At 42.2% G+C, this 278866-nt stretch overlaps 1 protein-coding gene and 1 pseudogene across 3 annotated transcripts; one reads left to right on the forward strand and one right to left on the reverse strand.

Moving 5' to 3' along the window:
* Positions 1–5164: 5164 nt before the first annotated feature.
* Positions 5165–9695, reverse strand: LOC123723991 (inhibitor of nuclear factor kappa-B kinase subunit alpha). 2 transcript variants are annotated; one of them, XM_045702621.2, is made up of 11 exons: positions 9360–9695; positions 7637–7760; positions 7327–7478; positions 7171–7232; positions 6928–7037; positions 6786–6835; positions 6567–6675; positions 6293–6440; positions 5637–5728; positions 5416–5515; positions 5165–5309 (listed from the first exon to the last, which is right to left on the reverse strand). In XM_045702621.2, coding segments are annotated over exons 2-11 (903 nt in total). In that variant the 5' UTR covers positions 7639–7760; positions 9360–9695; the 3' UTR covers positions 5165–5231. The 2 variants fall into 2 exon arrangements, with proteins under 2 accessions (XP_045558577.1, XP_045558578.1); XM_045702622.2 differs by lacking the exon at positions 9360–9695 and having other exon boundaries at positions 7637–9329.
* A 31509-nt stretch (positions 9696–41204) lies between these two features.
* Positions 41205–223083, forward strand: LOC106579438 (arginyl-tRNA--protein transferase 1-like; annotated as a pseudogene). The gene is made up of 9 exons (XR_014381576.1): positions 41205–41211; positions 42524–42743; positions 72230–72362; positions 77761–77779; positions 82366–82375; positions 121149–121330; positions 126247–126346; positions 173573–173693; positions 222022–223083. The product of XR_014381576.1 is annotated as an arginyl-tRNA--protein transferase 1-like (transcript).
* Positions 223084–278866: the final 55783 nt, after the last annotated feature.

Below are 278866 nucleotides of genomic sequence, written 5' to 3' on the forward strand. Positions count from 1 at the left end.
CACCAAGCTGCTTGGCGATGGTCTTGTAGCCCATTCCAGCCTTGTGTAGGTCTACAATCTTGTCCCTGACATCCTTGGAGTGCTCTATGGTCTTGGCCATGGTGGAGAGTTTGGAATCTGATTGATTGATTGCTTCTGTGGACAGGTGTCTTTTATACAGGTAACAAACTGAGATTAGGAGCACTCCCTTTAAGAGTGTGCTCCTAATCTCAGCTCGTTACCTGTATAAAATACACCTGGGAGCCAGAAATCTTTTTGATTGAGAGGGGGTCAAATACTTATTTCCCTCATTAAAATGCAAATCAAGTTATAACATTTTTGACATGCGTTTTTCTGGATTTTTTTGTTGTTATTCTGTCTCTCACTGTTCAAATAAACCTACCATTAAAATTCTAGACTGATCATTACTTTGTCAGTGGGCAAACGTACAAATTCAGCAGGGGATCAAATACTTTTTTCCCCTCACTGTAACAACAGAGTTACACATGGAGTAAAACAAACATACAATCAATAATACAGTAGATAAATAAGTCTATATACAATGTGAGCAAATGAGGTGAAATAATGGAGGTAAAGGCAATAAATAGGCCATGGTGGCGAAGTAAATACAATATAGCAATTAAAAACACTGGAATGGTAGATTTGACAGTAAATGAGTGTACAAAGTAGAAATACTGTGGTGCAAAGGAGCAAAATAAATAAATAAATACTGTAGGGGAAGAGGTAGATGTTTGGCTATTTATAGATGGGCTATGTACAGGTGCACTGATCTGTGAGCTGCTCTGACAGCTGGTGCTTAAAACTAGTGAGGGAGATAAGTGTTTCCAGTTTCAGAGATTTTTGTAGTTCGTTCCAGTCATTGGCAGTAGAGAACTGAAAGGAGAGGCGGCCAAAGGAGGAATTGGCTTTGGGGGTGACAAGTGAGATATACCTGCTGGAACGCGTGCTACGGGTGGGTGCAGCTATGGTGACCAGCGAGCAGAGATAAGGCGGGACTTTACCTAGCAGGGTCTTGTAGATGACCTTGAGCCAGTGGGTTTGGCGACGAGTATGAAGCGAGGGCCAGCCAACGAGAGCGTACAGGTCGCAGTGGTGGGTAGTATATGGGGCTTTGGTGACAAAACGGATGGCACTGTGATAGACTGCATCCAATTTGTTGAGTAGGGTGTTGGAGGCTATTTTGTAAATGACATCGCCAAAGTCGAGGATCGGTAAGATGGTCAGTTTTACGAGGGTATGTTTGGCAGCATGAGTGAAGGATGCTTTGTTGCGAAATAGGAAGCCAATTCTAGATTTAACTTTGGATTGGAGATGTTTTATGTGAGTCTGGAAGGAGAGTTTACAGTCTAACCAGACACCTAGGTATTTGTAGTTGTCCACATATTCTAAGTCAGAACCGTCCAGAGTAGTGATGCTGGACGGGCGGGCAGGTGCAGGCAGCGATCGGTTGAAGAGCATGCATTTTAGTTTTACTTGTATTTAGGAGCAGTTGTAGGCCACGGAAGGAGAGTTGTATGGCATTGAAGCTTGTCTGGATTATTATTGACAGTCATCAGATCAGTACCAATGCTCATTTTGCGAGCAGGCTTTCCCAGTTTACCCCTTCTGGATTTGCACATTTGGGAAACTTTCTCCAAGGCCTTTTCTGATTAAAGCTCCTCCACTAGCGCCATGTCGCCCCAAAACACAACGCTATCTGCAGTGGTATAATTATCTTCAGCCATATTCCCTCAATAGACTATCATAATATATATTTCGATATGCAACCATGAACATAGATCAATAAGCGATCCGGTGCTCCTTTAACAGTGTCACTATATAATTAATATCACACTTCAATGAATTAGGAAGTGGATATGGGAAATCGGATTCTATGCATTCAATCCTTTGTCCAAATAAATCACCCCAATAGCAAACTTTCCATTACTTTGAATACATGATAAATGTAGCCATACACTTAAATGTACCCATTAATCAATCCAAAAGTTTGTGCGCTTGTTAGACTACTTTGCATACCTAAGTGAGTCTTTTCTACGCCATAGTCTTGAGGTCGCGTGAGTCCCTTGTTCATTGCTTATCTGTCTTTCCAAACAATCCAGTTTTTCAATTCTAACTTAGTCTTTTCCAGCGTAATATTTTGACTAAATGTAGTGCCAAAATGTTACAATATAATTGTCCCAATACAATTTCCATTCTAATCATTTAGCCACAATGGAGAGTGGTGAAATGTTAGTCTCGACGCATACAAATCCAATGTCCAGAGTTTGATTTAAGTTGAAAAATAAATGTATTTGTCGTTCTTCTTCATATACAAATACATAGAATTCTACCAAAACGAATCCCGATCATTAAACCAAAGAAACAAACAACATGGTATGGTCAAAAGACTGTTGCAGTTCCAGTCACTCCCACAGGTCTCCTTCTTCTGTGGGTTTTATGGTGGACTACAACCCAAAAAAAGTGTATTGCCACCACGAACTGGATGGGTTGAAAAACCAAAACATGTTAAAAAGAAAATCCATGTGATATGGAAACTAACTTAATCCGCTGGTGAAAGGCAACCCCTGCAGCCTGCAGTGAAGGCCTATCCACCACCATGGACTCTTCAGGAGCACCATTCAAACCCTGATGCCTTTAAACAGCTGCTGCATATGAAATGCTTTGGACAGCCCTGACTTTGGCCACCTCATTCTCTTTCACCCTTGTCGGGCAATCGAAAGATGTAGCTTCATGGTTCCCACTGCAATTGCAACATGTCACATTTTCCCCACTTTTACAACACATATGATCTTTTCCACAATTTGGACATCTCGGCTTCTCCCTTCTGCAAACACTTGAAACATGACAAAAAACTTTACAATGACCACACTGCATTGTCTTGGGATAAATGTGCTGACTCTGTAGTATATACAGTTGAAGTCGAAAGATTACATTCACTTAGGTTGGAGTCATTAAAATTCGTTTTACACTCCACAAATTTCTTGTTAACAAATTATAGTTTTGGCAAATCGGTTAGCACATCTACTTTGTGCATGACACAAGTCATTTTTCCAACAATTGTTTACAGACAGATTATTTCACGTATAATTCACTGTATCCACTAAGTTGACTGTGCCTTTAAACAGGAAAATTCCAGAAAATGATGTAATGGCTTTAGAAGCTTCTGATAGGCTAAATTACATAATTTGAGTCAATTGGAGGTGTACCTGTGGATGTATTTCAATGCTTACCTTCAAACCCAGTACCTCTTTGCTTGACATCATGGGAAAATCTAAAGAAATCTGCCAAGACCTAAGAAGAATAATTGTAGACCTCCACAAGTCTGGTTCATCCTTGGGAGCAATTTTCAAACGCCTGAAGGTACCACATTCATCTGTACAAACAATAGTATGCAAGTATAAACACCATGGGACCACGCAGCCGTCATACCGCTCAGGAAGGAGACGCGTTCTGTCTCCTAGAGATGAACGTACTTTGGTGCGAAAAGTGCAAATCAATCCCAGAACAACAGCAAAGGACCTTGTGAAGATGCTGGAGGAAACAGGTAGAAAGTATCTATATCCACAGTAAAACGAGTCCTATATCGACATAACCTGAAAGGCCGCTCAGCAAGGAAGAAGCCACTGCTCCAAAACCGGCATAAAAAAGCCAGACTACAGTTTGCAACTACACATGGGGACAAAGATCGTACTTTTTGGAGAAATGTCCTCTGGTCTGATGAAACAAAAATAGAACTGTTTGGATATAATGACCATCATTATGTTTGGAGGAAAAAGGGGGAGGCTTGCAAGCCGAAAAACACTAATCCCAACCGTGAAGCACGGGGGTGGCAGCATCATGTTGTGGGGGTGCTTTGCTGCAGGAGGGGCTGGTTCACTTCACAAAATAGGTGGCATCATGAGGAAAGGAAAATTATGTTGAAGCAACATCTCAAGACATCAGTCAGGAAGTTAAAGCTTGGTCGCAAATGGGTCTTCCAAATGGACAATGACCCCAAGGACACTTCCAAAGTTGAGGCAAAATGGCTTAAGGACAACAAAGTCAAAGTATTGGAGTGGCCATCACAAAGCCCTGACCTCAGTCCTATAGAAAATGTGTGGGCAGAACTGAAAAAGTGTGTGCGAGCAAGGAGGCCTACAAACCTGACTCAGTTACACCAGCTGTCAGGAGGAATGGGCCAAAATTCACCCAACTTATTGTGGGAAGCTTGTGGAAGGCTACCCGAAATGTTTGACCCAAGTTAAACAATTTAAAGGCAATGCTACCAAATACTAATTTGAGTGTATGTAAACTTCTGACCCACTCAGAATGTGATGAAAGAAATAAAAGCTGAAAGAAATAATTCTCTACTATTATTCTGACATTTCACATTCTCAAAATAAAGTGGTGATCCTAACTGACCTAAGACAGGGAATTTTTACTAGGATTAAATGTCAGGAATTGTGAAAAACTGAGTTTAAATGTATTTGGCTAAGGTGCATGTAAACCTCTGACTTCAACTGTATTTATATATTCTTATTCTATTCCTTAGTTAGACTTGCGTGTATTAAGCAGTTGTGGAGGAATTGATAGATATTACTTTATAGATATTGCTGCACTGTTGGAACTAGAAGCACAAGCATTTCGCTACACTCACAATAACATCTGCTAACCATGTGTATTTGACCAATAAAACTTGAGTTGATACATGCAGCTTCTCTTCGGTCACAAAATATATTATTGTTCAGAATGTCACAAATCGATAGAATTAAATCTAGTTGACACCGGTAAAGTTCTTTCGCGGAGAAGAGAGGGACCGGGGAGAAAATGCAATAATAAAAAAAAAAAAAACTACTTTCCCTTTTTTTGTGCAAAATGTCCAAATTACATCAGTTTGACCGTTTGTAAGGAAGTAGAAAGCTGTGAAAACGCCAGTTTTTCTGCCTATTCCCAAAAGCATTTGGCAATAGGCGGGTAGGGTATTTGGCACACATACAGTTAGGCCCTAAAGCTTAGGCTTATGCACTAATGCCAGAAAGCCTCAAAATAATGAAAGAAAAACCTCAATGTAGCCTATAGAGATATAACTTGCACAAGAATGATACATTTATAGATTTTTAAAAATGTATTTTCTCTTTATTCAACCCGCCCGCCCCCCACCCTTCATCCACACAATATTTCATGACCCTATATCCGCCCACCCTGTGGATATAACCACAGGGACTGCGGATTATGAGTCAACCCACACATTATTAGTGCGTGTGTGTGTCTAGAGTCTCTAGGGTTGGGTCAACCACAGATCCATACTGAGTCCAACTCCAGTCCTGGTCCTGCATCGGAGATAGGCAAGGGGTCAGTCAGGATACACACAGAACCGCCCCCCCCCCCCCCCCCCCCCCCCTCACACACACTCACACCCAAGTCTCGTGGACGCACCATGATACTGCATGTTTTGTCCTGTGAGGTCTCCTGCAGTAGAGAGGTCAGCTGACTCAGGTAACGCTGGTTCTCATCCAGTAGGTGGCGTACTGACTCACTGAGAACATGAATGGTGCAAAGGGGGTTATTTTGTCATTTGTTACTCTTTGGTAGAACTGTAAAGGGTGGTCTTAGAGATCATATTACATTACTACGTTAGTTACTTAGTATGGTCTTACCTGTGTGTGTGTCCTAGTGGGTTCATGGTGAGAGGAGGGGGACTAGAGGCGTTTGAGCTGGGGGTTAGAGAGTTGTGACTGCCATTCTGGGCCTACACACAAAATAAAATAGTAAAGACCCGGGTTGTAGTCGGATTACAAAAAAAACAAACTAATCAGTTACATTATCAGCAAAAAAAAAAACTTGTAAACAGATTCCAGTTACTTTTGACAAGCGATTTGATTACTTCACGGATTACTTTTAAAAAGTTTGTGAAAAAAAAAGAAACATACATTATGACACTTTTGGTTCTCAATTACATTAAATTCAGCATTGAAAAAAAAGCGCTAGTTTAAGTTTGTTCCATTGAGCGAGTCTGACCACAAGTCAGAGACCACTATGATGACACACCAAATGCGTTTGATGGATCCTTATGTCTCGAGGGGAAAGTAATCCAAAAGTAACTGAAAGTAATCAGATTACGTTACAAAGTTTGGATAGTCCTAAAGATTACGATTTGACAGGTAACTAGTTACTAATGGATTACATTTAGAAAGTAACCTTCCCAACCATGTAAAGAAAACTGATGACAACAGTAATAACACTGTACTGCTGGTGTTTGTTGGGCTGTGTGCCTATAAACAGGAGTTGTGTGTTTGTGCACACATTTACTTACACAGGCAATCTTGAGCAGGTGCCAGAACTCTCTCTGTCTCTTCATCTGCATAGTCATGACCGCAGCCTCTGCTGCCTTGATGCTTTCCACTGCCCCCTCCAGCTTAGGAAACAATGCTACAATACGACGCTTACATTCCAAGATCTTACTAGAGGGAAGGAGATGGAGGGAGAGAAAGAGAAAAGGGTGTTGGCTTACTAGAGGGAGGGAGAAAGAGAAAAGGGTAGGTGTACAGGTGTGTGCATGTGTACTTGAGGAGTGTGTGTGTGTGTACCTGAGGTGTGTGTACAGGTCTCTGAGGATTCGGTCCTGGTTCTGGACTGTCTGGACAATGGTCTTCACCATCTCTGAACTGTCACTGTAGCCATGAGGGGGGTCTGGACCTGCGCACACACACAAAACCAGTACAGCCAATGAGAATCCACATTCTCACACAGACACACCTCTACCAGCCTATACTAGATCAGTATTGTGCTGAAGTGGTTCTACTCACTCTTGCATTTGGCCTTCAGCTGCTTGTAAAGTTCAATGGCCTTTTCCTCCCTGAAACCACACAAACATATTTATTTACAAAACGATACTTTGTCCATTTCATAGAAAGTTTTCAAAGCTGTAGAATTATGTGAGACACCTACAGTTGTTCCATAATGTCAGCTTGTCTCCTGGCAAACGGACTCCTCTGCAGCTCCACGATCTCAGAGTGGAGACACACTATCTCCTCATCCAGATAGCCCACCTCTGATACCTAACACACACATACCGATGCATGCACACAGACACTGAAGCTATGCCATCAAATGCTTCTCTCACAGTCCATACATGCTAGCAGAAGCTGTTGGTAGAGTAGACAGCTGTCATACAAAACTATAGTATAGTACCTGTGTAAAGGCAGCAGCTTTCTGTTCATTGTCCTGCCAGGCTTTCAGCAACTTCTCAGAGGCTACAGGTTTGGTCAGAGTTCAGAAAACAGTCAGTACACACACACACACACACACACACACACACACACACACACACACACACACACAGCTTACAGATGCCAGTGTCTCTCTGCTGGTCGTAGTGCTGTAGGTCTTGTTGTATGCTGGTGGTGAAGAAGGCCAGTTTGGCTCTGAGCTGCTGAGACTGGCTAAACAACACGATCTTATACCGCGTCAGGTTGGTGTTGTAGCGCAGCAGACTCAACCTACATGTGCCCACACACACACACACACACACACACACACAAGGTTGAGAATGAGGGCAGAAAGGCAAGCGTGTGTGTGTTTGTGCCATGCCTATGTGTGAGTGTGTACAAGTGTGTCTGTGCCGCATTTGTGTGTGTGTGTGTGTGTGTGCACCTACATGGCAGCTCTCTGTCCCTGGTACAGTCTGCTGTAGTCCCCTCTCAGACCACAGACATAGCTAACCGCCTCTCCCCACACCTTCCTTAGAGCAGCAAGAGGCAGCTGGGTCTTCGTCTCCCTCACTAACACATACACGCACAGCGAGGAACAGTCACATTTAGACACAGCAGCAATATGACATCATCATACATAGCAGGGCGACTTCCTGCTTACAGACATCAACTTCAATAGAATTGTAATATCATTCCCAGACATTTACTGTATCTGCACTTTGTCAATAGCCTGGGGATGAGGTTAACAGAATTACATTTTGTCCAGACTTGCTATTAGCTTTTCCCAATTTTTACCCTGCATCAAAGAATACTCACATTGGGAAGAGCATATAGTGATAGTCTTGGCAGATTTTTAAGCCTACAGTACCTATGGAGTTGTTAAATTGTGATGCCTACCTATGGGATTGTGTAGTTGTGAAGCCTACCTATGGGGTTGTGTAGTTGTGAAGCCTACCTAGGAGGTAGGGCTGGGTGGTATACCGTATTTTACAATATACAGGTATTGATGCACAGACCGGTTTGGGTTTTTACTTTATCTTCTATAATGGTATTTTAATGTTTGGTTTGTTAAATGTGATACGCCATGTGTAAGGTACATTTTTATAATATACGCTTTCTACACAGATCAAGCCCCGCCCCCTGTTACTCAAGGAGCGCATGTTGTTGTTGCTCGACCAGGACACACTTGCGTTCAGTCTGCATGGTCAATGCATATCATGCAACAATGTTGATGACAACCATGCTGTTTCCACTTTGTGTCTTACTAAAAATCCACTAGACCTCTATAATTACAATATCTGCAAACAGCTAGTTTGTCTTTTCAAAGCATGTTGTGCCTAAATCCTGTTAGCCGCTAATGCTAATAGCTAGTTAGCTGGCTAGCTAATAAATGTACCAAGTCGGAGCAAACATAGCTAGCTAATACAGCCTGATACCAGTTATGGTGTAGGCCTAAATCAGCATGTTGTTTGTGTAACAGTATCTTCTAAACCGAAGAGGATTAGGCGAAGCAGGAATAAGTTACCTACATGAAGTAGCTAAGAGAAAACATTTAATGTAGCCAAAGACTATAGGGTACCGTAGGAAACATTGACCAACACTTTGGTTCCTACCGTGTCACAATAACTCCTCCCTGGCACTTTAATTCATTGTCATGTCATACAGAGTATTCAAAGTGCCTACTATTATATTCTAACTATAGAATTAAAATAATCATTATATTTCCATGACTTCAATAGCTCACCCAAGTGTTTTAATCTAAATCGAAAGTCAAAATCTCAACTGCAACATTTGGTAAAACCTATTTTTTATTTAAATCAGAGATTTTTTGGCCAATATCGTGTAGCCCTACATGGCAGTGTGGAGATGATCTCAAATGAGCAGGAAAACAAATATGAAAATGCAGAACATTTGTTTAATTGAACAATATAAAACAAATCCGAATGGAGGAAGACCCATTGAAATCACTTAGAATGTATATGTTGTCACCCTAGGGTCACGCAGTACTCAAAACTAAATTTTGAATTTGTATTATTCAAAAACATAAAATACCAAAACAAATGTGAAAAATACAGTGAAATTATATTTTGGCCATAATCGCCCAGCCCTACCTAGAGGGTTGTGTAGTTCTGATGCCTACCTATGGGATAGTGTAGTTGTGATGCCTACCTATGAAGTTGACGCTGTCAGGCAGGGGTCGGGCATTGAAAGGTCCAGAGTATTTAGTCAGACTCTTATCAAACAGGTAGACTATGGCGCTGTCCCAGCCTCGCTGGAGAGAAATGAAAACATGTCAGTGTGTGTGTGTGTAAGCAAGTGTGTGTGTGATTTGACATGGGTGTGTGTACACTACCGGTCAAACGTTTAAGGACACCTACTCATTCAAGGGTTTTTCTTTATTTTTTACTATTTTCTACATTGTAGAATAAGTGAAGACATCAAAACTACGAAATAACACATATGGAATCACATAGTAACCAAAAAGGTGTTAAACAAATCAAAATATATTTTATATTTGAGATTCTTCAAATAGCCACCCTTTGCCTTGACAGTTTCCCACACTCTTGCCATTCTCTCAACCAGCTTCATAGTCACCTGGAATGCATTTCAATTAACAGGTGTGCCTTCTTAAAAGTTCATTTGTGGAATTTATTTCATTATTTATGCATTTGAGCCAGTCAGTTGTGTTGTTACAAGGTGGAGGGGAGGGTAAACCGAAAATACCGTAACCCGATTTGGTAAAAGAACAAGTCCATGTTATGGTAAAAACAGCTCAAATAAGCAAAGAGAAACAACAGTTCATCATTACTTTAACCTGTTGGGGCTAGGGGGCAGTATTTGCACGGCCGGATAAAAAAAGTACCCGATTTAAACTGGTTACTACTCTTGCCCAGAAACGAGAATATGCATATAATTAGTGGATAGATAACACTCTAAAGTTTCTAAAACTGTTTGAATGGTGTCTGTGAGTATAACAGAACTCATATGGCAGGCCAAAACCTGAGAAGATTCCACACAGGAAGTGCCCTGTCTGACAATTTGTTCTCCTTCTGTGGCATCTCTATCGAAAATACAGTATCTCTGCTGTAACGTGACATTTTCTAAGGCTTCCATTGGCTCTCAGAAGGTGCCAGAAAGTGGAATGACGTCTCTCCTGTCTCTGGGCGAAAAACAGCAGGAGATTTTGTGAGTGGTCAGGCTGAGAACAGTGACACTGGAGATGCGCATTCAAGAGAATTCTCCATTTTTTTCTTTCAGCCTTTGAATGAATACAACGTCGCCCGGTTGGAATATTATCGCTATTTTAGAAGTCCTGGGAGTGCATTCTGACGAAGAACAGCAAAGGTAATCCAATTTTTCTTATAGGAAATCTGAGTTTGGTGAGGGCCAAACTTGGTGGGTGTCAAATTAGCTAGCTGTGATGGCCGGGCTATATACTCAGAATATTGCAAAATGTGCTTTCGCCGAAAAGCTATTTTAAAATCTGACACCGCGATTGCATAAAGGAGTTCTGTATCTATAATTCTTTAAATAATTGTTATGTATTTTGTGAACGTTAATCGTGAGTAATTTAGTAAATTCACCGGAAGTTTGCGGTGGGTATGCTAGTTCTGAATATCACATGCTAATGTAAAAAGCAGTTTTTTGATATAAACATGAACTTGATTGAACAGAACATGCATGTATTGTATGACATAATGTCCTAGGAGTGTCATCTGATGAAGATCATCAAAGGTTAGTGCTGCATTTAGCTGTGGTTTTGGTTTTTGTGACATATATGCTTGCTTTGAAAATGGCTGTGTGATTATTTTTGGCAGGGTACTCTCCTGACATAATCTAATGTTTTGCTTTCGCTGTAAAGCCTTTTTGAAATCGGACAATGTGGTTAGATTAACGAGAGTCTTGTCTTTAAAATGGTGTAAAATAGTCATATGTTTGAGAAATTGAAGTTATAGCATTTGAGGTATTTGTATTTCGCGCCACGCGATTCCACTGGCTGTGGACGCAAACGTCCCACCTTGCCCAGGGAGGTTAATGCATAGTTTGGTCCCACTGATGGATTGGAAAAACAACCAATTGCGGTCACAAGTAACCATGCCATCTCCAATGACCACTCTGTCTTCTCCTAATGCTGGCTGCAACAGTCATCCACATCTTGTCGACAGGACCCCTTGGGAAAAAGACTTTGAGACACCTCTTGGTGCAGAATCTGACTCAAGCAGACATTACAATATCTCGGCATATACAATTAGCAAACCTGAAAGACTATTCATGATTTCGAGCCAGCAGTGTCTGTGAGTGAGCAACTTTCTCCTCCTTGGAGTCATGCGATACTGTAGCTAACTGTCCTTCAGACACTTCCGCATGCACCGCGGCCATCTCAGGAAACAAAGCATGAACATTCAGAGGGGATTCTCCTTTTGAGGATACATTTTCCACTTTGAGGGGGACAGAAACCCTTTACAATTAACCTGTTAGGGCTAGGGGGCAGTATTGACACGGCTGGATAAAAAACGTACCCGATTTAATCTGGTTACTACTCCTGCCCAGTAACTAGAATATGCATATAATTATTGGCTTTGGATAGAAAACACCCTAAAGTTTCTAAAACTGTTTGAATGGTGTCTGTGAGTATAACAGAACTCCTATGGCAGGCCAAAACCTGAGAAGATTTCAAGCAGGAAGTGGCCTGTCTGAGAAGTAGTGTTTCATCTTGGCTCTTTTTATTGAAGACTCAGGATCTGTGCAATAACGTGACACTTCCTACGTCTTCCATAGGGTCTCAGAGCCCGGGAAAAAGTTGAACGATATCGAGGCAGGCTCTGGCTGAAACACTTTATCGCTTTTGGCAAGTGGCCACTCAGAGTACTATGGGCTTAGGCGCGTGCCCGCTTCGACCGAATGCTTTCTTTTCCTTTGTCTGTTTATCTAAACGCCTCATTGAATGAATGAGACGCTGTGGAACGTGATCACATGGAGAGGGCCATCACCATTATGACGCCGGCGCCCCTGGTTACCCTCCCCTTTCGAAACGTTTTGAAACACAATGCAATCGTCCCCCTCGAATCTTATTGGCTCTCTTGTTGAAACAGGCCCTGAAGATTTATGTTATACAACGTTTGACATGTTTGAACGAACCTAAATGGGAAAAAAATGCTTTTTGTCGAAATGGCTGTCCCGTGGCCGACGGAGGATTTGGATCAGCCTTCAGACGCGCTAACAAGAACAAGCTAATGGAACATAATGGATGAACTTTTTTGAACGAAAATACATTTGTTGTGGACCTGGGATTCTATGTGGCTACTTTTACGATATACTCCTCTAACATAATCTAATGTTTTGCTTTTGCTGTAAAGCCTTTTTGAAATCGGACAACGTGGTTCGATTCAGGAGAGGTGTATCTATAAAACGATATAATTTGAAAAACAATTATTTTAAGAATATAGATACAGAACTCTTTTATGCAATCGCGGTGTCAGATTTTAAAATAGCTTTTCGGCGAAAGCACATTTTGCAATATTCTGAGTACATAGCCCGGCCATCACGGCTAGCTAATTTGACACCCACCAAGTTTGTCCCTCACCAAACTCAGATTTACTATAAGAAAAATTGGATTACCTTTGCTGTTCTTCGTCAGAATGCACTCCCAGGACTTCTACTTCAACAACAAATGTTGTTTTGGTTCCAAATAATCCATAGTTATATCCAAATACCGCCGTTTTGTTCATGCGTTCAGGTAACTATCCGAAGAGTGACGCGCGAGCGCATTTCGTGACAAAAAATGTCAAAATATTCCATCACCGTACTTCGAAGCATGTCAAACGCTGTTTAAAATCAATTTTTATGCTATTTTTCTGGTAAAATAGCAATAATATTCCAACCGGGCGACGTTGTATTCATTCAAAGGCTGAAAGATTTTTTTTTTGAATTCTCATGAACGCGCATCTCCAGTGTCACTGTTCCCAGCCTGACCACTCACATTTACTAAAATGTAAATGTAAAAATGTTGTATGCATGCATACTATTTTCCTACATTTGCAGTCTGTAGCAACTACAGTTAAATGACAGGGGACATAAACAAAGAGACACACTACACTGTTGACGCACGCACACACAGACACACATATATTACACAATGCAGCTCCAGTAACTCCATCCTTCCCCTCCCCTCCTGCCAGCCCCTCCAGTGCTCTGGGCATCCCATGTCAACAGTTTACACGCCAACGTCCTGTTTGGAGCAATAAGGAAACAAGGGCCATTTCCTGCCTGTCCCGTTGCCAGCCGCCACCGAAAACACTCTTGCTTTTTCTCTCTCGCTCTGTGAACGTCATAGTGGTGACCACGGAGACCTATCAGGACAAGGCAACACTGAGCCAAGAAGTGCCAGGAACATATTACCTAGACACCAAAATGAACAAACTGAAAAAAATTGACTGAAACAAGGGGGGACTACATGAACTAGTCCAATCAGAATGCTTGTTTTCATTTTCAGTTGCAAAACGTTTTGCTACGGTGTGACACTGGGGGAAACGATCCTCAGCCTTTAGTGTAGACCTATACTAACTAATGTATCCACATACAGTACACTCATGTCAGTGTCTATATGGGTGTGATTTTGACTTGAGATCTGCATGCTTACCTCCAATTTTTACACAAGAGACGTGTGTCAGAGAGGGAACGTATGAATGATTGAGCATATCGACATCAATGAATGATTAAGCGAAAGGTCTGAGTAGCTCACCCTTAACTTTGAATCAGGCCCTAAAATAGTATATAGATAAATCCCTCAATCACGGTTAACCTGTTAGGGCTAGGGGGCAGTATTTGCACGGCTGGATAAAAAAAATGTACCCGATTTAATCTGGTTACTAATCCTACCCAGTAACTAGAATATGCATATACTTATTATATATGGATAGGAAACACTCTAAAGTTTCTAAAACTGTTTGAATGGTGTCTGTGAGTATAACAGAACTCATTTGGCAGGCAAAACCCTGAGACATTTTCTGACAGGAAGTGGATACCTGATGTGTTGTATTAGCTTTAAACCTATGCCATTGAAAAACACAGGGGCTGAGGAATATTTTGGCACTTCCTATTGCTTCCACTAGATGTCACCAGCCTTTACAAAGTGTTTTGAGTCTTCTGGAGGGAGATCTGACCGAACAAGAGCCATGGAATGATGATGGCCCATTAGACACCTGGCGCGCGAGTTCATGTTGGGTACCCTCGTTCCAATACGTTATAAAAGAGAATGCATTCGTCCACCTTGAATATTATTCATGTTCTGGTTAAAAAAGGCCCTAATGATTTATGCTATACAACGTTTGACATGTTTGAACGAACGTAAATATATTTTTTCCCCTCGTTCATGAAGTGAAGTCCGGCGGGCTTAGATCATGTGCTAACAAGACGGAGATTTTTGGACATAAATGATGAGCTTTTTTGAACAAAACTACATTCGTTATGGACCTGTGATACCTGGAAGTGACATCTGATGAAGAGAATCAAAGGTAATGGATTATTTACATAGTATTTTCGATTTTAGATCTCCCCAACATGACGGCAAGTCTGTATCGCAACGCGTATTTTTCTGGGCGCAGTGCTCAGATTATTGCAAAGTGTGATTTCCCAGTAAGGTTATTTTTAAATCTGGCAAGTTGATTGCGTTCAAGAGATGTAAATCTATAATTCTTTAAATGACAATATAATATTTTACCAATGTTTTCTAATTTTAATTATTTAATTTGTGATGCTGACTTGACTGACTTGACACAACTCTTGTAAATGTACTGTCCTAACATACTCTAAATTTATGCTTTCGCCGTAAAACCTTTTTGAAATCGTAAAACGTGGTTAGATTAAGGAGATGTTTATCTTTCAAAGGGTGTAAAATAGTTGTATGTTTGAAAAATTTGAATTTTGACATTTATTTGGATTCAAATTTGCCGCTCTTGAAATGCACCTGCTGTTGATGGAGTGCACCATGGGTGGGACGCTTGCGTCCCACCTAGCCCATAGAGGTTAATTTGCAGTTTTCTGGGTGCTAATGCTATTGGGTGGGATGAGTGATAGTGTCTACTCTAGACAGTAGACACCAAGGTACTGTGTTGATTATGGATGAGCCAATTCGGATTCAATTATGCATCATTAACCTGTTATGGCTAGGGGGCAGTATTTTCACGGACGGATAAAAAACGTACCCGATTTAATCTGATTATTACTCCTGCCCAGAAACTAGAATATGCATATAATTATTAGCTTTGGATAGAAAACACTCCAAAGTTTCTAAAACTGTTTGAATGGTGTCTGTGAGTATAACAGAACTCATTTGGCAGGCCAAAACCTGAGAAGATTCCATGCAGGAAGTGCCCTGTCTAACAATTTCTTGCCCTTCTTGATTATCTCTATCCATTACAGGGGATCTCTGCTGTTACGTGACACTTCCTACGGCTCCCATGGGCTCTCAGAAGGCGGCAAAAAGCTGAATCGTGGCTTTGCAGGCTCTAGCTGAAAAAAAGTAGCGCGTTTGGATAGTGGCTGGTCACAGTACTGTGAGACTCAGGCTCGTGCCCGAGTCGACCCCATGCTTTATTTTTTTTCGTCTGTTTACCTAAACGCAGATTCCCGGTCGGAATATTATCGCTTTTTTACGAGAAAAATGGCATAAAAATGTATTTTAAACAGCGGTTGACATGCTTCGAAGTACGGTAATGGAATATTTAAAAATCTTTTGTCACGAAATGCACCATGCTCGTGACCCTTATTTACACTTCGGATAGTGTCTTGAACGCACGAACAAAACGCCGCTATTTGGATATAACAATGGATTATTTTGAACCAAGCCAACATTTGTTATTGAAGTAGCAGTCCTGGGAGTGCATTCTGACGAAGAACACCAAAGGTAATCAAACTTTTCTAATAGTAAATCGGAGTTTGGTCAGGGCTAAACTTGGTGGGTGTCTAAATAGCTAGCCGTGATGGCTGGGCTATCTACTCAGAATATTGCAAAATGTGCTTTCACCGAAAAGCTATTTTAAAATCGGACACCTCGATTGCACAAAGGAGTTCTGTATCTATAATTCTTAAAATAATTGTTATGTTTTTTGTGAACGTTTATTGTGAGTAATTTAGTAAATTCACCGGAGGTTTGCGGGGGGTATGCTAGTTCTGAACGTCACATGCTAATGTAAAAAGCTGGTTTTTGATATAAATATGAACGATTGAACAAAACATGCATGTATTGTATAACATAATGTCCTAGGTGTGTCATCTGATGAAGATCATCAAAGGTTAGTGCTGCATTTAGCTGTGGTTTTGTTTTTTGTGACATTATATGCTAGCTTGAAAAATGGGTGTGTGATTATTTCTGGCTGGGTACTCTGCTGACATAATCTAATGTTTTGCTTTCGTTGTAAAGCCTTTTTGAAATCGGACAGTGTGGTTAGATAAAGGAGAGTCTTGTCTTTAAAATGCTGTGAAATAGTCATATGTTTGAAAAATTGAAGTTTTTGTATTTTTGAGGAATTTGTAATTCGCTCCATGCATATCATTGGATATTGGAGCAGGTGTTCCGCTAGCGGAATGTCTAGATGTACGAGGTTAAAGAGAGATTGACAGGAGATTACTAACAATGAATGCACCAAAGAAGCATTAATATTCCCAATTCAAATGCATTGATATTCTCAATTCGAACGAGTCTGCTCCTAGATTACACACACACAGGGAGAGACAGAGACAGAGAGACAGACAGAGGATATGAAGTGTCTTGTTGATGACGAGAGAGTATTACCTCCTTCCCCTGTATATCCTCACATTTTCTTAGTTTCCTGTTAGTCTTTCAAGGTGACTTTGAAGAGAGTGAACGTTTCCGAGGAGGAGATATAAACAGAGAACAGATCAAATGGTTCCCCTCCAAATGAGTATAAAATAAACATGGTCAGGGCAAGATAAAGCGGTCACAGAGCAGTCCAGGCCCACGGTCTGTTCTATGTTCAAATTGAACACTGTTTGACTGATCCACAAACACATGTACTCGTCCATGATCAGCCTGTCCTGTCCACACCATTATGGAAACATTCAACCACGCACTCCATCATTTACGTGTTCTCTTTCATGGACACACTGACACACACACACACACACACACAGCTCTGTAAATCATGCACCTCCTAACAGTCACACACACACACACACACACACACACACACACACACACACACACACACACACACACCACACACACACACACACACACACAAAGCCTCTACTCTATCATTCATACTTTCCCTCTCTCACATACAGATACACGTCTCTAGACCATTCACCCCCTCTCTCTAGCAGTCATACACACATACATGCAGATAGGTATTCTACCTTACACACACAAAGAGTTACGAGGACAGAGCAGGCAGCCGTGGTAAAGAAAAAACTGACACAGCTGTTCCTGTGGAAGACAGATAGATACTCCCACTCCAGCAGTTAACACTTCATAAAATCAATAGCACTCTCCCTGTCCTGACTCCCCAGCCACACACACTTTTCTTTAAGTAGCATAAAGTCATATAAATACAGAAACACACTGACATAATACAGACAGTGATTCTCTCTCTCCCTCAAACCACACCCACCCACCATGTATCTGACATTAACCTGTTCGTATGTTGCGGGTCACTACTTCACAGGAGAGCCATTTGAACGTAAACGTTATTTTTTTTATCCAAATGTGTTTTTTGGTAGAAATGCCTTCTCGAACATGTGAACTTTCATGTGTCTTAATAACAAACTTGTATGCCATCTGTAAATATGAATACAATTGTTAAATCAGAGCCTAGTTGGTTAAGCCACAGAAAAAGTCAGCAACCTTCCCACTAGCCATAATTGGCTGAGATAATGAATGGGCTGGACAGGCCGAGAGATGAGTTCGGATTGGTCTTCCATGTAGAAGGCTCCTGTCTAACATTGAACCTGGTTGGTTAGCTACCACTACCAGCAGATTCATGCAAGGCGTAATAACGTCATGAGTTGGCACTATGTTCATTGTTGTTTAACTAGCTAACATTATTTAACATGTATGATCTTACACGTTGTTTAACTAGCTAGGTCAATTTTTTTACCTAGCTAGCTAGCTACATTTCTTAAGCTAAAGAGTACTGTTAGCTAGCTAGCTGACATTGGCTGGCTGGCTCCCTAGCTAACGTTACGTGTATGGTATTATTCGTATCCCAGAGCTGTTAGCTAGCTAACATTGAACCTGATTGAGCTCCCAGCAGATTCATGCAGGGTAGTAACGACATGATTTGGCACTATGTTCATTGTTGTTTAACCTGTTGGGGTGTAGGGGGCAGTATTTTCACGGCCGGATGAAAAACGTACCCAATTTAAACAGGTTACTACTCTGGCCCAGAAACTAGAATATCCATATTATTAGATTTGGATAGAAAACACTCTGAAGTTTCTAAAACTGTTTGAATGGTGTCTGTGAGTATAACAGAACTCATATGGCAGGCAAAAACCTAAGAAAAATCCAAGCAGGAAGTGGAAAGTCTGAGAATTGTAGTTCTTCTTTTGATTCTCTATCGAAACTACAGTGTCTGTGGGGTGACGTTGCACTTCCTAAGGCTTCCATTGGCTGTCAACAGCCTTCAGAAAGTGGTTTGAGCATTCTCCTGTTACTGGGCAGATAATAGGAGCTGAATTACTGAGTGGACTGCCTGGCAACAAAGGGATTGTATATGCGCAGTCACACGAGCGCACCGTTCCTTCTTTTTTGTTTTGAAGGAATATGCTATTGTCCGGTTGGAATATTATCGCAATTTTATGTTAAAAATACCATAAAGACTGATTTTAAACAGCGTTTGACATGCTTCTAAGTACGGTAATGGAACATTTTGACTTTTCGTCTCTGGTACCGCGCTCGCGCGTTATGCCTTTGGATAGTGACCTGAACGCACGAACAAAACGGAGGTATTTGGACATACATTTGGAGTATTTCGAACAAAAACAAAATTTCTTGTGGAAGTAGCAGTCCTGGGAGTACATTCTGACGAAGATCAGCAAAGGTAAGACAATGTTCCTAATACTAATTCTGAGTTTAGGTTGCCCCGAACTTGGCGGGTGTCTGTATAGCTCGCTGTGATGGCTGAGCTATGTACTCAGAATATTGAAAAATGTGCTTTCTCCGTAAAGCTATTTTAAAATCTGACACAGCGGTTGCATCCAGGAGTAGTCTATCTATAATTCTTTAAATAATTGTTATATATTTTGTCAATGTTTATGATGAGTATTTTTGTAAATTGATGTGCACATTCACCGGAAGTTTTGTTTGGAATACATTTTCTGAACATCACGCGCCAATGTAAAATGCTGTTTTTAGATATAAATATGAACTTTATCGAACAAAACATAGATACATGTATTGTGTAACATAATGTCCTAGGAGTGTCATCTGATGAAGATCGTCAAAGGTTAGTGCTTCATTTAGCTGTGTTTTGGGTTTTATTGACACATGTCCTTGCTTGGAAAATGGCTGTGTGATTATTTTTGTCTATGAACTCTCCTAACATAATCTAATGTTTTGCTTTCGCTGTAAAGCCTTTTTGAAATCGGACAATGTGGTTACATCAAGGAGAAGTGTATCTTTAAAATGGTGTAAAATAGTTGTATGTTTGAGGAAGTTGAATTATGAGATTTTGTTGTTTTTGAATTTGCCGCCCTGATATTTCACTGGCTAGCGTCCCACGTAGCCCATAGAAGTTAACTAACTAACATTAGCTGGCTCGCTAGCGGAAGTTACGTGATGTGTATGATCTTACAAGTTGTTTACCTAGCTAGGTTCATTATTTACCTAGCTAGCTAGCTACATGTCTTAACCTTTTCATGCGTGAGTTCCAAATATCTCTAACGGTCGCCCCAGTGTGAGTTTTTTGAACGTTCTCTCCATTCCAGAATGTGATTGTTACACAACAGTACATTTAATCCGCGCTGCCCTCAAACCAAGCCATTTAGCCTGTTTTTATTTATAGGCTGTTTCAACTTCAAATTTCTAATGATTTTCTAACAAGTTTGTATTGTCCAAGAACAGTTTGATTTGAGTGTTCCGCCTCCTCATTCATCCATATAAAAATAGTCATTTTTACTTTTGCAGACAATTCATTTTTGGGACATTTCTAACCTGGACAAAATTCCCCAAACTCTTCCCAATTGTTTGTGCAGTTTAAGTCTGCAGACATTTGCGCATCTCCCGTCAGAACAGGATGTGACAAGGATGTCACATTTTCCATCTGTTGCCCGCATCGCAGTCATTGTTGTTTTAGTTACTAATAATAACTTTGGAAATGTGTGTGTTTCTATCAGTGTGCTATTGTAGCTTACTGTATGCATGGAGCATAATATATGTGTATATTCCTTATAACCGTGGACACGTGAGGTAACGTTACTCATTTCATAACCTTTATGGTGTTATATTCAATCGTGCTTATGTTGCTAGCTACATTCTATTAGCTCTGTAAAACAATGCTAATTACATGAGAGAGCTATTAGCTTGTGTTGTATTTTGAAGCAACCCTGGCCTTATGACTCCCAAGTGGCGCAGCGACCAAAGACACAGCATCGCAGTGCTAGAGTTGTCACTACAGACTCCCAGGTTCAAATCCAGCCTGCGTTTCTATCAAAGTAAGTGCCTTATTACGTTATAATAATTTCTGTATGTTGTGTTATGCCGTTTCTACTGTAGCTCACTATATGTACTGAACATCATATATTTGTGTATATTCCTTAAAACCGCGGACACGCGAGGTAACGTTACTCATTTCATAACCTTTATGGTGTTATATTCAATCGTTTTACAATTACAAAAATACATTGTTCAGTAATCATCTCACCTGTTAGTTGGCGGTGAACTATATGGCCGTTGAGGGCAGCAGTGTCGATCAGATGGAAAAATATCTTCTTATACCACTTGGTCATTTTCCTAGTGCATTCCACAAAGCTGTTTATCATGTCCGCCTTATCCACTGCCCCCATTTTGAGGTTATAGTCAAGCACACAGTCTGGTTTGATTTTTCTCTCTCCTGTCAGGTGGTCCACCTTCCCTGTGGTTGACATAGTTGCTGTATGGTCGGTGGAGAGGACATGGACGTCTCGTTTGTCATGCCACTTTACTGCCAGCTGTTGACCGTTCTCCTTGAACTCCACCTCCCCTCTCTGCATCTTCCTGCATCCGAATGCCGGCATCCCCTTCCTGTTTGACCTGACTGTGCCACGCCACAGGCCCTAATATTGGATGTCAGTGGTGGACCCTGTGTAAACTATAATGTCCTGGACAAATCCTGTCTTTACGTCGCACATGACAAAGAACTTGACCCCAAACCTGTGCCTTTTGGAAGGAATATATTGACGGAACGCCAGCCTACCTTTCCATAACATCAGGGACTCATCAATGCATAGGTCCTTGTATGGCACAAAGACCAGACCAAATGCTGATGTCAGGCTGATAAGAACATTTCTTATTTTATATAATGGGTCATTTAGGATGGCAGTAGCATTGTTGATGAAATGCAGGCATCGCAGCAGAACTAGGAAGCAGTCTTGGGAAAAGAGGGTGGCAAAGAAGGGAGTTGCAAACATAGGATCTGTGCTCCAGTATTCTCTTAAGGAGTTCTTCTTTACTATCTCCATGAGAAGGACTGTCAGCAGGAAGGTATACATTTCACTAATTGTGGTTGTCACCCAATTAGAGAGTTTCACACCCACTCCTGGCTCTCTCTTCTCCTGTAGCTTCAAGGCATCTCCTCTACTATGTCTCCCACCAGCTTCTCTGTCAAAAACAACTTGAAGCCCTCTGCCTCAGTTGGAAATGGAAAGGGGTGTTGCACTCCAGACTGGGACTCATCAAAGCAAACAGCAGGGCCAGGAGGGGTGAAATGGCTGGCGGCCTTCCAGCTAACACAGAACTCCTGTACTTCATCCACTGTCGGTCTGCCTCCATCACCACCAGCATCTTCAAAGGGACCTAGGACTTCGTCAGTGGACAAGGGATCCTCAGATTCAGGGTTCTCAAATGGCTACAAGGTTGAAGGGCAGCTCCTCACTGTCACTGTCAGAATCTGATTCCTGACTTTCATACTCAGACTCATTGTCAGAATTTGAAAAATATCTCCAGAATTTCCACATTTGTGAGTTGTCTCCTTTTGAAAGACATTGCTAATGCAACAGCTTATCTCAATAGCTACATACATAAACAACAACACTGAATGGCTCAGAGTGGGAGTGAGAGGTTACGTGATTGACTGCCAGAACGCGCTACTACTTGTGTGACAAATCATGCATTACAATTCTTGCATAGATTGTAATGGGCACATATTATGTGTGTAAAATACTTTTTTGAAGGTTGTACTGATTATGATGAGCTATGCAAATTCCAACTGTGTGTGGAGGCATGTTTGTTGTCATACAATGCATTCTGGGTTTCACGTAATCGTCTGTTGGACCAAAGATGTTATAACAAAATGAGGTGAGTAAGGGTTCACTCATCTTTTGAGGACTTCCGGAAATGAAGGATGGGATGTGAACAACGGTAGACGACACCCCCCCTTGAACATGCATACTATGAACAGACCAAACTCATCTTGTCTTCTCTTATTATCTTTGGTTTCTGTGAGGGAAAAAAAGCATGGCAGCGCCAGAAACTACCCATCTTTACTTTCGATTTCTAGAGTGTTTTACTTCATTATTTCGATCAATGGTGAGCTCACCCGTCATGTGATTAATTATAAATAGTCATTTCTATTAGCTAATTCATATTGTAGTTTGTCAGCGAGAGTTATACAAATATGACCACTTGTGTTACATCAATCTTTCCTCAGTTAGCGCTAGGAAAAATGTAGCCTACATTTTTCAGATTTGGATGATTGTGTTATGCTGTAGATATTTCTGTGAATGTCTGAACATTGCATCCAAAAATAAACTGCTAACATTCTGGACATAACTTTGTAAGGACTGTGTTTGTGCAAAATGTTTCTGAAAAAAGTGTGGCCAGCTCAAATGCTGATTGTTGCGTCATTCGAAACTGGCCGTTCTAAATAACACCGGTGTGATTGTACGCTACAGGGACCACTGTAGAATGATCACACCCATGTGATGGTACGTGTGAAATGTTTAACAAAACACTCCACTATACTAGTAACCATTTTGGGTGAGTTTGTAAATTCAGTCTGAGTATGCCAGAGTGTCAAATAACTGATGAATTTACAAACGCAAAACAGCCGTTGAATATAACTGGTGTCAGCAAACATCAGCAAAAAAGCGTAATGACATTGTTGCCAGTAGAGCTGGTTAGGCTGTTTTCATGTTATCCAGAGGTAAACCAATCATCAGCCAAAGTGTCAAGTGTGCACTCTGAACGCGCTGAGAGCGAAACGAGATGGGTGGGGCTAAAGCTTAAGAGGGTGTGAATGATGCTGAATGGGTGTAGACCACGAAGAGCTCTTCAGTAGGTACCAAAACATTCAAAGGCCATTTTCTCAAAAGTGAGTTTACAAGTTTATCAACTTTCAAAGCAGAATTACTTTCCCATTGTTCCTCAAAAATGCAGTGTATGATATACAATTTTGTAGCCCTGAGTCTCTACTTTTATCCAATGTAAAAAACACAATTTCAAATATTGCTACATAAGAACGATTTGAGCCGGTTGGTCACAAATTATAAAGTACCTTCATGAGATACATTTCGATTTCAAAATGTTAAGTCCTACAAACACATGCTGTTAGAAAGTTTAAAAAACGTGAGTTTCGGATACAGGTGTACAATAACAATGTGAATATTTTTTATTTTGGGGGGGATTTTGTATAGTCCTCTAAAAGAACCGATCTCAGTCCTCTTTCAAGTGAACTGAGGTAAAAAAAAAGGCTAAATAACTCAGTTCTCTTTGTCTTCACAGTACCCTTGACTTTGAATGAGGACTCAGTTCACTTCACCTTTAAGGTTGGAGTCCTCTTTGCAGTCACATTGCTATGTTTAGAAAGGAACAAACATCTTTCTCCAACATTCACTCAATTCCCTCTGGGACTTTACAAAGTGCAGGACAAGCCATTGCATCAGAACATGTTATTGGACAGCTATATATACAATTCGGAAATTTACATACACTTAGGTTGGAGTCATTAAAACTCGTTTTTCAACCACTCCACAAATTTCTTGTTAACAAACTATAGTTTTGGCAAGTCGGTTAGGTCATCTACTTTGTGCATGACAGAAGTAATTTTTCCAACAATTCTTTACAGACAGATTATTTCACTTATAATTCACTGTATCAAAATTCCAGTGGGTCAGAAGTTCACTAAGTTCACTAAGTTGACTGTGCCTTTAAACAGCTTGGAAAATTCCAGAAAATGGAAAATCAAAAGAAATCAGCCAAGACCTCAGAAAAGAAATTGTAGACCTCCACAAGTCTGGTTCATCCTTGGGAGCAATTTCCAAATGCCTGAAGGTACCACGTCCATCTGTACAAACAATAGTACGCAAGTATAAACACCATGGGACCACACAGCCGTCATACCGCTCAGGAAGGAGATGCTTTCTGTCTCCTAGAGATGAACGTACTTTGGTGTAAAAAATGCAAATCAATCCCAGAACAACAGCAAAGGACCTTGTGAAGATGCTGGAGGAAACAGGTAGAAAAGTATCTATATCCACAGTAAAACTAGTCCTATATCGACATAACCTGCAAGGCCGCTCAGCAAGGAAGAAGCCACTGCTCCAAAACCGCCATAAAAAAAGACAGACTACGGTTTGCAACTGCACATAGGGACAAAAATTCGTACTTTTTGGAGAAATGTCCTCTGGTCTGATGAAACAAAAATATAACTATTTGGCCATAATGACCATTGTTATTTTTGGAGGAAAAAGGGGGAGGCTTGCAACCCGAAGAACACTATCCCAACCGGGAAGCACGGGCGTGGCAGCATCATGTTGTGGGGTGCTTTTCTGCAGGAGGGACTGGTGCGCTTCACAAAATAGATGGCATCATGAGGGAGCAAAATTATGTGTGGATATATTAAAGCAACATCTCAAGACATCAGTCAGGAAGTTAAAGCTTGGTCGCAATTGGTCTTCCAAATGGACAATGACCTCAAGCATACTTCCAAAGTTGTGGCAAAATGTCTTAAGGACAACAAAGTTAAGGTATTGGAGTGGCCATCACAAAGCCCTGACCTCAATCCCATAGAACATTTGTGGGCAGAACTGAAAAAAAGTGTGTGCGAGCAAGGAGGCCTACAAACCTGACTCAGTTACACCAGCTCTGTTAGGAGTAATGGGCCAAAATTCACCCAACTTATTGTGGGAAGCTTGTGGAAGGCTACCCGAAACGTTTGACCCAAGATAAACCATTTAAAGGCAACGCTACCAAATACTAATTGAGTGTATGTAAACCTCTGACCCACTGGGAATGTGATGAAAGAAATCAAAGCTGAAATAAATCATTCTCTCTACTATTATTCTGAAATTTCACATTCTTAAAATAAAGTGGTGATCCTTACTGACCTAAGACAGGGAATTTTTACTAGGATTAAATGTCATGAATTGTGAAAAACTGAGTATAAATTTATTTGGCTAAGCTGTATGTGAACTTCCGACTGTATGCGCTCACTACCGTAAGTCCCTCTGGATAAGCGTGTCTGCTAAATAACTCAACTGTAAATGTACTTACATTTTGGAAGCTAATAGACTGCATTTTGTTGAGATGAGACAATAAATGTAATCAGAATAGACCATTAACATGTAAATATTATTGGTAACAGAACAAATACCAGAAGAATAACTGAAGATTAAATAATGCTGTAATTTAAAATTGTACACCCAATGTAGGCCCCTTTAACCCATAAGAGTCTAAGCCCTGTCTTACCCGGGGTGTGTGTGGGGGGTGGGGTTCTACTAAGCAATATTGAATTGTTTTAAAGAGGTTATACCAAGGATCATTTACCTATTCGATTTTGAATTTTAAGACACCTTGAAGTATCAAAAAAAATGTATATATATAATTTGAAGGGGGAAAAAAATTATTGGCCTTTCTGCTATTAGCCCATACAAACACATTGAATAACAGATTCAGTACATGGAACAGTCCCAAAAACAGAAGTTTTTTCTGAAGTGTCCTTTATCTGAGTGATATAAGAAAGAGCAGGAAACATTTTATACGTATTTTTTATATGTATTTAACCCCTTACTTTTGGCACTAAACCGTCTCCATATACAGTACACTTCTATAAAGTTTTTTAAACTGGTACCGGAGGACCTTCAGACGAGTCTTGAGGGCTGTGGGAGTCAAAACATGCATGTGTTCGTGAGTCTCACCTTTCCAGTGATGGGTCATATTAGTGTGCAGCCCAAACTGTTCGACACTACAGACAGAAGTTGGCAGATCGGCTGGACTGACTTCAGACGAGTCCCCAGATGCTTGTGGGGGTCGTAAGGAAAAACGGAGAACACCATCGTGTTCGTGAGAGACTCCCATCTTTCCATAGAGGGGTCATACAATAGTTTGTAGGCAAACCGTTCGGATGGTACAGACAATTTTGTGAGAAGACTGATTTTCAGGATGTCTTATGGTCTGACAAACCCCGCACAGATGGGGAAATGTGCGACATAGGTGGATACGGTGGATTGCAACACATCCAATGCAAAAAAACATCTCTAGCTTAAACTGACAGATATTTATAGGGATTTGTTTATTATCAAATGTATTTATATAGCCCTTCTTACATCAGCTGATATCTCAAAGTGCTGTACAGAAACCCAGCCAAAAACCCCAAACAGCAAGCAATGCAGGTGTAGAAGCATGTAGAAGTTCCTCAAATTATGCTAATTCATTTTCCGCAGGGGCGCAGACATCGACCTTAGGGGGTTTAAGAGTTAGAATTGATTTTGTACCCTATGTTGTGATTCTCACCAGATATGTTGGTGTCTTCTCACACTATTCAAACCCTACAGTTGAATAAGCAGCATATGAAGTCCTCGGCATATAGACAACATATTGCAAACGAATAATCTGAACAAAAAACTAATTTTGAACAATCGCTAATCGATATCCAAAAACAGCACATGTTTTTTTCCATGAACCTGCACATCATCTTCTCTTTTGTGGCACCAATGTGAGGGATTATGGCAGGGGAAACAGTGTTGTACTCGTCTAGTGTGTCATGCGAGAATAATGACAAACGAACCTGGGGAGCATTGTGTTTACATTGCCCTAAAAACAGGAACCGGACTAAGGAATTCAAGCGAACTGAACTCAGACCACCTCTCGAGAACGTCTCAGTTAGGGGATAATTTTTTAAATATTTTATAAAAAAAATGTTACCCCTTTTTCGTGATATCCAATTGGTAGTTACAGTCGAGTCCCATCGCTGCAACTCCCATACGGACTCGGGAGAGGCGGAGGTCGAGAGCCGTGCATCCTCCGAAATACGAGCCTGCCAAGCCGCACTGCTTCTTTAAACACTGCTCGCTTAACCCAGAAGCAGCCGCACCAATGTGTTAGAGGAAACAGTGCTTAACTAGCGACCGACGTCAGTGTGCATGCGCCCGGCCTGCCACAAGTAGTCCCTAGAGCACGTTTGGACAAGGACATCCCGGCTGGCCAAACCCTCCCCTAACCCGAACGATGCTGGTCCAATTGTGCACCGCTTCATGGGTCTCCCGGTCGCGTCCGGCTGCGACACAGCCTGTGATCCTACCCGAGTCTGTAGTTACGCCTCTAGTACTGCGATGCAGTGCCTTAGACTGCTGTGCCACTCCTGACACCTAATCTATTCATCTGTCAGTAAATTTAGGCCAATGTTCCTCAAACTTTACAGTGCTAGGCGACCTCGGCTCCGCTCCGCAGGGGCATCAACCATACTACACAGCCTACTCCGATTGTAAATTGGTACCATTAACTCAATATTAAGAGGCAATAAATACATTATATACTCACAGAAACCTGTGACTGTCTGTAACTACAACATTAGAACAACATGCTTTGAAAACTGTATTTTTCCTACAATAGAATTTTGAGCAATGGTCATATGCTTGTGTTTCTTAGAATGCATCTCTCCATCCTCCGTGCACACAGTGGGTAGAGGGTGTGAGAGTCAGCAGCCTACATCGAAACCAGGACAGGCAGATACCTTCATAGCAGGAATCAACATAGTGCATAGGTTACTGTTGACCAAATAATGGTTTTACAACAATCTACTGGAACGTTGTGTAGCAAAAATCACAGAAAATTACAGACATAAGCTAAATGATTACAGTCTAAAAGAAGAATGCTTTATTGATCAATTTCCTTACATTTCCTTACCTTACTCCTGTCTGTAAGAGCTCTACAGACGCATCAGCCTGGTCTGTATGTTTTTCTCTGTAAGAGCTGCTCCTGTGGTTATAATGTGCTCTCTCTGCTGTCAGCAACACACGCACACCCCAGTACTCTGATGTGGAGCAGCTATTTACATGCTGGGGAGCTGAGCGCTGCTTTTTCCCATCTGAACCTGCAGCCCCGTCCAAACCATCCAACACCCACACCGTACACAAACAAACAAACAATGGTCAAGATCACCCACCCGCTACAGCCAAAATCTCCTTAATTCGATTGGAAACTCTCCAAGGCTGAGGAGCTTCCATCTCCTAAATTAAAGGACAATGCAGCTGTTTTTATATCAAATCATTTCTGGGTGATATAGAAGTACCTTGCTGTAATAGATTTCCATTTAAAATGGCTTTTTAGCAAAACTATTTCTCAAGTAAAAATGTTGCTACGACTGTCTGGGAGTGGGGAAGCTGAAAACTAGCTGTTATTGGCAGAGTGGTTTGGGACTCTCTTTTGTTACTGGTCTGTTAAAACCTCTTGAGGATACAATCCCGATAACGGGATTGGTTGGACAACAACCAGTGAGATAGCATGGCGCGATATTCAAAACAAAATAATCTCAAAATTAAAATTCAAGTATTATATGGCATTTTAAAGATACTCTACTCGTTAATCCAATCACATTGTCCGATTTCAAAAAGGCTTTACGGTGAAAGCAAAACATTAGATTATTTTAGCATAGCACCTCAGCAAAAAAAATAAAAAATCCAAGCACGATAGCCATTTTCCAAGCACGCTAGCCATCACAAAACCAGATATACAGCTAAAATTAAGCACTAACCTTTGACAATCTTCATCAGATGACACTCCTAGGACATCATGTTAGACAATACATGCATTTTATGTTCAATGAAGTTTATATTTATATCCAAAAACCCAATTTTTACATTGGCGCGTGACATTCAGAAAATGTTTTCTCCCCATAACTCCCGGTGAATAGGCACATTTAATTTACAGAAGAACTCATAAACATTGAAAAATGTATAACAATTATTTAACCTCTTACATCTAGACGTTCCGCTAGCGGAACACCTGCTCCAATATCCAATGATAGGCGTGGCGCGAATTACAAATTCCTCAAAAATACAAAAACTTCAATTTTTCAAACATATGACTATTTCACAGCATTTTAAAGACAAGACTCTCCTTTATCTGACCACACTGTCCGATTTCAAAAAGGCTTTACAGCGAAAGCAAAACATTAGATTATGTCAGCAGAGTACCAAGCCAGAAATAATCAGACTCCCATTTTTCAAGCTAGCATATAATGTCACAAAAACCCAGAAGACAGCTAAATGCAGCACTAACCTTTGATGATCTTCATCAGATGACACACCTAGGACATTATGTTATACAATACATGCATGTTTTGTTCAATCAAGTTCATATTTATATCAAAAAACAGCTTTTTACATTAGCATGTGACGTTCAGAACTAGCAAACTTCCGGGGAATTTGCTAACAATTTACTAAATTACTCACGATAAACGTTCACAAAAAGCATAACAATTATTTTAAGAATTATAGATACAGAACTCCTCTATGCACTCGATATGTCCGATTTTAAAATAGCTTTTTGGTGAAAGCACATTTTGCAATATTCTAAGTACATAGCCCAGCCATCACGGGCTATCTATTTAGACACCCAGCAAGTTTAGCCTTCACCAATATCAGATTTACTATTATAAAAGTTTGATTACCTTTTGTTGTCTTCGTCAGAATGCACTCCCAGGACTGCTACTTCAATAACAAATGTTGGTTTGGTCCAAAATAATCCATCGTTATATCCGAATAGCGGCGTTTTGTTTGTGCGTCCCAGACACTATCCGAAATGTTAAATCAGGGTTCTTGCGCATGGCGCAATTCGTGACAAAAAATGTCTAAATATTCCATTATCGTACTTCGAAGCATGTCAACCGCTGTTTAAAATCAATTTTATGCAATTTATCTCGTAAAAAAGCAATAATATTCCGACCGGGAATCTCCTTTTCGGCAAACAGAGGAAAAATCACAAAGACGGGGGCGGCCAGGGCACGCGCCTAAGCCCACAGTCCCTTGATCGGCCACTTGAGAAAGGCGATAATGTGTTTCAGCCTGGGGCTGGGATGACAACATTCTGTTTTTTCCCGGGCTCTGAGCGCCCATGGAAGACGTAGGAAGTGTCACGTTAGAGCAGAGATCCTTTGTAAAAGATAGAGATGGCAAAGAATTTCAAGAAATGGTCAGACAGGCCACTTCCTGTAACGGAATCTCTCAGGTTTTGACCTGCCATTTGAGTTCTGTTATACTCACAGACACCATTCAAACAGTTTTAGAAACTTTGGAGTGTTTTCTATCCAAAGCCAATAATCATATGCATATTCTAGTTACTGAGCAGGAGTAGTAACCAGATTAAATCGGGTACGTTTTTTATCCAGCCGTGAAAATACTGCCCCCTAGCCATAACAGGTTAACCTCTATGGGCTAGGTGGGACGCAAGCGTCCCACCCGTGGTGCACTCCATCAACAGCAGGTGCATTTCAAGAGCGGCAAATTTGAATCCAAATAAATGTCAAAATTCAAATTTTTCAAACATACATTTTTCAAACATTTTACACCCTTTGAAAGATAAACATCTCCTTAATCTAACCACGTTTTACGATTTCAAAAAGGTTTTACGGCGAAAGCATACATTTAGAGTATGTTAGGACAGTACATTTACAAGAGTTGTGTGTAATGTTGTGCCAATTCAAAGACAGGCGTCACCAAACCATAAAATCAGCTAAAATTATGCACTAACCTTTTACAATCTCCAACAGATGACACTCTTAGGACATTGTGTTAGACAATGCATGCATTTTTAGTTCTATCAAGTTCATATTTATATCCAAAAACAGGGTTTTACTGTGGCGTTGATGTTCAGGAAATCGTTTCCCTCCAATAACCGGCATTCAAGTCAGCACCACAAATTAAATAATTAAAATTAGAAAACATTGGTAAAATATTATATTGTCATTTAAAGAATTATAGATTTACATCTCTTGAACGCAATCAACTTGCCAGATGTAAAAATAACCTTACTGGGAAATCACACTTTGCAATAATCTGAGCACTGCGCCCCGAAAAATACGCGTTGCGATACAGACTAGCTGCCATGTTGGGGAGATCTAAAATCGAAAATACTATGTAAATAATCCATTACCTTTGATTCTCTTCATCAGATGTCACTTCCAGGTATCACAGGTCCATAACGAATGTAGTTTTGTTCAAAAAAGCTCATCATTTATGTCCAAAAATCTCCGTCTTGTTAGCACATGATCTAAGCCCGCCGGACTTCACTTCATGAACGAGGGGAAAAAATATATTTACGTTCGTTCAAACATGTCAAACGTTGTATAGCATAAATCATTAGGGCCTTTTTTAACCAGAACATGAATAATATTCAAGGTGGACGAATGCATTCTCTTTTATAACGTATTGGAACGAGGGTACCCAACATGAACTCGCGCGCCAGGTGTCTAATGGGCCATCATCGTTCCATGGCTCTTGTTCGGTCAGATCTCCCTCCAGAAGACTCAAAACACTTTGTAAAGGCTGGTGACATCTAGTGGAAGCAATAGGAAGTGCCAAAATATTCCTCAGCCCCTGTGTTTTTCAATGGCATAGGTTTAAAGGTAATACAACACATCAGGTATCCACTTCCTGTCAGAAAATGTCTCAGGGTTTTGCCTGCCAAATGAGTTCTGTTATACTCACAGACACCATTCAAACAGAATTAGAAACTTTAGGGTGTTTTCTATCCATATATAATAAGTATATGCATATTCTAGTTACTGGGTAGGATTAGTAACCAGATTAAATCGGGTACATTTTTTTATCCAGCCGTGCAAATACTGCCCCCTAGCCCTAACAGGTTAAAGAATTAGAGATAATCTACTCCTTTATGCAACCACTTAGTCAAATTTCTAAATAATGTTACGGAAAAAGCACATTGTTCAATATTCTGAGTACAGAACTTAGCCTTCAATGCTAAGCTATACAGTTAGCCTACAACCACAAATCTCGACAAATCTCTAACAATATGTTTGAAATATTTACTTACCTTTGCTGATCTTCGGCGGAATGCACTCGGATGGGCACCCACTTCCACAAGAAATGTTCATTTGTTCTGCAAAGTCCATCATTTATGTCCAAATACGTCCGTTTTGTTGACCCATCCATAACACTTTACAATGCCATGTGCCGTGGATGCAAATCCATAGACGAAATGTTCAAAGTTCCATTACCGTTTGTAGAAACACGTCAAACGATGTTTACAATCAATCTTTTAGGGTATTTGTTAACGTAAAATTGCGATAATTTTATAACCGGGCAATAGCTATTCATCCCAGAAGAAAAATATAAAAACTATGAAGTCACGTGCATGCACATCATAAGACACCTCTCCTCAGACTGGCCAATGATTGACTGAGCCAAAATGATCTGCCCGGTAACAGCTGACGGTTGAAACCAGTTCCTAAAGATTGTTGACAGCCAATGGAAGAGTTAGGAGGTGCAACGTAAATCCTATGTCACTGTAGTTTTTCAAGGGATTCAAAACAAAAACTACATTTCTAATTTCTCCCACTTCCTGATTCAATTTTCTCAGTTTTTTGCCTGCCATATGAGTTCTGTTATACTCACAGACACCATTCAAACAGTTTTCGAAACTTCAGAGTGTTTTCTATTAAAATCCACTAATAATATGCATATTCTATTTTCTGGGCCAGAGTAGTAACCTGTTTAAATTGGGTAGGTTTTTCATCCGGCCGTGAAAATACTGCCTAGCCCCAATTTACCGCATGGTGATGTCACCATAGAAAGCCGAAACTCCCGCCCATGCAAACCTTTCTGAATGGAAGGTCCTGTGTAGATAATATTTCCAACCAGCAACTATCAGGAAATGGCACTGATCAAAATTCACACTTTTACACTGTTGTACAATTAAGTGATAATGCCCGAGAAGCTGGTTTTTGTTTGCTATATCGAGGGCCGGCAAACCGTGCAAGTATATCCAACAAACACTGGCTTCTCAGGCATTATCAATTTTATACAATGGGTTACCAACATATTCAAATAATGATCAACATATTTTCATTACATTTTATTTTGATTAATTTATTGGTACTATTTCATCATTCCACAATATATAGTCCCAACACAAATCTAGGGTTGCTAGGGAGGCGACCCATTCGTTCGTTCTTTTTCTAAATGTTCCATTCCCATACTGATTGGCAACATTGTTATCCCTTGCTTGCTAGCTAGCTAACTACGGCTAATTTACAGTCACATCAAAAAGTGCAGCCAGAATAACAGCTAAGTATCTACATTTACATTTGTTAAAGCTGTTTTCTAGTTACGATTTATTTGGATACATCCATAACAATGAGCTTATGATGCGTGACTTTGCCTGACAGAAAAAATGTGCTCTCTTGTCAGGACACTGTTCAGACAAAAGAAAGACAACCCATGACATTCATTTGAGCTAATTTTAATAAATGAAACCATACATTTTGTTATCAACCACAGCTGACATAGTTATAGATACATATTGTATGTCACATTTATCTGTACATTCCCCTGGTTTAAATATATATCTGTGCTACTACTTCTGCTGCCTTGCTTCAGCCTTTTGGGTGTTGATGGTGCTGCAGTGTTCGCTTTGTTTTCTGCCAGGATGTTGCTTCAGCGTTAACTGTCTGTCAGTGACAAACGCCAGAAGCTATGGAGCGCACCTTCGCACTGATGCCCACTCACTGACATAATCTCCCTCGCTTCTAAACCAGCATTGGCCAGTTTCTGGACTGTCGTGGTCCTGATGCTGTGATTTGTGTATGTAGTTGTTCCCGCTGCCCTGATCTTCTACCCAGATCTTGGGTAGAAGTGCTGCCAGATAGGTCATGCCCTTCGGCTTTGACGTGTACCAGATTGAGTCCCCGATTCTCTCCATGGGTGGAGATAAAATGCAAGGGCGTTCTCCAGGCTTTTCGAAAGATATTTCTCCAGTGACGTCACCGGGCATAGTGGGTTCCCTGGCTACTCGAACATGAATCCCTTCTTTGACTCTCTGCCACTCTCCCTTGGGTCCAGATGATTCTTTGTGGCCTCGTTATATGTGAGAATGGTGTATCTGAGAGAATGCGTTGTTATAATATTGTTTTCCAGTAGCCTAATTACGCGTGCAACTTAGAAATAACACAAACAGGCTATGAACAACATACCTTCGACCTCCAGTTACATCTAAGTTGAGGAGAAAAAGAGGGGTACAGACAACTAAAGCCCAACTCATTCCTCGTAAAAACAGACAAGGACGGTCTAACCACAATTTCTGGACCAGACCCCTAGGTGTACTGAGATTCAGAACCTGGGAGTTTTGGAGCTGGGCCATGTCCTTATCGGTGATGGGAGGGTGGCTGTTATTGATATTTTTTCCTTGCCACCTTAGCTGTTTGATGTTGCCTTGAAATACATGATTTGAGGTGGGAAATTCAGTGTCCTTCATAAGGCACCATTTGTGACCGATAGGTGGGTCATTTAGAAACCGGTTGAGCCCACTACGGAGTGCCAGGTAGCTATTTATGCTGTACTGCTCCCCCTTCGCATTTTGTACATTTCCATAAAACTGTCAGAGAAGGATGTTAAACTCTTCCTTAGTGACAGTTTTGAAGTCAACAACTTTTTTCTTCTCTGCTAGCCAGCCCTTGAAGCAACGCACAGCCCAGTTTGTATTCTTAACTGTGTTTTTTTCGTTGCCTTCTTTTCTCTGTCATTCAATGCGGTATCCTCTAAATCTGCATGCCTGGGTATTATTGCCATCTCTTTTTCCAATTCATCCATAGTCATGCCGCCGAAAAGATCAAAATAAATGTTCCACTCATCCATTTTAGTTTTCGCAAGAAAGTATCTATTTAGCCAGTCAACTGAAAAGTTTTTGTATGTTGCTATGACAACCAGCTCAATTTGGTGTCAGTGTCGTTCAGACACATTCACTTTATATGGGACGGTGGAGATCGCACTTCAATATTGAAAATGTCAGAGAGACAGACAGCAAGGTTTATACAAATCTCTGCTGTTGAAAACCAAATGCTAGTCTAAATGAAATGGGAGATAATGTCTAAATGCTTTTTATAGTGGAGGTCAAGTTTATACATTTCCTGGCAGGGTTGATGAGACAGTGGATTGCGCAGTGAGATGGAACTGAGTAAATAGGCATTTCAATGTTATAGATTTAGCCGGTGGTAACTTGTGAAATAGTGTTAGGTTGCGTCAATTCGAATCTGGTGTCAGGACAAAGAGAAACTCTGGTCTCTAGTACTGTTTCACAGCTGTTTATTAAGCTAAGTAAATAGTGATAAATGCAATGTTCGTATAAACGGGTTCACTTTAACACCTCGCAGGGCAGACAGAGAACTGAAATGACATCATAAGTTCTTCCTTAAATACTTCTTGACAGACGTAGTTCCCTCTCCCTGAGGGCCTGTCATAGTAGAGGCGTGGGTGTGATTTAGACTTACTCCAGCCTATCGTTGGCGTGCAGGCTGGTCCAAGCCTCTAGACGCATCTTTGTTGCCAAGCATAGTTGTCTTCTAGCTTATCTTCGTGTGTGTACCCGAGAGTCAGACACCCAAGGACAGTGCCTGTTCTTGTGCCACAGCCATTCTCCCCTCTATCAGTTCCTCACATACACCTGTCCTTGAGTGGCCCCACAACCAGGCATTGTGTGTGTGTGTGTGTGTGTGTGTGTGTGTGTGTGTGTGTGTGTGTGTGTGTGTGTGTGTGTGTGTGTGTGTGACGAGTCTACTCAGCCTACACTACTAGCCAGCAACCCTCCAGTTAGTCATGTCTATTATATGTCGCTCAATCTATGTTAATACAATATAAACCTTTTATGTTTAGCATTAGTATTCATAAGTTATGCACCACAACTAATTTTATTATATAGGTTTAAATAGTTGTATTATATTGGTTATGCAAACAAATAGTTGGTTAAACCCTAACAATAGACACCGCCTGGAATGTGTTTTTAACCAATCAGCATTCAGGATTAGACCCACCATATAATATGATTAATAAAACAGGAAAAACAGAATTCTGACTGCACTGGCCCTTTTAATACTCTATAATTTCAAAGCAAGTGTCCACAAAAAGCCCTGAATCACTGGAGGTCAAAAAATATAATGCATGTGGTTTTATAGGTTTTGGAGCTGTGATGTCATGTAAACAGTATTGAATATTTTTATTTATTTTTATTTCACCTTTATTTAACCAGGGAGGCTAGTTGAGAACAAGTTCTCATTTGCAACTGCAACCTGGCCAAGATAAAGCATAGCAATTCGACACATACAACAACACAGAGTTACACATGGAATAAACAAAGCATACAGTCAATAATACAGTAGAACAAAGTTAAACAAAAAGTCTATATACAGTGAGTGCAAATGAGGTAAGTTAAGGCAATAAATAGGCCATGGTATCGAAGTAATTACAATATAGCAATTAAACACTGGAATGGTAAATGTGCAGAAGATGAATGTACAAGTAGTGATCGATTGAATATCATGCATTTAGTTTTACTTGCGTTTAAGAGCAGTTGGAGGCCACGGAAGGAGAGTTGTATGGCATTGAAGCTCGTCTGGAGGTTAGTTAACCCCTGTGCGGCCTGACATCCAGCGAAAAATCATATCGCCATTAGCAAAACAAAATGTAATTTTTTTTTTTTTTTATTTTTTTCAAATTATATCGTTTTATAGATACACCTCTCCTGAATCGAACCACGTTGTCCGATTTCAAAAAGGCTTTACAGCAAAAGCAAAACATTAGATTATGTTAGAGGAGTATATCGTAAAAGTAGCCACATAGCCATTTTCCGACCAACCACATGCATCACAAATAACCAAAAAACAGCTAAATGCAGCACTAACCTTTGACAATCTTCATCAGATGACACACCTAGGACATCATGTTACACAATACATGCATTCTTTTGTTCGATAAAGTTCATATTTATATATAAAAACAGCATTTTACATCGGTGCGTAACGTTGACTAACTATTTTCCCTCAAATGCATCCGATGAAACAGAGCTACAATTTACTAAATTACTATTCGAAAACATTTTAAAAATGTAATATTGTGATTCTAAGATTTATAGATGAATATCTCTTGAAAGCACCTGTAATGCCAGATTTAAAATTAACTTTACTGGGTAATCATACTTTGCGATGAAAGGGGATGCGATACTCTGAAAAATAGGCTAACGTTACAGGTCAGCGCCATCTTGGAACAATCGCATATCACATCTAGTCTTGTATACTATTTTCAATAATCCCTTACCTTTGGTTGTCTTCATCAGAAAGCACTTCCAGGTATCCCAGGTCCACAACAGATGTATTTTCGTTCGAAAAAATTACTCCTTTATGTTCCAAGAGCTTGTTCTTGTTAGCGCGTCTGAAGGCTGATCCAAATTCTCCGTCGGCCGCGGGACAGCCATTTCGAGAAAATGCATTTTTTTCCCATTTAGGTTCGTTCAAACATGTCAAACGTTGTATAACATAAATCTTCAGTGCGTTTTTCAACAAGAGAGCCAATAAGATTCGAGGGGGACGATTGCATTGTGTTTCAAAACGTTTCGAAAGGGGAGGGTAACCAGGGGCGCCGGTGTCATAATGGTGATGGCCCTCTCCGTGTGACCACGTTCCACAGCGTCTCATTCATTCAGTTTTAACAGTAGGAGACTCAAACCACTTTGTAAAGACTGGGGACATCTAGTGGAAGCAATAGGAAGTGCTCAATGAACCATAGCTCACGGTGTGATTAATAGGCAACGTGATGAAGTTGAGTTCGCAATTCAGAATTCCACTTCCTGTTTCCATCTGTCTCGGGGTTTTGACTGCCATATGAGTTCTGTTATACTCACAGACACCATTCAAACTGTTTTAGAAACTTTAGGGTGTTTTCTATCCACAAGTATTAATTATATGCATATCCTAGCTTCTGAGTTTGAGTAGTAGGCCGTTTAAAATGGGCACAAATTCTTTTCAAAATGCGCTGTGGCGCCCCCTAGCCTAGGCGACCGTCAAGAGGTTTTAACACAGTGTCCAAAGAGGAGCCAGAAGTATACAGAATGGTGACGTCTGCATAGAGGTGGATCAGAGAATCACCAGCAGCAAGAGCAACATCATTGATGTATACAGAGAAGAGAGTCGGCCCGGGAATTGAACCCTGTGGCACCCCCATCGAGACTGCCAGAGGTCCGGACAACAGGCACTCCTATTTGACACACTGAACTCTATCAGAGAAGTAGTTGGTAAACCAGGCGAGGCAATCATTTGAGAAACCAAGGCTGTCGAGTCTGCCAATAAGAATGTGGTGATTGACAGAGTTGAAAGCCTTGGCCAGGTCGATGAATACGGCTGCACAGTAATGTCTCTTATCGATGGCAGTTATGATGTCATTTAGGACCTTGAGCGTGGCTGAGGTGCACCCATGACCAGCTCTGAAACCAGATTGCATAGCGGAGAAGGTACGGTGGGATTTGAAATGGTCGGTAATCTGTTTGTTAACTCCTCTTCAAAGGGAGTGGCACTAGACCCAAACTGCTACAGACCTATATCTATCCTACCCTGTCTTTCTAAGGTCTTCGAAAGCCAAGTTAACAAACAGATTACCGACCATTTCAAATCCCACCGTACCTTCTCCGCTATGCAATCTGGTTTCCAATCTTTGGGAATCTCAGACGATACGATGGAGGGGTTGAACAGGCTAGTGATAGGGGTTGCAACAATTTCGGCAGATAATTTTAGAAATAGAGGGTCTAGATTGTCTATCCTGGCTGATTTGTAGGGGTCCAGATTTTGCAGCTCTTTCAGAACATCAGCTATCTGGATTTGGTTGAAGGAGAAATGGTGGGGGCTTTGACGGGTTGCTGTGGAGGGTGCCGGGCAGTTGACCGGGGTAGGGCTAGCCAGGTGGAAAGCATGGCCAGCCGTAGAGAAATGCTTATTGAAATTCTCAATTATAGTGGATTTATCGGTGGTAACAGTGTTTCCTAGCCTCAGAGCAGTGGGCAGCTGGGAGGAGGTGCTCTTATTCTCCATGGACTTTACAGTGTCCCGGAACTTTTTTGAGTTTTTACTACAGGATGCAAATTTCTGAATATGGAGGGGAAAAGAAAAGGATTTCCATGTAGCTCTGTTTTCGGTGTGTATTTATTTATGTTATTTAACTAGGCAAGTCAGTTAAGAACGAACTCTTATTTACAATAATGGCCTACCAAAAGGCCCCCTGTGGGGACAGTGGCTGGGATTAAAAAATAAATAAAAATACACACTACCATTCAAATTTTTGTGGTCACTTAAAAATGTCCTTGTTTTTGAATGAAAAGCAAATTTTTTTTGTCCATTAAAATAACATCAAATTGATCAGAATTACAGTGTAGACATTGTTAATGTTGTACATGACTATTGTAGCTGGAAAGCCAGATTTTTTTTAATGCAATATCTACGTAGGTGTACAGAGGCCCATTATCAGCAACCATCACTCCTGTGTTCCAATGGCACGTTGTGTTAGCTAATCCAAGTTTATCATTTCAAAAGACTAATTGGTCATTAGAAAACCCTTTTGCAATGATGTTAGCACAGCTGAAAACTGATGTTCTGATTAAAGAAGCAATAAAACTGGCCTTCTTTAGACTAGTTGAGCATCAACATTTGTGGGTTCGATTACAGGCTCAAAATGGCCAGAAACAAAGCCCTTCTGAAACTCATCAATCTATTATTGTTCTGAGAAATGAAGGCTATTCCATGTGAGAAATTGCCAAGTAACTGAAGATCTCGTACAACGCTGTGTACTACTCCCTTCACAGAACAGCGCAAACTGGCTCTAACCAGAATAGAAAGAACGGGAGACACCGGTGCACAACTGAGCAAGAGGAAAGGTACATTAGAGTGTCTAGAAACAGTCACCTCACAAGTCCTCAACTGGCAGCTTCATTAAATAGTACCCGCAAAATACCAGTCTCAACATCAACAGTGAAGAGGCGACTCCGGGATGCTGGCCTTCTAGGCAGAGCTGCAAAGAAAAAGCCATGTCTCAGACTGGCCAATAAAAAGAAAAGATTAAGATGTGCAAAATAACACAGACACTGGACAGAAGGAAGATTGTAAAAAAAAAAAGTGTTACGGGCAGACGAATCTAAGTTTGAGGTGTTCGGATCACAAAGAAGAACATTCGTGAGATGCAGAAAAAATGAAAAGATGCTGGAGGACTGCTTGATGCCATCTGTCAAGAGTGGTGGAAGCAATATGATGGTCTGGGGGTGCTTTGGTGGTGGCAAAGTGGGATATTTGGTCAGGGTAAAAGGAATCTTGAAGAAGGAAGGCTATCACTCCATTTTGCAACGCCATGCCATACCCTGTGGACGGCGTTTAATTGGAGCCAATTTCCTCCTACAACAGGACAATGACCCAAAGCACAGCTCCAAACTATGCAATAGCTATTTAGGGAAGAAGCAGTATTCTGTCTATAATGGAGTGGCCAGCACAGTCACCGGATCTCAACCCTATTGAGCTGTTGTGGGAGCAGTTTGACCATATGGCACGTAAGAAGTGCCCATCAAGCCAATCCAACTTGTTGGAGGTACTTCAGGAAATCTCTTCAGATTACCTCAACAAATTGACACCTAGAATGCCAAATGCCTGCAAGGCTGTAATTGTTGCAAATGGAGGATTATTTGGTGAATGCAAAGTTTGAAGGACACAATTATTATTTCAATTAAAAATCATTATTTATAACCTTGTCAACGTCTTGACTATATTTTCTATTCATTTTGCAAATCATTTCATGTATGTTTTCATGGAAAACAAGGACATTTCTAAGTGACCCCAAACTTTTGAACGGTAGTGTATATAGGACAAAACACACATCACGACAAGAGAGACAACACAACACTACATGAAGAGAGACCTAAGACGCCAACATAGCATGGTAGCAACACAACAACACAGGATGGTAGCAACACAACATGACAACAACATAGTAGCAACACAACATGGTAGCAGCACAAAACATGGTACAAGCATTATTGGGCACAAACAGCACCAAGGGCAAGAAGGTAGAGACAACAATATATCACGCAAAGCAGCCACAACTGTTAGTAAGAGTTTACCTGATTTGAGTCTTTGAATGAAGAGATTGAGATAAAACTGTCCAGATTGAGTGTTTTTTTCAGCACGTTCCAGTCACTAGCTGCAGCAAACTGAAAAGAGGAGCGACCCAGGGATGTGTGTGCTTTGGGGACCTTTAACAGAATGTGACTGGCAGAACGGGTGTTGTATGTGGAGGATGAGGGCTGCAGTAGATACCTCAGATCGGGGGAGTGAGGCCTAAGAGGGTTTTATAGAGATCACCAGTTTACAGAGGGGGGGTGGAAGCTACGCTAAAGCAAACAAGGCAACCCGACTTTCCATGAGGGGTCAAATGTGGGACTCATAATCAATGGCAACAACGGTTAAAAGTTACACCTCTCTTTCACTCCCACACTACCTTGTCAATAAACCTCATGCATTAGTCTTGCATGAAAGGGAAACTTATTCTCCTGTTCCATAAATGCTCTCATTTCATCTTTCGAGACTATTTTCACAATTCTTTCACCTGGAACCGTTTTGGAAATGTCATACCCCAAGGTTGTCTTTGGAGTGAAAATGGATTAAGATGTGTTCTAACTTCAAGTTCTTGCACCCTTAGACAGGAAACTTGTACTCCCATCCATACCATTACAATTTCTAACAAATTATTTCTTCCTCTCTCCCTCTCATCATTCCCCTCTTCTCACCTCTCCCTGCCTTTTCCTATTTTTCTCCCCATCTCCATCCCCCTCTTCTCCCTCCCCTCTCCATCTCTCTCTCCTCCAGGGGTAGGAGCGGACCATGGCAGGCCACTGTGTCGGAAGGCCAAGGACCTGAGGAAGGAGCACCGGCTGAAGAAGAAGCAGAAGAGACAGCAGGTGGGGGGGGTGGTGTCCCGGCCTCTGCAACCTCTAACCCCGCCACACCCGACCAGCTAAGCCAACCCAAAGCCCTGGAGAAGTTCATCAACGAATCCTTGCCCGATAGTCCTCTGCTCCATTTCGAGGTAAGAGTGCGAGAGTCTACAGATTTGAGGGAACTATATAAGTGTAAGTAATACAGTGATGGCTCCACTTAGCCTTCCAATGGATTTAGATGAGTTTCCTCCATACTGCTTTACGGCTATCCACTTCCAAAGGATCTACCTTCAGACCAGGCCAGAGAGGCTTCTTCCTGCTTCCCTGAACCAGTGACTTTACCATGTGTGCCTGTGGGGAGGATGGTGCAGCTGGAGTGGAAAATGCTGTGCTTCACAACACAAACTCAACCAAATGACAGCGTGACAGCACATATTGGGTCAGGTTACCCCAACTAATCACATTAAAACCATTGCGCAGAGCTCAGCATTGTTTATAAGAGATGGAAATGAACATTTGACTCAGGGTTCTACTGCAGGCAGGTTACGTCCCAAATGGCACTCTATTCTATTTATGGTGCACTACTTTTGACCAAGGCCTTGGGAAAGAAAAATAAATGTCCCTTTCCAGTATAAAATATTGAACCATCTTCACTTTTGCTGAGGTTGGTAGAGTCTAGAGTGATGTCAGTTTTGTCAGTACTTCCTCAGAGTCCGATGAACTCGTGGATACAATTTTTATGTCTAGTATGAAGGAAGTTAGAGGTAGTTTTGTGAATCAATGCTAACTAGCGTTACCCATGGACTTCCAGTCATTGTGCTAACACTTTAGCAGGGGCCTGTTCGGGATGATATAACATCACAGATAGTTCAGAATCCAATAGAAGTATATTGTGTAGAACAGATAGTACTTCCTGTCATGTAGAATAGAGAATTGTGTCAGTCTGCTCTTTTTATGCTTTATTTATCTCTATTGACAACCTTTACAGTGTTAGTTTCATCAGCTGTTATAGAATTATATAATACAAAGGAAAAAGGTTAGTTTGACTGCACTGGCCCTTTTAAAGAATCCTGTAAGAGTCTGATGACTTCCACAGGCTTCAAGCTTCCTTTTAAGAGGCATTTTCTCAGCTACTGTTGAAGTCGGGAAGTTTACATACATTTAGGTTGGAGTCATTAAAACTTGTTTTTCAATCACTACTGGGTGATGCAACAGGAAAACGACCCAAAACACACAAGTAAATCAACAACAGAATGGCTTCAACAGTAGAAAATATGCCTTCTGGAGTGGCCCAGTCAGAGTCCTGACCTCAACCCGATTTGAGATGCTGTGGCATGACCTCAAGAGAGCAGTTCACACCAGACATCCCAAGAATATTGCTGAACTGAAACAGTTCTGTAAAGAGGAATGGTCCAAAATTCCTTCTGACTGTTGTGCGGGTCTGATCCGCAACTACAAAAACGTTTGGTTGAGGTTATTGCTACCAAAGGAGGGTCAACCAGTTATTAAATCCAAGGGATCACATACTTTTCCCACCCTGCACTGTGAATGTTTACACGGTGTGATCAAAAAAGACATGAAAACATATTGTTCGCGTGTTATTAGTTTAAGCAGACTGTTTGTCTATTGTTGTGACATAGTTGAAGATCAGATAAAATTGTATGACCAATTTACAGTTGAAGTCGGAAGTTTGCTTAATTTAATGTTTACATAATTCAATTTACATATTGTAGTCATTAAAACTCGTTTTTCAACCACTCCACACATTTCTTGTTAATAACCTGTTGGGGCTCGGGGGCAGTATTGAGACATTTTGAAAAAAATATGTGCCCATTTTTAACTGCCTCCTACACCAACTCAGAAGCTAGGATATGCATATTATTAACACATTCAGATAGAAAACACTCTGAATTTTCTAAAACAGTTTGAATGGTGTCTGTAAGTATAACAAAACTCATATTGCAGGCAAAAACCTGTGAAAAATAGATAAAAAAATAAATGTGAATTTTGTGACTGTACTATTTAGTGTCATTGTTTTATAGATACCATAGTGAGAAAGGATTCATTTCGCAACACCTACGGCTTCCACTAGATGTCAACGATCTTTATAAAGTTGTTTGAAGCGTCTATGATAAACAGAGAGCAAATTAGAATCCAAGGAAGTTGACATGTCATCACTTCATTTTTTTGCGCCTGCGCATAAATCTGAGAAGCGTGAGTTTTTCATCATTGTTTATCTAGACATAGGATAGGTTGTGTGAAAATATTACTGATGTTTAACGTTAAAAATGGACCAAAAGATTAATGCTAAACAACATTTGACATGTTTGAACGAACATAAATAGATTATTTACTAGGTTTTTTTAGCTTTTCGGCGTGATTTTACACTCCCCCCACCACGTTTGTGGGAGCATAAAGAACGCTAAGTACTTGGTGTTATTTGGACATAAATTTGTCAAAAGAAACCACATTTGTTCCGGACCTGGGATGCCTTCCGGACCTGGGATGCCTGCCTTCTGATGGAGATAATCAAAGGTAAGGGGATATTTACAATGTTATTATCGATTTTAGATGATGCTAACTGTATAGCATAGCATATTGTTCTTAGCATAACACCCCGTTTATTGCAAAATGTGATTTCCCAGTAAAGTTATTTTGAGATCTGGCCATTCGGTAGCAATTACGAGATGATAATATATTATTCTTTGAATGACAATCTTATAATTTACCAATGTTTTCGAATAGTAATTTTGTTATGTTCACTGGAAGCAATCTGAATCTGAATTTCACGCTACTGTAAAATGCTGTTTTTGGATATAAATATGAACTTGATGGAACAAAAAATGCATGTATTGTATAACATAATGTCCTAGGAGTGTCATCTGATGGAGATTGACAAAGGTTAGTACATAATTCTAGCTGGTTTCTGCTTTTGGTGACGCCTGACCTTGAATTGAAAATGGATATTTGTACTTTTGTGGCTATGTACTGTCCTAACATAATCTAACTTTATGCTTTTGCCGTAAAGCCTCTTTGAAAATCGAACAATGTGGTTAGATTAAGGAGATGTTTATCTTTTAAATTGTGTAAAATAGTTGATTGTTTGAGAAATTGAAATTATTAGATTTTTGATGTTTTGAATTTCCAGCCTTGTTAGCAATCCCGACTCGGGGTTCATTGCTAACCTGTAGCCCCAACAGGTTTTTAACAAACTATATTTTTGGCAAGTCAGTTAGGACATCTACTTTGTGCATGGCACAAGTCATTTTTCCAACAATTGTTTACAGACAGGTTATTTCACTTATAATTCACTGTATCACAATTCCAGTGGGTCAGAAGTTTACATTCACTAAATTGACTGTGCCTTTAAACAGCTTGGAAAATTCCAGAAAATGTCATGGTTTTAGAAGCTTCTGATAGGCTAACTGACATCATTTGAGTCTATTGGAGGTGTACCTGTGGATGTATTTCAAGGTCTACCTTCAAACTCAGTGCCTCTTTGCTTGACATCATGGGAAAATCAAAGGAAATCAGCCAAGACCTCAGAAAAAAATTGTAGACCTACACAAGTCTGGTTCATCCTTGGGAACAAGTTCCAAACGCCTGAAGGTACTTCATCTTATGTAGCAAAATTTTTACATTGTATAAAGGTAGAGACTCAGAGCTACAAAATGGTAATCATACACTGCATTTTTGACGAACAATGGGAATAAAATTCTGCTTTGAAAGTTGATAAACTTGTAAACTCACTTTTGAGAAAATGGCATTTGAATGTTTTGGTACCTAGTGAAGAGCTGTTCTTTGTCTACACCCATTCAGCATCGTTCCCACCCTCTTAAAACTTCTCTAGGGTAGGGGGCAGTATTTTGAAGTCCAGATGAAAGGCGTGCCGTAGTAAACTGCCTGCTACTCAGGCTCAGAAGGTAGGATATGCATATTATTAGTAGATGTGGATAGAACACACTCTGAAGTTTCTAAAACGGTTTGAATGATGTCTGTGAGTATAACAGAACTCACATGGCAGGCAAAAACCTGAGAAAAATCCAACCAGGAAGTGTGGACATTTGAGGTTTGTAGTTTTTCACGTGATTGCCTATACAATATACAGTGACTTAGGGTTCATTTTGCACTTCCTAAGGCTTCCACTAGATGTCAACAGTCTTTAGAACCTTGTTTCATGCTTCTACTGTTACTGGGGAGAGAATAAGAGCTGACTCAACAAGTGGACTGCCTGAGGCCAATGAGTTGTTTACTGCGCCGTCACGCAGGCGCGCCGTTCCTTCTTTTTCCTCTGTAATGAATATGCTATTGTCCGGTTGGAATATTATCGAATATTTATGATAAAAAGACCCTAAGGATTGATTGTAAACATCGTTTGACATGTTTCTACGAATGGTAATGGAACTTTTTGACTTTTCGTCTAGGGTTTTGCGCTCTCGCATTGTGCCTTTGAACTAGTGATCTGAACGTGTGAACAAAATGGAGGTATTTTGACATAAATATGGAGTTTATCGAACAAAACAAACATTTCTTGTGGAAGTGGGAGGCCTGGGAGTGCATTCCGATGAAGATCAGCAAAGGTAAGTGTTAACGGAATTTTTATATCAGTAAGTGAAGATTTATAATACTATTTCAGAGTTTTGTTGACTCCAGAACTTGGCGGGTAACTGTATTGCTTGCTTTGATGGCTAAGCTCTGTACTCAGAATATTGAACAATGTGCTTTCGCCGTAAAGCTATTTTGAAATCTGACACAGCGGTTGCATTAAGGAGAATTGTATCTATAATTCTTTCAATAACTGTTGTAAATTTTCTCAACGTTTATGATGAGTATTTTTGTAAATTGATGTGCTCATTCACCGGTAGTTTTGGAGGCACAACATTTTCTGAACATCACCCGCCAATGTAAAATGGGGTTTTTGGATATAAATATGAACTTTATCGAGTAAAATATACATGTATTGTGTAACATTGAGTCCTGGGAGTGTCATCTGATGAAGATCGTCAAAGGTTAGGGATTAATTTTAGCTGTATTTCTGGTTTTTGTGACGCCTCTCCTTGCTTGGAAAATGGCTGTGTGGTTTTTCTTGTCTCGGCGCTTTCCTAACATAATCTAATGTTATGCTTTTGCCATAAAGCCTTTTTGAAATCGACAATGTGGTTGGATTAACGAGAAGTGTATCTTTAAAATGGGATATAACCGTTGTATGTTTGAGAAATTTGAATTATGAGATTTTTGTTGTTTTCAATTTGGTGCCCTGCTATTTCACTGATTGTTGAATAGTGTGTCCCGCCCCAGAGAGGTTAAGCTTTAGCCCCTCCCATCTCGTTTCGCACTCGGCGTGTTCAGAGCGCACACTTGACGCTTTGGCCGATGATTTGTTTACCTCTAGATAACATGAAAACAGCCTAACCAGCTCTGCTGGCAACAATTTCATTACGTTTTTTTGCAGACATTTGCTGACACCGGCCATATTCAACGGGTGTTGTACACTTTAGCTTAAGACATGTAGCTAGGTAAACAATGAACCTAGCTAAGTAAACAACGTGTAAGATCATGCACGTCACATAATGTTAGCTAATGAGCCAGCCAGCTAACGTTAGCTAGTTAAACATCAATGAACATAGTGCCAAATCATGTTGTTACTACCCTGCATGGATCTGCTGGGAGCTAACCAACCAGGTTCAATGTTAGGTAGCTAACATTAGGCTATAACTAGCAAAGCAAACGGCTCTGGGATACGAATAATGTCATACAGATAACGTTAGCTAGGGAGCCAGACAGCTAATGTTAGCTACCTAGTTAACCTCTCTGCGCTAGGTGGGACGCCCGCCTACTCAACAGCCCTTGTAATCCCGTGGCGCGATATTCAAATACCTCAAAAATGCAAAAACTTCAATTTTTCAAACATATGACTATTTTACACCATTTTAAAGACAAGACTCTTGTTAATCTAACCACACTGTCCGATTTCAAAAAGGCTTTACAACGAAAGCAAAACATTAGATTATGTCAGCAGAGTACCAAGCCAGAAATAATCAGACACCCATTTTTCAAGCTAGCATTTAATGTCACATAAACCCAAACCACAGCTAAATGCAGCACTAACCTTTGATGATCTTCATCAGATGACACCCCTAGGACATTATGTTATACAATACATGCATGTTTTGTTCAATCAAGTTCATATTTATATCAAAAACCAGCTTTTTACATTAGCATGTGACTAGCATGTGACTAGCATTCCGACCGAACACTGCCGGTGAATTTACTAAATTACTCACGATAAACGTTCACAAAAAACATAACAATTATTTAAAGAATTATAGATACAGAACTCCTCTATGCACTCGCTATGTCCGATTTTAAAATAGCTTTTCGGTGAAAGCACATTTTGCAATATTCTCAGTAGATAGCCCGACATCACAGGGCTAGCTATTTAGACACCCAGCAAGTTTAGCACTCACCAAAGTCTGATTTACTATAAGAAAAATGTTATTACCTTTGCTGTTCTTCGTCAGAATGCACTCCCAGGACTTCTACTTCAATAACAAATGTTGGTTTGGTCCCAAATAATCCATTGTTATATCCAAATAGCGGCGTTTTGTTCGTGCGTTCAAGACACTATCCGAAAGGGTAAATAAGGGCGACGAGCACGGCGCATTTCGTGACAAAAAAATTCTAAATATTCCATTACCGTACTTCGAAGCATGTCAACCGCTGTTTAAAATCAATTTTTATGCCATTTTTCTCATAAAAAAGCGATAATATTCCGACTGGGAAAGCGTGTATACGTACAAAGAGAGAGAAAATAAAAACATCTCGTGCCCTCGTGCACGAGCCTGAGTCTCAGAGTACTCTGACCGGCCACTATCCAAACGCAATAATGTGTTTCAGCCTGGGGCTGCCTCGATATCATTCAGCTTTTTCCCGGGTTCTGAGAGCCTATGGGAGCCGTAGGAAGTGTCACGTTACAGCAAAGATCCTCAGTCTTCAATAAAAAGAGCCAAGATGAACAACAACTTATCAGACACGCCACTTCCTGTTCAGAATCTTCTCAGGTTTTTGCCTGCCATATGAGTTCTGTTATACTCACAGACACCATTCAAACAGTTTTAGAAACTTTAGGGTGTTTTCTATCCAAAGCCAATAATTATATGCATATTCTAGTTACTGGGCAGGAGTAGTAACCAGATTAAATCGGGTACATTTTGCAATATTCTAAGTACATAGCCCAGGCATCACGGGCTAGCTATTTAGACACCCGGCAAGTTTAGCACTCACCATAATCATATTTACTATTATAAAAGTTTGATTACCTTTTGTTGTCTTTGTCAGAATGCACTCCCAGGACTGCTACTTCAATAACAAATGTTGGTTTGGTCCAAAATAATCCATCGTTATATCCGAATAGCGGCGTTTTGTTCGTGCGTTCCAGACACTATCCGAAATAGTAAAGAAGTGTCGCGCGCATGGCGCAATTCGTGACAATAAAATTCTAAATATTCCATTACCGTACTTCGAAGCATGTCAACCGCTGTTCAAAATCAATTTTTACGCCATTTTTCTCGTAGAAAATCGATAATATTCCGACAGGGAATCTCCTTTTCGGCAAATAGAGGAAAAAATCACAAAGGCGGGGGCGGTCGGGTCACGCGCATAAGCCCAGAGTCCCTTGATCGGCCACTTGAGAAAGGCGATAATGTGTTTCAGCCTGGGGCTGGAATGACGACATTATGTTTTTTCCCGGGCTCTGAGAGCCTATGGAAGACGTGGGAAGTGTCACGTTAGAGCAGAGATCCTTAGTAAAAGATAGAGATGGAAAAGAAGTTCAAGAAATGGTCAGACAGGCCACTTCCTGTAAAGGAATCTCTCAGGTTTTGACCTGCCATTTGAGTTCTGTTATACTCACAGACACCATTCAAACAGTTTTAGAAACTTTAGGGTGTTTTCTATCCATATGTAATAACTATATGCATATTCTAGTTACTGGGTAGGAGTGGTAACCAGATTAAATCGGGTATGTTTTTTATCCAGCCGTGTCAATACTGCCCCCTAGCCCTAACAGGTTAAATAAAGGTTATACTAAGAGCATAACATTTCTACACCCTAATTTTCTAATTCTAGTCTAACCAATACCCAAATGGAGATTCAGTAAAAATCTCATTGATTTATCAAGACCAGTCTCCATGTGTGTCTCAGAGCAGGGCGAAACGGTGCTAAAATAGTTGTAGACTATCGCTTCTAACATTAATATGCTCTTTAAATCAATAAGATCTACACCACTTTTAACAGCACATTACTCAACACTAGTGAGACTCATGTCGCCTACGGTAGACCTACAGTATATTGAAAAATATGACGTGACTCTCCGCCAATAATTACATATAGAGGATTGGAGGATATTTCTGTAATTCAGTGATATTTATTCCCATAGTAATTCATTATGGATCCATAACTAAATAAACAATAGGATTTTGAAAAAATATTTGGATCATTATTTTATTAAAGAAAGCATAAAGATGCCATTATTAGTTACATTGTTTTAGTTTGAACGTGCAGACTGGCACTAAGAACAGAACAGCGGGAATGTTTCCCTTGTCAGCACCATTATTAGTGCAATGCCCCTTAAAGTGTTGCCAATGTGGCGGGGTGGGGGTCCAACCCCCCTCCCGTTCCCTCCTCCTCCGTTCCCCATGGGCTAAGTCTGTCTTCTGTGCATGGCTCTGCAGCCCATCCCGTGCCTTGAACCTCGCACGCTTTCAGTGGATACAGCTGGAGAACTGCAAGGCAATCCCATTGTGTGCCACTTGGGAGCCATGAACAATATGACCAATATATATTGTCCTGCTAATAACAGGGTTAGTAATATATCTGTGAGAATATCCAACAGGCTTTTATATAATTCTAAATTAATAATAATAATAATTGCTTTGTTTAAAAAATAACAATATTTTGGAGATAATTTTGTTTTCAAATAATGTAAAATGAGCGAGGAAAAAGGCCATTCTTGAACATGGGGTGAGACATTGTTACTAATTTGTAAATAAAGCCAGTTTGTTATTTAAAATGATTTATTTCTGTTTTTAGAGGGAGTGAAACAAAAAACCTACCATCATCTTATTGGTATCCCATTCGAGGGCGGCACAGGTATTGAACCAGCATCTGTAGCAACAGACCGTTGCGCCACACAGGCGCTCTATAACGTGACCGGTCGGGAGTGGCCTACAGTACTACAGTAAGAGCAAAATAATCCTAACAAAATACAATAATAAAAATGTTAGTGTAACAGCAGTTTTAGTAAGTAATACTGAAGTCGTGCACAATTATCGATTTCTATTTAGGTTTATGTCGCCCATTCATTGTCATAGACACAGTAGGACCCAAAAGCATAATCAGCGCTTTAACTTCGCTTTGCGCTGGTCTGGAGCAATGAAATGGTGACGCAGGGTCCCGTATTAAACCACAAATTACCTATCGTAGCATAATTGCAAAACTTTTAACTGAGCAACCGCTGTACACACAGTCATACTCCAGGGTTTATGTTAAAACCTTTTGGCACCGGACAAGTAACCAATAATATTTTAATTCGTCAGACATCTGAGAAATGTACCGGTCATCCTTATGCATTGGACGCGTAACCCATTAGGGCGTCCATCCACACAGCCAGCGCCATCAATAAACAAGGGATATTGGCCAAATGAAAGCCACATTTACCTGTCCTTAAAAACAGCCTATAACAAATTAATAAAACCTTGTGTTTCAATGTGTAGCATATGCAAAACTGTAAAGCCTATTGGTTTTTAGTTCATTAAAACAATTGTCAACCTCACAGTTCAGCTGTCGTAGATTTGACTAAATGCATCAGTGCATTGCAAGCATAGGTCTATAGGCTTTAGGCATCACTGTATGATATTAATATAAAAAATATATAAATGAAGAGAAACTTAGGCCTATCCCCAGAGAGAGCGAGATATATGCCAGACACCAACATGCATTTATTTTTTCCTTGTCAGATAGGCTACTGCATCTGCTATACAAATTCAGTGCCTTCAGAAAGTATTCATACCGCAGGACCTTTTCTACATTTTGTTGTTACAGCCTATATTTTAAATGTATAAAATGTTGGGGTTTTTTCTTTACTGGCCTGCACACAATATCCCATAATGTCAGTGGAATTATAGTTTTCAAAAAATGTATATAATTCAATAAAAGTTAAAAGCGGGATGTCTTGCGTCAACTAATTCAACCCCTTTATTATGGCAAGCCTAAATAAGTTCCGAAGTAAACATTTGCATAATATAACAAGTCACATAATAAGTTGCATGGACTCACACTGTGTGCAATAATAGTGTTTAACACTACCTTATCTCTGTACCCCACACATACAATTATCTACACTGCTCAAAAAAATTAAGTGAACACTAAAATAACACATCCTAGATCTGAATGAATGAAATAATCTTATTAAATACTTTTTTCTTTACATAGTTGAATGTGCTGACAACAAAATCACACAAAAATAATCAATGTAAATCCAATTTATCAACCCATGGAGGTCTGGATTTGGAGTCACACTCAAAATTAAAGTGGAAAACCACACTACAGGCTGATCCAACTTTGATGTAATGTCCTTAAAACAAGTCAAAATGAGGCTCAGTAGTGTGTGTGGCCTCCACGTGCCTGTATAACCTCCCTACAACGCCTGGGCATGCTCCTGACGAGGTGGCGGATGGTCTCCTGAGGGATCTCCTCCCAGACCTGGACTAAAGCATCCGCCAACTCCTGGACAGTCTGTGGTGCAACGTGGCATTGGTGGATGGAGCGAGACATGATGTCCCAGATGTGCTCAATTGGATTCAGGTCTGGGGAACGGGCGGGCCAGTCCATAGCATCAATGCCTTCCTCTTGCAGGAACTGCTGACACACTCCAGCCACTTGAGGTCTAGCATTGTCTTGCATTAGGAGGAACCCAGGGCCAACCGCACCAGCATATGGTCTCACAAGGGGTCTGAGGATCTCATCTCGGTACCTAATGGCAGTCAGGCTACCTCTGGCGAGCACATGGAGGGCTGTACGGCCCCCCAAAGAAATGCCACCCCACACCATGACTGACTCACCGCCAAACTGGTCATGCTGGAGGATGTTGCAGGCAGCAGAACGTTCTCCACGGCGTCTCCAGACTCTGTCACGTCTGTCACATGTGCTCAGTGTGAACCTGCTTTCATCTGTGAAGAGCACAGGGCATCTCTGGCAAATGCCAAACGTCCTGCACGGTGTTGGGCTGTAAGCACAACCCCCACCTGTGGACGTCGGGCCCTCATACCACCCTCATGGAGTCTGTTTCTGACCGTTTGAGCAGACACATGCACATTTGTGGCCTGCTGGAGGTCATTTTGCAGGGCTCTGGCTGTGCTCCTCCTGCTCCTCCTTGCACAAAGGCGGAGGTAGCGGTCCTGCTGCTGGGTTGTTGCCCTCCTACGGCCTCCTCCACATCTCCTGATGTACTGGCCTGTCTCCTGGTAGCGCCTCCATGCTCTGGACACTACGCTGACAGACACAGCAAACCTTCTTGCCACAGCTCGCATTGATGTGCCATCCTGGATGACCTGCACTACATGAGCCACTTGTGTGGGTTGTAGACTCCGTCTCATGCTACCACTAGAGTGAAAGCACTGCCAGCATTCAAAAGTGACCAAAACATCAGCAAGGAAGCATAGGAACTGAGAAGTGGTCTGTGGTCACCACCTGCAGAACCTCTCCTTTATTGGGGGTGTCTTGCTAATTGCCTATAATTTCCACCTGTTGTCTATTCCATTTGCACAACAGCGTGTGAAATTTATTGTCAATCAGTGTTGCTTCCTAAGTGGACAGTTTGATTTCACAGAAGTGTGATTGACTTGGAGTTACATTGTGTTGTTTAAGTGTTCCCTTTATTTTTTTGAGCATTGTATAAGGTCCCTCAGTTGAGCAGTGAATTTCAAACACCAATTCAACCACAAAACCAGAGAGGTTTTCCACTGCCTTGCCAAGAAGTGTAAAAATAAAAAAAAGCAATAATTTAATATCCCTTTGAGCATGGAGAAGTTATTAATTACCCTTTGGATGGTTTATCAATACACCCAGTCATTACAAATATACAGCCGTCCTTCCTAACTCAGTTGCTGAAGAGGAAGGAAACCGCTCATGGATTTCACCATGAGGCCAATGGTGACTTTAAACAGTTACAGCGTTGAATGCCTGTGATGGGAGAAAATTGAGTATGGATCAACAACATTGTACCTACTCCACAGTACTAATCTAATTGACAGAGTGAAAAGAAGGAAGCCTGTACAGAATAAAAATATTCCAAAACACGCATCCTGTTGGCAATAAGGCACTAAAGTGAATCTGCAACAAATGTGGCAAACTTTAAGTCCTGAATATAAAGCCTTATGTTTGGGGCAAACACAACACCACTGAGTACCACTTCATATTATGTGTGTGCTTGACATCGGCAAGGACTAGGGAGTTTTTGAGGAGTGTAACGGCCATTGTTAGAGAAAGACCAAGGTGCAGCGGAGGATGTGTTCATCTTGAATGAATTTTAATACAAAAAGAGAACACTTGACAAAATAAACAAAATGACAGCCGACAGTTCTGTCAGGTACTAACAACGAAATAGAAAGCACTAAACAGAAACAATCACCCACAAAAACCCAAAGGAAAAACAGGCTACTTATGTGTGACTCCCAATCAGCAACAACAAACTACAGCTTTGCCTGATTGGAAGCCACACGGCCAAAATCAACGAAACAAACCAACCTAGAAAAAGAACATAGAACGCCCACCCAATGTAACACCCTAGCCAAACCAAAATAAAGAACAAAAACCCCTCTCTATGGCCAGGGCGTTACAAGGAAATAAAAATAAACTGAATATAGCTAAGTACATGCAAAATCCTAGAGGAAAACCTGGTTCAGTCTGCTTTCCAACAGACACTGGGAAACAACTTTACTTTTCAGCAGGAAAATAACCTAGAAACACAAGGCCAAATCTCCCCTGGAGTTGCTTACCAAGAAGATTGTGTCTGTTCCTGAGTGGCCGAGTTACAGTTTTGACTTAAATCTGCTTGAAAATCTATGGAAAGACCTGCAAATGGTTGTCTTGCAATGATCAACAACCAATTTGACAAAGCTTGAAGAATTTTGAAAAGAATAATGGGCAATTGTTTCACAATCCAGGTATGGAAAGTTCCTAGAGACTTACCCAGAAAGTCTCACAACTGTATTCACTGTCAAAGGTGATTCTAACATGTATTGACTCAGGGGGTTGAATTCTTATCTAATCAAGATATATTAGTGTTTATTTATTTTTCTTCCGTTCTTTTTTATGATATAATTTTTCTTCCACTTTGACAGAGTATTTTCTGTAGATCACTGACAAAAAATGACAAATGGATTTTAATCACACTTTGTAACAACAAAATGTGGAAAAAGTCAAAGGGTGTGAATACTTTCTGAAGGAACTGTATAGGCGTACAGAAGGAGGCTAATTAGGTAATTTTCGTTCAGAATATATTTTTTATAAAGATAAGCATTTTATTGTTTGTTTATAGGAGTAACTCTGGTAGGCCTAAAACATTCATCCTCACCTCAAGTTCAACTGTCAGAGTCCGTTGGTGCGCCTGTGCGCACTGCCTTCCTTTATACCATAGGCCTGCAGTATGATAGGCGAATAGCCACACCACACCAAACCTTCATAAAAGTTTCTAGACTTTATTAGGTTAATATCAAAAGTCAATCCATTTTTTATAGGGAAAATAAGAGCAGGATATTATATTGCGGAAAACACAACAATACAGTTGAATCTTAATATGTCCAAAGAAAATGTCTCAACAGAAAGAAGCAAAACACTTGCGAACTGGTTGAAACCTTCACAAAAAATGTAAACAGGCTATATGTGACTTGTTTCAGGAAACTAAGCGTATGTCGCGCTTCACTACTTTACAGGAGAGGCATTTGAATGTAATTTTGATCAAAATGCGGTTTTTGGCAGAAATATCTTCTGGAACATGTACTTTTATGTGCCTTAATAACAAACTTGTATGCCATCTGTAAATACGAATACAATTGTTAAATTAGCCACGGAAAAAGGTTTAGCCACGGAAAAGAATCAGAAACCTTCCCGCTAGCCATGATTGGCTGAGATAATGGACAGGTTGGACATGTCGAGAGAGGAGTTCAGATTGGTCTTCCATGTAGCTCGCTTCTGTCTATAAGATGAGCTGCAGAGTATGTGTTGGTAATCCTTTCTAGCTCAGCTTTTTTAAAATATATTGTGATGAACTGCAAAAGTTTTGCTCTCCACTTTCTGGAGGACCAAGTTTTGAAATCATTGGAATGCCCAGTGGAAACTGTTTTATACAACAGATTACATCCTCAAACTAAGTGCAACCATGGCATCGATTACAGAAAGGGAGAAGTGTTCATCCATGTATAAAGGGAAGAGAGTCTAGCTAGCCACATTTTCAGATATTAGTTTCTATTCTTTGTCAGAAAGTCGTTTTCATTGCAAGTTAACTTTTTCACACGTACCAACAAACGGGTGTGATCATTCTACGGCGGTCCCTGTAGCGTATGATCAAACTGGTGTGATTAGAACGCTTGATTAGAACGCTTAATTAGAACGCTTATTTAGAACATCCAGTTCCGATTGACACAACAATCAGCATTTGAGCAGGCCACACTGTTTTTTTCACAGAAACATTTTGCACAAACACAGTCTTTACAAAGTTATGTCCAGAATGTGACCAGTTTATTTTTGGATGCAATGTTTAGACATTCACAGAAGTAGCTACAGCATAACACAATCATCCAAACAGGAAAATGTAGGTTACATTTGCCCTAGCGCTAACTGTGCGCTAATTGACCGAAATAATTGAGTAAAACACTTTCTAGAAGTCAAAAGTAATCCGACTTTGGGTAGTATGTGCATGCCGGCATGTTTTTTCGTACCGACCAAAGCTAACAAGATGAGTTTGGTCTGTTTTATAGTATGCATGTTGAAGGGGGTGTGTCGTCTACGATCATCCACTTCCCTCAATTCACTTCTGGAAGTTTACCCAAAAGATGAGTGAACCATTCCTTCACCTCATTATAACATATTTGGTCTGACAGATTATGTGACACCCAGAATGCATTGTATAATGTCAACAAATATGGCGCCACACATAGCTGACAAATAACTTAGCTTAGATAAAAGTATAAAAAATAAAGTAAAAATAAAACATAATAAAAAGTAAGTGGGGGGGATCTTGGAGGGTTCGGGTCCCCGTTTTTGGGCTTGTGGGAGATCTGTCGACATGCCCTTGAGCAGGGCATTGACCCTCGATACTTCTGTGTGTCACTCTGAATGGGAGTCTGTTGGATGACTGGTGTGGTGTAGTTGTTGAGCGGCTTCACTGCAAGTATATTGTATGTTTTGGATTCAATAAAAAATAAATTATAATAGCTTAGCTCATTGTAATCAGTACAACCTTCGAAAAAGTATTGCAATAATCGGAATGCATTATTTGTCACCAGTACTTGAAAATGTGAATAAAACTGTAAATACATTATGCTCCATACATACATACATACAGTTGAAGTCGGAAGTTTACATTTTTGGGGTTCGTTCCTTGTTCCTTGTCAACCATTGGCTTATTGGTGAAATTAGCATTCAGACAATATCTTTAAGTAAATCAATTAAAAACCTTTATTAATGCAATTCCAGACAGGAGTTGACAACAGGAACATAGCACGCATGTTTCCGAGTAAGTTCTGCCAAATAGTAAAGGTTCCAAGTTATTTTATTAAGCCCGAAGTCATATCCTACGTCATTACCTTCTATTCTTGAGACCAAGCGGTGGTCCCGTGTGGCTCAGTTGGTAGAGCATGGTGTTTGCAATGCCAGGGTTGTGGGTTCGATTCCCACGGGGGACCAGTATGGAAAAAAAATGTATGAAATGTATGCATTCACTACTGTAAGTCGCTCTGGATAAGAGTGTCTGCTAAATGACTAAAATGTAAATGTAATCCCTACACAGCTAAACAAACAACAGTTTCAATGTTATCTAAAGGCTCAGTAGTAAATGTCTACTCCCCAAGTTGATTTATGGTGGAATGTCTGACTAGTCTCTTATCTCTTTCACTCCCCTGCAGGGTTCTTTCTCACAGTTACACATCTCTCAGACCATTTCTATATAAGAGGCAGAGATGAGAAAATAACTGTGAAACAATATTAAACCTTATAATGTGTGTGTGTATATATATATATATATATATATATATATAGTTAATAAATATATATATATATATATAGTTAATATATATATAGTTAATATGTAGTCTAGGACCCTATAAATGTAAGGGGGAGGGTTTTATAACCATTCCCCTTCTATTAATACAACATAAGCATAATCAATTATTATAATACATCAAACATTTGGTGCAGCCCCTATCATGACCCCAAGGTGAACCCAACAACATACACCTTAGCCAAATGTCTGAAGTTTGCAAAAGTGCACCTGGATGTTCCACAGCGCTACCAGCAAAATATTCTGAGGACAGATGAAACTACAGTTGGGTTGTTTGGAAGGAACACACAACACTATGTGTGGAGAAAAAAGGCACAGCACACCAACATCAAAACCTCACCCCAACTGTAAAGTATGGTGGAGGGAGCATCATGGTTTGGGGCCGCTTTGTTGCCTCGGGGCCTAGACAGCTTGCTATCATCGACGGAAAAATGAATTCCCAAGTTTATCAAGACATTTTGCAGGAGAATGTTAGGCTATCTGTCCGCCAATTGAAGCTCAACAGAAGGTGGGTGATGCAACAGGAAAACGACCCAAAACACACAAGTAAATCAACAACAGAATGGCTTCAACAGTAGAAAATATGCCTTCTGGAGTGGCCCAGTCAGAGTCCTGACCTCAACCCGATTTGAGATGCTGTGGCATGACCTCAAGAGAGCAGTTCACACCAGACATCCCAAGAATATTGCTGAACTGAAACAGTTCTGTAAAGAGGAATGGTCCAAAATTCCTTCTGACTGTTGTGCGGGTCTGATCCGCAACTACAAAAACGTTTGGTTGAGGTTATTGCTACCAAAGGAGGGTCAACCAGTTATTAAATCCAAGGGATCACATACTTTTCCCACCCTGCACTGTGAATGTTTACATGGTGTGATCAAAAAAGACATGAAAACATATTGTTCGCGTGTTATTAGTTTAAGCAGACTGTTTGTCTATTGTTGTGACATAGTTGAAGATCAGATAAAATTGTATGACCAATTTACAGTTGAAGTCGGAAGTTTGCTTAATTTAATGTTTACATAATTCAATTTACATATTGTAGTCATTAAAACTCGTTTTTCAACCACTCCACACATTTCTTGTTAACAAACTATAGTTTTGGCAAGTCAGTTAGGACATCTACTTTGTGCATGACACAAGTAATTTTTCCAACAATTGTTTACAAACAGATTATTTCACTTATAATTCACTATATCACAATTCTAGTGGGTCAGAAGTTTACATACACTAAGATGATTGTGCCTTTAAACAGCTTGGAAAATTCCAAAAAATGTCATGGCTTTAGAAGCTTCTGATAGGCTAATTGACATCATTTGAGTCAATTGGATGTGTACCTGTGGATGTATTTCAAGGCCTACCTTCAAACTCGGTGCCTCTGCTTGACATCATGGGAAAATCTAAAGAAATCAGCCAAGACCTCATAAAAAAATTGTAGACCTCCACAAGTCTGGTTCATCCTTGGGAGCAATTTCCAAATGCCTGAAGGTACCACGTTCATCTCTACAAACAATAGTATGCAAGTATAAACACCATGGGACCACGCAGCCGTCATACCGCTCAGGAAGGAGACGCGTTCTGTCTCCTAGAGATCAAATCAAATCAAATGTATTTATATAGCCCTTATTACATCAGCTGATATCTCTAAGTGCTGTACAGAAACCCAGCCTAAAACCCCAAACAGGAAGTAATGCAGGTGTAGAAGCATGGTGGCTAGGAAAAACTCCCTAGAAAGGCCAAAATCTAGGAAGAAACCTAGAGAGGAACCAGGCTATGAGGGGTGGCCAGTCCTCCTCTGGCTGTGCCAGGTGGAGATTATAACAGAACATGGCCAACATGTTCAAATGTTCATAAATGACCAGCATGGTCAAATAATAATAATCACAGTAGTTGTCGAGGGTGCAACAAGTCAGCACCTCAAGAGTAAATGTCAGTTGGCTTTTCATAGCCGATCATTGAGATTATCTCTACCACTCCTGCTGTCTCTAGAGCGTTAAAAACAGCAGGTCTGGGACAGGTAGCACATCCGGTGAACAGGTCAGGGTTCCATAGCTGCAGGCAGAACAGTTGAAACTGGAGCAGCAGCACGGCCAGGTGGACTGGGGACAGCAAGGAGTCATCATGCCAGGTAGTCCTGAGGCATGGTCCTAGGGCTCAGATCCTCCGAGAGAGAGAAAGAAAGAATTAGAGAGAGCATATTTACATTCACACAGGACACCGGATTAGACAGGAGAAATACTCCAGATATAACAGACTGACCCTAGCCCCCCAACACATAAACTACTGCAACATAAGTACTGGAGGCTGAGACAGGAGGGGTCAGGAGACACTGTGGCCCCATCCGATGATACCCCCGGACAGGGCCAAACAGGTAGGATATAACCCCACCCACTTTGCCAAAGCACAGCCCCCACACCACTAGAGGGTCATCTTCAACCACCGACTTACCATCCTGAGACAAGGCCGAGTATAGCCCACAGAGATCTCTGCCTCGGCACAACCCAAGGGGGGGCGCCAACCCAGACAGGAAGACCACGTCAGTGACTCAACCCACTCAAGTGATGCACCCCTCCTAGGGACGGCATGGAAGAACACCAAGTAAACCAGTGACTCAGCCCCTGTGATAGGGTTAGAGGCAGAGAATCCCAGTGGAGAGATGGAAACAGGCCAGGCAGAGACAGCATGGGCTGTTCGTTGCTCCAGAGCCTTTCTGTTCACCTTCACACTCCTGGGCCAAACTACACTCAATCATAGGACCTACTGAAGAGATGAGTCTTCAGTAAAGACTTAAATGCTCCTATCCCAAACAGGTTAAAATCGGACAATGTGGTAGGATTAACGAGAGTCTTGTCTTTAAAATGGTGTAAAATAGTCATATGTTTGAGAAATTGAAGTTGTAACATTTTTGAGGTATTTGTATTTCGCGCCACGCTCTACCATTGGATATTGGTGAGGCGTTCCGTTAGCCTGTTGGGGCTAGGGGGCAGTATTTTCACGGCCGGATAAAAAACGTACCCGATTTAAACTGGTTACTACTCTTGCCCAGAAACGAGAATATGCATATAATTAGTAGATAGAAAACACTATAAAGTTTCTAAAACTGTTTGAATGGTGTCTCTGAGTATAACAGAACTCATATGGCAGGCAAAAACCTGAGAACATTCCAGGCAGGAAGTGGCCTGTATGACAATTTGTTGTCCTTCTGTTGCATCTCTATCGAAATTACAGCATCTGTGCTCTTACGTGACACTTTCTAAGGCTTCCATTGGCTCTCTAAAGCCCTAAGAAAGCAGAATGACGCGTCTCCTGTCTCTGGGCAAAGTACAGCAGGAGAGTTTCTAAGTGGCCTGCCTGGGGACAGTGAGACTGAGATGCGCGTTCACAAGACTTCACTATTTTTTTCTTTCTCTCTTTGAATGAATACAACGTTGTCCGGTTGGAATATTATCGCTATTTTACGAGAAAAATAGCATAAAAATTGATTTTAAACAGCGTTTGACATGCTTCTAAGTACGGTAATGGAATATTTTGAATTTTTTTGTCACGAAATGCGCTCGCGCGTTACCCTTCGGATATTGACCTGAACGCACGAACAAAACACAGCTATTTGGATATAACTATGGATTATTTCGAACCAAAACAACATTTGTTGTTGAAGTAGAAGTCCTGGAAGTGCATTCTGACGAAGAACAGCAAAGGTAATCCAATTTTTCTAATAGTAATTCTGAGTTTAGGTTGTCCCAAACTTGGTGGGTGTCAAATTAGCTAGCCGTGATGGCTGAGCTATGTACTCAGAATATTGCAAAATGTGCTTTCGCCGAAAAGCTATTTTAAAATCTGACATAGCGTTTGCATAAAGGAGTTCTGTATCTATAATTCTTAAAATAATTCTTATGTATTTTGTCAACGTTTATCATGAGTAATTTAGTAAATTCACCGGAAGTTTTTGGTGGGTATGCTAGTTCTGAACATCACATGCTAATGTAAAAAGCTGGTTTTTGATATAAATATGAACTTGATTGAACAAAACATGCATGTATTGTATAACATAATGTCCTGGGAGTGTCATCTGATGAAGATCATCAAAGGTTAGTGCTGCATTTAGCTGTGGTTTTGGTTTTTGTGACATATATGCTTGCTTTGAAAATGGCTGTGTGATTATTTTTGGCAGGGTACTCTCCTGAGATAATCTAATGTTTTGCTTTCGCTGTAAAGCCTTTTTAAAAGGTAATTTACCACCTTCACAAGTGCTGTCTCTGTGCTATGATGGGGTCTAAAACCAGACTGAAGCGTTTCGTATACATTGTTTGTCTTTAGGAAGGCAGTGATTTGCTGCGCAACAGCTTTTTCCAAAATTTTTGAGAGGAATGGAAGATGTGATATAGGCCGATTACTTTTTTATATTTTCTGGGTCAAGATTTGGCTTTTTCAAGAGAGGCTTTATTACTGCCACTTTTAGTGAGTTTGGTACACATCCGGTGGATAGAGAGCCATTTATTATGTTCAACATAGGAGGGCCAAGCACAGGAAGCAGTTCTTTCAGTAGTTTAGTTGGAATAGGGTTCAGTATGCAGCTTGAAGGTTTAGAGGCCATGATTATTTTCATCATTCTGTCAAGAGATATAGTACTAAAACACTTTAGTGTCTCCCTTGATCCTAGGTCCTGGCAGAGTTGTGCAGACTCAGGACAACAGTGCTTTGGAGGAATACGTAGATTTAAAGAGGAGTCCGTAATTTGATTTCTAATGATCATGATCTTTTCCTCAAAGTTCATGAATTTATTACTGCTGAAGTGAAAGCCATCCTCTCTTGAGGAATGCTGCTTTTTTAGTTAGCTTTGCTACAGTATCAAAAAGAAGTTTCGGATTGTACTTATTTTCCTCAATTAAGTTGGAAAAATAGGATGATCGAGCAGCAGTGAGGGCTCTTCGATACTGCACGGTACTGTCTTTCCAAGCTAGTTGGAAGACGTCCAGTTTGGTGTGGCGCCATTTCCGTTCCAATTTTCTGGAAGCTTGCTTCAGAGCTCGTGTATTTTCTGTATACCAGGGACCTAGTTTCTTATGACAAATGTTTTTAGGGGTGCAACTGCATCTAGTGTATTGCGCAAGGTTAAATTGAGTACCTCAGTTAGGTGGTTAACTGATTTTTGTCCTCTGACGTCCTTGGGAAGGCATAGGGAGTCTGGAAGGGCATCAAGGAATCTTTGGGTTGTCTGAGAATTTATAGCACGACTTTTGATGCTCCTTGGTTGGGGTCTGAGCAGATTATTTGTTGCGATTGAAAACGTAATAAAATGGTGGTCCGATAGTCCAGGATTATGGGGATAAACATTAAGATCCACAACATTTATTCCACGGGACAAAACTAGGTACAGAGTATGACTGTGGCAGTGAGTAGGTCCAGAGACATGTTGGACAAAACCCACTGAGTCGATGATGGCTCCGAAAGTCTTTTGAAGTGAGTCTGTGGACTTTTCCATGTGAATATTAAAGTCACCAAAAATTTTAATATTATCTGCTATGACTACAATGTCCGATAGGAATTCAGGGAACTCAGTGAGGAACGCAGTATATGGCCCAGGAGGCCTGTAAACAGTAGCTATAAAAAGTGATTGAGGAAGCTGCATAGATTTCATGACTAGAAGCTCAAAAGACGAAAATGTATTTTATTTTTTTGTAAATTGAAATTTGCTATTGTAAATGTTAGCAGCACCTCCGCCTTTGCGGGATGCACGGGGGATATGGTCTCTAGTGTAACCAGGAGGTGAGGCCTCATTTAACACAGTAAATTCATCAGGCTCACTTGGGTCATTATGATCAGTGATTAGTTCATTGACTACAACTGCCTTGGAAGTGAGGGATCTAACATTAAGTAGCCCTATTTTGAGATGTGAGGTATCGTGATCTCTTTCAATAATGGCAGGAATGGAGGAGGTCTTTATTCCAGTGAGATTGCTAAGGCGAACACAGCCATGTTTTGTTTTGCCCAACCTAGGTCGAGGCACAGACACAATCTCAATGGGGATAGCTGAGCTGACGTTAGCAAGCTAACAAGCTAGAAACAAACAAAAATAATGTTTTTAAAGTTGCTTTTAGTTGCCTGGTTTGCTAGATTGAAATGTACTAAATGGGTTTATTGGTGTTAAAATACCCCAGTTATGCTCCGTTGGAAAACCAGGCTGCTGATGTCATCCAGCCTGTAGTTTTTGTGTTTATACTTTTTCATTACGACAACGACAAGTTGATGTCGGGCGACAATAGAATATTTGTGATGGACCTGCGACAACTGTATACAGATATTTATTTTTATTTTTATTTATTTCACCTTTATTTAACCAGGTTGGCAAGTTGAGAACAAGTTCTCATTTACAATTGCGACCTGGCCAAGATAAAGCAAAGCAGTTCGACAACATACAACAACACAGAGTTACACATGGAGTAAAACAAATATACAGTCGGAAAATAAGTCTATGTTCAATGTGAGCAAATGAGGTGAGATAAGGGAGGTAAAGGCAAAAAAAGTCCATGGTGGCAAAGTAAATACAATATAGCAAGTAAAACACTGGAATGGTAGATTTGTAGTAGAAGAAAGTGCAAAGTACAAATAGAGATAATGGGGCGCAAAGGAGCAAAATCAAATAAATCAAATAAATAAATAAATACAGTAGGGGAAGAGGTAGTTGTTTGGGCTAAATTATAGATGGGCTATGTACAGGTGCAGTTATCTGTGAGCTGCTCTGACAGCTTGTGCTTAAAGCTAGTGAGGGAGATAAGTGTTTCCAGTTTCAGAGATTTTTGTAGTTCGTTCCAGTCATTGGCAGCAGAGAACTGGAAGGAGAGACGGCCAAAGGAGGAATTGGCTTTGGTAGTGACCAGAGAGATATACCTGCTGGAGCGCGTGCTACAGGTGGGTGCTGCTATGGTGACCAGTGAGCGGAGATAAGGGGGTACTTTACCTAGCAGGGTCTTGTAGATGACCTGAAGCCAGTGGGTTTGGCGACGATTATGAAGCGAAGGCCAGCCAACGAGAGCGTACAGGTCGCAGTGGTGGGTAGTATATGGGGCTTTGGTGACAAAACAGATGGCACTGTGATAGACTGCATCCAGTTTGTTGAGTAGGGTATTGGAGGCTATTTTGTAAATGACATTGCCAAAGTCGAGGATCGGTAGGATGGTCAGTTTTACGAGGGTATGTTTGGCAGCATGAGTGAAGGATGCTTTGTTGCGAAATAGGAAGCCAATTCTTGATTTAACTTTGGATTGGAGATGTTTGATGTGAGTCTGGAAGGAGAGCTTACAGTCTAACAAGACACCTAGGTATTTGTAGTTGTCCACATATTCTAAGTCAGAACCGTCCAGAGTAGTGATGCAGGACAGGCGGGCAGGTGCAGGCAGCGATCGGTTGAAGAGCATGCATTTAGTTTTACTTGTATTTAGGAGCAGTTGGAGGCCACGGAAGGAGAGTTGTATGGCATTGAAGCTTGTCTGGAGTGTTGTTAACCTGTTAGGGCTAGGGGGCAGTATTGACACGGCTGGATAAAAAACATACCCGATTTAATCTGGTTAGCACTCCTACCCAGTAACTAGAATATGCATATACTTATTACATATGGATAGAAAACACCCTACATTTTCTAAAACTGTTTGAATGGTGTCTGTGAGTATAACAGAACTCAAATGGCAGGTCAAAACCTGAGAGATTCCTTTACAGGAAGTGGCCTGTCTGACCATTTCTTGAACTTCTTTTCCATCTCTATCATTTACTAAGGATCTCTGCTCTAACGTGACACTTCCCACGTCGTCCATAGGCGCTCAGAGCCCGGGAAAAAACAGAATGTCGTCATTCCAGCCCCAGGCTGAAACACATTATCGCCTTTCTCAAGTGGCCGATCAAGGGACACTGGGCTTAGGCGCGTGACCCGACCGCCCCCGCCTTTGGGATTTTTTCCTCTGTTTGCCGAAAAGGAGATTCCCTGTCGGAATATTATCGCTTTTCTACGAGAAAAATTTTGTAAAAATTGATTTTAAACAGCGGTTGACATGCTTCGAAGTACGGTAATGGAATATTTAGAATTTTATTGTCACGAATTGCGCCATGCGCGCGACACTTCTTTACTATTTCGGATAGTGTCTGGAACGCACGAACAAAACGCCGCTATTCGGATATAACGATGGATTATTTTGGACCAAACCAACATTTGTTATTGAAGTAGCAGTCCTGGGTGTGCATTCTGACGAAGACAACAAAAGGTAATCAAACTTTTATAATAGTAAATATGATTATGGTGAGTGCTAAACTTGCCGGGTGTCTAAATAGCGAGCCCGTGATGCCTGGGCTATGTACTTAGAATATTGCAAAATGTGCTTTCACCAAAAAGCTATTTTAAAATCGGACATATCGAGTGCATAGAGGAGGTCTGTATCTATAATTCTTAAAATAATTGTTATGCTTTTTGTGAACGTTTATCGTGAGTAATTTAGTAAAATATTAGCGAATTCCCCGGAAGTTTGCGGGGGGTATGCTAGTTCTGAACGTCACATGCTAATGTAAAAAGCTGGTTTTTGATATAAATATGAACTTGATTGAACAAAACATGCATGTATTGTATAACATAATGTCCTAGGGTTGTCATCTGATGAAGATCATCAAAGGTGAGTGCTGCATTTAGCTGTCTTCTGGGTTTTGGTGACATTATATGCTGGCTTGAAAAATGGGTGTCTGATTATTTCTGGCTTGGTACTCTGCTGACATAATCTAATGTTTTGCTTTCGTTGTAAAGCCTTTTTCAAATCGGACAGTGTGGTTAGATTAACCTGTTAGGGCTAGGGGGCAGCATTTGCACGTCTGTATAAAAAAAATGTACCCGATTTAATCTGGTTACTAATCCTACCCAGTAACTAGAATATGCATATACTTATTATATATTAATAGAAAACACTCTAAAGTTTCTAAAACTGTTTGAATGGTGTCTGTGAGTATAACAGAACTCATTTGGCAGGCAAAACCCTGAGACATTTTCTGACAGGAAGTGGATACCTGATGTGTTGTATTGACTTTAAACCTATCCCATTGAAAAACACAGGGGCTGAGGAATATTTTGGCACTTCCTATTGCTTCCACTAGATGTCACCAGCCTTTACAAAGTGTTTTGAGTCTTCTGGAGGGAGATCTGACCGAACAAGAGCCATGGAACGATGATGTCCCATTAGACACCTGGCGCGCGAGTTCATGTTGGGTACCCTCGTTCCAATACGTTATAAAAGAGTATGCATTCGTCCACCTTGAATATTATTCATGTTCTGGTTAAAAAAGGCCCTAATGATTTATGCTATACAACGTTTGACATGTTTGAACGAACGTAAATATATTTTTTCCCCTCGTTCATGACGAGAAGTCCGGCTGGCTTAGATCATGTGCTAACAAGACGGAGATTTTTGGACATAAATGATGAGCTTTTTTGAACAAAACTACATTCGTTATGGACCTGTGATACCTGGAAGTGACATCTGATGAAGAGAATCAAAGGTAATGGATTATTTACATAGTATTTTCGATTTTAGATCTCCCCAACATGACGTCTAGTCTGTATCGCAACGCGTATTTTTCTGGGCGCAGTGCTCAGATTATTGCGAAGTGTGATTTCCCAGTAAGGTTATTTTTAAATCTGGCAAGTTGATTGCGTTCAAGAGATGTAAATCTATAATTCTTTAAATGACAATATAATATTTTACCAATGTTTTCTAATTTTAATTATTTAATTTGTGACGCTGACTTGACTGCCGGTTATTGGAGGGAAACGATTTCCTCAACATCAATGCCATAGTAAAACGCTGTTTTTGGATATAAATATGAACTTGATAGAACTAAAAATGCATGCATTGTCTAACATAATGTCCTAGGAGTGTCATCTGATGGAGATTGTAAAAGGTTAGTGCATCATTTTAGCTGGTTTTATGGTTTTGGTGACCCTGTCTTTGACTTGACAAAACATTACACACAACTATTGTAAATGTACTGTCCTAACATACTCTAAATTTATGCTTTCGCCGTAAAACCTTTTTGAAATCGTAAAACGTGGTTAGATTAAGGAGATGTTTATCTTTCAAAGGGTGTAAAATAGTTGTATGTTTAAAAAATTTGAATTTTGACATTTATTTGGATTCAAATTTGCCGCTCTTGAAATGCACCTGCTGTTGATGGAGTGCACCACGGGTGGCACGCTAGCGTCCCACCTAGCCCATAGAGGTTAACGAGAGTCTTGTCTTTAAATAGCTGTAAAATAGTCATATGTTTGAGAAATTGAAGTAATAGGATTTTTAAGGTTTTGAAAATCGCGCCACAGGCTGGCAGTGGCTGTTACGTTGGTTGGACGCAAGCGTCCCACCTAGCCCATAGAGGTTAACATGCATGAAACCAAGGCTATTACGGTTACAGAAGTCATCAAAAGAGAGCGCCTGGGGAGTAGGAGTGGAGCTAGGCACTGCAGGGCCTGGATTCACCTCTACATCACCAGAGGAACAGAGAAGTATGAGGATAAGGATACAGCTAAAAGCTATAAGAATTGGTCGTCTGTGACGTCCGGAATAGAGAGAAAAAGGAGCAGGTTTCTGGGAGCGATAAAATAGCTTCATGGTATAGTGTACAGACAAAGGTATGGTAGGATGTGAGTACAGTGGAGGTAAACCTAGGCATTTAGTGACGATGAGAGAGATATTGTCTCTCGAAACATCATTGAAACCAGAAGATGTCATAGCATGTGTGGGTGGAGGAACTGAGAGGTTGGATAAGGTATAATGAGCAGGACTAGAGGCTTTACAGTGAAATAAGCCAATAAACACCAACCAGAACAGCAATGGACAAGGCATATTGACATTAAGGAGAGGCATGCTTAGCCGAGTGATCAAAGGGTCCAGTGAGAGTTAGATAGCTAGCCGAGCCATAGGTAGCAAGCTGGTAGAAGATGGAGGTCTGTTTTTAGCCACCTCGTGCGATTCCGTCTGTAGATTATTGGGGTTCCGTGTGGTAGTCCACTTGGCAAAATAGTTAGTTATAGTGGCCCAAGAAAATAGCAGCCGATAAGACAGCAAACGATTAGCGGGCCGCAGATGGGCATTCGGGTAACGTTGCGACGGAGGGGCCAGTTGGATAACTCCCTCGGGCAGATAACGTTGGTGGTCCAGTCGTGAAGGCCCGATGGGGCTCCGCATCGGCAGTAAAACGGGTCCGAATAGGTGATTGTAGCCCAGGAGAGGCTGATGGAACTCATCAGCTGGCTAGCTCCGGAATAGCCCAGGAGTGGCTGATGAAACTCTTCAGCTGGCTAGCTCCGGAATAATTTATGTTAACTCCGGGACCAACGTTGCCAATAGTCACTCAGGTAGCAGCTAGCTAGCTGCAAGATCCAGGTGTAAACGTCCAGAGCCTGCGGTAGAAATCCGGGGATATGGAGAGATGGATAACTGAGGACCGCTAACCGTGGCTAGTTGAACTCCAACATTAGCCAGTGAACTGGCTAACCTCTGGCTAGCTTCTGTTGTGGATTTCAGATTTGAGGTAAATAATACTTTTATTTTTTAAATTGGTGAGGCGGGTTGCAGGAGACTGTTTTGAGGTTGAGTTTTTAGAAAAAAATATGTAAAAAGATATGCGAAGAAAATATGTAAATATATATATACACGGGACACGACAAGAGGAAGACAGGACGTCTGAACTGCTACGCCATCTTGGGAAAAACGTAATATGTTGATAGACGTAGTATAAACCTACCTTTTAGTCTTTAAATCTGTTTGTTTAGTACACTACCATACTCACTCTGTTTACAATGCCTCATGTGAATCCTTAAAGAGATGGGTGGGGCTAAGGCTTAAGATGGTGTGAACAATGCTGAGTGGGTGTAGACAAAGAAAAGCTCATTTCACAGTTCATTTTCTGAAAAGTGAGGTTTACAAGTTTATCAACTTTCAAAGCAGAAATACTTTCTAATTGTTCCTCAACTCTAGTGTATGATATACAATTTTCTTGCTCTGAAAAATAATAATAATCAAATTTTGCTACATAAGATCGAGCCGGTTGGTCACATATTTCAGCAATTACCAAGAAAGGCTAAAGCCAACTATACCCAATAAATGACAGCAATAGGTTAATGATATAACAGGCTTACTTATAACCCATTGTAAACAAAATACAGAGCTCAACATTAAAAAGACAGATCAAATTTAGCCTACAAATATCTCAACAGAATGAAACAAAACACCTTTTGCATATTTAAACTGATTTAGATTAATAAATTGGCCTGCTATAAGAGTGATGATGATATAAAACAAATGATTATTAATATGAAAAAGAAATAAGTTCCACAATTGCATTCTATCTGATTAGCATGTTACACAGTAGCCTGCATTTGGCCGCGCCAACGTTCTTCTCATCTTTGTCACTACAATATTAAAGCTTGTCCTTACGAAGGACATTCCCCTTGTAGGCTTTTTCGGCAATTACGGCTAACATTAACCCTGTCATACACATACGTGGACGCGTGCACACACATTACACACTCAAACGCACACACGCATCGGTTATCTTTGTGTAAAGTGATCACTTTGTTTTTCCGGAAAGCAACCCAGGTAAGATCTTTAAATGCTGTTTCTATTAAATCTGATGACTAAAAACACTTGTGGTTTTTGTTCCATGGAGATGGACACAAACATACCCTCCTTTATTCACTTCACTGCTTGGGTGTAGCACGAACGCCTGAGGTTGAGGTAATAGAAAACAAAATTTGAAATAATTTGGATGACTCCCAGCCACAGTATTACTTCTGCACGCTGTTTATTGTGTTGATCATTCAGTCACAGACCTTTTTCAAGAGATATAATAGAAAAGGCACACTTGGGTGTATCCTTTCCCCACACACATGTGGAAAATAGAACTATAGAATGCTTATTTCCTCTCAAAAACAATTTGATGTAATAATACAACCTGTCTTAAATGTTCTCAAGGGGCTCTCTCAAGGTGTACAAGAGCCTAGACGGTTTAACGTTTTTCCATTCCTCCTGATTGGCATGCTTGAATAGGAGAAATGTAAGTCAGACAGATTTGCAGTAGTTGGCTGGCACCCATAAGTGGTAGACATAGTTTATAAAGGAAGAGGTATTATCCTCCTTTCTCTTTCATAATCTTTTTTCTCTTTTCCCCTGCTTTGATATGTACCCTCTTTTGTGTGGATTTATCATTCTGTGTCCTATTTAAATGCCACTGTCTTCATTTTGTCTTAACCCTTCTTTGCCTGTCACTCTTTTGAAGGTGAGGCTAGTGCGCTCCAACCCCCCCAGTTCACAGTTCAAAGCCTCTTTTGAAGCCTCCTACCAGGTGTACAAACTTTACCAGATGGCCATTCACCACGACCCTCGAGACAAGCCCACCGAGAGCCAGGTCAGTAGTCACGGGGTCAACCTGCTGAAGGGGCACAGGGAAGGGAGGGAGGGGTGGAGGGAGAGGGTAAAGAGGTGTTTCTGATATCAAAACACAGTGAACAGTGTTGAGACTAAATTCAGTTGGCTTTATTATAAAATGTCCACACAATGTGGAAATGTGTCTTTGGCTTCATTGATATAAAAACGAACAACATTAACCTCATCAGGTGCACCTCGTCAACATGAGGTAAACATCTTGAACCACCAGATGTAGTTGTTGTCTGGAGCTTGCTAAATAGTATAACCAGTCTGTCTCCAATGTGAGAGAAGTATCTCTGACCAATGTTTGTGTGCACTCTCTCATCAGATGATACAGATGGGAAATGGAGAGAACATGGAATTAGGTGACATGAAAGAAGAGTAAGATTACCCTTATCACGAGGGCCCAACCACTTCAAAACAAGTGCACTATGTAGGGAATGCCATTTGCGATACAGCCTCTTGCTGTTTGGAAAGGGGGGATGTCAGGTATTCAGTCCCACCCTCCTTCATCCATCACTCCTTCCATCACCCAGCACTTCTGCTAGTTATATTTTTTTATTCCAATCCCAAACTATAATTTCGTCCCAACTGGTCGCAGTTGTTGGACTGAAGTATCCACTACTCTAGAGCTTAAATTCAGTGTTAGCGTTAGTTTTATATTTTAGACCATGCTGGCACTTGACACACTTGGAGGACTGTCTCCACTCCGTGGTTCTCACCAGACATTCTGTATCTCTCACAGCTATACTATACCTCAGCCTGATTTTCTCAGTGTAAATCTCACATCGCTATTGTCTCCATATCTGGATCTATGCGAAAGTAAATGTGTGTGTAGATCCCTGTCTAAATGTGAGTGAATGTGGATGTCTCATATTTTTCACTCTATTCAACCGCTAGCTCCCTGTCATTCTCTCTGAGATTTTGTCATTAACCGTGACGTGGGGGCAGTGCACTTGTTTCATCTTCGGGATCCCTGGACCCCTTATCTCCAGGCAGGAACCACAGCTGGACTCAGACTCGCATAATCCTTAGTTCTGGGTGGTTGTTCATTTTATGGTTGGAATCTCGATTGGCATGACTGATCTCAAAACTCTGAACCAAGCATCTAAACAGAAAAGCTCATCAACAGAACTTTGAACTGGGAGTCTGAACAGCTTCAGTATAACCTTTTTATAGCGCTAAACTGCTTGTGTGGCATTGTCTAAAATCTCTCCACTTATTGTTTGGCTTCCCCCATTGTCTGTCCTTCTCCCCTACAAACCACTACCACCCCTTCCTCCTCCTCATTCTCCCCAACTCCATACTGTATGTCCTCATTCTTCTCCTACCTGTCTTACACCCTTCTCTATCCACACTCTCCACAAGAATACGTTGACTTTATCAATCCTCCACTTCTTTTTTTTCTCACCATCTTCCTCATCATTCCTCCCTACCTCCCACTTATCTCCCCACCCTCCCTCCTCCCCTGAAGGTGAGACTAGTGCCCGTCAATGATGATGACCCTCAGTTCAGGGCAACCTATGAGCAGTTGGCAGTGCTGTATGCATGCTACCAGATGGCCGTTCCTGGCGACTCCCCCGCCAGTCATGGTTCTGACATCAAACCTACTGTAATGTGCAGGGCACTGTCTGCCTCGTACTGCTCCCATGCACTGTGCTTTACACAGCCATCCTGCCACATTTCGCTCCTCCATCAAACACAGTATCATCCATTATGGGTTGAAGCAATCTTTTGTTAGCGGATATGAAATACGCCTAAATATGAATATTCTTGAAATTACAGTGGTTTGCAAAAGTATTCACCCCCCTTGGCATTTTTCCTATTTTGTTGCCTTACAACCTGGAATTAAAATTGATTTTTGGGGGGGTTTGTATCATTTAATTTACACAGCATGCCTACCACATTGAAGATGCAAAATATTTCTTATTTTGAAAGAAACAAAAAAACTGAAAACATGAGCTTGCATAACTATTCACCCCCCAAAGTCAATACTTTGTAGAGCCACCTTTTGCAGCAATTACAGCTGCAAATCTCTTGGGGCATGTCTCTATAAGCTTGGCACATCTAGTCACTGTGATTTTTGTCCATTCTTCAAGGCAAAACTGCTCCAGATCCTTCAAGTTGGATGGGTTCCGCTGGTGTACAGCAATCTTTAAGTCATACCACAGATTATCAATTGGATTGAGGTCTGGGCTTTGACTAGGCCATTCCAAGACGTTTAAATGTTTCCCCTTAAACCACTCAGGTGTTGCTTCAGCAATATGCTTAGGGTCATTGTGCTGCTGGAAGGTGAACCTCCGTCCCAGTCTCAAATCTCTGGAAGACTGAAACAGGTTTCCCTCAAGAATTTCCCTGTACTTAGCGCCATCCATCATTCCTTCAATTCTGACCAGTTTCCCAGTCCCTGTCGATGAAAAACATCCCCACAGCATGATGTTGCCACCACCATGCTTCACTGTGGGGATGGCGTTCTCGGCGTGATGAGAGGTGTTGGGTTTGCGCCAGACATAGCATTGGCCAAAAAGCTAAATTTTGTCTCATCTGACTCGAGTTCCTTCTTCCATATGTTTGAGTAGTCTCCCACATGCCTTTTGGCGAACACCAAATGTGTTTGCTTATTTTTTTCTTTTTTCTTTAAGCAATGGCTTTTTTCTGGCCACTCTTCCGTAAAGCTCTGTGGAGTGTACGGCTTAAAGTGGTTCTATGGACAGATACTCCAATCTCCGCTGTGGAGCTTTGCAGCTCCTGCAGGGTTATCTTTGGTCTCTTTGTTGCCTCTCTGATTAATTCCCTCCTGGCCTGATCTGTGGGTTTTGGTGGGCGGGACTTTCTTGGCAGGTTTTTTAATAATGTATTTAACGGTGCTCCGTGGGATGTTCAAAGTTTCTGATATTTTTTTATAACCCAACCCTGATCTGTACTTCTCCACAACTTAGTGGTGTTGCTGACTCTGGGGCCTTTCAGAACAGGTGTATATATATACTGGAGATCATGTGACAGATCCACCTGTGTGCAATCTAATTATGTGACTTCTGATAGTAATTGTTTGCACCAGATCTTATTTATGGGCCTCACAGCAAAGGGGGTGAATGCACCCACCACCTTTCCGGTTTTTGGGGGGGAGGGTTTAGCATTTTTTTAAGGTTATTTCTTTCATTTCACTTCACCAATTTGGACTATTTTGTGTATGTCCATTACATGAAATCCAAATAAAAATGCAACAAAATAGGAAAAATGCCAAGGGGGATGAATACTTTTGCAAGGCACTGTACATACGTTTTTTATTCAATCGGCGAAGAGACCTTTTTGCCGATCTAATTTGGTCTGGTTTTCCACTTTTGAGTACACCTCAATGTCCTTGACATCACATGATTGCTCTGACCACCAAGCTTGTTGTCACAGAAAATCTCCTGCATTCTTGTTTGCAGAGAACCACATACCCATTGTTGTGTTAGGGCATTTTCTTAAATAGTTCTGAGCTGTAGTTCAAATCAGTTATTCGTTACGTTGTATTTTTTTTAATTTGGTCCGGTTGGTTTCACATTGCCAAATGCCAGGAAAAGGAGGGCCGAACAGGCCCCCATTAACATCGACAGGGCTGTAGTGGAGCCGGTCTGGAGTTTCAAGTTCCTTGGTGTCCACATCACCAGCAAACTATCATGGTCCAAACACGTCAAGACAGTTGTGAAGAGGGCACGATAACACCTTTTCCCCTTAGGAGACTGCAAAGATTTGGCATGGGTCCCCAGATCCTCAAAAATTTCTACAGCTGTACCATCGAGAGCAACCTGACTGCTTGCATCACCGCCTGGTATGGCAACTGCTCGGCATCCGACTGTAAGGCGCTACAGAGAGTAGTGCGTACGGCCAAGTACATCACTGGGGCCAAGCTTCCTGCCATCCAGGACCTATATACTAGGCGTGTCTGATGAAGGCCCAAAAAATGGTTAAAGACTCCAGTCACCCTCATAGACACTTCTCTATGCTACTGCACGGCAAGCGGTACTGGAGCGCCAAGTCTAGGTCCAAAGGGCTCCTTAACAGCTTCTAGCCCCAAGCCATAAGACTCCTGAACAGCTAATCAAATAGCTACCCAGACCATTCACATTGCTCTGAGACTCAAAATTGAGCTCAGGTACATCCTGTTTCCATTGATCATCCTTGAGATGTTTCTACAACTTGATTGGAGTCTACCTGTGGTAAATTCAATTGATTGGACATGATTTGGAAAGGCACACACACCTGTCTACATAAGGTCCCACTGTTGACAGTGCATGTCAGAGTAAAAACCAAGGAATGAGGTTGAAGGAATTGTCCGTAGAGCTCAGAGACAGGATTGTGTCGAGGGAACAGATCTAGGGAAGGGTACCAAAACATTTCTGAAGGTCCCCAAGAACACAGTGGCCTCCATCATTCTTAAATGGAAGAAGTTTGGAACCACCAAGACTCTTCCTAGAGCTGGCCGCCCGCCCAAACTTAGTGGGCCTTGGTCAGGGAGGGGACCAAGAACCCGATGGTCCCAGAGTTCCTCTTTGGAGATGGGAGAACCTTCCAGAAGGACAACATCTCTGCAGCACTCCACCAATCAGGCCTTTATGGTAGAGTGGCCAGATGGAAGCCACTCCTCAGTAAAAGGCATATGACAGCCAGCTTGGAGTTTGCCAAAAGGCACCTAAGTGATTCTCAAACCATGAGAAACAAGATTCTCTGGTCTGATGAAACCAAGATTGAACTCTTTGTCCTGAATGCCAAGCATCACGTCTGGAGGAAACTTGGCATCATCCCTACGGTGAAGCATGGTGGTGGCAGCATCATGCTGTGGGGATGTTTTTCAGCGGCAGGGTCTGGGACACTTGTCAGGATCAAGGGAAAGATGAATGGAGCAAAGTACAAAGAGATCCTTGATGATAACCTGCTCCAGAGCGCTCAGGACCTCAGACTGGGGCCAAGGTTCACCTTCCAACAGGACAACGACCCAAAGCACACAGCCAAGACAACGCAGGCGTGGCTTCGGGACAAGTGTCTGAATGTCTTTGAGTGGCAGAGCCAGAGCCCGTACTTGAACCCGATCAAACATCTACAGAGAGACCTTCAAATAGCTGTGCCGCGTCACTCCCCATTCAACCTGACAGAGCTTGATAGGATCTGCAGAGAAGAATGTGAGAAACTCCACATATAGTGAGGGAAAAAAGTATTTGATCCCCTGCTGATTTTGTACGTTTGCCCACTGACAAAGAAATTATCACTCTATAATTTTAATGGTGGGTTTATTTCAACAGAATAACAACAACAAAAATCCAGAAAAATGCATGTCAAAAATGTTATAAATTTATTTGCATTTTAATGAGGGAAATAAATATTTGACCCCCTCTCAATCAGAAAGATATCTGGCTCCCAGGTGTCTTTTATACAGGTAGCGAACTGAGATTAGGAGTGCTCCTAATCTCAATTTGTTACCTGTATAAAAGACACCTGTCCACAGAAGCAATCAATCAATCAAATTCCAAACTCTCCACCATGGCCAAGACCAAAGAGCTCCCCTAGGATGTCAGGGACAAGATTGTAGACCTACACAAGGCTGGAATGGGCTACAAGACCATTGCCAAGCAGCTTGGTGAGAAGGTGACAACAGTTGGTGCGATTATTCGCAAATGGAAGAAACACAAAAGAACTGTCAATCTCCTTCGGCCTGGGGCTCCATGCAAAATCTCACCTCGTGGAACTGCAATGATCATGAGAACGGTGAGGAATCAGCCCAGAACTACACGGGAGGATCTTGTCAATGATCTCAAGGCAGCTGGGACCATAGTCACCAAGAAAACAATTGGTAACACACTACGCCGTGAAGGACTGAAATCCTGCAGCGCCCGCAAGGTCCCCCTGCTCAAGAAAGCACATATACATGCCCATCTGAAGTTTGCCAATGAACATCTGAATGATTCAGAGGACAACTGGGTGAAAGTGCTGTGGTCAGATGAGACCAAAATGGAGCTCTTTGACATCAACTCAACTCGCCGTGTTTGGAGGAGGAGGAATGCTGCCTATGACCCCAAGAACACCATCCCCACCGTCAAACATGGAGGTGGAAACATTATGCTTTGGGGGTGTTTTTCTGCTAAGGGGACAGAACAACTTCACCGCATCAAAGGAACGATGGACGGGGCCATGTACCGTCAAATCTTGAGAACCTCCTTACCTCAGCCAGGGCATTGAAAATGGGTCGTTTATGGGTATTCCAGCATGACAATCACCCAAAACACACAGCCAAGGCAATAAAGGAGTGGCTCAAGAAGAAGCACATTAAGGTCCTGGAGTGGCCTAGCCAGTCTCCAGACCTTAATCCCATAGAAAATCTGTAGAGGGAGTTGAAGGTTCGAGTTGCCAAACGTCAGCCTCGAAACCTTAATGGCTTGGAGAAGATCTGCAAAGAGGAGTGGGACAAAATCCCTCCTGAGATGTGTGCAAACCAGGTGGCCAACTACAAGAAACATCTGACCTCTGTGATTGCCAACAAGGGTTTTGCCACCAAGTACTAAGTCATGTTTTGCAGAGGGGTCAAATACTTATTTCCCTCATTAAAATGCAAATCAATTTATAACATTTTTGACATGCGTTTTTCTGGATTTTTTTGTTATTCTGTCTGTCACTGTTCAAATAAACCTACCGTTAAAATTATAGACTGATCATTTCTTTGTCAGTGGGCAAACGTAGAAAATCAGCGGGGGCTCAAATACTTTTTTCCCTCACTGTACAGGTGTGCCAAGCTTGTAGCCCCATACCCAAGAAGTCTCCAGGCTGTAATCACTGTCCAGGGTCTGAATACTAATGTAAATGTGACATTTCCACGGGTTTTTGCGAACATTTCTAAAATATTGTTTTTGCTTTGTCATTATGGGGTATTTTGTGTTGATTGATGAGGGGAAAAAATCTTTAATAAATGTAAGAATAACGCTGTAATGTAACAAAATGTGGAAAAAGTCAAGTCTGAATACTTTCAGAATGCAATGTTATGCACTACTTTTGACCAGAGCTCATAGGGCCCTCATAAGTGCTCTGGTCAAAAGTAGAGAAGTCACACTTACATTGGCATGGAACAACAATGTTTTTAATTATGACTCTGAAGTGTGGACCAATGTCGGGGCAACATTATAGATTCACGTTGAATGGTTGCAGTGCGATGAGGGAGTTTCTAAACACTTCAAAGATAATTTGTAAAAATCCAAATAACTTCACAGATCTTCATTGTAAAGGGTTTAAACACTGTTTCCCATGCTTGTTCAGTGAACCATAAACAATTAATGAACATGCACCTGTGGAACGGAGGTTAAGACACTAACAGCTTACAGACGGTAGGCAATTATGGTCACAGTTATGAAAACTTAGGACACTAAAGAGGCCTTTTTACTGACTCTGAAAAACACAGAAAGAAAGATGCCCAGGGTCCCTGCTCATCTGCGTGAACGTGCCTTAGGCATGCTGCAAGGAGGCATGAGGACTGATGATGTGGCCAGGGCAATAAATTGCAATGTCCGTACTGTGAGACGCCTAAGACAGCGCTACAGGGAGACAGGACGGACAGCTGATCGTCCTCGCAGTGGCAGACCACGTGTAACAACACCTGCACAGGACTAGTACATCTGAACATCACATCTGCAGGACAGGTACAGGATGGCAACAACAACTGCCCGAGTTACACATCAGTGCTCAGACTGTCCGCAGTAGGCTGAGAGAGGCTGGACTGAGGGCTTGTCGGCCTGTTGTAAGGCAGGTCCTCACCAGACATTACCGGCAACAACGTCGCCTATGGGCACAAACCCACCATCGCTGGACCAGACAGGACAGGCAAAAAGTGCTCTTCTCTGACGTGTCGCGGTTTTGTCTCACCAGGGGTGATGGTCGTATTCGCGTTTATTGTCGAAGGAATGAGCGTTACGCCGAGACCTGTACTATGGAGCGGGAATGATTTGGAGTTGGAGGGTCCATCATGGTCTTGGGCGGTGTGTCACAGCATCATCGGACTGAGCTTGTTGTCATTGCAGACAATCTCAATGCTGTGCATTATAGGGAAGACATCCTCCTCCCTCTTGTGGTACCCTTCCTGCAGGCTCATTCTTACATGACCCTCCAGCATGAGATGCACTGCAGTACTTAATGCAGCTGGTGGCCACACCAGATACAGACTGTTACTTTTGATTTTGATCCCCCTTTCTTCAGGGACACGTTATTCCATTTCTGTTAGTCACATGTCTGTGGAACTTGTTCAGTTTATGTCTCAGTTGTTGAATCTTGTTATGTTCATACAAATATTTACACATGTTAAGTTTGCTGAAAATAAATGCAGTTGACAGTGAGAGAACGTTTCTTTCATTGCTGTTTAGTTTCACTCTAATGTACAGGAAGTTGTTGGCCTGAATACACCTCTCCATCAACAACAATTAATCAGAACAGTAGACTGAACCAGTGTGGATTGTATACCTTCCCTTGTTTTATGAAAATATTTAATGTTCATGTCAATATTGTGTCTGGCTGTGTATGTGCAATTGTGTTTGTTTGTGTGTGTGTGAAAATGTGGTTAAGTGTGTGTGTGCTCACTTGTGCATGTGCTACGGTGGTTGTGAGCATGTGTGCAAACATGGTTGTGACTGTGAGAATACAAGTGATTAGTGGTGTTCTTTGCTTATTGAATGTTTTTTTGGTACTTTTCTGTGGCAACTATGTTAGCTAAACAGAGTGGCTACTGATACAGAGTTCCTGTATGTCTATTTGCCCAGGAAAACAAATATATATTTATTTTTTGAGCTGAGTGCCCACTTCGCTGCCTACATTACTGCTGTGCTCCATGCCTCAGTAAGCATAATTCCGGAGGGGAGTAGGTTACATGCAGCTATTTACATGTTTTACACAAAATACATTATCGACATGTTCGTACAAACTTTGTTGTCAGTACTGCAAACATAAACACGACACAAACATGCTGTCTAGTGATTTCATGTCCTTCTTAGCTGCTGAGTTACATGCAGCTATTTACTCTCGTGACGATATCAGCATATATGGCATAAATATGGCACTGGGCGATGCTAAACGAACTCATCCATTGTCACTCTTTTCACCAGTCCGGATACACGTTCGTCTGTCTAGAACGTTCTGATGACCAGAAGTGGAATGCAACAAGACAGACTAATTAGAGATTGAATGTTATTTTTTTCATCATCAATGCAAACATTGTCTAAGCTGCTCGGGAGGCAAACAGGCAGTCAAGTAGTGTTCTTTTATTCCAGGAACTACAATATGACTGCAACTACAAAGATGAGCCTACATCATCACACAAAACGCTGATCGTTTTATTCCAAAGTGTAGGTACTGCGTCCTCGTGCAACTGCAATATCCGTCACATTACAACAGACAGACAGAGAAGGTAGTTGCCTTCATAATATGTGTTTTGGAATGTTCATTCAAATTGCCATGGGGTATTTATTTCAGTTGTTCAGAAATATGAGGCAGAGACATGCGCTACATCATCATGGTTCAAAAGAGGGTGAGTAAAGAGCGAAACGTGGAGTGTAGTGATGGGTCGTTCGAGAACGAGTCGGCTCTAAGAGCTGGCTCTTGTAGGTGAACGTTGGGAGCCGGCTCGCATATCAGAAGAGCCGAATATATTTATAAAAATATATTTTTTAAGTGTAGATATGAGTAATCAAAAAAAGAATTATGAATAGAATGATCTAATTCTAAGAATGAAAAAATAAATAAAATAATATAGGCCAAAATGCTCAAGCGCACACATTCGTCCTGAAAGATCTGCAGATCCTCTGAGCTGGTGGAAGAACAAGGCCTCCGTCTACCCACGGCTTACTAAAGTCATGACAGGGAGACTGCATAGTGGCCACATCCGTTCCCAATGGAAGGGTCTTCTCGAAAACGGGACAAATAATTACTGAGAGAAGAAACCGTTCCTCGAAAGAAGAAATCAGAAGAACAAATCAGCCCCTTGAAAGTGAGGCAGCTTGCATTTCTGAATGAAAATCTCTCATAAAAGCAAAATATGGTCAGCATTGCTGTGTGCTGCTGGTTATACCATGGCAATAAAGAAGAGAGAAAAGAGGGACCAGTTTAATGTTTTACGTGGGATGCTGCAGTTTTGCACATTGTTATTTATTATTTATTTTTATTTTATATGGTGAAATATTATATTATGTTGATCAGATTGTATTTGTTTTGAATTGTTACATTTATATGCACTTTGGTTATATACATAAAAAAATGGTTATACTTTAAATGCACATGTGTAATAGCATCCTTTTTTACATTTATTGCAATTTGTGGGATGCTGCAGTTTTGCAAATTGTTATTTATTTTTCTTTGACATGGTGCAATATTCTATTATGCTTTTCAGATTGTATTCGTTTTGAATGGTTAGATTTTTATGCACTTGGTTTATATACATTAAAAAGGTATACTTTAAATGCAAATGGTTAATAACATTCTTTTTCATAACAAACCAATGCATTTTTAAATACATTGTGGCTAAGGTAGAATATGATTTCATTTAATAATTTAATTAGAATTGTTTTAACACCAATCATTGTCAAACTATCGCAAACTGTTTGACTTGAAAAAAGACAAAACATATATTTTTAAAGAGCCGTTTGGGAGCCAAAAGAGCCGGCTCTTTTTGGTGAGCTGAGCCGAACTAGCCTGCTCACTGAAAAGAGCCGGAATGCCCATCACTAGTGGAGTGTGAGCTGCAGCTACGTTAGAAAAACGAATGTGTGCGTAAAAAACAGATATGTGCAGAACGTGATCTGGATCCTTAGCTTTAAGAAAGGTTTCCAGAGGGGTGTGCAGGGTCTGGTTGAAAACTCTTTATCTGTAGCCACAGCCATAACTAAAATCAACAAGAAGTCAATTTACAGCTGAGATTGATACTACGCTAGTAAATGAATACTGCTACACAGAAAATAAAGTTAATTCCTGGATTCTTGAGCCATGTCTGGGAGCACATATGAACTCACAGTAGTCTGTAGGTGATTGGGGAAGAAGAGGATGCTGCTCCTGGACATTCTACCTGCTGCTGTCTTTCTGTAACCTTTCTGTAACCTGCCTACATACCTAGCTACCTGCCAACAGCGCTCAGCAAATTACCCAATTCTCCAGCTTGTAAAAATTAGTGAATTAATAAATACAAGCTGTCAGGTTCGCCAGTCAGAGTCCGTCTGTGTGGCGGATTCTTTCCTGATGCCGTAACACCAGGACTATGAATAGTTAAGGTGTGTGTACATGTGTGTGCCGGTGTGCGTGTGCATGCGTATGCGTATGTTTGTGTTCTGCCCAGTTTTACTGTTGTGTTGGGAGCCTGGGACAGTAGAGCCTTTCAGGGACAGAAAGGAGAGCCAGAGAGGTGTGGACCACAACACTATGGAACGCCGTTTGGGTCTTAAAACATGTGGTCAAAACACAATCGTTTTAATGCTATGTGTGTAAAGTAAGCAGGTGCATGCGCCAAATTAACGAGTGCACGCGCTAAATGAATAGGTGCACGCATTAAATTGTCCTGCACACGTCAAATTAACGCCTACAGCTGCTAAATATACACCTACGCATGCTAACTTAACGCGTTCTTTAATATGCTAATTTTACCAGCCAATTTCCCGAGCTCTTCCTTTCATTAAATAGGTGTACAGTCAGTTTGATGCAACAACACCACAATTGAAGATGGCGAGAAGGAACTTCCTTATCCGCTGCAAACAGACACTAAATGACTGCACTCGGCTTCTGTTCTCCAACAATCCTGAACTTGATGCCCTTCAGTCCACATTAGCAAGGTTGATTCTTTTTAAATACTATTATTTCTTAATCATAAAGTTTATCTGCTAGCTAACACAGAGGCCGGATCTGTGTATGGCTATGCAGTTATGTTGGAGGCTCAGACACTGAGACAGCAGTGCAAGTAATTTAGGCTTATGTGTCGCTAATATTGTAAGTCTGATTAGGCCAAGGGAGTATTTTATATTTAGCTAGTATATGTAGTTTATATATATTTTGTTTTAATAAATGCTGGTATTTAAATGGCTGGATTGCAAAATGAGTTACTAGTTAGCTTGATAACGCTCCTTAGCCGCACACCCCGGCCATAGCCACAGTGGACTGCACCGTCTTGTAATATTTTTACAGCCCTGCTAGCTACATAAAGGTGACTTATTGTCGAGGAACTGACGTCAAACATGTTTTTGTATTTTTAGGCAAACAACAACTGAAGGTCTAAAACTTCAGGCAGGCTGGCTGGCTAGATATAATTTCAATGCCACCTAGCCTTAGCCGCGCTAGCTCACTTGACCTAGGACAACCCTGTAAAAACGTTGCTAATATCTACAACATATCAGCTTTCCAACAGCACAGATATTACTTTTGAATACCCTTTGAAATACGAATACTTCATCTACACCTATGATGTAGAAATTAACAACTTCTGTCACGTCCTGACCAGTTAAGGGTTATTTGTTATTGTAGTTTGGTCAGGACGTGGCAGAGGGTATTTTGTTTATGTGGTTCGGGGTGGTGATTTTGTAGTAGGGTGTTTGATTTATTATTTCCGGGTTTTGGTTTATGTTCTATGTTTTGTACTTCTATGTTCTTTCTGGGTTGTGGTATTTCTATGTGTAGGTTAATGGGGGGTTGGACTCTCAATTGGAGGCAGGTGCTTTCTCGTTGCCTCTGATTGAGAGTCCTATATATGGGTAATTGTTTGGTGTAGTGTTGTGGGAGATTGTTTCTTGTTTTGCGTGTGTGAGCTTGACAAGACTGTTTTGTTGATCGTTCGTTCTTCATTTTGTTATTTTGGTGTTCACTTTGTTTTAAAATAAAATACAAGATGAGCATCCACATTCCTGCTGCGTTTTGGTCCTCCATTCCCGACGACAACCGTTACAACTTCAGACATAAACCAGGAACGTTAACATTAGTACTATGGCACTGTTTGAACAGGAATCGCAGTACCATCCATGATCTCTATTTCCACAAAACTGTCGTCTTGCAGAATGGAAACCATGCAGAGGAACCTTGAGTGGGCTATGGGGAGGCTGATAAATGTTGGGTTTACTGTAGATTCTTTTTTCACTCTTTGTTCTCCTGCTGCCCATTGTATTCGTTCTTGGTCAACATTTCTATTTATGTCTTGGCTTTAAGGTCCAATATTATAAAAACATTACTTGGCCACAATTTGTGACAGTTACTATAATTTAAAAGTGTTTTTGGAATGAGTGGGGTGGGCTGTGTCACAATACATTAAGTAGCATAAACACAGTGTATTATTGTTACAGCCAGTTCCGGTTACCGGGCTCCTCTGACTTGGAGAGGAGCTAGAGGTGCACCTTGTTATATGCCATCACTCAAGAGCAACTGAGGTTTCTGATGTCCTGTGATGGCAATATTCTACATGTGTCCCGATCGACAGTCAAACATTGTCTAAGGTCAGTTGTGCTTGGGAGTAATGCTATAAACTACAGACTTTAGATGCATGGTTTCCAGTTTATTAACAATCAAGCAATTTAGAATGACTACAATCCAGACAGGACTTTAAAATGACTACACACACCTTAACTACCTTATCCCTGTCCATTGTTACTCTTTTTTTCCAAACACTTCAATCTGTCACAGGCACAGTTATATTCTGACATGTCAGACTTCGCTCTGGATGAAAAGATTAAGGACTTGGTGGCTGGGAATGACAAACTTGGTCCGGAGGCTGTTCGATCACAATTAAGGGCTCCGGGTGCAGAGACACAGAGTGAGGTACAGCATGCTTCGTGTTAACCCGAGGGCGGCTGCCCTCAGAGCCATGTCGCAGAGGCTGCATAGAAGGTCATACCGTGTTGCTGGACCAAACTCGTTATGAGAACTTGATGGAAACCACAAACTGATAAAGGTAGATGTATCTTTGCGATAGACACAATTGTCTATATCACTGGTGAGAAGTTGTACATTGTAACATCTCAAATTGTTCATCAACAACTTGTTCAACAACTAACAGTTCAGTAAGCAATGGCCCTTGATACCATATGTCACTCATGTGGATAATAATTGTTTTGTGTTTCTGCTACTTCTGTGATTGATAGAATATCTGCACCATGAAATTAACAAACATGCTTATATTGAGTACATACGGAGGCAATAACAGTTGGAGCAAAGTATTTGTGCCTAAGTGTGAGCAACAGGAGAGTCTGTCTTCTTGACTCATCAAGATAAACGTGGTTAGTTTTCCAATTGAAGGAGATGTTGTAATCACACATCTTCCGCCGCAGGAACAGTCTAGAACAAACCGTTGTTGTACCCTTTAGAGGGCTAACGGAAGTACTTATAGTTGTGATCCGCCGTAGATTTTTCATTAACATTGTTCCACATTTTGGATGTTAATTTAATATTTGGTCTGCTGCTTTGTTATATACTGCAGGAACTTGATGCAGCATCTAAGTGGTAAAGTAGGATGTTTGTATATTTAATGTGTCTTCAGCTTTTGTATCAACCAGTGCTGTATTTTCTGATTTAGGTGGAGGATAGTCATACATGGTGGCGTTGATGGGTACAGCCTTCTCGTTGTTTCTCCGTGCTTCCAGCAACAATCACAGCAGTACTGTAATGGATTGCTTCATGAATGCTGTCTCCAGATATGGCGTTCCCTCCAGAGTTAGGACGGACCATGGAGGAGAAAACAACACTGTCTGCTTGTTGAATGTAATACATATTGAAAATATTATTTAAAAAATAGTGCTACCTGCATCCTTAAAATGTCTTCTTGACCTACACATTGATTACATTCTATAATGAGATTACATTCTATAGTGAGTGATGCATGCGCCTTCATTTTTTTTCTGTAAATCATTTTCAGAACACGATCACCTCATGTTTGACAGCTTTATTGCTTTCTCCATGTTTTTGAAATGTATAAGCCTTTAAATGACCTTTTACAGACTACTTCTACAAACAAGGCTTCACTTGTGGCAGCACCTATTCCTGTGCCGCCCCCCATCTTCTGCACCACTTCTTGTGGCCCCCCTCCACCTATACCACTCTCTGAGGCTTATCGTCCACCTTCACCACACTCTTCTGTTGATGTTGGGGATGACAATGAGTAAGTCATCCCTGTAAATAGTTAAATGTCTTGTTATTACAGATGAATTGTGGGAAGTATCTGAGCTTTGTTGTTCTGAATGTCTCTTTTTTAGTGTTGACCTTCAAACACTGCTGAAGTTAATGAGATGCCAACCAAATGAACATGATGAGGGGTGGCAGGGTAGCCTAGTGGTTAGTGTTGGGCTAGTAACTTAAAGGTTGCTGATGAGGTACAAATCTGTCGTTCTGCCCCTGAACAAGGCAGTTAACCCACTGTTCCTAGGCCGTCATTGAAAATAAGAATTTGTTCTTAACTGACTTGCCTAGTTGAATAAAGGTAAATCAAAAGAAAAATGAGGGACAACGTTTATGATTGTACAATGAGAGGCTTTCAGAGAGCCCACTTTAATCCGGTCGTAAAATTAAACATTGTTTTTAGGGATGCTGACGGAAAAGGGGCAGCTGATGAGGGTGGTCCCTCGAGAATTTCTCCGGCTGCTAATGAGTGTCATCCATTCCTCTGCAATATTTGAGGGACCTGATTGGCAAAAATGCCTTTAATGCAAGGTAAGTTACACTTTTACGCCAACAAAGACATTTGTTTATGGCAATATATGACTTGAGTAAGACATTTGATTTTTGTATGTTTTGTAATGTGTCCTTTATTTCCTGTTAGTCTTCTGTGTGACAGCAATCTATGATGCCGTATACAAGCAGGTGGGCCTCATGATTGCTGTCTGTCTGGTACATGGGGGGGTTGAGGCACACATTTTTTCAGAGAGGCTATGCAGAAACGTGTGTGGCCTACAACCTCCTGTACCAGAACTGAAAGAAATTGCAGAATATGATTTCAGAGAGAAGTTGGAGAAGGTAATTAACTTACATTTACATTTTAGTAATTTAGCAGACGCTCTTATCCAGAGCGACTTACAGTAGTGAGTGCATACATTTCATGCATTTTTTTGTTGTTGTATTTTTGTATTATTTTTTTTGTATTATTTTTTTTTTAACACTTTATACTGTGATGGATATTATGCTACTGTTAATTTGCACTAGGTTTGAAAAAAATATTAGGATTGTAGTTGTTCATGAATACTTTCCCACATGGATTTGGTTTCCTTTTGTTGGCAGTCAATCTTTTTTAAGGGTGATAATCAGTTTATTGTTTTGCTAATCTGTTCAATAAACAGTGTTTTGGGACAATCTAAGATCCAGTTAGCACAAGCTGTTGATGAGGCGTAGGAAGCGGTCATGTTGGGTTCAGTGCGATACATTCGTACATTGGAGAGGGATGCCCTGGTGGAGTCAGCCACCAAGTTCTACTTAGAAAGCAGGATACGGGATGCTCTTGAGCAGTGAGTCTCCATATATCTAAGGAATCTCAAGTTTAGTTAAATTCTTCAGGGCAAATTCATTGACTTTTTTAAACTTTATAGATTCAAAGAGAGTCTGGAGTGTCTATGTCTCCTGCCTTACATTAATAGACACTCAAGCCTCTTCAGAGAGGTTTTTATCTACGCTGAGAAGCCTCTTTTGGCCAACGACATAGCTTCTCTCTTCAAAGCAGAGCGCTCCCCACCTGGTACCATTCAAAGAGCAATAGAGAGAAGAGTCATATGTTTATGGAGGGACTGGCTGCTGGAGGTGGAAGGTTAGATGCAAAACCATGATCATTGAAGTAACACAGCCCACATCAGTAAAATATATCACCTAATCACTCTCAACTGTGGGACAGCATTTTATAGCCTTATTCTTCCATGGGCTCCCTAAGAACATAATAGATAAATTAAATCCTAAACTACTTTCCCTTAGAGTATTGTGTTCTCAAATAAGTGTTACTTATGGACTTTAATGTCCCCCCCTTCCCTTCTTTTTTCAGGGGGGAATACATACCCTTTAACCATGGAGAAGGTTTTCATTTTCACTTTGGGATTTCCAGTGGAGCCACATCTACAGATCTCTCTGCTACTACACGGCAAGCAGTATCGGAGCGCCAAGCCTAGGTCCAAGAGGCTTCTAAACAGCTTCTACCCCCAAGACATAAGACTACTGAACATCTAATCTAATTGCTACCCAGACTATTTGCTGCTACTCTATCTATGCATAGTCACTTTAATATCTCTACCTACATGTATATATTAACTTGACTAATCGGTGCACATTCTCTGTACCCGTATCCCCTGCATATAGCCTCGCTATTGTTATTTTACTGCTGCTCTTGAATTATTTATTACTTGTAGTTTTTATTTGAATTTTTAACTGCATTGTTGGTTAAGGGCTTGTAAGTAAGCATTTCACTGTAAGGTGTATTCGGCGCATATGACAAATACAATTTGATTTAAAGGGAATTCATTTAAGGGGAATTATCTAAAATGTTTATTGCATGACTACCTATTAAGTTCGGAATACTGCAGTCAATGTTAATTGGTGATGTGTCCCAAAAGGATTGATATGAAAGTATCCGACAGGATTGTCCATCAGCAAAAAAGTAGTGTAGTGAAAGTTTTCAAAAACATTACAACTAACCAGAATCAATTGGACACAGTAATACCTAATGCAGCTTTACTATTTTAATAAATGTATGATTTCTTGGAATAGGTAAACTGAGCATTATGCTAAGTAGTTAAGTCATGTATATCAAGGGACTATGTTACAACGTTGCCGTAAATAAATTTTACAGTAAATATGGACATTTCATTTACATGTGTTATGGCAATAGAAACAGACACTGTAGTTGGTACATAGGTGGTGATAGAGCAAGTTGATGAGAGTAGTGGAGAAGCACTAGTGGAACTTTTTGAGTGAAGTGACTGAGGGCAGAAAGGTATATCAGGGTGCCCAGGAACTTGAAGCTGCTGATCATCTCCATGTCAATGTACAGTAGATGGAAGAATGGTCAAGTATCACCATCGACTTTGTTTTGCTTACACTGAGACTGTTGTCCTATTACCATTATGTCAGACCCCGCAGTGCCTTCATGTACTGGTGATCAGGTCTACCATGGTAGTTTCGTCAGCATGTTCAGGTGTTGGGTCCATTCTGGGGATACACATTCTTGTGATAATGTAAAAAATTTGAATTTGTTATTACAGGGTTTACACCCGAGCCCTGAGTCGGCTAACCAGTTTGTGGGTTAGGATGGTGTTGAAAGCAGAGCTATAAAAGAAAATGTACTTTGGTGTATGTAAAAATGTATAATTTACATTTATTGGGACAATAGACAAACTGGAGTTGGTCCAGTGAAATGTTTGCTACTATGTGCTACACGATATCTATTGTTCCAGTTTTTAAAATCTATATCGACTGCAGTGGAGATGGTAAGAAGCTTCGATATCATGGGGACCTAACCTCTAACGTCCTTTCCTGGTACACCCACACAGACACTGCAGTCAAAAATGCCAACCAGCGGCTCTCCATCCTATGGTGTCTGAAGACGTTTTGCCTGACTTCAAACACCTCTTACAGCTCCTTAAGGATAGGGGGCAGTATTGACAATTTTGGAAAAAATATGTGCCCATATTAAACTGCCTCCTACTCAAACTCAGAAGCTAGGATATGCATATTATTAGTAGATTTGGATAGAAAACACTCTGAAGTTTCTAAAACCGTTTGAATGGTGTCTGTGAGTATAACAACTCATATGGCAAGCAAAAACCTGAGAGAAATCCTACCAGGAAGTGGAAATCTGGATGCATGGGCTCTCTTCAAGTAATTTCCTATTGAATACACAGTGACGTAGTAAGAATTGTGCACTTCCTACGGCTTCCACTATATGTCAACAGTCTTTACAAAGTTGTTTGAGTCGTCTACGATGAACAGAGACTGAATGAGAAGGTGGGGAAGTTGGTGAATCTTCACGTTCTAAAGGCCCTAAAGATTGATGTTTTACAACGTTTGACATGTTTGAACGAACATCAATACAACTTTTTTTTACTTTTCGTCGTCACATTGTCCGCGCGCTTCCTACATTTGGAGTAGCTTACTGAAGGCGCGAACAACAAGGAGTTATTTGGACATAAATTATGGACTTTATCCTCTTGGACTTACCCTAGGATAGGGGGCGCCACAGCGCATTTTGAAAAAAATTCGTGCCCATTTTAAACGGCCTACTAATCAAACTCAGAAGCTAGGATATGCATATAATTAATACCTGTGGATAGAAAACACCCTAAAGTTTCTAAAACTGTTTGAATGGTGTCTGTGAGTATAACAGAACTCATATGGCAGTCAAAACCCCGAGACCGATCGAAACAGGAAGTGGAATTCTGAATTGTGAACTCAACTTCATCTCGTTGCCTATAAATCACACCGTGAGCAATGGTTCATTGAGCACTTCCTATTGCTTCCACTAGATGTCCCCAGTCTTTACAAAGTGGTTTGAGCATTCTACTGTGGAAACTGACAGAATGAGAGTCTGTTGAAATTGGTCACAGGAGGAGGGCCATCACCATTATGACGCCGGCGGCCCTGTCTACCCCCTCCTTTCGAAACGTTTTGAAACACAATGCAATCGTCCCCCTCGAATCTTATTGGCTCTCTTGTTGAAACAGGCCCTGAAGATTTATGTTATACAACTTTTGACATGTTTGAACGAACCTAAATGGGGGAAAAATGTTTTTTTTTCGAAATTGCTGTCCCGCGGCCGACGATGGTTTTGGATACAGCCTTCAGACGCGCTAACAACAGCAAGCTAATGGAACATAAATGATGGACTTTTTCAAACGAAAATACATTTGTTGTGGACCTGGGAATTCCTGGAAGTGCTTTCTGATGAAGACAACTAAAGGTAAGGGATTATTGACAATATTATACAAGATTAGATGTGATATGCGATTGTTCCAAGATGGCGCCGAGCTGTATTTACTAGCTAATTTTCTGAGTATCGCATCCCCTTTTATCACAAAGTGTGATTACCCAGTAAAGTTATTTTTAAATCTGGTATTACAGGTGCTTTCAAGAGTTATTCATCTATAAATCTTAGAATGACAATATTACATTTTAAAAATCTTTTCGAATAGTAATTGAGTAAAATGTAGCACTGTTTCCCGGGATGCATTTGAGGGAAAATAGTTAGTCAACGTCATGTGCCGATGTAAAATGATGTTTTTATATATAAATATGAACTTTATCGAACAAAAGAATGCATGCATTGTGTAACATGATGTCCTAGGTGTGTCATCTGATGAAGTTTGTAAAAGGTTAGTGCTGCATTTAGCTGTTTTTTGGTTATTTGTGATGCATGTGGTTGGTCGGAAAATGGCTATGTGGCTACTTTTACCATGTACTCCTCTAACATAATCTAATGTTTTGCTTTTCCTGTAAAGCCTTTTTGAAATCGGACGACGTGGGTCGATTCAGGAGAGGTGTATCTATAAAACGATATGAGACAGTCCTATATTTGAAAAAAAAAAAATATTACATTTCGTTATGCTAATGTCGATAGGAGTTTTTCGCTGGATGTTCGTCCCGGACCGTCAAGAGGTTATTGAACAAAACAACATTTGTTGTGGACCTGGGATTCCTGGAAGTGCCTTCTGATGAAGACCATCAAAGGTAAGGGAATATTTGTAATGCAATTTATGATTTTAGATGACTCCAAGATGGCGGCTATCTGTATAGCCTAGTGTATTTTTCTGAGCTCAGTACTCAGATTATTGCAAAGAGTGCTTTCTTCGTGAAGCTTTTTTGAAATCTTTCATAGCGTTAGCATAAAGGAGCTTGAAAAATGGGTGTCTGATTATTTCTGGCTTGATACTCTGCTGACATAATCTAATGTTTTGCTTTCGCTGTAAAGCCTTTTTGAAATCGGACAGTGTGGTTAGATAAAGGAGAGTCTTGTCTTTAAAATGCTGTGAAATAGTCATATGTTTGAAAAATTGAAGTTTTTGTATTTTTGAGGAATTTGTAATTCGCGCCACGCCTATCATTGGATATTGGAGCAGGTGTTCCGCTAGCGGAACGTCTAGATGTAAGAGGTTTAACACACAACTGAAAAATGTTGCTTGACTGTAAATTGGGATACATGTTTTAATAACATTGGATATTTGATTGGGCTTAATGTTGCATACCTTGTTGTGTTGTGCATTCCAACCAGGTGAGAATCACCAGAATTAATTGATGAATCAGGTCTTCTCTGCTGCTTTATCAGCCTCCCCCTTGCCCACTCCAAGCTCCTCTTCATGGTTCCCTTCTGCAAGACACAATTGTGTGAAAATAAAGCAGAAGGTATAGGAACCCTATTCCTTAGAAGCAGTACAATATAGAACTGGGTATATGCCTGAAGTTGTTATTTTACCCTAATAAGCTTCGATGGAATATAAATATTTAAAAAAGTGAATGTGCACATTAAAGTCTACTGTTTGAAAGCTGACATGTAGATGTTAGCAAAGGTTTTACAAGGTTGTCACTAGCCAAATGTGCTTTATCCTGTTGAGGATAGGGGGCAGAATTTTCACAGCCAGATGAAAAACGTACCCAAATGAAACTGGTTACTACTCTTGCCCAGAAACTAGAATATGCATATTATTAGTAGATTTGGATAGAAAACACTCTGAAGTTTCTAAAACTGTTTGCATGGTGTCTGTGAGTATAACAGAACTCATATGGCATGCAAAAACCTGAGAAAAATTCAACCAGTTCTTCTTTCTAATCCCTTTCGAAACTACAGTGTCTGTGGGGTCACGTTGCACTTCCTAAGGCTTCCATTGGCTGTCAAAAGCCTTCAGAAAGTTGTTTCATCTGTCTCCTGTAACTGGGCAGAGTATAGGAGTTCAGTCACTGAGTGGACTGCCTGGGGACAAAGGAATTGGATATGCGGGGTCTCGCAAGCGCGCTGTTCCTTCTTTTTCTCCTTGAATGAATACGCTATTGTCCGGTTGGAATATTATCGCATTTGTACGTTAAAAATACCAAAAAGATTGATTTTAAACAACGTTTGACATGCTTCTAAGTACGGTAATGGAACATTTTGACTTTTTGTGTCTCGAATTGCGCTCGCGCGTTATGCCTTTGGATAGTGACCTGAACGCACGAACAAAACGGAGGTATTTGGACATAAATATGGATTATTTCGAACAAAAACAACATTTCTTGTGGAAGTAGCAGTCCTGGGAGTGCATTCTGACAAAGATCAGCAAAGGTAAGAGAATATTTATAATACTAATTCTGAGTTTAGGTGACCCCGAACTTGGCGAGTGTCTGTATAGCTTGCTGTGATGGCGAGCTATGTACTCAGAATATTGAAACATGTGCTTTCTCCATAAAGCTATTTTAAAATTTGACACAGCGGTTGCATAAAGGAGTACTGTAACTATAATTCTTAAAATAATTGTTATGTATTTTGTCAACGTTTATGATGAGTATTTTTGTAAATTCACCGGAAGTTTTTGGTGGAAATATATTTTCTGAACATCACGCGCCAATGTAAAATGCTGTTTTTGGATATAAATATGAACTTTATCGAACAAAACATACATGTATTGTGTAATATGATGTCCTAGGAGTGTCATCTGATGAAGATCGTCAAAGGTTAGTGCTTCATTTAGCTGTTTTGGGGGTTTTTGTGACATATATCCTTGCTTGGAAAATGGCTGTGTGGTTATTTTTGTCTATGTACTCTCCTAACATAATCTAATGTTTTGCTTTTGCTGTAAAGCCTTTTTGAAATCGGACAAAGTGGTTGGATTAAGGAGAAGTTTATCTTTAAAATGGTGTAAAATAGTCGTATGTTTGAGAAATTGAAATTATTAGATTTGAGGTTTTGTATTTCGCGCCCTGCTGTTCCATTGGATGTTGGCTAGGCGTTCCGCTAGCACGTAGTCCCGTGTGGCTCAGTTGGTAGAGCATGGTGTTTGCAACGCCAGGGTTGTGGGTTCGATTCCCACGGGGGACCAGTACGCGGAAGAAAAAAAAATGTATGAAATGTATGCATTCACTACTGTAAGTCGCTCTGGATAAGAGCGTCTGCTAAATGACTAAAATGTAAATGTAAGAACGTCTGTCCTCAACAGGATTTATATGAGCTTTTCAGTGTCTTCATGCTGGTCGCGAGCTAGCGTGGCTCACGCTTGCATTGAAATGACAGCCAGTCAGGCTGAAGAAGTTGCCTACCTTCAGCTGTTGTTTTGCTTAAATACAAGGTTTTGGGCTAAAAAACGTAACTCAAAAACATGCCCTGTTTCAGTACTAGCCGATAAGTCACAATTAGGTAGCTTGTCTTCCTTAAGTCAATGATAAAGCAAAATAAATACAATAGTCCAAAAATCGAGAACTACCAGGATTTTGAGCATCTCCGTTGTCTAATCTATGTATGCCTGGCCCTGCATTCAAGCAACAATCTTGCTAGTATGTAATTTAACTTGATAGTATTAACATAGTCCAATGTGTTTCCGTGGCTGTTATAGTTGACATGTTTTTTCAGCAGGGCTTTTAATAAAACACAAGACAACGCCGTTCACTGCGTCTAACAGTATGACCGGGCAGTTTAAGGCTAACTATATGATATACCGGGGTTCGAGGCTACCGACATTAGCTAAATTAGCTAGCAAGTATCTGACTTAACTTATGCTAAGCACTACTGATGCTGGTGCTAGATTAATGTTAGCTGAATTTTATAGCCAGTGATGAGAAACAGATCCTTCCACTGTAAACTACCTGATAAACTTCATGATTCAGTATCAACAATTTTCAAAGACAAAACCGTTACCTTGTAAAGGTTCATACTCTGCTTGCAATGCAGTGGAAAAGGAAGTTCCTTCAAACTGAAATCTGGTTGAAAGGAGGAGCTAGGGAAATTAGCATATTAAAGAACACGTTAAGTTAGCGTGTGTAGGTGTATATTTAGCAGCTGTAGGCGATAATTTGACTGTGCAGGACCGCAGTTTATTTAGCACATGTTGGACCACCTGCAAGCACATTTGCAAGTGCTTATTTGACACGTCTAGGCGTTAATTTAGTGCGTGAAGACATTCATTTAACACGTGCACACATTAATTTAGCTCATGCATGCATTAATTTAGCGCCTGCACTTGTTTACTTTACACACGTAGCATTAAAAAGATTGCGTTTTGACCACGTGCTTTAGAACCCAAACGGAGTTCCATACAACACTGACATCTGTTTGTTGTGTTGCCAGATTTGTTGATAGATTTTTGGGGGGATGGGGTTGCCAGGTTCGGTAATTGATAGTGGTATGTATGAGGCTACGGGTGAATATAAGGCTGGGTAGTTACTGTACCATCTGGATTGTGCCAGTTATCCTGTTTTAACTCCATTTTAGTGGGATTGTGGAAGAAAGAGTTTTGTACAGTAGTACTATGCACCCTCTTCATTTAGACAGTGTGCTAACAATAGTGTTTTTGATACACAGAAACTTGAAATTTCAGGGATTTTTTATGCATTTCATGACAAGAAAAGTATTATTTATTTATAACCTTTATTTAAGTCAGCAAGTCAGTTAAGAACAAATTCTTATTTACAATGACGGCCTAGGAACAGTGGGTTAACTGCCTTGTTCAGAGGCAGAATGACAGATATTTACCTTGTCAGCTCGGGGATTCGATCTAGCAACCTTTCAGTTACTGGCCCAAAGCTACCCACTAGGCTACCTGCCGCCCCATCATAGTTTACAGCAGGGGCTCAACTTTGGTTTTAGAAGTGGGGGGGACATAAATGATTATACTTTTTTTATCCAGTCAGATAAACACTCCAAACAGCCTACCCGACCGCTCGGAGGAGTCCGCATGGTCCTAAAGCACACCGTCGTATCGTTTTGTATTACATTCCAATGATAAAACTGGGGGGGGGGGGGGTGTTATCCGACTTCCCAGTGACAGTTGCGCCCCTGGTTTATAGTTTTGCTATATCTACAGTATATAGATTAGGGGTGTGAACGTTTAAACTAAAGAGCTTAAACTAAATTGGGATCCTTAACGTAAAAAAATGAATCCATAACCTTAAAAATATTTTTTTACGTAGAAGCCGAAAGTAAACAGCATAGTGGGCCAATTTCCACAACAACTAAAAGCTTTGAAGCACGAGGCTCAACTTCTCTGCTGTTTGCTGCCCTGGCTACCACTCTGTGAACAGCATGAAGCAAACCCATGCACATGCGTAGGTAAATACTGTGTGTGACTGTGAGAGCGAAGTGTTGCATCTCGCTCATCTTAATATCCTATCCTATTCATTGATGATAGGCCCTGCTTTACTGAAGTTGCGAGACATTGCAAGCAAAGAAATTGCGAGATACAGCATTCCATTGTGAGGTACAGCTTTTGATTGCCGATAGATATGCCTAATGTACGGTTCATAATCTGTCTGCCTGGTGGCCGACCTGCCTATACTGTGCCCCTCCCCCCTCTCTCTGTCCCTCGCTAGCTCGCTATGAAAGATGTGAGTGTTTGTGCTGCAGTAGTTTATGTGTCGGGGGGCTAGGGTCAGTCTGTTATATCTGGAGTATTTCTCCTGTCTTATCCGGTGTCTTGTGTGAATTTAAGTATGCTCTCTCTAATTCTCTCTTTCTTTCTTTCTCTCTCTCGGAGGACCTGAGCCCTAGGACCATGCCTCAGGACTACCTGACATGATGACTCCTTGCTGTCCCCAGTCCACCTGGCCATGCTGCTGCTACAGTTTCAACTGTTCTGCCTGCGGCTATGGAACCCTGACCTGTTCACCGGACGTGCTACCTGTCCCAGACCTGCTGTTTTCAACTCTCTAGAGACAGCAGGAGCGGTAGAGATACTCTCAATGATCGGCTATGAAAAGCCAACTGACATTTACTCTTGAGGTGCTGACTTGTTGCACCCTCAACAACTGTGATTATTATTATTTGACCATGCTGGTCATTTATGAACATTTGAACATCTTGGCCATGTTCTGTTATAATCTCCACCCGGCACAGCCAGAAGAGGACTGGCCACCCCTCATAGCCTGGTTCCTCTCTAGGTTTCTTCCTAGGTTTTGGCCTTTCTAGGGAGTTTTTCCTAGCCACCGTGCTTCTACACCTGCATTGCTTGCTGTTTGGGGTTTTAGGCTGGGTTTCTGTACAGCACTTTGAGATATCAGCTGATGTACGAAGGGCTATATAAATACATTTGATTTCATTTTATTTGATTCTCGGTAGTATGGCAACTAATCAGTCTCCTTCGTTCCAAAAATAGTGGATCTTAGGAGTCGATTCCTAGAGGAATCTTATTTAGAGGAATCGAATCTTGACTCTGCAAGGAGTTGAGGAATCCATTATTTTGAAGTTGACTCCACCACTATGTCATCGTCGTTAACAGTTGGGAAGATGACAGAGATCAGAAAGCGACAGCAGCAAAGTCCTATATGTTAGAGATGTGCATTTAAAATATTTTCAGTATTCAAATAATATCATTATATTTTTGGGGATATCCGGACAGTCTAAATACATACAGTACCAGTCAAAAGTTTGGACAGTGGTGTAAAGCACTACTTAAGTCGTTTTTTTGGGGGGTATCTGTACCTTACTTATTATATTTTTGACTACTGCACTTTTATTTTACTACATTCCTTAAGAAAATATTGTACGTTTTACTTGACACCCAAAAGCACTCAAAAGGTTACATTTTCAATGCTTAGCAGGACAGGGAAATAGTCCAATTCACGCACTTATCAAACAAACATCCCTGGTCATTCCTACTGCCTCTGATCTGGCGGACTCACTAAACACACATGCTTTGTTTGTAAATGATGTCTGAGAGTTGGAGTGTGCCCTTGGCTTTCCGTAAATAAATAAAAAAACAAGAAAATGGTGGCACCTGGTTTGCTTAATATAAGGAATTTGAAATGATTTATACTTTCACTTTTGATACTTAAGTATATTTTATTTTTAGACTTTTACTCAAGTAGAATTTTACTTGAGTCATTTTCTATTAAGGTATCTTTACTTTTACTCAAGTGTGACAGTATTGTTATCCACGTCTGCACCTACTGTCACGATCGTCGTAATGATTGGACCAAGGCGCAGTGTGAGTAGCATTCCACATCTTTATTATAACGTGAAACTTCAGCAAAACACAAAAAACAATAAATGATCAACTGAACCGTGAAGACAGTGAAGTGCAAATAGGCACCTACACAAAAACAAGATCCCACAAAACACAGTGGGGAAATGGCTGCCTAAATATGATCCCCAATCAGAGACAACGCTAAACAGCTGCCTCTGATTGGGAACCATACCAAGCACAACAACATAGAAATAAACAACATAGAACACCCCCAGTCACGCCCTGACCTACTATACCATAGAGAACCAAGGGCTCTCTATGGTCAGGGCGTGACACCAACGATGTTAGGATGAAAGTCAGAGGTCACCAAGTGCAACATAGCTTCAGCGTGTAAATCAGCTAGAAAGATGTGTCGGCATCGAGTAATTGTCTCTGGCCCCCGTCCCAGTTAGGGGGTAGTGATGAGCTCTACAACAGAGTCTCAACTCAATCGCTGGTTGAAAACAGTTTTTTGCCCATCCGAAAAGATAGAATTTGTAGATAATTGGCCCTCTTTCTGGGACTCACCCACAAACAGGACCAAGCCTGGCCTGTTGAGGAGTGACGGACTCCATCCTAGCTGGAGGGGTGCTCTCATCTTATCTACAAACATAGACAGGGCTCTAACTCCCCTAGCTCCACAATGAGGTAGGGTGCAGGCCAGGCAGCAGGCTGTTAGCCAGCCTGCCAGCTTTGTGAAGTCTGCCACTAGCACAGTCAGTTCAGCTATCCCCATTGAGACCGTGGCTGTGCCTCGACCTAGGTTGGGCAACACTAAACATGGCTGTGTTCGCCTTAGCAATCTCACTGGAATAAAGACCTCCTCCATTCCTGACATTATTGAAAGAGATTGTGATATCTCACATCTCAAAATAGGGCTACTGAATGTTAGATCCCTCACTTCCAAGGCAGTTATAGTCAATGAACTAATCATAATCTTGATGTGATTGGCCTGACTGAAACATGGCTTAAGCCTGATGAATTTACTGTGTTGAATGAGGCCTCACCTCCTGGTTACATTTAGTAATTTAGCAGATGCTCTTATCCAGAGCAACTTACAGTAGTGAATGCATACATTTCATACATTTTTTTTTCTCCGTACTGGTCCCCTGTGGGAATCGAACCCACAACCCTGGCGTTGCAAACACCATGCTCTATCAACTGAGCCACACGGGACCACTAGTGACTATTACACTAGTGACTATATCCCCCACGCATCCCACAAAGGCAGAGGCGTTGCTGACATTTATGATAGCAAATTTCAATTTACAAAAAAAAACAACGTTTTCGTCTTTTGAGCTTCTAGTCATGAAATCTATGCGGCCTACTCAATCACTTTTTATAGCTACTGTTTACAGGCCTCCTGGGCCATATACAGCATTTCTCACTGAGTTCCCTGAATTCCTATCAGACCTTGTAGTCATGGCAGATATTATTCTAATTTTTGGTGACTTTAATATTCACATGGAAAAGTCCACAGACCCACTCCAAAAGGCTTTCGGAGCCATCATCGACTCAGTGGGTTTTGTCCAACATGTCTCTGGACCTACTCACTGCCACAGTCATACTCTGGACCTAGTTTTGTCCCGTGGAATAAATGTTGTGGATCTTAATGTTTTTCCTCAAAATCCTGGACTATCGGACCACCATTTAATTACGTTTGCAATTGCAACAAATAATCTGCTCAGACCCCAACCGAGGATCATCAAAAGTCGTGCTATAAATTCTCAGACAACCCAAAGATTCCTAGATGCCCTTCCAGACTCCCTCTCCCTACCCAAGAACGTCAGAGTGCAAAAATCAGTTAACCACCTAACTGAGGAACTCAATTTAACCTTGTGCAATACCCTAGATGCAGTCGCACCCCTAAAAACAAAAAAACATTTGTCATAAGAAACTAGATCCCTGGTATACAGAAAGTACCCGAGCTCTGAAGCAAGCTTCCAGAAATTTTAAACGGAAATGGCACCACACCAAACTGGAAGTCTTCCGAATAGCTTGGAAAGACAGTACCATGCAGTATCGAAGAGCCCGCACTCCTGCTCGGTCATCCTATTTTTCCAACTTAATTGAGGAAAATAAGAACAATCCAAAATGTCTTGTCGCAAAGCTAACAAAAAAGCAGCATTCCCCAAGAGAGGATGGCTTTCACTTCAGCAGTGATAAATTCATGAACTTCTTTGAGGAAAAGATCATGATCATTAGAAATCAAATTACGGACTCCTCTTTAAATCTGCGTATTTCCTGCGTATCTGCGCACAACTGTGCCAGGACCTAGGATCAAGGGAGACACTAAAGTGTTTCAGTACTACATCTCTTGACACAAAACCTCTTGACACTAAACCTTCAAGCTGCATACTGGACCCTATTCCAACTAAACTATTGAAAGTGCTGCTTCCTGTGCTTGGCCCTCCAATGTTGAACATAATAAATGGCTCTCTATCCACCGGATGTGTACCAAACTCACTAAAAGTGGCAGTAATAAAGCCTCTCTTGAAAAAGCCAAACCTTGACCCAGAAAAATATAAAAAACTAATCGGCCTATATCGAAACTCCCATTCCTCTCAAAAATTTAAAAAGCTGTTGCGCAGCAACACAGTGCTTTCCTGAAGACAAACAATGTATACAAAACGCTTCAGCCTGGTTATAAAGACCCCATCAAAGCACTGAGACTGCACGTGTGAAGGTGGTAAAGGACCTTTTAATTGCGTCAGACCGAGGCTCTGCATCTGTCCTTGTGCTCCTAGACCTTAGTGCTGCTTTTGATACCATCGATCACCACATTCTTTTGGAGAGATTGGAAACCCAAATTGGTCTACACGGACAAGTTATGGCCTGGTTTAGATCTTATCTGTCGGAAAGATATCAGTTTGTCTCTCTGGATGGTTTGTCTTCTGCCAAATCAACTGTAAATTTCGGTGTTCCTCAAGGTTCTATTTTAGGACCACTAATGTTCTCACTATATATTTTACCTCTTGGTGATGTCATTCGGAAACATAAAGTTAACTTTCACTGCTATGCAGATGACACACAGCTGTACATTTAGATGAAACATGGTGAAGCCCCAAAATTGCCTTCGCTGGAAGCCTGTGTTTCAGACATGAGGAAGTGGATGGCTGCAAACGTTCTACTTTTAAACTCGGACAAAACAGAGATGCTTGTTCTAGGTCCCAAGAAACAAAGATATCTTCTGTTGAGTCTGACAATTAATCTTGATGGTTGTACAGTCGTCTCAAATAAAACTGTGAAGGACCTCGGTGTTACTATGGACCCTGATATCTCTTTTGAAGAACATATCAAGACTGTTTCAAGGACAGCGTTTTTCCATCTACATAACATTGCAAAAATTTGAAATATTCTGTCCAAAAATGATGCAGAAAAATGTATCCATGCTTTTGACACGTTTAGGTTGGACCACCGCAATGCTCTACTTTCCGGCTACCAGGATAAAGCACTAAATAAACTTCAGTTTATTTAGTGCTTTATTTAGCCTCTCTACACTGTAGAGAGGCTAGGTATTACTGCTAACCTACAAAGCATTACATGGGCTGCTCCTATCTATCTTTCAGATTTGGTCATGCCGTACATACCTACATGTACGCTATGGTCACAAGACGCAGGCCTCCTAACTGTCCCTAGAATTTCTAAGCAACAGCTGGATGCAGGGCTTTCTCCTATAGAGCTCCATTTTTATGGAATGGTCTGTCTACCCATGTGAGAGACGCAGACTCGGTCTCATCTCTTCAGTAGGTCCTACGATTGAGTGTAGTCTGGCCCAGGAGTATGAAGGTGAACGGAAAGGCACTGGAGCAACGAACCGCCCTTGCTGTCTCTGCCTGGCCGGTTCCCCTTTCTCCACTGGGATTATCTGCCTCTAACCCTATTACAGGGGCGGAGTCACTGGCTTACTGGTGCTCTTCCATGTGGTCCCTAGGAGGGGTGCGTCACTTGAGTGGGTTGAGTCACTGACGTGATCTTCCTGTCTGGGTTGGCGCCCCCCCTTAGGTTGTGCAGTGGCGGAGATCTTTGTGGGCTATACTCGGGCTTGTCTCAGGATGGTAAGTTGGTGGTTGAAGATATCCAAATGACATTTACTCCTGAGGTGCTGACCTGTTGCACCCTCGACAACCACTGTCATTATTATTATTTGACCCTGCTGGTCATCTATGAACATCTTGGCTACGTTCTGTTATAATCTCCACCCGGCACAGCCAGAAGAGGACTGGCCACCCCTCAGTCTTGTTCGTCTCTAGGTTTCTTCCTAGGTTCTGGCCTTTCTAGGGAGTTGTTCCTAGCCACGGTGCTTCTACACCTGCATTGCTTGCTGCTTGGGGTTTTAGGCTGGGTTTCTGTTACTGCACTTTGAGATATCAGCTGACGTAAGAAGGGCTTTATAAATACATTTGATTTGATTTCCACCACTGAGTTTGGACACCTACTCATTCAAGGGTTTGTCTTCATTTTTACTATTCTACATTGTAGAATAATAGTGAAGTCATAAACTATGAAATAACACATATGGAATTATGTAGTAACTAAAAAACAGTTAAATCAAAAGGTATTTTAAAATCTTCAAAGTAGCCAAACTTTACCTTGATGGAAGCTTTGCACTCTTGGCATTCTCTCAACCAGCTTCATGAGGTAGTACCTAGAATGCATTTCAATTGACTGGTACTGTATGTTTTCAAGATCATACTTTTTCTTTTTTTACTTCAATGGAGACTTGCTCGCAGGTACGCTGCGCTCTGCTTGTTTCAGCAGGAGGTGGGGGAGGTCGAGGGATGAGCAGGGGCGGGTGAGTGTGAACATCTGTGTGGCAAGGAGGGAGAGCGAGAAAGTAGTCTGACTGATTCGTGGCAGTTAGACAAACTTGTTGCTGCCATAGGTTGTCTATCATACCATCTGGTAGTGCCTGTCTTGACTGCATCAAATCATTTTAAAGAAGCTAGCTAGCTACAGTAGCAAGGCTAATTGAGTATATGAAACAACGGTGATCAATGTAGCCTACTCCTAATTTAGCAACTGAATTCTGTAATTCTAATTCTAGTAGGCTGAAATTGAAGATGTGGCAATATCGTCTGCTATTATCCTCAGTAATTTTCCATCCAGATTGTCAGACCCCAGTGGCTTGTCATGATGAAAGTATGCATGTAACTGTAAATTGATGAAATATGGATTATGATACTGATTTATCTACTAACCAAAGGAATAAAGGATAAACCCATAACAGTAAACATTCATACATCCACTCTCTCATACTCCCAAAACAATACCACGGCAAAAAAAGGCGTATTAGCCAAGGTCACAGAATGGCATTTGATCGAATATTACATTTTCAAAATATATATTTTTTTATGTACAGTATGCATTAATGAGTAAATTATACATTCATAAAATCTATGACTTTTTTTTACAATCTACACTGAACAAAAATATAAAATGCAATATATGCGGAAATAAAAGATCCCTGAAATTTTCCATACGCACAAAAAACGTATTTCTCTCAAATGTTGTGCACAAATTTGTTTATATCCCTGTTAGTGAGTATGTCTCCTTTGCCAAGATAATCCATCCACCTGACAGTTGTGGCATATCAAGAAGCTGATTAAACGGCATGATCATTACACAGGTGCACCTTTTGCTGAGGAAAATAAAAGGCCACTCTAAAATGTGTAGTTTTGTCACACAATGCCACAGATGTTTTGAGGTAGCGTGTGATTGGCATGCTGACTGCAGGAATGTCCATCAGAGCTGTTGCCTTAGAATTTCATGTTAATTTCTCCTACATAAGCCACCTCCAACCCTGTTTTAGAGAATTTTGCAGTACGTCCTACCGGCCTCACAACCACTTCACCACTTTGAATCCTGGTTTCAATATCCGACAGCGTGTATGGCGTTGTGTGGGCGAGCGGTTTGCTGACGTCAGCATTGTGAACAGAGTGCCCCGTGGTGGTTGTGGGGTTATGGTATGGGCAGGCAAAAGGTACGGACAACTAACACAATTGCATTTTATCGATGGCAATTTGAATGCACAGAGATTCCTTGACGAGATTCTGAGGCCCATTGTCATGCCATTCATCCACCGCCATCACCTCATGTTTCAGTATGATAATGCACGGCCCTGTGTCGCAAGGATTTGTACATAATTCCTGGAAGCTGAAAATGTCCCAGTTCTTCCATGGCCTCCATATTCAGACATGTCACCCATTGAGCATGTTATGGAATGCTCTGGATCAACATTTACAACAGCATGTTCCATTTCCTGCCAATTTCCTGCAACTTCGCACAGCCATTGAAGAGAAGTGGGACAACATTCCACAATCAACAGCCTGATCAACTCTATGCGAAGGAGATGTATACAACCTTACAGGGAAATGCTTGCTTACAAGCCCTTATGCAACAATGCAAATAGTCCGGGTAGAACCACACTCAGTTCAAAAAAATTGTCTGAAAGGAACCAAGTGTGAAAACATCCTTAGTCTCAGTCATGGATGAGTGTGATGTCCAGCAAATAGAGCATCGCTGACATTTAAATTGACTGATTTCCTTATATGAACTGTAACTCAGTAAAAACAAAAAAAAATTGCATTTATATTTTTGTTCAGTGTAACTACATATACATAACACAATGGTAGTAATTTATTTGAATGGTAAATCGCAATTGATAAACTGGGTAAATCAAGGTTTATTCACAACACAGGTGAATACATATTCAATAGGAGTGTGTACATGCATTGAGTTAATGAGCTTGTTTTGACATATTTTCACGGGGCTATAGATGAAAAACAATCTGTTTACCTTCCTTTTGGGACTTATTTTATTGATATAAAAGTGTGCACTGTCTCGACGACCCATGAAGTCATTCACACAGTAATTTCCAGGCTCAAGCAAAGATCTGGCCTGGGAGAGACGTGAGGCGGGGCAGACTAAGTGAATGAATAAAGTGTTGGGTGACTATCAGCTTTGTAACCAGCAATATTTTGCATAATGGTTTGTATCATAAACAAGGTAGTAGGGTAGTGAATTGATGTTGGCTTCAGCTGTAAGCTAGCAAGGAAAGTTACCGATAGCCTACAAAGCTGGAAGCTATCTTGTATTGTAGTATTCTAGTACAGGACATTGTTTTGGGAACCGTTTAAACATTTCTACATACCGTGTTGCATTATTCAACTGTGTTAACTTCTGTGCAGCATAAATGGTGATGCAGCCTAGACTCCCAGTGACTTCTGTGATTCCTCATGGCAGGCTAGAGCTAACAAAAAGTAAATGGTACAGGCAGGCAAGAGTCATGAACGGTGGGTGCTCTCATGTTATAAGGGGAAATCGGCTGCGCTGATAGACAGATTTGATCCTCTCTCAATCAGTAGAACATGTGAGACACATTTGACAGAAGTAACAAAAATTCTAGTACCTAACGGTTTTTCATGTTCCAGTATCGAAACATTTATTTTGGTGTACCGTGCAACACTAGTGGGTAGCTGGAATAGTGTAAGTACAGTAGTAGCTAGCTTTGAATACAAATGAATGCAAGCCCTCATGTTATTATATTACACATTCCTGACCTAGTTATTATTAGAAGCATCATACATGAATACAGATTCAAACGGTTAAATGTAGTAACACATGTAGTCCGTGTGTTGGTACAAGCACACATGCAGCCTCGCGCATGCGCATACACACCCCCTAGTCCCTTGTACTTTCTCTGCTAGAGCCCTCCAGCTGGACTAGGGACTCTGGGGGATGGACTCAGGAAGCGGGTATTGTTTATTTTTGGAGGGGTTTTATTTAGCTTCTCTTTGAGGGAGAGTTGAAATGGTGAAGAGGAAAATGTGGTGTCCAGATTGTGGTCTGTATGTGATGGTACTGAACACCAGGCCTTGATCCACTCCTGTATTCCGGCTGTACCAAGGGATAGTGAAGCTGATACTCTGCCGTGTGTGTCTGCTGTGTGTCTACGTTTGTGTGTGTTGAGGCTGATACTAGTACAGATGTAATGTGGTAGCCAGCCTTGAGAGAAACAGCCAGTTCTCGTGCCCACTGCCCAAGCCAGGAGAAGGGTAGTCTCATGAGCCATACTAAAAGTCTTGCACTAGCTAGTCGTAAGAAAGTCGAGAGAGACTAAATGGCTGATTTCATGAATGCTGAATCTCTGCGGTCTATGGCTGTACAGTATGAATGGGTCCAAGACACTCAAGGGGACTCATTCCAACCCTCCACAGACACAGCGATTTAAAAAAAAAAGATACAAGGACCAGACATGATTAGATGACACAGAGCAGGCCATTTGTTGAGATCAGGAAATGCACTGGAACTGTTAAGGTCAGGGCAATTACAGATGGGATGGGACTAAAGCAGGAAGTACCAGTGATTCGCTCAATATGGAAGTGGTCAGATGATGAGGATGCTTCGCTACAAGACTGTTTTCCTAGCACAGACTGGAATATGTTCAGGGATTCATCCAATGACATTAAAGTATACCACTTCATTCACCGGCTTCATCAATAAGTGCATCAACAATGTCGTCCAAACAGTGACCTATCCAAACCAGAAGCCATTGCTTACAATCAACATCCACACCGAGGTAAAAGATAAAGCTGCCGCTTTCAAGGAGCGGGACACTAATCCGGACACTTGTAAGAAATCCCGCTATGCCCTCTGATCGAAACATCAAACAGGCAAAGTGCAAATAAAGGACTAAGATTAAATTCTACTACACCGGCTCTGACGCTCGTCGGATGTGGCAGAGCTTGCAAACTATTAGGGATGACAAAGGGAAACCTAGCTGTGAGCTGCCCAGTGACGCGAGCCTACCAGAGGAGCTAAATGCCTTTTATGCTCTCTTCGAGGCAAGCAACACTGAAGGATGCTTGAGAGCACCAACTGTGTTATCATGCTCTCTGTAGCCGATGTGAGCAAGACCTTTAAACAGGTTAACATTCACACTGCCCTTACCCACCTGGACAAAAGGAACACCTATGTGAGAATGCTGTTCATTGACTACAGCTCAGCATTCAACACCATAGTGCCAACAAAGCTCATCACTAAGCTAAGGACCCTGGGACTAAACACCTACCTCTGCAACTGTATCCTGGACTTCCTGATGGGCCACCCCCAGGTGGTAAGGGTAGGCAACAACACATTTGCCACGCTGATTCTCAACATTGTGGCCCCTCTGGTGCGTGCTTAGTCCCCTCCTATACTCATTGTTCACCCACAACTGCATGGCCTAGCACGTCTCCAACACCATCATTACGTTTGCTGACGACAACAGTGGTGGGCCTGATCACCGACAACGGTGAGACCGCCTATAGGGAGGAGGTCAGAGACCTGGCAGTGTGGTGACAGGACAACAACCTCTCCCTCAATGTGAGCAACACAAAGGAGCTGATCGTGGACCACAGGAAAAGGTGGGCCGAACAGGCCCCCATTAACATCAACGAGGCTGTAGTGGAACGGGTCGAGAGTTTCAAGTTCCTTGGTGTCCACATCACCAGTGAACTATCATCGTCCAAACACACCAAGACAGACATGAAGAGGGCACAACAATCCATTTTCCCCCTCGGGAGACTTTAAAAAGTTCTACAGTAGCACCATCGAGAGCATCCTGACCGGTTACATCACCGCCTGGTATGGCAACTGCTCGGCACCCGAAAGTAAGGCGCTACAGAGGGTAGTGCATATGGCCCATTATATCACCGGGGCCAAGCTTCCTGCCATCCAGGACCTATATACTAGGTGGTGTCAGAGGAAAGCACAAAAAAAATTGTCATAGACTGTTCTCTCTGCTACAGCACGGCAAGCGGTTAATCAGTTAATCAAATGGCCACCTGGACTATTTACATTGACACCCCCCCCTCCCCCACTCGCTGTTTATTATCTATGCATAGTCACTTTACCCCTACCTACATGTACATACAAATTACCTCGACTAACCTGTACTCCCGGGCACATGACTTGGTATCGGTACCCCCTGTATATAGCCTTGTTATTTTTCACTTTTTGTTTAGTAAATATTTTCTTAACTCTATTTCTTGAACTGCATCTTTGTTTAAGAGCTTCTATGTAAGCATTTCACGGTAAGGTTGACACCTGTTGTATTCTGCGCATGTGTCAAATAAAATTTGATTTGATTTAAAATAGCTAATTTTATGGGTTAGACAGTTGGAGACACACACTGTGTCCCCTTCAGTGCCCTGTGGTCCCCCTCCAGCCTCTCTTGATGAAGATCGTTAGCCTATATAGGAAACAAGCTTTTATCACCTCAAGGCTGGCATCCAGACTCACTCTATTACACACACTGTCATGTGTGCTCCCTCTCCGGCCTCTAGGTCACCAGGCTGCTCGTTATGGCGCACACTTGTCACCATCGTTACATGCACCTGTGCATCATCAGACTCACCTGGACTCCATCACTTCCCTGATTACCTTCCTTATCTATCTATCTGTCACTCCCTTTGGTTCCTTCCCCAGGCGTTATTGTTTCTGTTCCAGTGTTAAGTCTGTGCGTTGTTCGTGTTTCTTGTTTTGTTTTATGTTGCGTTTATTTATTAAAAACACTTGCTTCCCGACTCTCAGCGCACATCGTTACACACACACACAGGCCCTTGCTCGCAGGCTTTGTTGCCCCTATTGGGTCACCACTTCTTATCTGGCTGCTGCCCCCCCCCCCCGCCCCCATTTACACAGACATGCATCCCTACACAGTATGTAATTACATGATGTAATTACCAATGCCATTTGATTGAAGTTATCACGCTCTTGCTAAACCAGTGGCGCATAATAGTGACATATGTATGACGTATTGCCAGTGGCAATTTAAACAAATAATTATACACACTCAAGGTTTACCTTCAAAAGAACCCCCCCCCACCACCACATACATACACACACCAATATTGAGGCTAGTCAGGGCTCTCATAGTTTTTGTGTTTATCCCATCGCACCACTACTAAAGGTACTTCGTGCTGAAACAATCTAAGGCTAATTAGCATCAGCTGTAATCTGCTCCTCCATGTGTGTGTTTGTGGACTCATCAGAGAGCCTGCATGTTGTAAACAAAAACCAGGGTTGAGTTCTAAATGGAACCTATTACCTAAACAAAAAAGAAACAGCCCTTTTTCAAGATCCTGTCTTTCAAAGATAATTTGTAAAAATCCAAATAACTTCACAGATCTTCATTGTAAAGGGTTTAAACACTGTTTCCCATGCTTGTTCAATGAACCATTAATGAACATGTTAAGACACTAACAGCTTACAGATGGTAGTCAACAGGGAGACAGGACGGCTACAGGGAGACAGGACGGACAGCTGATCGTCCTCGCAGTGGCAGACCACGTGTAACAACACCTGCACAGGATCGGTACATCCGAACATCACAACTGCGGGACAGGTACAGGATGGCAACAACTGCCAGAGTTACACCAGGAATGCACAATCCCTCCATCAGTGCTCAGACTGTCCGCAATAGGCTGAGAGAGGCTGGACTGAGGGCTTGTAGGCCTGTTGTAAGGCAGGTCCTCACCAGACATCACCGGCAACAACGTCACCTATGGGCACACACCCACCGTTGCTGGACAAGACAGGACTGGCAAAAGTGCTCTTCACTAACAGGTCACGGTTTTGTCTCACCAGGGGTGATGGTCGGATTCGCGTTTATTGTCGAAGGAATAAGCGTTACACCGAGGCCTGCACTCTGGAGCGGAATTGATTTGGAGGTGGAGGGTCCGTCATGGTCTGGGGCGGTGTGTCACAGCATCATCGGACTGAGCTTGTTGTCATTGCAGGCAATCTCAACGCTGTGCGTTACAGGGAAGACATCCTCCTCCCTCATGTGGTACCCTTCCTGCAGGCTCATCCTGACATGACACTCCAGCATGACAATGCCACCAGTCATACTGCTCGTTCTGTGCGTGATTTCCAGCAAGACAGGAATGTCAGTGTTCTGCCATGGCCAGCGAAGAGCCCGGATCTCAATCCCATTCAGCGCGTCAGGGACCTGTTGGATCGGAGGGTGAGGGCTAGGGCCATTCCCCCCAGAAATGTCCGGGAACTTGCAGGTGCCTTGGTGGAAGAGTGGGGTAACATCTCACAGCAAGAACTGGCAAATCTGGTGCAGTCCATGAGGAGGAGATGCACTGCAGTACTTAATGCAGCTGGTGGCCACACCAGATGCTGACTGTTACTTTTGATTTTGACCCCCCTTTGTTCAGGGACACATTATCCCATTTCTGTTAGTCACATGTCTGTGGAACTTGTTCACTTTATGTCTCAGTTGTTGAATCTTATGTTCATACAAATATTTACACATGTTAAGTTTGCTGAAAATAAACGCAGTTGACAGTAAGAGGATGTTTCTTTTTTTGCTGAGTTTATATAGTGCACTGCATACTTACTATAGGACTTGGTCAAAAGTAGTGCTCTACACAAAAAAACAATATGGTGTTTGGGATGCAACTCAGCTCTGAGCAGCGCAATACATCCCTACCTAAGAGTGCCTCCATTACCGTGTGGGTGTGTATGCGTGTTGGCTCACAAAACCTGTGGTATATTTATACAGTGAGCAATGCAGATATTTAGACTGTGTGTTACACAGCCTTGGATGACTCCAATGCCGCTATGGTTAGGGCTGGCACAATTTCTTACAAACATCACCCAACGCAAACCCACACTTATTTTTCCGAAAAGTCAAAGTATACCTGGGAGGGGAGTCTACCTGGTAGTAGTTGTAGGTTTTTATACGGTACCCAAGACCAGTCTGAGATTTTGTTTGACCATAAGTAGAGAAAGCCTACTGGATCAATACTGCAAAGCCATCACAGTTTTACTCCCTACTAGACCTAGAGAGGAGAGGGGAGAACGATGGGGAGAATAGGAAAGGGAGAGTTTGGGGGCCCATCTGAAAGTGATTTAGGCCCCTTTTGAAGAATCAGAGGCAGTTTAGCATTTAGCCGTGTTGAATGTTTCGATTGTTGTCACAGCAAGGACACAGCCATTATGCTGTTCTGGGAGTTGACATGCAGAGTGAGGCAAGATCTGCCTCTAACAGGTCTCTGCTGCATAAACACACGCGTGTGCGCACACACACAAGCACACACACGTGTATGAGCATTAGGACTGACCCTATTTAGTTGACTGGTCCATTGTTTGGTCGACAGGCTTTTGGCCGACCGAGATTTCTTAAATCGAGCCTTCGCAAAAAAAAAAGTTTATCGTGCACATGGCACCTGTCTGATTCACACTGGTCTCAGTTCAGTGAACTAATCCATTGGTTATATTATTTCAAAATAATGGTGGAACACTAATTAATCTAATATTATTTTATTACATATGCGTTTTCTCCTGCGTTGGATACAGTCGCTGCCCGCGGTTCTGAAACATAATCTTTCAGTGCGCCATAGAATTGGAGCCTGTTGCTATGTGCATAATAACAAAGTTAACCAGCATATTGCAATTGAGCCATTTCACAGATTTGGCTGTTTTTAATCTTTGCTATGCTGTAATAAAGGCTTTATAAAAAAAATCTCTAGAACAGACTGGTATTACTTATAGTGTTTACAATATTCTTCTGCCTGTTTGTAAATGCAATCTAACAGCACCTGTTTTTTCACAGATAATATGCACACAGCTCTCGCTCCTATACCCTCCTTTTTCTTGATCTCCTTGTTATTACAATTATTATTATGATCATCATTATAATAATAAGTAATGTCGTTATCATTAGTAGGCTTTGTATAATAGCTTTGTATAACCACCATCAAGCTGTAGGCCTAAGAGCTCGTCCTGTTTAGTCTTAATACCGTAACTTACTTGGGCCTATATTTCAATATATAGGCTACTGTATCAATCATTAATTCATTTGTTCATGCCATCACACAGCATATGAGACATTAATGCTTTGAAGCATTTTATCAAGAAGCATTTTAGTTTTAAAATTAAATAACAGGGCGCTTTGAATAATTAGCCTAAACAATAGATACGTTTCAATTCACAAATGCATGCAACTGTTTTTAGTCTGCTGTAATAAAGGCTTTATATATTTTTTTGTTTTTTTAGAACAGACTCCATGGTACACTTATTTGTTTAGTGTTTACACTGTTCCAAATGGTCAGAAATAAAGTATTTTATTGTAATCTAACAGCAACTGTTTAGCATACATAATACTCACGCAATGCTTATTCCTATACCCTATGTAACGGTTGTCGTCGGATAAAGCAGACCAAGACGCAGCGGGGAAATGTGCACTCATCTTCTTTTTTATTTAGTTGGCAAAGAAGGTGAAACCAAAAATAAACACGTACACAAAAAGAAACAATGACGAATAACAGTCCTGTAAGGCTTGAAGCTATACACAGAAACAATCTCCCACAAAACACAAACAAAACACATACCTATATATAGGACTCTCAATCAGAGGCAACTAAAAACACCTGCCTCCAATTGAGAGTCCAACACCCAATTACCTAGACATAGAAATACTAAACTAGAGAGAACATAGAACATAACCCGGAAATAATAAATCAAACACCCTTCTAAACAAACCACCACCCCGAACCACATAAAACAAATACCCCCTGTCACGTCCTGACCAAACTACAACACAAATAACCCCTATTACTGGTCAGGACATGACACCCTACTTGATGTTCAGTCATTTCAACAACTAAGTAAAATGTCTTCCCCAGATCTGAATTCCCCTTTCCCTCCTGGGCAACCAATAAACAATCGCCCGTTTTTTAGTTTCTTTTTCACTTCCTCCACATCCATTTTCCTGACACATGTTACTGTGTTCTGAGTTTGTAATAACCAATTTATTGATGTGATTATGATGGGCTATAGGTCAGGCCCTATTGGTCACGTGCATGCAATGCTTAAATTGTTCACGTAAAAAGAGCAAGGGTTGAGGGAAAACGGAATGTTTTTCCTAAACAAATTAAGGATTTCGGTAACAGAATTTTTCAGTCAGAAACAAAATTGCTCAATAAACATTTGCTGTGGTGCCTTTTCGCTGCAGTAGGGTGGAGAGCGAGACAACGTGCGCCAGTCACACAGGCACTCGCTGGCATTTTTTTTAACACAGTGTAACCATTGGGCTCTTTCTTGAGTCATTTGTGTGTCTTAATTATTTAATCAAACAGTGTGCTTAAAGCATCAGACAAGCTCAGTGCATATGTAGTTAATTTTATTAAAACACATAGGGTGTGTGTCTATATATGGAAAAATACGTTTAAACATTCTGACCAATTGATTGGTCGAAGAACAGGATGACTCTCGGCCGACCAAGATTTTCTTTAGTCTGGGACAGCTCTAATGAGCAAGCACACATACCAAAAGTAAATACACAGACTCAACCATTCACTGACAGATTTACTCAGACACACTCAGAGGGGGTAAGAAAACGTCCTCACACACATATGGAGACTCACGCTCTCACTTCTTACTAAATTCTAAATGACATTGGGCTCTGACAAAGCCTCCAGTGTTTGCGGCGAGAGCCTGTGCCAAGAAAGTAACTGGCTGTATGCCTCCCGCTGCTCAGCTAGAGGCCCTAGAGGTAGCTAGTACAGCCATCAACCAGACCTCCCAATTCCAACGCTGCTCTCCCAGATAAACACTCTCCATTTTACCCCCAGCCTCCCTCTCTTCCACCTGCCAGGCCTCAAAACTAATGTCTGCACAATGCTAGTCCTCTATCATTCTAATCTCTGTTCACCACACACACACACACAAAACAGCCACTTTTTAGCCCACACAGTGAATGGATACCCCCTCTCCAATGCTCTGTCGTGTCACCCAGGTAATCAGCAAGTGTTTAGTAACAAAGCAGCCCAGAGCTGGAGTGACAGCCTTTGTTTTTTGCCAGCTCCACTTAGAACAGCTCCACTGAGGGGTATGGGAACAATGTGGAGCCCAGTAGTGGTGGCCCTCTGGGTCTGGTAGCAATGGGGTGGTGGTGGCCCCGCAGGTCCAAGTGTGGGTGGAGAGGATTGGGGAGAGGGGGTTTAATATGTAGACAGGTTTAATTGTGTCAGTTGGTGCTGGGCAGTGGCCAAGCGGCATTCTGAGGGTTTTCAGGCTGTTGGATGGTTAGATTAGCAACGGCAGTTCTCCCGGTGTTGTGATAACGAGTGCCATGTTTGACGGGCCTGACAGGGCCCAGATGGGCCGTGGGGACAGAGATGGGTCCCCCCCAGGTTTAATATGCCCCAGCCCCACTAGATATATGACGTCTTTGTGATATAAAGCAGTTAAACCAGTTGATTGAAAAACCCAGTGTGCAGATGGGTGAGAAAAAAAAAATCTGTTATGTATTAAATGAGAGTTGTATCACACACACAGGAGAAAGCTTGGCCACATTCCATCCCCTCGCAAGAATGTTGCTCATGCAGGATATTTTATTTTATTAAAAAAGACACTCCCCCCCCAGCCTGATCCCTGTCCACATTTGGGAGCCATTAGCGGATGGGGCTACTGTACACCCGTGCATGGTACACGTGTGGGGCCTGGGTAACAGCCTGGTCTGTGTGTGTGTGTGTGTGTGTGTGTGTGTGTGTGTGTGTGTGTGTGTGTGTGTGTGTGTGTGTGTGTGTGTGTGTGAGAGAGAGAGAGAAATAGAGTGAGAGAACAGGCCTGCTAATGCATTAACGGAAGGGACGCATACCATTTGCTCACTTGATCAATTACATTTATGCAGTTTGTACGTATGCTAAAGGCTAGAGCTGCTGCTTTCAAGGAGCGGGACGCTGTAACAATGCCTCCTAGTGGGGGGGGGGGGGGGGGGGGGTCGGAATCAGGAGCAGGAGAGCAAGAAGTTCCAGTGGCACAACGTTTAATAAGGCGGTCCTGAACTCACAATACAAACAAGTGGGAAAAACACGCACAAACGTAGTCGCCACCCACAGGGAATAAATCGCACACACGGAGGAGAAACCTCGACTCCAAAAACAAAGTCTCGAAAGCACACGGTAACATTAATCGAAAATAAATCGAAACCCCGTGGTGCAGGCACGCACCCCTAACATGCAATACACACAAATAATCCCGCACAAAGGCTAGCATGCAGCGGTGTGTATATAAACCCACTGAAATCAACTTAATTGAACACAGGTGTGAAAAAACAGACAGACACAAACGAAAAGGAAAATGGGATCGGTGGCAGCTAGTAGGCCGGCGACGACCACCACCGAGCACCGCCCGAACAGGGAGAGGAGCCGTGACAGACGCTTATAAGAAATTCTGCTATGCCCTCCAACGAAACATTAAACAAGCAAAGCGTCAATACATGACTCGGATCGAACTCTGCTACAAATCCTCAATGTGGCAGGGCTTGCAAACTATCACAGATTACAAAGGGAAACCCAGCCAAGAGCTGCCCACTGACGCAAGTCTACCAGATGGGCTAAATGCCTTCCATGCTCGCTTCGAGGCAAGCAACACTGAACCATGTGTAAGAGCACCAACTCTTCCAGACGACTGTGTTTACGCTCTCCGTAGCCGATGTGAGTAAGACCTTTAAACAGGTTAAGATTCACAAGGAGGGCCTCCCCGAGTGGTGCAGCAGTCTAAGGCACAGCATCGCAGTGCTAGCTGCATTACTACAGATCCTGGTTCGATACCAGGTTGTGTCGCAGCCGGCCTGCCACCGGGAGACCCATGAGGTGACACACAATTGGCCCAGCATCGTCCTGGTTAGGGGAGGGTTTGGCCAGCCGGGATGTCCTTGTCCCATCTAACTCTAGCAACTCCTGTGGCGGGCCGGGCGAGACTGTAACTACCAATTTGGATATGACGAAATTGGGGAGAAAAAGGGGATAAAATAAAGATTCACAAGAAGGATTACCAGGTTGCATACTCAGAACATTCACTGACCAGCTAGCAATTGTCTTCCTGACCCATTTCTTCCTGACCCAGTCTGTAATACCTACATGTTTCAAGCAGACCACCATAGTCCCTGTGCCAAAGTATGCCAAGGTAACCTGTCTAAATGACCGCCCTGTAGCTCTCACATCTATAGCCATGAAATGCTTTGAAAGGCTGGTCATGGCTCACAGCAACATCACCTGCACAGAAACCCTAGACCCACTCTAATTTGCATACCGCCCTAACAGATTCACAGATGATGCCATCTCTATTGCACTCCACACTGCCCTTTCCCACCTGGACAAAAGGAACACCTACGTGATAATGCTGTTCATAGACGGCATCTCAGCGTTCAACACCATAGTTCCCTCCAAGCTCATCACTAAGCTAATGTCCCTGGGACTGAACACCTCCCTCTGCAACTGGATCCTGGACTTCCTTTTGGGTCGTCCCCAGGTAGTGCGGGTAGGCAACAACACATCCCCCACGCTGACCTCAACATGGGGGGGGGGGGGGCCTCAGGAGCGCGTGCTTAGGCCCCTCCTGTACTCCCTATTTACCTAGGATTGCGAGGCCGCTCACGACTCCAAACAAATCACATTTTATTAGTCACATGCGCCGAATACAACAGGACCTTACAGTGAAATGCTTACTTATGAGCCCCTAACCAACAATGCACTTTAAAAAATACAGATAAGAATACGAAATTAAAGTAATTAAAGAGCAGCAGTAAAATAACAATAGTGAGCCTATATACAGCGGGGTACCGATACAGAGTCGATGTGCTGGGGCACCGGTTAGTTGAGGTATATGTACATGTACAGTAGCTAGAGTTGTTAAAGCGACTATGCATAGATGATAACAACAGAGAGTAGTAGCGACGTAAAAGGGGGGGGGGGGGGGCAATGCAAATAGTCTGGGTAGCCATTTGATTAGGTGTTCAGGAGTCTTATGGCTTGGGGGTAGAAGCTGTTTAGAAGCCTCTTGGACCTAGACTTGGTGCTCCGGTACCACTTGCTGTGCAGTAGCAGAGAGAACAGTCTATGACAAGGGTGGCAGGAGTCTGACAATTTTTAGGGCCTTCCTCTGACACCGCCTGGTATAGAGGACCTGGATGGCAGGAAGCTTGGCCCCAGTGATGTACTGGGCCGTTCATCATCAAGTTTGTTGATGACAGGACGGTGGTGGGCCTGATCACCAATGACGATGAGAGAGCCTATAGGGAGGTGGTGAGAGACCTGGCAGTGCGGTGCCAGGACAACAACCTCTCCCTCAACGTGGGCAAGAGAAAGGAGCTTATCGTGGACTACTGGGAATGGAGGGCAGAACATGCCCCGATTCACATTGACAGGACTGTAGTGGAGACGGTCGAGAGCATCAAGTTCCTCCACATTTCGAAGGACCCATCATGGTCCTCACACACCAACACAGTCGTAAAGAGGACACGACAACGCCCCTTCTCACTCAGGAGGCTGACATTTTTTGGGCATGGGCCCTCAGATCCTCAAAGTGAAACACCTGCACAATTGAGAGCATCTTCACTGACTGCATCACCACTTGGTATGGCAACTGCTCTTAATCCGATTGCAAGGCACTAGAGGGTAGTGCATATGGCCCAGTACATCACTGGGGTCAAACTCCCTGCCATCCAGGACCTCTATACCAGGCGGTGTCAGAGAAATGCCCTAAAAAATGTTGAAGACTCCAGCCACCCAAGTCATATTGTTCTCTCTGCTACCGCACGGCAAATGGTACCGGAGCGTGAGGTCTGGGACCAAAAGGCTCCTGAACAGCTTCTACCTCCAAGCCATAAGACTGCTAAATAGTTAATCAAATAGCTACCTGGACTATCTGTATTGATCCTTTTTGCACTAACTCTTTTTGACTCTATGCATCCAAACTGGTCTCTACCCACACACTCACACAACACGTACACACAGGCACACATTCGCCACATACACACTTCCACATTCATCACATATGCTGCTGCTACTGTCTATTCAGAAAGTATTCAGACCCCTTGACTCTTTCCACATGTTGTTACGTTACAGCCTTATTATAAACACACAATACCCCATAATAACAAAGCAAAAACAGATTTTTTGAAATTTGTGGAAATGTATTAAAAATATTAAACTCACATTTGCATAAAAATTCAGACCCTTTACTCAGTACTTTGTTGAAGCACCTATGGCAGCGATTACAGCCTCGAGCCTTCTTGGGTATGACGCTACAAGCTTGGCAAACCTGTATTTGAGGAGTTTCTCCCATTCTTCTCTGCAGATCCTCTCAAGCTCTGTTAGGTTGGATGGGGAATGTCTCTGCACTGCTATTTTCAGGTCTCTCAAGAGATGTTAGATCGGGTTCAAGTCCGGGCTCTGGCTGGGTCACTCAAGAACATTCTGAGACGTGTCCCGAAGGCACTGCTGCATTGTCTTGGCTGTGTGCTTAGGGTCATTGTCCTGTTGGAAGGTGAACCTTCGCCACAGTCTGAGGTCCTGAGTGCTCTGGAGCAGGTTTTCATCAAGGATCTCTGTACATCTTTCCCTCGATCCTGACAAGACTCCCAGTCCCTGCCACTGGAAAACATCCCCACAGCATGATGTTGCCACCACCATGCTTCACTGTGCCAGGTTTCCTCCAGACGTGACGCTTGGCATTCAGGCTAAAGAGTTCAGTCTTGGTTTCATCAGACCAGAGAATCTTGTTTCTCATAGTCAGTCCTTTAGGTGCCTTTTGGCAAACTCCAAGCTGGCTGTCATGTGCCTTTTACTGAGGAGTGGCTTCCATCTGGCCACTCTACCATAAAGGCCTAATTGGTGGAGTGCTGCAGAGATGGTTTTCCTTCTAGAAGGTTCTCCCATCTCCACAGAGGAACTCTGGTGCTCTGTCAGTGACCATCGAGTTCTTGGTCACCTCCCCAACCAAGGACCTTCTCGGCGGCCAGCTTGAGGAAGGGTCTTGGTGGTTCCAAACTTCTTCCATTTAAGAATGATGGAGGCCACTGTGTTCTTGGGAACCTTCACTGCTGCAGACATAATTTTGTACCCTTCCCCAGATTCTGTACCTCGACACAATCCTGTCTCGGAGCTCTACAGACAATTTCTTCAACCTCATGGCTTGGTTTTTGCTCTGACATGCACTGTCAACTTTGGGACCTTATATAGACAGGTGTGTGCCTTTCCAAATCATGTCCAATCAAATGAATTTACCACAGGTGGACTCCAATCAAGTCGTAAAAAAAATTCAAGGATGATCATTGGAAACAGGATGCACCTGAGCTCAATTTCAAGTCTCATAGCAAAGTGTCTAAATAATAAGTTATTTCAGATTTTTTATTTTTGATATATTTGCAAAACATTATAACCTGTTATCGCTTTGTCACTCTGTATTGTGTGTAGATTGAGGAAAATGTTTTATTTAATCAGCTTTTGAATAAGGCTGTAACTTTCTGAATACTTTCCGAATGCGCTGTTTCTTGTTGCCTAGTCACTTTACCCCTACCTATATGTACAGATCTACCTCAATTTCCGTGTAACCCTGCACATCGACTAAGCACTGGTACCCCAAGTATATAGTCAAGCTATCATTGTTAATTGTGTATTTATTCCTTGTGTTACTCTTTTTACCCTATTGTTTTTATTGTATTCTGAATTGTTAGGGTCTGTAAGTAAGCATTTCACTGTTAGTTTACATCTGTTATTTTTATTTGATATATAACCTCCATCCATCTCTCTCTCCCCCTCCCTCTCTCTTAATCTGTCTCCCTCCATCCATCTCCTTCTCTCTCCTACACACCAGGAGGAGACGCCTACGGACGGTCCTGAGGTGGGCTACGGTTCCTTCCACCAGCAGTACTGGCTGGACGGCCACATTGTGGCAGTTGGGGTGGTGGACATCCTGCCCATCTGCGTGTCCTCCGTCTACCTGTACTACCACCCCGACTTTGCCTCTCTATCGCTGGGCTCCTACTCTGCACTCAGGTCAGTGGGGATCTAGCTGTGGATCTATCTCCACATCTGGCAGTGCTCTTTTCTTTTTTTCCCCAGCTCTCTCTTCCCTTTCTGCCTGATTTGTCATTCCTCTCCTTGTCTCTTTCTGTTAATGGGAGACATGTTCACATTGCCTAAGCAAGTGAAATAGATAAACAAAAGAGAAGTAAACAATAAAAATCAACAGTAAACATTATGCTCACAAAAGTTCCAAAGGAATAAAGACATTTCAAATGTCATGTTATGGCTATATACGATGTGCAAATAGTTAAAGTACAAAACAGAAAAAAATCAACATAAATATGGGTTGTATTTACAATGGTGTTTGTTCTTCACTCCTTGGCAGGGGGTTAGGAAGTGCAGCTCAGTTTCCACATCATTTTGTGGGCAATGTGCACATAGGCTGCCAAAGAAAAGACAGGCTTTCTCAATAGCAAGGCTATGCTCACTGAGTCTGTACATACTGAAAGCTTTCCTTAAGTTTTGGTCAGTCACGGTGGTCAGGTATTCTCTCACTGTGTACTCTGTTTAGGGCCAAATAGCATTCTAGTTTGCTCAGTATTATTGTTGATTCTTTCCAATGTGTCAAGTAATTATCTTTTTGTTTTCTCATGATTTGGTTGGGTCTAATTGTGTTGCTGTCCTGGGGCTCTGTGTAGTCTGTTTGTGTTTGTGAGCAGAGCCCCAGGACCAGCTTGCTTAGGGGACTCTTCTCCAGGTTCATCTCTCTGTTGGTTGTTGATTATGTTATGAAAGGTTTGAGAATCGCTTCTTTTTAGGTAGTTGTAGAATTTTAACGTCTCTTTTCTGGATTTTGATCATTAGCGTGTATCGGCCTAATTCTGCTCTGCCTGCATTATTTTGTGTTTTATGTTGTAAACAGAGGATATTTTTGCATAATTCTGCATGCAGAGTCTCAATTGTGTGTCCCATTTTGTGAATTCTTGGTTGGTGAGTGGAGCCTAGACCTCACAACCTTAAAGTGGAATGGGTTCTATAACTGATTCAAGTATTTTTTTAGCCAGATCCTAATTGGCATGTCGAATATTATGTTCATTTTGATGGCATAGAAGGCCTTTCTTGCCTTCTCTCTGATCATCCACAGCTTTGTGGACGTTACCACTCTCTCTCTTTCCCTTCTCACCCACTCCTATGTTTTTCCTCATCATCCCTGATCCCCATTTCTCTCTTCTTTATTCCCTCTTTTCTCCTTCTTCCCCATTTACCCTTCTCTCTCTCTGTTTCTCAGTCTATCGCTCTCTTGAGGTAATACCTGACTAGGTAGGTAAATACTCCTCTCGTCTGTCATGATGCAGTTTGTGCACTCACTCAATCACTCACCCACACACACGCAAGCACACACACACTCTCACTGCACACACACATCTGCCGCTTCCTGTAAGGTGTAACCCAATAATGTGAGAAAGCTTTTAAAAACTATTTCTGCATACAGTGGTTCTTCCTTTAAAAGTTGCGTCATACTGCAGCACAGCTTGAGGGCTACCGCAAAATTCTATGGCACGTTATTTAAGTGTCAGCCATTGTTGCCACTAATGGTAGTTAGTGCTAGTTTGCCCACCAGAAGGCATCTTTGAGAAGCTAAGTTATTGAAATGACATGGAGATGTAGGCCTAAACGTCAAAGGGAGCCTTGAATAGAACAGACTATATGGGATTAGGTTTTAAAAATGTAGCTTAATTAATTATGGTTTTTATATTCCAAGAAAAATGAAAATGCAGTTCGTACTGTAGCCAATGTACTGTAGGCCTAAGGGTTTCCATTATGAAAATATGGCACTGTACAACATGTTTCTATTCCAAGAAAACGAAAATGCATTTGTTACTTTAGCTGTTTTAGCATAACTTACTTATTAGCAAGAAGATCTACTTAAATATACAGTATATCAATCAATCACTCATTCATTTGTGCATGTCATCACACAGCCTTCTAGGCAGAGTTGCAAAGAAAAAGCCATATCTCAGACTGGCCAATAAAAAGAAAAGATTAGGATGGGCAAAAGAACACAGACACTGGACAGAGGAAGTAAGCCTAGAAGGTCAGCATCCCAGAGTCGCCTCTTTACTGTTGATGTTGAGACCGGTGTTTTGTGGGTACTATTTAATGAAGCTGCCAGTTGAGGACTTGTGAGGTGTCTGTTTCTCAAACTAGACACCGTAATGTACTCAGTAATGTGCTCAGTTTTGCACCGGGGCCTCCCACTCCTCTTTCTATTCTGGTTAGAGCCTGATTGCGCTGATCTGTAAAGGGGATAGTACAGAGCGTTGTACGAGATCTTCAGTTTCTTGGCAATTTCTCGCATTGGATAGCCTTAATTTCTCAGAACAAGAATAGACTGACAAGTTTCTGAAGAAAGTGCTTTGTTTCTGGCCATTGTGAGCCTGTAATCGAACCCACAAATGCTGATGCTCCAGATACTCAACTAGTCTAAGGAAGGCCAGATTTATTGCTTCTTTAATCAGAACAACAGTTTTCAGATGTGCTAATATAATTGCAAAAGGGCTTTCTAATTATCAATTAGCCTTTTAAAATTTTAAACTTGGATTAGCTAACACAACGTGCCATTGGAACACAAGAGTGATGGTTGCTGATAATGGGCCTCTACACCTATGTAGATATTCCATTCAAAATCAGCCGTTTCCAGCTACAATAGTCATTTACAACATTAATAATCTCTTCATTGTATTTCTGATCAATTTGATGTTATTTTAATGGACAAAAAATGTACTTTTCTTTCAAAAACAAGGACATTTCTAAGTGACCCCAAACTTTTGAACGGTAGTGTATATACTGTATTTTACACTATTCTACTGTATCTTAGTCACTTTAATGTTTACACATCTTGCATTACTCATCTCGTATGTATATTCTGTATTCTATATTATTCTACTGTATCTTAGTCCATGCCGCTCTGACATCGTTCGTCCACATATGTATATATTAATTCCATTCTTTATTTAGATTTGTGTGTATTGGGTATATGTTGTGAAATTGTTAGATATGACTTGTTAGATATTACTGCACTGTCAGAGCCAGAAGCACAAGCATTTCGCTACACCCGCAATAACATCTGCTAAACGTGTATGTGACCAATAAAATTTGATTTGATTTTATAGCCTAAAGGAGGCCCTGGAAAAGCCGACCAGTGCTATGGAAAAAAAACCTCCATGTTGTTTACATACACCACCTAGTTGTTTGATTTCACTTCATAAGACTTCCTCTGTCAAAAAATAAATGTTTCTACTCTGCGCCATATATTCTGAAGTGTCTGTCTGTGTGTGTGTGTGTGTGTGTGTGTGTGTGTGGGGGGGGGTATATATAGAAGGGATAGTGTGTGTGTGTTGAGGTCTTGGGGTGTTCCATCGGGAGTGTGTTTAGGTGTGATTCTGTATTAACAACAGGAGAGGGGGATGTTGAGAGGTTCCCCTGATGAGAGGCACCAAGAAGAAGGGGAGAGGGGGATGAAGAGGGATTGGAGGAGTGGACATTGTTCCTGAGGCACTGTTGTCCAAAAGGCAGCTGGTGTCCGGCATTGGGGTGATTTTGTGTGTGGGCGTGTGCGTGCATACACAAGTGTGTGTGTGTGTGTGTGTGTGAGTACATGTGTGTGACTGTATTAGTGAAAATGTGTGATTATGTTGAATTTGGTTTTGTAAAAAATAACTGTTGTTTTGTGTGTCTAGGTCTGGGCTTTGTTTGTTTATTTATGGGTTAACGTCTCTCTGGACTGAGTGTTTGCATGAGGTCATGTGCATGGGTGGGTGCACATTTGTGTGCATTTGTGCTTAGCCCTACACAGTTAGGTCCTCAGTCTGAGCTGAAGCTCAGCACTGCAGTGTGCATTAATATGTAGCAGGGCTCTGTGTAGAGAGAGAGAGAGAGAGAGAGAGAGAGAGAGAGGATAGAGAGAGAAGCGGGGGCCTAGATAATTGGCTTGTTTTGGAGTGTCAGATCGCTGAAGAGGGGATAATGGCGGACTCAAGCTGCTGCCACGGGGGTTAGGGAGGGTGAGGAGGGGGGCACTTTTTGTGAACGGGCCCCTTACCTCTCCTGATCCTCCCCATTCAACCCCCGGTCAGCCTTTGTGGTGAGGGGATGGGAACCCAGGAACCTGGCAGCTAACCGGCTGACCTTCTCGCACCTCTCTCCTAGCCCCCTTTCTCTCGCCACCCCCACCCCCTTTTCACCTTCTCATCCCCCCTAGACTTTTATATTCTTCTTTCACTCTGTTTGGGTCTCTGTGTGCACCCCCCTTTTTATTTCCCAGTGCATCTATTTTATTTAACTTTTTTTTCCGCTCTTGAGAAAAGTTGAAGAAAAGAAGCTCTCACCCTTCATTTAAGAGGGTGAAAGAAAAAGGGATGGAAGGAAGAGTGAAACAAAAGGCGGAGAAGAGGAGTGGAATTTAGCTATGGAAAAGTGAAGGAAATAGATGCGAGAGAGAAAGCGAGGGAGGAAAATAGGCTTAAAATAAAAGGATGCAATAAATGAAAGAACGATAAAGTAAATAAATAAACCGAGACATTTATTGTATTAGGGGATGTTTTATAAAAATCTCCCAATGATTTAGTCTTTGTAAACATGCTCCTTTGCCTTATTGTCTACCTCCCCACTCTCAACATTTCAATGGCTTTAGAAGGCAAGGCAATGTTTTTGACCAATGAAATGTGAACACTGGAGAAACTAACTGCATTCTTTAATATAGTCATTGGCTGCTTCCCAAATGGCACCCCAGGGGCCCTGTCCACTCTGACTGCTTGTACTAAACTCACAGAATACAATAAAGTAGATAATACATTGTCAGTTTCTGTGAGAAACTTAAATTTATCCTCGTAAAATAGAATGCTGTTAACCAATATTGTATCTGTTTAAACATCTCTTTTCTCCAGGGAGGTCGCCTTCACCGGGCATCTCCAGAAACAGTCCCCCAAGCTGTGCTACTACTACCTGGGCTTCTATATCCACTCCTGCCCCAAGATGCCATACAAGGTACAACACGTTTCCTTTGTCATCTAATGAAGTTCGATCCTATACTCTGCTATGCTCTACTCCACTATGTTCTACTCTATGTCCTACACCACCCTACCCAACCTTGTCCCAGTGACTTATCCAAAGCAGGAGAGAATACATCTGCATGAATGTACAGTATTCACCACCCATGGATTTTTACCACATTTTGTTGCGTTACAAAGTGGGATTGAAATAGATTTAATTGTGATTTTTTTTGTCATTGATCTACACAAAATACTCAAATGTTAAAGTGAAGAGAACATTTTACAAATGTTTACATACTATTACAAAATGTTAAAAATCTATATACCCATTGCATAAGTATTCACCCCATTTGTTTACACAAGCCTAAATTAGTTTAGGAGTAAAAGATTGGCTTAACAAATCACATAAGTTACATGGACTGTGTGAAATAATAGGGATTGACATGATTATTGAATTACTACCCCTTCCTCTGTCCCCCATACATACAAATCAAATCAAATTGTATTTGTCACATGCGCCGAATACAACAGGTGTAGACCTTACAGTGAAATGTTTACTTACAAGCCCTTAATCAACAATGCAGTTTTAAGAAAACTAAGTGTTAAGTAAAAATAAATGTAACAAATCATTAAAGAGCATCAGTAAAATAACAGTAGTGAGGCTATATACAGGGGGTACCGGTACAGAGTCAACGTGCCAGTGCACAGGTTAGTCGAGGTAACATCTGTAAAGCCCCTCAGTCAAGTATTGAATTTCAAGCACAGATTCAACTAAAAAGACTAGAAAGCCTCATAAAGAAGGGCAGTGTTTGGTAGATGGGTAACAATAACAAATCAGACATTAAATATCCGTTTAAACATGGTGAAGTTAATAATTATTCCTTGAATTATCTATTAAACCACCCAGTCACAACAAAGATAGCTGTCCTTCTGAGCTGAGCTGTAGGACAGGAACTCTGAGCTGTAGGACAGCAACTGCTCAGTGATGTCACCATTAGGCCATTGGTGATTTTAAAACAGCTACAGAGTTCAATGGCTGTGATGGGAGAAACTGAGGATAGGTCAACAACATTGTAGTTACTCCACAATAATGACCTAAATGACAGAGTGAAAAGAAGAATACAAATATACAGAATACATTTTTTCCTAAACATGCATCCTGTATGCAACAAAGCACTAAAGTTATACTGCAAGAAAACACGGCAAAGGAATACAGTTTTTGGCCTAAATGCAAAGCCTTATGTTTGCGGCAAATCCAACATGAGTTTTTCAAGAAACGGATGGAGCTAAGCACAGGCAAAATCCTAGAAGAACACCTGGTTCAAGAATCACAGCTGTAATCACTGCCAAAGGTAATTCTAACATGTATTGACTCAGGGGTGTTAGTACTTATGTACAGTGCATTCGGAAAGTATTCAGACCCCTTCACTTTTTCCACATTTTGTTAAGTTACAGCCTTATTCTAAAATTGATGTATACATTTTTTTTTATCATCAATCTACACACACTACCACATAGTGACAGAGCGAAAACAGACCCTTTGCTATGAGACTCGAAATTGAGCTTAGGTGCATCCTGTTTCCATTGATCATCCTTGAGATGTTTCTACAACTTGATTGGAGTCCACCTGTGGTAAATTCAATTGATTGGACATGATTTGGAAAGGCACACACCTGTCTATGTAAAGTCACACAGTTGACAGTGCATGTCAGAGCAAAAAGCAATCCATGAGGTCGAAGGAATTGTCCGTAGAGCTCCGAGACAGGATTTTGTTGAGTCACAGATCTGGGGAGCAATATCCAAAACATTCTGCAGCATTGAAGGTCTCCAAGAACACAGTGGCCTCCGTAATTCTTAAATGGAGGAAGTTTAGAACCACCAAGACTCTTCCATGAGCTGGTCCGCCGGCCAAACTGAGCAATCAGGGGTGAAGGGAATTGGTCAGGGAGGTGACCAAGAACCCGATTGTCACTCAGACAGAGCTCCAGATTTCCACTGTGGAGATGGGAGAACCTTCTAGAAGGACAACCATCTCTGCAGCACTCCACCAATCAGGCCTTTATGGTAGTGGCCAGACGGAAGCCACTCCTCAATAAAAGGCACATGACAGCCCGCTTGGAGTTTGCCAAAATGCACCTAAAGGACTCTCAGACCATGAAAAACAAGATTCTCTGGTCTGATGAATATTTAACTCTTTGGCCTGAATACCAAGCATCACATCTGGAGGAAACCTGGAACCATCCCTATGGTGAAGTGTGGTGGCAGCATCATGCTGTGGGGATGTTTTTCAACAGTAGGGACTGGGAGACTTGTCAGGATTGAGGGAAAGATGAACGGAACAAATTACAGAGAGATCCTTGATGAAAACCTTTTCCAGAGTGCTCAGGACCTCACACTGGGGTGAATGTTCACCTTCTAACAGGGCAATGACCCTAAGTACATGTCCAAGACAATGCAGGAGTGGCTTCGGGACAAGTCTCTGAATATCCTTGAGTGGCCCAGCCAGAGCCCGGACTTGAACCTGATCGAACATCTCTGGAGAGCCTTGAAAATAGCTGTGCAGCAACGCTCCCCATCCAACCTGGCAAAGCTTGAGAAGATCTGCAGAGAAAAATGGGAGAAACTCCCCCAAAAGGACAATGACCCAACACACCTTCAGACTGTGTAAGGGCAAATTTACCAAGAAGGAGAGTGATGGAGTGCTGCATCAGATGAGCTGCCTCCACAATCCCCCGACCTCAACCAAATTGAGATGTTTTTTTCCTCTCATTTTCACTCCCCTTCTTTTTGTATTTCCCCCCTCCTTGCTCCTTGCTGACTGAAAGGCCAGAAGCTCCTCTGTCTCTCCTCTGTATTTTTCAACAATGTAGAAAATAGTAAAAATAAAGAAAAACCCTTAAATGAGTAGGTGTTGTAAAACTTTTGACTGGTAGTGTATGTCGAGAAATGTAATTATTATTATTATTATATATTTTTATATATATAGTTTTCTATCTGAGAGCGGTGTTTGTCCGTGTCGGGAAAAACGCGCCAAAGGGGAATGGAGACACCTGTGGAAGGTCTTGATGCCCCCCTAGACTCCACTTCGCCCCCTCCTTACCTCTCTGGCCAGTCGCTACAGCGATCTGTTTCTCTCACTAAAAGCCCAGTACATTCAGACGGACACGTTCCTGAAAGCCCTATCCTGGCCTCTTGGAGAGATCTTCCTCCTCTCCTTTTTCTTCCTCTCCCTCCTTTCCTTAGTCTCTCCCTCCTCTGTGTTATTATAGGTGCAAGGGCCTCAACAGGGAGAGAGAAGTCACAACTAGTACCCTGGCTCTCTTTTTTTCCTCTCATTTGCACTCCCCTTCTTTTTATATTCCCCCCTCCTTGCTACACTGACCCAGGCGTCTGACTGAAAGGCCAGAAGCTGGAGCAGTTAGCTTCAGCCTCTACTCCTCTGTCTTTCAGTGGGCTCCTTAACTGAGGAGCAAGGCTCTGGTCCAGAGCCATGTTTATATATAGCTTTGCTCTTGTCCATGCAATGTGTAACAGCCCATTACCTATATGAGAGCTGTGTGTTCTCACTCTGTGCTGTTACTACTCTCACTCTGTGTGCAGAGTTGCTACTGCACTTTACCTTAAGACAGCCACTGTAGAAGCCCTATGCCCCACAACTCCCAGTTGAGGTAGAAACATACAGGCCTAGGTTGGCATTTAAACCAATAATCAGAGGGTTGTGGATTCAAGGCCCGGCCAGGACATCTCTGGAACATGAACAGAATATCATGTCAGCCATTCCATTGGTAAAGCCATGTGATTCCAGCAGCGAGGGGCTAAGCGCTAAAACAGGTGTGTGCATGCTACAGAGGCAGGGTGCAGTGTGTTGGCAGACACACACACACACAGCGAGACAGACAGGGAATCGATTAGACCAGAACAGCTGATACATATACAGTAAAGGGAGGGAGGAATTGAGGGAGGGAAGCAAAGAATGTAAATAAAAGTGATGGACTGGCCCAGTGCAGATAGGGGGAGTGAGTGATGGAGGGATGGAGAGAGTGAAAAGGAGCAAGTAGGGGAGAGCAGACTGGGCTGCTAGAGCCATTAGCGGTTGAGGGAAAGGTCAGTGGAGATGGCTACTGTAACTCAGCAACATGAGGAATAGTATGTGTGAGACACACATATTAGGGCCTGGACGATACCAGTATCGTGCTAATCTTTAGTATCATGGCAAGGAAACAAAACACAAAGTGGATTTCACTTATTTAGGAAAACATCCCTAATGTTGGAAACAAACATCATTATGTTTGACATTGAGTCAAATGTATTTAGTTTCCAAGCTATAGCACACTATTTTACATACAGTAGCATTTTCGGTGAGTGTGTGTGTGTGTTTGCGCATCTGCGCTATGTGTGTGTTTGGGTTCCTCTGCGGGGTTGTAAGTGTAGAATCCCAAACACACTTTTGTGTCAGTCGCGTCTGTTACCACATTTTCCTGCCCCTTCACCATTGGTATTTACCCACCCCTCTTGCCCCATCTATTTGATTTTAGGGGAGGGGTGGGGGGTATTCACTACCTTATTTACCTCGCCCTATTTTACCCCAGGGAGTGACGGATCTGGGGTGACAAGTTTGCCCAGTTCCCACATTGTCACACACACTCGAAACACACACTCAAAATACATTCCCACAGTGTCCCATTACGGGTTTATTTGCATAAGTCACCAAACTAGCCCATTTAATGTGCAGACGCCGTTTGTGAGATTGGTTTTGGTCACAAGATGTCCCCCTCAGAAGTCCTGGCAGGACAATGTGCTAGTGTTGTGTGTCCCATGGCTCAGGGACTTAGTGAGGGCCCCTCAGTAATTCTGCCGGGCCCTCAAAGGGCCACAACAAGACAACTTGAACTCTGCTGGACACCTCTCAGCATTGAGCAGTCTCAAACATATCTCTTTCTCACCCGCTTTATAGCTCTCTCTCTCTCTCTCCCCATACCCTTTCTATCGAGTCTCCTTGGAAGTTAGGGAAAAAAATTGTACCTGTCTACAAGTATCAGTGGAAAGAAACCTAAAATGCCTAAAATGACTCTTCACTTTTCAGCACATTTGGAGGGTAGGAAGCATGACTTTTTACTCTCCATTATACAACACGTGGGTATAATCCTGGATGCTGATTTGGTTTAAACCGCATTCCAGACGGTGTCTATTCCACAAGTTACCACCGGTTAAAGCTATGATGTTGAAATGCCTATTTACTCTGTTCCATCTCACTGCTCAATCCAATGTCTCATCAATCCAGCCAGGCAATTTATCAACTTGATCTCCACGAAAAAGCATCTAGACATTATCTCCAATTTCTTTTAGACTAGCATTTTGTTTTCAACAGCGGAGATTTGTATAAACCTTGCTCTGTCATTTGCAACATTGTTTCAATATTGAAATTTGATCTCCAGCTGTCCCAAAGTAATGAACGAGTCGGGATGAGGCAGACCGCTTTTCTCAGCTTGACAAAATTATGAATCAGCTGGCATAAACAGGTAAAACAAAACAAAAAAACGCTGCTAGTTTGCAGTCTTTCCAGCTTCAGTTTGAAGTTTGTGTTAGCTGTGTTGTTGGCTAGCTCCGCTGAACAAATAGTGTCCTGGCAAGAGAGCACATATTTGTGACCGACCAGCTCGATTCGATCTTATGTAGCAAAATTTGAATTTGTGTTTTTTACATTGGATAAAAGTAGAGATTCAGAGCTACAAAATCGTATATCATACACTACAGATGAGGAACAATAGGAAAGTAATTCTAATTTAAAAGTTGATTAACTTGTAACCTACATTTTGAGAAAATTGTCCCTGAATATTTTTGGTAAATCTACTGGAGAGCTCTTCTTGGTCTACACCCATTCAGCATTGTTCACACCCTCTTAAGCCTTAGAGAGAAGGGCGGGGCTAAGGATTCACGTGTGAGGCCATGTACTAAACAACCAAACATTTCAAGACTAAAGGCTGGTTTATACTACGGGTGTATTCGTATATTCAATCTGGAGTGCCAGAGTGCGCCCTGGGTATTCATAAACTCAAGTGTTGTCAGATTGTGCATTTTTAAATTGATTGTTTCGCTCTCGGAGCGTTCAGAACGCACACTGGACGGCTCTGGCTGAGCAGTAAGGTTGATCCAATTGTTCTGACCTAACAGCAGCAGTCTAGCTCCCAAGCTAACTGGCCAACGTTGCCTAGCTTGCTAACTGCTTCCAGAAACATGAGAGAACAGCTCACTGAATATTTTACTCACCATAGCAGAGCTGGTTAGGCTGTTTTCATGTTATCCAGAGCATTGGTGACTGTTACTGTGCTGTTTGCAACAATTTAAATACACCTTTTTTGCCAACGTTTACTGACACGGCCATATTCAATGGGTGTTGAGCGTAAGTAAATGTGTCAGTTATTCTGCGCTCTGGCACACTCAGACGAGAGAGCTCTGAAAACGGAGTAGAAACCCAGAGCGAATTTACCAGCTAAGTCTATCGACAGTTGTTGCAGTGACATCATTAACATTCTATTGAAATGGTTACTTGCATAGTGGAGTCTTTTGTTAAGACATGTAGCTAGCTAGCTAAACAATGAACCATAATCCAAACTCATAATGTTACTACCCTGCATCAATCTGCAGGTAGCTAACCAATCAGGTTCAATGTTAGCTAGCTAACATTAGACTGTAACTAGCAATGCAAATGGCTCTGAGAATCGAATGATATTACTACACAGATCCTACATGTAACGTTAGCTAGCGAGCCAGTACGTAACAGTATGCTTTAACTTGAAATAAAAACAACTTTCTGACAAAATTCTAAACGTGTAATATCTGAAAATGTAGCTAGCTAGACTATTTTACCCGTATACATGGATGGATGCTTCTCCCTCTCTGTCACGGATGCCATGGTTGCCCTTAGTTTGAAGATGTATTTCGGAAACAGGTGTTTTATACAGCCTTCTGTGTGTTCTCTTTTCGACTCCCTCTGCGTATTTGCAATCTAAGGCCAGAATTTTCTCCTTATCCTTAGCTATTATACTCTAATTATCTGGGCCTACCACAGATTTCAAAACTCGGTCCTCCAGAAAGTGGAGAGCAACACTTTGATATTTTTTTTAAAAAGCCACGTTAGATAGGATTACCTACAAATACTGACCAGCTCATGTTATAGACAGAAGCGTGCGACATGTCAGACCAATCAAAGCTCATATCTCGGCATTTCCAGCCCATTCAATCTCAGCCAATCATGGCTAGCGGGAAGGTCCCTGTCATTTTCCATGGCTAAACCAACTAGGCTCGTAATTTAACAATTGTATTGGTATTTACAGATGGCATATAAGTTTGTTATTAAAGTTCACATGTTCCAGAAGGCATTTCTGCCCCCCAAAAAACATTTTGATCAATTAAAAAAAGTTCAAACGGCTCTCCTGTGAAGTAGTGACGCACGACATATGCCTAGTTTCCTAGAACGATGCTGAATGGGTGTAGACAAAGGGCTTTCCAGTAGTAGTACCAAAACATTCAAAGGCCATTTTCTTAAAAATGAGTTTACAAGTATCTCAACTTTCAAAGCAAGATTTCCTTTCCCATTGTTCCTCAAATGCAATGTATGATATACTATTTTATAGCTCTGAGTCTCTATCTTTATACAATGTAAAAAACACAATTTCAAATTTTACTATATCAGACCGATTTGAGCCGGTTGGTCACATATGTCAATCATTATTTGAAATCAAATCTATTTTTTTGTCACATGCGCCAAATACAATGCTTACTTACAAGCCCTTAACCAACAATGCAGTTCAAGAAATAGAGTTAGTAAATATTGTCTTAAGTAAAGTAACTTACACTGCCACTCAGCCAGGCAGGTACAGAACTGACTGATTAGGCGCTGCCAAATGTCACATCGATAACAAAAATTCCAGGCAAATTTAATGTCAATCCTGCCTTTTGTGGGTATGGAACATTTTGTGGGATATTTTATTTGTGCTCATGAAACATGGGACAAACACTTTACGTGTTGCGTCTCATATTTTTTTTCTGTATCGTTAACCACCTTTTTTTTACCACTACGTCACTGGACCCTACAAACCCACACCGTCTAAGGTGCAAAAAAAGACTTTGACATTGCGAGCATGGGTGAATCGGCCCTAAAGAGCCACATGAAAGGGGAAAGACACAACACTGCATCCTGCGCTGGCGCCAGTTCTACATTTTTACTTTTCTCTGCAACAACCTCCAGAGCTTTTTTGCTAATCACCTCATTCACGGGGCACCCACAATATTCCGCTTCATCAAGCGACAGCCGTGCTCCTGCCATTCTGGTGGCCATTCACATGCCATTTTCCTCACACAGCCCGCCCTTCTCCCGAACCGGCACCACTGAAGCTGCCAGTTGGAAGCAAGACACATTTTCATAGCTATTAAGTAGTAGATTCCCAGATGCCCAATAAAAACAGTCATTAAGCTGGAGTTGTGTAGTAATGTGAATCGGAAATGTGAGTTCCGAAACTCTGCTCATCACTACTCAAATTACAAAATCATCAGTACTGACTTACCACTTAAGTAAGTAATAAATAAGTAGTGAAACAATGTATTATTGAGTAGAACTTGTAAGATAGAGATGAATACTATTATAATTTTTTATATTTGCGGTTGTGGCGATTATACTGCTGTCTGGTGGCAACTAGAAACAATAGCATAATATTAACTATTACAAATTAATGGTCCTTGACAATAAATATTTGTCCTTGAAAAAGTTATTGAAGGTTCTTGAATTTGACTTGCCACTCTCTGTACGAAACCCTGTATAAGTACAAACAGGGTTATATTTTGGGGTCATTACATGTTTATTTACTTATTTCTCAACTTCATACGGAGGATCTACTCTGTGCTACAGAGTCCGAATGCTAGCTCGGTAGCTAGCTCAAGCTGACTAACGTTAGTCACTAGCCATGCAAGCATGTAATTACATTCCAGACCAATTGTTGGCGGTGGTGAGTTACAATTCACCAATCTTGATGGGCCACATATGGCCATGCATCATGCTTTTCACAGACATTGTGTTATCTAGTGGGAGCCCGTACCTTCTTGCCGCGGGATCAAAACGAAAGAGAAAGTCATACCTGCTGTGGAGCTTGATTACTAATGCCTTGAAATACAAATTTAAAAGCTATGTAATTTGAGAAAATAGATATCTACCTGAAGAGTTGATGATTTTATGAAATTCATCATTACAACTGACTGAACAGTCGCTAAAGCTACGTGATACAGTAGCTGGGGTCATTTTTGCTTGTTTTTGCTGTTCTCCAAATAGCTTTTTTATTTTTTTATTAATTGTATGCAGTAAAGCTTAAACTCTCCCAAAATGTCTATCCAACCATCCAGCCTCTATGGGACCCTCAGTCCCAGTTCCAAGCCCAGCTTTGCACAATGGATCGGACTGACACTCCACAGCCACACAGTCAGGTCCCTGGACCAGCTCCAGTCTATAGTTTCATAGCAGGACTATTGGAAAGGCCGGTTGGAGGGGCTCCATGTCTGGTGTGGGTTGTGGAAGCTACAGCACATGGAGTGGCCTTTTGGACTTGCTGAGGTGTGACTTGGCATGGACTGTCACACACACACGCCACTAAGGTACTGTAGCTGCAGGAGAATAAGGGACAGGACCTTCTTGCTGCCACCTCACGACTCATGCTGCATCCGTATCCCTCCACCACCCGCAGAATGAGTTGAGAACTCATTCCAGACAGAGGACTATTGTAGATATTGGTGGTTGATGGTGGTGGATGAGGTGAGTTTGCCCTTTACTATGTAAAGCACTTTGTGTTCTGGAAAAGCGCTATATGAATTCAATCAATTATTATTATAAGCCTAGATCAGGGGTGTCAAACTCATTCCATGGAGGGCCTAGTCTCTGCGGATTTTTGGTTTTTCCTTTCAATTAAAACCTAGACAACCAGGTGAAAGGGAGTTCTTTACTAATTAGTGACCTTAATTCATCAATCTAAGTATAAGGGAGGAGCGAAAACCCGCAGACACATGCCCCTCCGTGGAATGAATTTGACACGTGGCCTAGATGTTGAAAAGCCATCTCTCCTCTCTCCCCATCTCTCTTACCAAGACCTATGCTCTAACCAATAACCAGTGATGGTAAACAATTCCTTAGACAAATTTCATTCCAGATAGCCTGGTCCCAGAGTGGTCTATTGGAGCTGTATAGCCAAACAGTTACTCTAATACTGAGAAGTCTGTGGAAGGGTACCCCTAGTGGTACCTCAGGGGTATTTCACCCTGTATTTTTTCTACAGTGGTTCAACAGATTGTCTGTGCTCTCAGAAAGGAGGAGCCTCAAACACACCGACTGACTGCTCATAAAGTCTGGCATTGTAAATACTCTCAATGTGGCAATTAGTAAAGATTTACAACTTTATTAATTTGCATAAATCAGTTTTTAATTACAGTTTTTACTGATTCGTGTAGACATGTTTTATATCTTTAGTTGTAAAACATAAATAAGTCTTTCTCCTGGTTTCTCTGCTCACTGCTCTTTCTCCCTCTTTCCTCAACTCTCTCTCTCTCTCTCTGTCCCTGGCTCTCTCCTTCCATCTGGCACCAACAATCTTGCACAACCAACCTACATCAATAGCTGCAAATTAAATTGTGTTTTATTTTGTACAGACTGGAGAACTAAAAATACTGGTCCGTGTTTTTATAATTTTCCATTTCTTTTGAGATGTGTTTTTATAATTTTCCATTTCTTTTGAGATGTGGAAGTTATTTTTAAAGATTGACTAAGCAAGCAAACATTTGCTGATGATAATAGTTAAAGTACAAAAATGAGGCAGTTGGTTACTTGGCATAAGCTAGTTTCGACCAGACCTGGGCTTGTACGACCTGACAGAGTGTTTCTATTTTCAAGGCCCCTTTAACGTAACATACAGTGTATTTGGACAGTTTTCAGACCCCTTGACTTTTCCCACATTTTGTTACGTTACAGTCTTATTCTAAAATGGATGAAACAGTAGTTTCCCTCATCAATTGTCACAGAATACACAAAAAATTTAAATATCACATTTACATAAGTATTCAGATCCTTTACTCAATACTTTGTTGATGCAACTTTGCAATGATTACAGCCTCAAGTTTTCTTGGGTATGAAGCTACAAGCCTGGCACACCTGTATTTGGGGAGTTTTTCCCCATTCTTCTCAAGCTCTGTCAGGTTGGATGGGAGCGTCACTGCACGGCTATTTTCAGGTCTCTCCAGATATGTTCGATCGGGTTCAAGTCCGGGTTCTGGCTGGGCCACTCAAGGACATTCAGACACGTGTCCCGAAGCCACTCCTGCGTTGTCTTGGCTGTGTGCTTAGGGTCATTGTCCTGTTGGAAGGTGAACCTTTGCCCCAGTCTGAGGTCCTGAGCGCTCTGGAGAAGGTTTTCATCAAGGATTTCTCTGTACTTTGCTACGTTCATCTTTCCCTCGATCCTGACTAGTCTCCCTGTTCCTGCCGCTGAAAAACATCCTCACAGCATGATGCTGCCACCACCATGCTTCACCGTAGGGATGGTGCCAGCTTTCCTCCAGACGTGACGCTTGGCATTCAGGCCAAAGAGTTCAATCTTGGTTTCATCAGACCAGAGAATCTTTAGGTACCTTTAGGTACCTTTTGGCAAACTCCAAGCGGGCTGTCATGTGGCTTCCGTCTGGCCACTCTACAATGAAGGCCTGATTGGTGGAGTGCTGCAGAGATGGTTGCCCTTCTGTAAGGTTCTACCGTCTCCACAGAGAAACTCTGGAGCGCTCTAAGAGTGACCATCAGGTTCTTGGTCACCTCCCTGACCAAGGCCCCTCTCCCTTGATTGCTCAGTTTGGCCGGGCGACCAGATCTAGCAAGAGTCTTGGTGGTTACAAACTTCTTCCATTTAAGAATGATCAAGGCCACTGTGTTCTTGGGGACCTTTAATGCTTCAGAAATGTTTTGGGACCCTTCCCCAGCTCTGTGCCTCGACATAATCCTTTTTCGTAGCTCTGCGGACAATTCCTTCGACCTCATGGCTTGGTTTTTGCTCTGACATGTACTGTCAACTGTGGGACCTTATATAGACAGGTGTGTGCCTTTCCAAATCATGTCCAATCAATTGACTTTACCTTAGGTGGACTGCCAAGGTTAGAAACATCTCAAGGATGATCAATGGGAACAGGATGCACCTGAGCTCATAGCAAAGGGTCTGAATACTTATGTAAATAAGGTTAAAAAAATGTTTTTAACTTAGGCATTTGCAAAAATGTCTAAACCTGTTTTCGCTTTGTCATTTAGGGTATTGTGTGTAGATTGATGAGGTGAAGAAAATATTTAATACATTTTGGAATAAGGCTGTAACGTAACAAAATGTGAAAAAAGTCAAGGGGTCTGAATACACTGTACTAACACATACATGGACACATAGACGGGGAAAGATACACACACATATATATACGCACACACCGGTGCCCAGGGGCGAGGGAGGTAGTGAGAGAGTTACATAAAGTGGCTCTTACTCTTGTTGTTATTATTCTCTCTGAAAAGAATGTCTCAAACTGAGCCCAGGAAACCATTAAAGTTTCCACAGAAAGAGCGAGTGAGTGAAATTAGTGAAATGGAGAGTAAAGAGTGACAAAAGTTGCCGAGTGAGAAAAGGAGAGAAGTCGATGAAAATAAGTAAGGAATATTTGTTGCTTTTGGTGGTTGTTGACAGCCCTTTTAAGGAGTTTTTTTTTGCAACAGCTGGAGCCTCCTCCTCCCCATTAGGCTCAATTCTTAATCTAATAAAAACACACACAAAGAGCAAGCCATCAACAATCACTAGTTAATAACAATTTATCGTCCATGTTGCCTTGTGTGTGTGTGTGTGCATGTTAAGTAGAAACGCAACAGTTTTGAATTAAGTCTGAAAAGTTGTAATGTTTTTGGAAATTTACATTTAAATCACCTTGTATGACTGTACACCCTGGGATTTTAAATTGCTATGACATTTTTTTTAAAGTTATCTCAAACCTTCTGAAAGAAAATGTACAAACATGGAATATAATACAGGATATAAGTACAAATTACATGATAAAGTATTTTTTTAAATCTTTGAGTAAATTGAGTAGAATCTGTAAAACTGGTGTGGTCCTGTAGAACTGTAGAAGTCATGATGGTACTGGATTAGCTAATGTTTTATTTATGAGTTGTAGCCTGAGGGTAAGACACCTGCACCTTGGCTAAGGTTTCCATGATATCAACTAGATATGACAAACTGCGTCGTCCGTTCATCCTCATTTCCTTACAATACACTCACATACTGAACAAAAAGTAAACGCAACATGCAACAATTTGAAAGATTTTACTTAGTTACAGTTCATATAACAAAAAAAAGCCAATTTAAATAAATTCATTAGGCCCAGATCTATGGATTTCACATGACTGAGAATACAGATATACAATCTGTTGGTCAGCGATACCTTACAAAAAAGATAAGGGTGCTGCCTCCCCATAACCACCGGCTTGGAGCGAGCAGTCGCACTACGCTTCGCTCCACAGGTAATATTACACTTCACTACATTACAACGGCTTGATTTGTTTGATCTGAGCAATTCTTCTTAGCTAGCTACATAGCCGTCTTTGTATCAAAGATAATTGTGTAGTTTAGAGTAGTTTAGAGTAATTAGAGTAATTAGCTATCTTCGTCCTCCTAAAGTAGTCAACACTGCTAGCTGATAGCTAGCTAGTCATCACTGCTAGCTAGCCAACTTCTACCGACTAGCAGCACTGTAGAAACTATTACATTACAACGTAACGACTTGATTAGTGTAGTGTTAGTGTTAGTTAGCCAGCTACATAGTTGTCTTTGCTGTCTCTGTATCTAAGATAATTGTGTAGTTTGAGTAATTATCGAGGTGAGCTAGCCAGCCGCGACGCGACGCCAGACTTAGTCAACACACCTAGTCATCATTAACCAACTGCTAGCTAGCCAACCGTTACCGACTAGCAGCGCTGTAGATACTAATACTTTACAACGGAACGATTTGACTAGTGCAGTGTTAGCTAGCTAGCTACTTAGTTGTCTTTGTCATAGCTTGATAATTGTGTAGTTTAGTAATTATCGAGGTTAGCTAGCCAGCCATCGAGGTTAGCTAGCCAGCTATTTCCGTCCCCCGCGACGCCATTTTTCCTAACCCAGCCAACTATTACCGACGAGCAGCATTGTAGAAACTAAATACATTACAAGGAACGTCTTGATTAGTGTTATGTTAGCTAGCTAGCTACAAAGTTGCTTTGTATCATGACAAGGTGTAGTACTGAAACTATCGAGGTTACCTAGCCAGCTACACGTTCAAAGTCAACAACGCAGCCACTGCTAGCTAGCCTACTCCACCAGCCAGCAGTACTGTATCATTTTCGTCATTTTAGTCAATAAGATTTTTGCGACGTAAGCTTAACTTTCTGAACATTCAAGACGTGTAGTCCACTTGTCATTCCAATCTCCTTTGCATTAGCGTAGCCTCTTCTGTAGCTTGTCTACTATGTGTCTGTCTATCCCTGTTCTCTCCCCTCTGCACAGGCCATACAAACGCTCCACACCGCGTGGCCGCTGCCACTCTAACCTGGTGGTCCCAGCGCGCACGACCCACGTGGAGTTCCAGGTCTCCGGCAGCCTCTGGAACTGCCGGTCTGCGGCCAGCAAGGCTGAGTTCATCTCAGCCAATGCTAAACCCTCCAGTCCCTAGACTTCCTGGCGCTGACGGAAACATGGATTACCACAGATAACACTGCTACTCCTACTGCTCTCTCCTCGTCTGCCCACGTGTTCTCGCATACCCCTAGAGCATCGAGCCAGCGGGGTGGTGGCACTGGAATCCTCATCTCTCCCAAGTGGACATTCTCTCTTTCTCCCCTGACCCATCTGTCTATCTCCTCATTTGAATTCCATGCTGTCAAAGTTACCAGCCCTTTCAAGCTTAACATCCTTGTCATTTATCGCCCTCCAGGTTCCCTTGGAGAGTTCATCAATGAGCTTGACACCTTGATAAGTTCCTTTCCTGAGGATGGCTCACCTCTCACAGTTCTGGGTGACTTTAACCTCCCCACGTCTACCTTTGACTCATTCCTCTCTGCCTCCTTCTTTCCACTCCTCTCCTCTTTCGACCTCACCCTCTCACCTTCCCCCCCTACTCACAAGGCAGGCAATACGCTTGACCTCATCTTTACTAGATGCTGTTCTTCCACTAATCTCATTGCAACTCCCCTCCAAGTCTCCGACCACTACCTTGTATCCTTTTCCCTCTCGCTCTCATCCAACACTTCTCACTCTGCCCCTACTCGGATGGTATTGCGCCGTCCCAACGTTCGCTCTCTCTCTCCCGCTACTCTCTCCTCTTCCATCCTATCATCTCTTCCCTCTGCTCAAACCTTCTCCAACCTATCTCCTGATTCTGCCTCCTCAACCCTCCTCTCCTCCCTCTCTGCATCCGTTGATTTCCTCTGTCCCCTATCCTCCAGGCCGTCTCGGTCCTCCCCTCCTGCTCCGTGGCTCGACGACTCACTGCGAGCTCACAGAACAGGGCTCCGGGCAGCCGAGAGGAAATGGAGGAAAACTCGCCTCCCTGCGGACCTGGCATCCTTTCACTCCCTCCTCTCTACATTTTCCTCTTCTGTCTCTGCTGCTAAAGCCACTTTCTACCACTCTAAACTCCAAGCATCTGCCTATAACCCTAGGAAGCTCTTTGCTACCTTCTCCTCCCTCCTGAATCCTCCCCCCCCCCCCTCCTCCCTCTCTGCGGATGACTTCGTCAACCATTTTGAAAAGAAGGTTGACGACATCCGATCCTCGTTTGCTAAGTCAAACGACACCGCTGGTCCTGCTCACACTGCCCTACCCTGTGCTTTGACCTCTTTCTCCCCTCTCTCTCCAGATGAAATCTCGCGTCTTGTGACGGCCGGCCGCCCAACAACCTGTCCACTTGACCCTATCCCCTCCTCTCTTCTCCAGACCATTTCCGGAGACCTTCTCCCTTCCCTCACCTCGCTCATCAACTCATCCTTGACCGCTGGCTACGTCCAATCCATCTTCAAGAGAGCGAGAGTTGCACCCCTTCTGAAAAAACCGACACTCGATCCCTCCGATGTCAACAACTACAGACCAGTATCCCTTCTTTCTTTTCTCTCCAAAACTCTTGAACTCTCTTGCTATCTCTCTCAGAATGACCTTCTTGATCCTAATCAGTCAGGTTTCAAGACTGGGCATTCAACTGAGACTGCTCTTCTCTGTGTCACGGAGGCTCTCTGCACTGCTAAAGCTAACTCTCTCTCCTCTGCTCTCATCCTTCTAGACCTATCTGCTGCCTTTGATACTGTGAACCATCAGATCCTCCTCTCCACCCTCTCCGAGCTGGGCATCTCCGGCACGGCCCACGCTTGGATTGCGTCCTACCTGACAGGTCGCTCCTACCAGGTGGCGTGGCGAGAATCTGTCTCCGCACCACGTGCTCTCACCACTGGTGTCCCCCAGGGCTCTGTTCTAGGCCCTCTCCTATTCTCGCTATACACCAAGTCACTTGGCTCTGTCATATCCTCACATGGTCTCTCATATCATTGCTATGCAGATGACACACAATTAATCTTCTCCTTTCCCCCTTCTGACAACCAGGTGGCGAATCGCATCTCTGCATGTCTGGCAGACATATCAGTGTGGATGACGGATCACCACCTCAAGCTGAACCTCGGCAAGACGGAGCTGCTCTTCCTCCCGGGGAAGGACTGCCCGTTCCATGATCTCGCCATCATGGTTGACAACTCCCTTGTGTCCTCCTCCCAGAGTGCTAAGAGCCTCGGCGTGACCCTGGACAACACCCTGTCGTTCTCCACTAACATCAAGGCGGTGACCCGATCCTGTAGGTTCATGCTCTACAACATTCGCAGAGTACGACCCTGCCTCACACAGGAAGCGGCGCAGGTCCTAATCCAGGGACTTGTCATCTCCCGTCTGGATTACTGCAACTCGTTGTTGGCTGGGCTCCCTGCCAACAACCCCTACAACTCATCCAGAACACCGCAGCCCGTCTGGTGTTCAACCTTCCCAAGTTCTCTCACGTCACCCCGCTCCTCCGCTCTCTCCACTGGCTTCCAGTCGAAGCTTGCATCCGCTACAAGACCATGGTGCTTGCCTACGGAGCTGTGAGGGGAACGGCACCTCCGTACCTTCAGGCTCTGATCAGGCCCTACACCCAAACAAGGGCACTCCGTTCATCCACCTCTGGCCTGCTCGCCTCCCTACCTCTGAGGAAGCACAGTTCCCGCTCAGCCCAGTCAAAACTGTTCGCTGCTCTGGCACCCCAATGGTGGAACAAGCTCCCTCACGACGCCAGGACAGCGGAGTCAATCACCACCTTCCGGAGACACCTGAAACCCCACCTCTTTAAGGAATACCTGGGATAGGATAAAGTAATCCTTCTAACCCCCCCTTAAAAGATTTAGATGCACTATTGTAAAGTGGTTGTTCCACTGGATATTATAAGGTGAATGCACCAATTTGTAAGTCGCTCTGGATAAGAGCGTCTGCTAAATGACTTAAATGTAAATGTTAAATGCCTGATGCAGTGCGTCGATCCAAAGCATCCCAAACGTGCTCAATGGGTGACATCTGGTAAGTATGCAGGCCATCGAAAAACTGGGACTTTTTAAGCTTTCAGGAATTGTTTACAAATCCTTGTGACATCCTTGTGACATGGGGCCATTCATTACATTTTGAAACATGAGGTGATGGCGGCGGATGAATGGCACGACAATGGACCTCAGGATTGCGTCACATTATTGCCATCGATAAAATGCAATTGTGTTCATTGTCCATAGCTTATGCCTGCCCATACCAGAATCCCACCACCACCATGGGGCACTCTGTTTACAACGTCGACATCAGCAAACTGCTCGCCCACACAACGCCATATAAGCTGTCTGCCATCTGACCAGTGCAGTTGAAACCGAGTTTCTTGCATGAAGATCACACTTCTCCAGTGTGCCAGTGGCCATTGAAGCTGAGCATTTTCCTACTGAAGTTGGTTACGATGCTGAACTGCAGTCAGGTCAAGACCCTGGTGAGGATGACAAGCACGCAGATGAGCTTCCCTGAGACGGTTTCTGACAGTTTGTGTAGAAATGCATTGGTTATGCAAACCCACAGTTTCATCAGCTGTCAGGGTGGTAGATCTTAGACGGTCCCGCAGTTGAAGAAGCCGGATGTGATGGTCCTGGGCTGGCGCGGTTGCACGTGGTCTGCGGTTGTGAGGCCAGTTGGACGTACTGCCAAATTCTCTAAAATGACGTTGGAGGCATATTTCTGTCTGTAATAAAGCCCTTTTTGTGGGGAAAACCTCATTCTGATTGGCTGGGCCTGGCTTCAAAGTGGGTGGAGCCTATGCCCTCCCAGGTCCACCCATGGCTGCGCCCTTTCCCATTCATGTGAAATCCATAGATTAGGGCCTAATGAATTCATTTCAATTGACTGATTTCTTAATATGAACTGTAAATCAGTAAAATCGTTGAATGTTGCATTCATATTTTTGTTCAGCATATTTGTCTTCGTTTGCGTGCCTTTCGCTTGTACTGTCCATTATTTTATCTCCTATTGCTAGAATGAACAGTCCAGTCGGTTCTCTCTTTTTTTAGTCCTTCCTGCTCCTCTGTCCTCCACTGTGTGTGTTTTCCTCCCCTTCCATCTCTTTCTGTGTAAACCTCAAGGTATTCAGTGGCAGGTAGCAACACGCTCAGCTTAGTAGTGCGACTCGCAGGACTCAGCTTGTCCTACTCATTTGTTGTTTTTCACTCTTTCTAGCCATGTGTGGAACCTCACATTCTATGTGTCACTTAGATGTGCATCTCTCTGCTCAGATTAAGAGTGATAGTGAGTGAATTTGAGGAATTTATAGGTAGCCAGTCAAAGGCTTTTTGAGGGGTAAATTTATGATGTGTATATTGTTTGACCATTGCATATTGTCCAAATGAATATTATTTTAGTGAGAGAAACCCTTGCAACACTATTTTTTATTTTATGTTGTTTTTTCTTTTCAGTTAAGAACAAATTCTTATTTACAATGATGGCCTACCAGGGAACAGTGGGTTAACTGCCTTGTTCAGGAGCAGAACGACAGACTGTCAGCTCAGGGATTCGATCCAGCAACCTTAAGTTTACTGGCCCAACGCTCTAACCACTAGGCTGTTTGGAATGTCATATTATTGTTTCTCTATTGTGCAGCAGAGTGATTTTTATAGTGTGTTCTGTTTGTTTAGGATCTGTTTTCTTTAATTATTGTGGTGTGTGCGTGCGTTCTCTGTTAAATTACCGCAATGACGACTGTGCTATGACCAAACGTATGTGGACACCTACTCGTCGAACATCTCTTTTCAAAATCATGGGCATTAATATGGAGTTGGTGCCCCCCTGTGCTGCTATGACAGCCTCCACTCTTCTGGGAAGGCTTTCCACTAGGTCAGGTATTCCCGAACTGGGGAACAGTGGTACGCGCAATGCCGTCGGGGTACACCAAATAAAAATGTGATTCACATCTAAAAAAAGTATTTTTATATTTTCCAACAGGGCTATACGTTTTTTCTCGCCTGAGTAGCCTTGTTTCACTGCCAACAATAAAATTTAACTATCTAGTGTTCAGTGAAATAATACAATGTCAAATACAGGTACAGTGGTTCCTCCTTTAAAAGTTGCGTCATGCTGCAACACACCTTGCGGGCTACTGCAGAAATCTATCGCACGCTATTTAATTGTCAGCCATTTTTACCGTTAATGCAAGTTAGTTCTAGTTTGACCACCAGAGGGCATCTTTGAGAATAATTTGATAGCCTTCAATATTGGCATCACTAGAAAATGTAAAACCTTTTTTGTAAAAACATAGTATATGGGATTGATTTTAAGAAATTTGGCTTAATTATTTTGATTAATATTATGGTGTTTCTATTTCAAGAAAAATGAAAAACGAAACCCTCAGGGTTTCCGTTAGGATGGAACAGAAAATATGGCGCTGTACAATGTGATGGTCGGGAGTAGGCTACAGTACTAAGAGCATAAGAGGATTGGAGGAGTCTAAATTAATATCTAAAGGGCATACCATTTCCCCACCCTAATTGTAGTGTAACCAATACCCAAACAGAGATTCAGTGAAAATAAAAATCGCATTAATTTATCAAGACCAGTCCCCATGCCTGTTTCATAGCAGTGCAAAACGATGCTGAAATAGTTATTGCTTCAGATCCTATTGCTTCTAACTTCAATATGCTTTTAAAATAAATAAGGATGGAATGGAAAATATGGCGCTGTACAACAAGGCAGTCGGGAGTAGGTTACAGTACTGGGCTTATTCAGCTAAAGAATCCCGTGTTGTGCGGGCATGCGGGAGACCGGGGTTCAATTCCCCAATGGGGAGGAAGGAGTAGGCTGTCCCTGTAAATAAGAATTTGTTCCTAACTAACTTGCCTAGTTAAATAGAAGGTTACACTAAAAGCATAACATTTCTACACCTTGATTGTATAATTGTAGTCTAACCAACACCCAAAAGGTGATTCAGTGAAAATAAAAAACACTAGTGAGAATCATGTCGCCTACGGTAGGCAAACAGTGTGTCTAAAAATATGATGTGACTCTCCGCCAATAATTACATACAGTGGCTTGCGAAAGTATTCACCCCCCTTGGCATGTTTTCTATTTTGTTGCCTTACAACCTGGAATAAAAGATTTTGGGGGGGGTTGTATCATTGGATTTACACAACATGCCTACCACTTTGAAGACGCAACATATTTTTTATTGTGAAACAAACAAGAAATAAGACAAAAAAAACATAACTATTCACCCCCCCAAAAGTCAATACTTTGTAGAGCCACCCCAAGTCTCTTGTGGTATGTCTCTATAAGCTTAGCACATCTAGCCACTGGGATTTTTGCCCATTCTTCAAGGAAAAACTTCTCCAGCTCCTTCAAGTTGGATGGGTTCCGCTGGTGTACAGCAATCTTTAAGTCATACCACATATTCTCAATTGGATTGAGGTCTGGGCTTTGACTAGGCCATTCCAAGACATTTAAATGTATCCCCTTAAACCACTCGAGTGTTGCTTTAGCAGTATGCTTAGGGTCATTGTCCTGCTGGAAGGTGAACCTCCGTCCCAGTCTCAAATCTCTGGAAGACTGAAACAGGTTTCCCTCAAGAATTTCCCTGTATTTAGCGCCATCCATCATTCCTTCAATTCAGACCAGTTTCCCAGTCCCTGCTGATGAAAAACATCCCCACAGCATGATGCTGCCACCTCCATGCTTCACTGTGGGATGGTGTTCTCAGGGTGATGAGAGGTGTTGGGTGTGCGCCAGGCATAGTATTTTCCTTGATGGCCAAAAAGCTAAATTTTAGTCTCATCTGGCCAGAGTACCTTCTTCCATATGCTTGGGGAGTCTCCAACATGCCTTTTGGCGAACACCAAATGTGTTTGCTTATTTTTTTTCTTTAACCAATGGCTTTTTTTCTGGCCACTCTTCTGTAAAGCCCAGCTCTGTGGAGTGTACGGCTTAAAGTGGTTCTATGGACAGATACTCCAATCTTCGCTGTGGAGCTTTGCAGCTCCTTCAGGGTTATCTTTGGTCTCTTTGTTGTCTCTCTGATCAATGCCCTCCTTGCCTGGTCAGTGAGTTTTGGTGGCTGGCCCTCTCTTGGCAGGTTTGTTGTGGTGCCATATTATTTAAATTTTTTAATCATGGATTTAACGGTGCTCTGTGGGATGTTCAAAGTTTCAGATATCTTTTTTTAACCCAACCCTGATCTGTACTTCTCCACAACTTAGTCCCTGGCCTGTTTGGAGAGCTCCTTGGTCTTCATGGTGCCGCTTGCTTGGTGGTGCCCCTTGCTTAGTGGTGTTGCAGACTCTGGGGCCTTTCAGAACAGGTGTATATACACTGAGATCATGTGACAGATCATGTGACACTTAGATTGCACACAGGTGGACTTTATTTAACTAATTATGTGACTTCTGAAGGTAATTGATTGCACCAGATCTTATTAGGGGCTTCATCGCAGTGGGTGAATACATATGCACGCATCACTTTTCATTTTTATTATTATTATATATTTTTTTAATCTCCACAGATGGTTGTTGGCATGGTTGTATGCTCTGCAAAAACACATTCACGTTTTTAGTACACAATCCTTTTTATTTTTATTTAACCTTTATTTAATTATATATTTTATTACTTGGCTTGCCTGGCTCGCAGTCTGCATTCCAATTCATCCCAAAGGTGTTCAATGGGGTTGAGGTCAGGGCTTTGTGCAGGCCAGTTAAGTTCTTCCACACCAATCTTGACAAACCATTTCTGTATGGACCTCGCTTTGTGCACAGGGGTATTGTCATGCTGAAACAGAAAATGGCCTTCCCCAAACGATTGCTATGAAGTTGGAAGCACAGAGTCGTGTAGAATATCATTGTATGCTGTAGTGTTAAGATTTCCCTTCACTGGAACTAAGTGGCCTAGCCCAAACCATGAAAAACAGCCTCAGACCATTATTCCTCCACCGAACTTTACAGTTGGCACTATGCGTTGGGGCAGGTAGCGTTCTCCTGGCATCCACCAAACTCAGATTTGGCAAGCTATACACCACTCCAACCGATGCTTGGCATTGCACATGGTGATCTTACGCTTGTGTGCGGCTGCTCAACCATGGAAACCAGTTTCACGAAGCTCCCGACAAATAGTTATTGTGCTGCCGTTGCGTCTAGAGGCAGTTTGGAACAGATGATTTTTACACGCTTCAGCACTCAGCGACCCTGTTATGTGAGCTTGTGTGGCCTACCACTTTGTATCTGAGTCGTTGTTGCTCCTAGACGTTTCCATAACAGCACTTACAGTTGACCGGGTCAGCTCTAGCACGGCAGAAATTTGACAGACTGACTTGTTGGAAATGTGGCATCCTATGACGATGCCATGTTGAACGTCACTTAGCTCTTCAGTAAGGCCATTCTACTGACAATATTTGTCTATGGAGATTGCATGGCTGTGCTCGATTTTATACACCTGTCAGCAACGGGTGTGGCTGAAATAGCCAAATCCACCAAATTGTAAGGGGTGTCCACATACTTTTGTATATGTAGTGTATCACACCGGCCCAAGCCAAACTGTACTGGCATTGTCTTTTGCAGCACGTTACAGTGACTAGGGTATGGTGGATTTTGTCACATAACACAATGCCACAGATGTCTCAAGTTGAGGGAGCATGCAATTGGCATGCTCACTGCAAGAATGTCTACCAGAGCTGTTGTCAGAAAATGTAATGTTAATTTCTCTACCATAAGCCGCCTCCAAGGCTGTTTTAGAGAATTTTGAAGGATGTCCAACCGGCCTTACAACCGCAGACCATGTGTAACCAGACCAGCCCACATCTGGCTTCACCTGTGGGATTGTCTGAGACCATCCACCCTGTACAGCTGAAGAATGTCTGCACAAACTATCAGAAACCGTCTCAGGGATGCTCATTTGCGTGCTTCGTTGTCCTCACCAGGGTCTTGACCTGATTGCAGTTTGGTGTCGTAACCGACTTCAAATTGCTCACCTTCGATGGCCACTGGCACAATGAAGAATTGTGTTCTTCACTCATGAATCCCGGTTTCAACTGTACCGGGCAGATGTATGGCGTTGTGTGGGCGAGCGGTTTGCTGATGTAGGACAGCGTGTTCCAGTTCCCGCCAATATCCTGCAACTTCGCACAGCCATTGAAGAGGAGTGGGATAACATTCCACAATCAACAGCCTGATCAACTCTATGCGAAGGAGCTGTTTCACGCGGCATGAGGCAAATGATGGTCACACCAGATATTGACTGGTTTTCTGATCCATGCCCTTAACTTTTTGTTTAAGGTATCTGTGACCATCAGATGTATATCTGTATTCCCAGTCGTGAAATCCATAGATTAAAGTTTAAATTGACTGATTTCCTTTTATGAACTGTAACTCAGTAAAATCTTTGAATTTTGTTGCTTTTATATTTTTGTTCACTGTATTCTTTTGCTCGTGTTTTTAACAAATCCTTAACAGCCATGGTGTGGTGCTGCATTCTGGGGATAATTCATTCTGCCAGGGAGGCGCTGACAGGGTTGGTGGGCCAGGGGTTAGGGTTCACGGGGCCATGTCAAATGATTGACTCAATGAGTTTTACTAGCCTTGGATGGAGGGATAGAGAGAGGGTGAAGTGGTGTGAGGGTCCAAGGGGTTAAAGAAAGGGAGAGTTTGGACCTGGTGTGACTCTGAGGAGAGCCAGACCCTGCTATCTGGCAGCCATAGGTGTTTGCCTTGCCATAAACTCGGACTGGTTTATTTTTCAAAACTGCGGCTGCACCTCTGTCTGAATTCTATGAAACAAGCAAGGCTTTTTTAGGGAGAGGAGGGGGATTCCAGAAAACTGATAATCATTGCTAGCAGAAGTTGGGGCCATAACACAGACTAGTGAAACTCACTCACATAAAGAGGGCTGGGGCTGTGTGTCTGTGGCTGAGACTGGGGCAGTATATGTTTGTGTCTATCGTTTCCCTATCCATTAAAGACCTGGGGAGATGGAAAAGACTGTGACTTCATATCGGGGGCTGGGGCTTTATGTCAGGGGCAATGGCTGAGGTTGGGACTGTATATTACGGGGCAATGGCTGAGGTTGGGACTGTATATTACGGGGCAATGGCTGGGGTTATATGTTTGTAGCAGTCTGTACCGCACCCTTGCCCATAAAGACCTGGAGAGTTGATGGGGAGATAAAAGTGCCCTGTAAGTCTTGATGCCCATAAAGCCGCTCATTGCCCTCGACCTGTTGGGCTCTGTCGAGATGTGATCCTGCAAAAATATTTTCTCGTCATGAACCTGTCATCTATGGAGCCCTGACGCCGAGCCGGGTGGAGCCATGAGGAGGGGGGCAGGCCCTGAGAGAGAGATGAGGGTCAGGGGGCAGAGTCTTGTTTTATTTATTTGAAGGTTGTCCTGTGGTAAAGTGTTGAGTGGGGTGAAAAGGTCTCGTGGGCCTCCAGTTTTTAAACAGCTAGGTTTAGTGTAAATCTCCCCATACACAGACCCAGACTTGTCCAGGGCCGACTGACACCAGACTTGTCCAGGGCTGACTGACACACCACTGACTTATACCAGACGGAGGTGATGGGGTGTGTTTGTGTGTTCCGACATTTTGGGGAGTGTGTGGTGGTGGGGGGTCGAGTCTGTGTGTGTGTGTGTTCCCTTTCAGTCAGTCAACAACAGTACAACAGACTAAGGGGGAGTCTTACTCTCATGACTTCGGTTGAAGGATCTGCAGTCATGCCTGACAAAGCCAATGAAATTTGTGCCTCGTTGGGAGCCCCACCTCCCACAGGTATTAAGCGTGAAGCTCTGATTCATTCCTTCAATTATGCCGCTCTTTACCTCGGTGTGAACAGGAATGATTCACACTACTAAAACAAACAATTGGACCAATTGCGCCAACTAAACTGTCCCTTAGTGGTAGAGTGTGCTCACCCACTGGACGTGGAGTCCTGAAGTTTGTATGGTTCTCATAAGTTTTCTAATCACGAACAATTCCTAATTCTTCTAATTGCTCGGCCTGGCTATAGCAATAAGTAGGATGGATAACGCGACCAAAACAACAAATGCTAACAAGCCAGGTTTGGGTTTGCATGCCCCAATAAATTAAAAGATAATCACGTTTGTTGCCTTGTATGGCTCGGTGCATCCTCAGGCTGCCCTCGCTCAAATCAGTTTGTGTTGTGTGCGAGACTAGTGGACGGCTGGCACTGTTCCCCCTAGTAGTCCGCAGTGCATGTTCTCTTGACAATCTTGTAGCCTTCTTTAGGGGGCTTGGCGTTTCCGCTAGTGACTTTTTCTCCAGAGTGCCCGTACCTCGACTGAGTCTCAGTTGCGGGACAAAGAGATGGTTTGTGTCATTGGTCTGGACAAATGCCTCCCGGCTCATGTGCACTCTGTTGCCGGTTACTGGAAGCTACTCGAAGAGAGAGGGCAAACAGGTTCTGTGGGTATCCCTGTGTCTGCCTTGGTTAAGCACCGCTTGCCTCTCTTCGCAGAAGGGTCCGGGTCCCACCTCGATGATCCAGTTTTACATAGACTTTCGAGACCATGGCTAGTTAACAAGTGCTGCATAGCGTGCTAGCCAGGTTAGCTTACTCGCTGAGGTAAGCTAACTACTACGAGCTATTCCTGCCACCCACGGTGGAGTTGCATGGGTAGCTATCTTGTTTAGTATACGTAGTGTTAAGTCAATTGGTTATTCTAAACAGACTGTCCTGCGATCGAAATGGCTGGCTAACTTAGCTTAGACTAAAAAGCCTCCTGGCTAACGTGTCAGCTAGCATGCATAACTTCCAGTGAATTAAGCTTAATAGCATTGACACGGCGCTATGGAAACCCCATTACTATTTTCAATTCCTGGAGTTGGATGGAGTAAAGACAGCGGGGCTTACATGCTCCTCCGATATGGAAGTAGCCCCCCGAGCAGCCGTGGTGCTCCACAAAAACATTACTGTGATGAGTGCCCCAACGGTTTGTTACGGCATACAGGGTACTACGTCAGCCATTGCCGGAGCCCTCATGCAGGCTATACAGTCTCACGGAAGCACAACGTGTGTTGAAGCTTGTCCAATTTTATCCCCTTAGAGTTGATGCCCGTGCCCCCGTGGAAATCGAATTAGCATAATAAAAATCCCCAATCTGTCAGTTTAAGCTAGAGATACCTGTTTTTTTGCATTGGATGCATCAGAATCCACTGCATTGGCCGATGTCGCAAAGGTGACAGAGCTAGAGTGGCGTTTGTCAGGCCATGGATCATCCGAAATTGGGTCTACTGACAAAATTGTCTGTAGCATCCGAACAGTTTGGCCTGCAAACTATTAGGCTCTCTATGGAATGATGAGACTGTCACAAACACTATGCTGCTCTAAGACCCCCATGAGTGTCTTGGGACTTGTCTGAAGTCAATACAGCTTCCAAACAGTTTGGGCTACACACTTGCATGTGAGAATGTGAATATGTGCATGTTTAACCTTTTCACGTGTGAGTTCCAAATATCTCTAACGGTCCTCCTAGTGTGAATTCTTTTTTTTAAGCGCGTGACGTCAAAATGCACTCACTGTTCCAAAATGTGATTATTACGCAACAGGACAGTTATCCCATGCTGCTTTCAAACCAAAACACACTGCCTGGCAATTATCTATAGGCTCTATTTCAACTTCTGTATTTGAAATAATTTTCTAACAAGTGTTATTTTCTAACAGTTTGAATTGAGGTGTGTTGCGCCTCCTCATTAAATCACATCGAAGTAGCCCATTTCACTGTTGCGGACAATTTATGTTTGAGTCTTTACTGAAAACTACAAACTTCTCTCTTCGATGAGAGCCCGAGCAGTGTTTCCCATGATCAAGTATGCAGACATTTGCGCAGTATACCACAAACTGTTTTCCCTGTCAAATTTTCTGGCATTGCCTTCATTGTTGTTTTCCTTAAAATAATAACTTTGGACGTGTGTGTTTCAATCAAAGTAAGAGCCTTATTTTCTGTATATTGTGTTGTGGTTTCTACATTAGCACGCCGTATGTATGTATGGAGCATAACGTATTTACTGTTTTATCAAATCAAATGTATTTATATAGCCCTTCTTACATCAGCTGATATCTCAAAATGCATACAGAAACCCAGCCTAAAACCCCAAACAGCAAGCAATGCAGGTGTAGAAGCACGGTGGCTAGGAAAAACTCCCTAGAAAGGCCAAAACCTAGGAAGAAACCTAGAGAGAAACCAGGTTATGAGGGGTGGCCAGTCCTCTTCTGGCTGTGCAGCACCTCAAGAGTAAATGTCAGTTGGCATTTCATAGCCGATCATTGAGAGTATCTCCACCGCTCTTGCTGTCTCTAGAGAGTTGAAAACAACAGGTCTGGGACAGATAGCACGTCTGGTGAACAGGTCAGTGTTCCATAGCCGCAGGCAGAACAGTTGAAACTGGAGCAGCAGCACGGCCAGGTGGACTGGGGACAGCAAGGTGTCATCATGCCAGGTAGTACTGAGGCATGGTCCTAGGGCTCAGGTCCTCTGAGAGAGAGAAAGAGAGAATTAGAGAGAGCATACTTAACTTCTATGGGCAAGGTGGGACGTTAGTGTTAGCGCAAAATACAAATACCTCAAAAATGCTGTAACTTCAATTTCTCAAACATCTGACTATTTTACACCATTTGAAAGATAAGACTGTCGATAAACTGTTATGGCTAGGGGGCAGTATTTTCACGGCTGGATAAAAAACGTACCCGATTTAATCTGGTTACTACTCCTGCCCAGTAACTAGGATATGCATATATTATTGGCTTTGGATAGAAAACACTCCAAAGTTTCTAAAACTGTTTGAATGGTGTCTGTGAGTATAACAGAACTCAAATGGCAGGTCAAAACCTGAGAGATTCCTTACAGCTATTTAAAGACAAGACTCTCGTTAATCTAACCACACTGTCCGATTTCAAAAAGGCTTTACAACGAAAGCAAAACATTAGATTATGTCAGCAGAGTACCAAGCCAGAAATAATCAGACACCCATTTTTCAAGCCAGCATATAATGTCACCAAAACCCAGAAGACAGCTAAATGCAGCACTCACCTTTGATGATCTTCATCAGATGACAACCCTAGGACATTATGTTATACAATACATGCATGTTTTGTTCAATCAAGTTCATATTTATATCAAAAACCAGCTTTTTACATTAGCATGTGACGTTCAGAACTAGCATACCCACCGAAAACTTCCGGTGAATTTACTAAATTACTCATGATAAACGTTGACAAAATACATAAGAATTATTTTAAGAATTATAGATACAGAACTCCTTTATGCAAGCGTTATGTCAGATTTTAAAATAGCTTTTCGGCGAAAGCACATTTTGCAATATTCTGAGTACACAGCTCAGCCATCACGGCTAGATAATTTGACACCCACCAAGTTTGGGGCAACCTAAACTCAGAATTACTATTAGAAAAATTGGATTACCTTTGCTGTTCTTCGTCAGAATGCACTCCCAGGACTTCTACTTCAACAACAAATGTTGTTTTGGTTCCAAATAATCCATAGTTATATCCAAATACCTCCGTTTTGTTCGTGCGTTCAGGTCACTATCCGAAGGGTAGCGAGCGCATTTCGTGACAAAAAATGTCAAAATATTCCATTACCGTACTTAGCCTCTCTAGGCTAGGCGGGACGAATTCGTCCCACCTACGTAACAGCCACTTGCAGCCTGTGGCACGATTTTCAAAACATTAAAAATCCTATTACTTCAATTTCTCAAACATATGACTATTTTACAGCTATTTAAAGACAAGACTCTCGTTAATCTAACCACACTGTCCGATTTCAAAAAGGCTTTACAACGAAAGCAAAACATTAGATTATGTCAGCAGAGTACCAAGCCAGAAATAATCAGACACCCATTTTTCAAGCTAGCATATAATGTCACCAAAACCCAGAAGACAGCTAAATGCAGCACTCACCTTTGATGATCTTCATCAGATGACAACCCTAGGACATTATGTTATACAATACATGCATGTTTTGTTCAATCAAGTTCATATTTATATCAAAAAACAGCTTTTTACATTAGCATGTGACGTTCAGAACTAGCATACCCCCCGCAAACTTCCGGGGAATTCGCTAACATTTTACTAAATTACTCACGATAAACGTTCACAAAAAGCATAACAATTATTTTAAGAATTATAGATACAGACCTCCTCTATGCACTCGATATGTCCGATTTTAAAATAGCTTTTTGGTGAAAGCACATTTTGCAATATTCTAACATAGCCCAGGCATCACGGGCTCGCTATTTAGACACCCGGCAAGTTTAGCACTCACCATAATCATATTTACTATTATAAAAGTTTGATTACCTTTTGTTGTCTTCGTCAGAATGCACACCCAGGACTGCTACTTCAATAACAAATGTTGGTTTGGTCCAAAATAATCCATCGTTATATCCGAATAGCGGCGTTTTGTTCGTGCGTTCCAGACACTATCCGAAATAGTAAAGAAGTGTCGCGCGCATGGCGCAATTCGTGACAATAAAATTCTAAATATTCCATTACCGTACTTCGAAGCATGTCAACCGCTGTTTAAAATCAATTTTTATGCCATTTTTCTCGTAGAAAAGCGATAATATTCCGACAGGGAATCTCCTTTTCGGCAAACAGAGGAAAAAATCCCAAAGGCTGGGGCGGTCGGGTCACGCGCCTAAGCCCAGTGTCCCTTGATCGGCCACTTGAGAAAGGCGATAATGTGTTTCAGCCTGGGGCTGGAATGACGACATTCTGTTTTTTCCCGGGCTCTGAGCGCCTATGGACGACGTGGGAAGTGTCACGTTAGAGCAGAGATCCTTAGTAAATGATAGAGATGGAAAAGAAGTTCAAGAAATGGTCAGACAGGCCACTTCCTGTAAAGGAATCTCTCAGGTTTTGACCTGCCATTTGAGTTCTGTTATACTCACAGACACCATTCAAACAGTTTTAGAAAATACAGGGTGTTTTCTATCCATATGTAATAAGTATATGCATATTCTAGTTACTGGGTAGGAGTGGTAACCAGATTAAATCGGGTATGTTTTTTATCCAGCCGTGTCAATACTGCCCCCTAGCCCTAACAGGTTAAAAGCATGTCAAACGCTGTTTAAAATACATTTTTATGCGATTTTTCTTGTAAAATAGCGATAATATTCCAACCGGACAACGTTGTATTCATTCAAAGAGTGAAAGAAAAAAATGGCGAAGTCTCGTGAACGCGCATCTCCAGACTCACTGTCCCCAGGCAGGCCACTTACAAACTCTGCTGCTGTACTTTGTCCAGAGACAGAAGACGCGTCATTCCGCTTTCTAAACGCTTTAGAGAGCCAATGGAAGCCTTAGAAAATGTCACGTAACAGCACAGATGCTGTAATTTCGATAGAGATGCAACAGAAGGACTACAAATTGTCAGACAGGCCACTTCCTGCATGGAATCCTCTCAGGTTATTGCCTGCCATATGAGTTCTGTTATACTCACAGACACCATTCAAACAGTTTTAGAAACTTTAGAGTGTTTTCTATGCAAATCTACTAATAATATGCATATTCTCGTTTCTGGGCAAGAGTAGTAAACAGTTTAAATCGGGTACGTTTTTTTATCCGGCCGTGAAAATTCTGCCCCCTAGCCCCAACAGGTTAAATTCACACAGGACACCGGATAAGACAGGAGAAATACTCCAGATATCACAACCCCCACACCACTAGAGGGATATCTTCAACCACCAACATACCATCCTGAGACAAGGCCGAGTATAGCCCATAAAGATCTCCGCCACGGCACAACCCAAGGGGGGGTGCCAACCCAGACAGGAAGACCACGTCCGTAACTCAACCCACTCAAGTGACACACCCCTCCTAGGGACGGCATGGAAAAGCACCAGTAAGCCAGTGACTCAGCCCCTGTAATAGGGTTAGAGGCAGAGAATCCCAGTGGAGAGAGGGGAACCGGCCAGGCAGAGACTTCAAGGGCGGTTCGTTGCTCCAGAGCCTTTCCGTTCACCTTCACACTCCTGGGCCAGACTACACTCAATCATATGACCTACTGAAGAGATTACTTATTATAGGTTGAGACTGAGTCTGCGTCTCTCACATGGGTAGGCAGACCATTCCATAGAAATGGAGCTCTATAGGAGAAAGCCCTGCCTCCAGCTGTTTTCTTAGAAATTTGCTTAGAAATTAGAAATTTTATTTACATTTTCAAGTTCTGGTGACAAATCATGCATTCCGATTCTTTCATTGGTTTGTAATGGACACATGATGTGTGTAAAATCATTTTTTGAAGTTTGTACTGATTATGATGAGGTAATGCTAAGCTATTTACCAGCTATGTGTGGCGCCATGGTCATGGACATTATACAATGCATTCTGGGTGTTACGTAAACGTCTGTCAGACCAAAGATGTTATAACACAATGAGGTGAGGTATGATTCACTCGCCTTTCGAGTACACTTCCAGAAGTGAATGATGATAGACAACACACCCCCTTCAACATGCATTCAGACCTAATGACTTTTTCCACATTTTGTTACATTAGACTTATTCTACAATTTATTCATTTGCTTTTTTCCCTCATCAGTCTACACACAATACCCCATAATGTCATAACAAAAACAGTTTATATATATTTTTGCAAAAAACATTAAAATGTTTTCAGACCCTTTACTCAGTACTTTGTTGAAGAACCTTTGACAGCTATTACAGCCTCGAGTCTTCTTAGAGCCTCGAGTCTTCTTAGGTACGCTACAAGATTGGCACACCTGTATTTGGGGAGTTTCTCCCATTCTTCTATTTTCAGCTTTCTCCAGAGATGTTCAAGTCTGGGCTCTGGCTGGGCCACTCAAGGACATTCATAGACTTGGCCCAAAGCCACTCCTGCGTTGTCTTGGCTGTTTGCTTAGGGTCGTTGTCCTGTTAGAAGGGGAACCATCGCTCTAGTCTGAGGTCCTAAGCACTCTGGAGCAGTTTTCATCAAGGATCTCTCTTCCCTCGATCCTGACTAGTCTCCCAGTCCCTGCCGCTGAAAAACATCCCCACAGCATTATGCTGCCACCACCACGCTTCACCGTGGGGATGGTGCCAGGTGTCCTCCAGATATGATGCTTGGCATTCAGGCCAAAGAGTTAAATCTTGGTTTTGTCATGGTCAGAGTCCTTTTGGTGCATTCTGGCAAATTCCAAGCGGGCCATCAAATCAAATTTTATTGGTCACATACACGTGTTTAGCAGATGTTATTGCGTGAAATGCTTGTGTTTCTAGCTCCAACAGTGCAGTAATATCTAACAAGTAATACGTAACAATTTTACAACAATACACACAAATCTAAAGTAAAGGAATGTAATTAAGAATCTAAATATTTGGACAAGCAATGTCAGAGCGGCATAGACTAAGATACAGTAGAATAGAATACAGTATATACCTATGGAATGAGTAATGCAAAATATGTAAACATTATTAAAGTGACTAATGTTCCATTATTAAAGTGGCCAATTGTGCCTTTTACTGAGGAGTGGCTTCCGTCTGTACCATAAAGGCCTGATTTGGTGGAGTGCTGCATAGATGGTTGTCCTTCTGGAAGGTTCTCCCATCTCCACAGAGGAACTCTAGAGCTCTGTCAGAGTGACCATTGGGTTCTTGGTCACCTCCTTGACCAAGGCCCTTCTTCCCCAATTGCTCAGTCAGGCTGGGTGGTTCCAAACTTCTTCTATTTAAGAATGATGGAGGCCACTATGTTCTTGGGCCTTCAATGCTGCAGAAATGTTTTGGTACCATTCCCCAGATCTGTGCCTTGACACAATCCTGTCTCGGAGCTCTACGGACAATTCCTTCGCACTCATGGCTTGGTTTTTGCTCTGACATGCACTGTCAACTGTGGGACCTTATAGACAGGTGTGTGCCTTTCCAAATCATATCCAATCAATAGAATTTTCCACAGATGGACTCCAATCAAGTTGTAGAAACATCAAGGATGATCAATGGAAACAGTATACACCTGAGCTCAATTTAGAGTCACATAGCAAAGGGTCTGAATACTTATGTAAATAAGGTATTTCTGTTTTTTATTTTTTTTATACATTTCGCTTTGTCATTATGGGCATTGTGTGTAGATTGAAGGGAAAAAATGATTTAATCAGTTTTAGAATAAGGCTGTAATGTAACAAAATGTGGAAAAATGGAAGGGGTCTGAATATTTTCCGAATGCGCTGTACATGGCAGTGCGCACAAACTACCCATCGTCAGATTATTTTCGATTTGTGTTTTACTCAATTATTTCGATCAATGGTGAGCCCAACCGTGATGTGATTAATTGTAAATAGTAATTTCTAATAGCTAATTCATATTATGGTTTTGTCAGCCAAGAGTTAAATATTACTGCTTCTGTTAGGTACATTTTTCCTCAGTTAGCGCTAGGACTAATGTAGCCTACATTTTCCGGTTTGGATGATTTAGTTATGCTGTTGCCACTTCTGGGAATGTCTGAAAATTGCATCCAAAAATAAACTGGTCACATTCAGGACATAACGTTGTAAAGACTGTGTTTGTGCAAAATGTTTCTGTGAAAAAAAACAGTGTTTACAGCTCAAAAGTTGACTGTTGTGTCAACCGAAACTGGACTTTCTAAATAAGCATTCTAATCACAGCGGTTTGAGCGTATTCTGCAGGGACCACTGTAGAATGATCACACCTGTGTGTTGGTATGTGTCAAAATGTTAAGACTCTGAGACTCAGAGAATGAGAGTGGAGGTCATTGTGAACTGGGTGTGTGTGAGTAAGGAAGGAGATACAGTGTTTAATGGTCTTTGGCTGTCGGTGGCACACACACATGCTTGTTTTACTATCCTTGTGGGGACACAATTGATTCCTTTTCAAAATCCTATTTTCCCTTAACCTAACCCTAAACCTAAACCTAAACCTAAGCCTAAAATAGCTTTTTTCCTTGTGGTGACCGGTGAAATGTACCCCCTTGTCCAAATTTTCCTTGTTTTAGTATCCCTGGGAGGACTTCTAGTCCCCACAAAGATAGTAAAACCAAAAACACACACACTTACTTGGTTTGGTGAATGTGACCCTGGGTCAGAGCTGGCTTTGGTCTGGATTAATTTGAGCACAACATAGCAAAACGAATGTTTCTCATTGGACAAGTTCAGGTAGTCGCTCCTGGTTTCAGTCCGTTGTCTTCTTTTTTTTTCATTTCACTTCACCAATTTGGACTATTTTGTGTATGTCCATTACATGAAATCCAAATAAAAATCAATTTAAATTACAGGTTGTAATGCAACAAAATAGGAAAAACGCCAAGGGGGATGAATACTTTTGCAAGGCACTGTAGCTGTGTGGGCTTATATAGTCAAAATCTTTTCCTTGGGGTAAGTTGAGCCAATGGAAAGTTGAGTAAAATGAAATGTTTTCTTCCCAGGCCTAATGCAAGGCATTATCGCTGGGATATGAGGTAAAAACAGGGCCTGGCCTATGTTAAAAGTGTTACAAAAAAGTACAAAGATTTTGTTAGTTAAGCCTGTTAAAATTTTCTTACAATTATTCAAAGGCAAAAACGCGATTGTGATTGTGTTTGGGAAATAAAGAAGGACATGGTTTTAAAAAGGTATAGGTAATATTTCATTCAGTACAGACATTTGTTCACAGCTCAACTTAACCCATAAATTGTGCCAAGAGACCACTTTTTTTGGAGAAGCTATTTTTTCTAAACTATATAATTCTGTTTTTCTTTCCAGGGATACACAACATCCTGAAATATACACTAAATGGACAAAAGTATGTGGACACCCTTTCCAATTAGTTTTGGCTATTTCAGCCTCACCCGTTGCTGACAGTTGTATAAAACCAAGCATACACCGTAATAGGATGCCACCTTTCCAACAAGTCAGTTTGTCAAATTTCTGCCCTGCTAGAGCTGCCGATCAACTATAAGTGCTGTTATTGTGAGGTGGAAACATCTAGGAGCAACAACAGCTCAGCCGTGAAGTGGTAAGCTATACAAGCTCACAGAACGGGACCGCTGAAGAGCGTAGTTGCAATACTCACAACCGAGTTCCAAACTGCCTCTGGAAGCAACGTCAGCACAATAACTGTTAGTCGAGAGCTTTATGAAATGGGTTTCCATGGCGGAGCAGCCGCACACAAGCCTAAGATCACCATTCGCCAAATGCCAAGCATCAGCTTTAGTGGTGTAAAGTTCACCTCCATTGGAATCTGGAGCAGTGCAAACTCTTTCTCTGGAGTGATGAACCAAACTTCACCGTCTGTCAGTCCGACAGATTAATCTGGGTTTGGCGGATGCCAGGAGAACGCTACCTGCCCCAATGCATAGTGCCAACTGTAAAGTTTGGTGGAGGAGAAATAATGGTTCAGGCTAGGCCCCCTAGTTTTTCATGGTTCGGCCTAGGCCCCTTAGTTCCAATGAAGGGAAATCTTAACGCTACAGCATACATTGACATTCTAGACGATTCTGTGCTTCCAACTTTTTGGCAACATTTTGGGGTAGACCCTTTCCTGTTTCTACTTAACAATGTTCCTGTGCACAGAGCAAGCTCCATACAGAAATGGTTTGGCCTAATCGCCTGACCTCACTTATGCTTGTGACTGAATGGAAGCAAGTCCCAGAAGAAATCTTCCAGCATCCAGTGGAAAGACTTCCCAAAAGAGGGGAGGCTGTTATAGCAGCAAAGGGGGGACTTACTCCATATGAATGCCCATGATTTTGTAATGAGATGTTTGACAAGCAGGTGTCCACATACTTTTGGACATGTTGTGTTTGTAGATGTCTTTGTTAGAAATAATTCTATATTTCCCTTGACGGAGTGATCCTGAAAGTTAAATATTGCTCAACTTAACCCACTCTACCCTACTGTTATCTACAACAGACCCCGAGAGCCTGGAGTTGGAAGTGGTCGCATAATGTTTCACACACACACTTCTACAACCCCTTCCCCAACTATCCCTGTACTGGGGGGAGGGTGGCTGAAACCTCAATGGGAGATATGAGCAGGAAATAAGAACCAGATGTGGGTGTAAAAAGAGGGGGAACAGGGAACCCCTCTCACTGAAACATGGAGCCGCCCCGGCTCCGCCCACTGTACCTCTACTTTACTGGTCCACAGTAGGCATCCACAACTCTGCATTGGGAACACTTTTAACTGTAAAACTCCATAGCATACAACCCTATAAGCCTTGAATCCCATAGTAACTGTGTACCCCACCACCAGTAGTTACAATAAGACCCAGATCCACAAAAACTGGTTCAGAACCCAACTCTAATCCAACTTTACAACAACACAACCAGAGATATGCTACAGTTAGGGAAAAAAGTATTTGATCCCCTGCTGATTTTGTAAGTTTGCACACTGACAAAGAAATGATCAGTCTATAATTTTAATGGTAGGTTTATTTGAACAGTGAGAGACATAATAACAACAAAAAAATCCAGAAAAAAACGCATGTCAAAAATGTTATAAATTGATTTGCATTTTAATGAGGGAAATAAGTATTTGACCCCTCTGCAAAACATGACTTAGTATTTGGTGGCAAAACCCTTTTTGATTTTGTCCCACTCCTCTTTGCAGATCTTCTCTAAGTCATTAAGTTTTCGAGGCTGACGTTTGGCAACTTGAACCTTCAGCTCCCTCCACAGATTTTCTATGTGATTAAGGTCTGGAGACTGGCTAGACCACTCCAGGACCTTAACCTCTTGAGGATACCCTAGGATAGGGGGCGCCACAGCGCATTTTGAAAAAAAATCGTTCCCATTTAATGTGCTTCTTCTTGAGCCACTCCTTTGTTGCCTTGGCTGTGTGTTTTGGGTCATTGTCATGCTGGAATACCCATCCACGACCCATTTTCAATGCCTTGGCTGAGGGAAGGAGGTTCTCACCCAAGATTTGACGGTACATGGCCCCGTCCATCGTCCCTATGATGCGGTGAAGTTGTCCTGTCCCCTTAGCAGAAAAAGACCCCCAAAGCATAATGTTTCCACCTCCATGTTTGACGGTGGGGATGGTATTCTTGGGGTCATAGGCAGCATTCCTCCTCCTCCAAACAAGGCGAGTTGAGTTGATGCCAAAGAGCTCCATTTTGGTCTCATCTGACCACAACACTTTCACCCAGTTGTTCTCTGAATCATTCAGATGTTCATTGGCAAACTTCAGACGGGCATGTATATGTGCTTTCTTGAGCAGGGGGACCTTGCGGGCGCTACAGGATTTCAGTCCTTCACGGCGTAGTGTGTTACCAATTGTTTTCTTGGTGACTATGGTCCCAGCTGCCTTGAGATCATTGACAAGATCCTCCCGTGTAGTTCTGGGCTGATTCCTCACCATTCTCATGATCATTGCAACTCCACGAGGTGAGATCTTGCATGGAGCCCCAGGCCGAGGGAGATTGACAGTTCTTTTGTGTTTCTTCCATTTGCGAATAATCGCACCAACTGTTGTCACCTTCTCACCAAGCTACTTGGCGATGGTCTTGTAGCCCATTCCAGCCTTCTGTAGTTCTACAATCTTGTCCCTGACATCCTTGGAGAGCTCTTTGGTCTTGGCCATGGTGGAGAGTTTGGAATCTGATTGATTGATTGCTTCTGTGGACAGGTGTCTTTTATACAGGTAACAAACTGAGATTAGGAGCACTCCCTTTAAGAGTGTGCTCCTAATCTCAGCTCGTTACCTGTATAAAAGACTCCTGGGAGCCAGAAATCTTTCTGATTGAGAGGGGGTCAAATACTTATTTCCCTCATTAAAATGCATATGACATTTTAGTCATTTAGAAGACTCTCTGGATAAGAGCAACTTACAGTAGTGAATGCATACATTTCATACCACATTTTTTATTTTATTTTGTACTGGCCCCCCGTGGGAATTGAACCCACAACCCTGGCATTGCGCACACCATGCTCTACCAACTGAGCCACAGGGAAGACTAAATCAATTTATAACATTTTTTACATGCATTTTTCTGGATTTTGTTTTTGTTATTCTGTCTCTCACTGTTCAAATAAACCTACCATTTAAATTATAGACTGACCATTTCTTTGTCAGTGGGCAAACGTACAAAATCAGCAGGGGATCAAATACTTTTTCCCTCACTGTATAGCTACAGCCTTGGGCTAGATCTGCCTGTCTGTCTGTCTGTCTGCCTGCCTGCCTGTCTGCCTGCCTGCCTGTCTGTCTGTCTGTCTGCCTGCCTGTCTGTCTGTCTGTCTGCCTGCCTGCCTGCCTGCCTGCCTCGGTCTCTCTCTACATGGCTTACTATACAATGGAACTGTCTCCACATACCAAAGTTATGTCTATGTTCCTTTCTCAATTCACTAAACTCACTCAAACAGCAGTTTTTTCTGCAGAGGAGAAGTTTGCTGACGACACAACAGTGGTAGGCCTGATCACCGGCAACGACGAGACAGCCTATAGGGAGGAGGTCAGGGACCTGGCCGGGTGGTGCCAGAATAACAACCTATCCCTCAACGTAACCAAGACTAAGGAGATGATTGTGGACTACAGGAAAAGGAGCACCGAGCACGTCCCCATTCTCATCGACGGGGCTGTAGTAGGGCAGGTTGAGAGCTTCAAATTCCTTGGTGTCCACATCAACAACAAATTAGAATGGTCCAAACACTCCAAGACAGTCGTGAAGAGGGCACGACAAAGCCTATTCCCCCTCAGGAAACTAAAAAGATTTGGCATGGGTCCAGAGATCCTCAAAAGGTTCTACAGCTGCAACATCGAGAGCATCCTGACCGGTTGCATCACTGCCTGGTACGGCAATTGCTCGGCCTCCAAGGGTAGTGTGTATGGCCCAGTACATCACTGGGGCAAAGCTGCCTGCCATCCAGGACCTCTACACCAGGCGGTGTCAGAGGAAGGCCCTGAAAATTGTCAAAGACCCCAGTCATAGACTGTTCTCTCTACTACCAGAGTGCCAAGTCTAGGACAAAAAGGCTTCTCAACAGTTTTTACCCCCAAGCCATAAGACTCCTGAACAGGTAACCAAATGGTTACCCGGACTATTTGCATTGTGTGCCCCCCCCCCCCCCCAACCCCTCTTTTACGCTGCTGCTACTCTCTGTTTATCTTATATGCATAGTCACTTTAACTATACATTCATGTACATACTACCTCAATTGGCCCGACCAACCAGTGCTCCCGCACATTGGCTAACCGGACTGTCTGCATTGTGTCCCACCACCCGCCAACCACTCTTTTTACGCTACTGCTACTCTCTGTTCATCATATATGCATAGTCACTTTAACCATACCCAAATGTACATACTACCTCAATAAGCCTGACTAACCGGTGTCTGTATATAGCCTTGCTACTCTTATTTTTCAAACGTCTTTTACTGTTGTTTTATTTCTTTACTTACCTACACACACACATCACACATACCTTGTTTTTTTTCTTCGCACTATTGGTTAGAGCCTGTAAGTAAGCATTTCACTGTAAGGTCTACTACACCTGTTGTATTCGGCGCACGTGACAAACTTTGATTTGATTTGAAAAGAGAGACAGCAATGTCGATTTTCACGAGGATTCCAGGGCCACAGCGAAGCACACGATTTATGCCTCCAATTAATTGCTTTTCAAATAAATCACAGGAATTGGCCAGGGCCTTGCTTCTAACCAGAGGTGAGAGACAGAATTAGGTGACAGTTGGTGTCTCTCTTGAGTGAGTTCGTAATAAAGTCCTCTGACAGGGAGGATTTGCTTTTGTGTGTTGGAAAGAGTTCTTTGTTTTGTGTTGCCGCAAGTTAATGTTGGTGTGTTTGCTAATTCTGTAAGGTTTAATGCGTGTAAATTGGTGTGGGCGCATGTTTATGTATGTGTGTGTAATTTAGGAGCTGTGTGTGTATGTGTTAAGTGGAAAGTGTTTTGGACAGTCTCCCCTGCATCTTTCCAACCACTTTCCATTCCCCTCCAGAATTCAGTCAAACCTGCACTGTGGTTAAATTACATTGCACAAATACAGGCAACATTTACTGGGTGAGAACAAGAGTAAAGTCAATTGAATATAAATTCTGGGGTGTCTTTTTGAATCCGTGTTCCTTCACTGACAGTCTGATTGAATCTGCCTCTTAGTTTCTGTCCTTCTCCTGTCTCTCCCTCCTTCCCTCCTCTGTCAGCTAACCTCTCCCTTCTGTATCACCCCACTCTCTGTCTTTCCATCTCTCTTTCCATGTAGGGGTAGGGCCCAGTCATGCCGGCACTGTGAGCTCTCCTATCACTTCCATCAGCTCAACTCATGTCTCGTGACGTTAAATACCATCCCTGAACTCATCTGCATCTAACTCTCACCCCTTCCCTCTCCATTTCTCTCTTTCCCTTTCTCTATCCCTCCTTTCTCCCTTCCTCTCTCCTCAAACTCCTGACATCAGCTGGCGCTGCTCGAGTGCTGTGAAGTTTGTCCATGTCTCCTCTGCCCCTCTCTTTTTTTCTTTCACCCTTTTTCTCTTGCGCTCTAACACACTAACACAATCTCACTCTTTATCAATCTCTTTCTCTCTTTTCTTTGTTTCTCTGTGGTGAAGTTAATGAGCCTTGCAGAGGCCGTCCGTCGTCAGCATCATCTCCATATCTGTCTGAAGGAGTGCGCGTGGCAGGCCAGGGAGGGAGGAGGGGATGGAGATGGATGGATGGAATTGTGTGGGAAGCAAGCAGCCTTGTACATTCTGAGAAGGAGGAGAGGGTAGCAACTGAGGGTAAAAAATACAAAAAACAAATGGGGCTTTTTAGTTGTTGGTTTCTCTCACGATCAGTGGTGAGTGGGCAATAGCCCTGACCGGACACGACCTCTATCCATAACGGGGTAGACCTTTTCACCCCTTCTCTCTGCTCCGCCACAGACCAGGGCCGTGTTCATTAGTAACGGAGAACGTTTTGCAACAGATCATTTCCAGGTACTCCCTCCCTGTTTCAGTCAGTTTTTTTCCCGTTTGGTACAGAATGAACACGACTCAGTTAGCTCGTTTACACCTGGCTTCCCGTCCAGCACTATTGCTTCAGGTACTCTGATTATAACCTGCTGAGCTAGCAGCATTGCTAGACACCATTTGATTTACATGAATAAATACATTTTCTCTCTCTTTTCTCTCATGATGTGCAATTATGTTCTTTGCTCTTCTTTCCCAAGGCTCCTCCAACACACTGTTATTGGTATCAGTGTAGCTATTGACAGCTGTTGGTTAGATAAATAAGAGACAGATAAGGAGAGTGGACAACAGAGAACATGACAATGGCTGTATCACAAAGGGCACCCTATTCCTGTTATTGTCCACAGGTCCGCTGGCCAGGTAGACTGACTGTAGAAGTAATTGTGAAACTGAGGTAAGGGAGAGCCTTAATGCCAACCTGGGAAAGATGTAGAGAGAAGAGAGAGGACAATGATGATGAAGAGAGTGATTGAGAAAGAGAGTGAAGGACGCGAGAGGGAGGGAGAGAGAAAGAAAGGACAAAAACAGGGAGAGTGTTAGAAAACACAGTGAGGTAAGAGAAGAGTGAGGGAATGGGGAAAGAGAGTGAGAAAAGAGAAGAGAGAGACCGATGTACTTAGCCTTAAGATGCTTTTGGGAAACGGGGCCCAGTCCAATAAGAAAAGGGAACAGACACACAAATAGTGGCCAGCCAGATTCCTCGCCCTCCTCCCTCCTCCTACCCTTTCTCTAATCACTTTCCTCTCACTCGTTCCAGACCACTAATCGCTGTGTCCTTTCATATTTTGGGTTCTGTCCCTCCTCTCCCACTCCTGTCTTCCTTTTTGTAGGAGTGCTGAGTTCTCTGACTGCCCTGACCAATGTTCTCTCTAAGCTACGCACACTCGCAGCTCCCCCAGCACTGCCGCGCAGAAGAAATGCCAGCACGCGCAGAGATGCACAAGATTGAACTTTGCTCAACTTTACTAATTTGCCATGTTAGTTTACACCAGAGGTCACCAACCTTTTGAGTGAAAATCCCTTTCTGAGTGAAAATTCAAGCCGATTCTACCCTGCAGAGTTTTTTTTTAACATGACTTAAAAAACGTAAGCCTATGCAACGTTAACCGTTTAAAAACAGTACTTTAGCAATGAGGTTTGTGCAGCAGGCTATAGGCTCAATACATTATCACTGCATATTGGCTTTGCTTGGCCAGTGGTAGGCCTATAGTGCACTTGATTTACTCTCCGGAAAAAACGGGAACACTTCGCATACCCACCGTGCAGGGAGACTGAATCGGTTGCTCCTACCACCAACAGCGCGAAAACAAAATAGGAACGCAAATGCTTTATCGTTGGGTTTTTACAGAAATGTTTGGCGATTAGCTAGGTATGCCTTGGAGATCGACGAGTAGATCGTGATCGACCGGTTGGTGACCACTGGTTTATAGTATCAATGTTTCCCTCTACTTTGGGACTTGTGATCGAATCAACATTAATATTTGTCCCTTTCAATGCAACATATCGAAACAAATCTAGTTATGCCAGACTTAGTCTGCCATTTTGTTTTAGGCAGAGTGCATCGGAGGAGGATGCTATTGCATTGATAGGCACGAGCGGTCTTGAGTAGATGTGCTTGTTTTGAGATCAAAGCTGTATGTACCTAGTTAGTGAGTTGTAGCTAATTTCTGGTCAGCAATGGGGGACTGATTTGCTTCTTACAAGAGCACAAAATGTGTACATTTCTAGCCATCATTGAAAAGTCAGGTAAAAGTTTTTTTAAAGGGGCGTGTTGTATTTTGAGACAGGCTTGAATAAGATAAGATAATAGGCAGACAAAGATAATACATTGTCTGATTATCTGTAAAAATAATATGAGAATAATAATGAATTTTATTTTGTAAAGTGGTTTCTTGCATCAAACAACACAATACAACATTTTCAGTCACATCCTTTTCTGAAGGACAAGTAGCTAAACAGGTTAATATCGAGCTCTGCATGTTTTAAAAAGTCTTATGGAATATAGGCCTACATCGAACACCACACATTGGCTGCTACTGTAGACTGTAGCATAGCTAGAACAGCTATTTCAATAGCCATTTCCGTGTTAAAATGTTATGACATGCATTTTCTACATTTTTTGATGGTAGGCAACTCTGGTAGGCCTACATTATGATCAAATAACCATAGTAGCCCACTTGGCCACTGTTAAAATTGTACCTTAGTGTGTACAGCCTCAGTGTTCACAGTAAACTCACTCCGGAAGTTGCACAGAATTTTCACAACATTCAAGTTTGCGCTCAGCAAACCTAAAATTTACTCAGTGCCAAAAAAACAAGAGGGAACATTGGCCCAGACCCTCCTCTGTCTCTCATTGTGGTTATATAGACCCTCTCTCTACATCTTTAAACTGTTATACCATCACCATGGAAATCTTTAAAGGCACAGAGATGTTATTCTGGGCTAAAGTTTGGACCGGGACATTAAAATTGGCCTAAATAATCTAGTATGGGGCCCGTCCCAAATGGTACCCTATTCCCTATATAGTCCATTACTTTTCACCAGAACCCTTATGGGCCTTGGTCAACGATAGTGAAATATATAGGGTATAGGGTGCCATTTGGAACACAAACATGGACGTTTTTAATGCCCCGCATTAATTCCAAATTCCGTCGTCCTGTATCTGTTTCTTGTCATGGTATAGGTAATAGGTATTTCTTGTCATGGTATAGGACACTGTGTTAACAACCCTCCAGACGAGCTTCAATGCCATACAACTCTCCTTCCGTGGTCTCCAACTGCTCCTAAATACAAGTAAAACTAAATGCATGCTCTTCAACCGATCGCTGCCTGCACCTGCCCACCTGTCCAGCATCACTTCTCTGGACGGTTCTGACTTAGAATTTGTGGATAACTACAAATACCTAGGTGTCTGGTTAGACTGTAAACTCTCCTTCCAGACTCACATCAATCATCTCCAATCCAAAGTTAAATCTAGAATTGGCTTCCTATTTCGCAACAAAGCATCCTTCACTCATGCTGCCAAACATACCCTCGTAAAACTGACCATCCTACCAATCCTCGACTTCGGCGATGTCATTTACAAAATAGCCTCCAATACCCTACTCAACAAGCTGGATGCAGTCTATCACAGTGCCATCCATTTTGTCACCAAAGCCCCATATACTACCCACCACTGCAACCTGTACGCTCTCGTTGGCTGGCCTTCGCTTCATAATCGTCTCCAAACACATTGGCTCCAGGTCATCTACAAGACCCTGCTAGGTAAAGTCCCCCCTTATCTCCGCTCACTGGTCACCATAGCAGCACCCACCTGTAGCACGCGCTCCAGCAGGTATATCTCTCTGGTCACCCCTAAAGCCAACTCCTCCTTTGGTCGTCTCTCCTTCCAGTTCTCTGCTGCCAATGACTGGAACGAACTACAAAAATCTCTGAAACTGGAAACACTTATCTCCCTCACTAGCTTTAAGCACCAGCTATCAGAGCAGCTCCCAGATCACTGCACCTGTACATAGCCCATCTATAATATAGCCCAAACTACTACCTCTTCCCCTACTGTATTTATTTATTTAATTTATTATTTTGCTCCTTTGCACCATATTATTTATATTTTAACTTTGAACTTTCTTCAAATTATAATTCAACCATTCCAGTGTTTTACTTGCTATACTTTATTTACTTTGCCACCATGGCCTTTTTTTGCCTTTACCTCCCTTATCTCACATAATTTGCTCACATTGTATATAGTCTTATTTTTGTCTACTGTATCATTGATTGTATGTTGTTTTACTCCATGTGTAACTCTGTGTTTTTGTATGTTGTCGAACTGCTTTGCTTTATCTTGGCCAGGTCGCAATTGTAAATGAGAACTTGTTCTCAACTTGCCTACCTGGTTAAATAAAGGTGAAATAAAAATAAATAAATAAATAAATAGGAGAGTACGGAGAGAGAGAGGCCTGCTCTTACAAGTTGGTTCACTTCACTCTGTCTGCTTAAGTATTCTGGTGGTACAGAGTAACTGTGGCCTAGTCACTCCATCTACATCCCTCTCCATTTCTCCCTCCATCTCTCCCTCCTTGTGTCCCTTCACTCATCCGTGCACACACTGTGTGCGCACTTGTGTGCGTGTTTGTGTGTGCACATGCATATATGTGTGTGTGTGTGTGCAGGTGTGTGCGTGTGAGAGAAACATGTGGAGGTGTGCTTTTGCTGAGCAGTGATGAGGGAACTCATAGACTAGTCGTGGTGAAGTGTGATAGTGTGTCGGTGACTGTTGACAGTCGGGGAACATCAGTGGGTGTAGGGGAAAGCAGGAACATGCATTGTGTGTGTGTGTGTACTGCAACTAATCTGTTGGCACCGGCTCAAGTTTACTCACAAAAACATGCCCTGCAGCTGGCCCTGGTGACGCTGTTTGTCCCCATTGTGTTTGGGTGTCATGTCCAGGGTCGTATTCATTTGGCACCAAATGGAAGAAAACAGACTGAAACAGGGAGCGACTACCTGAACTTGATTTAATTTTCCATTGCAAAACGTTTTGCTGGAATGTGCCCTTATGAATATGACCCTGGTCCTGTCCATGGCCTTACCCTGTCCCCTAACCTGGACCAAGGGTACCGTATAGACAAGCAGCCGCCAGGGCAGGACCCCAATGGCCCCACCCTTCTTAGATTATTTATTTTATTTTTTTGCGAGCCATGATAAGACAAGTCTGTTCTCATGGCATTCTGCTTGTGAAAACAGGCTGCATAGTTTCCATGCAGGCCCACTGACAGACAAGTCACAGTTAGTGATAGTATAGCAAAATAGGTTTTATTATTGTGAGAGAGAGCCCCTCGTCCTCACCCAAGTGTGTGTGTGTGTGTGTGTGTGTGTGTGTGTGTGTGTGTGTGTGTGTGTGTGTGTGTGTGTGTGTGTGTGTGTGTGTGTGTGTGTGTGTGTGTGTGTGTGTGTGTGTGTGTGAACATTTGTGGGAACGTGTGTGTGTGTGCATGCGTGTTTGAGATGGTGCAGAAGCCCTCTTGTAGGCGCCTGCTTGTTTATAGCATAATCTTTTGTTTGTGTGTTTATCAGTGTCCGTGTGTTTGAGCATGCGTGTGTGTTTGTTCATATCTGTGTTTGTGAGCCTGTGTGTTTATGTAAGAGCATATGTAAGTGACTGTCTGTGTGTGTGTGAGACGGTGCAGAAGGCCTTTTGGAGGTGCCTGCTTGTTTATAGTGTAATCTGTGTTTGTTTGGAGCCCTGTGATCGACTCCAGGCCTCTGATAAAAGGCCAAGTATCTGCTGCTGCATTCTCCTCTTTCTTTCTCTTCAGCCTTTTCCTCTTCACCAGACTCTTCAGCCTTTTCTTCTACATCGGACTTTCCCCATGATCTGTAAGTATTACTCAAAATATTGTGTCAACCTCTTGGAGTAGCGTATTAAATGAGGTGTTGGGTTGATGTTTGCTGCACCCGGGTTCCAGTCCTGGTCGGGACCACCTCCCGAATACGCCACAGTATTATGTTGGTTTGGATCTCTTGGCGTAATGGCTAAGATTGACTTGGTTGGACCAGGGTTTGAGTCCCAGTAGGGACCACCCCCTGAATTTGCTGCAGTATTATGTTATATATGGTAAAATAACAACTCCTCTCTCTCTCTCCAGGGGCAGTACCAGCCTTCAGACCTCCTGTGCCCAGAGATGTATGTCTTTGTGCCCATAGAGAGCTGCATCCCAAGCCTGGAGCAGATCCACTATGCCCGCTTCAACCAGGAACCTGACGCAGGTAATGAACACGGCACCCTACTGTACACTAGGAACACTACCCTACAGCAATCAGCACACTGACGTATCAGTCAATCATGGGGTCGGCAATAGCCTCAAGATTAGAGAAGTGGGACAGTAATCGGAGGGTTGTTGATTCGGATCCCCGGGGGAAATATGGCTGGAGTGAGCTGGCAACCGAAGGGTTGCTTTCATCAGAATCTCAGGTGCCATCTACTGCCGTTGTGCCCGTGAGCAAGGCACTTAACCTCTACAACTGGTTGGGGTTGGGAATATCATAAGACATAAAAAAAAGCACATTTCCAATTCACATTGGACAATGTTGTATTCCACACACTGAAAACTGACAACCCACTCATCCAATCATCCCCTTAGACCAGGGGTTCACAAACTTTTTCACTCAGGCCCCCCAGCTATTTTGCGCCCTATAGGCAATATCAAAATGCGCAAAAATAACCTACGAAATGTGTTAAATTACCAGAGCTTTTCACTTGGCCCATTATATTACGCTATTGGTATTATTTGGCTATATAAGCCAATAGGATAGACATTGTTTGAAAAAAGCAGAGTTGGAGAGAGAGAGGACACTTGCACTTTCTCTTGAGCTACGTTTTAAATATAGGCTACCTTTTAGGAGCGGGATGATTTTCAGGCGGAGACATGGGTGATCAATATTTATTTCCAGGCAATCTAGTAAACTGTAGCCTAATCATACAGTGAGGGAAAAAAGTATTTGATCCCCTGCTGATTTTGTACGTTTGCCCACCGACAAAGAAATTATCATTCTATAATTTTAATGGTAGGTTTATTTGAACAGTGAGAGGCAGAATAACAACAAAAAAATCCAGAGAAACGCATGTCAGAAATTTTATAAATTGATAGGCATTATAATGAGGGAAATAATATTTGACCCCCTCTCAATCAGAAAGATTTCTGGCTCCCAGGTGTCTTTTATACAGGTAACAAGCTGAGATTAGGAGCACTCACTTTAAGAGTGTGCTCCTAATCTCAGCTCGTTACCTGTATAAAAGACACCTGTCCACAGAAGCAATCAATCAATCAGATATCAAACTCTCCACCATGGCCAAGACCAAAGAGTTCTCCAAGGATGTCAGGGACAAGATTGTAGACCTACACAAGGCTGGAATGGGCTACATGACCATCGCCAAGCAGCTTGGTGAGAAGGTGACAACAGTTGCGATTATTCGCAAATGGAAGAAACACAAAAGAACTGTCAATCTCCCTCGGCCTGGGTCTCCATGCAAGATCTCACCTCGTGGAGTTGCAATGATCATGAGAACGGTGAGGAATCAGCCCAGAACTACACAGGAGGATCTTGTCAATGATCTCAAGGCAGCTGGGACCATAGTCACCAAGAAAACAATTGGTAACACACTACGCCGTGAAGGACTGAAATCCTGCAGCGCCCGCAAGGTCCCCCTGTCAAGAAAGCACATATACATGCCCATCTGAAGTTTGTCAATGAACATCTGAATGACTCAGAGGACAACTGGGTGAAAGTGTTGTGGTCAGATGAGACCAAAATGGAGCTCTTTGGCATCAACTCAACTCGCCGTGTTTGGAGGAGGAGGAATGCTGCCTATGACCCCAAGAACACCATCCCCACCGTCATATCATAAGGTGAATGCACCAATTTGTAAGTCGCTCTGGATAAGAGCGTCTGCTAAATGACGTAAATGTAAATGTCAAACATGGAGGTGGAAACATTATGCTTTGGGGGTGTTTTTCTGCTAAGGGGACAGGACAACTTCACCGCATCAAAGGGACGATGGACGGGGCCATGTACTGTCAAATCTTGGGTGAGAACCTCCTTCCCTCAGCCAAGGCATTGAAAATGGGTCGTGGATGGGTATTCCAACATGACAATGACCCAAAACACATGGCCAAGGCAACAAAGGAGTGGCTCAAGAAGAAGCACATTAAGGTCCTGGAGTGGCCTAGCCAGTGTCCAGACCTTAATCCCATAGAAAATCTGTGGAGGGAGCTGAAGGTTCGAGTTGCCAAATGTCAGCCTCGAAACCTTAATGACTTGGAGAAGATCTGCAAAGAGGAATGGGACAAAATCCCTCCTGAGATGTGTGCAAACCTGGTGGCCAACTACAAGAAACGTCTGACCTCTGTTTTGCCACCAAGGGTTTTGCCACCAAATACTAAGTCATGTTTTGCAGAGGGGTCAAATACTTATTTCCCTCATTAAAATGCAAATCATTTTATAACATTTTTGACATGTGTTTTTCTGGATTTTTTGTGGTTATTCTGTCTCTCACTGTTCAAATAAACCTACCATAAAAATTTTAGACTGATAATTTCTTTGTCAGTGGGCAAACGTACAAAATCAGCAGGGGATCAAATACTTTTTTCCCTCACTGTATTTAGGAAGTTCATTTCCTTGGAAAGATACCTGCCCCGTACTTCTCCACCCATGCATATAGACTACTCTATTTAATTGAGACCACATGCACGCGCACCTGATCTCACACGCCCAAGAGGAGAGGTAGGCCAAAGGCTACTGAACTTGAAGGAGAAAAATTATGATAGCAGACACTTGCACTTTCTCTTTAGGTTTTGCATATAGGATGAAGCCTACCTTTTAGGAGCGGGACCATTTGCAGTCCAAACATATAGGCCACTTGATCTCACATTTACAACTAGGAGAGGTAGGCTACTGAACTTGAAGTTGCTTATGCTGATAGTGTGAATAATGCGAGAAAGAGGTGCTTTTAATACAATAAGTAGTAAGCTAACGCATACAAAGCAGAAAGATTTAGTTTCCAAATAATCCCAAAGTTGTCTGTCTCACCACCTGCTCCCACCTGCAGCATGAAAAATGCTGACCACACCATAATCTCTGTTGGGACCCGCAGATCACATGGATATCCCGTGGTAATGCAGCCCTCTACATTGGTCCTACTTTTTTTTTTAAATGTACATTGGTCCTAGCTGTTTTGTATGCGTGTGTGCTCGGATGAACCGTGTGTGAACCGAACTGATCCGAGTCTGATCGTGCAGTATGTTGAAACCTTTGGGTTGGCTCCAGACACAGAGCGGTCCCTGACCCCAGGTCAGTTCGTGTGCTGGCTCAACTGGCTCCACTGTGGTCTGAGAGCAGACACTGTCATTATTGAGGACTCAGGGATTGCGTCACAAATGGCACCCTGACCTGGGGCCCTGGTAAGAAGTATTGCTCTATGTAGGGAAAAGGGTGACATTTGGGACGCAGCCTCAGTGTTATTATTACCAGAGTAATGATATCAGTGATAAAAGCTGGGCCGACCAGCAGGCGCCACGGCTGGAAGAGAGCGGTTGGAGAGGAGGAGAAGGAGAAAGAGGGTTCACTGCAGGTAACTGGCGAGTGGGGTACTTAAAAGTACTCTTTCTCTCTCTCACACACACAGTCCCCTCTCTCCCTCTCCAATCTATGTCCCGCTCTGCTGACTGTGCAGTTCTCTACTCTCCTCTGAGTTGTTAGAGTTCTATATCAACACACACACTTACCCCCACTGCAGTGCCAATAGTAATCCTCTCCAAAGCCGTTTAGCTCTTTCGTGATGAGCCTGGCTACGTCTAGGCGAATCTCAACTCTACTCACTGATCTGGCTAAGGAAACAAAAATATAGGTGAGATGTTAATCTGTACAGCTAGCAGATCTTTGAGTTTGAGTATTTGTCTCCAGAGGGTATGGTAGCCTGCAAGCGGAGAGAAAGAGAGAATCGTTGTTAACCTGCTAAAATCTGACGCCCTTTGGTGGCATTATATTGCGACATATATTGTAAACTACCTTCATTGGATACAGTTGAAGTCTGAAGTTTACATACACTTAGGTTGGAGTCATTAAAACTCGTTTTTCAACCACTCCACAAGTTTATTGTTTGGCTAGTCGGTTTGGCAATCTACTTTGTGCCTGACACAAGTAATTTTTCCAACAATTGTTTACAGACAGATTATTTCACTTATAATTCACTGTATCACAATTCCAGTGGGTCAGAAGTTTACATACACTAAGTTGACTGTGCCTAAACAGCTGGTAAAATTCCAGAAAATTATGTCATGGCTTTAGAAGCTTCTGATAGGCTAACTAACATAATTTGAGTCAATTGGAGGTGTACCTGTGGATGTATTTCAAGGCCTACCTTCAAACTCAGTGCCTCTTTACTTGACATCATGGGAAAATCAAAATAAATCAGCCAAGACCTCAGAAAAAAATTGTGGACCTCCACAAGTCTGGTTCATCCCTGGGAGAAATGTTCAAACTCCTAAAGGGACAACGTTCATCTGTACAAACAATAGTGCGCAAGTATAAACACCATGGGACCACACAGCCGTCACACCGCTCAGGAAGGAGACAAGTTCTATTTTGTTGTACCTTTATTTAACTAGGCAAGTCAGTTAAGAACAAATTCTTATTTTCAATGACGGCCTAGGAACAGTGGCTTGTTCAGGGGCAGAATGACAGATTTTTACCTTGTAGGCTCAGGGATTTGATCTTGTAACATTTCGGTTACTAGTTCAACGCTCTAACCACTAGGTTACTTGCCGCCCCAGCTTCTTTACAAGGTCCTTTGCTGGTCCATCTCTGTCTCTTAGAGATGAACGTACTTTGGTGCGAAAAGTGCAAATCAATCCCAGAACAAAAGCAAAGGCCTTTGTGAAGATGCTGGAGGAAACAGGTACAAAAGTATCTATATCCACAGTGAAACGAGGGTGCTCAGCAAGGAAGAAGCCACTGCTCCAAAACCGCCATAAAAAAGCCAGTCTATGGTTTGCAACTGCACATGGTGACAAAGATAGTACTTTTTGGAGAAATGTCCTCTGGTCTGAAGAAACAAAAATAGAACTGTTTGGCCATAATGACCATCCTTATGTTTGGAGGAAAAGGGGGGAGGCTTGCAAGCCGAAGAACACCATCCCAACCATGAAGCACAGGGGGGCAGCATCATGCTGTGTGGGTGCTTTGCTGCAGGAGGGACTGGTGCACTTCACAAAATAGATGGCATCATGAGGTAGGAAAATTATGTGGATATATTGAAGCAACATCTCAAGACATCAGTCAGGAAGTTAAAGCTTGGTCGGAAATGGGTCTTCCAAATGCACAATGACCCCAAGCATACTTCCAAAGTTGTGGCAAAATGGCTTAAGGACAACAAAGTCAAGGTATTGGAGGGGCCATCACAAAGCCCTGACCTCAACCCTATAGAAAATATGTGGGCAGAACTGAAAAAGTGTGTGCGAGCAAGGAGGCCTACAAACCTGACTCAGTTACACCAGCTCTGTCAGGAGAAATTGGCCAAAGTTCACCTAAATTATTGTGGGAAGCTTGTGGAAGGCTACCTGAAACGTTTGACCCAAGTTAACCTCTCTGGGCTAGGCGGGACGAATTCGTCCCACCTACGTAACAGCCACTTGAAGCCTGTGGCGCGATTTTCAAAACCTTAAAAATCCTATTACTTCAATTTCTCAAACATATGACTATTTTACAGCTATTTAAAGACAAGACTCTCGTTAATCTAACCACACTGTCCGATTTCAAAAAGGCTTTACAACGAAAGCAAAACATTAGATTATGTCAGCAGAGTACCAAGCCAGAAATAATCAGACACCCATTTTTCAAGCTAGCATATAATGTCACCAAAACCCAGAAGACAGCTAAATGCAGCACTCACCTTTGATGATCTTCATCAGATGACAACCCTAGGACATTATGTTATACAATACATGCATGTTTTGTTCAATCAAGTTCATATTTATATCAAAAACCAGCTTTTTACATTAGCATGTGACGTTCAGAACTAGCATACCCCCCGCAAACTTCCGGGGAATTCGCTAACATTTTACTAAATTACTCACGATAAACGTTCACAAAAAGCATAACAATTATTTTAAGAATTATAGATACAGACCTCCTCTATGCACTCGATATGTCCGATTTTAAAATAGCTTTTTGGTGAAAGCACATTTTGCAATATTCTAAGTACATAGCCCAGGCATCACGGGCTAGCTATTTAGACACCCGGCAAGTTTAGCACTCACCATAATCATATTTACTATTATAAAAGTTTGATTACCTTTTGTTGTCTTCGTCAGAATGCACTCCCAGGACTGCTACTTCAATAACAAATGTTGGTTTGGTCCAAAATAATCCATCGTTATATCCGAATAGCGGCGTTTTGTTCGTGCGTTCCAGACACTATCCGAAATGGTAAAGAAGGGTCGCGCGCATGGCGCAATTTGTGACAAAAAAATTCTAAATATTCCATTACCGTACTTCGAAGCATGTCAACCGCTGTTTAAAATCAATTTTTATGCCATTTTTCTCGTAGAAAAGCGATAATATTCCGACCGGGAATCTCCTTTTCGGCAAACAGAGGAAAAAATCACAAAGACGGGGGCGGTCAGGTCACGCGCCTAAGCCCAGAGTCCCTTGATCGGCCACTTGAGAAAGGCGATAATGTGTTTCAGCCTGGGGCTGGGATGACGACATTCAGGTTTTTCCCGGGCTCTGAGCGCCTATGGACGACGTAGGAAGTGTCACGTTAGAGCAGAGATCCTTAGTAAAAGATAGAGATGGAAAAGAAGTTCAAGAAATGGTCAGACAGGCCACTTCCTGTAAAGGAATCTCTCAGGTTTTGACCTGCCATTTGAGTTCTGTTATACTCACAGACACCATTCAAACAGTTTTAGAAACCTTAGGGTGTTTTCTATCCATATGTAATAAGTATATGCATATTCTAGTTACTGGTTAGGAGTGGTAACCAGATTAAATCGGGTATGTTTTTTATCCAGCCGTGTCAATACTGCCCCCTAGCCCTAACAGGTTAAACAATTTAACCTCTATGGGCTAGGTGGGACGCTAGCGTCCCCCCCGTGGTGCACTCCATCAACAGCAGGTGCATTTCAAGAGCGGCAAATTTGAAACCAAATAAATGTCAAAATTCAAATTTTTCAAACATACAACTATCTTACACCCTTTGAAAGATAAACATCTCCTTAATCTAACCACGTTGTCCGATTTCAAAAAGGTTTTACGGCGAAAGCATAAAGTTAGATTATGTTAGGAGAGTACATTGACAATAGCTGTGTGTAATGTTTTGTCAATTCAAAGACAGGGTCACCAAAACCATAAAACCAGCTAAAATGATGCACTAACCTTTTACAATCTCCATCAGATGACACTCCTAGGACATTATGTTAGACAATGCATGCATTTTTAGTTCTATCAAGTTCATATTTATATCCAAAAACAGCGTTTTACTATGGCATTGATGTTGAGGAAATCGTTTCCCTCCAATAACCGGCAGTCAAGTCAGCACCACAAATTAAATAATTAAAATTAGAAAACATTGGTAAAATATTATATTGTCATTTAAAGAATTATAGATTTACATCTCTTGAACGCAATCAACTTGCCAGATTTAAAAATAACCTTACTGGGAAATCACACTTTGCAATAATCTATGCACTGCGCCCAGAAAAATACGCGTTGTGATACAGACTAGCCGCCATGTTGGGGAGATCTAAAATCGAAAATACTATGTAAATAATCCATTACCTTTGATTCTCTTCATCAGATGTCACTTCCAGGTATCACAGGTCCATAACGAATGTAGTTTTGTTCAAAAAAGCTCATCATTTATGTCCAAAAATCTCCGTCTTGTTAGCACATGATCTAAGCCCGCCGGACTTCACTTCATGAACGAGGGGAAAAAATATATTTACGTTCGTTCAAACATGTCAAACGTTGTATAGCATAAATCATTAGGGCCTTTTTTAACCAGAACTTGAATAATATTCAAGGTGGACGAATGCATTCTCTTTTATAACGTATTGGAACGAGGGTACCCAACATGAACTCGCGCGCCAGAGTCTAATCGGCCATCACCGTTCCATGGCTCTTGTTCGGTCAGATCTCACAGTAAAAGACTCAAAACACTTTGTAAAGGCTGGTGACATCTAGTGGAAGCAATAGGAAGTGCCAAAACATTAATCAACCCCTGTGTGTTTCAATGGCATAGGCTTAAAGGTAATTCAACACATCAGGTATCCACTTCCTGTCAGAAAATGTCTCAGGGTTTTGCCTGCCAAATGAGTTCTGTTATACTCACAGACACCATTCAAACAGTTTTAGAAACTTTAGGGTGTTTTCTATCCATATATAATAAGTATATGCATATTCTAGTTACTGGGTAGGATTAGTAACCAGATTAAATCGGGTACGTTTTTTTATCCAGCCGTGAAAATACTGCCCCCTAGCCCCAACAGGTTAAAGGCAATGCTACCAAATACTAATTGAGTGTATGTAAACTTCTGACCCACTGGGAATGTGATGAAAGAAATACAAGCTGAAATAAATCATTCTCTCTACTATTATTCTGACATTTCACATTCTTAGAATAAAGTGGTGATCCTAACTGACCTAAAACAGGGAATTTTTACTTGGATTAAATGTCAGCAATTGTGAAAAACTGAGTTTAAATGTGTTTGGCTAAAGTGTATGTAAACTTCCGACTTCAACTGTACACTCCACGACCAAAAGTAAGTGGACACCTGCTCGTCGAACATTTTCTGCTGGAACTTGCTTCCAATCAGCCGCAAGAGCATTAGTGAGGTTGGGTACTGATGTTGGGCGATTAGGCCTGGCTCGCAGTCTGCTTTCCAATTTATCCCAAAGATGTGTAATGGAGTTGAGGACAGGGCTCTGTGCAGGACAGTCACGTTCTTCTACACCAATCTTGACAAACCATTTTTGTATGGAACTCACTTTGTGCACGGGGGCATTGTAATGCTGAAACAGGAAAGGGCCATCCCCAAACTGTTGCCACAAAGTTGGAAGCACAGAATCGTCTAGAATGTCATTTTATTCTGTAGCATTAAGATTTCCCTTCATTGGAACTAAGGGGCCTAGCCCAAACCACAAAAAACAGCCCCAGACCATTATTCTGTCAAACCCAGATTTGTCCATCGGACTGCCAGATGGTGAAGCGTGATTCATCACTCCAGAGAACGCGTTTCCGCTGCTCCAGAGTCCAATGGCGGCGAGCTTTATACCACTCAAGTCGACGCTTGGCATTGCACTTTGTAATCTTAGTCTTGTGTGTGGCTGCTCGGTCATGGAAAACAATTTTATGAAACTCCCGATGAACAGCTATTGTGCTACGTTGCTTCCAGAGGCAGTTTGGAACTCAGTAGGGAGTGTTCTATCCGAGGACAGACGATTTTTACACACTTCAGCATTCGGCGGTCCCATTCTGTGCACTTGTGTGTCCTACCACTTTGCGGCTGAGCTGTTGCTCCTAGGCGTTTCCACTTCAAAACAACAGCACTTACATTTGACGGGGGCAGCTCTAGCCAGGCCGAAATTTGACAAACTGACTTGTTGGAAAGGTGGCATCCAATGACAGTGCCACGTTGAAATTCACTGAGCTCTTCAGTAAGGCCATTCTACTGCCATTGTTTGTCTATGGAGATTGCATGGCAGTGTGCTCGTTTTTATACACCTATCAGCAACCGATGTGGCTGAAATAGCTGAATCCACTAATTTGAAAGGGTGTCCAATACTTTGTATACATGGTGTACATTTCGAATACCGGGTTACCCGGGAGACAAGTGATTATTGTCTGGATGGAACATTTGTAAAACAGGGAAAATATTCAACCCTCGTCTGTAGCTTATTCTTTAGATGCTTGGGGCTGCTGGTGAACCATAATGTGCAGACATAACTTTAGGGTGCCTGTAGGTTTCCATCCAATTAGTGACAGATTTTAATGTGAACATGATCAAATCTGCATAAAAACAATATGCACATTTCAGGGTTTCCATTAGGAAAATTTGGTGCTCGACAACGTGACCGGGAATATTTTAATTTAACGGACATCCATATGCATTAAGATTTGACTTGGCGCAGCCAGCGCCATCAATAAGTAAGGGATATTGGCCAAATGAGCCACATTTACTTGTCCTTAAAACGGCCTATAACCTGTTTAGGATAGGGGGCAGTATTTTCATGTCCGGATAGAAAACGTACCCGATTTAATCTGGTTATTACTCCTGCCCAGAAACTAGAATATGCATATAATTATTTGATTTGGATAGAAAACACCCTAGAGTTTCTAAAACTGTTTGAATGGTGTCTGTGAGTATAACAGAACTCATATGGCAGGCCAAAACCTGAGAAGATTCTATATGGGAAGTGCCCTGTCTGACCATTTCTTGTCCTTCTATAGCCTCTTTATCAAAAATACAGGATCTCTGCTGTAACGTGACATTTTCTAAGGCTCCCATAGGCTCTCAGAAGGTGCCAGAACGTGGAATGATAACTCTGCAGTCCGTGGGCAAAAAACAGTAGGGGTTTTGGAAAGTGGTCATTCTGAGAACAATGACACTGGCGCGCGTGTGCATGTGACGACTCCATTTTACTTCTTTCAGTGTTTGAACGGATACATCTCCCGGTTGGAATATTATCGCTATTTTACGAGAAAAATCGCATAAAAATTGATTTTAAACAGCTTTTGACATGCTTCGAAGTACGGTAATGGAATATTTAGATTTTTTTTGTCACGATATGCGCCGGCGCATCACCCTTCGGATAGTGTTTTGAACGCAAGAACAAAACGCAGCTATTTGGATATAACTATGGATTATTTGGAACCAAAACAACATTGGGTGTTGAAGTAGAAGTCCTGGGAGTGCATTCTGACGAAGAACAGCAAAGGTAATCCAATTTTTCTTATAGTAAATCTGAGTTTGGTGAGTGCCAAACTTGGTGGGTGTCAAAATAGCTAGCCATGATGGCGGGTATCTACTCAGAATATTGCAAAATGTGCTTTCACCGAAAAGATATTTTAAAATCGGACACCGCGATTGCATAAAGGAGTTCTGTATCTATAATTCTTAAAATAATTGTTATGTTTTTTGTGAACGTTTCTCGTGAGTAATTTAGTAAATTCACCGGATGTTTTCGGTGGGTATGCTAGTTCTGAACAAAACATGCTAATGTAAAAAGCAGTTTTTTATATAAATATGAACTTGATTGAACAAAACATGCATGTATTGTATAACATAATGTCCTAGGAGTGTCATCTGATGAAGATCATCAAAGGTTAGTGCTGCATTTAGCTGTGGTTTGGGTTTTTGTGACATTATATGCTAGCTTGAAAAATGGGTGTGTGATTATTTCTGGCTGGGTACTCTCCTGACATAATCTAATGTTTTGCTTTCGCTGTAAAGCCTTTTTGAAATCGGACAATGTGGTTAGATAAAGGAGAGTCTTGTCTTTAAAATGGTGTAAAATAGTCATATGTTTGAAAAATTGGTTTTGGATTTTTGAGGTGTTTGTAATTCGCGCCACGCTATACCATTGGATATTGGTGAGGCGTTCCGCTAGCGGAACATCTAGATGTAAGAGGATAACTATTTACAAAAACACTGTTCCTTGTGTTTCAATCTGTAACATATGAAAAACTTTATATAATATTTGTAGGCTACTTTCCTAAAACAGCAATTGAACCTCATGGCTCAGCTGTCTGAGATTTGAGCACTAAATGCATCAGGGCATTGCATGCATAGACCTATAGGCTTTTGTCTACTGTATGATTCAGATTCAGAAAACGTTTAATGTCCTCAGAGAGGCAATTCATCTTGCAGCAGTCATAATACAAATCATGTCAAAAAATGTCAAATAAACAGCAAAGGATATTTACAAACAAATAGGCAGGGTAAATGCAGTTTCATAGGCAAAGTGCTAAGTGCAATTAGTCCAACATTTTAAGTTGCAGAATGGCATTCGAAATAAAAGAGTAGTTAGTCCTGTTTTTTTAACCTTAGGTAGTCTGTACCTGCGACCAGAGGGAAGGAGCTGGAATTCAGGGTGGAGTGGATGGGAAGAGTCAACCACTATTTTATTCGCCAAATGGAGGGCTCTACTCAGGTAGGGATATGACAGTTCTTGCTGTTGCTGCCCCATGATTTTTCCGCAAGTCCTGACTATCTTGCTCAACCAATTTTTCTGTGCAACCTTGATATTCCCAAACCAGCAGGTCAAGCAGAAGGACAGAATGCTCTCAATTAATGATTTATAAAAGAGAACATTGATGGTTAGATCAACATTAAAAAAGTGAAGTTTCCGTAGGAAATACATTCTCTGTTGGCCTTTCTTAAAAATAGTGTCAGTACACCGATCCCAGGACAGCTTGCTGTCAATGACTAGCCCAAAGTATTTGTACTCCACTATTTCAATGGGCTCACCTTTTATCAGTGATGGTGTGTGCATGGTAGTGTTCCTTCAAATGTCAATCACCATGTCCTTAGTTTTTGATGTATTCAAAATTAGATGGGATGACTCACACCAGAGAGTAAAATCATTCAGAGCCGTTCCGTTCTCCGTCTCATCCCCTTCGCGAAGACTGATCAAAGCAGTATCGTCAGCATATTTGATCAGGTGGGGCCCTGGGAACCAGCTCTGGCAGCTGTCTGGATACAGTATGTATAGTACTGGTGAAAGAACACCGCCCTGTGGGGTTCCAACTGAAGTAGTGCGCACCTCAGAGAGTGTGTTGCCAACTCGTACCTACTGAGACCTATCAGTTAGGAAGTTGGTGATCCATGTGATAAGCATAGCATCAAGTCCAAAGTCTCCTCTATCTGTCTGGGAGGACCAATGGATTGATTGTGTTAAATGCTGATGAGAAATCTGTGAACATGATATGCACGTGGGTTTTACTGCCCTCCAAATGCATGTACACCAGATGTAAGAGCGAGAGGATGGCATCATCTGTCCCTCTCTCTGACCGGTATGCAAATTAGAGGGGTCAAGGGGGTGTCTGGTGGTGTTGATTATATATGCCTTGATGATATTTTCAAGAGATTTAATCAAGGGAGAGGTAAGAGCAACAGGTCTGTAATCATTTGATGCAGATGGATGAGAGATTTTTGGGACAGGTACAACAATAGATTTTACCATAGAGATGGATTTTCCAATGTATCCAGGGACCGCTGAAAGAGAGAGCAGAAGACACCGCTCAGCTGGGTGGAACAGTGTTTCAAGACATGACCACTTATGTTATCAGGCCCTGGACTTTTTCGTGCTCCAGTGCTTTTGAACACTTGTTGTATGACTTCCTCATTGATGACAAGCGCGCTCTCGGTTGCCATGACATCCTCCGCCAGACAGGATAGGGGAGTGGGAACGCCCCCTGTTTCAAAGCAGGTGAAGAACTTGTTTAGTTCAGTGGCTATAGAGGCACAATCTCTTGTCCAGGCAGGGATTGATACATTGCCTACCTTTGAAGGGGGTGTTTACCATATTCTTAATGCCCAACCAGGCAGACCGAGAGTCTCCATGTGACATTATCTGTTGCACCTTATCCTTGTACTGGCATCTCACCTTTTTTATCTCTTTGTTCACCTTTCTCTGTACCTCTTTTCTTTTTAATGGATTCCCGGAGGCAAACAGTTGTTTCATCTTGTTAAGCACCACTTTCAATTCTTTGGTCACCCATGGTTAGTTGTTAGGAAATATACTGTACATTCGGAAAGTATTCAGACCCCTTGACTTTTTCCACATTTTGTTACTTTACAGCCTTATTCAAAAATGTATTACATTTAAAAAAAATCTTAACAATACAACATAATGACAAAGTCAAAACAGGTTTGTATAATTTTTTGGCAAATGTATTGACAATAAAAAGCATACCGTATTTACATAAGTATTCAGACCCTATGCTATGAGACTCGAAATTGAGCTCAGGTGCATCCTGTTTCCATTGATCATCCTTGAGATGTTTCTACAACTTGATTGGAGTCTACCTGTGGTAAATTCAATTGATTGGACATGATTTGGAAAGGCACACACCTGTCTATATAAGGTCCAACAGTTGACAGTGCATGTCAGAGCAAAAACCACGCCATGAGGTCGAAGGAATTGTACGTAGAGCTCCGAGACAGGATTGTGTCAAGGTTAAGATCTGAGGAAGGGTACAAAAACATTTCTGCAACATTGAACCTGATGGTCACTCTGACAGAGCTCTAGATATTCTGCCCTTGAATTGCATTCCCATACAAAACTAGACAGATAAGTCTTCAATAAAACTCCCAAGGCGTGACTTTTCTTGAATGAATATATTGAAAATATTTATGTTGTGAAACAGCAAAATACAGAAAAGAATATACTTTAGTATTCAATTCACATCGACATACTGTAGCTGTACATTATACATTTGAAGTTGAAATTGCATAAATACAAAGCATAAATACTCATATGGTAATTGGCTAACTCCTTTAATTACTCTAATAATGTGCAACCACCTCTGTACAATAACATAGCATATTACACTAGAAACAGTAACAAAACTTCAGTATTGTATGTTTTACAATTTGTTTACATGACGCACGAGTAAAGTAATACAGCTGACGGCATACATGAAAGGCAAGGCAATTTGTGTGAAATGCAACCAACTAACATTGATAGGTAAGCAATTCTATCAATAACAAGATTATCATCACTAGCAATATGCTTGAATCGAATTTACAAACAAATATTTTACGAGGCTGAAGCGTGACAAGAAATAATTGCACTGAAATACCTGCCCCGTAGCGTTGTTTTTAGCTGCTTCTATGCGTGCAGAACGAATTCTCTACTTCCTGTTTTCGTACAGTCTTTCTAAGTAACAGAAAGCTCCACTAGGGGGCGATAAACACCATGGAACACAATGAACATCCATCTTAACCACTGTAATAAAATAATCTGTTACCTTCTAACAGGATGGCAGCACACTAGAGTTCCTCTGTGGAGATGGGAGAACCTTCCAGAAGGACAACCATCTCATCAGCACTCCTCCAATCAGGCCTTTATGGTAGAGTGGCTAGACGGAAGCCACTCCTCTGTAAAAGGCATTTGACAGCCCGTTTGGATTTTGCCAAAAGGCAGCTAAAAACTCTGACCATGAGAAACAAGATTCTCTGGTCTGATGAAACCAAGATTGAACTCTTTGGCTTAAATGCCAAGCGTCACATCTGGAGGAAACCTGGCACCATCCCTACGGTGAAGCATGGTGGTGGCAGCATCATGCTGTGGGGATGTTTTTCAGCGGCAGGGACTGGGAGATTAGTCAGGATTGAGGGAAAGATGAATGGAGCAAAGTACAGAGATATCCATGATGAAAACCTGCTCCAGAGCACTCAGGACCTCAGACTGGGGCGAAGGTTAACCTTCCAACAGGACAGCGACCATGAGCACACAGCCAAGACAACACAGGCCTGGGTTCGGTACAAGTCTCTGAATGTCTTTGAGTGGCCCAGCCAGAGCCTGGACTTGAACTCGATCTGACATCTCTGGAGATACCTGAAAATAGCTGTGCAGCGACGCTGTTCAAAGTTTTGACTGGTATACTACCGTTCAAAAGTTTGGGGTTACTTAGAAATGTCTTTGTTTTCCATGAAAACATGCATGAAATGGGCTGTAAAATGAATAGGAGATATATTCAAGACTTTAATATTCAAGACTTTAACCCCTGTGCGACATCCAGCGAAAAATCCTATCGCCATTAGCATAACAAAATTTTATTAAAAAAAAAAAACAATTTTTTTTTCAAATTATATCGTTTTACAGATACACCTCTCCTGAATCGAACCACGTTGTCCGATTTCAAAAAGGCTTTACAGCAAAAGCAAAACATTAGATTATGTTAGAGGAGTATATCGTAAAAGTAGCCACATAGCCATTTTCCGACCAACCACATGCATCACAAATAACCAAAAAAAAGCTAAATGCAGCACTAACCTTTGACAATCTTCATCAGATGACACACCTAGGACATCATGTTACACAATACATGCATTCTTTTGTTTGATAAAGTTCATATTTATACACTGCTCAAAAAATAAAGGGAACACTTAATCAACACAATGTAACTCCAAGTCAATCACACTTCTGTGAAATCAAACTGTCCACTTAGGAAGCAACACTGATTGACAATACATTTCACATGCTGTTGTGCAAATGGAATAGACAACAGGTAGAAATTATAGGCAATTAGCAAGACACCCCCAATAAAGGAGTGGTTCTGCAGGTGGGGACCACAGACCACTTCTCAGTTCCTATGCTTCCTGGCTGATGTTTTGGTCACTTTTGAATGCTGGCGGTGCTTTCACTCTAGTGGTAGCATGAGACGGAGTCTACAACCCACACAAGTGGCTCAGGTAGTGCAGCTCATCCAGGATGGCACATCAATGCGAGCTGTGGCATGAAGGTTTGCTGTGTCTGTCAGCGTAGTGTCCAGAGCATGGAGGCGCTACCAGGAGACAGGCCAGTACATCAGGAGACGTGGAGGAGGCCGTAGGAGGGCAACAACCCAGCAGCAGGACCGCTACCTCCGCCTTTGTGCAAGGAGGAGCACTGTCAGAGCCCTGCAGAATAACCTCCAGCAGGCCACAAATGTGCATGTGTCTGCTCAAACGGTCAGAAACAGACTCGATGAGGGTGGTATGAGGGCCCGACGTCCACAGGTGGGGGTTGTGCTTACAGCCCAACACCGTGCAGGACGTTTGGCATTTGCCAGAGAACACCAAGATTGGCAAATTCGCCACTGGCGCCCAGTGCTCTTCACAGATGAAAGCCGGTTCACACTGAGCACGTGACAGACGTGAATCCAATTGAATCCAAACGCCACGTTGCACCAGACTGTCCAGGAGTTGGCGGATGCTTTAGTCCAGGTCTGGGAGGAGATCCCTCAGGAGACCATCCGCCACCTCATCAGGAGCATGCCCAGGCGTTGTAGGGAGGTCATACAGGCACGTGGATGCCACACACACTACTGAGCCTCATTTTGACTTGTTTTAAGGACATTACATCAAAGTTGGATCAGCCTGTAGTCTGGTTTTCCACTTTAATTTTGAGTGTGACTCCAAATCCAGACCTCCATGGGTTGATAAATTGGATTTCCATTGATTATTTTTGTGATTTTGTTGTCAGCACATTCAACTATGTAAAGAAAAAAGTATTTAATAAGATTATTTATTTCATTCAGATCTAGGATGTTATTGTTTAAGTGTTCCCTTTATTTTTTTGAGCAGTATATATAAAAACAGCATTTTACATTGGTGCGTAACGTTGACTATTTTCCCTCAAATGCATCCGATGAAACAGCGCTACAATTTACTAAATTACTATTCGAAAACATTTTTAAAATGTAATATTGTCATTCTAAGATTTATAGATGAATATCTCTTGAAAGCACCTGTAATGCCAGACTTAAAAATAACTTTACTGGGTAATCACACTTTGCGATAAAAGGGGATGCGATACTCAGAACAATAGGCTAGCAATAGCAATAGGCTAGCCATCTTGGAACAATCGCATATCAAATCTAGTCTTGTATACTATTGTCAATAATCCCTTACCTTTGATTATCTTCATCCTTAGGCACTTCCAGGAATCCCAGGTCCACAACAAATGTATTTTTGTTCGAAAAAGTTCATCCTTTATGTTCCATTAGCTTGTTGTTGTTAGCGCTTTCTGAAGGCTGCACCAAAAGTTCCGACGTGCGCGGGGCTACTCTTTCAACAAAATGCATTTTTTTCTTATTTAGGTTCGTTCAAACATGTCAAACGTTGTATAACATAAATCTTTAGGGCCTTTTTCAACTAGAGCTCCAATAAGATCCGAAGGGGACGATTGCATTGTGTTTCGAAACGTTTCGAACGGGGAGGGTAACCAGGGGCGCCGGCATCATAATGGTGATGGCCCTCTCCGTGTGACCACGTTCCACAGCGTGTCATTCTGTCAGTTTTCACAGTAGGAGACTCAAATCACTTTGTAAAGACTGGGGACATCTAGTGGAAGCAATAGGAAGTACTCAATGAACCATAGCTCACGGTGTGATTAATAGGCAACGTGATGAAGTTGAGTTCGCAATTCAGAATTCCACTTCCTGTTTCCATCTGTCTCGGGGTTTTGACTGCCATATGAGTTCTGTTATACTCACAGACACCATTCAAACAGTTTTAGAAACTTTAGGGTGTTTTCTATCAACAAGTATTAATTATATGCATATCCTAGCTTCTGAGTTTGAGTAGTAGGCCGTTTAAAATGGGCACGAATTTTTTTCAAAATGCGCTGTGGCGTCAGCTATCCTAGGCGACCGTCAAGAGGTTAACAAGGTTATAAATAATGATTAATAATTAGGGATGCACAATATATTGGTGAACATATCTGAATCGGACAATATTAGCTAAAGATGGTAACATTGGTATCGGCCCGATGTCTATTTTAACGCCAACGTTAAAAACCGATGTCAAAGCTGCCGTGCATACCTATATAACGTAGGTACATGACGTAATAACGCCACGTAAAATGTTGCGCTACACGTGCAACACAGCATTCCTAACCTAGCCCACCCCTAGTCTGCTGTGTGGATTGAGCAGTCATTTGAAAGAGTAAGAAATGTTCAGTGAGACAATTCAAAGGTGAAATCCATTAAAGCCAAGATAATGGAATTCATTGCCATTGACAATCCAACGTTCTCAGTCGTGGGTGATGTTGGCTTTCGCCGACTGGTCGAGCACCGGTACACACTACCAAGTGCACTATTTTTCAGATGTTGCCCTACCGGAGTTACACAGTAATAGTGTTACTGCTATTAGCTTCACGACAAACATACTATGGCTTGCCATTTGGGTCTTTGTGTGTTAAAAAAGATACAGTAGCACTTTCAAAGCTGTACAAAAAAGTCTGCAAACAAGCAAACACTGGCCACGAAGGATGTGTTTACAATACCGTAGTAGTAATAAAGCATAATTTGTTCGACGTCAACTTCTGGGGTAGCTAGCACCAATACAACTAGCCTGAAAACAGTGACCAGTAGAAACGACAGTCATTTTCATTATTCTTAGCATTGAATCCTTGTGAGTAAGTATTAGCTAGGTTGCCACTTGTTGTTCGCCTATTGAAATTGAACTTCAGTTCATGAAAATAAATAGCCAGCCAGCTACTTAACCCTGTTGCCCAAAGCTAACGTTATAAGCAGCCAGCTAGCTTCATCTGGCTAGTGATGCTCGACCGGACCGGTTTATGTGTTGTGAAGCTAGCCACAATAAGAATTAGGCACAATAGTGGAATGTGGCTAATAGTGGCTAATCCTTATTGTGGCTAGCTTCACATAGATGGGCCCTACCACCATTAATCAAATAAGAACTGCCTTATAAATGAGAGTTATTTTAGATGACACATAGCTATATAGTGAGGAACGAAACAGCACAGCAAGTAAGTGAAAGAAATAGGTTTTGATTATGTTTTACTGGTAATGGGGACATACGTAAATGCCAAGAAAATAACTTTTTGGTTAGTGTGGTGTGTGTGTGACCTTTATTTAACTAGGCAAGTCAGTTAAGAACACATTTTTATTTACAATGACGGCCCGGACAACGCTGGGCCAATTGTGCGCCGCCCTATGGGACTCCCAATCATGGACGGATGTGATATATCCTGGATTTGATATAGGGACTGTGGTGACGCCTCTTGCACTGAGATGCAGTGCATTAGACCGCTGTATCCATGTGTGTGTGTTAACTATTTAACTGTATTAGAATGCTTAAAAGGCCGCTAAAATTGTAAATATCGGTATCCAGGCCCTTACACAGCCTGGAGGTGTGTTTTGGGTCATTGTCCTGTTGAAAAACTAATGATAGTCCCACTAAGTGCAAACCAGAATGCTGTGGTAACCATGCTGGTTAAGTGTGCCTTGACTTTTAAATAAATCACTGACAGTGTCCCCAGCAAAGCAGCCCCACACCATCACACCTCCTCCATGCTTCATGGTGGGAACCACAAATGCGGAGATCATCCGTTCACCTACTCTGCATCTCACAAAGACAGGGCGGTTGGAACCAGAAACTTATCAGATCAAAGGACAGATGTCCTCCTGTCTAATGTCCATTGCTCGTGTTTCTTAGCCCATGCAATTCTCCTCTTCTTATTGGTGTCCTTTAGTAGTGGGATCTTTGCAGCAACTTGACCATGAAGGCCTGATTCACACAGTCTCCTCTGAACAGTTGATGTTGAGATGTGTCTGTTACATGAACTCTTTGAAGCATTTATTTGTGCTGCAATTTCTGAGGCTGGTGAACTATGGGTGTTCCTTTCCTGTGGCAGTCCTCATGAGAGCCAGTTTCTTCATAGAGCTTGATGATTTTTGCGACTGTTCTTGAAGAAACCTTTTCCAGATTGACTGACCTTCGTGTCCAAAGTAATGATGGACTGTCATTTCTCTTTGCTTTTTTGAGCTGTTCTTGCCATAATATGGACTTGGTCTTTTACCAAATAGGGCTTTCTTCTGCATAATGCCCCTATCTTGTCACAACACAACTGATTAGCTCAAGAAAATTTACTTTTAACAAGGTACACCTGCTAATTGAAATGCATTCCATGTGACTACATCATGAAGCTGGTTGAGAGAATGCCAAGTGTGCAAAACTGTCATCAATGCAAGGGGTGACTACTTTGAAGAATCTAAAATCTAAAATATATTTTGATTTGTTGAACACTTTGTTGGTTACTACATGATTACATATGTGTTATTTCATTATATTTTGATGTCTTAGCTATTATTCTACAATGTAGAAAATGGTAAAAATAAAGAAAACCTTCAATCAATTGGTGTGTCCAAACTTTTGACTTGTAAATCAAATCAAATTGTATTTGCCACATGCGCAGAATACAAGTGTAGACCTTACAGTGAAATGCTTACTTACAACTCCTTAACCAACAATGCTTTAAGAAGTAAAAAAAAAAAAAAAGTGTTAGGTAATTTTTTTTAAATGACAGTAACAAATAATTAAACAGCACCAGGAAAATAACAATAGCGAGGCTATATACAGTGGGTAAATTTTTACTTTTTAGTCATTTAGCAGGCGCTCTTATCCAGAGCAACTTACAGTAGTGAGTGCATACATTTCATTTCATGCATTTTTTTTTATTTTTTGTACTGGCCCCCCGTGGGAATCGACCCCACAACCCTGGCGTTGCACACACCATGCTGGCATTGCAAACACCATGCTCTACCAACTGAGCCACAGGAAAGCCGGTACCGGTACAGAGTCAATGTGTGGGGGCACTGGTTAATCAAGGTAATTGAGGTAATATGTACATGTAGGTCGTGTTAAAGTGACTATGCATAGATAATAAACAGAGAGTAGCAGCAGCGTGAAAGAGAGGTCTGGGTAGCCCTTTGATTAACTGTTCAGGAGTCTTATGTCTAGGGGGTAGAAAATGTTAAGAGGCCTTCGCTCCGGTACCGCTTGCCGTGCGGTAGCAGAGAGAACAGTCTATGACTAGGGTGGCTGGAATCTTTGACAATTTTTACACCACAGAGAGCACCCTCTGTAGTGCCTTGCGGTCGGAGGCCAAGCAGTTGCCATAACAGGCAGTGATGCAACCAGTCAGGATGCTCTCTGGTACAGTTATAGAACATTTTGAGGATCTGAGAAGATTGAGGAGATTGAGCACGCACCCCTGAGGGGCCCCCATGTTGAGGATCAGCGTGGCGGATGTATTGTTACCTACCCTTACCACCTGGGGCGGCCCGTCAGGAAGTCCAGGATCCAGTTGCAGAGGGAGGTGTTTAGTCCCAGAGTCCTTAGCTTACTTAGCTTACATTCTCACATAGGTGTTCCTTTTGTCCAGGTGGGCAGTGTGGAGTGCAATAGAGATTGCATCATCTGTGGATCTGTTGGGGCGGTATGCAAGTTGGAGTAGGTCTAGGGTTTCTGGGATAATGGTGTTGATGTGAGCCATGACCAGTGTCATGACGTTGGCCTGTGGGTGAGGTTTATGATCCCCCCATAAATACCTTTCTCCCTTCCCCTCTCTTTCTGACCCTACTGAAGGACTGCAGAATAGCCTGTGTTAAATATAGAGAGTCTGTGAACATCAAACAAATGGGGAAAGGAACCATATTTTGGTAATAAAACCAGTTGGAAATATGCTTTGGAACGTAATTAGTATGGATGTCAGTTCAGTTGTCATCTGAGACATTATGACTGATGACAGGACGACATAAACTGTACCTGGGAAAGTATACACCCTCTAGTTATCAGAGTCACATGGAATTGTTATGCAATTGAAATGTTTGATATTGAAATTGTTTGTTAGGAGATTAAATGTAATTTTAGCTTCCAAATGAGAGAATTGGGTTTTCATAAGGAAAGTGCCCTGCTTGATCAGTGGCCCACCCCTGTGAAGAGACAGGGGTTATAAACGATGAAACACATCCTTCCCCCTCTCCACTATATAAGCCTTTGACGAAAAGATAACCACATGTTCCAGTACGTGAGGTCTACAGCCTGTACGTTAGAAGGACACACGTCAAGTACAGAACTAAGCCAACCTCGGCGTGAGCTTTGGTGGCGAATGGTATGAACTTTGAGCTTATTCACTACAGAAGTGATACTTCCTAGCCGTTGAGTTAGCAGCGGCCGCTGTAGACGTGGGCTAGGAAAGGACGGACGACGGATCCAGTCTAACAACGAACAGACGAAGATACCACCACGTATCCAATTTACCACCAGAGACATTCTTCCCAGGACAGGAAGATCTGTTGGCCAACCCGGCCAGCATCTACGACCAATATACCGAAGCGCAGCTCAGAGTAAATATTTATTGCATTTTCCTTTTCCAAATGGGCGGTAATTTAGTAATGCACAAGATAATGTATTTACGATAGCATAGCTGCTGTTTCTTTGTTCCTAAGTCTTCCCGCTCTTTCATTCAAGCCCAACCCCCTTTCCTTTGTGTAACCAGCCATCATACATGTTCCGTCCACCAGGGACGTTTTCTGTATGACATCATTTGTATTCTGTGTATTTGTAATTCTGTGTGATTAGTTTACGTATTTAGTAAATAAATAATTAAACCCAATTTTGTATTGCTGATTCAACTTGTTAGCCAGGGTTCATGAAGATAGCCAAGAATTTACAACTTTCATTATGAGACTGAAAATAAGATAAGGGTTAATATTGACTGCTATCGATGTCAAATATTACTAAGTATTTTAAGAGTTTATTCGGAAGATAACGGCTCTATAAACGTTCTTCCGTGGTGCCCCGACTTTCTAGTTAATTACATTTACATGATTAGCTTAATCAGGTAATATTAATTACAGAGAAAGAATTGTATAGGTTAGCATGTCATATCACTTAATCCGGCATAGCCAAAGACACGACACCAGCCTTTCAAAGCACTTCATGGTTACAGACGTGAGTGCTACAGGCTGGTAGTCATTTAGGCAGGTTACCTTAGTGTTCTTGGGCACAGGTACTATGGTCTGCTTGAAACATGTTGATATTACAGACTCAGTCAGGGACAGGTTGAAAATGTCAGTGAAGACACTTGCCAGTTGGTCAGCGCATGCTCGGACTACATGTCCTGGTAATCTGTCTGGCCCTGTGGCCTTGTGAATGTTGACCTGTTTTAAAGATCTTACTCACATCAGCGTGATCACACAGTCGTCCGGAACACCTGATGCTCTCATGCATGCTTCAGTGTTACATGCCTCGACCCGAGCATAGAAGTAATTTAGCTCGTCTGATAGGCTCGTGTCACTGGGCAGCTTGCGTTGTGTTTCCCTTTGTGGTCTGTAATAGTTTGCAAGCCCTGCCACATCCGACTAACGTCAGAGCCGGTGTAGTACGATTCAATCTTAGTCCTGACAGTTTGTATTGACGCTTTGCCTTGTTTGATGGTTCGTTGGAGGGCATAGTGGGATTTCATGTAAGCTTCCAAGTTAGAGTCCTGCTCCTTGAAAGCGGCAGCTCTACCCTTTAGCTCAGTGCAGATGTTGCCTGTAATCCATGGCTTCTGGTTGGGTATGTAGGTACAGTATGGACACTGTGGGGACGACGTCATCAATGCACTTATTGATGAAGCCAGTGACTGATGTGGTGTACTCCTCAATGCCATCGGAAGAATCCCGGAACATATTCCAGTCTGTGCTAGCAAAACAGTTTTTCATCTGACCACTTTCTTATTGAGTTTTTGCTTGTAAGCAGGAATCAGGAGGATAGAATTATGGTCAGATTTGCCAAATGGAGGGCGAGAGAGAGCTTTGTACGCGTCTCTGTGTGTGGAGTAAAGGTGGTGTAGAGTTTTTTCCCCTCTGGTTGCACATTTAACATGCTGGTAGAAATTAGGTAAAACAGATTTGAGTTACCCTGCATTAAAGTCCCTGGCCACTAGGAGCACTGCCTCTGGATGAGTGTTTTCCTGTTTGCTGATGGCCGTATACAGCTCATTGAGTGCGGTCTTAGTGCCAGCATCAGTTTGTGGTGGTATATAAACAGCTACGAAAAATACATGAAAACTCTCTTGGTAAATAGTGAGGTCTACAGCTTATCATGAGATACTCTACCTCAGGCGAGCAAAACCTCGAGACTTCGTTAGATTTCGGGCACCAGCTGTTGTTTACATAGACCTTCACAACCTTGTCTTACCAGAGGCCGCTGTTCAATTCTGACGAAAAAGCTTAAAACCCGCCAGCTGTATGTTATTCATGTCGTCGTTCAGCCATGACTTGGTGAAACATAAGATATTACAGTTTTAATATCCCGTTGGTAGGATTTTTGTGATCGTAGTTCATCTATTTTATTATCGATTGATTGTACGTTGGCTAATAGGACCAATGGTAAAGGTAGAATACCCTCTCGGCGTCGGATACTAACAAGGCACACGGACCTTCCTTCCCCGATACCTCCGTCTCTTTCTCCTGCGAATGACAGGGATGAGGGCCTGGTCGGGCGTCTGAAGTAAATCCTTCCCATCCGACTCGTTAAAGAAAAAGTATTCTTCCAGTACGGGGTGTGTAATCTCTGTCCTTATATCTAGAAGCTATTTTTTGGTCATAAGACACGGTGTCAGAAACATTATGTAGAAAATAAGTTACAAATAACGTGAAAAAACATGCACAATAGCACAATTGGTTACGGGATCGTAAAACGGAAGCCATCTCCTTTGGGGACATTTTTATCACTGGTACTGTGTGTGTATGTGTGTGTGTGTATATATATATATATATATATACATATATATATACTGCTTAAAAAAATAAAGGGAACACTTAAACAACACATCCTAAATCTGAATGAAAGAAATAATCTTATTAAATACTTTTCTTTACATAGTTGAATGTGCTGACAACAAAATCACAAAAATAATCAATCGAAATCCAATTTATTAACCCATGGAGGTCTGGATTTGGAGTCACACTCAAAATTAAAGTGGAAAACCACACTAAAGGCTGATCCAACTTTGATGTAATGTCCTTAAAACAAGTCAAAATGAGGCTCAGTAGTGTGTGTGGCCTCCACGTGCCTGTATGACCTCCCTACAACGCCTGGGCATGCTCCTGATGAGGTGGCGGATGGTCTCCTGAGGGATCTACTCCCAGACCTGGACTAAAGCATCCGCCAACTCCTGGACAGTCTGTGGTGCAACGTGGCGTTGGTGGATGGAGCGAGACATGATGTACCAGATGTGCTCAATTGGATTCAGGTCTGGGGAACGGGTGGGCCAGTCCATAGCATCAATGCCTTCCTCTTGCAGGAACTGCTGACACACTCCAGTCACATGAGGTCTAGCATTGTCTTGCATTAGGAGGAACCCAGGGCCAACCGCACCAGCATATGGTCTCACAAGGGGTCTGAGGATCTCATCTCGGTACCTAATGGCAGTCAGGCTACCTCTGGCGAGCACATGGAGGGCTGTGCGGCCCCCCAAAGAAATGCCACCCCACACCATGACTGACCCACCGCCAAACCGGTCATGCTGGAGGATGTTGCAGGCAGCAGAACGTTCTCCACGGCGTCTCCAGACTCTGTCACGTCTGTCAAGTGCTCAGTGTGAACCTGCTTTCATCTGTGAAGAGCACAGGGTGCCAGTGGCGAATTTGCCAATCTTGGTGTTCTCTGGCAAATGCCAAACGTCCTGCACGGTGTTGGGCTGTAAGCACAACCCCCACCTGTGGACGTCGGGCCCTCATACCACCCTCATGGAGTCTGTTTCTGACCGCTTGAGCAGACACATGCACATTTGTGGCCTGCTGGAGGTCATTTTGCAGGGCTCTGGCAGTGCTTCTCTTGCTCCTCCCTGCACAAAGGCGGAGGTAGCGGTCCTGCTGCTGGGTTGTTGCCCTCCTACGGCCTCCTCCACGTCTCCTGATGTATTGGCCTGTCTCCTGGTAGCGCCTCCATGCTCTGGACACTATGCTGACAGACACAGCAAACCTTCTTGCCACAGCTCGCATTGATGTGCCATCCTGGATGAGCTGCACTACCTGAGCCACTTGTGTGGGTTGTAGACTCCGTCTCATGCTACCACTAGAGTGCTGCAGTAAATATCTCAGATAGGGAGGAGTGAGGCCTAAGAGGGTTTTATAAATAAGCATAAACCAATGGGTCTTGCGACGGGTATGCAGATATGACCAGTTTACAGAGGAGTATAGAGTGCAGTGATGTGTCCTATAAGGAGCATTGGTGGCAAATCTGATGGCCGAATGGTAAAGAACATCTAGCCGCTCGAGAGCACCCTTACCTGCCAATCTATAAATGATGTCTCCATAATTTAGCATGGGTAGTATGGTCATCTGAATCAGGGTTAGTTTGGCAGCTGGGGTGAAAGAAGAGCGATTACGATAGAGGAAACCAAGTCTAGATTTAACTTTAGCCTGCAGCTTTGATATGTGCTGAGAGAAGGACAGTGCACCGTCTAGCCATACTCCAAAGTACTTGTATGCAGTGACTACCTCAAGCTCTAAACCCTCAGAGGTAGTAATAACACCTGTGGGAAGAGGGGCATTATTTTTACCAAACCACATGACCTTTGTTTTGGAGATGTTCAGAACAAGGTTAAGGGTAGAGCCCTTCAACAAGATCAATAGGGGAGATTTTTGAGCTGTGTGTCTGTCTTCACTGTTCTTTCATGCTCAATGATGCTGGCCTCTGCTGCCTATCAGCTATTCCTATTTGTTCTTGTCGATTCATATTAAACATTTACACAGCTTTGAACGTTTTTGTGTGGTATGATTGCTAGTTAGCCTATTGCAGATCTGGACGAACGATCCACCTACCACTATTGTCACTATGAATAGAGTGCAATATATACCGTTAGACTATACTGACCTGTGGTATAGTAAAAGTTTGCACACGGAAAAGCATAGTGTATAAGGGAAGTACCAAAACACCTTGATACAGTGCCTTCAGAAAGTTAGGTTATAGCCTTATTCTAAAATTGATAAAATCTTTTTTTTTTTTAACTCATCATTCTACACACAATACTCTATAATAACAAAGCAAAAACAGGTTGTAAGAAATGTTTTACATAAGCATTCAGACCCTTTACTCTACTTTGTTGAATCACCTTTTAGTAGCAATTACAGCCTTGATTCTTCTTGGGTATGACACTACAAGTTTGGCACACCTGTATTTGGGGAGTTTCTCCCATTCTTCTCTGCAGATCCTCTCAAGCTCTATCAGGTTGGATGGGGAGTGTTGCTACACAGCTATTTTCAGGTCTCTCCAGAGATGTTTGATTTGGTTCAAGTCCTTGCTCTAGCTGAGCCACTCAAGGACATTCACATTCGTCCCGAAGCCACTCCTGCCTGGTCTTGGCTGTGTGTTTATGGTTGTTGTCATGTTGGAAGGTTAACCTTCGCCCCAGTCTGAGGTCCTGAGCGCTCTGGGGCAAGTTTTCATCAAGGATCTCTCTGTACTTTGTTCTGTTCATCTTTGCCTCGATCGTTGCTAGTCTCTCAGTCCCTGCCTCTAAAAAACATCCCCACAGCATGATACTGCCACCACCATGCTTGTGTTTGTTGATTTTTATTTATTTCACCTTTATTTAACCAGGTTGGCAAGTTGAGAACAAGTTCTCATTTACAATTGCGACCTGGCCAAGATAAAGCAAAGCAGTTCGACACATACAACAACACAGAGTTACATATGGAGTAAAACAAACATAGTCAATAATACAGTGGAAAAAAATAAGTCTATATACAATGTGAGCAAATGAGGTGAGATAAGGGAGGTAAAGGCAAAAAAGGCCATGGTGGCAAAGTAAATACAATATAGCAAGTAAAACACTGGAATGGTAGATTTGCAGTGGAAGAAAGTGCAAAGTACAAATATAAATAATGGGGTGCAAAATAACAAAATAAATAAATAAATAAATACAGTAGGGGAAGAGGTAGTTGTTTGGGCTAAATTATAGATGGGTTATGTACAGATGCAGTGATCTGTGAGCTGCTCTGACAGCTGGTGCTTAAAGCTAGTGAGGGAGATAAGTGTTTCCAGTTTCAGAGATTTTTGTAGTTCGTTCCAGTCATTGGCAGCAGAGAACTGGAAGGAGAGACGGCCAAAGGAGGAATTGGCTTTGGGAGTGACCAGAGAGATATACCTGCTGGAGTGCGTGCTACAGGTGGGTGCTGCTATGGTGACCAGTGAGCGGAGATAAGGGGGGACTTTACCTAGCAGGGTCTTGTAGATGACCTGGAGCCAGTGGGTTTGGCGACGAGTATGAAGCGAGGGCCAGCCAACGAGAGCGTACAGGTCGCAGTGGTGTGTAGTATATGGGGCTTTGGTGACAAAACGGATGGCACTGTGATAGACTGCATCCAGTTTATTGAGTAGGGTATTGGAGGATATTATGGTCAGTTTTATGAGGGTATGTTTGGCAGCATGAGTGAAGGATGCTTTGTTGCGAAAATAGGAAGCCAATTCTAGATTTAACTTTGGATTGGAGATGTTTGATGTGAGTCTGGAAGGAGAGCTTACAGTCTAACCAGACACCTAGGTATTTGTGGTTGTCCACATATTCTAAGTCAGAACCGTCCAGAGTAGTGATGCTGGACGGGCGGGCAGGTGCAGGCAGCAATCGGTTAAAGAGCATGCATTTACTTTTACTTGTATTTAAGAGCAGTTGGAGGCCACGGAAGGAGAGTTGTATGGCATTGAAGCTTGTCTGGAGGGTTGTTAACCTGTTGGGGCTAGGGGGCAGTATTTGCACGGCTGGATAAAAAAATGTACCCGATTTAATCTGGTTACTAATCCTACCCAGTAACTAGAATATACATATACTTATTATATATGGATAGAAAACACCCTAAATTTTCTAAAACTGTTTGAATGGTGTCTGTGAGTATAACAGAACTCATTTGGCAGGCAAAACCCTGAGACATTTTCTGACAGGAAGTGGATACCTGATGTGTTGTATTACCTTTAAACCTATGCCATTGAAAAACACAGGGGCTGATGAATATTTTGGCACTTCCTATTGCTTCCACTAGATGTCACCAGCCTTTACAAAGTGTTTTGAGTCTTCTGGAGGGAGATCTGACCGAACAAGAGCCATGGAACGATGATGGCCCATTAGACACCTGGCGCGCGAGTTCATGTTGGGTACCCTCGTTCCAATACGTTATAAAAGAGGATGCATTCGTCCACCTTGAATATTATTCATGTTCTGGTTAAAAAAGGCCCTAATGATTTATGCTATACAACGTTTGTCATGTTTGAACGAACGTAAATATATTTTTTCCCCTCATTCATGAAGTGAAGTCCGGCGGGCTTAGATCATGTGCTAACAAGACGGAGATTTTTGGACATAAATGATGAGCTTTTTGAACAAAACTTCATTCGTTATGGACCTGTGATACCTGGAAGTGACATCTGATGAAGAGAATCAAAGGTAATGGATTATTTATATAGTATTTTCGATTTTAGATCTCCCCAACATGATGGCTAGTCTGTATCGCAACGCGTATTTTTCTGGGCGCAGTGCTCAGATTATTGCAAAGTGTGATTTCCCAGTAAGGTTATTTTTAAATCTGGCAAGTTGATTGCATTCAAGAGATGTAAATCTATAATTCTTTAAATGACAATATAATATTTTACCAATGTTTTCTACTTTTAATTATTTAATTAGTGGTGCTGACTTGACTGCCGGTTATTGGAGGGAAACGATTTCCTCAACATCAATGCCATAGTAAAACGCTGTTTTTGGATATAAATATGAACTTGATAGAACTAAAAATGCATGCATTGTCTAACATAATGTCCTAGGAGTGTCATCTGATGGAGATTGTAAAAGGTTAGTGCATCATTTTAGCTGGTTTTATGGTTTTGGTGACCCTGTCTTTGAATTGACAAAACATTACACACAACTCTTGTAAATGTACTGTCCTAACATACTCTAAATTTATGCTTTCGCCGTAAAACCTTTTTGAAATCGTAAAACGTGGTTAGATTAAGGAGATGTTTATCTTTCAAAGGGTGTAAAATAGTTGTATGTTTGAAAAATTTGAATTTTGACATTTATTTGGATTCAAATTTGCCGCTCTTGAAATGCACCTGCTGTTGATGGAGTGCACCACGGGTGGGACGCTTGCGTCCCACCTAGCCCATAGAGGTTAACACAGTGTCCAAAGAAGGGCCAGAAGTATACAGAATGGTGTCGTCTGCATAGAGGTGGATCAGAGACTCACCAGCAGCAAGAGCGACATCATTGATGTATACAGAGAAAAGAGTTGGCCCAAGAATTGAACCCTGTGGCACCCCCATAGAGACTATCAGAGGCCCGGACAACAGACCATCCAATTTGACACATTGAACTCTATCAGAGAAGTAGTTGGTGAACCAGGCGAGGCAATCATTTGAGAAACCAAGGCTATTGAGTCTGCCGATGAGGATGTGGTGATTGACAGAGTCGAAAGCCTTGGCCAGGTCAATGAATACGGCAGCACAGTATTGTTTCTTATCGATGGCGGTTACGATATCGTTTAGGACCGTGGCTGAGGTGCACCCATGACCAGCTCTGAAACCAGATTGCATAGCGGAGAAGGTGCGGTGGGATTCGAGATGGTCGGTAATCTGTTTGTTGACTTGGCTTTCGAAGACCTTAGAAAGGCAGGGTAGGATAGCTATAGGTCTGTAGCAGTTTGGGTCAAGAGTGTCCCCTCCTTTGAAGAGGGGGATGACAGCAGCTGCTTTCCAATCTTTTTGAATCTCAGACAACATGAAAGAGAGGTTGAACAGGCTAGTAATAGGGGTTGCAACAATTTCGGCAGAACATTTCAGAAAGAAAGGGTCCAGATTGTCTAGCCCGGCTGATTTGTAGGGGTCCAGATTTTGCAGCTCTTTCAGAACATCAGCTGACTGGATTTGGGAGAAGGAGAAATGTGGAACGCTTGGGCGAGTAGCTGTGGGGGGTTCAGTGCTGTTGACCGCGGTAGGGGTAGCCAGGTGAAAAGCAAGGCCAGCCGTAGAAAAATGCTTATTGAAATTCTCAATTATAGTGGATTTATCAGAGGTGACAGAGTTTCCTATCCTCAGTGCAGTGGGCAGCTGGGAGGAAGTGTTCTTATTCTCCATGGACTTTACAGTGTCCCAGAACTTTTTTGAGTTTGTGTTGCAGGAAGCAAATTTATGCTTGAAAAAGCTAGCCTTGGCTTTTCTAACTGCCTGTGTTTATTGGTTTCTAACTTCCCTGAAAAGTTGCATATCACGGGGGCTGTTCGATGCTAATGCAGAATGCCACAGGATGTTTTTGTGTTGGTTAAGGGCAGTCAGGTCTGGAGAGAACCAAGGGCTATATCTGTTCCATGCTTATTTAAGATGGTGAGGAAGGCATTTAAAAAAAATAACCAGGCATCCTCTACTGACGGGATGAGGTCAATATCCTTCCAGGATATTATCCTTCCAGGATATTGACCTCATCCCAGTTCGATTAGAAAGGCTTGCTCACTGAAATGTTTCAGGGAGCGTTTCTCAGTGATGAGTGGAGGTCGTTTGACCGCAGACCCATTACGGATGCAGGCAATGAGGCAGTGATCGCTGAGATCTTGGTTTAAAACAGCAGAGGTGTATTTAGAGGGCAGGTTGGTTAGGATGATATCTATGAGGGTGCCTGTGTTTACGGCTTTGGGGTGGTACCTGATAGGTTCATTGATAATTTGTGTGAGATTGAGGGCATCAAGTTTAGATTGTAGGATGGCTGGGGTGTTAAGCATGTCCCAGTTTAGGTCATCTAACAGCACGAGCTCTGAAGATAGATGGGGGGCAATCAGTTCACATATGGTGTCCAGAGCACTGCTGGGGCAGAGGGTGGTCTATAGCAGGTGTCAACAATGAGAGACTTGTTTTTAGAGAGATGGATTTTTAAAAGTAGAAGTTCAAATTGTTTCGGTACAGACCTAGGTAGTAGGACAGAACTCTGCAGGCTATCTCTGCAGTAGATTGCAACACTGCCCCCTTTGGGCATTCAATCTTGTCTGAAAATGTTGTAGTTAGAGATGAAGATTTCAGAGTTTATGGTGGACTTCCTAAGCCAGGATTCAGACACGCCTAGGACATCCGGGTTGGCAGAGTGGTCTAAAGCAGTGAATAAAACAAACTTAGGGAGGAGGCTTCTAATGTTAACATGCATGAAACCAAGGCTATTACGGTTACAGAAGTCATCAAAAAGAGAGCGCCTGGGGAATAGGAGTTGTTACAAATCCCTTTGGCCCAGCGGTCTAGGGGGGATGGATACGAGACCCGTAACATAAATCATGCAAATTATAATCGTGACATGTAACAGTGAGAACCAAAAACCACAGACAACTGAAATCTACCGTCAAACTCAAAAGGTTTATTTTAAACACACGGTAAAGGGGTGTGAGAAAAGGGGCTGAGCTGGACCCAAGCAAAGAAACAATAATCAAAAACACCCCTAAGCTAGACTAGCCTATTTCCACAACAGCTAGCTAACTAACCAAAAATACAGAGGGTGGTCCGCCCAGTTCTAACTAGGGTACTTAGACACAGTATTCCTACGGGTAATGTATGCCCATGGGCGACTTGTCTTGGTACCCCCTTTTCCCACCAAACAAACAAACAACCAAACAACAAAACAATACTCACAGGATTACCGGACAAATGTGACATGTAGTTGCAAAAACAAAAGAGATCAATACAGAGATAGAGAGAGAGACACAGGGAGATAGAGAATGGACACAAGAGCGATTGAGAGAATGAACACAAAGATTGATCTCAGAGGGAGAATGAGCTAGCGAGAAATTGATCTCGGGAGAAAACAACTGACTGGGTTTTTAAACCAAGGGAAAGGGGCTGTGATAGGTTGAGGGAAAAGGAACAGGTGTCTTCTGATTGGGGACTGATTGATGACTGATTGGGGAGTGATGATTGTCACCTGTGAGGGGAGAAGGAGAGACAAGAAAACACACACCGGATACATACACAGGATACCTGTATCCGTAACAGGAGTGGAGCTAGGCAATGCAGGGCCTGTATTCACCTCTACATCACCAGAGGAACCGAGGAGGAGTAGGGTAAGGGGACGGCTAAAAGCTATGAGAATTGGTTGTTTATGACGTCCGGAATAGAGAGTAAAAGGAGCAGGTTTCTGGGGGCGATAAAATAGCTTCAAGGTATAATGTACAGACAAAGGTATGGTAGGATGTGAATACAGTAGAGGTAAACCTAGGCATTGAGTGATGATGAGAGAGATATTGTCTCTAGAAACATCATTGAAACCAGAAGATGTCATAGCATGTGTGGGTGGTGGAACTGAAAGGTTGGATAAGGTATAATGAGCAGGGCTAGAGGCTCTACAGTGAAATAAGCCAATAAACACTAACCAGAAGAGCAATGGACAAGGCATATTGACATTAAGGAGAGGCATGCTTAGCCGAGTGACTTGTTTACGTGCTGTTGTGCGTTTTGTTGCCGATCTTACTTTGCTAACTGACTACTTCATGGTTTTTACTTTTTCATTACCGTATATTTTTAGTTTTTCCCCTCACTCAACTTTTTTCATTCAACTTTTTTACCCCGGAGGTTTTTTCTGGACATGGTTCGTCAGGACTTCAAACAGCCGAAGCTAAGTAACATTAACATGATGCCTTCTAATTGCAGTCGTTGTTCTTATAATATACAGGAGAACGATCGCCTTACGGTGAGGATAGCTGTGCTACAAGCCCAGCTTCAGACGCAATCGTTAGGCAAGGGCAATTTCAGTGTAGGAAAGGATGAAACAGTGTCTGTGCCACCAGTAAGTACAGATAGTAACGTTAGTATAAACCCCCTCGCACGGTCCCTGCAGCCGGACAACTTTCTCATGGCGTCTGGAGGGAAACGCTGTAGGAATGCTCAACCGGTGTCGCTTATTCAGCCGACAGAAACTTTCAACCGGTACTCCCCATTAACTAGCCTCTCAAAGCACTTCATGATGACAGATGTGAGTGCTACGGGGTGATAGTCATTTAGTTCAGTTATCGTTGCTTTCTTACAGCGAGGGAAAAAAGTATTTGATCCCCTGCTGATTTTGTACGTTTGCCCACTGACAAAGAAATGATCAGTCTATAATTTTAATGGTAGGTTTATTTGAACAGTGAGAGACAGAATAACCACAAAAAAATCCAGAAAAACGCATGTCAAAAATGTTATAAAATGATTTGCATTTTAATGAGGGAAATAAGTATTTGACCCCTCTGCAAAACATGACTTAGTACTTGGTGGCAAAACCCTTGTGGCACTCACAGGGGTCAGACGTTTCTTGTAGTTGGCCACCAGGTTTGCACACATCTCAGGAGGGACTTTGTCCCACTCCTCTTTGCAGATCTTCTCCAAGTCATTAAGGTTTCGAGGCTGACGTTTGGCAACTCGAACCTTCAGCTCCCTCCACAGATTTTCTATGGGATTAACCTGTTATGGCTAGGGGGCAGTATTTTCACGGCTGGATAAAAAACGTACCCGATTTAATCTGGTTACTACTCCTGCCCAGTAACTAGAATGTGCATATAATTATTGGCTTTGGATAGAATACACCCTAAAGTTTCTAAAACTGTTTGAATGGTGTCTGTGAGTATAACAGAACTCATATGGCAGGCAAAAACCTGAGAAGATTTCATGCAGGAAGTGGCCTGTCTGACAAGGTGTCGTTCTTCTTGTCTCTGTTTATTGAAGAGTGAGGATCTTAGCTGTCCCGTGACACTTCCTACGGCTGCCATAGGCTCTCAGAAGGCGGTAAAATACTGAATCGTGGCTTTGCAGGCTCTGGCTGAAACAAAGTAGCGCGTTTGGGTAGTGGCTGGTTACAGTACTGTGAGACTCAGGCTCGTACCCGCATCGACCGAAAGCTTTGTTTTCTTTCCTCTGTTTAGCTAAATGGACATTCCCGGTCGGAATATTATCGTTTTTTTATGAGAAAAATGGCATAAAAATGGATTTTAAACAGCGGTTGACATGCTTCGAAGTACGGTATTGGAATATTTCGATTTTTTTTGTCACGAATTGCGCCATGCGCACGACCCTGATTTACCATTTCGGATAGTGTCTGGGACGTACAAACAAAACGCCGCTATTCGGATATAACGATGGATTATCGTTTATCGTGAATGTTTATCGTGAGTAATTTAGTAAATTGTTAGCAAATTCCCCGGAAGTTTGCGGGGGGTATGCTAGTTCTGAATGTCACATGCTAATGTAAAAAGCTGTTTTTTGATATAAATATGAACTTGATTGAACAAAACATGCATGTATTGTATAACATAATGTCCTAGGTGTGTCATCTGATGAAGATCATCAAAGGTTAGTGCTGCATTTAGCTGTCTTCTGGGTTTTTGTGACATTATATGCTAGCTTGAAAAATGGGTGTCTGATTATTTCTGGCTTGGTACTCTGCTGACATAATCTAATGTTTTGCTTTCGCTGTAAAGCCTTTTTGAAATCGGACAGTGTGGTTAGATTAACGAGAGTCTTGTCTTTAAAATGCTGTGAAATAGTCATATGTTTGAGAAATTGAATTTTTTTTATTTTTGAGGAATTTGTAATTCGCACCACGCCTATCATTGGATATTGGAGCAGGTGTTCCGCTAGCGGAACGTCTAGATGTAAGAGGTTAAGATCTGGAGACTGTCTAGGCCACTCCAGGACCTTAATGTGCTTCTTCTTGAGCCACTCCTTTGTTGCCTTGGCCATGTGTTTTGGGTCATTGTCATGCTGGAATACCCATCCATGACCCATTTTCAATGCCCTGGCTGAAGGAAGGAGGTTCTCGCCCAAGATTTGACGGTACATGGCCCCGTCCATCGTCCCTTTGATGCGGTGAAGTTGTCCTGTCCCCTTAGCAGAAAAACACCCCCAAAGCATAATGTTTCCACCTCCATGTTTGACGGTGGGGATGGTGTCTTGGGGTCATAGGCAGCATTCCTCCTCCTCCAAACACGGCGAGTTGAGTTGATGCCATTTTGGCCTCATCTGACCACAACACTTTCACCCAGTTGTCCTCTGAGTCATTCAGATGTTCATTGGCAAACTTCAGACAGGCATGTATATGTGCTTTCTTGAGCAGGAGGGGCCTTGCGGGCGCTGCAGGATTTCAGTCCTTCACGGCGTAGTGTGTTACCAATTGTTTTCTTGGTGACTATGGTCCCAGCTGCCTTGAGATCATTGACAAGATCCTCCCGTGTAGTTCTGGGCTGATTCCTCACCGTTCTAATGATCATTGCAACTCCACAAGGTGAGATCTTGCATGGAGCCCCAGGCCGAGGGAGATTGACAGTTCTTTTGTGTTTCTTCCATTTGCGAATAATCGCACCAACTGTTGTCACCACCTCACCAAGCTGCTTGGCGATGGTCTTGTAGCCCATTCCAGCCTTGTGTAGGTCTACAATCTTGTCCCTGACATCCTTGGAGAGGTCTTTGGTCTTGGCCATGGTGGAGAGTTTGGAATCTGATTGATTAATTGCTTCTGTGGACAGGTGTCTTTTATACAGGAAACAAGCTAAGATTAGGAGCACTCCCTTTAAGAGAGTACTCCTAATCTCAGCTCATTACCTGTATAAAAGACACCTGGGAGCCAGAAACCTTTCTAATTGAGAGGGGGTCAAATACTTATTTCCCTCATTAAAATGCAAATCAATTTATAACATTTTTGACATGCGTTTTCTTTATTTTTTTGTTGTTATTCTGTCTCTCACTGTTCAAATAAACCTACCACTAAAATTATAGACTGATCATTTCTTTGTCAGTGGGCAAACGTACAAAATCAGCAGGGATCAAATACTTTTTTCCCTCACTGTAGGTACAGGAAAAATGGTGGACATCTTGAAGCAAGTGGGGACAGCGGAATGGGATAGGAAGAGACTGAATATGTCTGTAAACACCAGCAAGCTGGTCTGCACATGCTCTGAGGACGCAGCTAGGGATGTCATCTGGGCCGGCAGCCTTGAGAGGGTTAACACTCTTAAATGTCTTACTCACGTTGGCCACGGAGAAAGAGAACCCTCAGTCCTTGGTAGTGGGCCTTGTTGGTGGCACGATTTTATCCTCAAAGCAGTCGAAGAAGGTGTTTAGCTTGTCCGGAAGCAAGACGTCGGTGTCCGTGACTTGGCTGGTTTTCCCTTTGTAGTCCGTGATTGTCTATAGACCCTATCACATACATTACCATTCAAAAGTTTGGGGTCACTTAGAAATGTCCTTGTTTTTGAAAGAAAATAAAAAAATGTGTCCATTAAATAACATAGGTGTAGATATTTATATGTTGTAAATCACTATTGTAGCTGGGAACAGCAGATTTCTTTTATGGAATATCTACATAGGCGTATGGAGGCCCATTATCAGCAACCATCTCTCCTGTGTTCCAATGGCATGTTGTGTTAGCTAATCCAAGTTTATAATTTTAAAAGGCTAATTGATCATTAGAAAACCCTTCTGCAATTATGTTAGCACAGAAAACTGTTGTCCTGAAGAAGCAATAAAACTGGCCTTCTTTAGACTAGTTGAGTATCTGGAGCATCAACATTTGTGGGTTCGATTACAGGCTGAAAATACAAAGAAACAAAGACGTTTTTTCTGAAACTCGTCAGTCTATTCTTGTTCTGAGAAAGGAAGGCTATTCCATGCAAGAAATTGCCAAGAAACTTAATATCTGGTACAACGCTGTGTACTACTCCCTTCACAGAACAGTGCAAACTGGCCCTAACCAGAATAGAATGAGGAGTGGGAGGCCCCGGTGCACAACTGACAAGAGGACAAGTACATTAGAAGATATCCCAGTCCACTTGTTCAAAACATTCTTGAAGCATGGATTCCGGTTGGTCAGACAGGCATTGAATAGACCTTAGCACGGGTACTTCCTGTTTGAGTTTCTGCCTATAGGAAGGGAGGAGAAAAATGGAGTCGTGATAGATTTGCCGAAGGGAGGGCGGGGGAGGACCTTGTAGGCATTTAGAAAAGTTGAGTAGCAGTGGTCCAATGTTTTACCAGCGCGAGTACTACAGTCAATGTGTTGGTGGAACTTTGGTAGCGTTTTCCTCAAATTTGCTTTGTTAAAATCACCAGCTACAATAAATGCGGCCTCAGGATATGTGGTTTTTAGTTTGCATAAAGTCCAGTGTAGTTCTTGGAGGGTCATCGTGGTAGCGGCTTGAGGGGGAATATACATGGCTGTGACTATAACCAAAGGGAATTTTCTTGGGAGGTAATATGGTCGGCATTTGATTGTGATAACATACAGAAACGCAAGTCCTTTTGTTCACCCGACCTCGAATACCTCAATCACACCATGAGAAGTTAATCATGAAGGATACACCCCCGCCTTTCTTTCCGTAGAGTTCTTTATTCATGTCTGCGTGATGTACTGAGAACCAAGATGGCTGTATGGAAGAGAGAGACATTTTTATGTTACAGAGTACGTTCCAATCCCTGATTTCTCTGTGGAAGGAGATGCTCGTCTACTTTATTATCCAGAGACTGAATAGTGAGTAATATACTCGGTTGCGGTGGATGGTGTGCACGCCTTCTGAGTCGGACTAGACGTCCAGTCCGACTACCTCTTCTCCGCCGGCGGTGTTTTGGAGCAGCCTCTGGAATAAGTTCGATTGCCCTGGGCGGTATGAACAAAGCATCCAATTCAGGAAAGTCATATTCCTGGTCGTAATGCAGTTGAGTTAGCGCCGCCCTGATATCCAAAAGCTATTTCCGGCTGTAAGTAAGAACACAAAACACTTTTTGGGCTACCTCAAATAATTGCTTTTCTGAAAATGCCATAGCCTATCGCTCCCCACCCCTGTGCATCTAGCACATTAGCTGCTTGAGCATCCAAGCACAGTTAGAAAGAGGAGATGTAGAAAGTTTAATACACAGACTAAGTTAGCAAAACAATTGCTTATAATCATTGGTAAACACTCCCACTATTAGGTAAAGTTGATCTACATGAAAAGTTAATAAATAAATAAATGTTTTATCCTAAAATGAACCTAGGCCTATTGAAACAGTTTTGAGAATTATTTTCTTTCATGATGGTCTTCATCTATAACCGTTAGTTACACAGTTATTAAATTACCGTCACAGCCCGACTTTTAATGGAATAGCCTGAAATGTTTTTTCAGCTCTGATGTACTCGAGGCGTAGTCTATAGGACTTATTTTTTTGTATGTATTCATTCAGGTTCACAGTGCGGACCAAACTGAAGTCCCCGTACCAAACAGTTCGATAAGAATACGTGTGCCATTACACCCTTACCCCATACTCCTACCAGAAGCCACTGTTCAATCCATATGGAAAACGGTAAAGACGTCTGGTTGAATTGCAGAGTCTGGTGTATCGTCTGTAAGGCAATTCTCTGTAAAAACAAAAACACAGCATTCCCTGATGTTCCTCTGAGATTAAAGCCTTGCTCTGGGTGGGGTAAAGGAGAGCTGCTGGGTGCCCTCTGGTTGTCAGGATGTGCAGGCTGTAGGCCCTGTCTTAATGAAGTGTGTGTGAAGTACTAATCACACCATGCTCTACCAACTGTGGCTCAGTTGGTAGAGCATGGTGTTTGCAACGCCAGCATGGTGTGTGCAAAGCCAGGGTTGTGGGTTCGATTCCCACGGGGGGCCAGTACAAAAAAAAATGCATGAAATGGATGCATTCACTACTGTAAGTCGCTCTGGATCAGAGAGCGTCTGCTAAATGACTAAAATGTAAAAGTTTATGCCGATGTGTTGAAACCGACCGCACAGAGAACCTGGGTTTTTCTCTCCCTGACCTCAGGCATGTTTTAAACACTGGGTTCACACACACACACACACACACACACACTCACTCATGAGCGTTCACATACATTAGCATATTCACTTGCATGTGACAGACACACACACACACACACACAGACATGAGCTTATTCACTCGCATGCATACACTGTCATAATCTCTGTTTGCTTGACAGGGACATAGGAAAATGTCCCTCTCCACAGGGTAAACACTTGTTAGAGTGTGGGACCCTTAAATGGATACTTTGAGATTTTGACAATGAAGCCCTGTATCTACTTCTCCAGAGTCAAATGAACTTGTGGGAAAAAATGTTGGTCTCTACGTGCTGTTGGAAGGAAGTTGCTAACTAGCCCTAGCGCAATTGCTAAGTAGCATTAGCGCAATGACTGTAAGTCTATGATAACAGCTAGAATTCTCGCTGTTACCATAGTATTGTGCAAATGCTAGTTAGCATTGGCTCCCGAAATTACCTCAAATTTCCTTCATACTGGACGCAGAGGCATAAAAATGGTATCCACGAGTTCATCTGACTCTGGGGAAGCAGATAAAGGGCTTCACTGACACAATCCCAAAGTATTCCTTTAAGTGCCGCAGACCAGCGCAAACACACAAACACTCCTATCTCCCAACACACTTCTCTCTCTCTCCTCTCAGCAGTGTCTGTGGTCTTGCTGGGCTTTAATTTGTGCTGTTTATTGAAAGAGTGTGTTTGGGCTTGGCGACATATTGCCAACCCGCTTTCAGAGAAGGAGAGACTGAGGCCTTCTCCTCCTCTATTGTTACAAGTCCCAGTTTGACAGCAACCAGAATAACAGATTCCCTCTGGAATAACACACACATATGCACGCACACACAGACACTCCTCTCTCTCCATGTGTCTACCTTCCTGTGTCCGGCGCACGCCCTCTTATTCGTCTCTCTGTCTCTCTTTGACTGGTTGTCAGAGGCAATTTACGTATGCTCATCAAAAATGCCACTAACTCCTAGGTCTGGCTAAAACACTAATGCGCTCATCCTGAGTGGATCATTCTATCCCTTCATCCTGAGAGAGATCACTCCTCCTCACCTCTTCTTTCCTCTTCTCTCCAAATCCTCATGTCGGAGCCGAGATGGGAGGAATGGAGAGGATGGATGGAAGTAGTGGGAGAGTCTAAGCTTAGAGCTGTTTTAATTCAGTGAGACGCTTGGTTTTAGTCTGGATCTGTGGCACCTCTCTGCCTTATTAACGTCCCTTTAGATAGATATTGTACTGATCAACGTTGATGAAACCACATGAAATGGACCCACCCTGGGTCCACAAATCAATCTTGTATGTTGCTTTCTTGGCCAGGGCTCACTTGAAAGAGATATTAATCTCAATGTCACTTAAATAAAGGATACATGAATAAAAACTCTGCTGCCTGCAAATTACCAAGCATCCTCTCTGCACCATGGAGGAGTCCCAGAACCCCTCATCTCGTCCTGACCCTCTCACTCCAGAGACACTACTCTCCCCTCTTTACCCGTGACATCTGACCTGGAAGCAGTTTTCCCTCTCTGCGGCCCTGTCAGTGGACGTCCGGTGGCCCAGACGAACCGAGGGGGTTTGGAGCAGCTCAGCAGGCAGGAGCCCTGGAGGAGAGAGAGAGAGAGGGAGGGATGGATGGATGGATGGATAGATGGATGGGGGGAATAAATGAGCGAATGAGGGAAAAGGGAAAGAGACGTGTTTATAAGAGGAGCGGATGTTTGGATTGTCTGACAGATGGGAAGAGCGAAAGAGAAAGCGAGACCTGGTCTCCTCTCTCTTGTGACAGCTCTGCTCAGTGTTATTGGCAAGGTTAATTCGGCAGCTAAAAGCCTCTGCATCTATCCTCCAGCTCTGTTTATGACTGGCTGTCTGAGTCCAAAATGGTATCCTATTCCCTACATGGTGCCCTATTTTTGTTAGGGCTCTGGTCAAAAGTAGGGCACTATATAGGGAATAGGATGTCATTTGGGGCAAAACCACTGTTTAGTATTCTCTCTGGTCTCTGCTTTCCTCTGGCAAAATAACTCCATTCTGCTGTCAACACTGTGATAGACAGGCACAGGAATGTCACACAGTGTCCCCGCTAAAATCACTAACAGAGCTCCATCCGCTTTTCAATGCCAGATAGCATATTGCTAACAGCGCCATAGAGCTCCATCCTGTCCTCAACGCCAGGGCCCGTTTAAAAAAAAAAAAAAAAGTGCTCATCTAGGATCAAGTCCCCCCCATGTCCCTACAGTGGGGTCTGAAATGATTGACACCCTTAATAAAGATGCGCAAAAATGACTGTACAAAATATAGAATTAAAATACTGAGCTATATTGTATGTTCAAAAAATTGGGAAATAATTTATTTTATACAGTAATTTTTGCTCTTCTTTATCAAAGCTGTCAATAATTTTCCAACCCCACTGTAATTTGATTCAATATGATCTAAAAAGACTAAACTGATCCTACATCAGCACTCCTACTCTGAGGCCCTTTTTAAATACGGGCTCAGATATGTTTCAAGTTTTAATGTCATGTGCACAAGTACAGTGAAATGCCTTTCTTGCAAGCTCTAAACCAAATAATACAGTAATCAATATCAATGTAGAACCAATAGATAGATTGATTGCATTGTGTCCTGTCAGTCATCCCAAACATGAGCCCCTTTGTCTCATTTTGGGTGTTAATGTGAATATGAAAATGTTACATAACTTATTTACTCTTGTGAAGCCACAGGTGCACATATTAAAGTTGTGAGACATTGCAGATTTATTTATTTAAAAAGTTGAATTTAACGTAATAGATTTCAACAAAACAGCATTTTAGAGCAGATAAAAAAACAGAGGAAAACCAAGTGTTTAAATAAAATGTGAAGCAAAACTGTGAATTCAATGTCTCACTCTAAATATAAGAGGAGAGCAAAAGAAATAGAAATTGGGAGCCCAAGAGCTAATTCCAGTGCCTCCCTAATGACCCAGTGGAAATACTGTATTATTGAATAACATGTGCTGAGCTGTGGAAGAAACAAATGTTCACTGAAGTCAGAAAGCATCCAGAGTGGCCATTTGGCACCCTCTCTTCTCCTCTTCCTCTTCTCCACTCCTTTCATAATATTCATCATGGACTGTGAATGGATTTAAAGGATTGTTAGGGCTCTGTATCTAGATCACACTAATGCCCTACAAGTGGAAAAGTAAGTGGGCAGGTTATCAAAAGTCATGACATGCCAAGACTATATACAGCCATGGCCAAAAATATTAGCACCCTCTCACTTTTTTCTTCCAAAAAACTGTTGAAATTAGAAATTATTTTGGTATCCACATACAGTTGAAGTTGGAAGTTTACATACACTTAGATTGGAGTCATTAAAACTTGTTTTTCAACCACTCCAAACATTTCTTGTTAACAAACTATAGTTTTGGCAAGTTGGTTAGGACATCTACTTTGTGCATGACACAAGTAATTTTCCAACAATTATTTACAGACAGATTGTTTCACTTATAATTCACTGTATCATAATTCACTGTATCACAATTACAGTGGGTCAGAAGTTTACATACACTAAGTTGACTGTGCCTTTAAACAGCTTGGAAAATTCCAGAAAATTATGTCATGGCTTTAGAAGCATCTTATAGGCTAATTGACATCATTTGAGTCAATTGAAGGTGTACCTGTGGATGTATTTCAAGGCCTACCTTCAAACTCAGTGCATCTTTGCTTGACATCATGGCAAAATAAAATAAAATCAGCCAAGACCTCAGAAAAAAAATTGTAGACCCCCCTTTCAAGTCTGGTTCATCCTTGGGAGCAATTTCCAAACACCAGAAGATACCACGTTCATTTGTAGAAGCAATAGTACGCAACACCATTAGTGTCACGGGTGTGCGTACTAGTAGCGAAGTCAGGTGCAGGAGAGCAAAGAGTTGTGAACAGGCGCACACTTTATTTAGGCAGGAACAAACACCAGATGGCTGCAAGGAGGGACTGGTGCACTTCACAAAATAGATGGCATCATGAGGGTGAAAAATTATATGGATAAATTGAAGCAACATCTCAAGACATCAGCCAGGAAGTTAAAGCTTGGTCGCAAATGGGTCTTCCAAATGGACAATGACCCCAAGCATACTTCCAAAGTTGTGGCAAAATGGCTTAAGGACAACAGAGTCAAGGTATTGGAGTGGCCATCACAAAGCCCTGACCTCAATCCTATAGACAATTTGTGGGCAGAACTGAAAAAGTGTGGGCGAGCAAGGAGGCCTACAAACCTGACTCAGTTACACCAGCTCTGTCAGGAGGAATGGGCCAAAATTCAGCCAGCTTATTATGGGAAGCTTGTGGAAGGCTACCAGAAATTTTGGACAGAAGTTAAACAATTTAAAGGCAATGCTACCACATACTAATTGAGTGTATGTAAACTTCTGACCCACTGGGAATGTGATGAAAGAAATAAAAGCTCAAATAAATCATTCTCTCTACTATTATTCTGACATTTCACATTCTTAAAATAAAGTGGTGATCCTAACTGACCTAAGACAGGGAATTTTTATTAGGATTAAATGTCAGGACTAGTGAAAAACTGAGTTTAAATGTATTTGGCTAAGGTGTATGTAAACTTCCGACTTCAACTGTATGTATGTCTTTGGTTTGCAGATGAACAAAACAAAAACATCTGAATAATTGACTAAATGTTAGCTTTTTCTATAAGGAAATCCTAAAATGGACCGGACAATATTATTGGCACCTTCTAGAAATAGTTTGAAATAATATGATTTCAAGCAGGTGATTCTCCTTTACTTTGGAATTGAACTCACCTGTGGTGAGTTGCCAGTGCCCGCAATATAAAAATTACTCATTCAACTAGTTTGAATAGAGAAATGGACTCATTCTCCTGTTTTGTGTCACTGTGTTTACCCCAATTAGCATGGAGAAAGTAAAGAAAATCTGAGAATTTTCTGAGGTCAGACACCATTTTAGCCAAGCATGGACAATCTCAAGGCTACAAGTCCATCTCCAGAGACCTTGATGTTCCTGTTTCCACCGTATGTAATGTTATCAAGAAGTTTAAGGCCCATGCCACTGTAGCCAACCTCCCTGGACGTGGCCACAAGAGAGAACTTATGGAAGATTACAGTGAAGGATTGTTTGAATGGTGGAGAAAGCACCTTGATCAACTGCCACACAGATTCAAGCTGATCTTCAGACACAAGGTACGACAGTTTCAGCTCACACCATCTGTCGCGAACTCAATGAAAGGGGTTATATGGTAGGAGACCCAGGAGGACCCCACTGCTGAGAAAGAGACATTTTTTTTATTTCACCTTTATTTAACCAGATAGGCCAGTTGAGAACAAGCTCTCATTTACAACAGCAACCTGGCCAAGATAAAGCAAAGCAGTGAGACAAACCAACAACATAGAGTTACACATAAACAAACATACAGTTAATAACACAATAGAAAACACACAGTGTGTGCAAATGTAGAAGAGTAGGGAGGTAAGGCAATAAATAGTCCATGGAGGCAAAATAATTACAATTTATCATTAACACTGGAGTGATAGATGTGCAGATGATGATGTGAAAGTATAGATACTGGGGTGCAAAAGAGCAAGAGAATAAGTAACAATATGGGGATGAGGTAGTTGGGTGTGCTATTTACAGATTGGCTGCGTACAGGTACAGTGATCGATCGGTAAGCTGCTCTGACAGCTGATGCTTAGACATAAGAAGCCCGACTGCCAAAACACACCCGAACATGCCAAAATCCTTCTGGGAGAATGTCCTGTGGACAGATGAGACCAAATTATAGCTTTTTGGTATAGCACACCATCTCTACGTTTACAGAAAACAAAATGAAGCCTTCAAAAAAAAAGAACACCTTCAGTACAGTCAAACATGGAGGAGGTTCAGTGATGTTTTGGGGTTTCTTTGCTGCCTCTGGCACTGGGTGCCTTGAAAGTGTGCATGGCATCATGAAATCAGGAGAATATCAAGGCATTTTGGAGCGCAATGTCGGACCCAGTGTTAGAAAGCTGGGTCTCCGTCGAAGGTCATGGGTCTTCCAGCAGGACAATGACCCCAAACACACTTCAAAAAGTGCTCAGGAAAGGTTCAAGGCAAAACGCTGGACTGTTCTGAAGTGGCCAGCAATGAGTCCAGATCTAAATCCCATTGAAAACTTCTGGAGAGATCTGAAAACAGCAGTTAGGAGAAGGTACCCTTCAAATATGGGAGAACTGGAGCAATTTGCACAAGGGGAGTGGGCCAAACTGCCAGTACAGTTATTTTGACCAAAGGTTGTGCTACCAAATATCAAGTCTAGGGTGTCGGTAAATTTGTCATTGCCATTTCTGGTTTTTTTTTCTGATTTTTAATGGATATTTAAAAAAAGCAAAGGTTATGTAATATTAACAGTGAAATAAAGTACTGTGGAGACCAAATACTTTGGCAATTTCAAATTATTTTTAGGAAATATTGTGAGTTACTTGAAAAAAGTGCAAGGGTGCCAATATTTTAACCCACGACTGTATGATAGTAGTATTTTCCGTCTCTCTGTTAGTCCATCTCCCTCTGTCTCATAGCTCTTCAGCTGGACAGCAGAGATGGGCTTTAGTGGCGCGTAGTTGGGTGGATAGTTTGAGAAATTCAGTGAAATTGGGCGCTATAAGAGAACGCACACCATACAACACCCTCAACTTGGCCTATCTCTAGCTGGGAGAGTAAAGTAATGAAGAGGGTGGCGGGTAGTTTTTTTCATCTGTTAATCTCAATCATAACTCTCCTTCTGCTTCGCTCATGTGTTGCTACGGGGCTGTACCACCTGTGTGGAATCCATGTTTGTCTCCCTCCTGGCTGGTGCTACAGTACATGTGGCTGAATGGTCATTCTACACCACAACTTGATAGTGAAATGGCCATTGGTGGTCTACTGATTGATAGACTGATTTAGGCCCTCAAAGTGTGCGGGTTGTACAGTATCGGCCTGATTCCTATAGATACAGTAAGCGTGCACAATTAGAACTTTGGCGTATATCATTCATTGATGTCAATGGGATACTTGCAAAAGGGGAAAAAATAGTTAAGGGGTTCCTTAAGGCACTGTTCTTGGACCTCTTGAAATTCTGGTTCCAGTTGTATTTCATGGATCTGAAGTCAGAATATGGCCTTTTATGCGTGTGTAGAAAGGTAAACCCAGGAGACATGATATTCCCCAATGCCCTGTGCCTCCTTTCTGACTGTTGGCACTGCTGTGCGTTAACTGGCAGGAATTACCAACCTCTTCACCCTTTTTTCCACTCAACTCTCCGAGGACCATTTTTAGCCCTTCGAACTTTATTACTTTTCAAAATAGTACTTTCCTCACTGGTCTTCAGGGAACTCACTAGCAGCCTTTATGACTGAGCACCTAATGAGACTCCTGCCAGGAGCGAGGCATTGTAAACAACCCAAACTCAGACCAACGTGCCTCTGTGTCTCCAGGTTTAGGAGTATGGGGAACTGGGGCTGAGGAGATGGAGGTTATGTATGCTCTTGGTGTGATGGTTCCTGGATTCCTGGAACAGTTGCCCATGGTCTAACAACCTGTCCATGCCAACAGAGGTGTATGAGAGAAGGCAGCGAAGTAGAAGGCCCAGTTCTCTGAAACGAGTGTGTTGTGTGTCTGCGTTTGGCTATGTCTTGTGATTGGTTTGAGCCTGTTCATAAGGATGTAACATTACAGAGTGTTCCAGTCCCACTTTAAAGAAGTTAAACTTATAAATAATTTTTATAGCATAAAATCTTCATAAGCACGACATAAATGCTTCACAAATCTATAAGAGTATGTCATACTTTATAAATAGTGTATAAAGGGTGACTTAACAATTACCAATGCAGGGTGATTTGCCAAATGTGACATAACTATGTTTACACACCATTTATAGAGTATTACATATGCTTATATATGTCTTGTGAAGCATTTATATAGTTCTTACGAAGTCTTTAAGTATGTTATATAAAACTTCATTTAAAGTGGGACCAACGTTCCAACAGAAATGTTTAGTGAAGAACATATAGTAGTGTCTGTCATGTAGAATAGGGAATCATGTTCTATCAGTCTATTTCTATCATCAATCTTCAGAACGCTTCGCATCACTGAATTCACCTCTGGTCTGTCTGTCTGTCTGTCTGTCTGTCTGTCTGTCTGTCTGTCTGTCTGTCTGTCTGTCTGTCTGTCTGTCTGTCTGTCTGTCTGTCTGTCTGTCTGTCCAGGTGATACACAAGTACTGAAGGACCTGGGTCGTTCTCTGGTGCTGTACGGACAGTCTTGCCCTATGCCCAAAAACAGAAGGGCTCCAATGACGAGAGGTAGAGCAGTACGCCGGCCTGATGGGCCAGGTATGCGCTGCGAGGATCCTGCTATACCGGGCGTAACCCACCGGGGGCGCCACCGCCACCCTGCACCGTGATCCACTCTGCACCAAAATACACCTACCAGCAATGTGTCTGTCTAGGGTCATATTCATTAGGCACCAAACGGAAGAAAATGGAGTGAAACAGAAAGGGACTTGTCAAATAGGAAGCGCTCGTTTTCATTTTCCATTGCAAAAGGTTTTGGCGATGGACTGCCCTTATGAATACGACTCATGTGTCTCTGTCTGTCCCGCTGTCTTTGTAAGTATTTTCCGTTGCTTCACTCTACAATAGCCTCACAAAGCTTAGCTCTACAACACATAGGCCGAACCAGCGCACTCAAGTATATTGCACTCACCTGCTGGCCTGGTCGATGCTATTATATCTGAATCATGTTTGATAATGTCAGTTTTAGCCATAATACGAAAGGTTTCAGTTTAACAACATTTGTTCTTTATTTAATTGTGAAGTATCAATACCATTGATTAAGACTCGGAAGTCTTGATTACAGGGAAGATTAATTTCAGTGTAATTTTGATTTCATGATGTTTGACTTTCACTCTTTTCACACTGAAAGCAGCAGTAGCCATCACCTTATGTTACAGCAGGGCTTCCCAACCCAACACGACATGGTTGTCCTCAGTACTGATTTTGGATAAGATAGGGAGGATATGTACTGATCTAGAATCAGTGAAGTTAAGGTGAATCTGAAAGCTGCTGCTTCACTCCTATGTGGATTGTTCACAAACCACACTGAAATGAACATGGTCTGGTTGTATCCTGTGAAGCAAACATTTCTGTGTGCTTCATTTCTATGCTTGTTTTTTCTGTCACTGATTTGTATTGCTTTATTTGCACTTTTATTATTGATACTGTTATTTTGTTTAAAAGAAATAAAGTGATGAAGTATTGAATTTCTTATTTAAGTTTGTCTCTCTAAGTGTAAAGGATGTCACACTGCTTGCTTAGCAAGTACCACTTCCTCCCGATTTGGCTCATATGTGCTGCGAACTTGGGACCTCTGCCACACAAACACACGTGGCCGTCCTCCTCAAGCATCTTAGCCGATCGCACCACCTCAAAAGTTAGCTAATGATGCGACGCAAGCGGGACACTTAAGGATAAGGAGTAAGTTTCACACATCCCCATGTGCTACATGAGAAAATAATGTTACAGACCAGCCTGCAAGGAACCGTGAGAATGGGGTTTTAGGGGCATTTCCTTGAATGGACAGACAATCCATTCCAAAGCACACAGTGTGAATTCAACCTCATACCCAAACACAAATAGAAGTGTAAATTTGCACAGACTGACACTGTATAAAACTAACACACACACACACACTCTGATGTAGTCGGAGCTTGTTTGATTTGGGCCAGACGACAGGTGTCAGATATGTGAGCTGGCAGAACATGAATACAAATGGCCTCTAGCCTTCCAAAAGCGTGTCAACGGCAGCCAGCCTAGCAGCTCCAAGCCAGGCCAAAGCCGAGCCAGGCCAGACCCACGTCAGCAGGCTAGCCTCCAGGTCTGAGCTATGCCCTAGGCTAACACTGGGCCAGGGTTGTGTTCATTAAGGCATAATGTTATAAAACGTTTTTGCAATAAAAAAATACAAAAAATGTGTGGTTTTATTGGACAAGTCCAGATATTCGCTCCCAGAATCAGTGTTTTTTTTCTGTTTGGTGCCTAGTGAACATGACCCAGGTCTGAGCTATCCCAGGCAGGACGATGCACAGACAGGGCCAACACACTCAGCCTTCAGATCTAATCGAAGTGAACATTCAGAAGGCAGATGTGTTCCTGTCATTCTTGCTGCTGGGACAGTTGATCATTTCTGTTGTATCTTTAACCCTGAGCAATGGCTGGGTGGCCTTCCTATTCACACAGGAGCTTCAGTCAGCCTTGGGGTTAGAGTAATACACACACTTGCGCACACACACAGACATACACACACACAGAACAGTTGTGTTGTAACCACAGAACCACAGTCAGTGAGTTGGATCCTGGACAATATCGATCTGTCTAGCAGGCCTGCTCAGCTCTGGCTGTTGTGGTCACCACAGAGTTTTCCAGAGGCTGTTTCAGCCACCCTGTCTGCAGCCAAGCCTGAAAAACAACCACCTTTCCCACTAAAACGAAAGGTGAAAAACCTAGCCTGGTCCCAGATATGTTGGAGTTGGCAAGACAACACAAACAGATCTGGAACCAGGCTACAAACTCATCTCTCCTGATAAAACCTTACTACCCTATTGGCCCTGGTCAAAAGTAGTGCACTATAAAGAGAAGGTATTGGCTGTGGATCCGACTTTTTTTAGTCTGTCGGACTAAAGATCCCAAAGCTTCTGTCATTCTGCGCATGTGTATATTATATTCTTTATTTTAGAGAACAGGCTACTCAGGCGAATGGTGATCATTTAATAAAGTTACATCAAAGGTGAATCAATGTCTGCAAGATCAAATAATGATACTATTCTAAATAACAGAACCAAATGTAATAGCATAGTATAAAGTTACTAAGACAAAAACACCCCCACTTTCAATAGTGAATGATCATTCTTCAAATTTTACCGTTGAAAAATCCATGCTGCATCTGCATACCAACCATTTTCATGGAGATATTAATTGAGATCCTCCTGAGTTGTACAGTATTGTTTCTAGGTAGCCTAAAGTGTTGTTTTGAATGATGTACAGTGAGTGAATTTTAGAGCAGATAGTGCTAACAAACTGTAGCATAGCCTACCTGTGTATTTTGCCTAGTGGGGTGTGCACATGAGAGAAAAATGCAGTGGTGTTTTTGTCAGATTAACGTTATACTATGCTATTATATTAAGTTCTGTTATGTAGAATACTATCATTATGTGGTCTTGCAGACATTGATTAAGCTTTGATTAAACGAGCAACATTCGCCTGAGAAGCCTGTTCGCTGCGTGTAAAGTAGAGAATATACACATGCGCAGGATGACATCAGCACATGCCAGAAGCTTCAGGATCTTTAGTCCGGTGCACTAAAGATCCAGAAAAAGTTGGATCCACAACCACTCAGTAAAGAGAATAGGTTGCCATTTGGAACACACCCACAGACTGTGTTGTTGGGAGGTAGAATAGAGTGACAGGATAATTATCCAGGAAGGGAACACTGGCGCTGACTGGAGCCATATTGGACCCAGTGTTCCTGTCCCACATTAGCCACGCTTACCCGCATCCCTCACTCCCTCAATACCCCATCCCATGTGTGTGTGTCTCTCTGTCTGTGCATGCATGTGTGTTTCTCTCTCCAAGACACAGACTCACACTCCTAGGCCTGCCATGAACAGTTAGTCCTGGTGGAGCACGAGTGCCCATGACAACACAACGATGTGGGGGCCTCCCCGTCTGTCTAAATACCACCATTTTCTGTTAAATCCATATAACACAGAAAGACAACCTCCTCTATAACTTTTCTAATGAGTGTTCAGTCTTTTTTATTTATTTATTTAACGAGGCAAATCAGTAAAGTCAGTTAAGAACAAATTCTTATTTTCAATAACAGCCTAGTAACAGTGGCTGAACTGCCTTGTTCAGGGGCAGAACAATAGATTTTTACCTTGGGGATTCAATCTTGCAACCTTTCGGTTACTAGTCCAAAGCTTTAACCACTAGACTACCTGCCGCACCGATTCTCTTTTGAGGAAAGTATACGGGTTGGAAAAGATTGTAAGGTATTTTAATGTCTGTTTGACCAGCAGGGGTTGAATGGAAAGTAATTGGAGTTAAGGCAGTTACTCATATATTTGGACCACCTACAATTTATCCTGTCCTGTCATAGGGTGCACTATAGATATCCTGTCTATAGACATAGGTTTTATAAAACATCTATAACCTCTATGTGGGTCAATAACCTCAATATGGATCTCATTTTTCATAATACATTTAATCACATAACTTATTATCTCCTAAGTCAATTCCGGTGATTCTCTGTCTCTATGTTGTCTAAGAACCCCATGCTGTGCCTGGCCCATTGCTTACTGACTTCCAGACAGACCATGCTATCAAGAAAGTCAAAAGGCCTAGCTGAACATTGCAGCTACTGTATGCAGGTCTGCAGGGCTCCTGTGTTTGGGTTCTCCTGCTCCCTTCTCTCTTCTGCAAGTTTGGGACTGACAGTTGTGTTTAGGCATGAAATAAGATGGGAAAGAAATGGGGGGGGAACAAGGAAATCTATACATTATACAGACCTGGGGTTTTCCCATATTCCAAGTTTGGTCTTTCTTCTCCCTGCATGGAATGAAATGTATTTTTAATATGAATGATCTGTTTATTTTATTGTATGTATTTATATTTATTTTATACTGTATGTGTCTATCAGAGTTACATGGCCTTATTCCTGCTAGTATTGTTTATTTCTAAGTAGAATCAGGAAGAAAATACAGAGCCAGCATACTTTTTTATATTTTTATATTTTTTATGGCCTAGTTGTAGTTTGTCTTTTCAAAAGTTGACATTTGAGTGGTCACAAAAGCATCTTAGAGGTCAGCAGTGGGATAGCAGGAGAGCGAGTCATCCACCAGTAAGGTCCTTGAACACGTGCACCTACCCACACACTGTGTACACAGTATGAAAGTCAACTTGGAAATTCCATGGAACATCTGTATAGTTGGCTAAAGAAAAGCTGTCTTTTCACTGTCTGCTTCGCAAATGGCACACAGAGATACTGTTTGTAAACAGTATCTCGGTCACTATACTGTTTGGTCTTATTCCCCCTCTTTCTCTTTCTGTCCTCTGAGTTTATCTTAGTCTATTCAGGCTTTCTTTCACTGGCTGTGGGGGCAGTATCTAGTAACTAATCAGTGTGTGTGTGTATTGTGTTTACTCTCTCTGGCCCTCATGTATGTGTGCAGTTTGTTGCATGTTTTGATTGGCTCCCACATTAGGACAGTATGAATGCACAAGTGTGTGTCTGTCGTTGTGTGTATACATGCATGCGTGTGGGTGGTTGGGTGCGTGTTTGTCTGTCTGTGCGTACAGTACCTGCCTGTGCATATGCATACAGTGTTTGTTCAATCTCGGCCGCCGTGGACGTGTTGGGTTCATGCTTGCAGCATGTTTGTACTGGCAACCCACACCAGCCCCCAACCACCCAGCGGAAGCTCCCAGGTCAGAGGAAGTGCTGGGCTCCTTTGTGAACAAGGCCCCTGGATTAAGCGTATGACAGCCTAAATGCAGGCCCTTTCTGCTGGGGATTAACAGAGGGACAGGAGGGCGCCCACTCCCACTGGGGCTCTGTCACACAGATTCAACACACCACTATCAGCATCCCCAGAGCTCGCGGACTCCGGAGCTCGCTGCCTCTATCTGTTTCTCTAGGGCACATGAGATGATGAGTGGCTGTATTGTACAGAATTATAAAACGGGTGGGTCTAATCCTGAATGCTGATTGGTTAAAACCACATTTCAGCCGGTGTCTTTTCCACAAGTTAAGTTGCCACCGGCTAAATCTATGACATTAAAATGCCTATTTACTCTGTTCCATCTGACTCTGCAATCCACTGTCTCATCAGCCCAGCCAGGCAATTTATAAACTTGATCTCCACTATAAAAACCATCTAGACACTATTTCACATTTCTTTTGGACTAACATTTCGATTTCAACAGCGGAGATTTGTATAAACCTTGCGGTCTGTCTCTCCGACATTTGATCTCCTGCGGTCCCATAGTTATGAACAAGTCGGGACGAGACAGACAGGTAGCGTTTCTCAGCCAGTCAAAATCATGAATCAGCTGGCATCATTTTTATGGATATATACAAAAAACGTACATTGAAAAAAGGTCAAATGAAAAGCAGCTAATTTGCAGTCTTTCCAGCTTCAGTTTGAAGTGATTGTGTTACATTAGCTGTGTTGTTGGCTAGCTTCTCTGAACTACAGTGTCCTGACAAGTGAGCACATTTTCTATGCCAGGCGAAATCGTGCATCCATGTATCCAAATAAATGTCACGAGAAAACAGCTTAAACAAATGGCAAATGCAGCTACTTTGCTGTTATTCTGACTGCACTTTTTTTTCGTAAGTTAGCCATAATTGTCTAGCTAGAAAACAAGGGATAAGAACGTTGCCAGGCAGTATGTCAATGGAAATTTAGAACGAACGACTGGGTCACGTCTATAAATACAGAACAAAAAAATGAACGACTGTGTGGCATCTCCAGCAACCTTAGATTTGTGTCGGGACTACGGTACCAGTCAAAAGTTTGGACACACCTACTCATTCAAGGGTTTTTCTTTATTTTTACTATTTTCTACATTGTAGAAAAAAGTGTTAAACAAATCAAAATATATTTTATATTTGAGATTCTTCAAAGTAGCCACCCTTTGTGTAATCGGCCTGTGTGTAGCTGGTGTAGAGAGTCAGGCGCAGGAGAGCAGATATGAGTAATCACAAAATACAACACAATATATCGAGCCTACAATGACGGACCGTATACAAGACAAACAATTACTCACAAACAAACATGGGGGAACAGAGGGTTAAATAATGAACAATTAATTGGGGGATTGAAACCAGGTGTGTAAGACAAAGACAAAACAAATGGAAAATGAAAAGTGGATCGGCAATGGCTAGAAGGCCGGTGACGTCAACAGCCGAACGTCCCCCGAACAAGGAGAGGAACCGACTTCGGCGGAAGTCGTGACACTTTGCCTTGATAAAACCTTTGCACACTCTTGGTATTCTCTCAACCAGCTTCATGAGGTAGTCACCTGGAATGCATTACAATTAAAAGTTGTGCTTTGTTAAAAGTTCATTTGTGGAGTTTCTTTCCCTCTTAATGCATTTGAGCCAATCAGTTGTGTTGTGACAAGGTAGGGGTGGTATACAGTAGATAGCCCTATTTGTTAAAATACCAATGCCATATTATGGCAAGAACAGCTTAAATAAGCAAAGAGAAACAACAGTCCACCGTTACTTTAAGACATGACGGTCAGTCAATCTGGAAAATTACAAGAACTTTGAGTTTCTTTAAGTGCAAACACAAAAACCCTCAAAGATATGATGAAACTGGCTCTCATGACGGCCGCCACAGGAAAGGAAGACCCAGAGTTACCTCTGCTGCAAAGGATAAGTTCATTAGAGTTATCAGCCATAGAAATTGCAGCCCAAATAAATGCTTCACAGAGTTCAAGTAACAAACACATCTCAACATCAACTGTTCAGAGGAGACTGCGTGAATCAGGCCTTCATGGTTGAATTGCTGCAAAGAAACCACTACTAAAGGACACCAATAAGAATAAGAGACTTGCATGGGCCAAGAAACACGAGCAATGGACATTAGACCGGTGGAAATCTGCCCTTTTGTCTGATGAGTCCAAATTTGAGATTTTTGGTTCCAACAACCCTGTCTTTGTGAGACCAGGAGTAGGTGAACGGATGATCTGTAGTTCCCACCGTGAAGCATGGAAGAGGAGGTGTGTTGGTGTGGGGGTGCTTTGCTGGTGATGCTGTCAGTGATTTATTTAGAATTCAAGGCACACTTAACTAGCATGTCGACCACAGCATTCTGCAGCCATATGCCACCCCATCTGATTTGCGCTTAGTGGGACTATCATTTGTTTTTCAACAAGACAATGACCGAACACACCTCCAGGCAGTGTAAGGGCTATTTGACCAATAAGGAGAGTTGATGGTGTGCTGCATCAGTTGACCTGGCTTCCACAATCACCCGACCTTAACCCAATTGAGATTGTTTGGGATGAGTTGGACCGCAGAGTGAAGGAAAAGCAGCCAACAAGTGCTCAGTATATGTGGGAAGTCCTTCAAGACTGTTCAAAAAGCATTCCAGGTGAAGCTGGTTGAGAGAATGCCAAGAGTGTGCAAAGCTGTCATCAAGGCAAAAGGTGGCTACTTTGAAGAATCTCAAATATAAAATATATGTTTGTTATTTCCATGTGTTATGTCTTCACTATTATTCTACAATGTGGAAAATAGTCAAAATAAAAAAAAAACCTTGAATGATTAGGTATGTCCAAACTTTTGACAGGTACTGTATATCTTGTGGAAAGATGAAATAGTATGAATAGATTCATCAAAATAATGTTTTTAATTAAATATGTCAGTCGTTATTTGAATATGTTGGTAACCTATTGTATAAAAGTGATAATGCATAACAATACCCGTGCCAATATATCGGCTTCTCTGACATTATCACTTAAAGGGACAATGTTTAAGTGATTTGTTGAAGTGATTATAGAAGCATGGCAAATGCGCTTTGACATGGTGGTAGCTAGCTATCACGTTTATCAATATCAGTGTTAGATTTGAATATTAAGTAGGTAGTTTAAAAAAAAAATGGGCCTCTCCCTGGTTTCCTGGACTCAGATTAAGCCTACTCCTGGACTAAAAAGCATGCTCAGTAGAGAATGTCTATTCAAGTAACATTTTAGTCCAGGGCTACGCTTAATGTAAGAAAAACTGTCCTTAAGTGTTTTTAGGCTATCTTTGTAAAAAGCAGCAGCTTGCTAAAGCAATAGCTGCCTTAGTTCCCCAGTCAGAGCAAGGTTTATTGATGAGAAAACGTACTGTAACTAGACACATGGCTAGTTCTCTTTTGTGTAGTGAACGTTTATTTAGAGTGTAACTGTGTATGAAAATCGCTTAGTTCCTTAATCAGTGTGCAGTAAAACCATGAAACTAATGTAGAAAAACAACTAGGGAAAATAAACAACTTTCTGATAGAGAGAGCCTCATGGCTTAGTACGACTGCCACTCAGTTGGCATGGCGACACAGACAATGCCTCCCTGGCTGTAAAATGGTCTTCTTATACGTATCCCTATTTAGAAATCCCTCTCTGCGTCCCCCTGTATGTTTATCCCTCTCTTTCTCCCTCTCCTTTGCCTTTCTCTCTCCTTCTTATAGCTCTCGACCACACTACTCTCTACTTACCCCTCCCTCTCCTCACTCTTCTTTTCTCCTTCCCTCTGGCACAGGGCAGCACACCTCTTTCTCCGGGCAGTCCATACATATTCCCAGTGGCATTAGAATACTAATGGGACAGAGTGAATGGACTGAGTGTTAAGGTGGGGGAGATGGGGTCACCAACTACCCGCCTTTCAAATATGTGTGCTGTCTCCTCTAAAGAATCTACATCTTTTTGTCAGGCCAAACCTCCTTTAATTTTCCTCATGCTGTTTCTTTCTCTTCCTTCCCCCTCCATACTTTTGCAGAGAAAATATATTTGCAGAAATTGGAGTCTATATTTGAAGAGCTTCCAAATCTTGGACTAGTAAATGCGGCTGTTGTTGTAGAGGGAGTGCTTGGCATTACCGCGGTAACCTGCTGGGTCTGAGGGGGAGCAGGCCCAGGGAACAGAACAGAAAAATGTCTGTATAATTAAGAATATAAAAACTGCTATATTTACAGTTTGCCCAGGCTTACACGGGCCCGGCAGGGCAAGTTAACTTTTAGCAGCACACGGAGTGATTCAGAGGACTGTTTTTCTATGGGAATCCACTTAATGGTGCTTTTCTTTGTTTTGTTAAGTTTTATTGGAAACAGTGTTACTGTGTAGTCTCCTTATTTATGCAGCCAGACTCCGTTTTTATACATTTCAGGCTCAGTTGTTTAGCAAGGGTCCTGTGGATGTACACATTTAGATCATGACCTTCATGGTAAAAAGCAACAAGCGTTCAAATGTTCAGTCATGTTGTCACGACTTCTACCAAAGTCGATGCCTCTCCTTGTTCGGGCGGTGTTCGGCGGTCAAAGTCGCCGGTCTTCTAGCCATCACCGATCCATTTTTCATTTTCCATTTGTTTTGTCTCGTTTTTCCACACACCTGGTTCTCATTTCCCTCATTATGTGTTGTGTATTTAACCCACTGTTTTCCCCATGTCTTTGTGTGGTATTGTTTATCTGTTCATGTATGCGCACGTTAGGCTGTTTAAGCTGGGTTATGTTAAACCCTTATTTGTATTTCGTGTTAGTTTGTGCCGTGTGCTTTTGGGTCGCCAAATAAAAGGCTCCGTTTTGCTACCAACTATCTGCTCTCCTGCGCCTGACTTGCTACAGCCCTTCACGCATACCCTGACATACATTTCGTTTGTCTACTAAAGACCTACCTCAGCCTTCATTCTCTCCATTTTTTCCTTTATTCACACCTCATGTAATGTTGTAAATTCAGCCGGCTTTCATATCTATCCAATATAGCTGACATTTTTCCCACTAATAGCCCATAATAATTGAATAGCCAATTCTTCCAAGAGGCAGCTATTGTTCTACGGATTATGTTTCACTTAAGTAATTTTACAGTATGTCCCTTTGTAAATTGAAACTAAAAAAAGAATCAGAAACTATTAATTCAAAAGACTCAATCATGGACAGTTACTGACAGTTGTGGCTGCTATTGTTGTCTCTACCTTCTTGCCCTTTGTGCTGTTGTCTGTGCCAAATAATGTTTGTGATTCTACCATGTTGTTTTTCTACCATGTTGTTGTTATGTTGTGTTGCTACCATGCTGTGTTGTCATGAGTTGCTGCCTTGCTATGTTGTTGTTTTAGGTCACTCTTTATGTAGTGTTGTGTTGTCTCGTTGTGATGTGTGTTTTGTCCTATATTTATATTGTATTTATTTATTTTAATCCCAGGCCCCCGTCCCCGCTGGTGGCCTTTTGCCTTTTGGTAGGCCGTCATTGAAAATAACTGACTTGCCTAGTTAAATTAAGATTAAATAACAAATAAAATAACGTGTGTTTTGTTAACTCTGGAAATCACCAGAAAATGTACAGTTTATCTAATCTTTCTATATCATTATCATTGTGTCATAACATCTACCTTAATTATAGTGGAACTATAATCATATGTGCAGTATACATTTACATCCAAGAAAGGTAGTGAGAATGAAATGCATCTAGAGTGGCCAAATTACATGTCATTGGTGCTTGTGGTTTTTGGCACATTGTGTTCAACAACTTTATGATTTACAACATGATGAACATTATGAAGGTGTTGAGTTTACTAACCACTAATGTACCTATCAAAAGACATGTTGGCATATTGAAAGATATAATCATATTTCTTATGTAATAAACCTATTCTATGATCCCCCCTTTCTCTCTCTCCCTCACCCCACTAGTTCTTTCCCACTTAGAGAATCCCACAGATGTGTACTGCCATTCCTGATTAGCCACACATTTGAGAAATATCAGAAATGTTTCATGCACCGTTTCTTGGCTCTAGGCCTCTAGTCCGACATTTATAGGAGTGCGAAAGACCAGTAATCATTGGCTCAGATTTCACACGGGAGTGTGTGCAAGCCATGGGCATAGTTTGTTTAGCAGGTGGATCTAAGCTTGGGCCCAAGCTACATTTATATATTATTGTGCCAGACTTTTCACTTACTTTTCTCTAATTGTTTTGGGTTTCTATGTGGTTTTTATTATTTATTTGATAATATGACATTCACATTTGAAATGCATTTTGGGTCCCTGACATGTGATGTGTTACCCTCTGTTTGAGTTCTCTAATTCACAAAAACAGAGGTGAAGGGGTTAGTGAGCAGAATATTTTATCCTTTATGATATCAATTCTTCTACCTCTCTCTCTCTCTCTCTCTCTCTCTCTCTCTGTCTTTCTCGTTCTCTCTCTCTCTCATCTCTGTGTCCTCTCCTTTTCACATCCTCTCTCTGGTGCACAAGACTGGACCACCTGCACCCCAGTTGATTATCACCCAGCGATGGGGCAGTTGACCATTTACAGAAACGCTTAGCAAGATAAATATTTTCATTTCTGGCTAACGCCCATTAGGCACCCAAATGCCCTGGCTCTCAGCAACTGGAGAGGGTGTGGTTATGGCCTGTCTGCCTGGCATGTGCGAGTGGACAGGGGGACAGCTGGGGCTCGTGCGGTGGAGGAGATCTTTGTGGGCTATACTCTGCCTTGTCTCAGGGTAATAAGTTGGTGATCTGATGATATCCCTCTAGTGGTGTGGGGTCTGTGATTTGGCAAGGTGGGTGGGGTTATATCCTGCCTGGTTGTCCTGTCTGGGGGTATCGTCGGACGGGGCCACAGTGTCCCCCGACCCACCCATCTCAATAGCAATAGTCTATGTGCCGGGGGGCTAGGGTCAGTCTGTTATGTCTGGTGTAATTCTCCTGTCTTATCTGGTGTCCTGTGTGCATTTAAGTATGTTCCCTCATGCCTCAGGATTACCTGGCCTAATGACTCCTGGCAGTACCCAGCCACCTGGTCGTGCTGCTGCTCTAGTTTCAACTGTTCTGCCTGCGGCTAGGGAACCCTGACTTGTTCACCGGACGTGCTACCTTGTCCCGGACCTGCTGTTTTCGAATCTCTCTCTTTCTCTCTCTACTGTACCTGCTGTCTCGACTTCTGAATGCTCGTCTATGAAAAGCCAACTGAATTTACTCCTGAGGTACTGACCGGTTGCACTCTCTACAACCACTGATTATTATCTGACCCTGCTGGTCATCTATGAATGTTTGAACATCTTGAAGAACAATCTGACCTTAAATGGCCATTTACTCTTATCTCCACCCGGCACAGCCAGAAGAGGACTGGCCACCCCTCAGAGTCTGGTTCTTCTCTAGGTTTCTTCCTAGGTTCCTGCCTTTCTAGGGAGTTTTTAATAGCCACTGTGCTTCTACATCTGCAATGCTTGCTGTTTGGGGTTTTAGGCTGGGTTTCTGTATAGCACTTTGTGACATCTGCTGATGTAAAAAGAGCTTTCTAAAAACATTTGATTGATTGATTGATTGATGGCACAATGCCCATATCCAAGGGCCTCATCCAAGACCACCACGAAATGGATCCCAACAGAAGCCAGTTCGCTTTGGGCAGTGAATAGTAACATCATCACTCCTTGTTTGTATAATAATAGTAGAAGTTACCATGATTTCAGTTCATTACTGACTGAACAGGGAGGGAAACATGGTTCATGGGGCCTGGCTACCTTAAGTGTTTAGGAATTAGTGGGCTATGTTACTAGTGCTGGTATAGCAACACCCAACAAGCACATACAGAATACTGTATATGTCCACTGATTACACATCAAATGGGTTCCTAGGTGTGGTTCATGTGGAGAGTTCTGTTTGCAACTTGGCACCAAACAAATATGGAGCAGCATTTTTTATCTCCCATCTTCACTCCCAAAATGGAGCCTCCACCAAACCACATTTCAGACATAAGGGGAGATTCAGTAAACCTAGAAATCCCTGTCGGCATGCAGCCTAGATTACTCTCCCCTCTGTCTTTCCTCCGGCCTCCAGCCAGTGTGGCTCTTGAACCAAGGCCCATCAGTGGCTCTGAGACTCGATTAGGAGGAGACAAGACTACTTTTTCTCCCCCGTCTCCCCTGTCCGTTCTGGGTTCGCAGTGTGTGCGTGAGGTGACAGGCTTAAGGCCTCTTCCAGGAGCTTATTACTGTGTATTCCAAAGCAAAGCCCATGACTCACAGACCTAACCCAGCCCAGAGGCCTCATACCAACAACTCTCTTCCCTACCTGCTTTGATTCCACCTCCTATGTTGTCTTTTTCTACAACGCTTACCGATATGAGGGTTACAATTACAGTGAATTTTTTTTTTTAGTACTGACAGCTACTTGAGTCCAATACCGTGGGTGGTAGCCATTTTGGAAAGATTGATGATTGCTCCCACATAGTTTTCTCTTCTGTTAAGGACATAGGGCCTTCCTTCACTTCAGTGACTGACTGCATTCCTAGACGCTTTCAGGAGGCAATTTTGGAACAGGGGTTACTACAAAACAATGACTGCAACATGAGTCAAGTAGGTCTTTGTGTGTAGGTTCAGCAGCTGATTGCTCAGGTCAGTGTATGAGGCTGCAGCATCACAAAATCTGTTGGCAAGAGCAGTTTCTCCGAAAATATTCCCCTCCGCTGGTGAGCAAGCAACACCAGCCACAAATCCCTCTCTTGGCCAGATGACATGTTGAATGTGCAGAAATAGAGGGACGAGCAGACAAGAAGAGAGAGAAAAATATAGTGGTCTGCCATGCAAATTAAATGCAGATTCTGTATTTATGGCTTTTTTTCATGTCACAAGTGAAAAAAAGGGAGATGACAAAATAAACATAGTTGGAGCTGGCGGTGCCCTTGTTTCATTTGGCGGAATGCAGCCAGTATGGTTACAGCCCGATCATTATCCAGGAATCCTCAGAAATGCAGAAACAACCCCAAAGCCTTCCTTTCCCTCTCTTCCTTCACTCTTTCTTTCCTTCTCTCATTCTCTTCCTCTCTCCTTCCTTTCTCTCTCCCTCTGTCATTCCCCCTCTCTCTATTTATCCCCCTCTCTTGCTTTCCCCCTCTCTTTCGTTTTCTGTCTCTGGGGTAATTTAAAGGCAATTGTACAAGCCGTAACAGAACTGCGGTGCAGTGCAGAGGTGGACTGTGTTTGGGGGTTTGAGTAAAGCTGCTAGTGTTTTAAGTGCACCACAAAAAATCCTGGGCAAATGTTGGGTTAACATTTACGAGCTCACTGTTGGCCAAAAGCTGAAAAAAGCTAAAACATTAAGAATAATATAACAAAAACCTGATCTGCAGTATTGCGGGAAAGGAAGCCGTTTCGGTTCTTGTCGCTTATTATTATGATTTCTAGATGAACAGGGAATTCTAAGGGAATGTGGTGCGTTAGTATGACCCCATTGCGGTCTGGGGTTTAACAGTAAACAGGAGAGGAGAGATGGGCTCTTACAGCACAAACCAATGGAACCAAAACCACAGTGGTTAAATTAAAAACGTATGTGCAGGAAAACTCCCCAAGTACAGTACTAGCTTTACCATTTTATTTAATCTAGACTGTAGTAGCCAAGTAGACTGTAGAGTAGTCAAAGTAGTAGACTTTGAAGAAGAAAAAAAGAAAGAAAAATCCAGACTGGTCATTCTGCGCTCCCAAACCCACGCAGTGAGCGTTTGGGTGTATCTGTAACCGAACAAGTGGGTCTAGCATAATATGGACACACACACACACACACACACAGAGCGCAGAGGAAACAGCAAGTCTCCACCACATTCCCTACACATAATGTACTACTTTTTGTTATTATGAATAGCCCATTATGTAAATTACTGCCGGTAGACCACTTTGTCATTCTCCTTTCCTTATACACTGAGTGAACACCTTCCTAATATTGAGTTGCACTGGGGTTTTGGTTCCTTTGGTTTGTGCTGTAAGAGCCCATCTCTCCTCTCCTGTTAACTGTAAAGCCCCAGACCACAATGGTGCCATACTAACGCACCACATTCCCTTAGAATTCCCCGTTCATCTAGAAATCATAATAATAATAAGCGACAAGAACCGAAACGGCTTCCTTTCCCACAATACCTCAGATCAGGGTTTTGTATATTATTCTTATTTTTTATATTTATTTCAGCTTTTGGCCAACAGTGAGCTCGTAAATGTTAACCCAACAACAGTAGTGCTATACTGACCTTCAACCTCGAGGAGGAAGGGGAAGTGAAGCTTAAATAATGTCAGTTTCTCAATGAATCTTTCCTAAATTCCTAGTATCCTCTCTCCTCACCTCCTTCTCAAAACCTATTGGAAAAGAAGGTCAGAGTGGAGGGACCTTCTCCTTTAATATGGTTGATAAGCAGGCGAGGAGATAGGATGTGAGGAATTGCAGAAATAGGAATTGAGAAACAGCCCCTGACTGAGCGTGACTAAATCAATTTCCCTGCTGCTGTGAAGTGAGTGACTACACAGGGTTGACAGACAGTTTGAAGGGATACATTCATCATTTTTCTATACCCAGGATGTCACCCCAAAAATTGTTTTCTATGGTTCCACAATACTGGGTGGACCTTGCCAGAGGGATATATTACAAAGGAAGCTAGATTTACTCAGGGTTTTCTAAAGCTAGCCAGCTTCAGTTAACTTCACATTCCAGTGCAGGCTTCATCCGTACTATGACGGTGGATATTGCTCGTCCGCCTGCCGCTAACTCTAGCAGACTTGTAACTGCACTTGCATGTCGCTAACTCTAGCAGGCTTGTAACTGCACATGCATGTTGCACGAGGCTAGTCGAATACCGAACTCTTCATTGAGACAATGCTGAAACAACAATCCATGGTCATGTCAATGTCATATTTTAATTTATGCTGAGAATAAAAAATGAAAGAAAAGTTATCTTGCAAATTCAGCAGGCTATGGAGTGAAATAGGCTTGTAAGAAGTGCCAACTTTATTTTATTACTTATCATCAATGCCATCTTTGGTGTGCTTTGGTGTACACAAGCACCCTTTTCTCCCATTCCTATCAATAATAGAATTGTATTAAGTCAGACAAAAGTTTTACTGTGCATGACATTTCAAATGCATTCTGTCATTACTACAGTAAATGTGTAATGTGATAGGTATTTTAACACAAAAAAACATTTGATTAATAAAATATTGAATCAGTCATCTTCCTCAAATGAAGGTGATGATGACAATATTTGCGAGAGGGAGGGAATTGGCATGAAAAGATTTGGCATGGGTCCCAGTTCCTCAAAAAGTTCTACAGCTGCACCATCGAGAGCATCTGAACTGGTTTCATTACCTCCTGGTATGGTAACTGCTCACTGCTCAGCATCTGACCGTAAGGTGCTACAGAGGGTAGTGCATACAGCCCAGTACATAACTGGGGCCAGTCTTCCTGCCATCCAGGACCTATATACTAGGCGATGTCAGAGGAAGGCCCAAAAAATGGTCAAAGACTACAGTCACCCAAGTCATAGACTGTTCTCTCTGCTACCGCGTGGCAAGCGGTAGCGGAGCGCCAAGTCTAGGTCCAAAAGGCTCCTTAAAGCTGCATTGTTGGTTAAGGGCTTGTATTCGGCGCATGTGACAAATAAAACATTTGACTTGAATCTGATTTCATTGGTCCTCAACTCACACTTCCTTCAGGATAAATGGAGTTAGCCCTGAGTTAGCCTGCCCTGTAGCAGATTAGTTCTGAAGGATTGGTTGCCATAGAAATGTACCTGGCTAAAAGTTGAACCACTTTTGTGGTACCTGTTATCCCGAGTTGAATTCAGAGTTGACCAAAGTTACTTCGCTAACTCCTCAAACCTTATTCATAGTATAGGGCTCTGGCTTCACAGGAGCATCTGTGTTATTTTGCAAGGGGGAGGGTGGCATCAGGGTAGAGATGGGAGATATGGAAAAAAATCCATATCGTAATAAATGTACCCATTTTTTGTGACAATGATAAATCAGCGAGCAATTACCATAAGTAATTTTTGGGGGAGTTGCTAGAGCTGGGCGTTATGGAGAAAAAGTAATATTGTGATAAATGTAACTACTTTGCTCAATAACAACAAATACAACAATATATATATTTTGTATGGACAGTTAGGACTACTTTACATTAATGGCAGAGCTCTAGACAACAACAAAAAATCCAGTACCATGTAAGACAACTGAGATGGAAGCCTATGATTCAAAAAGTAAGCTATTTCATATAACATATCCAGGTATTCCATGATTGATATTTTGATGTTAAAATAGGATCCAGAATGATCTGATTTCTTTTTGGCTCTTCAGGGTAGCTCTGGGGGCCAGAAATGGGGAGAAGATCGAGAGTGAGTGAGAGGGGGAGAGAAAGAGACGCCCATCCCTTCTCTAACGGATTGTCAACTGTCCAGGGTGGGGGGCAGGGATGGGGATTAATGGGTGGGAGGGGTGTGAAGAGAGGGTTAGGGTGACTGTTGTCAGTCAGTTGGAGTGACAGACAGGCGGGCTGTGGGAACTAGTGTCATGGGCCACCAGGGGCCATCAGGGGCCTTCATGGTGTAGCAAGGCTGCTTTATGTGTTTATCAAACTGCTGACCCATTGGCCCCACAGGCAGGAAAGACACTGGCAGATGAACGGAGAGAACATGGCACTGAGAAGGAGGAGGGGGGCAAAATGGTGCAGAAGAGGGGGATGGGATGGGAGTGCAGGGTGACTTTGGGGTGCAGAAGGGGGTGGAAGGAAAGGGGGTACAGCATGGCTTTGGGTTGCAGAATGAGGAAAGGGGAAGGAAGGGTGGAGGATAAAGGGGGGCTTTGGGATGCAGAGGGCGGGATGTACAGGGTGGCTCTGGGGCTCAGAAATGGGGAGAAGATCAAGGATGAATTGGAGGAGGGAGATGGTGGTGTGTTGAAGAAAGTGTACATTATAGGGAAGAAAATGTACCCTCTCTCTATGGTGGATCCTGGGCTTGTAGATAACTGTCTGTCTAGCCTGAGTTCCCATACCACAGCACCCTTCCCCCTCTAACTAGCAGCTCTGCTCTAGCATTGAAAACCAGATCATGTAGCATTGCAGCAACTGAGCTACTCAGCTGAGGCACCCAGAGACAGACAGAATAGATAGTGATGGAGAGAGCGAGGGAGGGAGTTAGCAAGAGGAATGTGCGTGAGAAGGAAAGAGGGATGTAGGGAGAGAGGGATAGAGAATCACAGACAGGGTTTTACTTGTATTATGTAAAAGTAGTGCACTATGTAGGGAATATAGGGTGCTCATTTGGTATGCAGACATATTAGCATGTGCAGGTATGCCTGTTAAAAACAGGCCCACAGAGCCAGTCCAAAACCAAATTCCAATCTCATTCTGGGGGGTATATCCCTTTACAAAACAACCCTAATCCACAGTTTACATAACTCCCTTTTTATCCCACAACGGGCTTCAAACAAACCTTACTCTGTCTTAACAGTAAAGTAAGCCTGGTCTGTTCGAGAATGGCCCACAACTTACTTAAATTGGCATTACACACTGTTACACAACTATTACACTACCCTAGAATACTAGGAAGGTATACCTAATGTTAGGTATACTCAGTGTATATCTCTATTGTCAGTAAGAGTGAATCGTTCTTATGAGGGTAGGGTAGAATCATGGTAAACCAAAGGATAACCAAGATTCTCTGAAGGACTGAGTGAGACATGACACACTCTATAGGTTGCATTACATTACATTTACATTTTTACATGGTTAAAGGGTTGGGCAGTGAGGTTATGAGATTGGGCAGTCTTATATGAAGGTGGCCTCTGGCCTCTATATAACTCTTTAAATCAAAGCTGTGAAAGTGAGCTGCTCTGGTATTGTCTGTGTCTGGTTTGTGCTGGTCCAGGCAGGGGTGTCTGCAGTCTGGAGTCTAGCCGGTGGAGGGGGAGGCCAGGGGTCCGTCTTGGTGTCTGGGTTCGACATCCTCCTCTTTCTGGGCCCCTTTTACGACCTGAAAAGGCTCAATCCAAGAGAAGGGAGAGCTGGATGAGAGAAAGAGAGAGGGAGAGTACATTATAGTATATTCAATTACACGCACACACATACACGTGTAGCACATGGGGATGTGTGAAACTTACTCCTCAGCCTAGTGTCTCCACTTTCACCAGCGAATAGCTAGCTTTTAGCGTGGTGCCGTCTGTTAAGACGCTTCTGGAGGGTGGTCACGTGTGCTAGCAAGGCAGAGGTCCCGAGTTGGCGGCAGGTATGTGCTGAATCGGGAGGAAGTGGTACTCGCTAAGCAAACACACAAACATACACACAAACACACACACTTGCTACTGATAAAGCAGATATGGAAAGATCTCTCATGATCTCAAATCACAAGCCCATGCTGAGTGTAGGCTGAGTAATTTTCCCCCGACTGCCACTCGTTCCTCATCCTGCTGTCTCTACTGTCCTTTAACCCATAAGAGTCTAAGCCCTGTCTAAGCCGGGGGGCGGCCTTACTGCTATTCGCCCATACAAATGCATTGAATTACAGATTCACTAAATGGAACAACAGATAGTCCCCCAAAAAAATCTAAAGGAAGTTTGTTCTGAAGTTCTGAGAGATTTAAGAAAGATCAGGAAACATTTGTAATTTTTTTTTTTACATATATATTTAACCCCTTACTTTTGGCACTAAACAGTCTAAGCCCTGTCTATTCTGGGGGGTGGGGGGGTGTTCTACTAAGCTATATGGAATTGTTTTAAGAAGGTCATACCAAGGATCATTTTGCTATTTGATTTTGAGTTGAATTTTTTTCACATGAGTTCAAAATCTCTCTTAACGGTCGTCCCAGCGTGAGTTTTTTTATACGCATGATGTCAGAATGCTCTCATTGTTACAAAATGTGATTGTTACGCAACAGGACAGTAAACACACGCTGCCCTCAAACCAAGGCATGCTGCCTACTAATTATATAATTTCAACTTGTCAAATTCAAATTATTTTCTAACTAGTTTTATTTCTGATAACAGTTTGAACTAAATTGTGTTCCGCCTCCTCATAAATTCACATATAAGTAGCCAATTTCACTGTGGCGGACATGTTTGAGACTTTACTTCCCGGACAAACTTCTCTCTTCGACAAGAGCCCAAGTACTTCCCCAGTGTTTCCCCAGATCAAGTATGCAGACATTTGTGCATCTTCGTCAGAACAGGCCTTGCACTAACTGTTTACCGCTGGCACATTTTCTGGCTGGCGCCTGCTTTTTCTTCATTGTTGTTTTCCTGACAAATAATAACTTTGGACATGTGTGCATTCCTATCAAAGTAAGTTCCTTATTTTATTTATATGGTATTGTTTCTACTGTAGCATACCATATGGAGTCTATGTATGGAGCTTAATGTATTTACGATTTTATTCACGTTTTCAAGTACTGGTGACAAATCATGCCTTCTGATTCTTGCAGAGATTGTAATGGACACATATGAAGTGTGTAAAATACTTTTTTGGAGGTTGTACTGATTATGATGAGCTAATGCTAAGCTATTTTCCAACTATGTGTGGCGCCATGTTCGTTGACATCATACAATGCATTCTGGTTGTCATGTAAGCATCTGTCAGATCGAAGATGTTATAACAAAACAAAGTGAGGTGATGGTTCGCTCGACTGACTTATGGGGCTTTCAAGACAACAGTGAACTCTGAAAAATACGAGGTCAGATCATGACATTTGCGATCTTCAGGTCAGAAAGTCAAAGCTCTAGAAAGAGGCCTGAGTTCCTGAGTTGGAATTTTGAGTTGGATGACCGTTCAAAACGATGTTTCCCAGTTGGAGCTCTTTTTTTCAGTTTTCAGTTGTCTTGAATGCATTGAAGTCGGAGGTCTGAGATTTCTGAGTTCCCAGTTCTGAAATTACCAGTTGTTTGAACACGGCATCAGATTGTAACTATGATACCTCAGGTTTGCCGGCTTAAAGGGGCTTTATTTTTATTTAGCTTATAAACTGCTCCTGTGTTTGCCCCTCATTTATTGATAAATCCCCCATCATAGTAATATTTCCTGCATCATATCCCGTAACAATACCTTCCCTCATTTATACCCCCCATGGACTTGAAAACCCCCCACAAATTAAATTAACCCCAGCACAAACCCATCCAAGATGGTTTCAACCATATCTGGCAACCCTGTTTAGCTTTTGCTCTACAGTTAGGCTTGGCAGTAGACTTCTATTTGGCGTGATGATCTGAGAGGTGATCAACATTTATTTGCTTTGTTGATTTGTTAAAAACTGTAACGACTTGTCAAGTCATGTGCTCCGGTTCTTGTATACACTGTAATAAGTACATCAAAGATTTGTAATATGTTGAAAAATGGCCAAACTAAGTTCTTATTTTTCAGGCAGTGGGCACAGCCATCTTTGACTTTGACTTTGTTTATTTGTGTTTTATAGTGAATGGCATTCTGGGATTAGGCTGCCATAATAAATAATTTAGCTGCTGTTAGCTTAGCTGACACGCATCTCTTTTCAAAACAATATTAAAGTTCTCCCATGTGTTCGCCAGAGATCAATTCAAATGTATTTATAAAGCCCTTCTTACATCAGCTGATATCTCAAAGTGCTGTACAGAAACCCAGCCTAAAACCCCAAACAGCAAGAAATGCAGGTGTAGAAGCACCAGTGGTTCATTGTAAACAAGTCTAGCTGTTAGGTCGCTAACTTATGTTTATTTTTTATTTTTTTGTCAGTGAAACCTGTTATTTAGATTGGTTAATTGAATGAGTTTGGCTGTGGAAGTGTTCCGTGTGATGTTTGGATGATGAAGTTTGCATTTATAGTACCAGTCAAAAGTTTGGACACACCTACTCATTCAAGGCCTTTTCTTTATTTTTACTATTTTCTACATGGTATAATACAATGAAGACATCAAAACTATGACAAAACACATATGGAATCATGTAGTAACCAAAAAGTGTTAAACAAATCTAAATATATTTTATACTTTATATTCTTCAAAGTAGCCACCCTTTGCCTTGATGACAGCTTTGCACACTCTTTGCATTCTCTCAACCAGCTTCACCTGGAATACTTTTCCAACAGTCTTGAAAGAGTATGCTGAGCACTTGTTGGCAGTTTTTCATTCACTCTGCGGTCCAACTCATCCGAAACCATCTCAATTTGGTTGAGGTCGAGTGATTGTGGAGGCTAGGTCACCTGATGCAGCACTCCATCACTCTCCGTCTTGGTCAAATAGCCCTTACACAGCCTGGAGGTGTGTTGCGTCATTGTAATGTTGAAAAACAAATGATAGTCCCACTAAGCGCAAACCAATGGGATGGCGTATCGCTGCAGAATGCTGTGGTAGCCATGCTAGTTAAGTGTGCCTTGAATTCTAAATAAATCACTGACAGTGTCACCAACAAAGCACCCCCACACTATCACACCTCCTCCTCCATGCATCATGGTGGGAACCACACATGCAGAGATAATCCATTCACCTACTCTGCGTCTCACAAAGATACGGCGGTTGGAACCAAAAATCTAAAAGTTTGGACTCATCAGACCAACGGACAGATTTCCACCGGTCTAATGTCAATTGCTCGTGTTTCTTGGCCCAAGCAAATCTCTTCTTCTTATTGATGTCCTTTAGTAGTGGTTTCTTTGCAGCAATTCGACCATGAAGGCCTGATTCACGAGGTCTCCTCTGAACAGTTGATGTTGAGATGGGTCTGTTAGAAATTATATTTTTTGTCCGGTTTTGCATCCCCTTGGGCTCGTGCGATGGAGATCTTCGTGGGCTATACTCAGCTTTGTCTCAGGGTAGTAAGTTGGTGGTCTGTTGATATCCCTCTAGTGTTGTGGGGGCTGTGCCTTGGCAAAGTGGGTGGGGTTAAATCCTGCCTGGTTGGCCCTGTCAGGTGGTATTGTCGGACCGGGCCACAGTGTCTAGTGTCCCCCGACCCCCCCGTCTCAGCCTCCAGTATATTTGCTGCAATAGTCTATGTGTCAGAGGGCTAGGGTCAGTCTGTTATATCTGGTGTAATTCTCCTGTCTTATCTGGTGTCCTTCGTGAATTTAAGTACAGTGCATTCGAAAAGTATTCAGACCTCTTCACTTTTCCCACATTTTGTTACGTTACAGCCTTATTATAAAATGGATTCAGTTGTTTTTTCCCCCTCATCAATCTACACACAATACCCCATAATGGCAAAACAAAAACAGGTTTTTAGAAATTTAACCAAATTAAGTTATAAAAATAACACTGAAATATCACATTTACATAAGTATTCAGACCCTTTACTCAGTACTTTGTTGAAGCACCTTTGGCACCTACAAGCTTTGCACACCTGTATTTGGGGAGTTTCTCCCATTCTTCTCTGCAGATCCTCTCAATCTCTGTCAAGTTGGATGGGGAGTGTTGCTGCACAGCTATTTTCAGGTCTCATCCAGAAATGTTCTATCTGGTTCAAGTCTGGGCTCTGGCTGGTCCACTCAAATAAATTCAGAGACTTGTCCCGAAGCCATTACTGCGTTGTCTTGGCTGTGTGCTTAGGGTCGTTGTCCTCTTGGAAGGTGAACCTTTGCCCCAGTCTGAGGTCCTGAGTGCTCTGGAGCAGATTTTCATCAAGGATCTCTCTGTACTTTGCTCCGTTCACCTCGATCCTGACTAGTCTCCCAGTCCCTGCCGCTGAAAAACATCTCCACAGCATGATGCTGCCACCACCATGCTTCACAGTAGGGATGGGGCCAGGTTTCCTCCAGACGTGACGCTTGGCATTCAGGCCAAAGAGTTCAATCTTGGTTTCATCAGACCAGAGAATCTTGTTTCTCATGGTCTGAGAGTCCTTTAGTTGCCTTTCGGCAAACTTGAAGCGGGCTGTCATGTGCCATTTACTGAGGAGTGGCTTCTGTCTGGCCACTCTACCACAAAGACCTGATTGGTGGAGTGCTGCAGAGATGGTTGTCCTTCTGGAAGGCTCTCCCATCTCCAGAGAGGAACTCTAGAGCTCTGTCAGAGTGACCATAGGGTTCTTGGTCACCTCCCTGACCAAAGCCCTTCTCCCCCAATTGCTCAGTTTGGCAGGGTGCCCAGCTCTCAGAAAGGTCTTGGTGGTTCCAAACTTCTTCCATTTAAGAATGATGGAGGCCACTGTGTTCTTGGGGACCTTCAATGCTGCAGAAATGTTGTGGTACCCTTCCCCAGATCTGTGTTTTGACACATTTCTGTTTCTGAGCTCTGCGGACAATTCTTTCAACCTCATGGTTTGGTTTTTGCTCTGACATGCATTGTCAACTGTGGTACCTTATATAGACAGGTTTGTACCTTACCAAATTATGTCCAATGAATTGAGTTTAGCACAGGTGGACTCCAATCAAGTTGTAGAAACATCTCAAGGATAATCAATGTAAACAGGATGTGCCTGAGCTTAATTTTGAGTCTCATAGCAAAGGGTCTTAATACTTATGTAAATAAGGTATTTCTGTTTTTGATTTTTAATACATTTGCAAAATGTCTAAAAACCTTTTTTGCTTTGTCATTATGGGGTATTGTGTGTGGATTGATGAGGAAGTTTTATTATTTAATCCATTTTAGAATGAGACTAACGTAAAAAATGTTGGAAAAAGTGAAAGGGTCTGAATACGTTCCGAATGCACTGCATGCTCCCTCTAATTCTCTCTCTCCCTCTCCTCCCGGAGGATCTAAGCACTAGGACCATGCCTCACGTCTACCTGGCCTGATGACTCCTGGCTGTCCCCAGTCCAGCTCGTCGTACTGCTGCTCCAGTTTCAACTGTTCTGCCTGCGGCTATGGAACCCAGACCTGTTCAACGGACGTGCTACCTGCTGTTTTGACTCTCTCTCTCTCTCTACCGCACCTGCTGTCTCGACCTCTGATTGAACCTGCTGGTCATCTATGAACATCGTGAAGAACAATCTGGCCTTAATGGCCATGTAGTATCTCCAACTGGCACAGCCAGAAGAGGACTGGCCACACCTCAGAGCCTGGTTCCTCAATAGGTTCCTTCCTAGGTCCCTGCCTTCCTAGGGAGTTTTTTTACATCTACATCCGTGCTTCTACATCTGCATTGCTTGCTGTTTGGGGTTTTAGGCTGGGTTTCTGTATAGCAGTTTGACATCTGCTGAAGTAAAAATGGCATTATAAATACATTTCATTGATTGATTGATTGAAGACCTTTACTTCCCATCAGTACACATTGTTTAGATGGTTTTCACACAATAATGCGTTTGTTGCATCATATGTTCTGTTGCTAATGTTCCAATCACATATTTGCGATGGTTAGCTGCAGGGACACCTAACAATGATCACAAATATGTGATCGTACCCACAAAGGGTTAATTCAGCGCACATGCCCTGCACTATTGTTTGGTTAGAGGATTTTCTGTAGCGCAGTAATCGCAAATGTGATGATTATGTATTCCATGTACAGTGATTTGAATTGTGGCCACCAATGGAATGGGTGGAGTAAAAGACCAGCAACACTCTGTTGTCACGATTCCTACCGACGGTGGCGCCCCCTCCTGCTCGGGTGGCGCTCGGCGGTCGTCGTCACCGGCCTATTAGCTACCACCGATTGGCTTTTTGTTTTTCCCTTTTTTTATGTTTTCTCACCTGCCCTGAGTTAGGCAATTAAGAGGGCTATTTAGTTCAGCTGGCCCGCACCCTATTGTGCGGGATTGTTTTTCTGTGTGTTGACTGAGTTTTGTTCGACTGTGCTTGTCGATTGTATTTTTCCCTGTTGTTGGGAAACCTTTTATTTTTTACATGTGGTTTATTAAAATTACCACACAGTGTTCGCTGCTTCCTGCGCTTCTTTCCGCCACACAACAGACAAGCCGTTACATCCGTATTATTCAGAGCCCCATGAAATGACAGCATACATACATTCTACAGACCCTACTGAGTACTCCCTACTTTTACTGCTGCACCCAGAATAGTTTTTGCTCTATCAGCCAATATATATTCCATATACAGTGATTCACATTGGGGGCATTTATATGACCTTGGAACATGTTTTAAAACCCACATTTATTGCAAATGTCACTTAAATATGAATAAATATGAATCATTGCTAATGTTTAGACAATAAGTTTTCATATTTCATCAATAAATACAGGTTATTGACACTTTTATACTATTATGTGGGGCTTTTATTTTGAAAATGTTAGAAATTCTGTGACCCGGAAGTACTTCTTTAGTGTTGCTGATTAGACGCTGACCATATGATGAGTTTGCAAATTAAATGCCCAATTATAGTGCCACCGGACAGCGAAAAACAAGTAAGTTAACCTCTTACATCTAGACGTTCCGCTAGCGGAACACCTGCTCCAATATCCAATGATAGCCATGGCGCAAATTACAAATTCCTCAAAAATACAAAAACTTCAATTTTTCAAACATATGACTATTTCACAGCATTTTAAAGACAAGACTCTCCTTTATCTAACCACACTGTCAGATTTCAAAAAGGCTTTACAGCGAAAGCAAAACATTAGATTATGTCAGCAGAGTACCAAGCCAGAAATAATCAGACACCCATTTTTCAAGCTAGCATATAATGTCACAAAAACCCAGAAGACAGCTAAATGCAGCACTAACCTTTGATGATCTTCATCAGATGACACACCTAGGACATTATGTTATACAATACATGCATGTTTTGTTCAATCAAGTTCATATTTATATCAAAAAACAGCTTTTTACATTAGCATGTGACGTTCAGAACTAGCAAACTTCCGGGGAATTTGCTAACAATTTACTAAATTACTCACGATAAACGTTCACAAAAAGCATAACAATTATTTTAAGAATTATAGATACAGAACTCCTCTATGCACTCGATATGTCCGATTTTAAAATAGCTTTTTGGTGAAAGCACATTTTGCAATATTCTAAGTACATAGCCCAGCCATCACGGGCTAGCTATTTAGACACCCGGCAAGTTTAGCCTTCACCAAAATCAGAGTTACTATTATAAAAGTTTGATTACCTTTTGTTGTCTTCGTCAGAATGCACTCCCAGGACTGCTACTTCAATAACAAATGTTGGTTTGGTCCAAAATAATCCATCGTTATATCCGAATAGCGGCGTTTTGTTCGTGCCTCCCAGACACTATCCGAAATGGTAAATCAGGGTCGTGCGCATGGTGCAATTCGTGACAAAAAAATTCTAAATATTCCATTACCGTACTTCGAAGCATGTCAACCGCTGTTTAAAATCAATTTTTATGCAATTTATCTCGTAAAAAAGCGATAATATTCCGACAGGGAATCTCCTTTTCGGCAAACAGAGGAAAAATCACAAAGACGGGGGTACGCGGGGCACGCGCCTAAGCCCACAGTCCCTTGATTGGCCACTTGAGAAAGGCGATAATGTGTTTCAGCCTGGGGCTGGGATGACGACATTCAGGTTTTTCCCGGGCTCTGAGCGCCCATGGAAGACGTAGGAAGTGTCACGTTAGAGCAGAGATCCTTTGTAAAAGATAGAGATGGCAAAGAAGAGCTTTCCCGGTTGACTGTAAGTGCTGTTATTTTGAAGTGGAACCATCTAGGAGCAACAACGGCTCAGCCACGAAGTGGTAGGCCAATTCACAGAACGGGTCCACCGAGTGATGAAGCGTTTGGCGCAAGAAATCGTCTGTCCTCGGTTGCAACACTCACTACCGTGTCCCAAACTGCTTCTGGAAGCAACATCAGCACAAGAACTGTTCATCGGGAGCTTTATGAAATGTGTTTCCATGGCTGAGCAGCCGCACACAAGCCTAAGATCATGATGCGCAGTACCAAGCGTCGGCTGGAGTGGTGTAAAGCTCGCCACCATTGGACTCTGGACCAGTGGAAACCAGAAACGCCCATCTCCCCAGTTAGTGTTTCTGGTGCAGCACAGAAATGCCTTTTTTCAAATGGTGTGATAAAGGCATTTCCTAACAGACCTGCTAACTTTCTTTGTTGTTACTTTTTAGGTTGGAACCGACATGCAGTGACCTCCAGCAGGCAGACAGGCAAGAACCATTCGTCTGCCAGCTCAGACACGAGCTACACTATTCACAGTCCTGTGTAATGTTCAATTTAATTGAATTGCTGGACTTTGAAACTTAATGTATTTGTATTGTTTTAAAACTTTACAAATAAAAGGAAATATATCTTTAATGTTTATTTGTTTTAGCTGTTATTGATAATTCCCTATGTGTTAATACATTTGTGTTTACATCATTAAGCCTTTATGTATGTGTTATAAATGACCAAAGGTAATTGACTTCATAGTAAGCACAGCGTCATATGATATAAGGCATTTATGTATGTGTTATGAATGACCAAAGGTAATTTACTTTATAGTAAGCACAGCGTCATATGATATAAGGCATTCATGTATGTGTTATACATTACCAACTGGGTCTAACTTTAAAGTAAGTACAGCGTCATATGATTTAGAATCTTTATGGATGTGTTATGACTGACTGAAGGTGTCTCACTTCCAACTAAGTATTACAGAACAATAAATAGGTTATTAACATTCTGCTGATTTTATGAAGGTTCTCTCATGATCCACAGGTTACTGTTGGGTGTGAGAGGTATTTAAATGCGTTGATGGACCTGCTTGTGTGTGTGTCAGAGCCAAGATGATTTGGGAAAGTCCAACCTGACACTACCGCACCAAGTATTCCTATTCTGCTCCCGTGCTGGAGACCAGGGCTTGATTACAACCTGTTACAATCGTGCCAACATTTTATGGCTGATCTTTCAGCAGGGGAGTGGGTGAATGTGTCAAAGACCTGATGGGCCCAATACCACACGGTATGGCTCGTTAACTTTGTTCCAGAAGAAAGCCACCTTCCATTTCTTTAGGTTTGGGGCTTTCATCAAGGTAAGTGTTTCTTGGTGTAACGTTGTCCCCAGGCTATTGCACACATAACACATATAAGCCTGGGATATCAACCATTCAAAGTTGGCCTTAGTGAGAGTGACCATAGAATTCTATAGGAGTGACCATACTGAGTAAAGTACTGTATTTGTCATTGTCACTAGTTAACACAGTACAATTTTTATAATTATGGCTAAACCCTTCCAATTTTCATGATATATCATAAAATATGATTTTATACCTAAACCTAACTAATGAAAGCCACGTTTGATGTGTTGGTCCACCAGACCTACCGCACATTTGTGCGGAAGTGTCTGGGAATGAGATTAGTATCATGACACAAGGAAAGACCCAGTTGCAGACACAGGAGGCGGATGGTTGGTGTCTTACAATGTTTAATACACCAAAAGGAGTAGGCAAGAGAATGGTCGTGGACAGGCAAAAGGTCAAAACCAGATCAGTGTTTAGGAGGTACAGAGTGGGAGACAGGCTCTTGGTCATGGCAGGCAGAATGGTACGGCAGGCGGGTACAAAGTCCAGAACCAGGCAAAGGTCAAAAGAGGGAGGATTAGAAAAAGGAGAAATGCAAAAAGCAGGAGAACGGGAAAAACGCTGGTTGACTTGGAAACATACAAGACGAACTGGCACAGAGAGACAGGAAACACAGGGATAAATACACTGGGGAAAATCAGCGACACCTGGAGGGGGTGGAGACAATCACAAGGACAGGTGAAACAGATCTGGATGTGACAATTAGGTGTAATGTGACTAACATGACTTCACTTTAGAGCGTATTCCAATCATTCAACCCAACATGTCACCCTTTATAAAGCACATGTTTATATCATAATCGACATAGTGGGTTATGGCACATTTGACATTGGTGATTATGTCATACAGTTATGGCACATTTATGAACCCTTTATAAAGCATGACACGGTTATAGATACTTTAACACATTTATGTAGTGCCTATGAAGGCATTATGAAGGCTTTGAAGCCTTTATTAAGCCTTTATAAGCTGAATGTCATTTAAAGCGGGACCAATATTCTTAAATAAGTCTTCCCTTTTGATTTCTATAAAATGTTAAATTGTCTCACTTGCTTACTTTACTTCACTTGCTTGGTGGGATTGGAATTTATATGGACTTTATATCATGATGCTCATCAATAACAAAGTTATCAGAAACAGAGTGCAAGAAAGTAAGCAAGTAACATCATTAATAGAGTACCACAGAGTCATAATACCCATAAAACCTAGCGGTCAAACAGGGAAATGGTTCCAATCAGGCAAAGGTAAGGATCTTTGGATTAACTATCTAATGTTATCTAAATGTAGGAATTAATAAATTGGTTACATTTCTTTAAATTGATAATTCTGTGAACTGTCTTGTGCAAGTTTTTTATTGACACAATACCTGTTAGCAAAGGTGTCAGCTAGAGATGACATGCAGGAGCTTGCATGGATTTGTAGTTTTCCATTATGTCTACTTTGATACTCATTAGCATTTTCAAATCTGAGAGTAATTTGAGTCGAATATATTGATAAAAGTCACCTTGGCCGAGAAAGATTTACATGTTTATCAAAATGTCACGCCAGGGTAAGCCTATACAAAACACAGCCCTTATTTTAAGTGTTTCTAAAATCCCCTATGGGAAAACTGAATGGTGGAAAAACGATTGGAACCATTTCCCTGTTTGGCCGCTAGGTTTTATGGGTATTATGACAGCTCCACTGTGAGGGCTCTATGCCTCAACTATATCAGCCTTATGAAAGTTTCACATTGATCGTTCCACTTCCAAAAGTACAGCGTGGAGACTTCTAGTATTCTCCACAGTAATAAAGGGGGATTGATTATGTTGTGTCTGATGTAAAGTTAGAGTGTGGTGCAGTTCAGGGTCTTTTGAAGTTTGAGGTTGAGAAGATACTGGTCATCCCCCATGCATGCGTGAGTGTGTGTTTTTGTATCTACTTATGCATGTCTGTATGTTTAAATGCAAGTGTCTGGGATGGGGGGTTGAGAGTAACAGTCTTCATGATCACGGACTACAGAGCCCACCAGGACCCCCCCTCCCCTCCCCCCCCCCCCCTCCCCCGGTGGACAAATGGCCCCACACCCCCTGACAGACCTCCACACCACAGGGTTACCTTACCCATCAGCCAGCCTGCCTGATACCCAGATGGAAGCTACTCTCACACTCACACACACACACACACACACACACACACACACACACACACACACACACACACACACACACACACACACCACACACACACACACACACACAAAACCCCTCCAATAAGCCAACAACTTACACATCCTATTAATAAACAACTTTACAGCCATAAAACAACATTTCAAATGGGGATATTAAAGTCATTAAGTACATATCGGTAACCAATTTGGACAGACACAATGAACACATTGCAAATCATTGTAGTGAAAATATAATGTGTGTTCATTCTATTGACCCTGGCACATACAGTATGCAGTAGCATCAATCTGTCCTGGAATATCCTTCTTTTCTTTAACTCCAGAGGAGTTCAGTTGTAATCTATAGGATTTCTGTTGACAGTGAAAACACACAGTGCACATTATACACATTCTATTTCACCACCGGAGAACACAGTGACAACAAGCGCAATCAGAGGATGACTTTGTGCCCTGTGATCACCACCCCCAATTTTGGTCAATGTTTGGTAATTCCTGAGAGATTTCTGGTCAGAAAACTGGTCAAAAGTTTGTCCTATCAGTGTTTTTGTTCAAGGGATGTTATGGTAGATAAAAACATTCCCTGCCTGGCTGCTCATGCCATGTGTGAGTGAATCCACACTTCAATCTGGTTATTGTTTACAGTCAGGGCTGTGGCGGTCACAGAATTTCATCAGCCGGTGATTGTCAAGCAAATAACTGTCGGTCTCATGGTAATTCACCTTTAATTAACGTAAACACATTTAGCATCTCCTGGCTTCCACACATATAATATGCTATTCTGTTCTTCTTAAATAGAACTTCTTTACACCTGTCTAAAATAAATAATGGATTTATTGTGAAGGTGTAGGCTATATTACATGGATTTATTAGACTTTTTAAAATGTTGATGTTCCAAAGGTCTGCATCAGTGGCTTGTAGGCTGAGTTATTTTAGGTCCTGACCTGGCTGCCAAATTTCTTTGGGCTACAGTTCATTTAGCAGACAAGATTTGCTTAGAATTTGTATGAAGACTACAATTGATTTAGACTACAAGCACTAGCCTATGTCAATATACTATCCCCCATAGTACAAAAGTCAACCTATTCCATTCAGTGCGAGAAATTTATATTCCAAACATAGTTTGGGACAGTTGGATCCCAAATTAATACAACCACGAGCATCAAACAAATGTTTTTACGCAATGTGGCTGACGCAACAGATCAGAGCATTTAGCTTAAAATGTTGATAAACTATTAGGCTATTTCTTCACATTATAAGCGCAGCAATGCGCACATGGCAGTATTCTATAAGTGTGAATGTTCCATTTGCGGAAAAACACCATTATTAAAAGTGACCACAAATACGATTATGCATGTAATGCTTTTATTAGAAAGGTGCATTTTTATGGTAAAAAGGATCTTACCCAAACTTGAAACTCACGCACTGCTTATGATTGCCAGTTAGGCTCTGTGGTGATTTTAGCATGTAAATCTTGGTGGGGCAAACAAAATATATATATATATTATACAGTACCTGTCCAAAATTTGGACACACCTACTCATTCAAGGGTTTTTCTTATTTAAAAAAAAAATTCTACATTGTAGAATAATAGTGAAGACATAAAAAATATGAAACACCACATATGGAATAATGTAGTAACCAAAAAAAGTGTTCAACAAATCAAAATATAGTTTATATTTGAGATTCTTCAAAGTGGCCACCCTTTGCCTTGATGACAACTTCACACACTCTTGGCATTCTCTTAACCAGCTTCATGAGGTAGTCTCTTGGAATGCATTTCAATTAACAGGTGTGCATTGTTAAAAATGTATTTGTGGAATTTCTTTCCTTTATGCGTTTGAGCCAATCAGTTGTGCTGTGACAAAGTAGGGGTGGTATACAGAAGATAGCCCTATTTGGCAAAAAAACAAGTCCATATTATGGCAAGAACAGCTCAAATAAGCAAAAAGTAACAACAGTCCATCATTACTTTAAGACATGAAGGTCAGTCAATGCGGAACATTTCAAGAACTTTGAAAGTTTCTTCAAGTGCAGTCGCAAAAACCATCAAGCGTTATGATGAAACTGGCTCTCATGAGGACTGCCACAGGAAAGGAACACCCAGAGTTACCTCTGCTGCAGAGGATAAGTTCATTAGAGTTGCCAGCCTGAGACTGCACTCCAAATAAATGCTTCAAGTAACTGATACATCTCAACATCAACTGTTCAGAGGAGACTGCGTGAATCAGGCCTTCATGGTCGAATTGCTGCAAAGAAACCACTACTAAAGGACACCAATAATAAGAAGAAACTTGCTTGAGCCAAGAAACACGAGAAATTGACATTAGACCGGTGGAAATCTGTCTTTTGGTCTGATGAGTCCAAATTGACGATTTTTGGTTCCAACCGCAGTGTCTTTGTGAGACGCAGAGTAGGTGAACAGATGATCACTGCATTTGTGGTTCCCACCATGAAGCATGGAGGAGCAGGTGTGAGGGTGTGGGGGTGCTTTGCTGGGGACACTGTCAGTGATTTATTTAGAATTCAAGACACAGTTAACCAGCACAGCTACCACTGCGTTCTTCAGCGATACGCCATCCCATCAATGTGTCCAAACTTTTGACTGGTACTGTATATGCATGCCAGCAAAGCCACTACTCAACACCACACTAAACAATACATTAATTGATTGCACTATAACGGTGAAAAAAAACCTCAACAGCAGAGTCCTATCACCTTACCGCCGCTACAGCTGGCTATCAGCGGAGCCTTGTCTGGCAGCAAAACAGTTAATTCATCCTCATTTACTGCCTTTTAAAAAAACATAGCCGATATGGCTGACAAGCTTAAACTAATGTGGTTTCTACTGACAATTGAGATGTACAAACTATGGCAAAAGGGGATGACGAGCGGATAAGAGGCAATACGTAATTTTGATTAAGATGTTAATGAGCGATCTAGAATAGACATAGTCAATATAACTATTTGTTCAGCAATTTTGAAATGCACAGCGACAGAATTCAGAACACGGGCCGTTGTAACAGTATTCTCCCTGTACACCAAGTATTCTCCCTTTCATATTACATTATTTATGCAGCAGCATACAATGCATTTTTGGACTCACCTTGTGCTGTGCTCACTTGAACAGGAAGGTGGCACGTCGGTCCTTCGTGGCCAAATAGTGTCATCAAAGTCTGGCATTCTCTGGATAAATTGGGAACATGATGACGTCAGTGATCTTCAGGTCGGAGCTTTAGAAAGAGGCCTGAGTTCCCGATTTGCAATTCCGAGTTGGATGACTGTTCAAACGTATTTTCCCACTCGGTGTAACGTCTACATCCAACTCACACTCCCAAACACTTAGATCCCCGGAACGCAGTCCACTTTCCAGCTCACTCTCCAGATCCCAATCACCGGGTATCTAATAACCTGTTCACACACCTGGATGTCATCATCCCAAATTATTTAGTTCAGTTCCTCCCATCACTGTGAGGTATTGTTTGTTTTGAGACACACTTCTTTTGGAGCGCTGTTTTTTCCTGTCCTTCACTCCTCCTATGTATGACAGTTTTTGCCTGTCTCACTCACGACGCCTTTTGCGTTTTCCCAGCCTGTACTGTTCCAGAGACATATTGAGCGACCAACTGATACCAATCACGACCACACCCAGAGACAGATGGCTGACTTAAGCCCTAGCCACACGAACTGACCACTGGTGTAAAGAACAACATTCCATGAATATCGCAAGCACCCAGACACGAATTACCAGAAATACACACACACACACACACACACACACACACACACACACTTAGGTGTGTTGGACTCCGAGGACAAAGGACACTGCCAAGGGCCAATGGGAAGTCGACACCACCTGGAGAGTGGACCGTCCCTCCACTCATCGACCAGTCAGGAGAGCGGACCTACTAGACTCAACGTCAACACACTGTTATTTCATTGTATAAATTGGATGTACACTATGTTTCGGGGCTCTCTTCTGCTAGTTCCCTATGCGCTAAACGAAGGAGTCCGTGCACGCTCAGCCAAATATCTTTGTCTCATAATAAACTGCCTTACTATATACTGAATCCACCTGGTCCATCGTCTTGACTTGGTTTCCTTCTCAAATAACTAATCATCAACACGTACCACATCAAAATATTTTTCCACCGGCACAGGTTTCATAAATTCACAAATAGCGATTAAATATTCACTTACTTTTTGAAAATCTTCCTCTGATTTGTCATCCAAAGGGTCCCAGCTATAACATGTAGTGTCGTTTTGTTAGATAAAATCCTTCTTTATATCCAAAAAAGTCAGTTTAGTTGGTGCCATCGATTTGAGTAATCCACTCGTTCAACATGCAGAGAAAGGAATATGAAAATCTCCCCCTAAACTTTGTTTCAACAAGTCAAAATACATTTCTAAATACTCCTCAGATACCCTAAAATGTAATCAAACTATAATATTTCTTACGGAAAGAAGTATGTTCAATAGGAAACCGATTTTAGCAGGTGCGTCCTGTCTTCATGGCGTGCGCAAACATACATTTCCAAGACTGTGTCCTTCTACTAAATCTGTTATTTCTTATTCGTTTTTAAGTTACAAGCCTGAAACCTTGAACATAGACTGCTGACACCCTGTGGAAGCCATAGGAATTGCATCCAGGGAGCTAATTTTCAGTATGACCATTGTAAGAGGATGGTCTCTGTCATAAAAAAAAATCTGGTTGGTTTTTCTTTGGATTTTCTCCTACCATATCTATTGTGCTATATTCTCCTACATTATTTTAACATTTCTACAAACCTCAGAGTGTTTCCTTTCCAATGGTACCAATTATATGTATATCCTGGCTTCAGGGCCTGAGCAACAGGCAGTTTACTTTGCGCACGTCATTCAGGCGGAAATTGAGAAAAAAGGGACCTTGCCCTAAGAAGACCCAGACTTGGGACCACACACCAACTCCACTGAATAGCAGGCTAGTGATTGGTTTGCAATGCTTGCAGTTAGCCACTGATTCCTTCCAAACCACTCATTGTTGAATTTGCGATTTCCAACTTGTGTAATGTTCAATGGCCGATGAACACCGATACGTTTTATCTATAATTTCTCTTCATATGACAAGAATTGAAAAGGATTTGCCATCAGATTGTCGACTTGATTCATGATGATGGCTGCTAGCTAATATTTTGAAAGTATGATGTTGACATGATCAGTCCAATCCTACTGTAGATATAATGTGATTTGAAGTCATTTTATCTGTGGCCAATGACCTTCTTGGATGGGCACTTCTAATGTAACTCTATAGCAGCACCCAAGGGGCTTGAATTTTCGAGCTCTACCCTTAGATTTTGCAGTGATGTAGTGTTCCCATGAGTGACAGAACACTGAGCCAATCACGGCGCAACTAGAGAACATTACCAACCCCTACGCTCCGTATTTTCCGCTGGCTGCCCCACCACCACAGAAAGCACTGAGCTAGGCTGAAACACCTGCATTTTGGAGCTGACTTACTCAAGAAAGAAAAAAGAGACCACGTTTGTATGTGGCTTTATTAGCTCACTGATGATATATATATATATATATATATATATATATATATATATATATATATATATATATATATATATATATATAGGTGTAGAGCCTACAGAGCCCCACCTGTTTAGCTTTACGTGATTCATATTAATGCCAAAAGAGAAAAAAAGAAAGCTAAACAGGTGGGGCTCTGTAGGCTCTACACCCCTTGTAAAGCGAATTAATGTGCTTAATTTTAAGAAGTTATTTGGCCACTTTAGTTGTGATACAAATCTTATCAAAACATATATGCCTATGGGCTATGCTACATGAGGTGAGTGGCTGATTCGAAAACATCGCCCAAAAAGGCATTGTTTCTTATGCTGGGCATCATTCACAAGTGATAATATATAATTCACAAGTGCTACATTTACTAAATAATATATGTTTGAAATTTGTTTTGATATAGAATGGACCATTATCATGCACCTATCTCGAAACATGGGCAGCGGGAAAAAATACATGTCATCTATGGTCTTAAACAGTGAATGGAGGACGCTTTCCAGTGGTTCATTTTCTTGCCAGCCAGGTAGGCTATACCCCTGTTGTAAAGATAAACAATGTTCTTAATATTAAGGAAAGTTGAGAAATAAATATAGTAAGCCTAAATAAAGCTGATGGGATCCTCCTCTTTTTAGTAGAGGCCATTACTCTATCAACTGGGACAACTGCATAGCCTATGGAAATGTTGCGCAATATGAGCTCATGGGCTCTCATGAAGTGTTTGATTCGATTTTCGATCACATTTGCATTGATGTCAGAGTGATTAGAGGGACAATATAGTGCTGAGTACCAGGCAGTTAGCAAGTTTGGTAGGCAACTAATGACCATCAGCAGCATCATAGCTAGGAAAAGTCTATTACAGTGACTAAATGGTCACGTGGAATCTGACTGCCTTCATGATTTTTGACCGCCGGTGTGGCAGAAATACGGTCACCGCAACAGCCCTATTTACAGGTTTATTGATTTGAGCTCTTTGGGTAACGTAAGACAAACAGATCAGTATCATTAGAAAATCAAACCTAGAAGTCCCCCCCCTGCCTCATGAGAGAACAATTTGGCCACTTCAATTTGAAAACAAAACAGTTAACCTGAAAGTGCCATGTTTTCACGCCATGTTTGATTTATGTCGCCTCTCTCCGGTTAAACCTGAGGTCATGTGCCTCTAGCTTTATCTCTTTCTCACTCTATTTTCCCCTTCTTTTACATTTCATTCTTCTACTTTAACCTGTTTTGGAGACTGTTTTTTTGTTCAGAATTTTGGATGACTGACACGCCCAAAGTAAACTGCCTGTTGCTCAGGGCCAGAAGCTAGGATATGCATATACTTGGTAGCATTGGATAGAAAACACGCTGAAGTTTCTAAAACTGTTAAAATAATGTATGTGAGTATAAGAGAACTGATATGGCTGGTGAAAATCCCCCCAAAATGTTTCAGGTCACAGTCCATTTCAATGCTTGCCTAAGGGATATACAAATAGATAGGACCCAGATTGCAGTTCCCATGGCTTCCACTAGATGTCATCAGTCTTTAGAAAGGGTTTCAGGCTTGTTTATGGAAAAATAAGCAAGTAGTTGGAAAAACTCCAAGGTGTCTCTCATTAGAAATGTAGTCCTGTTGGCACATGAATGAGGTGCGCGCTCTTCGTTATTTATCTTCCCTATCGAACATACTATTCTCCGTCTTACATATTATCGTTTATTTAGATATTAGAGTACCTGAGGATTAATTAGAAACATCGTTTGACTTGTTTGGATGAACTTTACTGGTAACTTTTTGGATTTGTTTGTATGCATGTTGAAAGAGTGGATTACTGAGATCATTGGCGCCAACTAAACTGACTTTTTAGGATATAAAGAAGGACTTTATCGAACAAAACAAACATTCATTGTGTAGCTGGGACCCTTGGGATTGCAAACAGAGGAAGATCTTCAAAGGTAAGTGATTTATTTAATCGCTATTTGGGATTTTGTGACGCCTGTGCTGGTTGAAAAAGTATTTTGGTGTGGTGCGCTGTCCTCAGACAATCGCATTGTATGCTTTCGCCATAAAGCCTTTTTGAAATCTGACAACGCAGTTGGATTAACAAGATTAAGCTTTAAAATGATGTATGAGACTTGTATTTTCATGAATGAATGTTTAATATTACGCTTTTTCTTTTCTGATTTGCAATTTCACTGGATGTTGTCATAAGTGTCCCGCTAGCGGTTCATGCGCCAAAAGAGGTTTTAAGTAACTTTACTTGACTTCCATTTCTTTTCCTTTTCCCTCCTATACATTTTTTGGGGATGGAGAGATATGGAGATATATCACACTTTTACACTTTTACTTTGAGCCTCACTTTTACTAAAAACAAGCTGGCAGAACTCTAAACTGTGACCCTCCCCTACTCTCTATTCTCTATTCCATGAGTTGGTCACCATTCCTCAACCTATCTGACAGGACCAGGGTGATTCTCAATCATAACCATAAAAATATTAAGCAGTGAGAGGTTAAGCCAACTTTATCCAATATTTTTTTTATTTAACCTTTATTTAACTAGGCAAGTCAGTTAAGAAAAATATCTTATTTACAATGACGGCCTACAACAGCCAAACCCAGACGACGCTGGGCCAATTGTGCGCCGCCCTATGGGACTCCCAATCACATCCAGTTGTGATACAGACTGTCTGTAGGGTGGGGTGTCTGTAGTGATGCCTCAAGCACTGAGATGCAGTGCCATAGATCGCTGCGCCACTCGGGAGCCCCTATTTTTAACACAGAACACGGTCAAGCGGAGCAGTGCAACCGGGAACAATAAAATGGAATGGAAAATATCAAAGTGAGCTTTTTATTAATACTAAAATAAATACAGGGTATGTTCAGGTACAATAGCCTTCCCCTCCCCTTTACCTCTACTCTTTCTGCCCTTTCCTATTTCTTCCCATTTCTTCCATTCCTCCTGACTGAACGCACATGCACAAGCGCACACAGACACACAAACACCATCAGCACCTCTCTCTCAGTTTGATGTGAAGCATCATGGGCTGTTCTGTGGTGTGGCCAGTTGTTTGTTGTCACAGTAAATTACTCTGACACACTAGAGGAGTGACAGCTCTCGCTGGGTGGGTCCTGGCCAGGGGGAGGAGAGTTGAGGAAGGGGGAGGGATGAGTGAGGGGGAGTGGTGCTCTCGCAACCTTAACTGCAGGGAGGCCAGAGGGGAGTGGGAGGTAGAGGGGGAGAGGAAGGGAGAGAGAGAGAGAGTCGGTCAATGTGAAAGTGGCTGTTCTCAGGGATTCATTTACAAGGTGTTTCTCCTTGACTTTCACTGCAACAGTAATTACTAAACCCGGTGCTTTTCCCACACTGGTAGACTGACTCCTACATGATTTATGCTTATCCATTACAGTATGGCTTTAGGGAATCAAATGAATGAAAGTTAGAGATACAGTGTAATTATGGTACAGTATATCAGCTTTAAGATGTATATTTCCTATAGAAATTTAAATTCCAAATGTATGACAAAACTTTATGTTTTATTGCTTTGATATGAACATGTGTTATTCAATTGCTACTCAAATAGTTTGGAATGTAGTCCTGGTACAGTAGAACAGTAGGGCAGGTGTGCTATGCTCTTGAGACATTTATACATTTTATTATTTGAAGGGTCAATCTGCAATTGCTACCTCAATTGTTTGACTTTTTCAATATTTACACACAACCATTGATTCTTGAACAATAAATGGCTCATGAGATTAGTACAATTGTTGTATCCCATCAGAAACAAAAATATATGCTTGTTCTACTCAATTGTTTCTAAACAATGTGATTGTGTGGCTCAGTTGGTAGAGCATGGTGTTTGCAATGCCAGGGTTGTGGGTTTGATTCCCATGGGGGACCAGTATAGAAAAAATAATGTATGAAATGTATGCATTCTCTACTTACTGTAAGTCGCTCTGGATAAGAGTGTCTACTAAATGACTAAAAATGTAAACAAACACCGTTTAGCCTCTGAATATGGTTAAAATTTGAATTGATGAATTTGAGTAGGTAACTTTTTCCACCTCAATTCCTCATCTTTTTTACCAAAGCAGTGGCAGGATGGCGGCTTTGTTGTTGTTTGAACCGCAGATGGCCCCTTTAATAACGAATGGGCATACAGTGCATTCGGAAATTATTCAGACCCTTTGACTTTTTACAGACTTTGTTACGTTACAGCCTTATTCTAAAATTGATTAAATCGTTTTTTCCCCCTCGTCAATCCACAAAATACCGCATAATGACAAATCAAAAGCAGGTTTTTAGACATTTTGCAAGAAAAACAAAAATATCACATTTATATAAGTATTCAGACCATTTACACAGTACTTTGTTGAAGGACCTTTGGCAGCGATTACAGGCTCAAGTCTTCTTGGATATGACGCTACAAGCTTGGCACGCCTGTATTTGGGGAGTTTCTCCCATTCCTTTCTGCAGAGCCTCTCCAGCTCTGTCAGGTGGGATGGGGAGCGTTGCTGCACAGCTATTTTCAGGTCTCTCCAGAGATGTTTGATCGGGTTCAAGTCCGGGCTCTGGCTGGGCCACTCAAGGGCATTCAGAGACTTATCCCAAAGCCACTCCAGCGTTGTTTTGGCTGTATGCTTAGGGTCGTGGTCCTGTTAGAAGGTGAACCTTCGCCCCAGTCTAAGATCCTGAGTGCGCTGGAGCAGGTTTTTATCAAGGATCTTTCTGTACTTTTTTCTGTTAATCTTTGCCTCGATCCTTACTAGTCTCCTAGTCCCTGCCGCAGAAAAACATCCCAATAGCATGATGCTGCCACCACCATGCATCACCGTAGGGATGGTGCCAGGTTTCCTCCAGACGTGACACTTGGCATTGAGGCCAGAGAATCTTGTTTCTCATAGTCTAAGAGTCTTTAGGTGCCTTTTGGCAAACTCCAAGTGGGCTGTCGTGTCTTTTACTGAGGAGTGGCTTCTGTCTGGCCACTCTACCAAAAAGGTCTGATTGGTGGAGTGCTGCAGAGATGGTTGTCCTTCTAGAAGGTTCTCCCATCTCCACAGAGGAACTCTAGAGCTCTGTCAGAGTGACCATAGGGTTCTTGGTCACCTCCCTGACCAAGGCCCTTCTCCCGACTAATCAGTTTGGTCAGGCAGCCAGCTCTAAGAAGAGTCTTGGTGGTTCCAAACTTCTTCCATTCAAGAATGATGGAGGCCACTGTGTTCTTGGGGATCTTCAATGCTGCAGAAATGTTGTGGTACCCTTCCCCAGATCTGTACCTCGACACAATCCTGTCTCGGAGCTCTACGGACAATTCCTTCGACCTTCCTGGCTTGATTTTTGTTCTGACATGCACTGTCAACTGTGGGACCTTATATAGACAGGTGTGTACCTTTCCAAATCATGTCAAGTTGTAGAAACATCTCAAGGATGATAAATGGAAACAGTATGCACCTGAGCTCAATTTCGAGTCTCATAGCAAAATACTTAGTGGCAAGAAAAAGTAAACCCTTTGGAATTACCTGGATTTCTGCATAAATTGGTCTTCAAATTTGATTTGATCTTCATCTAAGTCACAACAATAGACAAACATAGTGTGCTTAAACTAATAACACACAAATTATTTTATTTTTGTTGTCTATATTGAATTTAAACATTCACTGTGTAGGTTGGAAAAAGTATGTGAACCCCTAGGCTAATGACATCTCCAAACGCTAATTGGAGTCAGGAGTCAGCTAACCTGGAGTCCAATCAATGAGACAAGATTGGAGATGTTCGTTAGAGCTGCCTTGCCCTATAAAAAAACACTCACAAAATTTGAGTTCTCTATTCACAAGAAGCATTGCCTGATGTGAACCATGCCTCGAACAAAAGAGATCTCAGAAGACCTAAGATTAACAATTGTTGACTTGCATAAGACAAATTATCTATAAATGGAGAAAGTTCAGCACTGTTGCTACTCTTCCTAGAAGTGGCCGTCCTGCAAAGATGACTGCAAGAGCACAGCACAGAATGCTCAATGAGGTTAAGAAGAATCCTAGAGTGTCAGCTAAAGACTTACAGAAGTCTCTGGAATATGTTAACATCTCTAATGATGAGTCTATGATATGTAAAACACTAAACAAGAATGGTGTTCATGGAAGGACACCATGGAAGAAGCCACTGCTGTCCAAAAAAAAGCATTGTTGCACGTCTGAAGTTTGCAAAAGTGCACCTGAATGTTCCACAGCGCTACTGGCAAAATATCGTGGACAGATGAAACTACAGTTGGGTTGTTTGAAAGGAACACACAACACTGTGTGGAGAAAAAAAGGCACAGCACACCAACATCAAAACTTCATCCCAACTGTAAAGTATGGTGGAGGGAACATCATGGTTTGGGGCTGCTTTGCTGCTCAGACTGAGACAAAACCACGACTCATCAGTGAAGAGCACTTCTTTCCAGTCATGTCTGGTCCAGCAACGGTGGGAATGTGCACATAGGCGACGTTGTTGCCGGTGATGTCTGGTGAGGACCTGCCTTACAACAGGCCTACAAGCCCTCAGTCCAGCCTCTCTCAGCCTATTGCGAGACAGTCTGAGCACTGATGGAGGGATTGTTTCAAGACTGTTTCAAGGACAGCTTTTTTCCATACGTAACATTGCAAAAATCAGAAACTTTCTGTCCAAAAATTATGCTGAAAAATGAATCCATGCTTTTGTCACTTCTAGGTTAGACTACTGCAATGCTCTACTTTCTGGCTACCTGGATAAAGCACTAAATAAACTTCAGTTAGTGCTAAACAGGGCTGCTAGAATCTTGACTAGAACCAATAAATGTGATCATATTACTCCAGTGCTAGCCTCTCTACACTGGCTTCCTGTGAAGGCAAGGCCTGATTTCAAGGTTTTACTGCTAACCTACAAAGCATTACATGGGCTTGCTCCTACCTATCTCTCTGATTTGGTCCTGCCGTACCTACACATACGCTACGGTCACAAGACGCATGCCTCCTTATTGTCCCTATAATTTCTAAGCAAACAGCTGGAGGCAGAGCTTTATCCTTTAGAGCTTAATTTTTATCGAATGGTCTGCCTATCCATGTGAGAGACGCAGACTCGGTCTCGACCTTTATGTCTTTATTGAAGACTCATCTTTTCAGTAGGTCCTGTGATTGAGTGTAGTCTGGCACAGGGGTGAGAGGGGAAAGGAAAGGCACTGGAGCGACGAACTGCCCTTGCTGTCTCTGCCTGGCCGGTTCCCCTCTCTCCACTGGGATTCTCTGCCTCTAACCCAATTACGGGGGTTGAGGCTTACTGGTGCTCTTCCATGCCGTCCCTAGGAGGAGTGCGTCACTTGAGTGGGTTGAGTCACTGACGTGATCTTCCTGTTCAGTGTGGCACCCCCCTCGGGTTTGTGCCATGGTGGAGATCTTCGTGGGCTTGTCTCAGGGTAGTAAATTGGTGGTTTGAAGATATCCCTAGTGGTGTGGGGGCTGTGCTTTGGCAAAGTCGGTGGAGTTATATCCTGCCTGGTTGGCCCTGTCCGGGGGTATTGTCAGGCGGGGCCACAGTGTGTCCCGACCCCTCCTGTCTCAGCCTACAGTATTTATGCTGCAATAGGGGCCAGGGTCAGTCTGTTAAATCTGGAGTATTTCTCCTGCCTTATCCGGTGTCCTGTGTGAATTAAAGTATGCTCCCTCTAATTTTTTCTCTCTCCCTCTCCCTCCCCTCCCAGAGGACCTGAGCCCTGGGACCATGCCTAAGGACTACCTGGCCTGATGACTCCTTGCTGTCCCCAGTCCACCGGGTCGTGCTGGTCCTCCAGTTTCAACTGTTCTGCCTGAGGCTATGTAACCCTGATCTGTTCACCGGACATGCTACCTTGACCCGGACCTGCTGTCTCTAACTCTGAATGCTTGGCTATGAAAATCCAACTGACATTTACTCCTGAGGTGCTGACCTGTTGCACCCTCTACAACCACTGTGATTATTATTATTTGACCCGGCTGGTCATCTATGAACGTTTGAACATCTTGGCCATGTTCTGTTATCTCCACCCGGCACAGCCAGAAGAGGCCTGGCCACCCCTCAAAGACTGGTTCCTCTCTAGGTTTCTTCCCAGGTTCTGGCCTTTCTAGGGAGTTTTCCCTAGCCACCATGCTTCTACATCTGTATTGCTTGCTGTTTGGGGTTTAAGGCTGGGTTTCTGTATAGCACTTTGTGACATCGGCTGATGTAAAAAGTGCTTTATAAATACATTTGATTGACTGATTGATTTACAACAATGCATGATTGTAGCGAATGTATCATTATCTTAAGCACACTTGACTTCTCTCTGTATGTATTTTCTTTTCTGCAGTGATCCCCGGTCTTCACAGTAGGGTTAGGTTTACCCTGCAGTCGTCCTTCCCTCGACTAATAGTGGCTACCTGCATTTCACAGCACCTCTCTGTAGATTGGGACAACCATGTATCTGAATAAAGCATGTATTTTACTTTTGTAGCTTCTGATATAGTAACCCTCCTCTAAACCTGTAGATGGCATTTGCAGTGGATAGCATCCGTTTTATGGGCTCCTGGCCAATTCTGCTATTTTGTGTTTTTTATGTTTATATCTATGACCGAAAACAGCTAGTTCAGAATAGCAAACACTAACCTCAAGTTGGATGATCATTTCTACTTTAATGAGTTGGGAGCTCTGCACGTTCTACTTTCTCCGGACAAGGCCCTAATTCTTGCGACGGCGCAAAAGAGGCAGATGAGCCGGCATCCTGATGAGACTACATTGGCATGCAAATAAACCGCCTCTGCCCTCTGTTTTGTTGGCGAACGTACAGTCCCTAGAGAACAAACTGGATAAGTTCTGTTCTAGACTATTCTATCAACGGGACCTGAAGAAATGTAATATTGTATGTTTCAAAGAGTCGTGGCTGAACAAGGACATGGATAATATACATCTCGCTGGCTTTTCCATATATCGTAAAGACAGCAGCCTCGTGTAAGATGAGGGGGGAGGGGTGTGTTTCTTTCTTAACAACAGCGGGTGCACGATCTCTACTGTTAAGGAAGTTTCAAGTTTTTGCTCGCCCGAGTTATCATAACTCATGTTAAGCTGCAGACCATACTATTTACCAATAGAGTTTTCATCTACATTTTTCGTAGCTGTCTATTTACCACCACAAACCATTGTGGGCACTAAGACCGCACTCAACGAACTGTATAGGGTCATAAGCAAACAAAAAATGCACACCCAGAGGTGGTGCTTCTTGTGGCCTGTGATTTTAATGCAGGGAAACTGAAAATCATTTTACCAAATTTTTACCAGCATGTCACCTGTGCAACTAGAGGCAATAAAATGTTTGATCACCTTTACTCAGCACACAGAAATGCATACAATGCTCTCCCTTTCCCTCTCTTAAGCAAATCTGACCATAACTCTATCCTCCTGATTCCTGCTTACAAGCAAAAACTCAAACTGGAAGTACCCGCAAGTGGTGAGATGAAGCGGGGCTCAGCTACAGGACTGTTTCGCTAGCACAGACTAGAATATGTTCCAGGATTCATCCAATAACATTGAGGAGTTCACCACATCAGGCACCAGCTTCATTAATAAGTGTCATCCCCACAGTGACCATACGTACATATCCCAACCAGAAGCCATGGAGTACAGGCAACATCACACTGAGCTAAAGGCTAGAGTTGCTGCTTTCAAGGAGCGGGCCTCTAATCCTGACACTTATATAAAATCCCGCTATGACCTCAGACGAGGCTTCAAACAGACAAAACGTCAATACTGGACTAAGATCGAATCCTACTGCTCTGAAGCTCATCGGATGTGGCAGGGCTTGCAAACTTTCACAGAATACAAAGGGAAACCCAGCCACGAATTGACAAGTGACACGAGCCTACCAGACGAGCTAAATGCCTTCTATGCTCGCTTCTACGCAAGCAACAATGAACCATGCATGAAAGCACCCATTTTTTCCGGACAACTGTGTGATCTCGCTCTCCGTAGCCAATGTGAGTAAGATCTTTCAACAGGTTAACATCCACAAGCCACAGTGCCAGACGGATTACCAGAACGCGTACTCAGAGAATGCGCTGACCAGCTGCAAGTGTTTTCACTTACATTTTCAACCTCTCCCTAACCCAGTCTGTAATACCTACATGTTTCAAGCAGACCACCATAATCCCTGTGCCCAAAAAAGCCAGGGTAACTTGTCTAAATGACTATCGCCCCGTAACACACACATTTGTAGCCATGAAATGCTTTGAAAGGCTGGTCATTGCTCACATCAACACCATCCCCCACACACGCATACCACCTCATCAGATCCACAGATGACGCAATCTCTATTGCACTCCACACTGCCCTCTCCCACCAGGACAAGAGGAACACCTACAGGAACACCAATTCCATCCACTGTAACACAGTAGTATGTTAGCCAGCAATACACAATATGGGTTTCAGTAGATAACTAAAGTTAGCTAGGTGGCTTGCAGGAAAAATAACTTGCACCGTATTTGTCATCTGCCCTCTTGGTGCTGCCATCGGCTGTAGCTGAGCTTCTAACGTTAGCTAATTCCAACTCTTTGTTTCGAATTCTCTTCGCTATTTTCCAGTTGAAACATGTTAGGTTGAATGTCACCATGTAGCTAATAGATGCTCCATCATCGAATTCGTGTTGATGAGAGGAATCACTTGAAGTTCTGGTCAGTTCTTTCAGTTTTGCTCAAAGGATTGTAGTTAGTGTCACCCAATGTGGTGTGGATCTGTTTTTTTTTCTAAAGTATTTCTATTTACCTCCTAACTGGATTACCTCAACTGAAGCTAGCTAGCTAACAAGCTACCAGCTATCAGTCGGCTAACCTTTAGCTCGGAAAGCTCTCGCCAGTTCGTACAACGCGTTTCAAACCAGAGCATACCGAACCTATTTTTCTCTCTATATCCCCGGATTCCTACCACAAACTCTGAACCCTTTCATCTGGATCATGGCAGTTAGCTAACCGCAACCCGGTTTGACTACTCCTGGCTAACGTTCCCTTCCCGGAGCAAGCACCAACTAGCCTGGGGCTAGCCCATGCTAGACCCATCTCCCGGCTAGGGCTCCTGGGCTACTCCTGAAGCCCACTCCTCGGCTACAATATCCGGACCCCTTCTACTGCCGGTACGGGGCACGGAACCCCGCCGATCTTTCACGACTGGAATACCGACATAATCTGCCCGAGGAGCCCAACAGGGCCCTCAGGTGCGACGTCCCCTGAAGGCCCATTCTGCTAACCGTGGCCTGCTAGCTATCTATAGCATATTGGACTGTTAGCTGGTTTCTTGGACCACTATACCCATTTTGCCAATTGGACTTGGACCCCTCTGCTACTTGGAACCCTACTAATTCCACGACTGGTCTATCGACGTCACCACACGAGGAGGCAAACACAGACTTTTCCCCCATCGCGACGTCCCTCTAAGTCCCTTATGCTAGCTTGCTAGGCCCGGCCTGCTAACTGCTAGCTTGCTAGCACCGGTCTGCTAACTGTCTGAATCGCTGTGTCCCCAGCCAGCCCAACCACTCACTGGACCCTTACGATCACTTGGCTACGCATGTCTCTCCCTAATATCAATATGCCTTTTCCATTACTGTCCTGGTTAGTGATTACTGTCTTATTTCACTGTAGAGCCTATAGCCCTGCTCAATATGCCTTAACCAACCATGTTGTTCCACCTCCCACATATGCGATGACATAACCTGGTTTAAACGTCTCTAGAGACTATATCTCTCTCTTCATTACTCAATGCCTAGGTTTACCTCCAATGTACTCTCTTCCTACCATACCTTTGTCTGTACATTATGCCTTGAATCTATGCTATCGTGCCCAGAAACCTGCTCCCTTTACTCTCTGTTCCGAACGTGCTAGACGGCCAGTTCTTATAGCCTTTAGTCATACCCTTATCCTACTTCTCCTCTGTTCCTCTGTTGATGTAGAGGTTAATCCAGGACCTGCAGTGCCTAGCTCCACTCCTACTCCCCAGGTGCTCTCATTTGTTGACTTCTGTAACTGTAAAAGCCTTTGTTTGATGTTAACATTAGAAGCCTACTCCCTAAATTTGCTTTATTCACTGCTTTAGCACATTCTGCAAACCCGGATGTCTTAGCCGTGTCTGAATCCTGGCTCAGGAAAACAACCAAAAACCTTGAAATTTCCATCCCTAACTATAACATTTTCCGCCAAGATAGAACTGCCAAAGGGGGCGGTGTTGCAATCTACTGCAGAGATAGCCTGCAGAGTTCTATCCTCTCTAGGGTAGGGGGCAGTATTTGCACGGCCGGATAAAAAACGTACCCGATTTAATCTGGTTATTACTACTGCCCAGAAACTAGAATATGCATATAATTGTTTGATTTGTATAGAAAACACCCTAAAGTTTCTAAAACTGTTTGAATGGTGTCTGTGAGTATAACAGAACTCATATGGCAGGCAAAAACCTGAGAAGATTCCTTACAGGAAGTGCCCTCTCTGACCATTTATTGGCCTTCTACACTCTCTTTATTGAAAACTGAGGATCTCTGCTGTAACGTGACACTTCATACGGCTCCCATAGGCTCTCAGAAGGCGGCAGAACGTTGAATGATGACTTTGCAGGCCATGGCTGAAAAACAGTAGCGCATTTGGTAAGTGGTCGATCTGAGAACAATGAGACGGGGGCGCGCGTGCACATGAAGAGTCCATTTTAGATTTTCAGTCTTTGAACGAAAACAGGGTTTCCCTGTTGGAATATTATCGCTTTTTTACGAGAAAAATCGCATTAAAATTGATTTTAAACAGCGGTTGACATGCTTTGAAGTACGGTAATGGAATATTTAGATTTTTTTTGTCACGATACGCGCCGGGTGCGTCACCCTTCGTTACCCTTTGGATAGTGTCTTGAACGCACAAACAAAACAGAGGATATTTGAACATAACTATGGATTATTTTGAACCAAACCAACATTTGTTATTGAAGTAGAAGTCCTGGGAGTGCATTCTGATGAAGAACAGCAAAGGTAATCAAATTTTTCTTATAGTAAATCTGAGTTTGGTGAGTGCCAAACTTGGTGGGTGTCAAAATAGCTAGCCCGTGATGGCGAGCTATCTACTCAGAATATTGCAAAATGTGCTTTTGCCGAAAAGCTATTTTAAAATCGGACATAGCGATTGCATAAAGGAGTTCTGTATCTATAATTCTTAAAATAATTGTTATGTTTTTTGTGAACGTTTATCGTGAGTAATTTAGTAAATTCACCGGAAGTTTTCGGTGGGTATGCTAGTTCTGAATGTCACATGCTAATGTAAAAAGCTGGTTTTTGATATAAATATGAACTTGATTGAACACAACATGCATGTATTGTATAACATAATGTCCTAGGAGTGTCATCTGATGAAGATCATCAAAGGTTAGTGCTGCATTTAGCTGTGGTTTGGGTTTATGTGACATTATATGCTAGCTTGAAAAATGTGTGTCTGATTATTTCTGGCTGGGTACTCTGCTGACATAATCTAATGTTTTGCTTTCGCTGTAAAGCCTTTTTGAAATCGGACAGTGTGGTTAGATAAAGGAGAGTCTTGTCTTTAAAATGGTGTAAAATAGTCATATGTTTGAAAAATGGACGTTTTCGGATTTTCGAGGACTTTGTATTTCGCGCAGGTGTTCCGCTAGCGGAACGTATAGATGTAAGAGGTTTTAACACAGTGTCCAACGAAGGGCCAGAGGTATACAGAATGGTGACGTCTGCGTAGAGGTGGATCAAATAATCACCTGCAGCAAGAGCGACATCATTGATATATACAGAGAAGAGAGTCGGCCAAGAATTGAACCCTGTGGCACCCCCATAGAGACTGCCAGAGTTCCGGACAACAGGCCCTCCGATTTGACATACTGAACTCTATCTGAGAAGTAGTTTGTGATCCAGGCAAGGCAATCATTTGAGAAACCAAGGCTGTTGAGTCTCCCAAAAAGAATGTTGTGATTGACAGAGTCAAAAGCCTTAGCCAGGTCGATGAATACGGCTGCACAGTAATGTCTCTTATCGATGGCGGTTATGATATCGTTTAGGACCTTGAGCGTGGCTGAGGTGCACCCATGACCAGCTCTGAAACTAGATTGCATAGCGGAAAAGGTACGGTGAGATTCAAAATGGTCGGTAGTCTGTTTGTTAACTTGGCTTTCAAAGACCTTAGAAAGGCAGGGTAGAATAGATAGAGGTCTTTAGCAGTTTGGGTCTAGAGTGTCTCCCTTTTTGAAGAGGGGGATGACCGCGGCAGCTTTCCAATCTATGGGAATCTCAGACGATACGAAAGAGAGGTTGAAGAGGCTAGTAATAGGGGTTGCAATAATTTCAAACAGTTTTAGAAACTTTGGAGTGTTTTCTATCCAAAGCTAATTATATGCATATTCTAGTTTCTGGGCAGGAGTAATAATCAGATTAAATCGTGTACGTTTTTTATCCGGCCGTGAAAATACTGCCCCCTATCCATAACAAGTTAACTAACCTCAGATGAGCTTCAATGCCATACAACTCTCCTTCCGTGGCCTTCAACTGCTCTTAAATGCAAGTAAAACTAAATGCATGCTCTTCAACCGATCGCTGCCCGCACCTGCCCGCCCGTCCATCATCACTACTCTACACGGTTCTGACTTAGAATATGTGGACAACTACAAATACCTAGGTGTCTGGTTAGACTGTAAACTCTCCTTCCAGACTCACATTAAACATCTCCAATCCAAAATTAAACTAGAATCAGCTTCCTATTTCGCAACAAAGCATCCTTCACTCATGCTGCCTAACATGCCCTCATAAAACTGACTATCCTACCGATCCTCGACTTCGGCGATGTCATTTACAAAATAGCCTCCAACACTCTACTCAACAAATTGGATGCAGTCTATCACAGTGCCATCCTTTTAGTCACCAAAGCCCCATATACTACCCACCACTGCGACCTGTATGATATTGTTGGCTGGCCCTCGCTTCATACTCATCGCCAAACCCACTGGCTCCAGGTCATCTACAAGTCTCAGCTAGGTAAAGCCCTGCCTTATCTCAGCTCACTGGTCACCATAGCAGCACCCATCCGTAGCACGCGCTCCAGCAAGTATATCTCACTGGTCACCCCCAAAGCCAATTCTTCATTTGGCCGCCTCTCCTTCCAGTTCTCTGCTGCCAATGACTGGAACGAACTGCAAAAATCTCTGAAGCTGGACACTCTTACCTCCCTCACTAGCTTTAAGCACCAGCTGTCAGAGCAGCTCACAGATCACTGCACCTGTACATAGCTCATCTGTAAATAACCCATCCAATCTACCTCATCCCCATACTGTATTTATTTATTTATCTTGCTCCTTTGCACCACAGTACCTCAACTTGCACATTCATTTTTTTGCACATCCTACCATTCCAGTGTTTAATTGCTATATTGTAATTACTTTGCCACCATGGCCTATTTATTGCCTTACCTCTCTTATCCTACCTCATTTGCACATGCTGTATATAGATTTTTCTACTGTATTATTTATTGTATGTTTGTTTATTCCATGTGTAACTCTGTGTTGTTGTATGTGTTGAACTGCTTTGCTTTATCTTGGCCAGGTCACAGTTGTACATGAGAACTTGTTCTCAACTATCCTACCTGCTTAAATAAAGGTGAAATAAAATAAATACATAAATACATTTAAATAAAGCCTGCCTTGGGGAAAGGATGGTGGCCAGAGAACAAAGCACCACCCAACACAAGTTGTAGTAATTAAGAGACTTGAAAAAATGTGTCTACTTGTACACTGCTCAAAAAAAAATAAAGGGAACACTTAAACAACACAATGTAACTCCAAGTCAATCACACTTCTGTGAAATCAAACTGTCCACTTAGGAAGCAACACTGATTGACAATAAATTGCACATGCTGTTGTGCAAATGGAATAGACAACAGGTGGAAATTATAAGCAATTAGCAAGACACCCCCAGTAAAGGAGTGGTTCTGCAGGTGGGGACCACAGACCACTTCTTAGTTCCTATGCTTCCTGGCTGATGTTTTGGTCACTTTTGAATGCTGGCGGTGCTTTCACTCTAGTGGTAGCATGAGACGGAGTCTACAACCCACACAAGTGGCTCAGGTAGTGCAGCTCATCCAGCATGGCACATCAATGCGAGCTGTGGCAAGAAGGTTTGCTGTGTCTGTCAACGTAGTGTCCAGAGCATGGAGGCGCGAGCATGAGAATGTCCTCATCAATCTACACACAATACCCAATAATGACAAACCGAAAACAGGTTTTATAAATGTTTGCAAATATATTAATAATATAAACAGAAATACCTTATTTCTTCATTTTTACACCCTTTTTCATGATATCTAATTGTGATCCAATTACGATCTTGTCTCATCGCTGCAACTCCCCAACAGGCTCGGGAGAGGCGAAGGTCGAGTCATGCGTCCTCCGAAACATGACCTGCCAAACGCCCGCTTTACCCGGAAGCCAGCTGCACCAATGTGTTGGAGGAAACACGTTCAACTGACGACTGAAGTCAGCCTGCAGGCTGATGGCCCGCCACAAGGAGTCACTGTTACGATGCAAATCAGGAATTAAATTGATTGGACATGATTTGGAAAGGCAAACACCTGTCTACATAAGGTCCCATAGTTGTCCATGCATGTCAGAGTAAAAACCAAGCCACAAGGTTGAAGGAATTGTCCGTAGAGCTACGAGACAGGGTTGTGTCGAGGCACAGATCTGGAGCAGCATTGAAGGTTCCCAAGAACACAGTGGCTTCCATCATTCTTAAATGGAAAAAGTTTGGAACCACCAAGGGCTGGCCGCCTGGCCAAACTGAGCAATTGGGAGAGAAGGGCCTTGGTAAGGGAGGTGACCAAGAACCCGATGGTCACTCTGACAGAGCTCCAGAGTTCCTCTGTGGAGATGGAAGAACCTTCCAGAAGGACAACATCTCTGCAGCACTCCACCAATCAGGCCTTTACGGAAGCCACTCCTCAGTAAAAGGCACATGACAGCCCACTTGGAGTTTGTCAAAAGGCACCTACAGGACTCTTAGACCATGAAAACAAGATTCTCTGGTCTGATGAAATCAACATTAAACTCTTTGGCCTGAATGCCAAGCATAACGGCTGAAGGAAACCTTGCACCGTCCCTACTGTGAAGCATGGTGGCAGCATCATGCTGTGGGGATGTTTTTCAGCGGCAGGGACTGGGAGACTAGTCTTGATCGAGAGAAAGATGAACGGAGCAAAGTACAGATAGATCCTTGATGAATACCTGCTCCAGAGCGCTCAGGACCTCAGACTGGGGTGAAGGTTTACCTTCCAACAAGACAACGACCCTAAGCACACAGCCAATAAAACGCAGGAGTGGCTTCTGGACAAGTTTCTGAATGTCTTTGAGTGGCCAAGCCAGAGCCCAGACTTGAACCCGGTTCAACATTTCTGGAGAGACCTGAAAATAGCTGTGCTGCGACGCTCCCCATCCAACCTGACAGCTTGAGAGGATCTGCAGAAAGAAATGGGAGAAACTCCCCAAATACAGGTGTGCCAAGCTTGTAGCATCATACCCAAGAAGACTCAAGGCTGTAATTTCTGCCAAAGGTGCTTCAACAAAGTACTAAGTAAAGGGTCTGAATACTTATGTAAATGTGCTGTTTCAGTGTTTTATTTTTGAGACATTTGCAAAAATGTCTAAAAACCTGTTTTCACTTTGTCATTATGGGGTATTGTCTGTATATTGATGAGGGAAAAATATATTTAATCCATTTTAGAATAAGGCTGTAACATAACAAAATGTGGGAAAAGTATAGGGGTCTGAGTACCTTCCGATTGCACTTTACAGTAGCTGGATAGGCTAGTAACATTGGCTAGCTTTCAATAAATTGGCTAAATGGTCAACAGAGTTATCTCTTCATATAATCAAGACAAGCTTTATCTGTTCCTCTTCATTAGAAAGCAGCTCCCGTTTTCACAAGAGGCTGTGTTTACATCGTAGATAGAAGCAGGCCATCGGCTGCCTTTATCACAAGGTGTATGAACGGGAGATCAGATCAACTGTTTAGTAGTTGGCAAATTTGCCTATGCGGCTAAGTGTTGAAATATACCTCTTATGAGAAAATGTGCAAGATTTGAAGGTGGCAACAAATGTTATAGTTATTGTAACAATGTTTTACTGTCATCTACATATACAAAAAATCTGCTCCTCCCACGATGGTGATCGATCAACTTCACGTTTTAAACCTCTACGGGATTGGTGTCCCTAAACCGGGATGGTTGTTGCTAATGTGACTAGAATGACGTTGTATACAACAGCCAACTTTCCGGGACATAGACATGTCTTATATGGGCAGAAATCTTAAAATCTTGTTAGTCTAACCGCAGTGTCCAATTAACAGTAGCTATTACAGTTAAAAAATATCATGCTATTGTTTGAGGAGAGTGCACAACAACAACAAAAACTTTTATCACGGCAACTCGTTTGATACATTCACTTCTGAAGGTAAATAATGTACTTACATTCAGTAAGCTTGCTCTGATTTGTCATCCTGAGGATCCCAGAGATAAAATGTAGCATAGTTTTGTTTGATAAAATAATTTTTTATGTTCAAATGTAGGAACTGAGGTCCACAGTTTGACCCCACCACTGTCTTTGGCTCCACACCCACCCAGCCCGGCCGTCTAGATGTGTGAAAGTTAGTGTACAAGCTAATGATCCATCATGTATGACATTCCTTGGAGTGTATAAACTTACATTTTTTATTACCATAAAAAAAAATTAACTTCTCTATAGTTATGTACTTGAAAATGTATCAATTGACCAATTCGGCACATTTGGGAAAATTCCTGGCAGATTTGATACAACATATTTTGCAGTACTGTAATTCTTCACTGGATCAGTCTGAAACTTTGCACACACACACTGCTTCCATCTGGTGGCCAAAATCTAAATTACACCTAGATTCCTACCTGAAAGTGTGGCCTTTCTCTTGCATTTCAAAGATGATGAAAAAAAAAACTAGAAAACGCATTTTTGTTTGTTTGTATTATATCTTACCAGATCTAATGTGTTATATTCTCCTACATTAATTTCACATTTCCACCAACTTCAAAGTGTTTCCTTTCGAAAGCTATCAAGAATATGATTATCCTTGCTTCAGGTCCTGAGCTATAAAATTAAAGAAAAGGGTACGATCCTTATTAAGGCTTCGGCCCACCACCTAATTAGGGATAGGAAGACAATAGCGAACTAGTAGCACATGGGCCCAACCAAGACAATAGCCTAAAGAAACCCAACATAATTACATTTCGTTCAAAAATAAATGCTGTTCAAAAGGTGGTGAAAATGGAAAGCTGCAAATAGGGTTAGGTGAAGGAACAGGGGAGTTTGCTTGCATGACTTCCTTGTCGTTCTTGTATTGGGAGAAAACTACAGCAGAACTCTTTCTCACCCCTTCTCCTCTAACTTCTCCCCCTCTTTGTTTCGAACCAAGCTGTCACCTTCATCTCTCTGATGGCTTTACTGCAATAGCGAGAGATAGGGTGAAAGCGAGAGAAAAACAGAGATAGAGAATGCTCCATTCACAGCACACCACCTCGCTTTTGCTAACAGCCTTATTAGCTGCTCTATTCATCCTGAATATGGGAGGGTTCCGTTCCTATAAACACACATTCTACTCACTACTGGAAGAGAACAAAAAATTACTTTAGGGAGAGATTAGTAGTCCTCTGCCTCCCTCTTTTCCTCCCTCCCTCCATATCTCTCTACTCCACTCCACTCAATTCAATTCACAGGGCTTTATTGTCATAGGAAACATGTGTTTACATTGCCAACACAAGTGAAATAGATCATAAACAAAAGATAAATAAACAATAAAAATCAACAGTAA

The sequence above is a fragment of the Salmo salar genome, chromosome 19, assembly GCF_965601325.2.
Source record: "Salmo salar chromosome 19, fSalSal1, whole genome shotgun sequence".
NCBI classification, from domain to species: Eukaryota; Metazoa; Chordata; class Actinopteri; order Salmoniformes; family Salmonidae; genus Salmo; species Salmo salar.

Coding starts and splice junctions, on each gene's coding strand:
- LOC123723991 (XM_045702621.2), bottom strand. Junction 7,233..7,326: donor GCAGAGAGACACTGGCATCT/GTAAGCTGTGTG, acceptor CCAAACCTGTAG/CCTCTGAGAAGTTGCTGAAA. Junction 6,836..6,927: donor GCTGACATTATGGAACAACT/GTAGGTGTCTCA, acceptor GTGTGGTTTCAG/GGAGGAAAAGGCCATTGAAC.